The 278,095-nt window shown below is 52.2% G+C and overlaps 6 protein-coding genes across 7 annotated transcripts; 2 read left to right on the plus strand and 4 right to left on the minus strand.

Moving 5' to 3' along the window:
* The first annotated feature begins 12,621 nt into the window (after positions 1-12,621).
* On the plus strand, positions 12,622-47,573 carry SETD2 (SET domain containing 2, histone lysine methyltransferase). Its single transcript, XM_069859116.1, has 20 exons — positions 12,622-12,687; positions 14,497-18,794; positions 19,957-20,088; positions 20,375-20,503; positions 21,872-21,995; positions 22,998-23,075; positions 23,182-23,279; positions 24,692-24,818; positions 25,238-25,372; positions 25,979-26,107; positions 27,117-27,752; positions 29,603-29,651; positions 30,466-30,631; positions 32,178-32,841; positions 33,640-33,774; positions 35,454-35,593; positions 36,390-36,501; positions 41,735-41,815; positions 42,551-42,652; positions 46,959-47,573. Exons 1-20 carry the CDS (start codon positions 12,646-12,648, stop codon positions 47,118-47,120), a joined length of 7,539 nt encoding a protein of 2,512 aa, XP_069715217.1. The 5' UTR covers positions 12,622-12,645; the 3' UTR covers positions 47,121-47,573.
* Positions 47,574-50,780: 3,207 nt separating this feature from the next.
* On the minus strand, positions 50,781-55,882 carry LOC138722172 (death domain-containing membrane protein NRADD-like). Its single transcript, XM_069860059.1, has 5 exons — positions 55,847-55,882; positions 54,021-54,108; positions 52,758-52,929; positions 52,536-52,681; positions 50,781-51,098 (listed from the first exon to the last, which is right to left on the minus strand). The coding sequence occupies exons 1-5, from the start codon at positions 55,880-55,882 to the stop codon at positions 50,800-50,802; spliced, it is 741 nt and encodes a 246-aa protein (XP_069716160.1). The 3' UTR covers positions 50,781-50,799.
* A 111-nt stretch (positions 55,883-55,993) lies between these two features.
* LOC138722173 (sporozoite surface protein 2-like) lies at positions 55,994-57,572 on the minus strand. The gene is made up of 3 exons (XM_069860060.1): positions 57,350-57,572; positions 56,449-57,095; positions 55,994-56,365 (listed from the first exon to the last, which is right to left on the minus strand). The coding sequence occupies exons 1-3, from the start codon at positions 57,570-57,572 to the stop codon at positions 55,994-55,996; spliced, it is 1,242 nt and encodes a 413-aa protein (XP_069716161.1).
* A 1,176-nt stretch (positions 57,573-58,748) lies between these two features.
* On the minus strand, positions 58,749-67,115 carry LOC138722352 (D-serine dehydratase-like). The gene is made up of 8 exons (XM_069860414.1): positions 67,054-67,115; positions 64,267-64,425; positions 62,931-63,211; positions 61,790-61,976; positions 60,604-60,725; positions 60,325-60,514; positions 59,072-59,177; positions 58,749-58,948 (listed from the first exon to the last, which is right to left on the minus strand). The coding sequence occupies exons 1-8, from the start codon at positions 67,071-67,073 to the stop codon at positions 58,859-58,861; spliced, it is 1,155 nt and encodes a 384-aa protein (XP_069716515.1). The 5' UTR covers positions 67,074-67,115; the 3' UTR covers positions 58,749-58,858.
* A 10,712-nt stretch (positions 67,116-77,827) lies between these two features.
* On the minus strand, positions 77,828-114,987 carry NBEAL2 (neurobeachin like 2). Of its 2 annotated transcripts, none has more exons than XM_069859109.1 (55): positions 114,903-114,987; positions 110,365-110,453; positions 109,280-109,444; positions 108,734-108,815; positions 108,524-108,645; positions 108,352-108,434; positions 106,945-107,030; positions 105,538-105,823; positions 105,360-105,466; positions 104,822-104,905; positions 104,636-104,719; positions 104,438-104,536; positions 101,680-102,251; positions 100,566-100,698; positions 100,364-100,483; positions 99,955-100,282; positions 99,789-99,871; positions 99,606-99,698; positions 99,091-99,262; positions 98,498-98,631; positions 98,240-98,399; positions 98,046-98,148; positions 96,457-96,610; positions 96,193-96,351; positions 95,942-96,101; positions 94,917-95,002; positions 93,938-94,606; positions 93,687-93,865; positions 93,451-93,610; positions 91,356-91,493; positions 90,966-91,271; positions 89,687-89,836; positions 88,838-88,995; positions 88,630-88,754; positions 88,254-88,374; positions 88,014-88,171; positions 87,685-87,818; positions 87,495-87,602; positions 86,017-86,112; positions 85,800-85,924; positions 85,571-85,711; positions 85,358-85,488; positions 84,376-84,485; positions 84,147-84,264; positions 83,806-83,903; positions 83,606-83,722; positions 83,428-83,517; positions 83,245-83,354; positions 82,214-82,386; positions 81,785-81,879; positions 81,576-81,692; positions 81,335-81,496; positions 80,246-80,394; positions 80,016-80,151; positions 77,828-78,318 (listed from the first exon to the last, which is right to left on the minus strand). In XM_069859109.1, the coding sequence occupies exons 1-55, from the start codon at positions 114,951-114,953 to the stop codon at positions 78,214-78,216; spliced, it is 8,274 nt and encodes a 2,757-aa protein (XP_069715210.1). In that variant the 5' UTR covers positions 114,954-114,987; the 3' UTR covers positions 77,828-78,213. The 2 variants fall into 2 exon arrangements, with proteins under 2 accessions (XP_069715210.1, XP_069715209.1); XM_069859108.1 differs by having other exon boundaries at positions 110,365-110,456; positions 114,903-114,986.
* Positions 114,988-115,230: 243 nt separating this feature from the next.
* CCDC12 (coiled-coil domain containing 12) lies at positions 115,231-154,639 on the plus strand. Its single transcript, XM_069860061.1, has 7 exons — positions 115,231-115,404; positions 137,220-137,290; positions 151,496-151,575; positions 152,920-152,981; positions 153,081-153,115; positions 153,481-153,557; positions 153,823-154,639. The coding sequence occupies exons 1-7, from the start codon at positions 115,231-115,233 to the stop codon at positions 153,900-153,902; spliced, it is 579 nt and encodes a 192-aa protein (XP_069716162.1). The 3' UTR covers positions 153,903-154,639.
* Positions 154,640-278,095: the final 123,456 nt, after the last annotated feature.

Raw genomic sequence — 278,095 nt, forward strand, 5'->3', positions numbered from 1 at the left:
CTCCTCAAATCCCGTTCCAGCTCTCAGTTCTCGTTTTCCCCCCTTCCCGATCCCGTTTCCCCCCCCGTCAAATCCCATTTCCCCCCCTCCCAATCCCATTTCCCCCCCTCAAATCCCGTTTCCCCCCCCTCAAATCCCGTTTCCCCCCCCCTCCAATCCTGTTTCAGCTCTTGGTTCCCGCTTCCCCCCGCTTCGGATCCCGTTTCCCCCTGCTCCAAATCCCGTTTCCCCCCGCTCCGATCCCATTTCCCCCCCCCCGAATCCCGTTTCCCCCCCTCCGGATCCCATTTCCCTCCCTCAAATCCCGTTCCAGCTCTTGGTTCCCGTTTCCCCCCCCCTCCATCCCCGTTTCCCCCCCTCCATCCCCGTTTCCCCCCCCCCGATCCCGTTTCCCCCCCCCTCCGATCCCGTTTCCCCCCCCCTCCATCCCGTTTCCCCCCCCCTCCATCCCCGTTTCCCCCTCCATCCCCGCTTCCCCCCCCTCCATCCCCGCTTCCCCCCCCTCCATCCCCGCTTCCCCCCCCTCCATCCCCGCTTCCCCCCCCTCCATCCCCGTTTCCCCCCCCTCCATCCCCGTTTCCCCCCCCTCCATCCCCGTTTCCCCCCCCTCCATCCCCGTTTCCCCCCCCTCCATCCCGTTTCCCCCCCCTCCATCCCGTTTCCCCCCCCTCCATCCCCGTTTCCCCCCCCCTCCATCCCCGTTTCCCCCCCCCCAATCCCATTTCCCCCCCCCAATCCCATTTCCCCCCCCAAATCCATCGGGAAAGGTAAAAATTTTATGGTTTGAGCACGGACAACAGAGCAAACGTCTCCTGAGCCGTGTCTGTGTCCACCTGGAGAAGCCGAGAGCTTCGGTGGAAGCCAGGGGGTCGTTTCCTCCGGTTGAGGCTCCTCAGACGAGTTCGGAGAATCCTGGAATGGGTCGGGTTGGGAGGGCCCTTCAAGATCATCCCCTTCCAACCTTCTGGGATGGGCAGGGACACCTCCCGCTGGATGAGGTTGCTCCAAGCTCCATCCAACGTGGCCTTCAACACCTCCAGGGGTGGGATCTGGGGGGTTCTGCTTGATGGGAAGTTGGAATCGTGGAACCATGGGATGATTTGGGTTGGAAAGGACCTTCAAGATCATCCGGTTCCACCTCCTGCCATGAGCAGGGACACCTCCCGCTGGATGAGGTTGCTCCAAGCTCCATCCAATGTGGCCTTCAACACCTCCAGGGATGGGGAAGGTTTTGAGGAACCTTGTTTCTCTCCTTCAAATCCGCGAGTCGCGTTTGTTGCTTCATCGATGCCGTGTCTTGTGTGGGACGTGCTCTTCCTGAGGAGACCTTAGAGCAGCTTCCGGTCCTGGAAGGGGCTCCAGGAAAGCTGGAGAGGGACTCATGATCCAGGAGGACAGGGACAGGACGAGGGGAAGGGTTTGAAGCTGCAAGAGGGGAGATGGAGATGAGATCTTGGGAAGAAACGTCCTCCTGGGAGGGCGAGGAGGCCCTGGAACAGGTTGCCCAGAGAAGCTGTGGCTGCTCCATCCCTGGAGGTGTTGAAGGCCACGTTGGCTGGAGCTTGGAGCAACCTCATCCAGCGGGAGGTGTCCCTGCCCATCACGGAAGGTTGGAACTGGATGATGTTGAAGAGCCCTTCCATGATTCGGTGGCTCCATCTTCTCCCCCACCAGATGTTCGGCTGGGGCATCCAGGAGAGGTTGTTTCCCCAGGGCCGTGGTGGAACCTCCATCTCTGGAGGGTTTCAAACAGCGTGTGGCCGTGACGCTTGGGGACGCGGTTTAGGAGACACGTTGGGGTTGGGCTGGATGAGCTTAGAGGTTTCTTCCAACCTCAACGTTGCCCTGGTTCTATTTGCAGTAGCTCAGTGATGGTTTTCTCTGGAGGTTGGTGGCCCTCAAGGTTCTTCATCTCCTTGAACGTGTTAGAAACGCCCCGTGCGACGCGTCCCCATAACTGGTTGGACATCTCCAAAGCTCCAAACGAACCACTAGGGTGGAGAAGGTCGTTAAAAAGCACCCGTGGTGGCTTCAGGGTGTTTGGGGTGGTTGGAGATGGTGGCTTTCTCCGTTCTCATTCCTGCTTGGAGAGGGATGAAGAGGGCGGCGCGGGGTTTCTTCTGTGGAGGAGGTGACTTCGTAGCTCCAAGCGTTGAGGGCTTGGAGAGCGTTGGGTGCAAGGGGAGCCGGGTAGATCCTCAGCCTCGTTTCTCGTGGAAATGATTCACTTAACGATTTGGGTTGGAAGGAATCGTCTGCTCCAACCGTGACCAGAGGCTTCACCCGTGAGATGAGGCTCCTCAAAACTCCATCCAACCTGACCTTGAAGACCTTGAAGACCACGCAGCGCTGGCTGTGGGAGGTGGGAGTTGAGGACCAGATCTCCAGGTGACTTGATGATGTTCTCCAGAGTTTTCCTGTTGGCGAAGAAGCTTCAGTGAAATCCACCTGCTTGGTCGCTCTCCACGTGGCAGCCGGAGCTCAGGTTCTTGAGAACTTCAGCGTCCAGCTCGCCTTGACCCTTCAGCTCCTAAAATTGCGACTGTCCCCAGTCCCTGTAGCTCCTACCGAGCTTGAAGCGAGGTCTGTGTCTTCTCCATGGAGCTGCTCAACGCCGACCTGGACCTGTTTGGTGGATGTTTGTATCGTAGGGCGTGAGCGGAAGGAGCTTCGTCTCTTTGAGCCCTTCCTGGAGGCAGGAAGGACGTCCAGGGACACCTCCCACTGCATCAGGGGCTCCAAGCTCCAGCCAACGTGGCCTTCAACGCCTCCAGGGATGGGGCAGCCTCAATGTCTCCTGTTCCAGCGGGAAGTTCTCCAGCCTCTTCATGTCTTGATGTCTTCAAGAGGTCAATTTATTTCGAGAACAATAGTCTGGACGTGTCTCCATTTCTCTTGGGCGTGGGAGGAGACCTTCGCTTGGTGGCCGAGCGAGTCACCACGTGGACTTCTCGCTTGGGTTTGTTCCTTTTGACGTTGCCTTAGGACATTTCTCAGCTGGACCTGGAGCGTTTGGAGCTTTGCAGCAGAATCCAGTTAAAGGAGGTCCTTTATCTCCAGGTTGGGCACCTCCAGGAAGGAGACGTGGACACCATGCGGTGCTGCTCGTTCTGCTCTTCTCCTGCTCCGCCAGCCGTGTGGTTTTGGTACCGTTCTCAAAGCTTTGAGGTTTGCAGCTTGGCTCTTGGAGAAGGTCTCTTCAAGGGCTGGAGGACCTGCTGCACGAGGCCAGGCTGAGAGAGTTGGGCTTGTTCAGGAGAAGACAAGGCTCTGGGGAGACCTTCGAGCAGCTTCCAGGACTTGAAGGGGCTCCAGGAGAGCTGGGAAGGGGCTCTGGGTCAGGGAGGGCGGGGATGGGATGAGGAGAAGGGTTTGAAGCTGGAAGAGGAGAGATTGAGATGAGATCTTAGGAAGAAACGTTCTCCTGAGAAGTGGTGGCTGCCCCTTCCCAACCAGAACGCCTGGATCCCATCCCTGGAGGTGTTGAAGGCCACGTTGGATGGAGCTTGGAGCAACCTTATCCAGTGGGAGGTGTCCCTGCACGGGGCGGGGGGGTTGGAACTAGATGATCTTTGAGGTCCCTTCCAACCCAACCCATTCCACGCTTCTACGATCATTCCCTCCCCGTTTGGAACCTGCAGCTTGTCCTCCGAAGCTTCTTCTTCTCAGGTAGAAGAAACCAAGTCTTTTCAACCCTTGCAACCTTCTCAAACGTCGCTATCCAACTGAAAATCCAACCGTGGATCCTTCTTGGTTGCTCAGCCCGTTGCCACCTTCCTCTTCCATCCCAGCTGAGGTGGTCGGGGGGGTTGGGTTTCCCTGCTTGGCGTCACCAGCCGGGATGTTGTAGAGCGATTGGAGGCTCCACCTTGTCCCCCGTTGCCTTTCTCCACGTGGGACTCACCCTAAAAGAGTTGGATTCCAAGCTCCAGGAGGTGTAGGAAGCTGAGGGTTTGTTGTCATGAAGCGAGAGAAGCTTCTGAGATGCCTCCAGCCGCTGCCTTAACCTGCCGGGCAGGTTCTGGAGAAGATGAAACTCCATCTGGAATCACCAAAGAAGAAAAAAGACGTTGAGGATTTGATATTGAAGCAGCGATTCAAGCTCTGCTGGGACCTTGAAGGACACGATTCATGGCCCTGAGCAGGTGGCTCCAAGCTCCATCCAACGTGGCCTTCAACACCTCCAGGGATGGAGCAGCCACCACTCTTCTGGACAACCTGGGCTTTGCCACCCTCAGCCTGAAGAAGCCCTTCCTGATGTCTCATCTAAATGTCCCCCCTTCCAATTTTAAGTCGTTCCCCCTTGGCCTGTCAGGAGCTCCTCCCCAGCTTTCCTGGAGCCCCTTTCAATCCTGGAAGCTGCTCTGAGGTCTTCTCCGAGCCCCAACCCAGGTGAAGGACCTTGGCCTTGGCCTTGTTGAACCTCGTGGAAGCGTTTGGTGGTGTCGGTGTGTTCGTAAATTGTGAAGTCACCTCGTTAGGGTGACGAAGCCCACGGAGATGGCGTGGCCAGCAGGGCCAGGGAGGTTCTTCTCCCTCTGGATTTGATGCTGGTGAGGCCACAGCTCGAATCCTGGGGTCAGTGCTGGGTCCCTCACTCCAAGAAAGACCTTGAGGGGCTGGAGAACGTCTGGAGAAGGGAACGGAGCTGGGGAGGGGCTGGAGAACAAGGGTTAGGAGTGTCCATCCCTGGAGGGGTTGAAGGGCCGGGTGGCCGAGGTGCTGAGGGACACAGGTCAGTGATTGATGGGGATGGTTGGACTCCATGATCCGGTGGGTCTCTTCCAACCTGGTGCTTCTAGGATTCTCTGAGATGTCATGGTTGCACCTCTGGGTGAAGCCTGCAGGAGGCATCTTCTCTCCTGCTTGAGATGCTGAGCGCAGGACCGGGTCCTCCAGCTTTGAGGAGAAGGGAAATATCTCCAAATAACCACACCGTGAAACATCTCCAAGCTGGGGGGCGCGGGTGGCACGCAGAGCAGATGTTTCCGCCTCGTCCAAGCTCCTCGGGTGGTGGGAGAAGCCCCCAAGGCCACTGGTGTGTCCCCCAGTCTCTCCTGGAGCAGGTTGGGCTTCTGCAAGGTACAGGATGATTGAGGAGGAGAAGAGGTGTGGGAGAGCAGTGGAGGAGAAGGACCTGGGGGGGTTGGTTGGACAGGAGCCAGCAGGGGCCCAGGGGGCCAAGAAGGCCAAGGGCATCTTGGCTTGGAGCAGAACTGGGGTGGCCACCAGGAGGAGCACGGGGATTGTCCCCATGGACTTGGTGAGGCCACAGCTCGAATCCTGGGGTCAATTCTGGGTCCCTCACTCCAAGAAAGACCTTGAGGGGCTGGAGAACGTCTGGAGAAGGGAACGGAGCTGGGGAAGGGGCTGGAGAACAAGGGTTGTGAGGAACAGCTGAGGAACCTGGTGTGGTTCCACCTGGAGAAGAGGAGGCTGAGGGGAGACCTCCTGGCTCTCTGCAGCTCCTGGAGAGGAGGTTGTGGTGAGGTGGGTGCTGGGCTCTTCTCCCAAGGGACAAGGGGTGGGAGGAGAGGACCTCAAGCTGCACCGGGGGGGGGTTGGATTGGACACTAGGGAATAGTTCTTCATGGAAAGGGCTCTCCAGGCCCCGCAGAGGATTCCCAGGGGGGTGGTGGAGTCTCCAGCCCTGGAGGGGTTGAAAAGCTGGGCAGATGTCATACCTGGGGCCGTGTTCTCCTGGTGGACTTCGCAGGGCTGGATCCCTGGTTGAACCTGAGGATCTTCAGGGTCTCTTCCAACCAGAAGCCGTTGAGCTGCGGCTCCAGGATGGGTTTTATCTGATACTTTGAGAAGAGCAGAATTTGCTTGTCCATGCAAGGAGGATCCTCCAGTCCCACGGGTGACGAGTCCTCCTGAAGGTCCATCCCTGCCGCTGGACTCAGGAGGTGAAGGAGAGGTAGAAACCCCCAGCTTCTCCTCCACAGAAGATGCTGTGGAGCCCCAGGGCCACCAGGGAGGAGTCCTCCCTCCCCTTGTCGCTGCCCACCGAGGGAGGAGCCCAACCCTCCTCTGCGAGAGGAGAGATCTTGGAGAGCTTTAGAGATACTTGGTGCTCCTCATGGTGGCTTCTCATGGAGTTTAAAGGTATTTGGTGCTCCTCGTGGTCTCAACTTCTCATGGAGCTTTAAAGGAATTTGGTGCTTCTCGTGGTGGCAACTTCTCATAGAGCTTTAAAGGTATTTGGTGCTCCTCATGGTGGCTTCTCATAGAGCTTTAAAGGTGTTTGGTGCTCCTCGTGGTCTCAACTTCTCATGGAGCTTTAAAGGTATTTGGTGCTTCTCATGGTCTCAACTTCTCATGGAGCTTTAAAGGTATTTGGTGCTCCTCGTGGTCTCAACTTCTCATGGAGCTTTAAAGGTATTTGGTGCTCCTCGTGGTCTCAACTTCTCATGGAGCTTTAAAGGTATTTGGTGCTTCTCGTGGTCTCAACTTCTCATGGAGCTTTAAAGGTATTTGGTGCTCCTCGTGGTCTCAACTTCTCATGGAGCTTTAAAGGTATTTGGTGCTCCTCGTGGTCTCAACTTCTCATGGAGCTTTAAAGGTATTTGGTGCTCCTCATGGTGGCTTCTCATAGAGCTTTAAAGGTATTTGGTGCTTCTCGTGGTCTCAACTTCTCATGGAGCTTTAGAGGTATTTGGTGCTTCTCGTGGTGGCAACTTCTCATAGAGCTTTAAAGGTATTTGGTGCTCCTCGTGGTCTCAACTTCTCATAGAGCTTTAAAGGTATTTGGTGCTCCTCGTGGTGGCTTCTCATAGAGCTTTAAAGGAATTTGGTGCTTCTCGTGGTCTCGACTTCTCATAGAGCTTTAAAGGTGTTTGGTGCTTCTCGAGGTGGGAACTTCTCATAGAGCTTTAAAGGTATTTGGTGCTTCTCGTGGTGGCAACTTCTCATGGAGCTTTAAAGGTATTTGGTGCTTCTTGTGGTCTCAACTTCTCATAGAGCTTTAAAGGTGTTTGGTGCTCCTCATGGTGGCTTCTCATAGAGCTTTAAAGGTATTTGGTGCTTCTCGTGGTCTCAACTTCTCATGGAGCTTTAAAGGTATTTGGTGCTTCTCGTGGCCTCAACTTCTCATAGAGCTTTAAAGGTATTTGGTGCTTCTCGTGGCCTCAACTTCTCATGGAGCTTTAAAGGTATTTGGTGCTTCTCGTGGTCTCAACTTCTCATAGAGCTTTAAAGGTATTTGGTGCTTCTCGTGGCCTCAACTTCTCATGGAGCTTTAAAGGTGTTTGGTGCTCCTCGTGGTGGCAACTTCTCATGGAGCTTTAAAGGTATTTGGTGCTTCTCGTGGCCTCAACTTCTCATGGAGCTTTAAAGGTATTTGGTGCTTCTCGTGGTCTCAACTTCTCATAGAGCTTTAAAGGTATTTGGTGCTTCTCGTGGTCTCAACTTCTCATGGAGCTTTAAAGGTGTTTGGTGCTCCTCGTGGTGGCAACTTCTCATGGAGCTTTAAAGGTATTTGGTGCTTCTCGCGGTGGCAACTTCTCATAGAGCTTTAAAGGTATTTGGTGCTTCTCGTGGTGGCAACTTCTCATGGAGCTTTAAAGGTATTTGGTGCTTCTCGTGGCCCCGAGCACAAAGGGAAGAGCAGGAGCCCTGTGCTAGGTGGTGGCTTTGGGAATTCCTGGGTTCTCCTGGGCTCCTGTGATGCTTCTCTTGGAGCAGACGACTGGAAATTGTCCTTAGCCAAGTCTTTTCCCTGAAGCAGAAAGTTCTGACTTCTCCAGGTTTCGGGTGGAGAAGAGAAGGCTCCAAGGAGACCTCAGAGCAGCTTCCAGCATGGAAAGGGCCTCCAGGATTCGAGCTGTGGCCTCACTAATACTGAGTCCATGGGGACAATCCCTTTTCTGCTCCTGCTGGCCACCCCAGGGCTGCTCCAAGCCAGGTTTGAAGCTGGAAGAGGGGAGATGGAGATGAGATCTTAGGAAGAAACCTTCTCCTGGGAGGGTCGAGAGACCCTAGTTGCCCAGAGGAATGGTGGCTGCTCATCCCTGGAGGTGTTGAAGGCCACGTTGGATGGAGCTTGGAGCAACCCGCTCCAGTTGAGGTGTCCCTGCCCATGGCAGGAGGTGGATCTGGATGATCTTTGAGGTCCCTTCAACCCGTTCTGTGATTTTCAGGTTTGGCTGCTCGGCCTCCTGGCACGGCCACTTCTCTCTGATCTATAATTCCAGGAGAACCTGGTTTTCTCCTCCTGCTCCAAACTTCCAGCTCCAAACGCCCATCAGATGTTCTTTAATCCACCAGATGGATTTGGGGAGAGCGGGAGGAGGAGGGATGAGCTTCAGGGCCAGGTAGACGCTCACCTTGACCTCCTTTTCTGGAGCCCCTTGGCTTCTTTTCAACCTTGTGTTTGAAGAAGGTGCGTTTGATGCTTTCAGTGATTTATTTTCCTCCTCCTGGCTGGGCTTTGGCCTTTCCTCGCTCCGCAGGATTGTTGATTAACTTCTCCTCTCGTTTTTTTTTCTCCTCTTGGTTGTTCATTATCCAGTTGAGGAGCAGCAACCACGGGGACGGATCTGGGTGTGAAGGAGAAAAGAAGGTTTCAAAGCAACTTCGAGGCCTCTTCCAAGTCATCTTGGGGACCTCGGAGTGTTTGGTTGGTCTCCACTGTGAGGCCAGGCTGAGAGAGTTGAGGTTCCTCACCCTGGAGAAGGCTCCAAGGAGACCTCAGAGCAGCTTCTAGGGCTGAAAGGGCCTCCAGGAAAGCTGGAGAGGGGCTTTTTCCAAGGGTGGAGGGCTTGAGATTGGAAGGAGAAGGTTTAGATGAGACTTGAGGAGATAATTCTTGATAAGGTGGTGAGACCCTGCCCCAGGTTTCCCTGAGAAGTTGTGGCTGCCCCATCCCTGGAGGTGTTGAAGGCCACGTTGGATGGAGCTTGGAGCCCCTGATCCAGTGGGAGGTGTCCCTGCTCAAGACATGGGGTTGGAGCTGGCTGGGCTTTGAGATCCCTTCCATCCCAACCCATTCCAGGATTCTATGAGCCACTCAACCCGTTCCACGACTCTCTGGTCCCACCTCCCTTCTCTTGCAGGACATTTCTGGCTGCTTTGACCTCAACCAAAGAGCCTGGAGGGTGGAATTTCCTCCACCCAGGGCTCAGGTTTTGCATTTTCTTTCTTTTCTTCTGAAAGCAAAGGGAACGGTCCATCCTGGGGCGGGGAATTGTCCATCAGGGGAATTGTCCAGGGGGGCAGGGCGGCTTTCAGATGGACCTATGCAAATGTCTCCACAATGCTCCAGCTTCAGCTTCCAGCTGGTTCCTCACCCCCCGCTGGGGCTGGGCCTTTGTGGGCTCTTGGATTGCAGCTGTGGAGATAAGAAAAGCTTCAAGCTTCCAGCTTTTGCTACTTTAAGAACTCAAAAATCCTTAAACGAGGAAGCCCAGGAGATGGAAGAGGTGAAGCTCTTGAGGTTTTGTCCTCCTGCAGCTTTTCTTCTTTAGATTTTGGTTGCCTGGAGGCTTTTTTCTTCTTTGTCCTCGTCTCCTTTTTTAGCATCAGCAAAGCCCTCTCTGAAACTGGAGAGGAGGCTCCTTCCCATCAAGTCTTGAAGCATCCGAGAAATGCTGGAGCTGCTAAACCTCAGCCTTCAAATCATAGAATCCTTTGGCTGGAGAAGATGGTTGAGGGCATCAGGTCCAACCGTCCCTGTGCACCACTAAACCAGATCCCGGAGCTCCTCGTCTACCCGGCTTTGAAACATCTCCAGGGATGGAGCCTCCACCACCTCCCTGGGCAGCCTCTGCTTGAGAGGCGTTGTAGGGAAGGAATAGTCCCTGATGTCCAATCGAAACCTCTTCTGGTGCACCTTGAGGCATCTCCTCTCATCTCCTTCCTTGGGAGAAGAGCCCAGCTCCCACCTCACCACAACCTCCTCTCCAGGAGCTGCACAGAGCCAGGAGGTCTCCCCTCAGCCTCCTCTTCTCCAGGCTGAACAACCCCAGGTCCCTCAGCTGCTCCTCACAACCCTTGTTCTCCAGCTCCTTCCCAATCTCCTTCTCCAGACGTTCTCCAGCCCCTCAAGGTCTTTCTTGGAGTGAGGGACCCAGCACTGACCCCAGGATTCGAGCTGTGGCCTCACCAAGTCCATGGGGACAATCCCTGTGCTTCTCCTGCTGGCCACGCGGGCTCTGCTCCAAGCCAAGATGCCCTTGGCCTTCTTGGCCCCCTGGGCCCCTGCTGGCTCCTGTCCAACCAACCCCCCCAGGTCCTTCTCCTCCAGGCCCTTTCCAGCCAGCCTTCTCCTAGGCTGGAGCTGCCCAGGGTTCTTGTGCCCCAAGTTCCTGGTGGAACCTCAGCCCGTTGCTCTCAGCCCATGGATCCACCTTGTTGAGCTCCCTCTCTGTGGGAAACCAAGCGTGTGTTCAGCTGGATCTCCAGCTCCCGGACGCTCGTGTTGCTCCTCGGGCTCGTAACGTGGGGATTTGATGTAACTTCAAAGGCAGCGTGGGAGGAATTTGGCGAAGGGGCTTTTTTTGAGGGAGCAGCGACACGTTCGCTCGTTTGGAGGATCTAGTTATATTTTTTTTTTCATCTGGGGTGAAGGAAAAGGCTAGAACGGGGCCAGAGGAGGCCACGGAGATGATCCGAGGGCTGGAGAACCTCTGCAGTGAGGCCAGGCTGAGAGAGTTGGGGTTGGTCAGCCTGGAGAAGGCTCCAGGGAGACCTTAGAGGAGCTTCCAGGACTGAAAGGGGCTCCAGGAAAGCTGAGGAGCAGTTCTTGATCTGGGATGGGATGAGGGGAAGGGTTTGAAGCTGAAAGAGGAGAGATGGAGATGAGATCTTAGGAAGAAATGTTCTCCTGGGAGAGTGGGGAGGCCCTGGAGTAAGTTGTCTAGAGAAGCTGTGGCTGCCCCATCCCTGGAGGTGTTGAAGGCCACGTTGGCTGGAGCTTGGAGCCCCTGCTCCAGTGGGAGGTGTCCCTGCCCGTGGCAGGAGGTGGAACTGGATGATCTTTGAGGTCCCCTCAACCCAACCCATTCTACCATCATCAAATCCAATGTTCACGTTGGGTCTTGATGCCCCAGACCCCAACGTGCTTCTCGCCCCTTGTAGAAACTTGCATTTCGCCTCCAAAATACGTGACTGGCCACAACGTGGATCTCCTGGAACTCGAAAACTCCACGTTCGGAAGCGAAACCTCCTTCCAGGCTCTAATTTATGTTCTCTGAGGGCTTCTGACCTCCTCCAGGTCACCAGCGCTTTGAATTCCTTGCTTGCTTAACCCCGTTCAATCACGCTCCTGCCCTCGGGTGCTCCTCAGCTTGTTTAAACCCGGGGCTGATGTTTCCTCAAGGAAAACAAACCCTGTTCTTGCTGTTCTAAGAATGATTTGTAGCCTATTAATTAGCTTCGTCAACTGGACGTTGACTGCTGGTGGTTGGGCTTCCCCCCAGGTTGCTCCTCGTTCTCTGGTGACGATGATTGAAATGAAGGAATGGGTGGTTCTTGACCATGTTGGGTTTCTACCTTATGAAGAAACCAAGAGTTTTGGCTTTATTTTTTGGCCACGGAGATGATCCAAGGGTTGGAGAACCTTGAGGACATGCTGGGAAAGTTGGGGTTGCTTAGGAGAAGACCTTAGAGCAGCTTCCAGGACTGAAAGGGCCTCCAGGAAAGCTGGGGCGGGACTTTTTCCGGGGGCCTGGGGTGGTGGGATGAAGGGAAATGGCTTTAGGTTGGAAGGGGAAGATTTAGACGAGCCAATATGAAGAAGTTCTTCACCATGAGGAGGCCCTGAACAGGTTGCCCAGAGAAGCTGTGGCTGCCCCATCCCTGGAGGTGTTGAAGGCCACGTTGGATGGAGCTTGGAGCAACCTGACCTGGTTGGAGGTGTCCCTGCCCACAGCAGAGGGTTGGAACTGGATGATCTTGAAGATTCCTTCCAACCCAACCCGTTCTTCCGATTCCATGAATTGTCCTGTTCTTCCTCCTTCCTTGTAGGAGAAACCTCTTTGCTCGTGGTATCAGAGTGAAGAACTTGAGAAGCAGAGAGATATTGGGCTTGTCCATTGGCTCCGCGTCGTCAGGTTGGGTTGGGATCGAGCTGCTGCTCCAAATGAGTTGATTGTCGAGTAGCTAATTGCTAAAATACTCATTAATTAGCACTAAGCATCATCCAGAGTGTTCGTACGGCATCCAGGGCTTCATAAATGTCTTCAATTCCTGGTGGTGGGAGAGGTTTCCACTGGTTTTTGGCTTCTAAGAAACCCACTAAACTTGAAGGGCGACCAACCTCACCTTCCTAAGGCTCATTCCCAAGACTTTTATAGCCGACTCTTAATTCTTTGAGCCGAGACCTCTGCAAGGTCTCTTGATCTAAGCTTCTACCTGGTTTTCCAACCTGTAGAAGACACCTCCAAGCTACCATGTCGCTCAGAAGACGTTTGCTCTGTCCACGTCCTTCCGTGTTGAGTTTATTGAGCTTCTAAACCACGTTCCTTTCCAGAAGTGGTCGCCCTTTATGCTTGACCACCGGGTGATGGTGGAAGGACCTTCGTTTAGAGCAGGGTTGGTGGTGGCTTTGCTCCGTGTCTCCCGTTTGGAGCTCTGAAGATCTGATGGGACCTTTTTTTTGGTTTCGCTCCGTGTTTTACCCTTTGCTTTTGTGTTTTCTCTTGCATGTTCCCTCGTCTGGATCCCAACAGAGAAGAAGAAAATGAGGTGAGTAAAGGAGGTTCCGTTCTTGATGTCACCCTGAGACAACCCGCTTCGTTTCACCTCTTGATTCTTGAGTTGAGGGTGAGGTTGAAGGTCCAGAGAAACGTATCTAGATGAAGCTCAACGTGAGCAGAGTGGGAGGAGAGTTGAGAACCCAAACGTGGCCTGGGCTGCATCCAGAGCCGTGGGACCAGCAGGGAGGGAGGGGATTGTCCCCTCTGCTCCTCTCGGGGAGACCTCAGCTGGAGGGTTGGGGCCAGGGCTGGAATCCTCAGCAGGAGAAGGAGATGGAGCTGTTGGAACGGGGCCAGAGGAGGCTCCAAGGATGATGCGAGGGCTGGAGAACCTCCCGTACGAGGACAGGCTGAGAGAGTTGGGATGTTCAGGAGAGAAGGCTCCATGGAGACCTTAGAGCAGCTTCTAGTGCTGAAAGGGCCTCCAGGAAAGTTGGGGAGGGACTTTTTCCAAGGGGCTGAAGTGACAGGATGAGGGGAAGGGCTTTAAATTGGAAGGAGAAGATTTCCATGAAACATTAGGAAGAAATTCTTCATGATGAGGGTGGGGAGGCCCTGGAAGGGGTTGCCCAGAGAAGCTGTGGCTGCTCCATCCCTGGAGGTGTTGAAGGCCACGTTGGATGGGGCTTGGAGCCCCTGGTCCAGTGGGAGGTGTCCCTGCCCATGGCAGGGGTGGAACTGGCTGATCTTTGAGGTCCTTCCTAATCGAACCCAGCCTGATTCTGTGATAAAATGAACTGGGGTTGGTTTGGGATTCCTGCTCTTCAGTGCTTAAACCCAAGAAAAAATGGAAACGCCTTCAAGTCTTCTTCTGCCATCCCCACCCAGGGATGTGAGAGCAGAGCACAGCGAGGCCCTTGAGTCATTTGGAGTTGGTAGGTGCCGCTTTCCGTGCTGGAAGACGATGATTTAAGGACTTTGTAAAAGAAAAGTTTGTTGCGTGTGGAATTTGGAGGGTCCGGAACGGTTTGGGATGTCGCAGAATCATGGAATTGCTTGGTTGGAAAAGACCTTTGAGATCGTCAAGTCCAACCGTACCCATCTATGGAGACACCAGCTCCTTGAGCACCTCATCTCCCCATCTTCTAAACCCCTCGTGGGATGGGGACTCCACCACCTCCCCGGGCTGGAGAAGGGAACGGAGCTGGGGAAGGGGCTGGAGAACAAGGATTGGGAGCAGCTGAAGGACCTCAGGGGGGTTCAGCCTGGAGAAGAGGAGGCTGAGGGGAGACCTCATTGCTCTCTCCAACTCCCTGGGAGGAGGTTGTGGAGAGGAGGGAGCTGGGCTCTTCTCCCAAGGGACAGGGACAAGAGGAATGGCCTCAAGCTCCACCAGGGCAGGTTCAGGTTGGACATCAGGAGAAATTTCTTCATGGAAAAGGTTCTCTTCCCTGGCAGAGGCTGCCCAGGAGGTGGTGGAGTCTCCATCCCTGGAGGGGTTTAAAAGCCGGGGAGATGAGGTGCTCAAGGATCTGGTTTAGTGGTGGACAGGGACGGTTGGACTCGGTGATCTCCAAGGTCTTTTCCAACCAAACAATCCTACGATGCCATGACCTCAAAGGCCTCTCTGCCATGGGCAGGGACACCTCCCACCCATCAGGTTCTCCAACCCCATCCAACGTGGCCTTCAACGCCTCTTGGTAACCCCTGGGGAAGCGACTGTTGCCTCCAGCCCAGGGCTTCGATTTCTCTTCTATCTTCATGAAAAATCAGGAGGAAATTGTTGACTTTGCTGTAAAATCGAGTTAGAAACCTCCTCAAACGGTTCCTCCAACTGCGTCTTCTTTTTCTTCTCCAGGGGAAGCCTGAAACCGTGCAGAAAGGTGGTTTTATCAAAGGCCCCGTCTTCAAAGGCGTCGCTTCCAGTCGCTTCTTGCCCAAAGGCACCAAAACGAAGGTGAACCTTGAGGAGCAAGGAAGACAAAAAGTGTCTTTCAGCTTTAGTTTAACCAAGAAAACGTTACCGAATCGTTTTCTTTCTGGTCTCGGAACGGAGAAACAAAATGAAAGTGCGAATTCTCCGGCTTCGCCCCTTCCGACTGACTCCAACGCCAAAACTAAAATGGACCTGGGCGACGCCGCCGGTTCAGCCGAGGAGGCTTCGCCTCCGAAACCCAAGGTAGAATTAGGAAAGATCCATTTTAAAAAGCATTTAATTAACGTCACGGCGAAACCGCCACCAGCGCCGCCGCCGCCGGTGACGGAACCGATGGCCTCGGCTGTGGATTTTCCTTCAACGCCGCCGCCTCCTCCTCCTCCGATGGCGTCGCCGATGCCGGTTCCGGCGGCTTTGCCGGTGACGTTGATGTCGATGCTGTTCCTCTCGCCGCCCGCGGGAGGCGACGTCCAAGCTTCGAAGGATCCTGTGGGATCTAAGGAGGCTTCGGAGCCCGATGTCAAGCAGGAGGTGGCATCGCGGGGTTCGGAAGAAGGAGGGACTCCAACCGCGACGGAGCAGGCGGAGAGAACGTCCCAGAAGGATGATTCCCATATTGGGAAAGACGATGAGGTTGCTGATGGCTCCAAGGGTGCTTCTCTCGGCTCTCGGAGACAAGGCTCCAAGAGGAAGTTCTCCCAGTCCGAAGGTGCCCAACCGGGCTCTGAGTCCGATGAAGATTCCGTGAGGACCAGCTCCAGCCAGAGGTCCCACGAGCTGAAGGTTTCCGCTGTGGAAAAGGAGAGAGAACCCAGACGAAGCTCCACGTCCCTCCGAGGTGACGACCCGGGCAAGTCCTCCTCGCGTTCCAAGTCGGACAGGGAGGAGAAATACTCGAGTTATTCCAAATCGGAGCGAGATTCGCGCTATTCGTCTTCTCGTTTGCGATCGGAGCGAGAGCGAAGGCGAAGCCGTTCTCGTTCCCGCTCGGAGCGCAGCTCTCGAACCGGTTCCTCTTACTCCCGATCGGAGCGTTCGCACTACTACGACTCGGAACGTCGATACCACCGAGGTTCTCCCTACAGGGAAAGGTCGAGATATTCCCGCTACGCCGAGAGCCGGACGCGCGACAGCTCCGATTCCGAGGACGATTACAGGAGGACCCATTCCAGATCGAGCGACTCGAGGCGGACCTCGTCCCACTCCTCCTCCTACCGCGACTCCAGATCTTCTTACGGCAAATCCGAGCGAGACGGCAAAGCGGAGTCGTCTCACGGCGACGTGGAGCGGAGAGGGAGGTCGTCTTCTTCGAAAACGGAGCGAGAGTCTAAAAGGGCTTCGGAAAGCGAAGCCTCCAAAAGGTGCTCACCCCTCGACGAGCTCGTTTATCGGAAGGGGACGTCCCACTCGAAGCCCGACAGCAATGTGAATCCCTCCCGCTATAAATCCACCCCTTCCAAAACCCCCAAGGTGGAGAAATTGAAGAGTTCTTTCTGTTGTACAGAATCCAGCGAGGAAATCAAAGCGCAATCTAATTCTCTAGATGTCGAGACCTCGTGGCTGAAGATTGAGGAGGTCAGGGTGTCCCTCAGAAGAGCCGAAAGGGAGAAGGCTCTTTCTCCGTTAAACCCCTTCGATGATTTCCCTGCCTTGAAGAAGTTGGAGGAGTCCAAAGGGGATTGGGCCGACTCCAAATCCGAGGAGCTCGCGGGAAACGAACGCCAGGAGCAAGAAGCTTCGTTAAAGGTGACGCGGGAGCCGTTAACGTCTTTGCCCGTGGAGCTGAGCGTAACGGGGTCCCCAGAGGACGAAGCTGGTGGTTTGGCCTCTTCTAGTGTCTCCAAACCAGAAGATGCGGCCACGTCTTTGGAGAATAACGTGTCTCGATCGGAAGCGTCGCCCGTCGCGAAGATAAATCCATCGTATCCGTCACCATCTAACGGGTTTGAGAGCGCGGCCGTCCCTCCGGAGCAAGAACCAGACGATTCTCAGGTCCAGTCCAGTGATTGCAACGCTCTCCTCGTGCAAGCGGAGCCTCCGCTCCCGCAGCAGAAAGCGGCGACTCTCCCTTCGCCCCTCGTGAACGTCGATCCCGCTAAACTTGGCCTCCAAAAGCTTGAGGAGCAGCCGACTCCGGGTGACCAAACCAAAGAAGCGGATTTTTGCTACGTTTCCGATGCTGCTTTGGGTCATTCGGAAGTTGAGATCGAAGCGGAAGCGGCAGGTTTCAAAGAAACATCCGAGATTTTCTTGGACGTGCAGGTGGAGCCGGAGACGGTGACGTGTGGGTGTGAGAACGCGGAGGATCAGCGTGAGAAGTCAACGTGGGACGTCGAGCGCGGTCATCGTGCCTCTAAAATGAGTTTGGCAGCGGAAAGCTCGAGCGCGGCTCCTTCCCGCGATGGTTGTTCCTCGCGGCTCAGCTCGGACCATCATCCCGTCGCGGGGCAAAGCGTCTCTTCCAAATGGGACGTGCCACCTCCCGATGGACACCAGGAGCTCTTCCAGCATTCGGAAGCTGAAGAGATGCTCGAGGTGGACGCTCAAGGCGTTGATCTTGGTTGTGCAAGAGGCGCCGCGTCCTTCCGAGATGAACATTCCTACTATTCGGAAGCGCCTCTGGAGAACCTCAACGGGGAGGAGGTGGTGGAAGAAGGAGCCGTTTCCAGCGAGAGGCTCGGGCTGGATGATTCGGGACCTGGAAGTCTCGGTGTCTTAGCTGAGAAAGGTGAAGGAAACGACCCTTTGGTGGCTTCGGCTTTTCCCGCTGCCTCGTTTCCGGCTTGCGATGTGGTCCTCGCGGCGGAAGAGCCGGAGCCGGCGCCTCAAGCCGCCACGTGCGACAGCAGCGGCAACGCCTCCGATTTCGTCGCCGCCGGCCACGAGGCTTATTCGGACGCGAGCGAGAGCGAGGAGAGCGAGACGGACGACTCGGATTCCGACGACGGGACCCCACGGAAACGTCTCCAGTCGGTCGTGGTTGTACCAAAGAACTCGACCATCGCCACGGAGGAGAGCGGCCCCGGCTCCTCGCGGGGCAACCAGGGCACCCGGCGCTTCTCGGATCATTGGGATGAAGAGCGACCGGAGCCCAGTAGAACCTACTACGAGGAGAGAGCGGAGAGCGTGGCGAGTAAGGGTGGTCTCCACGCGGAGAGTAGATGTTCTCCAAGAGGGATGGAGAAGAGTCCAGCGACTTCGACGGAGCTCGGCAGGAAGGAGGCTGAGGAGCTGCGGCCGGCTCCGTGTCAGGCTCAGAGCGACGGCGTTGACAGCACGAGCCAAGCGGACCTCGTGGCCGATCCCCACGGCAAAGCCGACCCGGATGAGACCGTCACCTTGAAGGAGCTGATGTCCTCGGCGAGAGCGAGCGAGCGAGCAGACGACCGACCGGAGAGTTTGGCAAGCGCCGAGAAATCCCACCGCGAGACGAGCTCGGCCAGGCCCGACAGCAGGGAGGGGAACGATGGGTTCAAGCAGCCCGGCGGTGGAGATCTCTCCGGGCTGGATGGACTTCAAGCCGCTGGAGATGTAGGTGGGGTGGGCTGGGACTTGGCCCAGTCGGAGAAGCCCAGTAGCACCTACCAGCAGCCCGATAGCAGCTTCGGGGTCTACTCGGGGTACATTTACCAGCCGGGCTCGCAGAGCTACTGGCAAGGAAACGGTTACTGGGACACGAGGGCCACCACCAGACCTTCTCCGGTGACTTACGACCGACTCCAAGGCCAAGTCCCCGATTCCCTCACGGAAGATCACGAGGAGTTCGAAGAAGAGGACGATGGTTGGGACGCCGAGTGCAAAGCTCGTTTTCCCAGCCCTTCAATTAAATCCCAAGAGGCTGGAGAGAAAGAAACGGGCTCGGTTCAAGCTCACGAGATCAGCAGCAACTCCACCAAGGAGCCGCTTCCTGGTGGCGGCGAGAAGAAGGACGACGAGGTGAAGGTGGTGGAGAAAAACGATGCGAAGGAACGGGCTCCGCCAAAAAAAAGATGCCCGGAGGTGGAGAGCGACTCCGAGAGCGACGTGGACTCGAGGGAGAAGAAGAAGACGAAGCCCGAGGGGGATCAAGGAGAGTTGGCGCCCCAGGACTCCTCCATGGTTGGGCGACCGTGTATCATGGACGACTTCCGAGACCCCCAGCGCTGGAAGGAGTTTGCCAAGCAAGGCAAGATGCCTTGTTACTTTGATCTTATTGAGGAGAACGTCTACTTGACGGAAAGGTAACTCGTTTTTTATCTTCTTTGTCCCGTTTCCTGAAGATATTTTTGGTTTCAACCAACATTTGGTTCTGTTGTGACCTTATTTACGTCACGTTCCCTACGTGGTTGGACTCGATGATCCGCTGGGTCTCTTCCAACCTGATGATTCCATGATCTGGCAAAGCAGCTCCTAGAGGACCTGATGCTGGGCAAGTGTTTAACCTCCCCTAGATGTCTTCTCCTGAACAGAAAACGCTTGTAGGGCCCAAGCAGACTCTGGTGGAGAGATTGGAGGATATAGAATCATGGAACGGGTTGGGTTGGAAGGGACCTTAAAGATCATCCAGTTCCACCTCCTGCCCTGGGCAGGGACACCTCCCGCTGGATCAGGGGCTCCAAGCTCCATCCAACCTGGCCTTCAACACCTCCAGGGATGGGGCAGCCACAACTTCCTTGAGCAACCTGTTCCAGGGCCTCCCCACCATCATCATGAAGAATTTCTTCCTAATGTCTCATTTAGGTCTCCTTCCAATTTAAAGCCGTTCAACCCCATCCTGTCACTCCAGCCCCTTGGAAAAAAGTCCCTCCCCAGCTTTCCTGGAGCCCCTTTCAGCCCTAGAAGCTGCTCTAAGGTCTCCTCGGAGCCTTCTCCAGGCTGAACATCCCAACTCTCTCAGCCTGGCCTTGGACGGGAGGTTCTCCAGCCCTCGCATCATCCTTGGAGCCTCCTCTGGCCCCGTTCCAACAGCTCCATCTCCTTCTCCTGCTGAGGACTCCAGAGCTGGCCCCAACCCTCCAGCTGAGGTCTCCCCGAGAGGAGCAGAGGGGACAATCCCCTCCCTCCCTGCTGCCCACGCTGCTCTGGATGCAGCCCAGGACACGGGGGGTTTCATGTTGAGCTCACATGGAGCTTCTCCCCCCCAGCCCCCCGAGTCCTTCTCCTCAGGGCTGCTCTCCAGCCCATCACCCCCAGCCTGGATTGAACCCGGGGGTTGCCCCGACCCAGGGGTGGGACCTTCCCTTGGCCTGGTTGCCCCTCCTGAGGGTCTCCCAGCCCCACTTCTCCAGCCTGGCCAGGTCCCTCTAGAGGGTAGATGAAGTTCCTCCAGGAACATCTACTAGAGGAGTCATTTCTCTACCCAGATTCTATCTGACTTGACTTTTAATGATTTCTCCTCCTCAGGAAGAAGAACAAATCCCACCGAGATATCAAGCGGATGCTGTGCGAGTGTCCTCCTCTCTCCAAGGAAGAACGAGCCCAGGGCGAGGTTGCTTGTGGAGAAGATTGTCTCAACCGCCTGCTCATGATCGAGTGGTGAGTGCTGTTTCCTGATACCCACCTGGCCGAGAAGGTTGTTTCCCGTCTCAGATGAGTCACTGTCGATCTGAACGTGAATCCTGGGGTCAGTTCTGGGTCCCTCGCTCCAAGAAAGACCTTGAGGGGCTGGAGAACGTCTGGAGAAGGGAACGGAGCTGGGGAAGGGGCTGGAGAACAAGGGGTGTGAGGAGCAGCTGAGGGACCTGGGGGTGTTTGACCTGCAGAAGAGGAGGCTGAGGGGAGACCTCAGGGAGACCTGATCTCTTCTCTTTCCTTCCCTCAGTTCCTCCAGGTGCCCAAACGGCGACTTCTGCTCCAACAGGCGCTTCCAGAAGAAGCAACACGCGGACGTCGAGGTGATCCTCACCGAGAAGAAGGGCTGGGGGCTCCGAGCCGCTAAAGATCTCCCATCGTAAGCTTTTGCTCTTTGAGCGACGTCCTCCTGCCCTTCCATTCCCTTGGGAACGGGGAATAAGTTGGGTTTCCGAATAGGTTTGTTGAGGTTCTTCCAGCTTTATAAACCATCTTCGACCTCCAGGAGGTGTCCCTCTTAGTCAGAAGCAGCTACAGATCTTCTAACCGTGTGGTGGATCTCCCGCTCTGCTCTTCTCATCTCGGTTGAGTTATTGTAGACCTGACCATGAGCCAGAGGTGGCCCAGGTGGCCAAGGAGGCCACCAGCCTCCTGCTTGGATCAGCCCTGGGGTGGCCAGCAGGAGCAGGGAAGGGATTGTCCCCCTGGTGAGGCCACAGCTCGAATCCTGGGGTCAGTTTTGGGTCCCTCACTCCTAGAAAGACCTTGAGGGGCTGGAGAACGTCCGGAGAAGGAGATTGAGAAGGATCTGGAGAGCAAGGGCTGTGAGGAGCAGCTGAGGGACCTGGGGCTGGTTAGCCTGGAGAAGAGGAGGTTGAGGAGAGACCTCATGGCTCTGTGTAGCTCCTGGAGAGGAGGTTGTGGTGAGGTGGGTGCTGGGCTCTTCTCCCAAGGAACAAGGGGTGGGAGGAGAAGAGGTGGCCTCAGGCTGCACCAGGAGAGGTTCAGATTGGACATCAGGGAATATTTCTTCCTGGAAAGGGCTCTCAGGCCCTGGCAGAGGTTGCCCAGGAGGTGGTGGAGTCTCCATCCCTGGAGATGTTCAAAAAAATGTGAGACTCCACCTGGAGTCCTGAGTCCACAAAGATGATCTGAGGGCTGGAGAACCTCTGCTCTGAGACCAGGCGGAGAGAGTTGGGCTTGTTCAGCCTGGAGAAGAGAAGGCTCCAAGGAGACCTTAGAGAGACCTGGTTGCGCTGCAGAACATCAACGTTGGCTTCTGAGTGGAGGGATGAGGAGTCGTCCTCTTCCATCTCGGCTTTTCGCTTCAACTTCCCTGTGGTCAAAAAGGAGATTTTCCTCCCTTCACCCACCGAGGTGCAACCAGGTTTTTCATTCCAGCTGAGGGCAAACCACCCACCTGCACCTTCTCTTCATCCTCCTCGTGTTCTTCTTCACGTCACCCACGAGATCTTCCTCTTTTGGAGGAGAAACCCTGCGTGGAGAGGAGTTTTATCCTTGTCCCTTGGCTTTTTTACCCTTGTGACAGCGTAAAAACATCAATTTTTTTAGAATCTCTTGAGACGAAGACACGTGAGAAACCTCTTTGTCCCACCAGCATAAGCAGGTTCCACCTCGCGTTGAGAGATTTGGTTTCGAACGCCGGGAATTCTTCGTTCCTCAGCGTTTCTTGCTTGTGGCTAAACCCAGTGATGCTTTTTTTTTTTAATCCTCTTGCATTTCGCAGCAACACGTTCGTCTTGGAGTATTGTGGAGAAGTCTTGGACCACAAGGAGTTCAAAGCTCGCGTGAAGGAGTATGCGCGGAACAAGAACATTCATTACTACTTCATGGCGCTGAAGAACGATGAGGTGAGAGTTGTGAGCGCTGGGCTTGGTCTGAGGGGACGTTGGTTGGAGGCCTCGAGGGCCCCCTGAGCGAGTCTGGGGGTGACACTGAGCTGGGTGGGAGCTGGATCTGCTGGAGGGTCGGGAGGCTCCAAAGGGACCTGAACAGGCTGGATCCATGGGCTGAGACCAACGGGATGAGGTTCCACCAGGAACTTGGGGCACAAGAACCCTGGGCAGCTCCAGCCTAGGAGAAGGCTGGCTGGAAAGGGCCTGGAGGAGAAGGACCTGGGGGGGTTGGTTGGACAGGAGCCAGCAGGGGCCCAGGGGGCCAAGAAGGCCAAGGGCATCTTGGCTTGGAGCAGAGCCGGCGTGGCCAGCAGGGCCAGGGAGGTTCTTCTCCCTCTGGATTTGGTGCTGGTGAGGTCACACCTTGCATCCTGGGGTCAGTTCTGGGTCCCTCACTCCAAGAAAGACCTTGAGGGGCTGGAGAACGTCTGGAGAAGGGAACGAAGCTGGGGAGACCCCAAGACCCCACTAGAAACATCCTGAAGCTACCAGAAGGTTTTTCCTAAGGAGAGGAAGCTCTGGCTGGCTTCGTGTCCCTCATACCTTACGTTGGTTTAACCCATCGCTCCGTTCCCACCTGGTTTAAGAGCGACCTTCTAGCTTAACTCGATCCCAGGGCCTCAAAGAGGACAAATGAACCGGATGAGGTTCCACCAGGCCAAGTGTTGAGCCCTGGAACAGGTCACCCAGAGCAGTGGTGGCTGCCCCATCCCTGGAGGTGTTGAAGGCCACGTTGGATGGAGCTTGGAGCAACCTGCTCCAATGGGAGGTGTCCCTGCCCATGGCAGGAGGTTGGAACTGGCTGATCTTTGAGTTCCTTCCAACCCAAACCCTCCTAGGATTCCACGATCCGTTGATTCCATCCACCGCGGGGTCTTCGTCGCTCTCCTCCTCGCTGTTTCTTCGCCGGGTGGACGGAAGGAACCTCTTTCACTCTTGTTTCTTGCTTCTTCGCAGATCATCGATGCCACCCAGAAGGGAAACTGCTCGCGCTTCATGAACCACAGCTGCGAACCCAACTGCGAGACCCAGAAGGTAAAACCTTCTCCCTCAGAGCCACCTTTATCAGCGACGTCTCGGTAATTCCGAGCGAAACCGGAGCTTGTGGAATAACTTGTCACCTTCCTTCTTCTCGCTCTAGTGGACGGTGAACGGGCAGCTCCGGGTTGGCTTTTTCACCACCAAACTGGTTCCCTCAGGCTCGGAGTTGACCTTCGATTATCAATTCCAGAGATACGGGTAGGTTTTAATTCTCCTTATTCGACCTTCCTCGTTTAACGAAGCGCGGTCGTAATTAACTGCAATTTAACTCTACAAAGCTACTTGGAGCAACTTCCGTTCTTCACCGAGGAGAGAAGTTTCCTGGTGATGGAACGTGGTGGTTTATTCTCCTTTTGTTCCTCTGGTGCCGCTTCCCGGCTCGTTATGTTGACTCTTCCTCTTCTCTCTCTAATTATTAATTACCCGAGCTCCAGACCTTGCAATCCTCTTAAATAATGAGTCTTCTTCCCCTCCCACCGCTCGTTTACCACCTTGCAGGTACTTGTGGAGCTGTAAAAGCCCAGTAGAAAGCACCTAGGATGGTGGTGGAGTCCTCATCTCCAGAGGGTTTAGAAGATGGAGTTCAGGGATCTGGTTGAGTTGTGGACGCGTCTGGTTGGACTCGATGATCTCAAAGGTCTTTTCCAACCAAGCGATTCTGTGAAACCACTTAGTGTTCTCACTCTGGGATGTCTGGAGATGTTCTACCTGGTGTTCCTGGTCATGGAAAACGCCTCCTGTAAGCAGAGAGTGGTGGGAATCATAGAATCGTAGAATCGTTTGGGTTGGAAGGGACCTTAAAGATCATCTAGTTCCAACCTTCTTCCATGGGCAGGGACATCCCCACTAGATCAGGCTGCAAGGAGACCTTAGAGCAGCTCCCAGGGCTGAAAGGGGCTCCAGGAAAGTGGAGAAGGACTTTTTCCGAGGGTCTGGAGTGACAGGACGAGGGGGAACGGCTTGAAATTAGAAGATTTAGGTGGGACAATAGGAGGAAGTTCTTCACGATATGGGTGAGGAGAACCTGGTTGTCCAGAGCAGTGGTGGCTTCTCCATCCCTGGAGGTGTTGAAGGCCACGTTGGATGGAGCTCAGAGCCACCTGCTCCAGCGGGAGGTGTCCCTGCCCATGGCAGGAGGTTGGAATTAGCTGATCTTTAAGGTCTCTTCCAACTCAAACCATTCTATGATTCTGTATCCACGGAAGAAAGATCTTCCACCTCGATTTCACCTCTTCCCTGAATCCTCAGCTTGTTCTTTATTCTTTTTCGAGCAATAAAATGTCTTTTTCCTAACGAATCGATCATCTCCGTTGACTGCTACGTGTGGTGAGACCTTAAGAGACCTCAACCTCTTGCCTTTTCCTTTCTGGTTCTTGGTTCTTCACCCTCAGAGGAGCTGGAACTGAGGGCAGGTTTGGTTTCCAGCTGAGACCACGCGAGACGATGGTCGCGATGTAAGAAACAAAGAGGTTTTTTTTGAATTTTTAGTGGTTGGAAAGACCTTGTCATGGAGAGAAGCTTCTTCGGGGTTGCTCCTAAGGGGAAGGTGAAGGAACTGGTTGTGGTTGAGGTTGATCTGTTGTCTCGTTGCTCTGTGTCTTCACCGACAGGAAGGAGGCTCAGAAGTGTTTCTGCGGCTCAGCCAACTGCCGGGGCTACCTGGGAGGAGAGAACCGGGTCAGCATCCGAGCCGCTGGAGGGAAGATGAAGAAGGAACGTTCCCGCAAGAAGGACTCGGTGAGTCCCGTCTTGCTTTTGAAGAGCAACAGCAGCCAACGGTTGGACCCGGGCTTGATCCTCTCGCTCTCTCTCCGAGTCTTCTTCTGGGATCAATGACTCCTCACGACCTCGAGGTGCAGAGATTTTGTGGCTGCCCCATCCCTGGAGGTCTTGAAGGCCACGTTGGATGGGGCTTGGAGCAACCTGATCAGTGGGAGGTGTCTCTACCCGTGGGTTGCAACCTGCTGGGCTTTGAGGTCCCACCTAACCCAACCCATCTCTGGTTTTCTGATTAAACCGAAGCCATTCTTCTTCTCCTGGAGCTCAGGAGAGGCTTCTCCTGGCTCTTGAAGCCAAGGAACGGGTTGTCTCTTCCATCGCGTTGGGTGGGATGAGCCCGGTGTGACCTGAGACTCGTTTCCCTTTGGCTCTTGTAGGTGGACGGGGAGCTGGAAGCTCTGCTGGAGAACGGAGAAGGTCTCTCCGATAAGAACCAAGTTCTCAGCTTGTCCCGGCTCATGGTTCGCATCGAAACTTTGGAGCAGAAGCTCACGTGCCTCAAGCTCATCCAGGTGAGGAGGGTCCACCTGAAGGAGAGGAACCCGAGGAGCATCCTCGGGCTCTTGTTCGAGGAGAAGGTGGAAGGTGGCAGTGAGATCTCCCTTGTGCCACCATCTCAAGGGGTTTTCTTGGCTTGCAGCTGGTCTGTGATCTCCACCTTTCCCTCGTTTTCTATCTGATGGAGCTTGAGTGGTGACACCAAGCGCCCGTTTCTAGAAGCAGATGGTACCTGTGGGTCTTGAGGTGTAAACGTGGAGTTTGGTGGCTTCAAATCCGCTCTCTTCAAGGTCATCCTCTATTTTTTTAGCTGCGATTGACTTCAGATGAGTTCAACCACCTTTCTGGGCAGCTCCTTATCTCATTAAGCTTTATCTCCAGAGGGAGTTGTCCACCAGGTAATGGTTATGATGGTTTTTCATGAATTATCTCTCCAACCCAAGCAGTTCGAGCCACTCAAATTATCTTAGACGTGCGCTCGTCTCGGTAGGTGCCACGTTCTGGCTTCTCCAAGGGGTTGGACCAACAACATCAGCCCCGTTGAGCCGTTTGGTGTGGAAGTGAAAGCTTCTAAGTCTCTGACCGGTCCCATCGAGCCTTTCTACCTTTGGTTCCTCCAGAACACCCACTCGCAGGCCTGCCTGAAGTCCTTCCTGGAGTGTCACGGCTTGTCCCTCCTCTGGATTTGGATGACGGAGTTGGGGGATGGGAGAGGAAGCTCCGCCAACAACTTGAAGTTGCAGCTGGAGGTCAGTAGGTCCCTCGCGGTCGAGGCTTTCCGAGCCGAATAGGTTTGACTAGACGTGGGATCGAGGTGTTGAAGGCCACGTTGGATGGAGCTTGGAGCAACCTCATCCAGTGGGAGGTCTCCTTAGCCATGACAGGGGGTTGGAACTGGATGATCTTTGATTTAGGAGCGAGAGGCATGGTAGGACTCCATCTCGATGTTTTCAACCTGGTGATTCCATGATCTTTAAGGTCTCTTCCAACCCAAAGTGTTGGATGAATGGTGTCCCCAGGGCTCAGCGCTGGGTCCAGCCCTGCTCAGGGTCTTCATCAACGACCTGGATGGAGGCCTCGAGGGCCCCCTGAGCAAGTTTGGGGGTGACACTGAGCTGGGTGGGAGCTGGATCTGCTGGAGGGTCGGGAGGCTCCAAAGGGACCTGAACAGGCTGGATCCATGGGCTGAGACCAACGGGCTGAGGTTCCACCAGGAACTTGGGGCACAAGAACCCTGGGCAGCTCCAGCCTAGGAGAAGGCTGGCTGGAAAGGGCCTGGAGGAGAAGGACCTGGGGGGGTTGGTTGGACAGGAGCCAGCAGGGGCCCAGGGGGCCAAGAAGGCCAAGGGCATCTTGGCTTGGAGCAGAGCCGGCGTGGCCAGCAGGGCCAGGGAGGTTCTTCTCCCTCTGGATTTGATGCTGGTGAGGCCACAGCTCGAATCCTGGGGTCAGTGCTGGGTCCCTCACTCCAAGAAAGACCTTGAGGGGCTGGAGAACGTCTGGAGAAGGGAACGGAGCTGGGGAGGGGCTGGAGAACAAGGGTTAGGAGTCACCATCCCTGGAGGGGTTTAAGGGCCGGGTGGCCGAGGTGCTGAGGGACACGGGTCAGTGATTGATGGGGACGGTTGGACTCCATGATCCTGTGGGTCTCTTCCAACCTGGTGATTCTAAGATTCGATGATTCCGTAGTTCCCTCTTGCGGAGAAAAGGCTTGGAGACGGCTTGAAATCCTGATTCCTCTTGGTCTTTGCCGTTTAGATCATGAAGACGCTGGAGCTCCTGCCCATCCCGACCAAGAACATGCTGGAGGAGAGCAAAGTCCTCCCCGTCATTCAGCGTTGGGCTCAGACCAAGACGGCCGTCCCGCCGCTCAGTGAAGGGGACGGCTACTCGAGCGAGAACACCTCGCGGGCTCACACGCCGCTCAACACGCCGGATCTTTCCGCCAAGCAGAGCGCCGAAGGCGACACGGACACTCCCAAGAAGTTGGTCTTCCGGAGGTTGAAAATCATAAGCGAGAACAGCATGGACAGCGCCATCTCGGACACCACCAGCGAGCTGGAAGGCAAAGAAGGCAAAGAGGACCTGGACCAGCTGGAAAACGCCCCCGGGGAGGTGGCCGAGGAGCAGCAGCAGGAGATGAAAGCGGCTGGAGAAGCTCCGGTGGAGAGCACCAAAGCCCAAGCGGCGGAGCTGGAGGTGGAAGCTGAAGCTGAGGTGAAGGACGCCAACGGCACCAAGCTGGAGGAGCCCATTACGATGGAAACGCCGTCTCAAGATGAAGAAGAAGGCGTCTCCGACGTGGAGAGCGAGAGGAGCCAGGAGCAGACGGACAAAATCGTGGACGTGAGCGATCTGGCTACCAGGCTGCTCGACAGCTGGAAGGAGCTCAAGGTAAGAGGCCTCTCCAGCAGCTCCACCACCTCGGATCTCCTTGAGGGGAACGCAGAGGTGTTGGTGGCTCGGGGATGAAGTTCTTGTCGTGTTGGTAGATCTTTGACCTTCTCTCTGCAAAAAAAAAAGCTTCTCCAGGTGCTTTCTAGAGGTCCTTCCCGTGCAAACCACCCTGCGCGTGAGGAGGTGACGGGCTGAGAGAGCTGGGGTTGTTCAACCTGGAGACGAGAAGGCTTCAAGGAGACCTTAGAGCAGCTTCCAGGGCTGAAAGGGGCTCCAGGAAGGCCAGGGAAGGACTTTTTCCAAGGAGATGGAGTGATAGGATGAGGGTGGAGGGCTTTAAATTGGAAGGGGAAGAGTTAGATGAGACATTAGGAAGAAATTCTTCACGATGAAGGAACAAGGTTGCCCAGGGAAGTGCTCGCTGCCCCATCCCTGGAGGTGTTGAAGGCCACGTTGGATGGAGCTTGGAGCCCCTGCTCCAGTGGGAGGTGTCCCTGCCCAGGGCAGGAGGTGGGACTGGATGATCTTTGAGGTCCCTTCCAACCCAACCCATCCATGATTCTATATCCTATGGTAGATTTCCAGGTGTTGATGGAAGGAGCAGGAGGTTCAGGTTGAGGACCACGGAGACACCTTAGTGACCCTGTTATGGTTTTGGCTGCTCACTGGGAGGGCAGCTCTGAGGGACCCAGACTGTCTTCTCAGCTGATCCGAAACAGAAGGTGGAGACATATCTCAGGCGCTTTTGGTGGCCCAGTATCTATCGAGGTTGAAACGAACCGATGGATCATCTACCTCTAAATTCACTTAGCACAGCATCACTGTTTCCAGCCCTGGTGGCATCTCCTTTTCTTCTGCCTCCAGAAGTGGCTCTGATGCTCTGCTCATCTGCGCATCGAGAAGCTCTTCTCTCCTGTCCTCTTCCCAGAGAAGCCACCTTGGAGTTCCCGGCTCGCAGGATTTAATTAGGAGCCTTGTAATTCGTTAGAACATCAGCAAGAAAGAGCTTGGAGAACAGCAGGTGCCGGGGAGTGGTCAGGGTGTCCTTGGGCTGGACCTTCCTAGAATCCTGGAATGCGTTGGGTTGGAAGGGACCTCAAAGATCAGCCAGTTCCAACCTCCTGCCATGGGGCAGGGACACCTCCCGCTGGATCAGGGGCTCCAAGCTCCATCCAACGTGGCCTTCAACACCTCCAGGGATTGGTAGCCAATCTCCAGAGCTTTCAGGAGGTGTTTGCTCATAGGGGTTTACCCAGCCCTTGGAGATGGCCTCCTGCTCATTTCCTTGGGGTGCTCCAAGTGTCAGACCCGGGGAACATCGTGGGGAACGTGGAGGACCTGATGAGGTTGGCAGGTGATGGGACAAGCCCAAGGATGGGAGCCCACGAGAAGGGTGAGGAGATGATGGTCTTCAGGAGTTAGTGGTAGACAGGAACATCCCCTGGGTGCTCCGAGCCCCATTCAACGTGGCCTTCAGCACCTCCAGGGGTGGGATCGGGGGGTTCTGGTTGATGGCAAGTTGGAATCTTGGAACCATGGGATGAGTTGGGTTGGAAGGGACCTCAAAGATCATGCAGTTCCATGGGCAGGGACACCTCCCACTGGAGCAGGTTGCTCCAAGCCCCATCCAACGTGGCCTTCACCACCTCCAGGGATGGGGCAGCCACAGCTTCTCTGATGTGAGAAGATATGTAGAAAGCACCACAAAACTTGCTTGAAACCAGAACGTTCCTTCAAGAGAGGCTTCTTTGTAAATGATGATGGAATCGCTTCATTTTCCACCGTGGCGTGATGCTTCAAGTCCTCTTGTTCTTCTGAGCATCTCCAATCGTGACTCTTCTTTGCAGGAGGTCTATCGCATCCCCAAGAAGAGTCAAGCGGAGAAGGAGAGCAGCGGTACGTACACACCTTGTCCCACGCGGGGCTTCCAACCTGGCCACCAGCATCTAGCTTGGAGCAGCCCTGGGGTGGCCACCAGGAGCAGGGAAGGGATTGTCCCCGTGGACTCGGTGGTGGTGAGGCCACAGCTTGAATCCTGGGGTCGGTTTTGGGTCCCTCACTCCAAGAAAGACCTTGAGGGGCTGGAGAACGTCTGGAGAAGGGAACGGAGCTGGGGAGGGGCTGGAGAACAAGGGTTGTGGGAGTGTTTGAGGGCCCTGGGGGTGTTGATCCTGGAGAAGAGGAGGTTGTGGTGAGGTGGGTGCTGGGCTCTTCTCCTGAGGAACAAGGGGTGGGATGAGAGGAGATGGCCTCGAGCTGCACCAGGAGAGGTTCAAATTGGACATCAGGAAAATTTCCTTCACGGAAAAGGTTCTCAGGCCCAGGAGGTGGTGGTGTCCGTATCCCTGGAGGTGTTTAAAAGCCGGGTAGATGAGGTGCTCAGGAGGTCTGGTCGAGCAGTGGACAGGTCCGGTTGGACTCGATGATCTCAAAGATCTTTTCCAACCCTGTGGTTCTGTTAAACCACTTAGTTTTCTCCGGCTGGGAGACGTCTCGAGATGTTCTACCTTCAGAACCTGGTGTTCCTGGTCACGGGAAACACCTCCTGTAAGCAGGGAGTGGTGGGACACGTAGCCCTGAGGTTGCTATGGGACAACCTGCCCCGTCTTCTACTGGAGACTCTTGTTTTTGCTGCAGCTACGGGAGGGAGGAGCTAAAAATATGCTCAATTATGATCATTTTCTCCTTCTTTCCATGATTTCTTGAGCAGCCGAGCGTGGGAGGGAGACGGCCGGCCTCAAGGACCAGCCTCCTACGCCCAAGATCCCCGTCCTGAGCGCTGAGAAGATCCAAAGCAAAGAGAAGAAGAGACGGAGAGACTCCTTGTCTCCTCCCTCCTCGGCCTACGAGCGAGGAACCAAGAGGCCCGAGGACAGGCAAGTCGGTTGGAAAAGAACGTTGAGGGACCTGGGGTGGGGTGGGAAGGGGGGATCTGCAGAAACGGTTCTTCCTTGAAGAACAGAGGCTGCCCAGGGAGGCGGTGGAGTCCCCCTCCCTGAAGGGCTTTAGAAGATGAGTGGATGAAGTGCTCAGAGATACGATTTAGTAGTGGACAGCGATGGCTGGACTTGATGATCTCCAAGGTCTTTTCCAACCAAGCTTCTCTTGTTGCTGATGGATCTTTTGCTGCTGGAGCCTTGGACCTGCAGGTTCTTCTCTAGTTGCTGGTGGCCCTTTTGCTCCTGGAGCCTTGGACCTGCAGGTTCTTCTCTGGTGGCTCTTTTGGTGCTGGAGCCTCAGACCTGAGGTTCTTCTCTAGTTGCTGGTGGCCCTTTTGCTGCTGGAGCCTTGGACCTGCAGGTTCTTCTCTAGTTGCTGGTGGCCCTTTTGCTGCTGGAGCCTTGGACCTGCAGGTTCTTCTCTAGTTGCTGGTGGCCCTTTTGCTACTGGAGCCTTGGACCTGCAGGATCTTCTCTAGTTGCTTGTGGCTCTTATGCTTCTGGAGCCTTGGACCTGCAGGTTCTTCTCTAGTTGCTGGTGGCCCTTTTGCTCCTGGAGCCTTGGACCTGCAGGTTCTTCTCTAGTTGCTGGTGGCCCTTTTGCTCCTGGAGCCTTGGACCTGCACGTTCTTCTAGTTGCTGGTGGCCCTTTTGCTGCTGGAGCCTTGGACCTGCACGTTCTTCTAGTTGCTGGTGGCCCTTTTGCTGCTGGAGCCTTGGACCTGCAGGTTCTTCACTAGTTGCTGGTGGCTCTTTTGCTTCTGGATCCTTGGACCTGCACGTTCTTCTAGTTGCTGGTGGCCCCGTTGCTCCTGGAGCCTTGGACCTGCAGGTTCTTCTCTAGTTGCTGGTGGCCCCGTTGCTACTGGAGCCTTGGACCTGCAGGTTCTTCTCTAGTTGCTGGTGGCCCCATTGCTACTGGAGCTTCAGATCTGCAGGTTCTTCTCTAGTTGCTGGTGGCCCTTTTGCTGCTGGAGCCTTGGACCTGCAGGTTCTTCTCTAGTTGCTGGTGGCCCTTTTGCTCCTGGAGCCTTGGACCTGCAGGTTCTTCTCTAGTTGCTGGTGGCCCTTTGCTACTGGAGCCTTGGACCTGCAGGATCTTCTCTAGTTGCTTGTGGCTCTTATGCTTCTGGAGCCTTGGACCTGCAGGTTCTTCTCTAGTTGCTGGTGGCCCTGTTGCTGCTGGAGCCTTGGACCTGTAGGATCTTCTCTAGTTGCTGGTGGCCCTTATGCTTCTGGAGCCTTGGGCCTGCATGTTCTTCCATTGTTTCTGGTGGCTCTTATGCTTCTGGAGCTTTGGACCTGCACGTTCTTCTAGTTGCTGGTGGCCCTTTTGCTTCTGGAGCCTTGGACCTGCACGTTCTTCCATCGTTTCTGGTGGCTCTTTTGGTGGTGGCCCCTCAGCCCTGCAGGTTCTCCTCTCGTTGCTGGCCCTGCAGGTTGCTGAGGTCTCACCAGGCCTCTTCTTCTCTTCCTCTCCCAGGTACGACACGCCGGCCTCTTCCAAGAAGAAGGTCCGCCTCAAGGATCGCAGCAAGCTGAGCACGGAGGAGCGCCGCAAGCTCTTCGAGCAGGAGGTGGCCCAGCGAGAAGCTCAGAAGCAACAACAGCAGCTCCAGAACCTCGGCCTGACGTCCCCCTTGGCCTACGAGTCCATGGGCTACGGCGCCTCCCACCACGGCTTCCTCGGTTACCCTCCGGGCTACCCCATGCAAGCCTACGTTGACCCCAGCAACCCCAACGCCGGCAAGGTCCTCCTGCCCACGCCCAACCTGGAGGCCATGTGCTCCTCGGCCCCCTACGAGCAGACTTTGGTGGGCCACGCGGTGGACTCGGCCTTGCCGGCTCCTCCCGCCGTCCCCGTGGTCCAACACGTGGCGGCCGCCGTGGAGGTGACGCCGCCGCCGCCGTACGTGGCTCCGAGCGACGCCGTCGTCCATCAAGAAGCCAACGTGGTCCTCCCGGTGGCCGCGGCGGGACCGGGACAGGGTTACGGGGTGTGGGACGCCGGGCAGCAGGCGGTGGCCGTCCAGCAGCCCTACTCGCCCGCCCAGTCCCAAGCGGCCATTTATTATCAAGGACAGACCTGCCAGACGGTCTACGGGGTCACCTCGCCCTACTCGCAGGCCACCCCACCCATTGTCCAGGTGAGAGGCCCAGGTGGCCGAGGAGAAGCCCCCGGCGGCTTGGCTCGCAGCAGCCCTGGGGTGGCTACCAAGGAGCAGGGGAAGGGGTTGTCCTCCTGGTGAGGCCACAGGGTTTGGGTCCCTCGCTCCTAGAAGGACCTCGAGGGGCTGGAGAACGTCTGGAGAAGGAGGTTGGGAAGGAGCTGGAGAATGTCTGGAGAAGGAGGTTGGGAAGGGGCTGGAGAACGTCTGGAGAAGGAGGTTGGGAAGGAGCTGGAGAAGGAGGTTGGGAAGGAGCTGGAGAAGAAGGGTGGTGAGGAGCAGCTGAGGGACCTGAGTAGGTTTAACCTGGAGAAGAAGAGGCTGAGGGGAGACCTCCTCGCTCTCTGCAGCTCCTGGAGAGGAGGTTGTGGTGAGGTGGGTGCTGGGCTCTTCTCCCAAGGAACAAGATGAGAGGAGATGGCCTCAAGCTCCACCAGGGGTGGTTCAGTTGAACAGCAGGAGAAGTTTCTTCATGGAAAGGGCTCTCCAGCCCTGGCAGAAGGTGCCCAGGGAGGTGGTGGAGTCCCCATCCCTGGAGAGGTTCAGAAAGTGTCCCTGTGGCTCTTTGGGACGTGGTTGATGATGCTGGGCTGGTGCTTGGACTGGGTGATCTTCAAGGTCTTCTCCACCCTTTGCTTTGGATGTTCTCCTCCACAAACCCTGAGAACCGTTCCCCTCTTCCTCCCATCCTGCTGTGAGAAGTTCTAAGCTGGGTCCTCCAGCAGAGGACTTGTTGGTAGCTCAAGCTGACTTGCGGTTCCTTGTGGTTCCTCCTAGAGTTACGCCCAGCCAGGTCTGCAGTACATCCAAGGGCAGCAGATCTACACCGCCCACCCCCAAGGGGTCATCGTGCAGCCACCCACCGCGGTCACCACCATCGTTGCAGCTGGGCAACCTCAGCCCATCCAGCAGGTGAGGTTTGGTGGGACACGAGGGGTGGAGAAGGTTCCTCTCCATCTCCTTTAGCTTTGGGTGATTCCCCGTGGCTTCTGGGAAGCTTTGGTGGGACACAAGGGATGGAGAAGGTTCATCTCCATCTCCTTTAGCTTTGGGTGATTCCCCGTGGCTTCTGGGAAGCTTTGGTGGGACACAAGGGATGGAGAAGGTTCCCATGTGGCCCTTCAGGATTCTTCTTTCCACGCTGGATTCTTTCCGACTCGTTCTGGAGGAGCTTAAGCCCAGATCCTGTCGCGCTGAGGCTTTCTGGAGCATCTGAGGTGGCTCTGGAGGGGTGACCACAGGGTCTTCTTCAGGATGAGGGAAAGACGTTGTCCTCATCGCTTCTTGGGCCACCACGGATGTAGTTTTGAGGTTTACGGTCAACGGAGTCTTGGTGATGGAGGAAAGAGCTCTTGGAGCCGCTTTGATGTTTAACCTGGAGAAGAGGAGGCTGAGGGGAGACCTCGTCGCTCTCTGCAGCTCCTGGAGAGGACGTTGTGGTGGCCTCTTCGCCCAAGGAACAAAGGGTGGGACGAGAAGAAATGACCTCGAGGTGCACCAGGGGAGGGTTGGTGTGGATATCAGGGAATGTCCCTTCGCAGAAGAGGTGGTGGAGCCCTTGAAGAAGCTTCTCGGGGCAGTGGTGGAGTCCTCATCCCTGGAGGTATCTAGAAAACATGTAGATGTGGTGCTTGAGGACTTGGTTTCGTGGTGAACTTGGCCGCATGAGGTTTATGGTTGGACTTGATGATCTTGGAGGCCTTTTCCAACCTGGTGATTCTATGACTTGATGACCTTGAAGGTCTTCTCCAACCTGGTGGTTCTATGACTTGATGACCTTGAAGGTCTTCTCCAACCTGGTGATTCTATGACTTGATGATCTTGGAGGTCTTTTCCAACCTGGTGACTTGATGATCTTGAAGGTCTTTTTCAACCTGGTGATTCTATGACTTGATGGCCTTGAAGGTCTTTTCCAACCTGGTGATTCCATGACTTGATGACCTTGAAGGTCTTTTCCAACCTGGTGATTCTATGACTCGATGATCTTGAAGGCCTTTTCCAACCTGGTGATTCTATGACTTGATGACCTTGAAGGCCTTTTCCAACCCGGTGATTCTATGACTTGATGACCCTGAAGGTCTTCTCCAACCTGGTGATTCTATGACTTGATGACCTTGAAGGCCTTTTCCAACCTGGTGATTCTATGACTTGATGACCTTGAAGGTCTTTTCCAACCTGGTGATTCCATGACTTGATGATCTTGGAGGCCTTTTCCAACCTGGTGATTCTATGACTTGAGGATCTTGGAGGCCTTTTCCAACCTGGTGACTTGATGATCTTGGAGGCCTTTTCCAACCTGGTGATTCTATGACTTGATGATCTTGAAGGTCTTTTCCAACCTGGTGATTCTATGACTTGATGACACTGAAGGTCTTCTCCAACCTGGTGATTCTATGACTTGATGGCCTTGAAGGTCTTTTCCAACCTGGTGATTCCATGACTTGATGACCTTGAAGGTCTTTTCCAACCTGGTGATTCTATGACTCGATGACCTTGAAGGTCTTTTCCAACCCAAACGACTCCGTGGTGGTTCCACGATCACCCTCAGAGCTGCTCACGTCTTTCTCTTCTCCTTTTTGTGCCCTTTCCAGCCAGAGCTCGTGGTGACCAACAACCTCCTGGACCTGCCTCCACCATCTCCTCCCAAACCCAAAACCATTGTCCTCCCGCCCAACTGGAAAACGGCTCGAGATCCAGAGGGGAAGATCTACTACTACCACGTGGTAACGAGGTAAGTGCGATAACGAGGTTGCTTCAGGGTGGGGTTTGATGGCTCCGGTGAAGGAATTGGATGGAGGAGTCGTGGATCTTCAGCCCTCAGTGTCTTCTTTGGGACCTCTAGGCCCGTAGTTGACGAGACGCCGCTCGTTAGGCAGGTAGGTGGGAAATCAAGGTTGCTTGAAGTGTCTCCTTCACCACCGTGAACGTGGCCTGGAGGTGGGACCCTATTTTCCACGAGCAGAAGCTCAGTGACGCCACACGATGACTTCAACCGTAGCTTGAGACGGAACCCAGCGTGCCCGCGGGGTGGTGAGGAGCTTCTCGTGTCCCACCATGTTCCACCAAAGCATCATCTTGCTCCTCAAGCTTGGCTTTAGCTCTTTTTGGATCCCATCACCCTGCTGGAACACGCCCAGGGGACAACGTGGATGAGATCAGCCCCGAGGAGAAGGAACGGGGGGTGGTGGTGGGTTAGAAGCTCAAGGTGAGGCAGCGATGGGTGTTACCGGGTCCTGGGTTGGAGCAGAAGAAGCGTGGCCAGCAGGGACACGGGGACGATTCTGCTCTGCTCTGGTGAGACCCAACCTGGAGTCCTGGGTCCGGTTCAAGAGAAGAAGGAGATGGAGCTGTTGGAACAGGTCCATGGCCTTTTCCAGCTTGAGGACCTTCTCAAACTCATTAATTGTGAGGCAGGGCCACGCGTCGCGTTTGAAGTTCTGATGGAGACCAGATGTCCCCGTTGATGGGACAATCGATGGGTTATTTTGAAGAGGAGGAGGATGATCTCATCGTCTCTCTCCCTCCAGGCAAACCCAGTGGGATCCTCCGACCTGGGACAGCCCAGGAGATGACGCCAGCCTTGAACACGAAGCCGAAATGGACCTCGGGACCCCAACGTACGATGAGAACCCCATGAAGGTGAGTTTGGGGTCGGCGAGAGAAACGTGGTGCCACCATCTCTTTGCTAGAAGGTGGGGAGGGTCCTGAAGAGCAGGAGCAGGAGGCCCTGGGGCCGTTGCTGAGGTGGGTGTGGACTTGGGAGGTGACACGAGGACAGAAGGGACTCAAAATAAGGTGTAGTGGCCGTGCTGACCGTAGGACCTCTGGGGTTTGGTGCTTTAAAGCCGTGGTAGATGATGAGCAGCTCTGACTTGGGTCCAGTTCTGGTCCTTGTCTTCATCTGGATGAAGGGATTTGAGGGCTACCGTAGGAAATCCACTGGTGGCATCAAGCTGGGTGGAAGGCTTGATCTGCGTGAGGATGAGGAGGATCTACAGGGGGATCTGGACAGGGGGGATCCATGGGTTGAGGACGACGGGATGAGGTTCCACCAGGCTCAGCGCTGGGTCCTGCACTTGGGACACAACAACCCTGGGCAGCTCCAGGCTGGGGGAAGAGCGGCTGGAGGAGAAGGACCTGGGGGGGTTGGTTGGACGTGAGCCAGCAGGGGCCCAGGTGGCCAAGGAGGCCACCAGCATCCTGGCTTGGAGCAGCCCTGGGGTGGCCACCAGGAGAAGCACAGGGATTGTCCCCATGGACTTCGTGAGGCCACATCTTGAATCCTGGGGTCAGTTTTGGGTCCCTCACTCCCAAGAAAGACCTTGAGGGGCTGGAGAACGTCTGGAGAAGGGAACGGAGCTGGGGAAGGGGCTGGAGAACAAGGGTTGTGAGGAGCATCTGAGATGATGGAACTTGCTCTCCAAATGGGCCTTGACTCATAGAATGGGTTGGGTTGGAAGGGACCTTAAAGATCATCCAGTTCCACCCTTGTCCATGGGGCAGGGACACCTCCCACTGGATCAGGGGCTCCAAGCTCCATCCAACGTGGCCTTCAACACCTCCAGGGATGGGGTGTTCCAGGCTTCCAGGCCCAGGTTCTGGTGAGCTTCCCGGCCTGATGTTCTCACTGGAGATCGTTTCTTCCGAAGATCTCATCTCAATCTCCCCTTTTTGAGCTTCAAACCGTTCCTCCTCATCCCGTCCCTGCCCTCCCTGATCCAGAGCCCCTCCCCAGCTTTCCTGGAGCCCCTTTCAGTCCTGGAAGCTGCTCTAAAGTCTCGCTGGAACCTTCTCCAGGCTGAAGAACCCCAACTCTCTCGGCCTGCCCTCACATGGGAGGTTCTCCAGCCCTCGGATCATCTCCGTGGCCTCCTCTGGCCTCGCTCCAACAGCTCCATCTCCTTCTTCTGCTGAGGATTCCAGAGCTGAACCGAGTTGTGTGATGTTGAGGAACATCCCTTTGAGGAGAACAAGGTGGTGAAGAGAAGATCGGGGTCTTCTGAAGGAGAAAATGGGGTCGCGCTGGTGCTTTGGGGCTTGGGAATCCTCTTGCCTCAGATTTTTTGAAGGTCTTGAAGGTGCCTGGAACTGCAGAAGGAGCAGGAAGGGAAGAAGCTGCTTTTCTTATGTCCTGTGGGACAATATTGATGCTGAGGAGCGGGGTGGGGTGGTCCTTGAAGGGCTTGGCCTCGGGGCGGACGCGATCTGGCTGCTTCTGAGCTTTCCCTCCTCCCTCGAATCCCCAAACCCCCTAGTTTCAGATCCAAAACTTCTCCAAACCCATCAACGCCTCCTTCCTAAGTGCGGGGCTTTGGCCGACCTCCCCGTGACGAGGTTCTTCCTCACTTCAGAGCCTCCAATCTTCTTCTTCTTGGCCAGGATCTCCTCAAGGTTGGGTTTTTTTCACGCTCAGGGCTAGAACATTGAATTCCCACAGGGTCCTAGCTCGCTCCCCGCCTCCACCCTGAAATTCCAACCACATTCCTCGGATATTTGACTCTCCTCCTCCTCCCACACCTTTTCTAAAAGGGATTAAACCCATCGGCGTGTCCAACAGCTGCTGCTTCTATTCCTGGTGGCCCAAGCCTGAGGGACATCTCACTTCTCCCACTACGACGGCGCCGAGTCGCGTATTTTATTCCCTCCGGAGCGTTTTTATCGCTCTTCTGAACATCATCTGCTCGTTTCTTCACGCCCCGAATGTCATCTCGGGGCGGGCTCCTCTCTCACCACGCCGACCTTTGAGACTTCGATGGGAGAGCACGACGGGAACGTGAAGCCGCGCTCGTTGGTCGCCTCCAAAACACAATTTTAACCCGGTTTTTCCTTGGAGAAAGGGGTTTCGTGGGACGATGGCCCTCGGGGAGGTTGGAAGGACATGGATGTTCAAGCTTAGGTTGGACGTTCAAGCTTAGGTTGGACGTTCAAGCTTAGGTAGGACGTTCAAGCTTAGGTTGGATGGCCAAGCTCCTCCGTGGCTTCACCTTAAACCCTACGAAGACCATCTGCTCGATCAATAGGTTCTCGTGTCTCGCTTTGCATGTTTCGTAGAGAATCGTAGACTCACCAGGTTGGAAAAAAACCTCTTGGCTCATCGAGTCCAACCATTCCTATCAGCCACTAAGCCGTGTCCTTCATCCTTGGCTGGGTGACCGAGTTTTTGAGGTCTTTTAAGGTGGAAAAAACCTGGATTTACTACTCGGATGTGTCTGTGCTCAACGGTAGCTCCCAAAGAGCATGGAAAGTGGTGGCCCAGGGGGCCAAGAAGGCCAAGGGCATCTTGGCTTGGAGCAGAGCCGGCGTGGCCAGCAGGGCCAGGGAGGTTCTTCTCCCTCTGGCCTCGGCCCTGGGGAGGCCGCAGCTCGAATCCTGGGGTCAGTTCTGGGCCCCTCACTCCAAGAAAGGCCTTGAGGGGCTGGAGAACGTCTGGAGAAGGGAACGGAGCTGGGGAGGGGCTGGAGAACAAGGGTTAGGAGGAGGAGCTGAGGGACCTAGGGCTGTTCAGCCTGGAGAAGAGGAGGCTGAGGGGAGACCTCCTGGCTCTGTGCAGCTCCTGGAGAGGAGGTTGTGGTGAGGCGGGTGCTGGGCTCTTCTCCCAAGTCCTCAAGTCTCCCTCGGAGACTTTCCCAGCCCTCAGACTTGACGCTCAACCACGATTTGGCTTCTACTCCTCCAAAAAGTCCCTTCTTTTAACCCTTCCAGGTCATCCCTGCAGCCTGAGCAGCTCATGGTGGGAACCCATGGAGCTTTCCAACCGCTCGAAATCGCACGAGGGTTTCATCCCAGGCTTAATCCAACCCGGCTGGGCTTTATTTTTCCATGTTTCCTTTCTTTCCGCGCCTTTTTCTTCGGTTCCTCCCTCCCAGCTCCTCCGAAGGCTCGAATTAAACCAGCTAATTAGCGCCGCCAATTAATAACATCCTTTGAGGGCTCAACGGGAAGCTTCTCGTTCCCAACCCGACCCCTACGTTAAAAAAATCTCTCCTTCCTTGAGCTGCTTTCGGTGGGGAGGGGGGGGATGACGAGGAATTCCTCGCCAACGATGCCGGAGGAGGGTTGGGTGACGCCGTCGCCGAGCCGGGAGCCGGCGGGGGGATCCGGGAGCCGGCGGGGGATCCGTCTGCTCCTCATCTCCAGCCCTTTTGATGTCGAGAGGCCCTGGTCTCCAGCCCTTTGATGTGCGGCCAAGCCCGAGACGGCTCCCAACGCTCTCTTCCCCCGGCGAGAAAAGTTCCTCGGCGTTTGGTGTTTCTCGGCGTAGGGGAGTTGGGCGGCTCGGTCCTCACGGGGATTCGGCTTTTTCGGGGTTAAATCCTTGGAAAAGGGGCTTTTTATATCAAAATAATGAGCTAGGAAGCTTCAATGAGGAGAAGGAGAAGGCCAAAGCTCCTCTTGGCAAGGCTGGAACGCGCCCCTGCCGCTCTCTCCATCCTTCAAATCCAAGTTGGGGTAGTTTGTGGGATCTAAAGCTTGGAATCCGCAGCAGGAGAAGGAGATGGAGCTGTTGGAACGGGGCCAGAGGAGGCTCCAAGGGTGATGCGAGGGCTGGAGAACCTCCCGTACGAGGACAGGCTGAGAGAGTTGGGATGTTCAGGAGAAGAGAAGGCTCCAAGGAGACCTTAGAGAGACCTTCCAGAACCTGAAGGGGCTCCAAGAAAGCTGGGAGGGATCTTGATCAGGAAGCGCAGGGATCGGATGAGGCGGAACAGGTTGAAGCTGAAAGAGGAGATTGAGATGAGATCTTGGGAAGAAATGTTCTCCTGTGAGAACATCAGGCTGCAAAGCTCCCCAGGAGCAGGTTGAGAAGCCCCCATGGATTGGGGTGAGGAGCTTGTTGGGGCTGGACTGGGAAGCTCTCCAAGATGAGACCGGGAAGTGCTCCTGGGCTGGACTGGGAAGGTCACCAGGACCATGTTGGGAAGACCCCATGGATTGGGGTGAGGAGCTTGTTGGGGCTGGGAAGCTCCCCAGGAGCAGGTTGGGAAGCTCCCATGGATTGGGGTGAGGAGCTTGTTGGGGCTGGGAAGCTCCCCAGGAGCAGGTTGGGAAGCCCCCATGGATTGGGGTGAGGAGCTTGTTGGGACTGGGAAGCTCCTCAGGAGAAGGTTGGGAAGCCCCCATGGATTGGGGTGAGGAGCTTGTTGGGACTGGACTGGGAAGCTCTCCAAGATGAGACTGGGAAGTGCTCCTGGGCTGGACTGGGAAGGTCACCAGGGCCATGTTGGGAAGACCCCATGGATTGGGGTGAGGAGCTTGTTGGGACTGGGAAGCTCCCCAGGACCAGGTTGGGAAGCCCCCATGGATTGGGGTGAGGAGCTTGTTGGGGCTGGGAAGCTCCCCAGGAGCAGGTTGGGAAGCCCCCATGGATTGGGGTGAGGAGCTTGTTGGGACTGGGAAGCTCCTCAGGAGCAGGTTGGGAAGCCCCCATGGATTGGGGTGAGGAGCTTGTTGGGACTGGACTGGGAAGGTCACCAGGACCATGTTGGGAAGCCCCCATGGATTGGGGTGAGGAGCTTGTTGGGGCTGGACTGGGAAGCTCTCCAAGATGATACTGGGAAGTGCGCCTGGGCTGGACTGGGAAGGTCACCAGGACCACACTTGGAAACGTGCCCAGGTTGGGGTGAGGAACATGCCGGGGTTGGGCTGGGAAGCTCTGTGGGACCAGGCTGGGAAGCGCTCCAGGTCCAGGGTGGAGAGCGTGGTGGAGCGGGCTGAGAAGCTCGTGGGGAAGCGCTCGTTGCCCAGCCGGCTGTGGGACAGGGGTGGGCAGCAGGGACACCATCTCCGAGGTGGAGACGGGGACCTGGGTGAGGACACGGAGCAGCTCTTGCCCTGGAGAGCATCTCAGACCCTTCTGTTTCCTCCTCTCCAGTCTTCCAAGAAGCCCAAGACGGCAGAAGCGGACACGTCGAGTGAACTGGCCAAGAAGAGCAAGGAGGTGTTCAGGAAAGAGGTGAGTTCCTTGGGCGCCGGGGGGCTTTGTCACTGTCCCCCGCTGGGGACACGACCCCAGGTGGGGCTGGAGGCAGGTGTCGGGGTTCAGCATCCCGTGCAGAGGACGTGAAGATGGAGTCGGGGACGTGGATCTGGGGGGCGATCAGATCCCCGAGTACACGTCATCACCAGAGGGATGGGGACACGTCACCTTGGGGAGGGGGGGACGTCATCCCCCTGGGGATGGGGACACGTTGTCACCTCAGGGATGGAGACAAATCATCCCCCTGGAGATGGGGACATGTCATCTCAGGGATGGGGACACGTCATCCCCCTGGTGATGGGGACACGTCACCTCAGGGATGGGAGCACATCATCCCCTTGGAGATGGGGACATGTCACCCCAGAGATGGAGACAAATCATCCCCCTGGAGATGGGGACACGTTGTCACCTCAGGGATGGAGACAAATCATCCCCGTTGGGATGGGGACACGTTGTCACCTTGGGGATCACCTCCCACTAGATCAGGTTGCTCCAAGCTCCATCCAACGTGGCCTTCAACACCTCCAGAGATGGAGCAGCCACAGCTTCTCCAGGCACGTCATCCCTCTACGGATGGTGACACGTTGTCACCTCAGGGATGGAGACCTCGGGGTTAGGAGCTCATCATCCTCTTGAGGATGGGGACGCGTTGTCCCTCTAGGATGGTGCCAGGGCACCAAGGTGGGGCTGATCCCATGTCCCCTCCTCCAGATGTCCCAGTTCATCGTGCAGTGCCTCAACCCCTACCGCAAGCCCGACTGCAAGGTGGGACGCATCACCACCACCGAGGACTTCAAGCACCTGGCGCGCAAGGTGACCGCGGTGGCCCGGGGGGCGCGGGGACGCCAAGGGTTGGGGGTTAATGGCCAATATTGGGGTGTAATAGCAAATATTTGGGGAATAATAGGGAATATTTGGGGTTAATGGTCAATATTTGGGGGTTAATAGGGAATATTTGGGGTTAATGGTCAATATTTGGGGAATAATAGGGAATATTTGGGGTTAATGGCCAATATTTGGGGAATAATAGGGAATATTTGGGGTTAATGGTCAATATTTGGGGTTAATGGTCAATATTTGGGGGTTCATGGCCAATATTTGGGGAATAATAGGGAATATTTGGGGTTAATGGCCAATATTTGGGGAATAATAGGGAATATTTGGGGTTAATGGTCAATATTTGGGGGTCAACAGCCAATATTTGGGGTTAATGGCCAATATTTAGGGATTAATGGCCAATATTTTGGGAATAATAGCCAATATTTGGGGGTTAATGGCCAATATTTGGGGTTAATGGCCAATATTTGAGGAATAATGGCCAATATTTGGTGATTAATGGCCAATATTTGGGGTTAATGGTCAACATTTAGGGAATAATAGGGAATATTTGGGGTTAATGGCCAATATTTGGGGGTTAATAGCCAATATTGAGGTTAATGGCCAATATTGGGGTGTAATAGCAAATATTTGGGGAATAATAGGGAATATTTGGGGTTAATGGTCAATATTTGGGGGTCAACAGCCAATATTTGGGGAATAATAGGGAATATTTGGGGTTAATGGCCAATATTTGGGGGTTAACAGCCAATATTTGGGGAATAATAGGGAATATTTGGGGAATAATAGGGAATATTTGGGTTTAATGGCCAATATTTGGGGAATAATAGGGAATATTTGGGGATTAATAGGGAATATTTGGGGTTAATGGTCAATATTTGGGGGTTAACAGCCAATATTTGGGGAATAATAGGGAATATTTGGGGAATAATAGGGAATATTTGGGGTTAATGGCCAATATTTGGGGAATAATAGGGAATATTTGGGGAATAATAGGGAATACTTGGGGTTAATGGTCAATATTTAGGGGTTAATGGCCAATATTTGGGGTTAATGGCCAATATTTGAGGAATAATGGCCAATATTTGGTGATTAATGGCCAATATTTGGGGTTAATGGTCAACATTTAGGGAATAATAGGGAATATTTGGGGTTAATGGCCAATATTTGGGGGTTAATAGCCAATATTGGGGTTAATGGCCAATATTGGGGTGTAATAGCAAATATTTGGGGAATAACAGGGAATATTTGGGGTTAATGGTCAATATTTGGGGGTCAACAGCCAATATTTGGGGAATAATAGGGAATATTTGGGGTTAATGGTCAATATTTGGGGGTTAACAGCCAATATTTGGGGAATAATAGGGAATATTTGGGGAATAATAGGGAATATTTGGGGTTAATGGCCAATATTTGGGGAATAATAGGGAATATTTGGGGATTAATAGGGAATATTTGGGGTTAATGGTCAATATTTGGGGGTTAACAGCCAATATTTGGGGAATAATAGGGAATATTTGGGGAATAATAGGGAATATTTGGGGTTAATGGCCAATATTTGGGGAATAATAGGGAATATTTGGGGAATAATAGGGAATACTTGGGGTTAATGGTCAATATTTAGGGGTTAATGGCCAATATTTGGGGGTTAATGGCTAATACTTTGGGAATAGTAGCCAATATTTGGGGAATAATAGCCAATATTTGGGATTAATAGCCAATATTTGGGGGTTAATGCCCAATATTGGGGAATAATAGCCAATATTTGGGAGTTAATAGCCAATATTTGGGGAATAATAGGCAATATTTGGGGAATAATAGGCAATATTTGGGATTAATAGGCAATATTTGGGGGTTAATGCCCAATATTGGGGAATAATAGCCAATATTTGGGGGTTAATAGCCAATATTTGGGGGTTAATAGCCAATATTTCGGAATAGCAGCCAATATTTGTCGAATAATAGCCAAAAACTGGTGGCTAGTAGCCAAAATTCGAAGAATAAGCTAATATTTGTGGAATAATAGCGGAATAGCCTGGGGGAGAGGGAATAAGAGCAAATCTTCGGAGAGTAATGGCAACTATTTGGGGAATAATGGCAATATTTATGGGATAAAGGCAACTATTTGGGGAATAATGGCAATATTTATGGAATAATAGTAATTTTTTTAGGAATAATGGCATTATTTATGGAATAAAGGCAACTATTTGAGGAATAATGGCAACTATTTGGGGAATAGTGGCAATATTTATGGAATAATAGTAACTTTTTAAGGAATAATGGTATTATTTAGGGAATAAAGGCAACTATTTGAGGAATATTGGGGACTATTTGAGGAATATTGGGGACTATTTGAGGATTAACGGCAAATATTTGGGGATTAATGGCAATATTTATGGGATAAAGGCAACTATTTGGGGAATAGTGGCAATATTTGTGGAATAATAGTAACTTTTTTAGGAATAATGGCAAATATTTGAGGGGTAAAGGCAACTATTTGCGGAATAATGGCGATATTTATGGAATAATGGCAATATTTATGGAACAACGGCGACTATTTGAGGAATATTGGCGGCTATTTGAGAATTAACGGCAACTATTTGGGGAATAGTGGCAATATTTATGGAATAATAGTAACTTTTTAAGGAATAATGGTATTTAGGGAATAAAGGCAACTATTTAAGGAATATTGGCGACTATTTGAGGAATATTGGCGACTATTTGAGGAATATTGGCAACTATTTGAGGATTAACAGCAACTATTTTGGGAATAATGGCAATATTTATGGGATAAAGGCAAATATTTGGGGAATAATGGCAATGTTTATGGGATAAAGGCAACTATTTGGGGAATAATGGCAATATTTATGGGATAAAGGCAACTATTTGGGGGATAATGGCAATATTCATGGGATAGAGGCAACTATTTGGGGAATAATGGCAATATTGATGGGATAAAGGCAACTATTTGGGGAATAATGGCAATATTCATGGGATAAAGGCAACTATTTGGGGAATAATGGCAATATTTATGGAATAATAGTAACTTTTTTAGGAATAATGGCAAATATTTGAGGAGTAAAGGCAACTATTTGGGGAGTAAGGGCAACTATTTGCGGAATAATGGCGATATTTATGGAATAATGGCAATATTTCAGGAATATTGGCGACTATTTGAGGATTAACGGCAACTATTTGGGGAATAGTGGCAATATTTATGGAATAATAGTAACTTTTTAAGGAATAATGGTATTATTTAGGGAATAAAGGCAACTATTTAAGGAATATTGGCGACTATTTGAGGAATATTGGCGACTATTTGAGGAATATTGGCAACTATTTGAGGATTAACAGCAACTATTTTGGGAATAATGGCAATATTTATGGGATAAAGGCAAATATTTGGGGAATAATGGCAATGTTTATGGGATAGAGGCAACTATTTGGGGAATAATGGCAATATTTATGGGATAAAGGCAACTATTTGGGGGATAATGGCAATATTGATGGGATAAAGGCAACTATTTGGGGAATAATGGCAATATTCATGGGATAGAGGCAACTATTTGGGGAATAATGGCAATATTTATGGAATAATAGTAACTTTTTTAGGAATAATGGCAAATATTTGAGGAGTAAAGGCAACTATTTGGGGAGTAAGGGCAACTATTTGCGGAATAATGGCGATATTTATGGAATAATGGCAATATTTCAGGAATATTGGCGACTATTTGAGGATTAACGGCAACTATTTGGGGAATAGTGGCAATATTTATGGAATAATAGTAACTTTTTAAGGAATAATGGTATTATTTAGGGAATAAAGGCAACTATTTAAGGAATATTGGCAACTATTTGAGGATTAACAGCAACTATTTTGGGAATAATGGCAATATTTATGGGATAAAGGCAACTATTTGGGGGATAATGGCAATGTTTATGGGATAGAGGCAACTATTTGGGGAATAATGGCAATATTGATGGGATAGAGGCAACTATTTGGGGAATAATGGCAATATTCATGGGATAGAGGCAACTATTTGGGGAATAATGGCAATATTGATGGGATAAAGGCAACTATTTGGGGAATAATGGCAATATTCATGGGATAGAGGCAACTATTTGGGGAATAATGGCAATATTGATGGGATAAAGGCAATATTTAGGGAATAGCGTCAGTATTTATGGTCTCAGGGCAGCCCTGAGGCCTAGCGGCAGCCCTGAGGGCGATGGCGGCCTGTAGGCCTGTAGGCCTCACGGGGCCCCTTCCCTCCCCTCGCAGCTGACGCACGGCGTGATGAACAAGGAGCTGAAATACTGCAAGAACCCCGAGGACCTGGAGTGCAACGAGAACGTCAAGCACAAGACGAAGGAATACATCAAGAAATACATGCAGAAATTCGGCGCCCTCTACAAACCCAAAGAGGATCCCGAGCTGGAATAAAAACAACCCCCCCCCCGCCTCCCGCCGCCATTTTGAAGGCACCAAACCTGAAGGTTTTCTCGGTTTTCTTGGGTTTTAACCTCTCCCAGCGCCGCGGTTGAGGGCAAAAACGTGAAAAACCCAACCCTCTCGCCCCGAACCGCGTTCTCTGTATCATATTTTAACCTATATGTGAATATATTGATAATTTCGGGGGGTTTCCTTCACTTTTAGCCCGAGCCGCGCCCCCGCCGCGGCCACACTTTGTAAGGAAAGAGTTTTGGGGTTTATTATTATTATTATTATTATTATTATTAATTTTTTTTTCCCCCCCCCAAGTCGTTTCCTCGGTTTTTATTTTCGGTTCCGCCAGGTTTAAGCTGTTTTCGTGTAAATAATTGCGGCCCCGGGGCCGTCTCCTGGATTTCGGACGCGGTCCCGCGCGATGTTGATAAGATTTGATTTTACCGCTTCGATCGATTTTACTTTATCCAATTTTTACGGAACTTTTTATGTAAAAAAAAGACACAAATTGGACAAAAAAAAAAAAATAAAAGAAAAATAAATGATTTAAAAATAATAAAAAAAAAGGAAAAGCGGCTCCCAGCCGTAAAAAATAAATCGGGGAAAAGGAGAAAAGGAGGAACGAGGTGGTGGCATCGATGGGGACGTGGTGGTTTGGCTCCTCGGGGAGCCTCCAGCGGTCTTAGGGTCCCCAGGAGCCCCAAGTGGGAATGGGAAGCCCACTGTCACCCCTGGTGGCCCCAGGAGTCGGGAATGGGATCTTCATTGTCACCCTTGGTGGCCCCAGGAGCCTCAGGTGGGACAAGGAACCCTGTTGTCATCCCTGGTGGCCCCAGCAGTTGGGATTGGGATCTCCATTGTCACCTTTGGTGTCTCCAGGAGTCAGGAATGGGATCTCCATTGTCACCCCTGGTGTCCCCAGGAGCCTTAGATGGAAATAGGAACCCCACGGTCACTCCTGGTGTCCCCAGTAGTTGGGAATGGGATCTCCATTGTCACCCCTGGTGTCCCCAGGAGTTGGGAATGGGATCTCCATTGTCACCCTTGGTGTCCCCAGGAGTCAGGAATGGGATCTCCATTGTCACCCTTGGTGTCCCCAGGAGTCAGGAATGGGATCCCCATTGTCACCCTTGGTGTCCCCAGGAGTCAGGAATGGGATCCCCATTGTCACCCTTGGTGTCTCCAGGAGTCAGGAATGGGATCTCCATTGTCACCCCTGGTGTCCCCAGGAGCCTTAGATGGAAATAGGAACCCCACTGTCACTCCTGGTGTCCCCAGTAGTTGGGAATGGGATCTCCATTGTCACCCTTGGTGTCCCCAGGAGTTGGGAATGGGATCTCCATTGTCACCCTTGGTGTCCCCAGGAGTTGGGAATGGGATCTCCATTGTCACCCTTGGTGTCCCCAGAGCCTCAGGTGGGATGAGGAACCCCACTGTCACCCCGGTGTCCCCAGTAGTTGGGAATGGGATCCCCATTGTCACCCTTGGTGTCCCCAGGAGTCAGGAATGGGATCCCCATTGTCACCCTTGGTGTCCCCAGGAGCCTCAGGTGGGACAAGGAACCCTGTTGTCATCCCTGGTGTCCCCAGTAGTTGGGATTGGGATCTCCATTGTCACCCTTGGTGTCCCCAGGAGTCAGGAATGGGATCTCCATTGTCACCCCTGGTGTCCCCAGGAGCCTTAGATGGAAATAGGAACCCCACGGTCACTCCTGGTGTCCCCAGTAGTTGGGAATGGGATCTCCATTGTCACCCTTGGTGTCCCCAGGAGTTGGGAATGGGATCTCCATTGTCACCCTTGGTGTCCCCAGGAGTCAGGAATGGGATCCCCATTGTCACCCTTGGTGTCCCCAGGAGTCAGGAATGGGATCCCCATTGTCACCCTTGGTGTCCCCAGGAGCCTCAGGTGGGACAAGGAACCCTGTTGTCATCCCTGGTGTCCCCAGTAGTTGGGAATGGGATCCCCATTGTCACCCCTGGTGTCCCCAGGAGCCTTAGATGGAAATAGGAATCCCACTGTCACCCCTGGTGTCCCCAGAGTCAGGGAAGGGATCTCCATTGTCACCCTTGGTGCCCCAGGAGTCAGGAATGGGAATAGGAACCCCACTGTCACCTCAGTGTCACCTTTGGTGTCCCCAGGAGCCTCAGATGGGATTGGGAACCCCAGTTTCGCCCTTGGTGTCCCCAATAGTAACACCATTGTCACCCCTGGTGTCCTCATGAGCCTCAGATGGGAATGGGAACCCCACTGTCACCCTTGGTGTCCCCAGAGTCAGGGATGGGATCTCCATTGTCACCCTTGGTGGCCCCAGGAGCCTCAGGTGGGATGAGGAACCCTGTTGTCACCCCTGGTGTCCCCAGTAGTTGGGATTGGGATCTCCATTGTCACCCTTGGTGTCCCCACGAGTCTCAGATGGGGTTAGGAACCCCACTGTCACCCCAGTGTCACCCTTGGTGTCCCCAGGAAGAGGAACCCCACTGTCACCCTTAGGGGGACACTTCCTGAGGACACCCGGACACCTGAGGACAAGGTCTCAGGGGCACCCGGACACGTGGGGACACATCTTGGGGACACCCGGACACCTGAAGGGACCTGCCCTGGGTAGGACATACAGACAGTAGAGGACACACGGCCCAGGGACACACTCAGAGGGACAGATGGACACCTGAGGGGACACGTCCTGGGGACACAGAGAGTGGAGAACACTCATCCTGGGGACATGGGGACACATGAGGAGACATCCTGGGGACACATGGAGGGGACGCAGGCTTGGAGGGACACACGGACACCTGAAGACACAGATCCTGGGGACACACGGACAGTGGAGAACATCCATCCTGGGGACACGGGGACACCTGAGAACATCCATCCTGGGGACACCTGAGAACATCCATCCCGGGGACATGGGGACACCTGAGAACATCCGTCCTGGGGACACGGGGACCCCTGAGAACATCCATCCTGGGGACACCTGAGAACATCCATCCTGGGGACATGGGGACAGTGGAGAACATCCATCCTGGGGACATGGGGACAGTGGAGAACATCCATCCTGGGGACACCTGAGAACATCCATCCTGGGGACACGGGGACACCTGAGAACATCCGTCCTGGGGACACGGGGACCCCTGAGAACATCCATCCTGGGGACACCTGAGAACATCCATCCTGGGGACACGGGGACACCTGAGAACATCCATCCTAGGGACACGGGGACACCTGAGAACATCCATCCTAGGGACACGGGGACACCTGAGAACATCCATCCTGGGGACATGGGGACACCTGAGAACATCCATCCTGGGGACACGGAGACACCTGAGAGCATCCATCCTGGGGACCCCTGAGAACATCCATCCTGGGGACACCTGAGAACATCCATCCTGGGGACACGGAGACACCTGAGAACATCCATCCTGGGGACACCTGAAGGGACACGGAGACGGTGAAGGACAAACGTCCTGGAGACGCGCTTGGAGGGACACACGGACACCTCAAGACACACCTTGGTGACACATTTAATGCGTCCACCTGGGGACCAGCCACGTCCCCGCGTCCCTCACCTTCTGCCACCGCCTCGTGGCCACCAGGCGACCTCCCCCACCCCTAAACCAAAAAAGTACAAAACCCCTTGAGAACCCACCAACCCACCCCGGGAAGAACCAGGAGAAGCTGGTCACACGGCGGAGGTGACGTCCCCAGGTCCTGCCAAGCGCTGGGCCGCGGCGTGGTGGCCGCTGGTGGCCAAGGCCTGGCTGAGGGCGGCCAGCGTGGCCCCCTGGCTGGTGGCCCAAGTGCTGAGGAGGGTGCGGGTGGGAGCTCGGCCGCGGCTGAAGGTTGCGATGGCGTCGGGACCGAAGCCCAGGTTGGTGGCCAAGCTGCGCCAGTCACCTCCAGGTCCCTCGCTCTCCAGCAGCTGCTCCAGCTCCTCCTGAAGCTGCGGGGACACCAACGGGTGCCCCTCGGGGCGGGGGGCTGCGGGGGGGGACAAGGTCGTGGTCAGCGTCCAAAGCACTGGTTGACCTCGACTGGGTTGTTAGCTGGGGCACGGGAGCTCCTCAGCCCCATCCAGGAGCTCCTTAACCCCATTTGGATGCTACTTGACCCCCATTTGGATGCTCCTCAACCTTATTTGGATGCTACCTGGGGTCTGGGAGCTCCTCATCCCCATCCAGGTGCTCCTCAATCCCATCCAGGTGCTCCTCAACCCCATCTAGGAGCTCCCTGACCTCCATTTGGATGCTCCTCAACCTCATTTGGTTGCTACCTGGAGTATGGGAGCTCCTCAACCCCATCCAGATCCTCCCTGACCCCCATTTGGGTGCTCCTCAACCTCATTTGGATGCTACCTGTGGTATGGGAGCTCCTCAATCCCATCCAGGTGCTCCTCAATCCCATCCAGGTGCTCCTCAATCCCATCCAGGTGCTCCTCAACCCCATCTAGGAGCTCCCTGACCTCCATTTGGATGCTCCTCAACCTCATTTGGTTGCTACCTGGGGTCTGGGAGCTCCTCAACCCCATCCAGGTGCTCCTCAACCCCATCTAGGAGCTCCCTGACCCCCATTTGGGTGCTCCTTGACCTCCATTTGGTTGCTACCTGGGGTCTGGGAGCTCCTGAACCCCATCCAGGTCCTCCCTGACCCCATTTAGGTGCTCCTCAACTTCATTTGGGTGCTACCTGACCCCCGTTGGGTGCTCCTCAACCTCATTTGGGTGCTACCTGGGGTCTGGGAGCTCCTCAACCCCATCCAGGTGCTCCTCAACCCCATCTAGGAGCTCCCTGACCCCCCTTTGGGTGCTCCTCAACCTCATTGGGTTGCTGCCTGGGGTCTGGGAGCTCCTGAACCCCATCCAGGAGCTCCCTAACCCCCATTTGGGTGCTCCTCAACCTCATTTGGTTGCTACCTGGGGTCTGGGAGCTCCTCAACCCCATCCAGGAGCTCCTCAACCCCATTTAGGTGCTCCTTGACCTCAACTGGGTTGTTACCTGGGGTATGGGAGCTCCTCAACCCCATCCAGGTGCTCCTCGACCTCCTTTTGGGTTCTCCCCATATCATGACGTTGTCCCAATCCCATATGGGTCCTTCCCAGGTGATGGTGGCTCCCCGAATGCATGTGGATGCTCCTCAGCCCCTGGTGGCCCCCAAACCCACGTAGATGTTCCCTAGAGCTCCCCAAGCCCATATGGATCCTTCCCAGGCCGTGGTGGCTCCCAAACCCAGGTAGATGTCCCCTGGAACACCCCAACCCCATCCAGATGCTCCTCAAGGGATGGATGCTCTCCAGGTACAGATCCACCCATGAAGCCAGGTGCTCCCCAACCCCATCCCGATGACACCAGGCGGGACCAGTCCCCCCCCAGCTCCCACCCTGGGTTGACGGTTCCTCGTGTGGGATGGGGGTTTGCTCACCCTTGCTGCTCTGCTGGGTCTCCTGCAGGATGGGGGTGTCGAGGAAGACTCCGCTGTCACCGTGGAGCTTCTCCCCCTCGGGTGACGTCCCCGAGTCCCCTGCCCGGGCCTTGGCCAGCTGCTTCTTCTGCCTGCACGAGTGCCAGCTGCGCACGGGACACCGGGGTCACCGGGGGCCCCACCAGTCCCCACCCGTAGCCGCCCCCCCCCCCCAGAACCTACCACTTGAAGGCCACGTAGGCAAGAAGTCCCACCACCACGGCAGCCAAGAGGGAGCAGTAGACGGGGATGATGTCCCTGCCGGCGGCTTCGGGGGGCGGTGGCACAAAGTTGGGGGTGGTGGGTGAGGGGGTTCCCATCACCATCTCCTCCCCGGGGTGGGGCAGGTCTTCTTCTGCGGGGATGGCGGGTGCATCAGAATCGGAGAATCAGAGAATCACCAGGTTGGAAAGGAGCCACTGGGTCATGGAGTCCAACCGTCCCCATCAATCACTGACCCGTGTCCCTCAGCACCTCGGCCACCCGGCCCTTAAACCCCTCCAGGGAAGGGGACTCAACCCCCTCCCTGGGCAGCCTCGGACAGGGACCAAGCACCCTTTCCGGGAAAGATTCCATCCTGATGTCCAGCCTGAACTTGCCCTGGTGCAACTTGAGGTCTTCTCTTGTCCCATCCCTTGTCCCTTGGGAGAAGAGCCCAGCTCCCTCCTCTCCACAACCTCCTCTCAGGGAGTTGCAGAGAGCAATGAGGTCTCCCCTCAGCCTCCTCTTCTCCAGGTGGAACCACCCCAGGTCCCTCATCTCCTCCTCCTAACCCTTGTTCTCCAGCCCCTCCCCAGCTCCGTTCCCTTCTCCAGACGTTCTCCAGCCCCTCAAGGTCTTTCTTGGAGTGAGGGACCCAGCACTGACCCCAGGATTCGAGCTGTGGCCTCACCAGCATCAAATCCAGAGGGAGAAGAACCTCTCTGGCCCTGCTGGCCACGCCGGCTCTGCTCCAAGCCAAGATGCCCTTGGCCTTCTTGGCCCCCTGGGCCCCTGCTGGCTCCTGTCCAACCAACCCCCCCAGGTCCTTCTCCTCCAGGCCCTTTCCAGCCAGCCTTCTCCTAGGCTGGAGCTGCCCAGGGTTCTTGTGCCCCAAGTTCCTGGTGGAACCTCAGCCCGTTGGTCTCAGCCCATGGATCCAGCCTGTTCAGGTCCCTTTGGAGCCTCCCGACCCTCCAGCAGATCCAGCTCCCACCCAGCTCAGTGTCACCCCCAGACTTGCTCAGGGGGCCCTCGAGGCCTCCATCCAGGTCGTTGAGGAAGACCCTGAGCCGGGCTGGACCCAGCCCTGAGCCCTGGGGACCCCCCTCGGGGGGATCCTCGCTCTCCTCTACACCTGCCTCAGTTTCCCCTCGCAGCACCAAAGAGCTGGGGTGTCCCCCCCTCCCCCCCAAAGCGATCTGTGGGGAAACTGAGGCACGGGGATGGGGGGGGTTGGTTACTCACGGCGGGTGCAGGGGTGGCAGTCGCAGGGCTCGGGGACCTCGGAGTCGGGGGGACACGGGGGGCAGCACCCCCCACCCTCCCCCGGCACCTGCGGGAAGAGGGGGACCTGCCTCAGTTTCCCCAAGTGCGTGTGTGTCCCCCCAAATCCTAATGGGTGACAGCATGGGGGGGGGGGGGACAGGGGGATTGGGGGGGACATGAGGATTGGGGGGGACACAGGGGGATTGGGGGGACACAGGGGGATTGGGGGACACAGGGGGATTGGGGGACACAGGGGGATTTCGGGGGGACACAGGGGGATTGGGGGGACACAGGGGGATTGGGGGGACACAGGGGGATTTATGGGGGGCAGGGGGATTGGGGGGGACACAGGGGGATTGGGGGGGACACAGGCGGATTTATGGGGGGCAGGGGGATTGGGGGGGACACAGGGGGATTGGTGGGGACAGGGGGATGGGGAGGACATGGGGATTGGGGGGACATGAGGATTGGGGGGACACAGGGGGATTTGAGGGGACACAGGGGGATTGGGGGATGGGGGGACAGGGGGATTGGGGGACACAGGGGGATTGGGGGGGGACACAGGGGGATTTAGGGGGGACAGGGGGATTAGGGGGGACACGGGGGCACTTGGGGGGGTCTGGAGGGGGGGAAAGGGTTAAAAAAATGGGAAATGGGAATAAAGGGAATGGAAAAATGGACAGAAAACCACTAAAAATGGGAAATAACGGGGGGAAAAAGGGAAAAGAACAAAAAGTGAAGGGAAATAATGGAGTAAAAAGTAAAAAAATCGATAAAATCCTGGGAAATAGTGGAGTGAAAAATGAAAAATCGATAAAGGAAAGGGAAATAATGGGATAAAAAGTAAAAAAACAATAAAATCAAGGGAAATGATGGAGTAAAAAATGATAAATCGATAAAGGAAAGGGAAATGATGGAGTAAAAAATGAAAAAGCAATAAAGGAAAAGGAAAAAATGGAATTAAAAAAGAAAAATCAAGAAAATCAAGGGAAATAATGGAATAAGACATAAAAAATCAATAGAGTAAAGGGATATAATGGAGTTAAAAATGAAAAATCAAGAAAGGAAAAGGAAATAGTGGAGTAAAATATAAAAAATCAAGAAAGTGAAGGGAAATAATGGAATAAAAAATAAAAAAATCAATAAAGTCAAGGGAAATGATCAAAGGAAAGGTAAAAATAATAAAAAATAAAGGTAAATAATCGAATAAAACAATAAAATGAACTTGATTTGAAATACATTGAAACAAAATAGAACGGAATGAAATGGAATGGAATGAAGTGAAATAAAGTGAAATGAAATGAAGTGCAAAAGAAGTAAAAATAAAGTGAAATAAAGAGAAATAAAGAGAAATAAAAGAGAAATAAAAGAGAAATAAAAGAGAAATAAAAGAGAAATAAACTAAAAGGAAAGGAAATAAAGGAAAAGAAAAAGAAATAAAGGAAAAGAAAAAGAAATAAAGGAAAAGAAAAAGAAATAAAGGAAAAGAAAAGGAAATAAAGGAAAAGAAAAGGAAAAAAGTAGAAAAAATGAAATAAAGTAGAAAAATGAATTAAAGTAAAAGAAAATGAATTAAAGTAAGAGAAAATGAGTTAAAATGAAATGAAATAAAAGGAAAAGAAGTAAAAATAAAGTGAATTAAAGTAAAATACATTGAAATAAAGCGAAAGGAAAGGAGATAAAGCAAAAGGAAGGGAAATAAAGCAAAAGGAAGGGAAATAAAGCAAAAGAAAGGGAAAGGAAAGCGAATCAAGCCAAGGAAACGAAAAGAGCCCGGGGCAAAAGCAGCGGAGCGGCTCCCGCACCGGGCACAGCAGCGGCAGCAGCAGCAGCGCCCGCATCGCCCCGCCAGCCGCCCGAGCGCTTCGGCTCCGCTCGGCTCCGCTCGGCTCCGCTCGGCTGCGGCTCCGCTCGGGTTCGGCTCCGTTCGGCTCCGCTCGGGTTCGGCTCCGCTAGGGTTCGGCTCCTCTCGGGGTTCGGCTCCGCTCGGCTCCGCTCGGGTTCCGGCTCCGCTCGGGTTCGTCTCCGCTCGGGGTTCGGCTCCGCTCGGGGTTCGGCTCCGCTCGGGTTCGGCTCCTCTCGGGGTTCGGCTCCGCTCGGCTCCGCTCGGGTTCGTCTCCGCTCGGGTTCGGCTCCGCTCGGGGTTCGGCTCCTCTCGGGTTCCGGCTCCGCTCGGGTTCGGCTCCGCTCGGGGTTCGGCTCCGCTCGGGGTTCGGCTCCTCTTGGGTTCGGCTCCTCTCGGGGTTCGGCTCCTCTCGGGTTCGGCTCCTCTCAGGTTCGGCTCCGCTCGGGGTTCGGCTCCTCTCGGGTTCGGCTCCGTTCGGCTCCTCTCAGGTTCGGCTCCTCTCGGGGTTCGGCTCCTCTCGGGGTTCGGCTCCTCTCAGGTTCGGCTCCGCTCGTGTTCGGCTCCTCTCGGGGTTCGGCTCCTCTCGGGTTCGGCTCCGTTCGGCTCCGCTCGGGTTCGGCTCTGCTCTGGGTTCGGCTCCTCTCGGGGTTCGGCTCCTCTCGGGGTTCGGCTCCGCTCGGGTTCTTCTCCGCTCGGGTTCGGCTTCTCTCGGGGTTCGGCTCCGTTCGGCTCCGCTCGGGTTCGGCTCCGCTCGGGGTTCGGCTCCGGTCGCGTTCGGCTCCGCTCGGGTGGGTTCGGCTCCGCTCGGGGTTCGGCTCCTCTCGGGGTTCGGCTCCTCTCGGAGTTCGGCTCCGCTCGGGTTCGGCTCCGCTCGGGGTTCGGCTCCGGTCGCGTTCGGCTCCGCTCGGCTGGGTTCGGCTCCGCTCGCCTCTCCCCCCCCACCTCGCCTCGGGCCGGGCCGGGCGGGGCGCTCGGCGATTGGCTGAGCGAGGCGAGGCCACGCCCCCTCTCCCCCCCTCCCCCCCCCCCGCCTTGTGGCTCAGGTGGGTTCGCAACCGCTTTGGGAGGGACTCGCTTGAGGGTCGCGGGTTCGAGTCCCGCTGGGTTCCATTGGGACTGGTCCAAACTGGGCTCGGTCATGGTGGGACTGGGGGGCTCGGGGTCCACCTCCCACCGCTTCCCCACGACCGTCCCAGGGCCCAAAGCGTCTGGAAAGGGGAGAAGCATCTTTATTGATCCTGGTATCACACAACCGCTTGGATGGAAAAGCCCTTGGAGATCATCAAGTCCAACCATAGGTTTCCACTCCTAAACTTTGAGTTCTCTCTTCATATGGAAGGTTCCTCAGTCCTTGTGATCATCTTGGTGGCCCAGCTCTGGATCTTCTCCACCTTTTGAAGGTCACGACCTTCTCGAGGCACCTCAGCATCCTAGTGGACTTCTTTACTTCTCCTTTACTCACGTTGAGCGTGTTGTCCACCAAGAATCTCCAGGGCCTTCTCCACAGAGCTGGTCTCCAGGCAGGTGGAACCCAGTCTGAGCTGCACCCCAAGGTTCTCAGGTGGAAGACCTTGTGTTTGTCCTTGTTGAACTTCAGAAGGTTCTTCCAGGTCTTCCTGGACGTTAACTCCTCCCTCTGGAGCGTCAACTTCTTTTCTCAGCTTGGTGTCATCTTCAGGGTTCATCAGGGTGCTCTTGATCCCAACATCCAGGTCACTTATGAAGATGTTCCACCGCCTCGGGCCCAGCTGGAGGATCTGCTGACTGGTTTCCAGTTTGAGAAAGACCCATCTCCCACCACCCCTGGCTATGGGTGGGGGTGCAGGACCTCGGTGGGGGTGCAGGACCTCAGCGGGGTGGTAGGACCTTGATCTGAGGGCTGGACATCAGCATGGGGGAAGGTCCTCAATGCAGGTGCAGGGTTTTGGAGCCTCCTGGCTTGGGTTCAAGATCTCCTTGTGGTTGCAGGACCTCAATGTGGGTGCTGGACACCAGCATGGGTGAAGGTCTTCGATGTGGGTGAAGGTATTTGATGTAGATGCATGGTTTTGGCTTGGGTTCAAGACCTTGATGTGGTTGCAGGATCCCTAGAGTGGGTGCAGGACCTCAGTATGGCTGAAGGTCTTCAACGTAGGTGAAGGTCTTGGATGTAGGTGCAGGGGTTTGGTGTGGGTGCAGCCCCCTGGCTTGGGTTCAAGACCTCAATGTGGTTGCAGGACCTCAGTGTGGGTGGTGGACACCAGCATGGGTGAAGGTCTTCGATGTGGGTGAAGGTCTTTGATGTAGATGCATGGTTTTGGCTTGGGTTCAAGACCTCGATGTGGTTGCAGGATCCCTAGAGTGGGTGCAGGACCTCAGTATGGCTGAAGGTCTTCAACGTGGCTGAAGGTCTTCAACGTAGGTGAAGGTCTTGGATGTAGGTGCAGGGTTTTGGTGTGGGTGCAGCCTCCTGGCTTGGGTTCAAGATCTCCTTGTGGTTGCAGGACCTCAGTGTGGGTGCTGGACACCAGCATGGGTGAAGATCTTTGATGTAGGTGAAGATCTTCAATGTGGGTGAAGGTCTTTGATGTAGATGCATGGTTTTGGCTTGGGTTCAAGACCTCGATGTGGTTGCAGGATCTCTAGAGTGGGTGCAGGACCTCAGCATGGATCTCCAGACCCAGCGTGGATGCGGAACCCAACATGGGTGCTGCACCTTGGCTTGAGTTGAAGGTCTCGGTGTGGCTGGAGGACCTCGGTGGGGGCGCCTGGTCTTGGTGTGGCTTCAGGATCTTGGTGTGATGTGGGTGTAGGACCTCAGCGTGGGTGCAGAACCTCAATGTGGGTGCAGAACCTCATCATGGAAGCACAATCTTGACGTGGATGTAGGGTCTTGACGTAGATGTGGGGTCTTGGAGCAGCTGCAGGGTCTTGGCATGGATGCAGCCCCCCAGCGGGGGCGCAGAGCTCCAGTAGCTCCACGTTGTCCTCTCTACCAGCCACGGACGGGGCGCCAGAGCTCCACCACCTTCCCCTCGGCGTGGACGTAGTAGACGGGGTGCATGGCGGCCGTGGCGCAGGCCTGGGGGTGGTGGGACGAGGTGGGACGTGGTGAGATGGGATGGGATGGGGTGGAACGTGGGACATGGTGGGACGTGGTGGGACGTGGTGGGACGTGGTGGGACGTGGTGGGGCTCGTACTCACATGGTAAGGGATGAGAGCCAGGAGGCTGCCCAATGGAAAGCGCTCAAAGTCCATCTGGCCACCCACGGCTTCCACCAGCCCGTGCTCCTGCGTCAGCCCCACCAGCCTGCGGGGACACAGCGTCACGTCCCCACCCGTGTCCCCAACCCCGCGTCCCTCACAGAATCAGAGAAGCAGAGAGTCACCAGGCTGGAAGAGACCCACCAGATCATGGAGTCCAACCATCCCCATCAATCACTGACCCGTGTCCCTCAGCACCTCGGCCACCCGGCCCTTAAACCCCTCCAGGGAAGGGGACTCAACCCCCTCCCTGGGCAGCCTCCGACACGGACCAAGCACCCTTTCCGTGAAGAAATCTTTCCTGATGTCCAACCTGAACTTGATCTGGTGGAGCTTGAGGCCATTCCCTCTCGTCCTGTCCCCTGTCCCTTGGGAGAAGAGCCCAGCTCCCTCCTCTCCACAACCTCCTCTCAGGGAGTTGCAGAGAGCAATGAGGTCTCCCCTCAGCCTCCTCTTCTCCAGGTGGAACCACCCGAGGTTCCTCACATGCTCCTCTTGGTCTCCAGCCCCTCCCCAGCTCCGTTCCCTTCTCCAGACGTTCTCCAGCCCCTCAAGGTCTTTCTTGGAGTGAGGGACCCAGAACTGACCCCAGGATTCGAGCTGTGGCCTCACCAGCATCAAATCCAGAGGGAGAAGAACCTCCCTGGCCCTGCTGGCCACGCCGGCTCTGCTCCAAGCCAAGATGCCCTTGGCCTTCTTGGCCCCCTGGGCCCCTGCTGGCTCCTGTCCAACCAACCCCCCCAGGTCCTTCTCCTCCAGGCCCTTTCCAGCCAGCCTTCTCCTAGGCTGGAGCTGCCCAGGGTTCTTGTGCCCCGAGTTCCTGGTGGAACCTCAGCCCGTTGGTCTCAGCCCATGGATCCAGCCTGTTCAGGTCCCTTTGGAGCCTCCCGACCCTCCAGCAGATCCAGCTCCCACCCAGCTCAGTGTCACCCCCAAACTTGCTCAGGGGGCCCTCGAGGCCTCCATCCAGGTCGTTGATGAAGACCCTGAGCAGGGCTGGACCCAGCGCTGAGCCCTGGGGACACCACTTGTCACTGGCCTCCAGCTGGAGGGAACTCCACCTCCCACCACTCTCTGGACCCTCCACCCAACCAGTTCTCCACCCAGGAGATGGTTCTCCTGGCCAGGCCCCAGGGTGACAGTTTCCAAGCAGAACGCTGGGAGAGACCATCTCAGAGGCTCCTGGGTCTCACCTGAGCTGCGGGTGCCCCTCGATGGTGGCACAACCCGCGGGCCCTTGGTTCTGGCCGTGGAGGCTGAGGGCGGCCCAGCCGCAGTCCACCAGGAGCTGGTTGCGGTGGGGATAGTGCCCGATGACCCTGGTGAGGACACGGATGGCCACGTCCTCCAGCTGACAGGAACCCACTTGGCTCTGCTGAAGGTCTGGGGAAAGAAGGAACCCACCCCGGGGTTGAGGTGTGTCTCATCCTGGTGGCATCTCCGCAGGGTTCAGGGGGTTCCAAGCTCCTCACCGTAGAAGATGTAGTTGCCCGGGTGGAGCTCGGTGAGCTGGGCCATCTCCGGCACCGGGTGGCTGCAGGACGGCGTGGAGCCGATGGTGGCCTGGGGACACGGGACACCCGCCTGCCGCAGCCTGTCAGCACATGGGACCATCTCAGCATGGCCTGGGGGACACTGGGGGGTCCACAGATGGGTCCATCACCCCTGATGCCACAGGAGCAGGAGCAGAGGTGGGTCCATCACCCTTGAGCACCATAAGAGTGGGTCCAACACCTCTGGAAACCATGAGGAGCAGGACCTGAGGTGGTTCCATCGCCCTTGGGCACCATAAAAGTGGATCCATCACCCCTGATGCCACAGGAACAGGAGCAGAGTTGGGTCCATCACCTTTGAGCACCATAAGAGTGGGTCCAACACCTCTGGAAACCATGAGGAGCAGGACCAGAAGTGGGTCCATCACTTTTGGGCACCGTAAGAGTGGGTCCATCATCCCTGGAAACCATGAGGAGCAGGACCAGAGGTGGGTCCATCACCCCTTGATGCTACAGGAATGGGAAGCAGAGGTGGGTCCATCACCCTTGGGCACCGTAAAAGTGGGTCCAACACCTCTGGAAACCATGAGGAGCAGGACCTGTCTGCAGGGGGTGGAGGTCCCAGGGGTCCATCAGGTCATGGAGGAAGCAGAGAAGCCCCCAACTTGTAGGGTGGAGCTGGTGGGACACCAGGTTTCCCTGCGTGCCTCAGTTTCCCCACCACAAAGCAGTGACACAACCAGCTGAGGTGGGACCAGAGACCGCTCAGGGTGGGTTCCTGGAGAACCACATCCTTGTAGGAGGTGGATGGAGGACCCAGACGACCCCCCCTCACTTGACCGCCACCCCCACGGATCCATCCGGCTCCAATTCCCTCCAGGATGTAAAACCCTGGTGAGACAAAAGGGTGACCAGGTGGTGGTGGAGGAGGAGGACAATGACACCAAAGCCACATCAAAGGCCAGGGGAGCTTCCAACATCCTCCTCCACCTCCCCAGGGGGTCTTTGTGGGGCCTCATTTTATGGAGGTCCATTTGCATTTACAGCCACCTCCAGGGTTTTATGGGGTGGGTGGAGGACATCCCAGTGGTGAGGGACACCAACCCCCCCCCCCATCCCTCCCAGATGCCATTAACCCCGTCCACCCCGGGTTGGGGACACTCACGCGGTGACAAAGTCGAGCACGGCGGCCGTGGTGGCCCTGGCGATGGCTTGGATGGACGGGACATCGCGGCAGCTGTAGGTGTTTCCGCAGTGAGCGTAGACCCCAACCAGGGTCACCTTCTCCGGGGTCTCCTCAGCGATGGCCCGAGCCAAGGCCAGGGAGTTGGGATCCGTGGGGGACACACCGGCTGGGAGGAGAAGACATCGGGGCTTGGGGTGGAGGGACTTGATGCTCTGTGTTGGGTTGGATGGTGGGGATTGGAGATTGAGGTTGAGGAGGGTGTGGGACATCACCCCATGGAGCATCCTGGGGTGAAAATAAGGTTGAGGGGGTCCTAGATGTCCCATCATGAGGGCTTTGGGACATCTGCCCCATGGAACATCCTTGAATAATGAGGTTTTGAGAGGGTTTGGAGTGTCCCATGCTGGGTGAGGTGGTGGGGACTGGAGATTGAGGTTGAGGGGATGTGGGACATCAAACCATGGAGCATCCTGGAGTGAAAATTGGGGTGAGGTGTCCTAGATGTCCCATCATGGGGGCTGTGGGACATCTGCTCCATGGAACATCCTTGAATAATGAGGTTTTGGAGGGTTTTGAGTGTCCCAGCCTAGGTAAGGATTGGAAATTGAGGTTGAGGGGGGTGTGGGACATCACCCCATGGAGCATCCTGGGGTGAAAATAAGGTTGAGGTGTCCTAGATGTCCCATGATGGGGGCTGTGGGGCATCTGCTCCATGGAACATCCTTGAATAATGAGGTTTTGAGAGCGTTTGGAGTGTCCCATGCTGGGTGAGATGGTGGGGACTGGAGATTGAGGTTGGGGGGATGGAGGACATCAAACCATGGAGCATCCTGGGGGTGAGTGGGTGGAAATAGGGGTTAAGAGACATCTCCTCGTCATGAATAATGAAATTTGGAGTTGTCTTCAACACTCCGTTCTGGTTGGAGATGGTTGGAGATGGTTGAGACTGTGGGACTAGGACATGGATATCCCACCCTGTGGAGCATCGTAGGGATGGGTGGATGAAGACCTACCTGGAGGAGACGTGTGATGCCCCATCTCCTCATCCCCTCACCCTGCGGCCCCCACCAGGCGCTGGTGGGATTTCTAGGAGATGCTTCCATGGAGAAGTGTCACCTACCTCGGCCGTTCCCGCAGTCGAGCTTGAGCCAGACGAGCCACCGCTTGCCACCGGGCAACGGGCGCTGGCGAAGGAGCTCCAAGGCCTGGGGGTTGTCCAGGAGGACCTGGAAGGCTTGGAGACGCTGGGCCAAGGTGGCACATTCCTCCAGGCGTGACGCCGGCAGCGGGTAAGCGTAGAGGATGTCGTCGAAGCCACCGGCCGCGAAGAACCGAGCTTCGGCCAAGGTGGACACCACGATGCCACGGCGGGTGCCGCCCGTGGCCAGCTCGGCACCTTCTCTGGGAGAGAGGAGATGGTGGGAAAGGGGAGGAGATGTTGGGGAAGGGGAGGAGATGGTGGTGGGAAAGGGGAGGAGATGGTGGTGGGAAAGGGGAGGAGATGGTGGTGGGAAAGGGGAGGAGATGGTGGTGGGAAAGGGGAGGAGGTGGTGGGGAAGGGGAGGAGATGGTGGTGGGGAAGGGGAGGAGATGGCGGTGGGGAAGGGGAGGAGATGGTGGTGGGGAAGGTGGGGAGATGGTGGTGGGGAAGGGGAGGAGATGGTGGTGGGAAAGGGGAGGAGATGGCGGTGGGAAAGGTGGGGAGATGGTGGTGGGAAAGGTGGGGAGATGGTGGGAAAGGGGAGGAGATGGCGGTGGGAAAGGTGGGGAGATGGTGGTGGGAAAGGGGAGGAGATGGTGGGAAAGGGGAGGAGATGGCGGTGGGAAAGGTGGGGAGATGGTGGTGGGAAAGGTGGGGAGATGGTGGTGAGAAAGGTGGGGAGATGGTGGTGGGAAAGGGGAGGAGATGGTGGGAAAGGGGAGGAGATGGTGGGAAAGGGGAGGAGATGGTGGTGGGAAAGGGGAAGAGATGGTGGTGGGATGGAGGGCAGGTAAGTGGGGGCTGCTGGCAGGGAGAATGGGGGATACTGGGAGGTACTGGGAGGATACTGGAGAGATGATGGGGAGATGCTGGTGGGAAGGTGAGAGGAACGTTGAGGGGATGCTGAGGAGCAGGAGAACTTAGTTGGAAGTTGGGAAGATGCTGGTGGGGAGGTGGAAGGAACATTTTGGGTGTTGGGGAGATGCTGAGGAGCAGGAGGACGCGGTGGGAGTTTGAGGAGATGCTGGTGGGGAGGTGGGAGGAACATTGAGGGTGTTGAGGAGCAGGAGAACTTAGTAGGATGATGGGGAGATGCTGGTGGGGAGGTGGGAGGAACATTTTGGAAGTTGAGGAGATGCTGAGGAGCAGGAGAACTTAGTAGGAGGATGGGGAGATGCTGGGATCTTGCTGGGGAGGAGGGAGGGGATACTGGGAGGATGCTGGGGCGCTGGGGGGGTTTTGGGGTCCCGCTCACAAGGTCTTGTGGGTTTTGACGTGGGGGCGCAGGCGGAGGCCGAGGCTCCGGCACCGCTCCTGCATCCGCTCGGCGTTGCGTCTCATCTTCTCCTGGTCCAGGGTCAGCGCCGGGGTGGGCAGCTGCTCCAGGGGGGCTCCCAGACACCAACTGGGGCTACTGGGAGAGGGCAGGGAGTGGGGAAGCCTTGGCCTGCAGCCACCTCGCGTCCCACCTGGACTCATCCTGGGACTGGGGTGACTGGGACACCTGGGACTGGGGTGACTGGGACACCTGGGACATGGACATATGGGACTGGAACACCTGAGACTGGGATGACTGGGATGACTGGGATGACTGGGATGACTGGGATGACTGGGACACTTGGGACTGGGATGACTGGGGCACCTGGGATGGGGACACCTGGGACTGGGATGACTGGGACACCTGGGATGGGGACATATGGGACTGGAACACCTGAGACTGGGATGACTGGAATGACTGGGACACTTGGGACTGGAATGACTGGGACACCTGGGACATGGATATATGGGACTGGAACACCTGAGACTGGGATGACTGGGATGACTGGGACACTTGGGACTGGGATGACTGGGGCACCTGGGATGGGGACACCTGGGACTGGGGTGACTGGGACACCTGGGATGGGGACACCTGGGACTGAGATGACAGGGACACCTGGGACTGGGATGACTGGGACACCTGGGACTGGGGTGACTGGGACACCTGGGATGGGGACACCTGGGACTGGGATGACTGGGACACCTGGGACTGGGATGACTGGGACACCTGGGACATGGACATACGGGACTGGAACACCTGAGACTGGGATGACTGGAACTGAGAGACCTGGGACTGGGATGACTGGGATGACTGGGACACTTGGGACTGGGATGACTGGGATACCTGGCATGGGGACATCTGGGACTGGGATGACTGGGATACCTGGGACTGAGACACCTGGGACTGGGATGACTGGGACACCTGGGACATGGACATATGGGACTGGAACACCTGAGACTGGGATGACTGGGACTGAGAGACCTGGGACTGGGATGACTGGGACACCTGGGACTGGGATGACTGGGACACAGACATATGGGACTGGGACACCTGGGACGGGGATGACTGAGACAGCTGGAATGGGGACACGTGGGACTGGGATGACTGGGACACCTGGGATGGGGACATATGGGGCTCAGAGACCTGGGACTGTGACATCTGGGACTGGGACACCTGGGACACAGACATATGGGACTGGGACTGCTGGGTCACCTGGGACTGGGATGTATGGGACTGGGGTGACTGGGACACCTGGGTCATCTCAGAGAGGGACACTGGGAACGGGAACACCTGGGACTGGGACACATGGGAAGAGGGACACCCGGAGCTGGAGCATATGGGACAGGGACAGTGGGAACGGGGACACATGGGATTGAGACACCTGGCTCCAGGTCCTGGGAACAGGGACACCTGGGACAGGGACATTGGACTCTGGGCCACCTGGGCCACCTGGCTCCTGGATATTGGAATCAGGGCCACCTGGGCCACGTGGCTTCAGGACACGGAGACAGGGACACATGGAACCTGGGCACTGGGACACCTGGGACTGGAATGTAGGTGACTGGGACACCTGGGTCACCTGGGAAGAAGGACACTGGGAAGAGGGACACCTGGGGCTGGAGTGTATGGGACAGGGACACTGGGAAGAGGGACACCTGGGAATAGGGACATGTGGGACTGGGACACCTGGGTCACCTGGGAAGGACACTGGGAAGAGGGACACCTGGGACTGGGACAGGGACACTGGTGCTGGGACACATGGGACTGGGACACCTGGGATAGGGACACTGGGCAGAGGGACACCTGGGGCTGGAGCATATGGGACAGGGACACTGGGAAGAGGGACACATGGGATTGGGACACCTGGCTCCAGGTCATGGGAACAGGGACACCTGGGACAGGGACATTGGAATCGGTGCCACCTGGCTTCAGGACACAGAGACAGGGACACCTGGGACCTGGGCACTGGGACTGGGACACATGAGACTGGAACGTAGGTGACTGGGACACCTGGGTCACCTGGGAAGAAGGACACTGGGAAGAGGGACACCTGGGGCTGGAGTGTATGGGACAGAGACACTGGGAAGAGGGACACCTGGGAATAGGGACATGTGGGACTGGGACACCTGGGTCACCTGGGAAGGACACTGGGAAGAGGGACACCTGGGACTGGGACAGGGACAATGGGACTGGGGCACACGGGACTGGGACACATGGGTCACCTGGGAAGAAGGACACTTGGGAAGAGGGACATGTGGGACTGGGACACCTGGGTCACCTGGGAAGGACACTGGGAAGAGGGACACCTGGGACAGGGACACTGGGGCTGGGACTCATGGGACTGGGACACCTGGGAAAAAGGACACTGGGAAGAGGGACACCTGGGACTGGGACAGAGACACGTGGGACCGAGACCTATGGGACTGGGCCACCTGGCTCCAGGTCATGGGGACAGGGACACCTGGGGCTGGGACACTGGAATCTGGGCCACCTGGCTCCATGACGCGGAGAGGACACCTGGGGCTGGGACAAAGGGGACACACGGGACTGGGACCTGGGGGCCTGGGACACCTGGAACGGGGTCACCTGCCTCCAGGTGGTGGGGCACAGGGTCTCCCAGGTGCCACCGAGCCCCGCGGTTGGGACATCTTCGTGTCCCACCATCCCCTGGAGCACCCACAAGGGTGAAGCCCCCTGAGCCCCCCGTCCCTCCCTGGTGCCCACCTGTCCGTGTGTCCGTCCATGCGTCCGTCCGGCGTGGTGGCTGCTCCAGGCTCGGTTCTGGTGGCCCTGGCGGCTCTGGTGGCCCTGGTGGCTCTGGTGGCCCTGGTTGGAAGCTCCACGTGATGGCACGGGCACCGCCGCCAGCCTTGGGCTGGGGACAGAGGTCACCAGCGGCCGTGGGGCCTTCGCCGGGGGTGGCAGGGGCAGAGGAGGACGCGGACGCCGCGGCCGGAGACGCCGGGGACGGCCGCCAGCTCCTTGGGGACAACGGAGGGTGACGGGGCCCCGTGGTGGGACAAGGGCTGGGAACTCACCAGCGTGTGGGGCGGCCGAGGAGCCTCTCGTGCTCGGGACACGGGGGGGAACGACTGCTGAGGAGGGACACGGCGGGGACACGGGGGGACAGGGGGGCGGTGAGGCCACACGGGCTGGTGACACGTGGGGCTGAGACCCCAATGCTCGTGACACATGGGGCTGAGACCCTAGAACTCATGACATGTGGGGGCTGAGACCCCAAAACTCGTGACAGGTGGAGCTGAGACCCCAAAAGTCATAACCCACTGGGGCTGAGACCCCAAAACTCATGTCACATGTGAGCTGAGACCCCAAAACTCATGACATGTGGGAGCTGAGACCCCAACACTTGTGACAAATAGAGCTGAGACCCCAAAACTCATGATACGTGGGGCTGAGACCCTAAAACTTGTGACACACGTGAGCTGAGACCCCTCACACTCGTGACACACGTGGGCTGAGACCCCAAAACTCATGACACACGTGAGGCTGAGACCCTGAAACTCGTGACACGTGAAGCTGAGACCCCTCACACTCATGACATGTGGGGGCTGAGACCCTTAAACTCATGACACATGGGGGCTGAGACCCCTCACACTCGTCACACGTGGAGCTGAGACCCTAAAACTCGTGACATGTGGGATCTGAGACTCTAAAACTTGTGACATGTGGAGATGAGACCCCAACACTCATCGCAGGAGGGAGGTGAGACCCCTCACACTCGTGACACGTGGAGCTGAGATCCTAAAACTCATGACACGTGGGAGCTGAGACCCCAACGCTCATGAAATGTGGATCTGAGACCCTAAAACTTGTGACAAATAGAGCTGAGACCCCAACACTCTTGATACGTGGGGCTGAGACCCTAAAACTTGTGACACACGTGAGATGAGACCCGAAAACTCGTGACACGTGGGGGCTGAGACCCCTCACACTTGGGACATGTGGTGGCTGAGGCCCTTAAACTTGTGACACACGTGAGCTGAGACCCCAAAACTCATGACACATGGAAGCTGAGACCCCAAAACTTGTGACATGTGGGGGCCAAGACTCTAAAACATGTAACACCTGTGAGCTGAGACCCCAACCCTTGTGACACGTGGGAATTGAGACCCCAAAACTCATGACACACGTGGGGCTGAGACCTTAAAACTTGTGACAAATAGAGCTGAGACCCCAACACTCTTGATACGTGGGGCTGAGACCCTTAAACTTGTGACACACATGAGCTGAGACCCAAACACTCGTGACACGTGAGCTGAGACCCCAAAACTCATGACACACGAGGGGCTGAGACCCTAAAACTCGTGACACGTGAAGCTGAGACCCCAAAACTCGTGACATGTGGGGGCTGAGACCCCAAAACTCATGATACACGTGGGGCTGAGACCCTAAAACTCGTGACACATGAGCTGAGACCCCTCACACTCATGACACATGTGAGCTGAGACCCTAAAACTCATGACATGTGAGCTGAGACCCTTCAGAACTGTGACACACGTGAGCTGAGACCCCAAAACTCGTGACATGTGGGGGCTGAGACTCTAAAACTCGTGACATGTGGGATCTGAGACTCTAAAACTCGTGACATGTGGAGGTGAGACCCCAACACTCATCGCAGGAGGGAGGTGAGACCCCTCACACTCGTGACACATGGAGCTGGGATCCTAAAACTCATGACACACGTGGTGGCTGAGACCCTAAAACGCATGACACGTGAAGCTGAGACCCCTCACACTCGTGACATGTGGGGGCTGAGACCCCTCAAACCTGTGACACGTGAGCTGAGACCCCAAAACTCATGACACGTTGGGGCTGAGACCCCAAAATATGTAACACCTGTGAGCTTAGACCCCAACCCTTGTGACACGTGGGAACTGAGACCTCAACACTCATGACACGTGGGGGCTGAGACCCCTCACACTCGTGACACACGTGGGGCTGAGACCTGACCACTAGTGACACCGGGTGGCCAAGACCCTGACACTCCTGACACATGGGGCTGAGACCCCGAAACTTGTGACACATGGAGATGAGACCCCTCACACTCATGACACACGTGGCTGAGGCCCTAAAACTCATGACACGTGGGGGCTCAGACCCCAAAACTCATGACACGTGGGGGCTGAGACCCCAAAACTCGTAACCCATTGGGGCTGAGACCCCCAAAATTCATGACACGTGAGCTGAGACCCCAAAACTCATGACATGTGGGAGCTGAGACCCCAAAACTTGTGACAAATAGAGCTGAGACCCCAACACTCTTGATACGTGGGGCTGAGACCCTAAAACTTGTGACACACGTGAGATGAGACCCGAAAACTCGTGACACGTGGGGGCTGAGACCCCTCACACTTGGGACATGTGGTGGCTGAGGCCCTTAAACTTGTGACACACGTGAGCTGAGACCCCAAAACTCATGACACATGGAAGCTGAGACCCCAAAACTTGTGACATGTGGGGGCCAAGACTCTAAAACATGTAACACCTGTGAGCTGAGACCCCAACCCTTGTGACACGTGGGAATTGAGACCCCAAAACTCATGACACACGTGGGGCTGAGACCTTAAAACTTGTGACAAATAGAGCTGAGACCCCAACACTCTTGATATGTGGGGCTGAGACCCTTAAACTTGTGACACATGGAGCTGAGACCCCTCACACTCATGACACATGTGGGCTGAGACCCCAGAACTCATGACACATGTGAGGCTGAGACCCTGAAACTCGTGACGTGTGGGAGTTGAGACCCCAAAGCTCATGACACGTGAGCTGAGACCCCCTCACACTCATGACACACGTGAGCTGAGACCCCTCAAACTTGTGACACGTGGACCTGAGACCCTAAAACTCGGGACATGTGAGCCGAGACCCTTCACAATTGTGACACACGTGAGCTGAGACCCCAAAACTCATGACACGTGGGGGCTGAGACCCTAAAAATCGTGACACGTGGAGCTGAGACCCCAACACTCATTGCAGGAGCAAGGTGAGACCTCTCACACTCGTGACACGTGGAGCTGAGACCTTAAAACTCGTGACATGTGGGAGCTGAGACCTTAAAACTTGTGACACACGTGAGCTGAGACCAAAACACTCATGACATGTGGGGGCTGTGACTCTAAAACTGGTGACACGTGAGCTGAGACCCCACACACTTGTGACACACATGAGTTGAGACCCCTCAAACTTGTGACACTCGGAGCTGCGACCCCATAACTCATGACACACATGGAGCTGAGACCCTAAAACTTGTGACACTTGTTGGCTGAGACCCCAAAACTCATGACACATTGGGGCTGAGACCCCGAAACACGTAACACCGGTGAGCTGAGACCCCAAAACTCATGACATACGTGGGTCTTAGACCCCAAAACTCATGACACGTTGGAGCTGAGACCCCAAAACTCGTGACACATGTGAGCTGAGACCCCAAAACTTGTGACACGCGTGGGGCTGAGACCCCAAAACTTGTGACAGGTGGAGCTGAGACCGCAAAAGTCGTAACCCACTGGGGCTGAGACCCCCAAAATTCATGACACGTTGGGGCTGAGACCCCAAAACTCATGTCACATGTGGAGCTGAGACCCCAAAACTCATGACATGTGGGAGCTGAGACCCCAAAACTTGTGACACGTGGGGGCTGAGACCCCAATACTCTTGATACGTGGGGCTGAGACCCTTAAACTTGTGACACACGTGACCTGAGACCCAAACACTCGTGACACGTGGAGTTGAGACCCTAAAACTCGGGACATGTGAGCTGAGACCCTTCACAATTGTGACACACGTGAGCTGAGACCCTAAAACTCGGGACATGTGGGATCTGAGACTCTAAAACTCGTGACATGTGGAGATGAGACCCCAACACTCATCGCAGGAGGGAGATGAGACCCCTCACACTTGTGACACGTGGAGCTGAGATCCTAAAACTCATGACAAGTGGGAGCTGAGACCCAAACACTCGTGACACGTGAGTTGAGACCCCAACACTCGTGACACATGTGAGCTGAGACCCCAGAACTCATAACACATGTGGGGCTGAGACCCTAAAACTCATGACACTTGAGCTGAGACCCCTCACACTCGTGACACGTGGGGGCTGAGACCCTTAAACTTATGACACACGTGAGCTGAGACCCCAAAACTCATGACACATGTGGGGCTGAGAACCCAAAATTCATGACACGTGGATGCTGAGACCCCCAAACTCGTGACATGTGGGGGCCAAGACCCTAAAACATCTAACACTGGTGAGCTGAGACCCCAACCCTCGTGACACATGGGAACTGAGACCTCAACACTCATGGCACGTGAGGGCTGAGACCCCTCACACTCGTGACACACATGGGGCTGAGACCCCAAAACTTGTGACAAATAGAGCTGAGACCCCAACACTCTTGGCACGTGGGGCTGAGACCCTTAAACTTGTGACACATGGAGCTGAGACCTCTCACACTTGTGACACGTGTGAGCTGAGACCCCAAAACTCATGACACACGTGGGGCTGAGACCCTAAAACTCATGACACGTGGGAGCTGAGACCCCAAAACTCGTGACAGGTGTAGCTGAGACCTTAAAACTTGTGACACATGTGAGCTGAGACCAAAACACTCGTGACATGTGGGGGCTGTGACTCTAAAACTGGTGACACGTGAGCTGAGACCCTAAAACTCGTGACACACGTGAGCTGAGACCCCTCAAACCTGTGACACTCGGAGATGCGACCCCATAACTCATGACACACATGGAGCTGAGACCCTAAAACTCATGACATATGTGAGCTGACACCCCAAAACTCATGACACTTGTTGGCTGAGACCCCAAAACTTGTGACACGTGGGGTTGAGACCCCAACCCTCGTGACACGTGGGGATGAGACCCCAAAACTCAAGACACGTGGAGTTGAGACCCCAAACCTCATGACACACATGGAGCTGAGACCCCAAAACACATGAAACACGTGGGCTGAGACCCCAAAACTCATGACATGTGGAAACTGAGACCCCAAAACTCGTAACACACTGGGGCTGACACCCCAAAACTCATGACACATTGGGGCTGAGACCCTAAACTAGTGACATATGGAGCTGAGACCCCAATACTCATGACGTGGGAGCTGAGACCCCAAAACTTGTGATACGTGGGAGCTTAGACCCCTCACACTCGTGACACGTGGAGCTGAGACCCCAAAACTCATAACACCTGTGAGCTGAGATCCCAATCCTCGTGACACGTGGGGGCTGAGACCTCAACACTCATGACATGTGGGGCTGAGACCTGACCACTAGTGACACCGGGCGGCCAAGACCCTGACACTCCTGACACGTGGGGCTGAGACCCCAAAACTTGTGACACATGGAGATGAGACCCCTCACACTCATGACACACGTAGGGCTGAGGCCCTAAAACTCATGACACGTGGGGGCTGAGACCTCAAAACTCGTGACAGGTGGAGCTGAGACCCCAAAACTCGTAACCCATTGGGGCTGAGACCCCCAAAATTCATGACACATGTGGGGCTGAGACCCCAAAACTCATGACATGTGGGAGCTGAGACCCCAACACTTGTGACAAATAGAGCTGAGACCCCAACGCTCTTGATACGTGGGGCTGAGACCCTTAAACTTGTGACACACGTGAGCTGAGACCCCAAAACTCGTGACACGTGGGGGCTGAGACCCTAAAACTCGTGACATGTGGGATCTGAGACTCTAAAACTCGTGACATGTGGAGGTGAGACCCCAACACTCATCGCAGGAGGGAGGTGAGACCCCTCAGACTCATGACATGTGGAGCTGGGATCCTAAAACTCATGACAAGTGGGAGCTGAGACCCAAACACTCGTGACACGTGAGTTGAGACCCCAACACTCGTGACATGTGGGGCTGAAACCCTAAAACTCATGACAGGTGGGAGCTGAGACCCCAAAACTCATGACAGGTGGAGCTGAGACCCTAAAACTCGTGACACATCGGAGCTGAGACCCTAAAACTCGTGACATGTGGCAGCTGAGACCTTAAAACTTGTGACAAATAGAGCTGAGACCCCAACACTCTTGACACATGGGGCTGAGACCCTTAAACTTGTGACACACGTGGGGCTGAGACCTCTCAAGCTCGTGACACATGTGAGCTGAGACCCCAAAACTCGTGACATGTGGAGCTGAGACCCTAAAACTCGGGACACGTGGGGGCTGAGACCCCTCACACTTGTGACACGTGGGGGCTGAGAGGCTAAAACTTGTGACATGAGGGATCTGAGACCCTAAAACTCGTGACACGTGGGAGCCGAGACCCCAAAACTCGTGACACACGTGGAGCTGAGACCCCAAAACTCAAGACACGTGGGAGCTGAGTCCCCAAAACTCGTGGCATGTGAGCTGAGACCCCAAAAATTGTGACCCACGTGGGGCTGCAACTCCCAAAATGCGTGACACGTGGGAGCTGAGACCCTAAAACTCATGAGCTGAGACCCAAACACTCGTGACACGTGGGAGCTGAGACCAAGGCACTCATGACATGTGAGCTGAGACCGAAAGGTTCCTGACATGTGGAGCTGGGACCCCAAAACTCATGACACGTGGGAGCTGAGACCCCAAAACTCATGACACATGGGGCTGAGACCCCAATACTCATGACTCATGTGGGGCTGAGACCCCAAAACTCATGACACATGGAAGCTGAGACCCCAATACTCATGACACATGTGGAGCTGAGACCTCAAAGCCCATGACACGTGGAAGCTGGGACCCCAAAAGTCATGATACACGTGGGTCTTAGACCCCAAAAGTTGTGACACCTGGGAACTGAGACCTTAAATCTTGTGACAAATAGAGCTGAGACCTCTCACACTCGTGACACGTGAGCTGAGACCCCAAAACTCATGACACGTGGGGACTGAGACCCTAAAACGCGTGACACGTGAAGCCGAGACCCCTCACACTCGTGACACGTGGAGCTGAGACCCTTAAACTTGTGACACACGTGAGCTGAGACCCAAACACTCATGACACGTGGGGCTGAGACCCTAAAACTCGTGACATGTGAGCTGAGACCCCAAAACTCATCGCAGGAGTGAGGTGAGACACCTCACACTTGTGACACGTGGAGCTGAGACCTCAACACTCATGACAATTGGGGGCTGAGACCCCAAAACTCGTGACAATTGGGGGCTGAGACCCCAAAACTCGTGACAGGTGGAGCTGAGACCCCAAAACTCGTAACCCACTGGGGCTGAGACCCCCAAAATTCATGACACATGTGGGGCTGAGACCCCAAAACTCATGTCACATGTGAGCTGAGACCCTAAAACTCGTGACATGTGGAGGTGAGACCCCAACACTCATCGCAGGAGGGAGGTGAGACCCCTCACACTTGTGACACGTGGAGCTGAGACCCTAAAACTCGTGACACGTGGGAACTGAGACTTTAAATCTTGTGACAAATAGAGCTGAGACCCCAAAACTCAGGACACATTGGGGCTGAGACCCCAAAACACGTAACACCGGTGAGCTGAGACCCCAACCCTCGTGACACGTGGGAACTGAGACCTCAACACTCATGACACGTGGGGGCTGAGACCCCTCACACTCGTGACACACGTGGGGCTGAGACCTGACCACTAGTGACACCGGGCGGCCAAGACCCCAAAACTCGTGACACGTGGGGCTGAGGCCACAAAACTCATGACACACGTGGGAGCTGAGTCCCCAAAACTCGTGACACGTGAGCCGAGACCCCAAAAATTGTGACCCACGTGGGGCTGCAACTCCCAAAATGCGTGACATGTGGGAGCTGAGACCCTAAAATTCATGAGCTGAGACCCAAACACTCGTGACACGTGGGAGCTGAGACCCCAAAACTCATGACACATGTGGGGCTGAGACCCCAAAACTCATGACACATGGAAGCTGAGACCCCAAAACTCATGACACACGTGGAGCTGAGACCTCAAAACTCATGACACACATGGAGTTGAAACCCCAAAACCCATGACACGTGGAAGCTGGGACCCCAAAAGTCATGATACACGTGGGTCTTAGACCCCAAAAGTTGTGACACCTGGGAACTGAGACCTTAAATCTTGTGACAAATAGAGCTGAGACCTCTCACACTCGTGACACGTGAGCTGAGACCCCAAAACTCATGACACGTGGGGACTGAGACCCTAAAACGCGTGACACACGTGAGCTGAGACCCAAACACTCATGACACACGTGGGGCTGAGACCCTAAACTTGTGACACGTGGAGCTGAGACCCCAAAACTCATGACACATGGAGCTGAGACCTTAAAACTCATGCCATGTGGAGCTGAGACCCCTCACACTCGTGACACACGTGGGGCTGAGACCTGACCACTAGTGACACCGGGCGGCCAAGACCCCAAAACTCATGACACGTGGGGCTGAGGCCACAAAACTCATGACACACGTGGGAGCTGAGTCCCCAAAACTCGTGACACGTGAGCCGAGACCCCAAAAATTGTGACACACGTGAGCTGAGACCCCTCACACTCGTGACACGCGGTGGCTGAGACCCTTAAACTTGTGACACACGTGAGCTGAGACCCAAACACTCATGACACGTGGGGGCTGCGACTCTGAAACTGGTGACATGTGAGCTGAGACCCCAGCAACCGTGACACACGAGGGGCCGAGACCCCAAAATTCGTGACACGTGGGGCTGAGACCCCAAAACTCGTGACACCTGGAGCTGAGACCCCCCAAAACTCATGACACACGTGGGAGCTGAGACCCCAAAACTCGTGACACACGTAGGGCTGAGACCCCAAAACTCATGACACACGTGGAGCTGAAACCCCCCAAAACTTGTGACACATGTGGGGATCAGACCCCAAAACTCATGACACGTGAGAGCTGAGACCCCACAACTCGTGACACACGTGGGGCTGAGACCCCAAAACTCATGCCACATGGAGCTGAGACCCCCAAACTCATGACATGTGGGAGCTGAGACCCTAAAACTCATGCCATGTGGGAGCTGAGACCCCAAAACTCGTGACACACGTGGAGCTGAGACCCCAAAACTCGTGACCTACGTGGGGATGAGACCCCAAAACTCATGACACATGGAGCTGAGACCTCAAAACTTGTGACACGTGGAACTGAGACCCCCAAAACTCACAACACACTGTGTCTGAGACCCTAAAATCTGTGACACGTCGGAGCTGAGACCTCTCACACTCATGACACTCATGGAGCTGAGACCCCAAAACTCGTGACAGGTGACACATGTGGGGCTGAGACCTCGTAACTCATCACACATGTGGGGCTGAGTCCCCAAACCTCATGCCACATGGGAGCTGAGACCCTTCACACTCATGACACACGTGGAGCTGAGCCCCCACAACTCATGACACAGCTGGGGCTGAGACCCCAACACTCGTGACACACTTGCAGCTGAGACCCCAAACCTTGTGACACATGGAGTTGAGAACCTCAAACTTGAGACACATGGGAGCTTAGACCCCTCACTCATGAAAAATGTGGGGCTGAGACCCCAAAACTCATGACACGTGGGAGCTGAGACCCCAACATTTGTGACACAGGTGAGCTGAGACCCCAAAACTCGTGACACCTGGAGCTGAGACCCCAAAACTCATGACACATGTGGGGCTGAGACCCCAAAACTTGTGACACGTGAGAGCTGAGACCCCAAAACTCATGACACATGTGGGGATCAGACCCCAAAACTCATGACACGTGGAGCTGAGACCCCACAACTCGTGACACATGTGGGGATCAGACCCCAAAACTCATGACACGTGGAGCTAAGACCCCACAACTCGTGACACATGTGGGGATCAGACCCCAAAACTCATGACACGTGGAGCTAAGACCCCACAACTCGTGACACATGTGGGGATCAGACCCCAAAACTCATGACACGTGGAGCTGAGACCCTACAACTTGTGACACACGTGGGGCTGAGACCCCAAAACTTGTGACATGTGGAGCTGAGGCCCTAAAACTCATGACACACGTGGAGCTGAGACCCAACCCTCGTGACACGTGGGAATTGAGACCCCAAAACTCATGCCACCTGTGGGGATCAGACCCCAAAACTCATGACACAATGGGGCTGAGACCCCAAAACTCATGCCACGTGGAGCTGAGACCCCAAAACTCATGACACATTGGGGCTGAGACCCCAAAACTCATGCCATGTAGAGCTGAGACCCCAAAACTCATGACACGTGGGAGCTGAGACCCCCAAACTGATGACACCCGTGGAGCTGAGACCCCCAAACTGATGACACGTGGAGCTGGGACCCCAAAACTCATGACACATTGGGGCTGAGACCCCAAAACTCGTGCCACGTGGAGCTGGGACCCCAAAACTCATGCCACGTGGAGCTGGGACCCCAAAACTCATGCCACGTGGCGCTGAGGCCCTTCACTCTCGTGACACGCGGTGTCCCGGTGGTGGCCTTGTCACCCTCCATGGACACACGAGGCCCTCCTGCTGCTCCTTTTTTGCACTCATATATTATTTTCAGTCATTTTTTTTTCTGTAAAAGACCTAAAAATGGATAAAAAATAAAACAACCCCCATGGGGTGGGGACTCGGCGCCGGCTCCTGGCCAGCGGGGTGGACGCGGCACCCCCCTTCCCAGCGAGGGGTCCCCAACCTTCTCCTTGTCTTCTGTCCCACCACAAGAAGGGGGATTCACGTCTCATCCCCCCAAGATTTAAGGGGGGACAATTCTGCCTTCCCACCCCACCAGGAGTTGGATAAGGCCATGGGTGGAGGTCAGGGACTCCGTGTCCCCCTCCTGGTGGGGACAGCAGGTACCCCGGGTGGGTGGTGGTGGTGGTGGGGACGTGGGTGGTGGGTTCTGCTCTAGGACTTGCTCTCGGCGGGGTTGTATTCCGTCTCGCCGGCCGAGACCTGGGAGATGCGCCTGGTGGAACGCCACAGCCGGCGGTGGAACTGGCCTGGTCGCACCTGCGTGAGGACACGGTGGGGTGAGCACCCGTCTACCAGCCCCACATCCACCAGCCCCTGCCCCAGCCCCTTCCAAACCTCTGTTCCCTTCCAGAAGCCCATGTTCTCATCTATCTCCATCTCCATCCCCTCCATCCCCATCACCTCCATCCCCAACATCCCCATCACCTTCATCCCCATCCCCTCCATTCCCATTACCTTCATCCCCATCACCTCCATCACCTCCATCCCCATCATCCCCATCGTCTCCACCCTCATCGTCTCCATCTCCTTTCCAAACTGCCAGCTCTTCTCCATCCCCACCCCTCTTCATCCCCATCCCATTCTACAGCCTCATTCCCTTCCAGAAGCCCATGTTCTCATCCATCCCCATCATCTCCATCTCCATCATCTCCATCTCCATCATCTCCATCTCCATCATCTCCATCTCCATCTCCATCTCCTCCATCTCCATCTCCTCCATCTCCACCTCCTCCATCTCCACCTCCTCCATCTCCACCTCCTCCATCTCCATCCCCATCATCTCCACCTCCTCCATCTCCACCTCCTCCATCTCCACCTCCTCCATCTCCACCTCCTCCATCTCCATCCCCATCATCTCCACCTCCTCCATCTCTACCTCCTCCATCTCCATCTCCTCCATCTCCATCCCCATCCCCATCATCTCCACCTCCTCCATCTCCATCTCCTCCATTTCCTTTCCAAACTGCCAGCTCTCCTCCTTCCCCACCCCACTCTTCATCCCCAACCCATTCCACATCCCTTTCCAAACCCTAATTCCCTTCCAGAAGCCCATGTTCTCATCCATCTCCATCATCTCCATCCCCATCTCCTCCACCCCCATCTCCATTCCAAACTGCCAGCTCTTCTCCATCCCCATCCCACTCTTCATCCCCATCCCATCCCCAACCCCAATTCCCTTCCAGAAGCCCAGGTTCTCATCCATCTCCATCATCTCCATCTCCACTTCCTCCTCCTCCACGTCCACCTCCTCCCTCTCCATCTCCTCCATCTCCACGTCCTCCATCTCCACCATCTCCATCACCTCTTCCATCTCTATCATCTCCTCCATCTCCATCATCTTCATCTCCACCTCCTCTCCATCTCCACCTCCACCTCCTCCATGTCCATCATCTTCATCTCCACCTCCTCCATCTCCACTTCCTCCTCCTCCATCATCTCCCTCTCCACCTCCTCCCTCTCCATCTCCTCCATCTCCACCTCCTCCTCCTCCATCATCTCCCTCTCCACCTCCTCCATCTCTATCACCTCTTCCTTCTCTATCATCTCCACCTCCTCCATCTCCACCTCCTCTCCTTCTCCACCTCCACCTCCTCCATCTCCATCATCTCCATCTCCACCTCCTCCCCTCTCCATTTCCTCTCTCTCCATCTCCTCCATCTCCATCACCTCTTCCATCTCTATCATCTCCTCCATCTCCACCTCCTCCATCTCCACCTCCACCTCCTTCATCTCCACCATCTCCATCTCCATCTCCATCTCCACCTCCTCCATCATCTCCATCTCCATCTCCTCCATCTCCACCTCCTCCTCCACCCCCTCCCTTTCCCCTGTCCCCTCTCCTGTCCCCTCCCCTCCGGTGAGCGAGGAGGCCACGTGGATGTCCCCACCCCAGCAGGCACCAAAGCCGCACACCTCCAGCCCCACCGCCGCCGGGGGGGAAGGTCCACGCTCACCTCAGCCGGCTGCCCGGCGCCCACCACGATGAGCTTCCCGTCCTCCAAGCCCACCAAGATGTGACTCTTCTCCTTGGTGACCGAGACGCTGTGGACGGGGACCCGCATGGGCACGGGGGGCACGGCCGCTTGGAGACTGTGAGAAGGTGAGAGGTGGGATGGGACCCCTGGAGCCAGCTGAGCTCTCCGAGGGGTCGCGTGGGGTGGGACAAGGCGGGCGGTGGCCTCACCTCTGGAGGTCACGGATCTCCAGCCCACACTGCATGGTCCCCAGCACCACGAAGTCCTCCGTCAAGCACATGGCTGTCACCTCCTCGTCCAGCGGGACGGAGGAGAGGTGCTTCCCGTTGACCGAGTAGAGGTGCAACGCGAACCTGTCCTACAAGAGCAAAGAGAGCGGAGCAGGTGCTGATGGACCCGAGAATCACAGAACCACCAGCTTGGAGGAGACCCACTGGATCATCGAGCACTAAACCACGGCCCTCAGCGCCTCATCGGGGAGTTGGAGGGAGCCATGAGGTCTCCCCTCAGCCTCCTCTTCTCCAGGCTGAACAACGCCAGGTTCCTCACATGCTCCTCTTGGTCTCCAGCCCCTCCCCAGCTCCGTTCCCTTCTCCAGACGTTCTCCAGCCCCTCAAGGTCTTTCTTGGAGTGAGGGGCCCAGAACTGACCCCAGGATTCGAGCTGTGGCCTCACCAGCATCAAATCCAGAGGGAGAAGAACCTCCCTGGCCCTGCTGGCCACGCCGGCTCTGCTCCAAGCCAAGATGCCCTTGGCCTCCTTGGCCCCCTGGGCCCCTGCTGGCTCCTGTCCAACCAACCCCCCCAGGTCCTTCTCCTCCAGGCCCTTTCCAGCCAGCCTTCTCCTAGGCTGGAGCTGCCCAGGGTTCTTGTGCCCCAAGTTCCTGGTGGAACCTCAGCCCGTTGGTCTCAGCCCATGGATCCAGCCTGTTCAGGTCCCTTTGGAGCCTCCCGACCCTCCAGCAGATCCAGCTCCCACCCAGCTCAGTGTCACCCCCAAACTTGCTCAGGGGGCCCTCGAGGCCTCCATCCAGGTTGTTGATGAAGACCCTGAGCCGGGCTGGACCCAGCCCTGAGCCCTGGGGACACCACTTGTCACTGGCCTCCAGCTGGAGTTAACTCCACCTCCCACCACTCTCTGGACCCTCCACCCAACCAGTTCTCCACCCAGGAGATGGTTCTCCTGTCCAGGCCCCAGGGTGACAGCTCCCGAAGCAGAACGCTGTGAGGAACGGTCTCAAAGGCCTTGCTGAAGCCTGCTGGTGACCAAGAGGAGGACACGGGGACACCTGGCCGTACCTTCAAGCACGCTCGTTGTCCCACAGCCGTCTGGGCCACCACCTGTCCCTCCGGCCCCACGGCCAGGTGGGAGAGGACAGCGGGCGGCGAGCTCTCGCCCGGTGGCCGCAGCGAGCGGATGAAGAGCCCTCGGCGGATGGTGTGGATGATGATGGTGCCGTCCTACAAGAAAAAGGGGACACGGGGTGACGATGGTGGCACTGCCCACCCCACCCCACCCATCAGCACCAGCCCGGCTCACCTTGGAGCCCGACACGGCCATGTCCAGCTCGGTGCTGATGGCCACGCACGTCACCTCGGCGTCGTGGCCATAAAGGACCTGGACAGGTTTGGGAGCCAAACCACTGGAAAAGCCACCCTGGGGTTGGGGACATGGGGACCTCAGTGACATGGTGGCCACTATCAGCTCCCCACCATGGCTGGAGCACGGGGTGAAGGTCAACCTCCTACCTGCTGTAGGACCTGCCAGACCATGCAGGTGGTGTCCCGGGATCCAGAAATGAGGTAGATACCGCAGAGGTCAAGTGCCAGGCAGGTGACAACATCTGTGACACCCAGAGAGAGACACCGTGAGGTCCTGTCCCAGCACCTCAACGCCTTGGGATGACACCAAGACGTGTTATGGAGTGTGGAGATGCCGCTAAATCTAATTCCACCCTGAGATGGAGCCTGGACTGTCCCCAGAATCACCGAATCACCAGGTTGGAAGAGACCCATCGGATCATGGAGTCCAACCATCCCCATCAATCACTGACCCATGTCCCTCAGCACCTTGTCCACCCGGCCCTTAAACCCCTCCAGAAGACGGGAGACGTGGGGAGAGGTCCCTACAAACCCATGAGGGCATCATCAGAGCTTCATGGGCAGGGGAGGACGCACCTATGTGCCGCGTGATGTGGCCAACCACCTTCCCTTTGGCCAGCAAAGTGACGCGGAGGCTGTTGTCCCAGTGGCCCCCGCTGAAGAGCAGCTTCCCATCGGGGGACACGGCCAGCGTGCGGGAGCAGAGGTCCACGCCGGGGGCGAAGGGGCCTTGCAGGAAGCGCTGGGTCCTGGTGGAGAATCAGAGGGTCACCAGGTTGGAAAGGACCCACCAGGTCATCGAGTCCAACCGTCCCCATCAATCGCTAACCCGTGTCCCTCAGCACCTCGGCCACCCGGCCCTTAAACCCCTCCAGGGATGGTGACTCCTAACCCTTGTTCTCCAGCCCCTCCCCAGCTCCGTTCCCTTCTCCAGACGTTCTCCAGCCCCTCAAGGTCTTTCTTGGAGTGAGGGACCCAGCACTGACCCCAGGATTCGAGCTGTGGCCTCACCAGCATCAAATCCAGAGGGAGAAGAACCTCCCTGGCCCTGCTGGCCACGCCGGCTCTGCTCCAAGCCAAGATGCCCTTGGCCTTCTTGGCCCCCTGGGCCCCTGCTGGCTCCTGTCCAACCAACCCCCCCAGGTCCTTCTCCTCCAGGCCCTTTCCAGCCAGCCTTCTCCTAGGCTGGAGCTGCCCAGGGTTCTTGTGCCCCAAGTTCCTGGTGGAACCTCAGCCCGTTGCTCTCAGCCCATGGATCCAGCCTGTTCAGGTCCCTTTGGAGCCTCCCGACCCTCCAGCAGATCCAGCTCCCACCCAGCTCAGTGTCACCCCCAGACTTGCTCAGGGGGCCCTCGAGGCCTCCATCCAGGTCGTTGATGAAGACCCTGAGCAGGGCTGGACCCAGCCCTGAGCCCTGGGGACCCCACTTGTCACTGGCCTCCACCTCCCACCACTCTCTGGACCCTCCACCCAACCACTCTTCCACCCAGGAGAGCGTCCGCCTGGCCAGGCCAGAGGCCTGGGAGGGACATGGGATGGTGGCAAAGCCCCAGGTGGGCTGGTGGCATCTCCGAGGACCATCCTTGAAGACAACGCGCCCGACTCACTTTGCATTGGAGACTGTGGGGTCTTTGGTGAAGCTGAAGTAGTTGGAGATGTTCTTGTCGTAGGGTAACCAGTTATGGGTTCCCAACAAGCCGTTGGCACTCACGGTGACCTAGGAAGAGATGGAGATGAAGGTGACACTTCCCACCAGTGAAACCCTTGTGGCGGTCGGTCCCTGTGCTCACCAGGACATCAGGTGATCCCTGAGTGATGAAGGAGTGCGCTTGGTTCTTGGGGACCACAGCTTGCACCAGGGCCACCCCATCGCTGATGCCCTGTGGAGAGACACCAACCGGTGGGGACCCTCCTGGCCACCACCACCCCCTCCCTGAGGCCTGACCCGCCCCTCGGGGTGGTCCTCACCTCCACAAAGAAGGATTTGAGTTGGTCCAGGTTCTCGAAGACGTTGGGTGAGCGGGTGTCGAGGCGAGCCAAGCGCCGGGCGGCGCTCTCTGCCGAGAGCCGGGCGGGATGGGGTTCCTGGTGGGGCCAGGAGAAGCCATGAGAAGACAGGGTGTCCCCCAACCAAGAGGGACTTTCTTGGAGGTGGAGGTAGGAGCTACCTTGAGGAGCTGGCAAGGGGTCTGCCCAAAGTTGCTGATGATGCCCTCCAGAGCTTTCCTCTGCGTCTCGTCGGCGATGGCGTCCAGGTCCACGGCTCCTGGGGACGAGGTTGGGTCTCAGCTCATGGATCCAGCCCGTTCAGGTCCCTTTGGAGCCTCCCGACCCTCCAGCAGATCCAGCTCCCACCCAGCTCAGTGTCACCCCCAAACTTGCTCAGGGGCCCTCGAGGCCTCCATCCAGGTCGTTGATGAAGACCCTGAGCCGGGCTGGACCCAGCCCTGAGCCCTGGGGACACCACTTGGAACTGGTGTCCTCCCCACCTCCTTGCCCCACATCTCACCCTCATAGGTGCAGTAGTAGAAGACGTTGAGGGCCTCCACGGCAGCTGGACCTCGTTGCTTGTAGCCAAAAATGAGGTCAATCCACTCGTGGAGATGGGCCGAGACGTACTCGGACTCCTGTCCAAGGATGGGACATCAGGGTGGGCCAGAAAGTCCACCCCCCTCCCCCATAAGAGCACCCCAGGGGTGGGAGTGGAGGAGAGTTTGGGGTGAGCTCCATCATCTCACCAGGGCTTTGCGGTGCTGGTAGATGAAATCTTCACGAGAACGCGCCCACCGAGGCAGCACCACGTCGCCCACCTTCTCGTTGGAGAGCTGCAGGCAGCCCAGGTCGAAGCCTGCAGAGAAGTGAGGGACACTGAACCCCACCCTGCTCCCAGAGAATCACAGAATCACCAGGTCGGAAGAGACCCACCGGATCATGGAGTCCAACCGTCCCCATCAATCACTGACCCGTGTCCCTCAGCACCTCGGCCACCCGGCCCTTCAACCCCTCCAGGGAAGGGGACTCAACCCCCTCCCTGGGCAGCCTCCAACAGGGACCAAGCACCCTTTCCAGGAAGAAATTCATCCTGATGTCCAACATGAACTTGCTCTGGTGGAGCTTGAGGCCATTCCCTCTCGTCCTGTCCCCTGTCCCTTGGGAGAAGAGCCCAGCTCCCTCCTCTCCACAACCTCCTCTCAGGGAGTTGCAGAGAGCAATGAGGTCTCCCCTCAGCCTCCTCTTCTCCAGGTGGAACCACCCCAGGTCCCTCAGCTACTCCTCCTAACCCTTGTTCTCCAGCCCCTCCCCAGCTCCGTTCCCTTCTCCAGACGTTCTCCAGCCCCTCAAGGTCTTTTTTGGAGTGAGGGACCCAGAACTGACCCCAGGATTTGAGCTGTGGCCTCCCCAGCATCAAATCCAGAGGGAGAAGAACCTCCCTGGCCCTGCTGGCCACGCCGGCTCTGCTCCAAGCCAAGATGCCCTTGGCCTTCTTGGCCCCCTGGGCCCCTGCTGGCTCCTGTCCAACCAACCCCCCCAGGTCCTTCTCCTCCAGGCCCTTTCCAGCCAGCCTTCTCCTAGGCTGGAGCTGCCCAGGGTTCTTGTGCCCCAAGTTCCTGGTGGAACCTCAGCCCGTTGGTCTCAGCCCATGGATCCAGCCCGTTCAGGTCCCTTTGGAGCCTGTTCAGACGTTGTCCCCGTGGGGAAGATGATGGGTGCTCTCCTTACCGTTCTGGTTCTCCAGGAACTCGGGGAAGTAGAAGAACTCGGGGATGAGCTCCTTGACGTCCACAGGGCTCTCCATGCGGGCTTGCCACGCCGCCGGCACCGAGTGGAACTGCCGGTCCGAGCAGTCAAACCTGGAGGTAGAAGACACCTAGCTGGAGCCTCCTCGACCTCCTCGACGTCTTTCTCCTTGGGGTCCTCCCATCGGGTGCCCACCTGCCGCTCTGCAGCTGGATGTGGAGGGTGGTGAAGGGCTCGGTGCGGATCAGGTAGTGCATGACGCCGGCCGCGTTGGAGTAGTGGGTCCCGTAGTGGAACTTGTCCACGGTGCCCGTGGGGTCCTCGAAGCTCTCGTACCTGAGGAGGGAGGGAGGGGTGGGGATGGGTCCCACCAAGAGCCAGCGAGGTGCTCCTCACCTTTCCCCCACATCTTTGGAGGACTCACTTCTCCTTGACGTGCCGGGCGTGCCGCTCGTTGGCCACCCCGATGGGCTTGGAGAGGTCCCGAAACACGGCCGGGTTGGTGAGGTCAAGGGTCTCGGAGACGTAATCGCGCAGGATCCAGGGGAACTGGGTGGGGACGGGAAGCGGATGAAGCTGGAGAAGGCTTGGGCTCGCTGGGAGGACGCGGAGGTGGACGCGGAGGTGGACGTGGGACTCACCACAGGGTACTGGGAGAGGTCGTTGTAGGTGCGTCCCGCGATGGTGTTGAGCTGCATGAGGTACTCGAAGTTGGAGATCTCCCGCAGGACCCATTTCTGGAGAGAAGGGAAGGGGGCTGAGATGGGCTGGGGTGGGGCAGGAGATGGCCACACGCCTCCACCCCACGGCCGTCCCCGTCCCCTGGTCACCCTTGGTCCCAGACCATCCCAGGTCCCACAGCTGCTCCTGGTCCCACAGTTGTCCTTGGCCCTACGGCTGTGTCTGGCCCCAGAGCTGTCCCCATCCTATGGTCATCCCTGGTCTCATGGCCATCGTGTCCCATGGTCATCTCCATTCCATGGTCATCCCTGGTCTCATGGCCATCGTGTCCCATGGCCATCTCCATGCCATGGTCATCCCTGGTCTCATGGCCATCGTGTCCCATGGCCATCTCCATGCCATGGTCATCCCTGGTCTCATGGCCATCGTGTCCCATGGCCATCTCCATTCCATGGTCATCCCTGGTCTCATGGCCATCGTGTCCCATGGCCATCTCCATTCCATGGTCATCCCTGGTCTCATGGCCATCGTGTCCCATGGCCATCTCCATTCCATGGTCATCCCTGGTCTCATGGCCATCGTGTCCCATGGCCATCTCCATTCCATGGTCATCCCTGGTCTCATGGCCATCGTGTCCCATGGCCATCTCCATTCCATGGTCATCCCTGGTCTCATGGCCATCGTGTCCCATGGTCACCTCCATTCCATGGTCATCCCTGGTCTCACAGCCATCGTGTCCCATGGCCATCTCCATGCCATGGTCATCCCTGGTCTCACAGCCATCGTGTCCCATGGCCATCTCCATGCCATGGTCATCCCTGGTCCCTTGCCCATCCCTGGTTCCACAGCCACCCCTAATCCCATGGCCATCGTGTCCCATGGCCATCCCCACTTCATTGTCATCTCCAGTCCCACAGCATCTCCATTCCATGGCCATCCCTGGTCACGTGGCCATCCCTGGTCCTATGTCCATCCCTGGTCCCATTCCCATCTCCATTCCATGTTCATCCCTGGTCCCACTGCAATCTCCATTCCATGGATGTCCCTGGTCCTATGTCCATCCCTGGTCCCACTGCCACCTCCATTCCACGTCCACCCCTGGTCCAAGGGCCATCTCCTATCCCGTGGCCACTCCTGGTCTTGTGGCCATCCCCATTCCACGGCCACCTGTGGTCCTGTGGCCATCCCCTGTCCCATGGTCACCTCTGGTCCCATGGCCATCTCTGGTCCTACAGCCACCCCTGCTCCCAGGGTCACCTTGTGTCCCACAGCCATCCCTGGTGGCCACCTCCTGTCCTGTGGTCCTTGTGGTCCCACAGCCACCTCCATTTCACGGCCACCCCTGGTCCTACGACCATCCCTGGTCCCACAACCACCCCTGGTCCCACGCCGGCCACCCAGGAAGGGGAGACGTGTGGTGGGAACGGACAAGTCGTACCTGGGTGAGCCCCGAGGCTTTCAGAAGCTCCTGGGGCGACCGGCTCCCGAAGTAGATCTGGTTGGGTGGCCGCAAGCCGAGGATGCAGGAGTAGACCTTGTTCCTCACCTAGGGGGACACGGAGAGGTCGGACACTTGGCTACGTCACGGCCCCTGAGGAGTCCTAGGGCGGCCAGAAGGTTGCCACCACCTTCTTTTTGAAGTTGAGGAAGTAGTTGGCTTGGTCGATGAAGAAGAGCTCCAGCGCGGAGCGGCGCAGGTTGTAGCGGCGCAGGTGGACCTCACGGAGGTGGGACAAGGGGCGCTTGAAGTCGTAGCCGATCCCTGCCGAGAGAAAGGGGACACGGAGCCCCACGGGAGTCATTGGCCATCTGGAGCCTCTTCCCGAGGTAGGGATGGAGGCCACCATCGCCCCGGGGCTGGGAGGAGGCCACCCCACCCCAAGCAGCACCTGCTCTGATGGGTTGGTGGAGGAGATGGGATGGGTTGAGGGAACCCCTGAGGAGCACCCGCCGTTACCTCCCTCCGTCTCGTCCTTCTCGCTGCTTCCGTCGTAGAAGTAGACGTGCTGGGTCGTCACCTCCAGGCGGCCGGGGACAACGGCCACCGTGGTGATGAGTTCACAGTCCTCCGAGACCACCAGCTTCTCCCGCTGGTTCTGCTCCTTGGGCTCAGCTCTAGGTGACACAGAGGGGTGAGGAGACCCCAAGGACATCAAGAACCTGGGTGAGATGATGCCCACGAGGTGGGGACACTCACTGGTTGTCCAGGACGGGGAGGTCCTCCTCGGCCAGTTGGTCGTCCTCCAGCTCACTCACCTTGGCCTCCTTGGCCATGGCGAGCGGGAGGGGCTCAGCAGGGTTGTGGAGATGCTCAGCACCTGAAAGGAGGAGGAGATCAAGAGCTGGACTCAACGATCTTACGAGGTCTTCTCCAACCAAACCCACGAATGGTTGGACTCGATGATCTGGTGGGTCTCTTCCAAGCTGGTGATTCTACGATTTGATGATTCACGGCCGGGGTCCAAGCCCTTCGAGGGTTCCCCGTCCCACCCAACGGGGTCCATGAGACCTCCCAGCTTAACCCCACCACGTGCATCCAGCTGGTGGTGTCCCCTTGCTCCCATCGGCCTCACCCAGGTTGTCCCGCAGGGCGCTGGCCTCCAAGTGTTGGTCAAAGTTGAGGTTGGGCACCAGCTTCAACCTCATCCGCGAGTAGGTCTCGGCGCTCGACAGCTTCCACCGAACCTCTGGTGGGTTCCTGGGGAGCAGGAAGAGGTGAGGAACCCTGGAGAAGCTCCAGCTGTGCCACCACGTCCCCAGGAACCAAGGTGAGGCCCTCACCGGTGGGCCCAGGCAGAGCGAGGCGAGGTGAGGAGGCGGCACAGGGATCTCCACTGCTTCAGCACGGTGCTGTGGTGGTTGGTGGCCTGCTTGAGGACGTTGGCGTGGCGGACGTTCTCCGCCTTGGCGCGCTTGGCCACGGGTTCCAGCACCAGCTCCTGCCAAGGAAGGGGGAGAATGAGGTGACAGCAGGGCTGGATCTCGGGGACATCCCAAAGGTGAGGAGAGTGTCTGTGGGGTGAGGTCCACAGGGCAAGGAGAACATCCCCGGGTTGATATTCTTGGGGTGAGGAGCACGTTCGTGGTAGGAAGCTCCAGGATGATGAATATATCGCAGGGATGATGTTCCTGGGATGAAGAACGTGTCCCCAGGGTTAATGTCCCCAGGGCAAGGACCACGTCTCCAGGCTGAGGGACGTATCCTTGGGATGAAAGTTTCAAAGCAAGGAGCAGAGCCCTGCGAAGACTTCCCTGGGGTGAGGAGCATGTCCCCAGGGCAAGGAGGACATCCCCAAAACAACGTCCGAGGGACATGGTTTAGTGTTTGATAGGAATGGTTGGACTCGATGACCTGGTGGGTCTCTTCCAACCTGGTGGTTCTACGATTCTATGAGCACATCCCTGGGATGACGTCCACGGGATGAGGAGCACAACCTGAGGACCATGTCCCCAAGCTGAGAAGGACGTCTCCTCAGTGACATCCTCAGGATGAGGAGCCCATCCCTACGATGACGTCCCCAGAGGGAGGAGCACCCCCAACTCAATGACACCCTTGGGTGAAGAGCACGTTCCCCGGAGGAGACGCACGTCCCCAAGGTGACATCCCAGGGGGTGAGGAGCAAGCGCTACCTGGAACAGCTTGCGGCTGGTTGTCTTCTCCTGCTCCCGCCGCTGGGAGCTGCTCATCATGGCATCGTAGCAGGCGTTCCAGAAGTTGGACATGTGGTCGTGGCTCTTGGCGAAGGTGTCCAGCTCGAACTGGGCCATGGTGGGCTGCACCTACGAGCGGATCGGGACGAGATGGGACGTGTCTGCAGGGTCTGGAAGCCACCAAACATCAGCCAGGCTACGAGCAGCCCTTCGCAAGTTTGGGGGTGACACTAAGCTGGGTGGAAGACCTGGATGAAGCCCTGGTCAACGTCTTTATCAAGGAACCCCTGGTCAATGACTTTATCAACGAACCCCTGGTCAATGTCTTTATCAATGAAGCCCTGGATGAACCTCTGCTCAGTGTCTTTCTCAACGACCTGGATGGAGGCCTCGAGGGCCCCCTGAGCAAGTTTGGGGGTGACACTGAGCTGGGCGGCAGCTGGATCTGCTGGAGGGTCGGGAGGCTCCAAAGGGACCTGAACAGGCTGGATCCATGGGCTGAGACCAACGGGCTGAGGTTCCACCAGGAACTCGGGGCACAAGAACCCTGGGCAGCTCCAGCCTAGGAGAAGGCTGGCTGGAAAGGGCCTGGAGGAGAAGGACCTGGGGGGGTTGGTTGGACAGGAGCCAGCAGGGGCCCAGGGGGCCAAGAAGGCCAAGGGCATCTTGGCTTGGAGCAGAGCCGGCGCGGCCAGCAGGGCCAGGGAGGTTCTTCTCCCTCTGGATTTGATGCTGGTGAGGCCACAGCTTGCATCCTGGGGTCAGTTCTGGGTCCCTCACTCCAAGAAAGACCTTGAGGGGCTGGAGAACGTCTGGAGAAGGGAACGGAGCTGGGGAGGGGCTGGAGAACAAGGGTTGTGAGGAGTAGATGAGGGACCTGGGGTGGTTCCACCTGGAGAAGAGGAGGCTGAGGGGAGACCTCATTGCTCTCTGCAACTCCCTGAGAGGAGGTTGTGGAGAGGAGGGAGCTGGGCTCTTCTCCCAAGGGACAGGGGACAGGACGAGAGGGACCCCTAGAGGGGTTTAAGGGCCGGGTGGCCGAGGTGCTGAGGGACACGGGTCAGTGATTGATGGGGACGGTTGGACTCGATGATCCAGTGGGTCTTTTCCAACCTGGTGACTCTAGGATTCTATCCCTTCCCTGGAGGTCACCTCTGCAGGGTGTCCCAACCCGGAGGTGACACGGGGACCCACCTCTAACCCTGGAGAAGGTTTCCCCTAGCGGTGATGCCACCCCGTGTTTCCCCATGACACCCACGTGCTTCTCGATGAAGCTCCTCCACTCCGGGGTGGTGCAGAAGAGCTGGAAGTCCTCGTAGAAGGTCGGGCTGCCGTTGGTGGGGGGCAGCGAGGGCAGGAAGAGCTGCAGCTGGAGGGTCTCGTAGCACTGGTCCATGAGCGTCCGGACGATGGGCACCAACCAGGAGAAGGTCTCCGACTTGGCGTCCAGCGAACGTCTCAGTGGTGTCTCCAGCTTGCCCAGAAGGTAGCAAGCCTCATCTTTTTTGGGGGCCGAGGAGGTCTGCAGGAGGCTGTGAAGCTTCACGTACGCCAGCGAGTGCAGCTGGAGGTGGAAAGAGGACATCAGATGGGGCCACCAGCCCCGTTCCGAGGGCTGAGGGTCTCACCTCAGGAAGGGTTGACCCACCTGGGGGTCCTGCAGCAGGATGTAGCCTACAAGGATGCGTAGACCTGCTTGGGCCATCTCCTTGAGGTCCGAGGTGCCGTTGGCCAGGTGGTACCAGACGCCCAGCTTGTCCAGCAAACTGCTGACCCCCTCGTAGATCTGGGGTGGGGACACAGTGAGACCTCACCCGGCCGTGAACCCTCTCACTGCTCCTGCGCCAAAGCCACCAGGTCTGTTCCCACCACCCAGCCACCCCCTGGCTCTGGTCAGTGGGTTATGGGGAAGGGTTCGAGCTTCGGGACGGGGTGGAGCTCCAACTCATAACCCCAACGACAAACTATGAGGGTGGGGAGGTCCTGGAACAGGTTGCTCAGAGAAGCTGTGGCTGCTCCATCCCTGGAGGTGTTGAAGGCCACGTTGGATGGAGCTTGGAGCCCCTGATCCAGTGGGAGGTGTCCACGTAGGTGGTTGAAACTGGATGGGCTTTGAAGTTCCTTCCAACCCAACCTATTCTATGACCCCTGGAGGTGTTGAAGGCCACGTTGGATGGGGCTTGGAGCAACCTGATCCAGGAGAAGGTGTCCCCGCCCACGGAGGTTGGAACTGGGTGGGCTTTGAGGTTCCTTCCAACCCAACCCGTTCCATGAGTCTATGAAACTAGTTAGGGTTTGGCATGAGGGTTCCAGGTTGGGGCTGAGGGCAGGAGATCCTGGGAAGGGTGGAGGCTTAAGGGTTAGGATTGAGGTCAGGGTCGAGGTTTTAGGATTAGGTTTGAGGGTTAAGGCGGGACTTACTGGTTATGGATTAAGGTTGGATTGACTGGCTAGGGGTTAGGATTAGGGTTAGGGTTTAAGATTAGCTTTAGATTTAAGGGTTAGGGTTGGATTGACTGGTTACGGGTTAGGATTAGGGTTTAGGATTAAGTTTAAGGGTTAGGGTTGGATTTACTGGTTACGGGTTAGGATTAGGGATAAGGTTTAGGATTAGGTATAAAGGTTAGGGTTGGATTGACTGGTTTTGGGTTAGGATTAGGGTTTAGGATTAAGTTTAAGGGTTAGGGTTGGATTTACTGGCTATGGGTTAGGATTAGGGATAGGGTTTAGGATTAATTTTAAGGGTTAGGGTTGGATTGACTGGTTATGAGTTAGGATTAGGGATAAGGTTTAAGATTAGGTTTAAGGGTTAGGGTTGGATTTACTGGTTACGGGTTAGGATTAGGGATAGGCTTTAGGATCAAGTTTAAGGGATAGGGCTGGATTGGCTGGTTTTGGGTTAGGATTAGGGTTTAGGATGAAGTTTAAGGGTTAGGGTTGGATTTACTGGCTATGGGTTAGGATTAGGGTTAGGGTTTAGGATGAAGTTTAAGGGCTAGGGTTGGATTTACTGGCTATGGGTTAGGATTAGGGTTAGGGTTTAAGATTAGCTTTAGATTTAAGGGTTAGGGTTGGATTTACTGGTTTTGGGTTAGGATTAGGGATAAGGTTTAGGATTAGGTATAAAGGTTAGGGTTGGATTGACTGGTTTTGGGATTAGGGATAGGGTTTAGGATTAAGTTTAAGGGTTAGGGCTGGATTTACTGGTTATGAGTTAGGATTAGGGATAAGGTTTAGGATTAGGTTTAAAGGATAGGGTTGGATTGACTGGCTTTGGGTTAGGATTAGGGTTTAGGATGAAGTTTAAGGGTTAGCGTTGGATTTACTGATTATGAGTTAGGATTAGGGATAGGGTTTAGGATTAAGTTTAAGGGCTAGGGTTGGATTTACTGGCTATGGGTTAGGATTAGGGTTAGGGTTTAAGATTAGGATTAAGGGTTAGGGTTGGATTTACTGGTTACGGGTTAGGATTAGGGATAAGGTTTAAGTTTGGGTTTAGGGGTTAGGGTTGGATTAACTGGTTTCGGGTTAGGATTAGGGGTACGGTTTAAGATTAGCTTTAGGTTTAAGGGTTAGATTAACTGGTTATGAGTTAGGCTTAGGGTTTAGGGTCAGGTTGAAGGCTTAGGGTGTAGGGTTAGGGCTTGGTTTAGTTCCCCTGGCTGCCGGGGAGGCTCAGGGCTCGAACATCAGGGGTCGGGGTTGGGGTTCAAGCTCAGGTTTGGGATCAGCGCCCCCATCACCTTCTCGCTCCACAGGGCCTGGTTGTTGTGTCCTTCCGAGAACAAGAAATCCTGGAGGAGCCGCAGGAGCTTGAGGGTGTTGTGGGTGAGACCCGGGAGGCTGCTCGGTCCCGACTCCTTCAGGTCCGTGAGCGCCGACTCCAGCATCATCTCCAGGAGGCTGCGGGACAGCAGGAGGCTCCATCAGGTTGGTCCTCCTGTAGGACGTACCCACCCGGACCTAAGCCAGGACTCACCTCCGCTTGATCTCATCGGGGGGTCGCACCAACTCGCAGGCCGCCCCCAGCTTGGTGAGGACGGAGAAGACCTGTCCACGCTCCCTCCAGGCCACATCGTCCCAACCTTCCACCCCGCGCCAGGTCACCGAGAAGACGATGTTGGTCAAGAGGTTGCACAGCTCCTCCTCGGGCGTTTGCTGGCAACGGAGAAGAAGAGTGAGAGCTCCAGCGTAGCCCCAGGGTGGTGGGTACGTGGGTTTGGGGCTCACCTGGGGGTTGCTGGTGTTGGAGATGTTGTCGCTAGGCAGCGCATCCTGGTAGCTGCTCTCATCGAGGACGTTGGAGAGGCTGGAGCTCTTCCGAGCTCGCATCCCCGGGAAGGGCTTGAAGTTCTCCAGGGGTGAGGGGGTTCCGGGTCCACTGGTGGGGGTCTGCGTCCCACTCTCAGCCGTGGCCACGGAGCTGGTGCTGGCCAGGTCGAGGCCCAGATCGAAGGGGGAGGTGGAGAACGGGGAGAGCGGGTGGTAGACCCCATCGAAGGGAGGACCATCCCCGGGGTTGGAAGACGACCGGCTGGCCCGGTCAGACGAGTCGAAAGACTTGAAGTTGTAGGAGTGGAAGGACTTGGTGCGGCCGCTCGGGGAGATGGAGTGGTCAGAGAAGCCCTCCGAGAGCTCCTGGTCCGAGGTCTCGTAGCCCAGGGGTAGGAAGACATCCAGCTCCTGCAGCTCGGCGGGTGGTGGGCTTGTCCCCTCCTTGCTAGGGGGGTCTGAGAGGTGGAAGAGCTCCAGGCAGCCCCCGTTGCCCACGTTGCTCAGGCTGTGCTGGCGGGACTCGTAGGACTCCTTGACGTAGAGCTTGGTGAGCGTGTCCTGCCAGCCGGCCAACTTCGCCAGCTGCTTCACCATGTCCTGCTGCGCGTAGATCAAGTGGAAGAGCTGGAGGAGACAGCGGAGAGGAGATTTGAAGACCTCGCCCCGACTCCTGCTGCTTCTTAGGGGTTTGGTCCCATCAAGGGACAAGATGTTCGGGTTGGGTGATGATGGTCCTGAGATCTTGGATCTCCTCCAACCATCGCTGGGTGCTGGGGCTGCTCCACCTCCAGGCTTCCACGTCGTTGGGTGTGAGCTGCACCATCCCCACGGACCTCGTGTCCAGGGACAGTTAGGTGACCACGGGGGGCTCCAAGGAGCTCAGCGCCAAGGTGGCCACCTGGTCACAGCCCCTCGAACCCACGGTGCTGCTCACCTTGCGGCAGATGTCGAGCCGGACGGTCAGCTCAGCCCGATGGGACAAGTAAACCACGGCCACCAGGTCCTTGTAGTTGGGAGGGTCTATGGACAAGGAGAGACAGGAGAGTGGGGGGATCAGAGAATCACCAGGATGGAAGAGACCCACCGGATCATGGAGTCCAACCATCCCCATCAATCACTGACCCATGTCCCTCAGCACCTCGGCCACCCGGCCCTGAAACCCCTCCAGGGAAGGGGACTCAACCCCCTCCCTGGGCAGCCTCCGACAGGGACCAATCACCCTTTCCGTGAAGAAATTCTTCCTGATGTCCAACCTGAACCTCCCCTGGTGGAGTTTGAGGCCATTCCCTCTCGTCCTGTCCCCTGTCCCTTGGGAGAAGAGCCCAGCTCCCTCCTCTCCACAACCTCCTCTCAGGGAGCTGCAGAGAGCAATGAGGTCTCCCCTCAGCCTCCTCTTCTCCAGGTGGAACCACCCCAGGTCCCTCAGCTGCTCCTCCTAACCCTTGTTCTCCAGCCCCTCCCCAGCTCCGTTCCCTTCTCCAGACGTTCTCCAGCCCCTCAAGGTCTTTCTTGGAGTGAGGGACCCAGCACTGACCCCAGGATTCGAGCTGTGGCCTCACCAGCATCAAATCCAGAGGGAGAAGAACCTCCCTGGCCCTGCTGGCCACCCCAGGGCTGCTCCAAGCCAAGATGCCCTTGGCCTTCTTGGCCCCCTGGGCCCCTGCTGGCTCCTGTCCAACCAACCCCCCCAGGTCCTTCTCCTCCAGGCCCTTTCCAGCCAGCCTTCTCCTAGGCTGGAGCTGCCCAGGGTTCTTGTGCCCCGAGTTCCTGGTGGAACCTCAGCCCGTTGGTCTCAGCCCATGGATCCAGCCTGTTCAGGTCCCTTTGGAGCCTCCCGACCCTCCAGCAGATCTCCTTCTGTCCCCAGAAGCCACCAAAGCCCCCCCCAGCCCCAAGAGCAGCTGAACCTTGCGGGAAGCCACCGGGGATGGTGTTTGGGACGGGTGGTGAGGGCGATACCTGCCCCGAGGACCTGCTCCGAGAGGCAGCGGAAGAGCAGCGTGGAGCTGGGGACGTCGTTGAGGCAGGCAATGAGCCCCTGGTAGCCGATGTCCTTCAGCTTCAGGCGGTTCTTGGCGCGCTCGGGGACCTTCTCGTACTTCAACATCTTGTAGAGGACCTGGCAAGGCAGAAAGCGGTGGCCACCTCCCTGCATGAAACCCCCTGGTCGCTGGGGATGGGAAGAGTTTGGCTCTGAGGACCCATCTTACCTTGAAGACCCTCTCCCGCACTTCATCCGAGAACTTCTTCTGCACCAGCAGTGAAAACAGGACCTCCACGTGGCCTGGCTCGAAGAGCAAGACGAAGAGCTGCTCCTGGGCAGGGGAGCCCTTCAGCAGGCTGTGGATCACCTCCAGCGCTCCGCAGACCTGGAGGACACGGAGACAGGTTGTCTACTGCCTCACCAGGACCTCAGTGGCTTCTGGTGGCCACGTGCTGAGGGGTTTGGGGACCTGGGTGGCTCGGGACTGTACCTGCTGCTCGTCCTGCGCTCCAGCCACGTAGCTCAGCAAGCTCTGCATCTCCTCGCCGGAGAAGCTCCTGCAGAAGAAATCCTTCACCAGGCTGAAGAGGGAGGTCTGCACCGTCTTGATGTCATCGGTGGCCACGGTCTTCTCCCTGGAGGTGCTGAGGGAAGAGACGCGTGTGGGGCTTCCTGGTGGGAAGGTGCACAGCACGATCGCAAATCCCACCGAGGAGCTTGAGGAGCTCCAAGGCAGCGTGGTGGGGACATCCCTTCTGGCCAACTGTGTCCACTGGGAGATGTCCACCCCACGCACTTGGGTCTCTGCAGGCTTCCAGCGCCCTCAGTGTCACCTGAGGGTGGAAACACATCAGGTGACAAGGAAAGGACACCAGCTTGTTGGAGAAACCACCATGATCTTGGGTGCTGCTGGAGAGACGTTGGGGAGGACTTTAGGGCTGACCGGTCACGGCTCTGGCTGGAGGCTTGGGCATGGAGAAAGGCCATGGAAGGTCCTGCACCCACCACCATGTTCCCACCCTGGGAGATCAACCCATGAGATGCTTGCAGGTGGGGTCCCCAGGGCTCAGGGCTGGGTCCAGCCCTGCTCAGGGTCTTCATCAACGACCTGGATGGAGGCCTCGAGGGCCCCCTGAGCAAGTTTGGGGGTGACACTGAGCTGGGTGGGAGCTGGATCTGCTGGAGGGTCGGGAGGCTCCAAAGGGACCTGAACAGGCTGGATCCATGGGCTGAGACCAACGGGCTGAGGTTCCACCAGGAACTTGGGGCACAAGAACCCTGGGCAGCTCCAGCCTAGGAGAAGGCTGGCTGGAAAGGGCCTGGAGGAGAAGGACCTGGGGGGGTTGGTTGGACAGGAGCCAGCAGGGGCCCAGGGGGCCGAGAAGGCCAAGGGCATCTTGGCTTGGAGCAGAGCCGGCGTGGCCAGCAGGGCCAGGGAGGTTCTTCTCCCTCTGGATTTGATGCTGGTGAGGCCACAGCTCGAATCCTGGGGTCAGTTCTGGGTCCCTCACTCCAAGAAAGACCTTGAGGGGCTGGAGAACGTCTGGAGAAGGGAACGGAGCTGGGGAGGGGCTGGAGAACAAGGGTTAGGAGGAGGAGATGAGGGATCTGGGGGGGTTTATCCTGGAGAAGAGGAGGCTGAGGGGAGACCTCATTGCTCTCTGCAACTCCCTGAGAGGAGGTTGTGGAGAGGAGGGAGCTGGGCTCTTCTCCCAAGGGACAGGGGACAGGACGAGAGGGAATGGCCTCAAGCTCCTCCAGGGCAAGTTCAGGTTGGACATCAGGAAGAATTTCTTCCTGGAAAGGGTGATTGGTCCCTGTTGGAGGCTGCCCAGGGAGGGGGTTGAGTCCCCTTCCCTGGAGGGGTTTCAGGGCCGGGTGGCCGAGGTGCTGAGGGACACGGGTCAGTGGTTGATGGGATGGTTGGACTCCATGATTCAGTGGGTCCTTTCCAACCTGGTGACTCTCTGATTCTCCATTGCCTCAAGGAACAAGGCGTCTACCCCAATCTGTAGCTCCAAGGGGTGAAGCCACCACCACATCAGTGTTTGGAGGTCCAAGGTCCACGGGGCAGCTCACCTGTAGAAGGTGCGGATGGAGTCGAGGATGAACTGCACCCCATACTTCTTGCGGATGCGCTGCTTGTGGTCCTTGACGACGTTGGCCAGGTACTGGATGTGCCCTGCAGGGTGGAGAGAAGGTGCGAGAGGTCCTGGCTCTCCATCCCACCAGGTCGGGATGGAGAAAACCTCCAAACCCCCTCCGGTTCCCACCTAAGCGGACGGCGAAGTCGCTGTTGCTCCAGATGCGGAAATCGAAGAGGAGATGCTGGTAGAGGAGGTGCAGCAGGAGCCCGCTGCCCTCCGAGGCCACCTGGTCCATGAGGATCTGCGAGGCCATCAACACGCTCATGTCCAGCACTTGGCCGGAGACCTGTTGGGGGCGAGAAGTGAAGCTCGTAGCCTCCGTGTCCCCCTTGGGGAACGGTCTTGAGGACCACGGGATGGAACTTCTAGTTGTGTCCCTCATACCTTCTGCAGCAGAGCCCCGATGACGGCCGGCCCGTGGCACTGCACCAAGCTCTCCTGGTTCACCGCGTGGTTCTGGATGAAGTTCTTGAGCAGCAGCAAGAAGGCGGCCACGCTGTTCCTCTCCAGCCTGCTCTCTGCAAGGCACGGGGGACACAGCCCTGCCGGTAGCTGCGAGAACCTTCCAAGAGCATCCTGGAGACCCCACCAGAAACTTCTCTCTCTCTCCAAGCTTTTCAGTCCATTTCCCTCAAATTTAAGCAAGTGGAGACCTCCGTTTCTCCAAGCTTCTCAGACATAAGAAGGAGAAAGCCCGTTCCACCCAGGCAGGAGAAAGCTCCTGCACGAACGCAGCCCTACTATAAGCCAGCAGAGACTCCACACAAAGCTAAGTCGGGTTGAAACCACCCTCATCTTCCCCGAACTGCTTGTTCGTGACCAACGGGGTCTTAACAACCTCAAAAGATGTTTCTCCAGAACCTCATCACTCTTGGTGCCCCAGGGAAAGCTTCTCCACCGCTAGGAACTCGCTCCAGGCAGCACCAGGCGGTGGGTGGGGTCACCTCCAGCCACCCAACGTCCCCTGAGGTTCTCACCTGAGGACTTCCCCAAGGGGATGAGCATGCCCTGTGCGTTCCTGGAGGACGTCAGCTCGGGTCCCACCAGGTCGTTGGTCTCTTGCTCGTCCTCAGGCTCTTCCTTCTTGGCCACCACTTGCTCGAGGAGAGGCAGCAGCACCCCCATGCCACCCACGCAGTTGACCACGTCCTACCAGGAGAGAAGAAGCTTTGCCAGGGGGTTTGTGGCGACGGCAGCGGAGAGGAGGTGCGCCCTGACCCATCCCAGGTCCCCACAAAGCTCCTGTCCCCCTCCACCACTCCAGATGATGAAGATCTACGGGGCAGACAGGTCCTTAAGGCACCTACGGGGCACACAAATCCTTGGTGGACCCCATCCCACGTAGCAGAGTCCCTGTAAGGTCCAGGGAAACCATCGTAGCCATCTGACACCCCTTGGAGGTCCCATCCCTAGCCCACGACCCGGGAGGAGTCCAGCTGCCTCCACCCCCCGCAGCAGATGGAGCAGGACGGATGGTGAGGATCAAGCCCACCTTGATGTCCCAGTTGACCACCCTGTGGCCCGTCAGCCTCCCGTCCAAGCCGTGGCTGGGAGAGAGGTCCAGGCAGATGTTATTCCTGCAGGCCTAGAAGAGAGGACCACGGGAGCGTCTCCACGCTCCTGGAGACGGCCCCTAGAGCAGAGGGGCTCCCAGGGTCGTCTCCATCCTCCTCACCTGGGGGTTGTAGTAGAGCAAGAGCTTGCCGCCCAGCTCCACCAGGTCACCTTCCAGCGTAAACGGGGACGTGATGTTTGGTCCTAGAAGAAGAAGACCAAGGTGAGCTGGAGCACGGTGGGAGAACCTTTGGTTGCCACCACGCAGACGTCCCACCAGGTCCCACCTGCGCAGAAGAGCGCCTTGACCTGGGCTTGCTGCAGGGCCTCGCAGAAGATGGCGACGGAGCCCAGGTGACCCTCCAGCGAGGTGGGGCTGCCCCACTCGGTGTCCTGGCTGCCGGCCGCCGTGGTGGCCACCACCCCCTCGGTGGCGGGTTGAGTCGGGGTCCACGCGTGAGGACCCAGGGCGGCCGGGACCGACTGCGAGCGGCCGAGCGAGGGGCGTGGAGGGAAGAGCAGCTCCGACCCGTGAGATGTTGAGGGGTGGCTGGAGGTGCTGGTGGTGGTGGTGGTGCGGTGGCCGGCAGAGCCGATGCAGCACGAGGTGAAGGACTGGAAGGGAGGAGGAGAAGAAGGTCCTCAGCTCCCAGCTGCGCGGAAGGGTCTGGTTGAGGTGTCGGGGTTGTCCCTCACCTCGTGGAGGGCTGGGAAGCGGAGCTGAGCCGTCTTCCGCAGGTGCCCGTCGGTGTAGATGCTCACGACGTTCTGGCCAAAGGGACGTCGGCCGGCGACGTGGACAACGTCGACGCAGTGCTGAGGGGACGAGGAGGAAGACGGTCAGCAGCCAGGTGGTCCTCACCGCCCCCTTCGGACGGGCGACGGAGGCGACGCTCACCCAAGCCGAGTCATTGAAGGCGAACTCGGTCAAAGCCACCGTCATGTAGTCCTTCTTGGTGCAGACGGCCACCACCAAGACGCCAGCGGCGGTGAAGAACGCCTCAAAGCCCGTCCCGCCAGCCGTGAAGAAGCTGGTGGAAAAGAACCATGGCGGTGGTGGAAGAACCACCCCTTTTGGTGGAAGAACTCCTCTTCTGGTGGTAGAACTACCCCTTCTGGTGGAAGAACCACTCCTTCTGGTGGTAGAACCACCCCTTCTGGTGGAAGAACCACCCTTTCTGGTGGAAGAACCCCCCCTTCTGGTGGTAGAACCACTCCTTCTGGTGGTAGAACCACTCCTTCTGGTGGTAGAACCCCCCTTCTGGTGGTAGAACCCCCCTTCTGGTGGAAGAATCCCCCCTTCTGGTGGAAGAACTCCCCCTTCTGGTGGTAGAACTACCCCTTCTGGTGGAAGAACTACCCCTTCTGGTGGAAGAACACCCCCTTCTGGTGGAAGAACTACTCCTTCTGGTGGAAGAACCCCCCCTTCTGGTGGTAGAACTACCCCTTCTGGTGGAAGAACCCCTCCTTCTGGTGGAAGAACACCCCCTTCTGGTGGTAGAACTACTCCTTCTGGTGGAAGAACCCCCCCTTCTGGTGGAAGAACCCCCCCTTCTGGTGGTAGAACTACCCCTTCTGGTGGTAGAACCCCCCTTCTGGTGGTAGAACTACCCCTTCTGGTGGTAGAACCCCCCTTCTGGTGGAAGAACCACCCCTTCTGGTGGAAGAACCACCCTTTCTGCTTGAAGAACCCCCCTTCTGGTGGAAGAACCACTCCTTCTGGTGGTAGAACCCCCCTTCTGGTGGAAGAATCCCCCCTTCTGGTGGAAGAACCCCCCCTTCTGGTGGTAGAACTACCCCTTCTGGTGGTAGAACCCCCCTTCTGGTGGAAGACCCACCCCTTCTGGTGGAAGAACCACCCTTTCTGCTGGAAGAACCCCCCTTCTGGTGGAAGAACCACTCCTTCTGGTGGTAGAACCCCCCTTCTGGTGGAAGAACCCCCCCTTCTGGTGGAAGAACCCCCCTTCTCACCCTCCCCTCACGCCCTCCCAGGTCCTTCCCTCGAGCGTCACCTGTAGAGCTGCCTCCTCTTGGGCTTGGCCGGCGGCTCCAGCTCCTCCTCGCTCAGACACAACCACGCGTGGAAGGCGAAGGCGCCCCCAGGCCACTTCTGGATGGTGGGCACCATGATGCCGGCCATGCCAGGGGTTAAATCGAAGCTCTGCAGAGCTCGGGGAGGTCCTTCCACCCGGGCCATCCCCGAGAGGGCCCTGATGACCGGCGCCGTGTAGGGATGAGCTTCTTGACCTTCTTCTCTTCGCAGCAGCCGCAGAAGCTGCCGCAGCTCCCCAGGACGGATGGAGAGGTTCCCCAACGCCCTCAAGAGCTCCAGGAGGTTCTCGGAGCAGGAAGGCGGCAGCGCCGGCTCGGTGGCCAAGGCGCTCAGAAGACAACCCACCATGCCCGCCTTGACGCAGGTGAGGCGGCTGGACAAGGAGGCTTCGCAGAGTCGTCTCAGGCGGCTGGAGAGGAAGATCTGAAGGTCCCGGCACGTCAACGCCGGCAACCAAGCCAGGAGGATGAGCAGAGGTTGCTCGTTGCGGATGGGACGCGCCGGGAAGGAGCTGTGGTCGCCCTCCACCGCCTGCTCAAAGACAAGAGCTGGTTGGGGAAGGTTCGAGCCCATGGAAAGGGATGGATCCTTCCGGTGGACACCACGGGCGGGCAGCAGGAACATCAACGCCTCTGGAGACGCTTGCGCATCAAGGGGCTTGGAGACCCCCGTGCATCAAAAGTCCTGGGGACTCCTGTGGATTAAGGGTCTTGGAGACCCCCGTGCATCAAAAGTCCTGGGGACTCCTGTGGATTAAGGGTCTTGGAGACCCCCATGCATCAAAAGTCCTGGGGACTCCTGAGGATCAAGGGTCTTGGAGACCCCGTGGATCAAGGGTCTTGGAGATCCCATGCATCAAGCACCTTGGAGACCCCCACGCATCAAGCACCTTGGAGACCCCACACATCAAGCATATCGGAGACCTTCATCCATCAAGGGTCTTGGAGACCCCCATGGATCAAGCACCTTGGAGACCCCCATGGATCAAGCACCTTGGAGACCCCCATAGATCAAGCACCTTGGAGACCCCCATGGATCAAGCACCTTGGAGACCCCCATGGATCAAGCACTTTGGAGACCCCCATGCATCAAGCACCTTGGAGACCCCCATGCATCAAGCACCTTGGAGACCCCCATGCATCAAGCACCTTGGAGACCCAACACATCAAGCATATCAGAGACCTTCATCCATCAAGGGTCTTGGAGACCCCCATGGATCAAGCACCTTGGAGACCCCCATGCATCAAGCACCTTGGAGACCCCCACGCATCAAGCACCTTGGAGACCCCCATGCATCAAGCACCTTGGAGACCCCCATGCATCAAGCACCTTGGAGACCCAACACATCAAGCATATCAGAGACCTTCATCCATCAAGGGTCTTGGAGACCCCCATGGATCAAGCACCTTGGAGACCCCCATGCATCAAGCACCTTGGAGACCCCCACGCATCAAGCACCTTGGAGACCCCCACGCATCAAGCACCTTGGAGACCCCCACGCATCAAGCACCTTGGAGACCCCAACGCATCAAGCACCTTGGAGACCCCTACGCATCAAGAACCTTGGAGACCCAACACATCAAGCATATCAGAGACCTTCATCCATCAAGGGTCTTGGAGACCCCCATGGATCAAGCACCTTGGAGACCCCACGTTTCAAGCACCTTGGAGACCCCCATGCATCAAGCACCTTGGAGACCCCACACATCAAGCATATCGGAGACCTTCATCCATCAAGGGTCTTGGAAACCTCCATGGATCAAGCACCTTGGAAACCCCCATGGATCAAGCACCTTGGAGACCCTCATGGATCAAGCACCTTGGAGACCCCACACATCAAGCATATCGGAGACCTTCATCCACCAAAAGCCTTGGAGACACTTGCACATCAAGCAAATCAGAGACCCTCACGTATCAAACGTCTTGGAGACCCCAAGTTTCAAGCACCTTGGAGACCTCACGCATCAAGCAGATCAGAGACCTTCATCCATCAAGGGTCTTGGAGACCCCCACGCATCAAGCACCTTGGAGACCCCCACGCATCAAGCACCTTGGAGACCCCCACGCATCAAGCACCTTGGAGACCCCCACGCATCAAGCACCTTGGAGACCTTCATCCACCAAAAGCCTTGGAGACTCTTGTGCATCAAGCATATCGGAGACCTTCATCCACCAATGGTCTTGGAGACCCTTGTGCATCAAGCATATCAGAGACCTTCATCCATCAAGGGTCTTGGAGACCCCCATGGACCAAGCACCTTGGAGACCCAACGCATCAAGCACCTTGGAGACCCACCCCCACATCAAGCATCTTGGAGACCCCAAGTTTCAAGCACCTTGGAGACCCCCATGGATCAAGCACCTTGGAGACTCCACACATCAAGCACCTTGGAGACCCCCACGCATCAAGCACCTTGGAGACCCCCACGCATCAAGCACCTTGGAGATGCCCCCATGGATCAAGGGTTTAGGAGATGCTGGCCCATCCAGCAGTACCAGAGCAACCAGGACCACATCAGAAAGGGTTCAAAGCCCCACAAAGGGGACCGTGACTCCAACCCCTAGGTGGCCTCAGCCCTCCTTGGGAAGAAGCTGATGGGATGCTAGGGGTGGAGAAGACTCCAGGTCCAGAAATGTGTCTGCTAAGGGCCAAGTCTCACCACGAACGACCAGCCCCGAGGGTTTGTTTGATGTGGAGGAGAAAGGGACGTGCTCACCATGTTGAGGAGCTCCTGCAGCAGGCGCTGGGTGGGCTGACCTTGGCTCCTCAAGACCTCGTAGAGGTGGGCGTAGCCGATGCGTTCCTTGAAGACCTCCTGGAAGCAGCCAGGCACGTGGGACCCACCTCGAAGCGTGGAAACCCCCAACCCCGTCCACTTTCGGGGTGTCCCCACCCCTCCTGGTCCACCACCCACCTTGGCTGAAGGAGAGTTGCTCATGATGGCCGTGAGCACCCCGATGGCGTGGACCGCGATGGCATCGGAGCTGCTGTCCAAGACCTACGGGGACATGAGGGTGGTGGGTCCACCAAGCCAGGCTTGGGGGGGGGACACATCCCACCGCATCTGGAGGTCTGGTTATGAGGTGGCCCCACAAGATACCTGCTGGAGTCCATCTCTGGCTGGTGGTCGCGTGAGAAGCTCCTCCTGGGCTTTGTGCTCCTCCCGTGAGCTGCCAAGGTAGAGCTGTGGGACACAGGGTGGACATCAGCCCCGGAGATGGGGTGGTTGGAAGAAGAAAGGGGGTTCCAGAAGGTCTCCAGGCCTGGAGATGCGGTGGTTGGAAGAAGGAAGGGGGTTCCAGAAGGTCTCCAGCCCCGGAGATGGGATGGTTGGAAGAGGGAAGGGGATTCCAGAAGGTCTCCAGCCCCAGAGATGGGGTGGTTGGAAGAGGGAAGGGGGTTCCAGAAGGTCTCCAGCCCCGGAGATGGGGTGGTTGGAAGAGGGAAGGGGGTTCCAGAAGGTCTCCAGCTCCAGAGATGGGGTGGTTGGAAGAAGGGAGGGGGTTTCAGAAGGTCTCCACCGCAGGGATAGGTTTGCACCTCAGCTGCCCCATCAGGGCCTTGTTCAGAGCCACCAGGAAGGGTGAGGGTGGACACGAGGGGGTCCAAGCCAAGAGGGGACACCAGCGTGGTGGTACCTTGCTGTTTTGGAGGAGTCGGATGATGTGCTCGAAGCAGTTGTTGCTGAGAAAGACGGCTTGGAGGACCGGCCGATCCTCACAGCTCAGCATGGCCGGGATGGCGTCTATGGGGAGGTGGAGAAGCTTAGTACCCATCCCACGTCCCCACCACCATCCCCAAAGGTCAACCACCTACCCAGCATGAGGACACGGAGGGCGATGAGGCCACCAGCTGCTTCTGGAGCCAAGGAGGCGATGGGGAGGTCCGAATTGAGGACCCTGAAGTAACCATCCAGGAGGACACGCAACGGCACGGGGCCAGCGCCGGGACTAGTGCCGTGCAGCACGTGGACCACGGCCACCACGCTGCGGAGCACCAGCTCCAGCAAGCCGGGGACTGGAGAAGATCGTCCACCTCCTCGTCGCAGCATCTCCAGCAGCAGCTCCACCGCGGCCGGCGTGATGGCCAGCAGCGCGTTGGGCTGTGGGGGTGACATGGGATTTTAGGGAATTGTTGAGGTTGGAGAAGACCTCGAAGATCATCCAGGCCAACCATCAGCCCAACAGCACCGTGGCTACTCAACCAGGTCCCCAAGGGCCATGTCTACACACTTTTTGAACCCCTCCAGGGATGGAGACTCCACCACCTCCCTGGGCCTCTGCCACGGCCCAAGAACCCTTTCCATGAAGAACATTTTCTTGATGTCTAATCTAAACCTGCCCTGGTGCAGCTTGAGGCCACCTCCTCTCATCCCACCCCTTGTTCCTGGGGAGAAGAGCCCAGCTCCCACCTCACCACAACCTCCTCTCCAGGAGCTGCAGAGAGCGAGGAGGTCTCCCCTCAGCCTCCTCTTCTCCAGGCTAACCAGCCCCAGGGCCCTCAGCTGCTCCTCACAACCCTTGTTCTCCAGCCCCTCCCCAGCTCCATTCCCTTCTCCAGACGTTCTCCAGCCCCTCAAGGTCTTTCTTGGAGTGAGGGACCCAAAACTGACCCCAGGATTCGAGCTGTGGCCTCACCAGCACCGATTCCAGGGGGACAATCCCTTCCCTGTCCTGCTGGCCACCCCAGGGCTGCTCCAAGCCAGGATGCTGGTGGCCTCCTTGGCCACCTGGGCCACCGCTGCCTCATGTTCATCCACTATCAACCAACCCCCCAGGTCCTTCTCCTCCAGCCGCTCTTCCCCAAGCCTGGAGCTGCCCGGGGTTGTTGTGTCCCAAGTGCAGGACCCAGCACTGAGCCTGGTGGAACCTCATTCCGTTGTTCTCAACCAAGGGCTCCAACCTCTCCAGATCCCTCGACGGAGCCTCCCTGCCCTCCAGCAGATCAACCCTCCCACCCAGCTTGGCGTCATCTCCAAACTGACCGAGGGAGCTCTCGCTCCCTTCATCCAGAGCGGAACCATCAACCACCAGCTCCACCTCAACCTTCTCTTTAATTCCATCATTTCTTTCAAGCCAAAACCTTAAATTTAGGGCCGGAATTTGCGACGTGATTTTAAAGAGTTTTAAATTCCAGCGTTTCTCGCGCTTGGAATAAATAAAACTTTGGGGTTCGGATGACGATGACGCCAAGTTCCTCCCCATCTCCAATTCCCAACTCTACCTTGGATCCGGAGAGGACGGCACCAAAAAGATGGACAAGTCGGAGCTGGAGGGTTTCGGGGAGCTGCTCTCCGGCTTGGAAACTCTCTACGAGGACGAGGAGGAAAAGATGAAATTTAAGGAGGAAACGGTAGCAAAAAATAGGGTTAAAAATGCCTTTTTCTACCCAAAACTCAGCCCCGTGCGGCCGCTGGAGCTGCTGCTGATGGAAGAGTTGAAGATGCTCCAAATTTTGACTCTTGTTGCAACAGGGGAGGGTTTTTTGTCTGAAAAGTGGGGTCTTAATCAAAAATAGAGTTGGGGATTTACGAGCGGTTGGGTTCGTTGGGAGTTTTCGGTGGTTTCTGCAACGTCTTTGCCTCAGAGAAGGGATTTTTGGGGCTTCCCCAGAAAAAAAATCCCCTTTTCATTGATTTCTGGAGGGTCTTCAGGTCATGATGGACTTCAGCCGCGCTTCAGGATCCTGTGTTTGACCTGGAATCACATCCTGGGGCAGGGGTAGGATCCTCGAGTTGTCTTCAAACCTGCTCCTCAATCCTACACGTCCCCACGGATCCTATAGGAGCTCTCAGGTCCCATCCCCACATCACAGCATCTTCTCCCCACCCCTGGATGCTCAACGAGCTCATGGATCCCATAGAATCATAGAGGCTGGAAAAGGCCTCCAGGACCATCCAAGTCCAACCATCAGCCCAACGCCACCGTGGCTACTCAACCCGTGGCCCCAGGTGCCACATCTACACATCTTTTGAACATCTCCAGGGGTGGAGACTCCACCACCGCTCTGGGCTTCACCACTTTTTCAGTGAAGAAATTCTTCTTAATATCCAATCTAACCTTCTCCTGGTGCAACTTGAGGCCATCTCCTCTCATCCCACCCCTTGTTCCTTGGGAGAAGAGCCCAGCTCCCACCTCACCACAACCTCCTCTCCAGGAGCTGCAGAGAGCGAGGAGGTCTCCTCCTCAGCCTCCTCTTCTCCAGGCTAAACAGCCCCAGGTCCCTCAGCTGCTCCTCACAACCCTTGTTCTCCAGCCCCTCCCCAGCTCCGTTCCCTTCTCCAGACGTTCTCCAGCCCCTCAAGGTCTTTCTTGGAGTGAGGGACCCAAATCTGACCCCAGGATTCGAGCTGTGGCCTCACCAATGAGTCCAGGGGGACAATCCCTGTGCTTCTCCTGGTGGCCACGCCATTTCTGATCCAAGCCAGGATGCTGGTGGCCTTCTTGGCCACCTGGGCCACTGCTGCCTCGTGTCCATCCACTGTCAACCAACCCCTCCAGGTCCTTCTCCTCCAGGCAGCTTTCCAGCCCCTCTTTTCTAACCCTGGATCTCCACACGTGTCCCCAGATGCTGTTGCCGCAGCCCAAGCCCATCAACGCTGGAGACGGTGGAGCTGGAAGCCCCTTTTACCTTGGAAGAAGGCACCGAACTCCGGTGGCAAAGGCGCTGGAGCAAACTTGTATTTACTCTTCTCCTTCGCGCTGATGACCTCCCTGGAGATAAAGAAAAGAGGAGTGACGTTGAGAGGGGGGCCAAGAAGAAGGCTGGAGGTTCTGGGCTGCAAGGTGAGGTCCTCCCTCACCCCCTCAGCTGCCGCCGCCACGTCTGGTAGGGATCGAAGAGGCACTCGCAGAGGTGGAGGGCGTGGAGCATCGTGCTCTCCAGCTGCGTCCTGCTCCGCTCGTCCTCCTGGATCCTCTTCAGCTGATGGAGAAACGGAGTAGGATTCACCCGCGCGTCCAAACCAAAAAAACCCACCCCTCTCCTTTGGTTGAGCAGCTTCCAAACTCACCTGGTTGGTGCAGACCCGCAGAAGCTTCAGAACTTCCAGGATGAAGCCGGGGGCTTTGTCCGCTTGGATGTTCTCCAGGTTCCTGCAAGGAAATGCATCAAATTGATGTATTTATGGGGCGTTGATGCACCGTGGGGCGTGACGGCATCACGGGGACGGTTCTTGTGTCCTGCTGGTTCTTGTTTGCAGATGACACCAAGCTGCGTGGAAGGGTTGATCTCCTGGGGGTTCTGCAGAGGGACCTGGAAAGGGTGGATCCAAACGATGAGAACAACGGGATGAGGTTCCACCAGGCTCAGTGCTGGGTCCCGGACTTGGGACGCAACCCCGTGAAGCTCCAGACTTGGAGAAGAGCGGCTGGAAAGCTGCCTGGAGGAGAAGGACCTCAGGGTGTTGGTTGAACGTGAGCCCAGCAGTGGAACTGGATGATCTTCAAGGTCCCTTCCAACCCAACCCATTCTATGATTCATTCCGTGTTGGGCTGATCCTGCAGTGCCAGGAGGACCTAAAACCGCTGGAGAACCTGGGAGGGTGGTGGTCACCCACCTGCAGATGATGATGAAGAACTTGAGGAGGAGCAGTGCTTGTCCCAAGCTGGTTCCACCACCCTCTTCTCGTGGGAGCTGGACCACGCATTGTCCCAACCGTTGGCTCAGCACCTGCAGAACTTCCCGCGGCAGCACCAGGATCTCAGACAACGACTCTTCTGGTCTGTGACGGGGATAAAAAGAGGGGACAGGATGTGACCATCCACCGCGTGACACCAGAAGGATGAGGTGGCATCTAGAGGGACCTGGACGAGGCAGAGAAGTGGGGCTGGGAGAACCTCATGAGGTTCAACAAGGCCAAGTTCAAGGTCCTACAGCCGGGGTGGGGCAAGCCACAATGTCAATCCAGGCTGGGGGGACAAACATGATGGGGAGCAGCCCCGAGGAGAAGGACTTGGGGGGCTGGGGGTGGAGAAGCTCAACATGAGATGGCAACGTGCGCTCCCAGCCCAGAAACCAACCACGTCCTGGGCTGCACCCAAAGCCGTGGGACCAGCAGGGAGGGAGGGGATTGTCCCCTCTGCTCCTCTCTGGGGAGACCCAACCTGGAGTCCTGGCTCCAGTTCTGGAGCCCTCAACGCAAGAAGGAGATGGAGCTGTTGGAACGGGACCAGAGGAGGCCACGGAGATGATCTGAGGGCTGGAGAACCTCTACTATGAGGACAGGCTGAGAGTTGGGCTTGTTCAGCCTGGAGAAGAGAAGGCTCCAGGGAGACCTTAGAGCAGCTTCCGGGATTGAAAGGACCTCCAGGAAACCTGGGGAGGTGTTGCCCAGAGAAGCGGTGGCTGCCCCATCCCTGGAGGTGTTGAAGGCCACGTTGGATGGAGCTTGGATCACCCTGATGCAGTGGGAGGTGTCCCTGCCCATGGCAGGAGGTGGAACTGGATGTTCTTCAAGCTCCTTTCCAACCCAACCCATTCTCTGGTTCCTCCCACCAGCAAATCCCACCTCAAGCTCAAGACCAGATGGTTACAAACCATGGAGAGTAGATGAGCCACCAGCACGGTGACCCCCAGATTTAGCTGTGGGTGTCACCTCACCCCATGGAGTGTCCCCCCAAGGATGCTGGGGGTGCTCCTCACCTTCTGGGTTCCAGCGAGGGCAGGGCGATGATCTTCTCAAAGTTCATAACAAAGGCTTCCAGCCATTGCTGCAGGTAGGAGAGGTCCTTCTGCTAGAGCGAGAAGAGGGCTGGAGCTGCTGGCCCATCAGATCCCACAGTGACCACCACCACCCCAGAGGTACGAGCCAACCAGCAAGCAGACTGGTCAAGCCTTCCCACCCCAGGAGCCCTTGGAGCACCTTGGGGTCACCTGCGTTCCTCTCCACCTCAAGGTGTCACCTTGGGGTGACCAACGACCCTGAGAACCTCACGAAGCACCTTGAGGTCACCCATGTCCCTCAGCACCAACTGGGGCACCTTGGGGTCACCCATGTCCCTCAGCACCAACTGGGGCACCTTGAGGTCACTCCCACCCCTGAGTTCCCCAATACAGAAGCTTGGGGTGACCCCTGTCCCCATGAAGGTCCTTGGGGTCACCCACACCCCTGAGCACCCAAGGTAGAACCTTGGGGTGACCCCTGTCCCCATGCACCCCAACACAGCACCGTGGGGTCACCATGTTCCTCCACACATCAAGGTGTCACCTGGGGGTGACCAACGACCCTGAGAACCTCACACAGCACCTTGGGGTCACCCACACCTCTGAGCTCCCTGATACAGAACCTTGGGGTGACCCATGTCCCCATGAAGCACCTTGGGGTCACCCACGTTCCTCCACACCTCAAGGTGCCACCTGGGGGTGACCAACGACCCTGAGACCCTCGTGCAGCACCTTGGGGTCACCCACCCCCCACGGCACCCAAGGTAGGTCCTTGAGGTGTCCCCAAGCCCCACACTGCACCCCCGTGAGGTGTCCCTCAGCCCACGCGGGGTCCACCCCCTCCTTGAGGACATCCCGTTCCTCATGGTGACCCCCATCTCCAACTCCCTGGGGACACGGGGAGCCCCAATTCCCACCCCACCCCCCCTGGTTCAACAGAGAGGACCTCAAGAGGACCTCTTGCCACCACCTCCCCCATCACCCCACCCCCCCACAGCATCCGGAGGAGGTGACAACTTGATGTCCCCTCCACGTCCCCTCCACCCCAGACCCCCTGCTACCTCCTCGGGTGGGTGACCACCTCCATCCATCACCTCGGTGGGTCACGAAGCCGGGACGGGTTGGGACCTTCTGTCCTCCCCACCCCACCCCAACCTCGTCCCCCCCCGCTTCTCGCCGCCGCCTCGCTCTGCTCTTGTGCAAAAGCCACCAGAGAAACCACCCTCAACATCAGGAAATGCCAAGTCACTCGCGCCCCAACGGCGTTTCCTCTCCTCCACCGCGGGCTTGGCCCGCTGGGGTGTCTCCTGGTTGTCCTCCGAGCCCCCCGCGCCCACCCCACCGCTCTGGGAGTCGCCGGAGCCGCAGGGAAGGTGGTGCTGGTGGTGATGGAGCACGTAGGGTGAAGGACATCACCATCCCAACCTGCTGGGTTCCAAACACCAGGAGAAGCGGATGGTGCCGAACCCAATCGTGGTGTCACCTCCACCAAACGTTGGAGGGTAACGAGTTTGTGGGTTCTCAGCGTCCCTCCTCCCCACATGAGGTCCCCCCTCGCAGCCACCCGGAGCAGGTGACCCATTCCCATGAGAAGATCTCGGCCGTGGCCGCCTCCACCGGTGCCCGTCCCAGCCGGTTGCCGGCTGGCAGAGCCTGTTTGGTGGCTTCTGGGCTCGGCCGGCGCGGAGCCAGCTGGGAAGGTTGTGCCGGCACCTCCAGCCCTCCCCAGCACGTTGGAGAAGTTGAGATCCTCCAACAAGCGATGGTGGCATCTCCCAGCCCTTGGGTTCCATGAGGTGACACCAAGGGTCCTGGGACACCACCTGGATTCCTGCCCCGTGGTGCCGGCTGGGAAGGTTGTGCCGGCACCTCCAGCCCTCCCCGGCACGTTGGAGAACTTGAGATCCTTCAAAAAGTGCTGGTGGCATCTCCCGGCCCTTGGGTTCCATGAGGTGACACCAAGGGTCCTTGGACACCACCTGGATTCCTGCCACCTGGCCTCCTCCCCCACGAGAACGTGACTGGAACCATCTCAACCATGACATGGTCACACTATGGGACATCCTTTGGGACAACCTTGTCCCCTGCCAGCTCTGCCCTATTTGGAAGCCACCAGAGATAACACAGAGCTCCAAAGTTCATCTGGTCTCACCAGCCAGGGATGAGGATGATGGTGGGGACAGTGCCACCAAGGTGACACTCAAACAGGTGCCACCACCCGGGTTCAAGAGCCAAACGAAGCCTGGTGGTGGGACCATAAAAGGTTGACGCATCCTGGTGACCGTGTCCTCACCAGGTCCTCGGGGACATCACCAATGTGGTTTGGCAGCGTGACCCGGCCGAGGAGGTGACACCGAGGACACCTCCTGGTGTCTCTCAGAGGTGTTGTGGTCACCCTGCTCGGTGTGACACCGGGAAGAGACACATCCTGGTGGCTTGGTGCGTGTCCCCAGGCCGGAGAACATGGACTGGTGGTGACCATGGCCTCACCATGACATGGCACACGTCCTCCATATGACCATGGTCACCTCATAGCATGGTCCGTGTCCACCTCATAGCATGGTCCATGTCCCCATAGGACCATCTCCATCCCATAGCATGGTCCATGTCCACCTATGACCATGTCCACCCCATAGCATGGTCCATCCCCACCCCATAGCATGGTCCATGTCCTCATATGACCATCCCCACCTCATACCATGGTCCATATCCACTTCATAGCATGGTCCATGTGCTCATATGACCATGTCCACCCCATACCATGGTCCATGTCCACCTCATAGCATGGTCCATATCCTCATATGACCATGTCCACCCCATACCATGGTCCATATCCACTTCATAGCATGGTCTATGTGCTCATATGACCATGTCCACCCCATACCATGGTCCATGTCCACCTCATAGCATGGTCCATGTCCACCTATGACCATCCCCACCTCATAGCATGGTCCATGTCCACCTCATAGCATGGTCCATATCCTCATATGACCATGTCCACCCCATACCATGGTCCATATCCACTTCATAGCATGGTCCATGTCCATCTATGACCATCCCCACCCCATAGCATGGTCCATGTTCACCTCATAGCATGGTCCATACCTACATACGACGATCCCCACCCCATAGCATGGTCCGTGTCCACCTCCGACCATCCCCACCCCACAGCATGGTCCAACCCCTCGAGGAAGCCCCCCAAGACCTGTCCCACCAAAGCCGGTTCTCCTCACTGTCCCGCAGGTGGCATTTAGGGTCCTGTCCCACCTGTCCCCGTGGCCACCACCTCATAACTCCATCTCCAACTTCTGCTGGCAGCACCACCCAGCACCTGCTTCCACTATTTAACGATGGATTTAACGACCTAGGTTCATTCCAAGGTGGCCGCGTCCATCACCAAAGGGACCCCTCAGAGATGCTCCAAGGCCTGGTGCCACCACCGAGGAATCGGGGTGAGGTGGGGGGGTTCGTTTTGGGGGGGGCAGAAGGGCTGGTGGGTCCCATGGGGACGTCACACCAGGGTTGTCCTCATTCTGCTGCCCCTCAAGGTGGGACCATGGGGGGGAGGTCATGGATTTTGGGGGGGTCCAGGTGGGATGTGGTGCCTCCAAGATGGGAATAAGGGGGGGTTGATGGATTTTGGGGTGCAGTGGGGGGGGTCCAGGGGAGATGTGATGCCTCCAAGATGGGACCATGGGGGGTTCATGGATTTTGGGGTCCAGGTGGGCTGTGGTGCCTCCAAGACTGGAATAAGGGGGGGTTGATGGATTTTGGGGTGCAGTGGGGGGGGTCCAGATGGAATGTGCTGCCTCCAAGGTTGGAATAAGGGGGGGGTTGATGGATTTTGGGGTGCAGTGGGGGGTCCAAGGAGGATGTGGTGCCCCACAAGGTGGGACCATGGGGGCGTCATGGATTTTGGGGTGCAGTAGGGGGGTCCAGGTGGGATGTGGTGCCACCAAGGTTGGAATAAGGGGGGGGGTCACAGATTTTGGGGTGCAGTGGGGGGGTCCAGGGGAGATGTGATGCCTCCAAGATGGGACCATGGGGGGTTCATGGATTTTGGGGTCCAGGTGGGCTGTGGTGCCTCCAAGGTTGGAATAAGGGGGGGTTGATGGCTTTTGGGGTGCAGTGGGGGGGGTCCAAGGAGGATGTGGTGCCCCACAAGGTGGGACCATGGGGGGGTCACGGATTTTGGGGTGCAGTGGGGGGGGTCCAGGGGAGATGTGATGCCTCCAAGATGGGACCATGGGGGGTTCATGGATTTTGGGGTCCAGGTGGGCTGTGGTGCCACCAAGGTTGGAATAAGGGGGGGGTCACAGATTTTGGGGTGCAGTGGGGGGGTCCAGGTGGGATGTGGTGCCACCGAGGTTGGAATAAGGGGAGGTTGATGGCTTTTGGGGTGCAGCAGGTGGGTTAAGTGGGCTGTGCTGCCTCCAAGGTGGGACCACGGGGGGGGGGGGGGGGGTGTCACGGATTTTGGGGTGCAGTGGGGGGGTGGGGTCCGGAGCAAACCTCACCTTGGCAAAGTAGAGCATCCAAAGCTCGTAGAGCCGCTCCCGGGAAGCCATGCCGGGCCGGCACGGCTCGGTACGCCCGGCAGCTCCACCCCCCACCCCCCCCCCACCCCGACACCCCCCCAATCACGGTCCCTCCCCCAGGTATGGGGGGGGCGGTGATAGGGCCCCTCCCATTGTACCTGCTGCTCGGCGCTCGATGCGTTCTGTCTGCCCCCCCCCTCAATGTAGGCGCGGTGCGGAGCGATGCGCTCGGCGCTGGATGTATTATGTCTGCCCCCCCCCCCCCCCCCCAACCCTTCCCCGCCTTATAGCGTCGCCTTAGCGATCGATGCGCTCGGCGCTCGATGCGGGGAAGGGAGGAAGGAGAGCCAAGATGGCGGCGCCCAGCGGAGGGGGCGAGGCGGAGGAGGCGGCGGCGGGGGGCCCGGCCCTGGGGAGGCTGGAGGAGGAGGCGAAGCGGCGGAGGGAGAGGCTGCGGGCCCTGAGGCAGCGGACGTTGCAGGTGGGAGAGCGGTCGGGGCCGCGGGGAGAGGCGTGAAAGCGGAGGGAGCCACCGGGAGCGCCCAGGGAGGCGCGGGGAATCGAGCGCCGAGCGCATCGAGAGAGAGAGAGAGAAAGAGAGAGAGAAGGGGTTGGGGTGGAGGAGACCTCAAAGCTCCTCCAGTTCCACCCCTGGAGGGGGCAGGGACACCTCCCACTGGATCAGGGGCTCCAAGCTCCATCCAACGTGGCCTTCAATACCTCCAGGGATGGGGCAGCCACAACTTCTCCTCTTCCAGCCCCTCCCCACCCTCATGGGGAAGAATTTCCTCCTGGGGAACAGCCTCTCCTCAGTTCATCTGGAGGATTGGGGCCAGCTCTGGAATCCTCAGCAGGAGAAGGAGGAGATGGAGCTGTTGGAACGGGGCCAGAGGAGGCTCCAAGGATGAGGCGAGGGCTGGAGAACCTCCCGTCCGAGGACAGGCTGAGAGAGTTGGGATGTTCGGGAGAAGAGAAGGCTCCCAGGAGACCTTCTAGAGACCTTCCAGAACCTGAAGGGGCTCCAGGAAAGCTGGGGAGGGGCTGTTCCCAAAGGCTTGTGGGGATGGGACGAGGGGCAATGGGGACAAACTGGAGAGGGGCAGAGTGAGACTGGACAGGAGGAGGAATTTCTTCAGGAGGAAGGTGAGGAGACCCTGGAACAGGCTGCCCAGAGAAGCTGTGGCTGCTCCATCCCTGGAGGTGTTGAAGGCCACGTTGGATGGAGCTTGGAGCCCCTGCTCTAGTGGGAGATGTCCCTGCCTATCACAGGGAGTTGGAACTGGCTGATCTTGAAGGTCCCTTCCAACCCAACCCATTCTATGATTCTATGAGGTCTCACAAGAGAGGAATAAAGGGGCAGAATCACCTCTCTCTTGGGCGGCCACCTCTCCCTGTCCTCCCTGATCCAGAGCCCCTCCCCAGCTTTCCTGGAGCCCCTTTCAGCCCTGGAAGCTGCTCTGAGGTCTCCTTGCAGCCTTCTCTTCTCCAGGCTGAACAACCCCAACTCTCTCAGCCTGGCCTCGTGAATCACAGAATGGGTTGGGGTGGAAGAGACCTCCAAGTTTATTTAATTCCAACTCCCCACCGTGGGCAGGGACACCTCCCGCTGGACCAGGTTGCTCGAAGCTCCATCCAACCTTGCTTTGAGCACCTCCAGGGATGAGACATCCAGGACTCCTTTGAGCAACCTCTTCTAGTGAACCCATCTGAGAAGTTTTGTGATGAGTTGACACCTCACCCTTCAAAATTCCAGTTCTTTTGCTTGTCTGTCTTTGTTTTCTCTAGAAATAAAATAAATCGGTGGGTTTTCTTAGTGGAGGTGAAGTGAACTGGAGAAATGTGGTGATTGATATCTCAGCAGCACCTCCTGAGGAAGGTGGCTGCCTTCCAGCTTGTCTGGGCAGGTCCTGGTGTTGCTTAATTCTCCTCGTTTGGGCTGCTGAGGTGTCGCTCGCTCCGCTCCCCTTCTACCACGTCATCCTGAATCGGTTGATCCGTGTTAGTACGGTCCAGTAACGTGGGAAGATGTCCTGTCCCTCCCTTGAGGGACCTTCTCTTGGGGTTATTAATGGTCATCAGGACTTGGTTGAGCAGGTCAAGCATGTTCTCCTGGCTCTTTTGCCTTGAGTTGCTCGTTATGATCAGAGAGCTGAGCTTTCCGAGAGGGGAAAGTGGGCTACAACCCCTCATCTCGGCTTTCTGAGAGAAAAGTTCTTGAGAAGAAAAGCTTTCTGCAAAAGGAAAGCTCCTTCCTTTCTTCTCCACCCAGCAAATGTAGATTAAGTGGTTGTGGAGGACGTAGCACGAGGCGTGATGTTCTTGGCTGCTTTGTTGGTGTGTTCTTTGAAATCTGGAGGATCTGATGAGGCTCAAGCTCTTCTTCTCGTCCGCAAATAACGTCTCGAGCACCGCGCCAGCGTCTTTGTGGGGAATGGACTTCATTCCAGTTGGTGACAGGTCACGAGTGGTGTCTCCAGAGCTTAATGCTGGGATGAGTCTTTTTAACGTCTTGATCCATGACCCGGATGAGGGGATGGAGTGATGTCTCAGTCTGGTTGCAGATGACACCAAGCTGGGTGGAAAGGTTGATCTACTGGAGAGTGGGGAGTCTCTGCAGAGGGATCAGGGCTGGTTGGATCAATGGGTTGGGACCAACGGGATGAGGTTCCACCAGGCTCAGAGCTGGATCCTGCACTTAGGATACAACAAGCCTGTGCAGCTCCAGGCTTGGGGAAGAGCGGCTGGAAAGCTGCCTGGAGGAGAAGGACGTGGAGGGGTTGGTTGACAGCAGCTCAGCATGAGGCAGCAGTGGCCCAGGTGGCCAAGAAGGCCACCAGCATCCTGGCTTGGATCAGAAATGGCGTGGCCAGCAGGAGCAGGGAAGGGATTGTCCCCCTGGACTCGGTGCTGGTGAGGCCACAGCTCGAATCCTGGGGTCAGATTTGGGTCCCTCACTCCAAGAAAGACCTTGAGGGGCTGGAGAACGTCTGGAGAAGGGAACGGAGCTGGGGAGGGGCTGGAGAACAAGGGTTGTGAGGAGGAGCTGAGGGACCTGGGGCTGTTTAACCTGGAGAACAGGAGGCTGAGGGGAGACCTCATGGCTCTGTGCAGCTCCTGGAGAGGAGGTTGTGGTGAGATGGGTGCTGGGCTGGTCTCCCAGATAATGAGTGACAGGATGAGATGAAATTGTCTCAAGTTGCACCAGAGGACGTTCCGATTGGATAGTAGGAAGCAATTTTTTACTGGGAGAGCCGTGAAGCTGCCCAGGGCGGTGGTGGAGTCCCCATCACTGGAGAGGCTCAAAAAGCACGTGGCCGTGGCCCTTGGGGACACGGTTTGGTGGGCACGGTGGGGTTGGGCTGATGGTTGCCTGGAGGAGCTTAGAGGTGTTTTCCAACCTCTGTGTTGCTGTGATTCTCTGAGAGGAACGACTCGCCGTCCCTGATGGCTCCTGGTGGGATTCTCCAAGCCTTCCTGAATCTATTTAACCTCTTGGCTTTCAAGGCATCCGGAGAGTTCCACCGTTTCATGATGAGGCTTCCTCCTTGGGTTTGAAACCCGTTACGAGGACGTTGCCTTGGGTGTCTCTCACGGAGCCCTTGTGGGAACCACAAAATAATTGTCCTATGTTTGTGTTTATGAGTTCATAGCGCTCGGCTCCTCTTCTTGGTCCCTGCTGTGGCCTGGGAAGCTTCTCCCTGTTATGAAAACCTCTCTGAATCATCTCGGTGACTTTCCCTGGAGGTCAGGATGGATGCCCTTTGGCTGAGAAGGACCTGGGCTGCGTTCCTGGCTCAGGATGTGGCCCTGGGGAGGCCGCTCCTCGAATCCTGGGGTCAGTTCTGGGTCCCTCACTCCAAGAAAGACCTTGAGGGGCTGGAGAACGTCTGGAGAAGGGAACGGAGCTGGGGAGGGGCTGGAGAACAAGGGTTAGGAGGAGCAGCTGAGAGAGCTGGGGGGGTTCAGCCTGGAGAAGAGGAGGCTGAGGGGAGACCTCATTGCTCTCTGCAACTCCCTGAGAGGAGGTTGTGGAGAGGAGGGAGCTGGGCTCTTCTCCCAAGGGACAGGGGACAGGACGAGAGGGACCCCTAGAGGGGTTTAAGGGCCGGGTGGCCGAGGTGCTGAGGGACATGGGTCAGTGATTGATGGGGACGGTTGGACTCGATGATCTGGTGGGTCTCTTCCAACCTGGTGATTCTATGAGTCTCTGATTCCTGGCTTTGCAGATTTCCCATTGGGTTACTCTTGTCTCTAGTTTCACGTCGGCCACACGAGCCTGTCTTCGACCATCAGAGCTTGTCTCCTTTGCTCAGTGGCCACCAAGCCCTTTCCCCAGCAGCCGAGCTCCTCAGGAGCCTGGTTGCCGGGTGTGTGTCACCACAATGATTTCCACACCCCATGGGTGTTGCTTTGCATCTGGATTCCACCTGCTGTCTCATTTCTCAGCGAGGTGTGATCACGGCGGGGCCCTTGGGCGTGATCTCACCTGCAAACGTTGTCATCCAACCAGTCGGGTCTTTCCCAAGTCCTTTGTGGCGCTTGCGACAGCCCGAAGCCTGGTAGAAGGCGTTGGGGGTTGAAATCACAAAATGATCTGGGTTGGAAGGGACCTGTGGAGATGATCCAACCCAACCTCCCTTCTCTTTCCTTGGGTGGAAAAGTGGTTGGGTGGAGGGCCCAGAGAGTGGTGGGAGGTGGAGTTCCCTCCAGCTGGAGGCCAGTGACAAGTGGGGTCCCCAGGGCTCAGGGCTGGGTCCAGCCCTGCTCAGGGTCTTCATCAACGACCTGGATGGAGGCCTCGAGGGCCCCCTGAGCAAGTTTGGGGGTGACACTGAGCTGGGTGGGAGCTGGATCTGCTGGAGGGTCGGGTACCTACTTCTTCAGCACGAGGACAAAAGAGGAAAAGTGCGCAGAGAGGAAAAGGAAGAAACTGCTTCAAACCCTCTGCCCGTTGCCATGAAGATGCAAAAAAAGCTGTCAAGATTAACGAGCCTCGGGAAAATCAGATCTCATAAGCTTCTGGCTGGAATCATAGAATGGTTTGGGTTGGAAGGGACCTTAAAGTCCATCCAGTTCCACCTCACCTGCCATGGGCAGGGAGAACTTCCCCAGAAAGTGGTGGGGAAAGGGCAGAGGTGGATCCAAAGCTCCTCTCAACACTAATAGAATCACCGAATAGAATCATGGAACCTTTAAGGTTGGAAAAAAACCTCTAAGATCGAGTCCAGCCATCAGCCCAACCACCTTGCCTACCAAACCATGTCCTGAAGCGCCACATCTACATGGTTTCTTGACACCTCCAGGAACGAGGACTCCACCGCTGCCCTGGGCAGCCTCTGCCAGGGCTTCATCGCTCTGTCAGTGCAAAAAGTTTTCCTCATATCCAACCTAAACTTCCTCCGGCACAGCTTGAGGCCATTTCCTCTCATCCTCCTCCTTGTTCCTTGGGAGAAGAGCCCAACACCCACCTCGCCGCAACCTCCTTTCCAGGAGCTGCAGAGAGCCATGAGGTCTCCCCTCAGCCTCCTCTTCTCCAGACTTTTTGATCAGCACGAGTTTCCTTATCACGAATGGATCTCTGAGTGTTGAAGGCCACGTTGGATGGGGATTGAGCAACCTGATGCAGTGGGAAGATTTAGATGAGACATTAGGAAGATGTTCTTCACGATGTGGGTGGGGACGTTCTGGAACACGTTGCCCAGAGAAGTGGTGGCTGCCCCAACCTTGGAGGTCTTCAAGGCCGGGTTGGAAGGGGCTTGAAGCAACCTGATCCAGTGGGAGGGGGTTGGAACTGGATGATCTATAAGGTCCCTTCCAACCCAACCCATTCTCTCATTCTGAATGGGTTCAGCTTTCTCGGAGACCCAAGACCTCAGATGCAAGCTTTGATGCTCAAGGTGCTTGAGGACACAAGGCAGGAGGCACTGGCTGAAGGAGTTGACGCTACGGGGTGATTTTAAGGGGGTTGGAAGCAGGATGAACTTCAACACACGTCGCTCTGGAGCTCAACCTTCATCCAACTCCAAAGCAGGTAGATGGGAACGCGTCGGAGAACCGGTTTCAAGGGCAACCTGAAGACAAGCGTTTCATAAATACGAGTAACTGGAGTTAATTATCAACTGGCTCAGCAGAAAGCTGTGGTTGTGGAGATACGGTGAAGCCAGCAGCCTTCCAGCCCTTGAGGAGATCCCCAGGGGAAGATGGAGAGGGCCTCTTGGTCATGGAATGCAGGGCTAGGACAAGGGGGGGACAGTCTGAAGCTGAAAGTGAGGAGATTGAGATGAGATCTTAGGAAGAAACGTTTTCCTGCGAGGGTGGGGAGGCTCTGGAACAGGTTGCCCAGAGAAGGTGTTACTGCCCCATCCCTGGAGGTGTTGAAGGCCACGTTGGATGGAGCTTTGAGCAGCCTGGTCCAGTTGGAGGTGGACCACGACAAGGAGTCGGAACTGGATGGGTTTTGAGGTCCCTTCCAACCCAACCCGTGATTCTATGAATCCTACAAGAAAGGACTTGGAACACAAATCAAGTTTCCAATAGACAGGGATGTCCCTCAGAGGAGCCAGTGGTGATCAAGAGCCCCATCTGGTGACTTCTTCTCTAGGAGAACTTGCTAGGAGTTATCTAGGACTCACTTTATGCTCCAGATTGAACCTTCCACTAAGCAGACAAAGCTCTCAAAAGCTTCTGTCCCGTCTCTAGCCCAATTTGATGATCGAGGTGGCACAACCCAGCCAGGTGGCTTTAAGCAGATCCAGGAGACCTCGCTCTGCGATTTCGCTCCGAAACGTATAGTTAGGGGAGAATCCAAAACAGTTAAAATGAAGAAACGAAATCGAATCGTGCTGAGCTGAAGATTAAACAGGGCAGCAGTTTTTCTACAGCTAAAAAAAAAAAATAAAATAGAAGTCTTCCTGAGAAAGGCAAACGGAACATTTTAATCTGATTTTTTGACCATGAGGCAAGAAAAAAAAGATCCAGCAGATAATCGGGGCTTTATCACAGGATGCTGCGAGGGTGGATCACAGAATCAGAGAATCGTTTGGCTGGAAAAGGGCTTTGAAATCGAGTCCAACCGGACCTGTCCACTATGAAACCAGGTCCCTCAGCACCTCATCTGCCCAGCTTTTAAACATCTCCAAGGGTGGGGGCTCCACCACCTCCTCTGACAGGACCTGAGAACCTTTCTGGTGAAGAACTTTTCCCTGATGTCCAATCTGAACCTGCCCTGGTGCAGCTTGAGGCCATCTCCTCTTGTCCCATCACCTGTCACTTGGTAGGAGAGCCCAGCACCCACCTCACCACAACCTCCTCCAGGTCCCTCAGCTGCCTCTCGCAACCCTCTGTCACAACCTTTGTTCTCCAGCTCCATTCCCCTTCTCCGGGTGCCCCGGGGCCACCGTTCTCCTTCTCCGGGTGCCCCGGGGCCACCGTTCTCCTTCTCCGGGTGCCCCGGGGCCACCGTTCTCCTTCTCCGGGTGCCCCGGGGCCATCACCACACTCAACACTCAGCAGCTTCTCTGCTCATACTCGGTCATTTCGAAGATCAAAGTCCATTTTCCAACCCTTAAGCCCATAAACTCCTTCCTTGAGGAGCATCCTGCAACATCCAGTGGAAAGGACAAAGGAAAAGGTTCTCCCTGCTTCAGGATCTCAGAGTCTGGCACCGTCCACTATCTCAAACAAAACCCTTCGACTTGAAAAGCCCCGCGACGCCGCGTGACCTTTCGTGAGCAGAAGCTTGGTGGAGATTTCCTGTCCAACAATGAAAACACGAGCTCAGTGGAAGTTACGGAAGCAACAAGCTCCACAGAGACCTTGTTTTAAATGTCGAACACGAAAAGAAAGGATGTGATGGGACAAGGAGAAACTGGGTGTAGGAGGAGACCTTTTTTTGTCACCCTACTGAAAGGTTCTGTGTGAGCTCAGCTGTTACCAGCTCTCCAGGAACTGATTAGAGTCATAGAATCCTGGAATGTGTTGGAAGGGACCTCAACCCATCCGTTTCCAACCTCCTTGCTATGGGCAGGGACACCTCCCACTGGATCAGGGGCTCCAAGCTCCATCCAACGTGGCCTTCAACACCTCCAGGGATGGGGCAGCCACAGCTTCTCTGGGTAACCTGTTCCAGCTCCTCCCCACCCTCATGGGGAAGAAATTCCTCCTCCTGTCCAGTCTAACTCTGCCCCTCTCCAGTTTGTCCCCATTGTCCCTTGTCCCATCCCCACAAGCCTTTGGGAACAGCCCCTCCCCAGCTTTCCTGGAGCCCCTTCAGTTTCTGGAAGGTCACTTTAAGGTCTCCTTGGAGCCTTCTCCAGGCTGAACATCCCAACTCTCTCAGCCTGTCCTCGGACGGGAGGTTCTCCAGCCCTCGCATCATCCTTGGAGCCTCCTCTGGCCCCGTTCCAACAGCTCCATCTCCTTCTCCTGCTGAGGATTCCAGAGCTGGCCCCAACCCTCCAGCTGAGGTCTCCCCGAGAGGAGCAGAGGGGACAATCCCCTCCTTCACTCTGCTGGCCACGCTGCTTTTTGAACCCCACCAAGGGTGGAGACTCCACCACTGCCCCGGGCAGCCTCTGCTGGGGCTTCACCACTCTTCCAGGAAAGAAACATTTCCTAAAATCCAACCTAAACCTCCCCTAGCTCAGCCCAGCTCTTCCTTCTGCTCATTTGACCAAAACCTCAGGAGCTTTTCCTCCAAGACCATCCCACCTTCAGGCTGCGTTTGCGCGGGGAGGAAAACTCTCGCACCTCCTCCTTCTCTTTGTGTCGTGTCTCCTTCTCCGTGTCGTGCATCACGTTGGAAAGAATTCCCTTGGCTGCAGCCCAACCTTTTGTTTAACGCGGCTTTTTGCTTCGCGGCCAGGTCTCCTCCTTCCTCCTCCACGCCAGGAGAAGCAGGAGATGGAGGAAGGTCAGGGTGCTGCTCGTTTCCTTTACGCCGGAGCCCTTCGCCGCCTTTTCCTGCTGTTGCCCATGAGAAGGAACATTTATCCCTTCGGTTCCAAAGAGTCGCCCCATCTACAAAAACGCTGTGGGACTGGTATATAGTGTTACCTCCAGCTGGAGGCCAGTTCCAAGTGGGGTCCCCAGGGCTCAGGGCTGGGTCCAGCCCTGCTCAGGGTCTTCCTCAACGACCTGGATGGAGGCCTCGAGGGCCCCCTGAGCAAGTTTGGGGGTGACACTGAGCTGGGTGGGAGCTGGATCTGCTGGAGGGTCGGGAGGCTCCAAAGGGACCTGAACAGGCTGGATCCATGGGCTGAGACCAACGGGCTGAGGTTCCACCAGGAACTTGGGGCACAAGAACCCTGGGCAGCTCCAGCCTAGGAGAAGGCTGGCTGGAAAGGGCCTGGAGGAGAAGGACCTGGGGGGGTTGGTTGGACAGGAGCCAGCAGGGGCCCAGGGGGCCAAGAAGGCCAAGGGCATCTTGGCTTGGAGCAGAGCCGGCGTGGCCAGCAGGGCCAGAGAGGTTCTTCTCCCTCTGGATTTGATGCTGGTGAGGCCACAGCTCGAATCCTGGGGTCAGTGCTGGGTCCCTCACTCCAAGAAAGACCTTGAGGGGCTGGAGAACGTCTGGAGAAGGGAACGGAGCTGGGGAGGGGCTGGAGAACAAGGGTTGTGAGGAGCAGCTGAGGGACCTGGGGGGGTTCAGCCTGGAGAAGAGGAGGCTGAGGGGAGACCTCGTTGCTCTCTGCAACTCCCTGAGAGGAGGTTGTGGAGAGGAGGGAGCTGGGCTCTTCTCCCAAGGGACAGGGGACAGGACGAGAGGGAATGGCCTCAAGCTCCACCAGGGCAGGTTCAGGTTGGACATCAGGATGAATTTCTTCCTGGAAAGGGTGCTTGGTCCCTGTCGGAGGCTGCCCAGGGAGGGGGTTGAGTCCCCTTCCCTGGAGGGGTTGAAGGGCCGGGTGGCCGAGGTGCTGAGGGACATGGGTCAGTGGTTGATGGGGATGGTTGGACTCCGTGATCTGGTGGGTCTCTTCCAACCTGGTGAGTCTCTGATTCTCTGATTCAAAGCCACCCAAGCGTTTCTCCACGCACCGGCCGTGTGTGGCTGGGCGGCTTGGCTCGTTGCCGTCCTCAGATGGGTTTTTGCTTTAGTTTTTTCTTCTCGCAGGGCAAAGCTTTCCTGGAAGCCAAGCACCAAGCGGCTGAGCAAACAGTTGCTGTGGAAACGGAGCGTAGGAAAGTTATTACGAGGAGAAGAAAACGCACACTTAGGGCTACAAAGGCTTCATTTCTCTTCGGGTTTTATTAGGGAAGTAATAAAGTGGCGCGGCGGTGCTCCAACGGCTCGAGATGGAAACCTGCAGATAAAATGATTGTTCTTCCACCAGCGGCGCGCAAATCCGCGCCCGAGGGGTGGGCTTCTAACCTTGGGAAATGTCCCCTGAGCTCCTTGTCTGGGATGCAACCTCCTCAACGTCATTGGCTTTGAGACGAGAGGGTTTTTTCCAGAGCTGGTGGTGGTCTACGCGGGGTCTGGGGTGATGGGGGAGGTTGGTTGGAAAGAACCTGGGTATTAATTTGGATCGGGAGTTGAGTGGGTCTTGCACTTGAGTCGCAACAACCCCCAGCGGCGCTCTGGAAACCTGGCCAGTGGAAAAGGACCTTGGAGTGCTGATTGACAGTGGCTGAAGATGAGGCAGCAGTGGCTCAGGTGGCCAAGAAGGCCACCAGCATCCTGGCTTGGAGCAGTCCTGTGGTGGCAGCAGGAGCAGGGAAGGGGTTGTCCCCATGGGCTCCTCACTGGTGAGGCCACAGCTCGAATCCTGGTGTTAGTTTTGGGCCCCTCACTCCAAGAAAGACCTTGAGGAGCTGGAGAACGTCTGGAGAAGGGAATGGAGCTGGGGAGGGGCTGGAGAACAAGGGTTGTGAGGAGCAGCTGAGGGACCTGGGGTTGTTTAACCTGAAGAAGAGGAGGCTGAGGAGGAGACCTCATCACTTTCTGCAGCTCAAGAAAGGAGGTTGTGGTGAGGGGTGGGTGCTGGGCTCTTCTCCCAAGGAACAAGGGGTGGGATGAGAGGAGATGGCCTCAAGTTGCACCAGGGGAGGTTAGATTGGATATGAAGAAGAATGTCTTCACTCTAAGAATGGTGAAGCCCTGGCAGAGGCTGCCCAGGGCAGTGATGGAGTCTCCATCCCTGGAGGGGCTCAGATGGTGTGTGGCTGTGGCATGGTGGGGTTGGGCTGATGGTTGGACTTGGTGATCTTAGAGGTCTTCTCCAGCCATAATGATTCTATCAGTCTATGGAGATCTGCTGCTTTAAGGTCTCCTTGGAGCCTTCTTTTCTCCAGGCTGAACAACCCCCACTCTCAGCCTGTCCTCGTATGGGAGGTTCTCCAGCCCTCACACCATCTCCGTGGCCTCCTCTGGACTCGCTCCAACAGCTCCATCTCCTTCTCACGTTGGGTTTTCCATTTCTTCCAGTTTAAACCGTGCAAATCTGTTGGTTGTAACCAAGCCTCAAATTCCTGTCTGCTCATTCCCAGCTCCTCGCCATCATCCCTGGAAACAGCGACAGTCCCAGCTGTCTCCTCCATGTGTTGTTTGATGAGTTTTGTGTATAAGAGCCAAGTCAATCCAAGTGTTTTCCATTAGCTCTTGTGGCCAAGATGCCTCCAACGCTACCTGGGGGGAAGCAAGCCTGGTCCTTGCTCTCCTTCTGGTGAGCTGAAGTGAAACCAAACCAAAGCAGGTCAAAGCTGGTCAATGAGAAGCTCAACATGAGCTGGCAACGTGTGCTTGAAGCCCAGAAACCCCCGTGTCCTGGGCTGCATCCAGAGCAGCGTGGGCAGCAGGGAGGGAGGGGATTGTCCCCTCTGCTCCTCTCGGGGAGACCTCAGCTGGAGGGTTGGGGCCAGCTCTGGAATCCTCAGCAGGAGAAGGAGATGGAGCTGTTGGAACGGGGCCAGAGGAGGCTCCAAGGATGATGCGAGGGCTGGAGAACCTCCCGTCCGAGGACAGGCTGAGAGAGTTGGGATGTTCAGGAGAAGAGAAGGCTCCGAGGAGACCTTAGAGCAGCTTCCAGAACCTGAAGGGGCTCCAAGAAAGCTGAGGAAGAACTGTTCCCAAAGGCTTGTGGGGATGGGACGAGGGGCAATGGGGACAAACTGGAGAGGGGCAGAGTTAGACTGGACAGGAGGAGGAATTTCTTCACCGTGAGGGTGGGGAGGAGCTGGAACAGGTTGCCCAGAGAAGCTGTGGCTGCCCCATCCCTGGAGGTGTTGAAGGCCACGTTGGATGGGGCTTGGAGCCCCTGATCCAGTGGGAGGTGTCCCTGCCCATGGAAGAGGGGTCGGAACTTGATCTGGAAGGTCCCTCCAACCCAAACTAGTCGATAATTCTATGAAAACTAACCCAGCAGGAAAAAGGAAACACTTGGTCTCTGTCCTCTTTGACTCGTGGATCTGGTTAACCAGGAGCCCTTGTGGACGGGAGGGTGGCGAGGACGGCGACCAGAGCTTTGTTTAAGCTCCTGTGGCTGTAGGGTGGAGTTTAACAACCTTCTACCCCCCATCTGAGTTGATCCTGCCTGCACTGGTGTGTGTTTGACCCCGACGTGAACCGGTGCAGGAAGCTACCTGGCTTCTCTTTGGGTTTTATTGTTCTTTTCCTTTTGGTTGGTTTAATTTCTGTGGGAGGGCGAGACCTCGTAGTGGTTTCTCACGGGGTGGAGCAAGTGCTGGTGATGGGAAGGTGGGGATGGATGGAGGAACGATGGGGAGGCAGAGGGGGTCTCTGGGTTGCGGATCTACGAACTAGGAGAAGTCTGGCTGGAAAGCACCTGGAGGAGAAGGACCTGGGGGGGTTGGTTGAACAGGAGCCAGCAGGGGCCCAGGGGGCCAAGAAGGCCAAGGGCATCTTGGCTTGGAGCAGAGCCGGCGTGGCCAGCAGGGCCAGGGAGGTTCTTCTCCCTCTGGATTTGAGGCCCCATCCAACGTGGCCTTCAACACCTCCAGGGATGGGGCAGCCACAGCTTCTGTGGGCAACCTGTTCCAGTTCCTCCCCACCCTCATGGGGAAGAAATTCCTCCTCCTGTCCAGTCTAACTCTGCCCCTCTCCAGTTTGTCCCCATTGCCCCTCGTCCCATCCCCACAAGCCTTTGGGAACAGCCCCTCCCCAGCTTTCCTGGAGCCCCTTCAGTTTCTGGAAGGTCACTTTAAGGTCTCCTTGGAGCCTTCTCCAGGCTGAACATCCCAACTCTCTCAGCCTGTCCTCGTACGGGAGGTTCTCCAGCCCTCGCATCATCCTTGGAGCCTCCTCTGGCCCCGTCCCAACAGCTCCATCTCCTTCTCCTGCTGAGGATTCCAGAGCTGGCCCCAACCCTCCAGCTGAGCTCTCCCAGAGAGGAGCAGAGGGGCAGAAGCCCCTAGCCCTGATCCGGAGCTCCTCCCCAGCTTTGCTGGAGCTCCTTTCAGTCCTGGAAGGCTCCATCCTTCTGCCTGGGAGCATGAAGTCAAACAGAAGAGAAGCAAAAGGCGACTCCTCAGCAGGTGGTTGTGGTGCCACTTGGCCGCCTGGCGTTGCCTTCTAACGGGCTTTTTTGTTTGATTTTTGAAGAGGAAAAACAGACCTTTAGAAAACAGGTTAATCATCAGCTCCAAAACCGCCGAGTTCGATTTGTCTGGTGCCCAAGAGCGTTCGAAACCGCGATTGATGATTGTGAAACTCTTCTCTAGTTTCTCTAACTCTTTTAATATAAATACAGAATGGGAAGGAGTCACGCGTGGAGCTTCTTGGCTCCATCAAACCTTTAACCTTGAAGGTTTTGGGGTGGAAACACAGACCTGGTTGTAGGTTCTGCTTCTCTTTCTCTCGTTTTATTCGTGGAGAAATTAAACCAGTCATGTGTAGAGTTTAGGGTTGTTTCTGCTTTTATCCAAGAGCGACAGAAGTGACTCATTAACTCACTGGATCACCCAGCGAAGCCAACGAAGCCAGCGGTGGCAGAGGTTGCATAGGGAGGTGGTGGAGTCCCCATCCCTGGAGATGTTCAGATGTTCAGAGCCGGGTTAGTGGTGGACAGGGATGGTTGGACTCGATGAATTCCTAGGTCTTTTCCAACCAAACGATTCAGAGGGCTGGAGCGCCTTCCATACGAGGACGGGCTGAGGGAGTTGGGGTTGTTCAGCCTGGAGAAGAGGAGGCTCCAAGGAGACCTTGGAGTGACCTTCCAGTACTTGAAAGGGGCTCCAAGAAAGCTGGGGAGGGGCTGTTCCCAAAGGCTTGTGGTGATAGGATGAGGGGGAACGGAGATAAACTGGAGAGGGGCAGACTTAGACTGGACAGGAGGAGAATTTCTTCACCATGAGGGTGGGGAGGAACTGGAACAGGTTGCTAAGGGACGTTGTGGCTGCTCCATCCCTGGAGGTGTTGAAGGCCACGTTGGATGAGGTCTTGGGCAGCCTGATCTAGTGGAAAGCCCAACGCGAGTACTTCCATAGAATCATGGAATCATTGGGGTTGGAAAAGACCTTTGAGATCATTGAGGTCTGCAAACCCACCGCTGCCAAGCCCACCATGAAATCATGTTCTTTAACACCACATCTCCACATCTTTAAATCCCTTGGGGACGGTGACCCCACCGCTTCCCTGGGCATCTTCTTCCAGTGCTTGACAACCCTTTGGGTGAAGTGATCTTTCCTAATATCCATAGTAAACCTCCTCTGGTGCAGCTCGAGGCTTGAAAAAGAGGAATTGTCCCATCCTATCACTTGTTACTGTGGAGAAGAGCCCAGCACCCACCTCTCACCACAACCTCCTTTCTTGGAGCTGCAGAAAGCAATGAGACCTCCCCTCAGCCTTCTCATCTCCAGGCTAAACACCCCCAGGTTCCTCAACTGCTCCTCATAACCCTTGTTCTCAGACCCTACGAGGTCTCCATAGGCAGTTCCTTCAGGAAAAAAAATCGATGGGTTTGATCTCGAGGGAATTTTTGTGTCGCTGAGTTCCTGAGGAGGACAGGGACGTGTTGCGAGAAACATTCTCCAGTCCTTGCTCTCGAACAGCAGTGTTTGCAACCCAAACACTCGTGTTCTGAAGCTGCGATAACAGCGAGATTTAAATCGGAGTCGTCGTGGGTGACGTGAAAGGAAGAAATATTTGTCCTCGTTTGCTGCGTCCGCGGCACCGTTATTGAAAATAGGATTAAAAATACCTTTCCTTTTGGGAACGTGAGGTTCTTGGTTGGAGGCCTGGATATAAACCACGGTGGTTGATTTTCAAAGGTGGTTTTGTTCTTTGTGTTTGTTTCTTGAGGGAAGTCGCGCTGGTCGGGCTTTGATTTAACGATTTCCATAGTAACCGGCAAGGACTAAACCAGGATTAGGGCTTCGATAAGGAGAAACAGCAGGGACGCAGAAGCTGTGGCTCCTAAAAATCCTGTGTGGCTACAAAGAAGGACCTGGGGATGTTGGTTGGCAGCTGAACATGAGGCAACGGTGGCCGAGAAGGCCACCAGCAACCTGGCTTGGATCAGCCCTGGGGTGGCAGCAGGAGCAGGGAAGGGATTGTCCCCCTGGACTCGATGGTGGTGAAGCCACAGCTCAAATCCTGGGGTCAGTTCTGGGTCCCTCACTCCAAGAAAGACCTTGAGGGGCTGGAGAACGTCTGGAGAAGGGAACGGAGCTGGGGAAGGGTCTGGAGAACAAGGGTTGTGAGGAGCAGCTGAGAACCTGCGGCTGTTGATCGTGGAGAAGAGGAGGCTGAGGGGAGACCTCCTCGCTATGTGCAGCTCCTGGAAAGGAGGTTGTGGTGAGGGGGGTGCTGGGCTCTTCTCCCAGGGGATGGGACAAGAGGAGAAACGACCTCAAGCTGCTCCAGGGCAGGTTCAGATTGGACATCAGGAAATATTTCTTCATGGAAAGGTCTCTCAGGCCCTGGCAGAGGCTGCCCGGGGAGGTGGTGGAGTCCCCATCCCTGGAGGGGTTTTAAAGACGCGTAGATGAGGTGCTCAGGCGTCTGGTTGAGTAGTGGACAGGTATGGTTGAACTTGGTGGTCTCAAAGATCTTTTCCAACCAACCTAACACGCTTTATTGCTCATGGAAACCTTGAGCTACGTGGTGACATTCCACGATTTAGCTGTTTGCGCTCTGGCAACGTTTCAAAAGAGCAGCGAGGTGGGAACAGGGCTGCACGGTGGTGCCGTGCCAGACTTCAAGGACGTCTGAGCTTAAATCTCAGCCAAGCGTGAAGGACAAAGTCCTGGTACGTGCCCCGCTCGAACCAAGGCACCGAAACTCCGTCCTCAGCTCGTAGCTGTCCTGACCGCCATGTGGGCTTTGGTGCAAAGAAACACCAAGGAAAATGGGGAAAGTAGCCACCAAGCCAGGTGAATGTTCATCATCTAAATGAAGGTGTCCACCTGTAGCGCAGAAAACCAGGCTACATGACCCAGGAGCTTCTCACTTGTCAGAGAGATGAGGAGAGGGTTGCTGGAAGGGCTGTTTTTGTTGCTTATTTGAACGTGGCCAGCAGGGTGATGGAGGGGATTCTGTCCATCTGCTCCTCCCTTGGGAGACCTCAGCTGGAGGGTTGGGGCCAGCTCTGGAATCCTCAGCAGGAGAAGGAGATGGAGCTGTTGGAATGGGGCCAGAGGAGGCTCCAAGGATGATGCGAGGGCTGGAGAACCTCCCGTCCGAGGACAGGCTGAGAGAGTTGGGGTTGTTCAGCCTGGAGAAGAGAAGGCTTTGAGGAGACCTTGGAGTGACCTTCCAGTACTTGAAAGGGGCTCTAAGAAAGCTGGGGAGGGGCTGTTCCCAAAGGCTTGTGGGGATGGGACGAGGGGCAATGGGGACAAACTGGAGAGGGGCAGAGTGAGACTGGACATGACGAAGAATTTCTTCACGATGAGGGTGGGGAGGCCCTGGAAGAGGTTGCCCAGAGAAGTTGTGGCTGCCCCATCCCTGGAGGTGTTGAAGGCCACGTTGTAGGGGGTTGGAAAGCCTGATCCAGTGGGAGGTGGATGATCTTGAAGGTCCTTCCATCCCAAACTGTTCTACGATGTTCTGCTTCTACTGCTTTGCCTTGCACGGGAGTTTGGAAGGCAGGGAGCAGGACTAGGAGCAGCTACAGCCTGGTTGGCAGAGAACAGCTAGACAGATCAAACTTGTTTTGCTCCAGCGTTGACCTCGTTTTAACTCCGCGAAAAGAGACAGTTACTTGTGCCAAAGAAGCACTTGACTGGTAACGTGACCATCCTTTAAGCATTGAGGGAAAGATAAGGAGAGGTTTAGTATTCTGGTTAATCCCTGCGGAAAAGAAGTCGGTGTTGGTTCCTGGGAAGAGGAGAAGCTCTTGGGTCATTTGGTTGACTCGTAGGGGTTGCCATGGGATGCAGAGTTGTGGTTGGGTTGCATTTAATAGGGGCACTCGGGGCCAGCTAAAGCCTGGGGGATGCAAAAAAGCTGCTCTGCTAAAGACGGGGAGGGATGGAAACCAGAGGTGGGATCATGGAATCATAGAATCGCTAGGTTGGAAAGGACCTTTTAGATCATCGAGTCCAACCATTCCTATCTGCCACTAAACCATGTCCCTCAGCACCTCATCCACCCGTCTTTTAAACGCCTCCAGGGATGGGGACTCCACCACCTCCCTGAGCAGCCTCTGTGGTTCTTGAGAACCTTTTCTGTGAAGTAGTTTTTCTTAATGTCCGATCTAAACTTCCTCTGATGTAGCTTCAGGCCATTCCCTCTTGTCCCATCACCCGTCACTTGGGAGAAGAGACCAACACCTGGTTCTTTACAACCTCCTACGATGTCGTTGGAGAGAGCCATGAGGTCTCCCCTCAGCCTCCTCTTCTCCAGGCTGAACAACCCCAGGTCCCTCAGCCACCTCTCCTCAACCTTGTTCTCCAGCCCCTTCCCCAGCTTGGTTGCTCTTGTCTGGACGTCCTCCAGGACCTCAAGGTCTTTCTTATAGTGATGGGTCCAAAATTGAACCCGAGAGTCGAGGTGTGGCCTCCCCAGCGCTGAGCACAAGGGCAGGGCTTTGTTTGCAGGAGGTTGGTGACCAGTTGTCACCTTGTGTTGGTGTCTCCACCAGGTCTTCGAGCTAATAATAAACACCTTGAAAAGAGGAATCGCTCGAGCGGAAGGGCAGAGGGGTTATTTTCGGCTCCCTTTGTGGCGTGAAGGTTTGAGATGTGAGAAAACGAACCGAAAAGTAGCGAGAGTTGACTTGTTGGTGCTCACCTGCGGGAAGAGGCCACCAGCAAGCGAGGAGAAGCTCATTCAAACGCTGAATGTAGGACAAACGCCGTTTTGGGAAGGAACGGTTCCTTTCCTGAGTTAAGAAATGAAAGTTGTGACACAACTGTGAAGAGAAATCCTTGAAGAGGACGATGAAGGAGCAGAGGGTTAAGGAGGCCAAATGGTGGGTGCTGCCCTTGGGGCACAACAACCCTGGGCAGCTCCAGCCTAGGAGAAGGCTGGCTGGAAAGGGCCTGGAGGAGAAGGACCTGGGGGGGTTGGTTGATAGTGGATGAACATGAGGCAGCGGTGGCCCAGGTGGCCAAGGAGGCCACCAGCATCCTGGCTTGGATCAGCCCTGGGGTGGCAGCAGGAGCAGGGAAGGGATTGTCCTCATGGACTCGGCGCTGGTGAGGCCACAGCTCGAATCCTGGGGTCAGTTTTGGGTCCCTCACTCCAAGAAAGACCTTGAGGGGCTGGAGAACGTCTGGAGAACGGAATGGAGCTGGGGAAGGGGCAGAACTAAGATGAAGAGACACGGCTGAGGGGCCTGGGGTTGTTTATTGTGGAGAAGAGGAGGCTGAGGGGAGACCTCATCACTCTCTGCAGCTCCTGGAAAGGAGGTTATGGTGAGGTTGCCAAGCCATGGACTTCATCTGGTGCCCGTGGAAGAGGAATGATCTCCATCTAAGGGGAAATAGAGATGCAGCTGCTGTGACCATTGACTCAGTCCTTTTTTTTTTTTGCTGAAATAATGGGAATTTCAGCTTTTTTGCATGGTGAGAAACCCCAGTGTTTTGGGTACGGACGCAGACGAGGGGTCTTCTTCAGAGCCTGGCTGGGTGATGCTTGTGGTGCATCCTGCTCCAACTCAAACACGTTGAGAAGTCCTTTGAGGCAGCTGCAGTTCCTATAGAATCATGGAATCACCAGGTTGGAAGAGACCCACCAGATCATGGAGTCCAACCATTCCCACCAATCACTAACCCGTGTCCCTCAGCACCTCGGCCACCCGGCCCTTAAACCCCTCCAGGGAAGGGGACTCAACCCCCTCCCTGGGCCGCCTCGGATAGGGACCAATCACCCTTTCTGGGAAAAATATGTATATTTAGAACCCCGTGGTGGCTCCCATCTCGAGCAAGTGGCTGTCTTCTTCTGCCTTGGCCTTTTTATTCAGCTCGCATGAGTTGGAGCGCTTGAAGGCAGCACCGGAAGCTCTCGTGGTGAGCTGTGGGTTGGGAACGTGTGCTGGGGGGGAGAAGACAATGCAGCCTGGCTGGAAATACAAGCAGAAAGCTCGTCAATAAAAGACGATGAGCGCTCCTCCTCTGCTGCATCCACCAAATATTCGTTTAGAACCTTCTGGTTTGGCGAGTCGGTGAGGAGCAATCTCTTTGCGGAGCTCTGAGCCTTCCTGACGCTGGTGGAGGTTGGTGGCCTCTTGGCCACTTGTCACCTCTGCTTTGTGGCTGGGGTTTTTTTTTCGTCATCGCTAACGAAATTGAAATCTTCTTCACGGAGCGTTTTGCAAGCTGGGGACCAGCTTTTTATTTCTCTCGCTGGGGGTGGGGCGGGGGCAGGGTGACTTCAGACATCCGTTTCAGACCTTGTTTGTGTTCCACTCGCGTGCTGATAGAATCGTAGAATCACCAGGTCGGAAAAGACCCGCTGGGTCATGGAGTCCAACCATTCCCATCAATCACTGACCCATGGGAGAAGAGCCCAGCTCCCTCCTCTCCACAACCTCCTCTCAGGGAGTTGGAGAGAGCAACGAGGTCTCCCCTCAGCCTCCTCTTCTCCAGGCTGAACAACTCCAGGTTCCTCACATGCTCCTCTTGTTCTCCAGCCCCTCCCCAGCTCCGTTGCTCTTCTCTGGACTCGCTCCAGAGCCTCAACATCCTTCTTGTGGTGGGGAGGGCCCGGCACTGACCCCAGGATTCGAGGAGCGGTCTCCCCAGAGGGAGAAGAACCTCCCTGGCCCTGCTGGCCACGCCGGCTCTGCTCCAAGCCAAGATGCCCTTGGCCTTCTTGGCCCCCTGGGCCCCTGCTGGCTCCTGTCCAACCAACCCCCCCAGGTCCTTCTCCTCCAGGCCCTTTCCAGCCAGCCTTCTCCTAGGCTGGAGCTGCCCAGGGTTCTTGTGCCCCAAGGGCAGGACCCGCCGTTTGGCCTCGTTAAATGATCTACCTGGTGGGTTCTGATTAGCAGTGGGTGATGGCAGGGAATGTAATTTAGAAGGCAAGAAGAGGTTGGAAGTGGTTACATGCACCATCTCTCCTCAACCTCCTTTCAAGCAGTTGGAGACAGCGAGGACCTCTCCCCTCAGCCTCCTTTTCTCCAGGCTAAACAGCTCCAGGTCCCTCAGCTGCTCCTCACAACCCTTGTTCTCCAGCCCCTTCCCCAGCTCTGTTCTCCAGACGTTCTCCAGCCCCTCAAGGTCCTTCTTGGAGTGAAGGACCCAAAATTAAATCCAGATTTGAGGTGCAACTTGGGTAACGCTCCTGCTGGAACCGGCCACTCTGAAGGAATGAAGACTTCATCTGCCGTCTGCTTGTGGTGCCACATTTTCCTTCTCGTTTGGAGGAGGATCAAGGAGTCAAAGCAGCAAAACAAGAGCTTCCATGGAAGTTGTTTGTTCCCTAGAACAAGAAACTCAGCGGAGTGAGGGTGGAGTGGGTGCTGCGAAGCGTTCAGCGGTGGAATGACACGAGTTAATCGGTGCAAGAAGCAAACAAACGCCTCTCCCACCCATTGTTGTTAACGTTCGCTCTTTCTCCCTGTCTGGGTAATTAACATAATTACTAATAAACGGTCAGGGCGATGCGGAGCTGAGTCTCTTTCCATCCTGCTGCAGAGAAATTGGATTCACGGTGCTGTGTGGTGTTTCTGGAGCTGAGATGATAACCCTTGGTTGTGCTTGGATCGTGGCTCGGTTTCTTGGTTTGGAACCTCTTCAAACATCTAACGTGATTAATTAGGAGAAAGAAGTGTGACTGCAGGACGAGGGAGGGGATTCTGCCCCTCTGCAATGTCCTCGTGAGACCCCACCTGGAATCCCGCGTCCGCTTTCGGAGTCCTCAGCACAGGAAGGGCACGGATCTGTTGGAGTGACTCCAGAGGAGGCCACGGAGATGATCCAAGGGCTGGAGCATCCTAATGTCTCATCTAAATCTTTCTCCTTCCAATTTAAAGCCGTTCCCCCTTGTCCCGTCACTCCAGGCCCTTGGAAAAAGGCCTTCCCCAGCTTTCCTGGAGCCCCTTTCAGTCCTGGAAGGAGACCTTAGAGCCTTCTCTTCTCCAGGCTGAACAACCCCAACTCTCTCATCATGTCCTCATAGCAGAGGTTCTCCAGCCCTCACATCATCTCCATGGCCTCCTCTGGACATGTTCCAACAGCTCCATCTCCATCTTCTGTTGAGGATTCCAGAACTGGACCCAGGACTCCAGGTTGGGTCTCACCAGCGCGGAGCAGAGGGGCAGAATCCCCTCCCTCCCTGCTGGCCACGCTGCTCTGGATGCAAACCAGGTCACGGTTGGTTTCTGGGCTGGGAGCACACGTTGCTGGCTCATGTTGATCTTCTCCCCCCCATCACCCCAAGTCCTCCTCCTCAGGGCTGCTCTCCATCATGTTTTCCCCATCCTGTATTGAAATTGTGGATTGCCCCACTCCAGGGGTAGGACCTTGCCCTTGGCCTTGTAGAACCTCATGAGGTTCTCCCAGCTCCACTTCTCCAGCCTGTCCAGGTCCCTCTGGCTGCCATCGCATCCTTCTGGTGTGACAGCTGCCCTGGTCATCTTGGTGTCACCTCCAATCTTGCTGAGGGTGCTCTCAATCCCTCTGTCTACATCATTGATGAAGATACTAAACCACGCTGGTCCCAGTATGGATTTACCTTGCCCGTTCTTACGTTTCTTTTTGAGTCCAAGCTGACTCCTCAAGGGAGAAAAAAGGAAAATAGCCTTAATTTCAAGGTGTTGTAATTTAAAAATAATCTCGGACTGCGTGTTTCTCTTTGCCCTGTGCCCTCTGGAAGGGTTTCTGGGCTCTTCTTTCCTCCTTGGTCTTTCCAGAGACGCCAAGAATTGACAGATCCACTTTTTCTTTCAGAATAAAGACGGCGGCGACCGTGAGAACAAGCAGTTCAGAGAAGATGATGAAGAGGAGCCCGTCAAGCACAAGTAATTATTTATTTATTCCCACTTGCCTCTCTTGTACTTCTCGCTCACGTGCGGCTAATTAGGATCTTTCCTTGGCTTCTAACAATCTGGTTTTATTTTTAGAGTCAATTTGATCTCGTGGTGTAAATGATCTGAGATGAGGAAGAGCCTGAGGCTGACTTGAAGTGTTTTGGGTGGTGGGGAGGGGAAGGTGGTGCCATCAAGAGCGTTTAGGCTCAGAGAGGTGGTGGCTGCCCCATCGCTGGAGGTGTTGAAGGCCACGTTGGATGGGGCTTAGAGCAACCTGATCAACAAAGCAAAGTGCTGGGTCCTGCACTTGGGACACAACAACCCCGAGCAGCTCCAGGCTTGGGGAAGAGCGGCTGGAAACTGCCTGGAGGAGAAGGACCTGGGGGGGTTGGTTGATAGTGGCTGACCATGAGGCAGCAGTGGCCCAGGTGGCCAAGAAGGCCACCAGCATCTTGGCTTGGATCAGCCCTGGGGTGGCAGCAGGAGCAGGGAAGGGATTGTCCCCATGGACTCGGTGCTGATGAGGCCACAGCTCGATTCCTGGGGTCAGTTCTGGGTCCCTCACTCCAAGAAAGACCTTGAGGGGCTGGAGAACGTCTGGAGAAGGGAACGGAGCTGGGGAGGGGCTGGAGAACAAGGGTTGTGAGGAGCAGCTGAGGGACCTGGGGCTGTTGATCCTGGAGAAGAGCAGGCTGAAGGGAGACCTCATCCTTGTCTCCAACTGCCTAAAAGGAGGTTGTGGTGAGGTGGGTGCTGGGCTCTTCTCCCAAGTGGCAGGTGATGAGAGGAAATGACTTCAAGTTTCTCCAGGGCAGGTTCAGATTGGACATCAGGGAAAATTTCTTCACTGGAAGCATTCTCAAGCCCTGGAAGAGGTTGCCTAGGGTGGTGGTGGAGCCCCCATCCCTGGAGATGTCTAAAAGCCGGGCAGATGAGGTGCTCAGGGATCTGGTTCAGTAGTGCGCAGGTCCGGTTGGACTCGATGATCTCAAAGATCTTTTCCAACCCAGGGATTCTAAGATTCTATGATTCTTTTTTTCCATGCCTGGAGCTCTGCAGGGATCACGTGGTTCTTCAACTGCAGCCACCGCTGTTCTCTCTTCTCACCGGAAAATGTGAGCACAAAGCTCTCCGAGGGAGGGTGTCACACCTGGCAGGACCAGATGACTCTGCAGTTGGTTTCCTGCTGGTAAAAACACCGTCAGGTCTCCTTTGGACACAAAGGGGGGTGAAAATTGCTTTGAAGATACGGGACGTGACCTTTTCTTGTTGCTCTACTGGCTAGAAACCTCCTCTGTGGGAGGTGAGCGTGAGAGTTGCTGCTGCTGAGTGTGGTTTCATCTGAGACAACTAAATCCTGCTTCTTGGGGTGAAGGTGGAGAAAACAGCCAGCTCCAAGTGGTGTCCCCAGGGCTCAGCGCTGGGTCCAGCCCTGCTCAGGGTCTTCATCAACGACCTGGATGGAGGCATCGAGGGCCCCCTGAGCAAGTTTGGGGGTGACACTGAGCTGGGTGGGAGCTGGATCTGCTGGAGGGTCAGGAGGCTCCAAAGGGACCTGAACAGGCTGGATCCATGGGCTGAGAGCAACGGGCTGAGGTTCCACCAGGAACTTGGGGCACAAGAACCCTGGGCAGCTCCAGCCTAGGAGAAGGCTGGCTGGAAAGGGCCTGGAGGAGAAGGACCTGGGGGGGTTGGTTGGACAGGAGCCAGCAGGGGCCCAGGGGGCCAAGAAGACCAAGGGCATCTTGGCTTGGAGCAGAGCCGGCGTGGCCAGCAGGGCCAGGGAGGTTCTTCTCCCTCTGGATTTGATGCTGGTGAGGCCACAGCTGGAATCCTGGGGTCAGTTCTGGGTCCCTCACTCCAAGAAAGACCTTGAGGGGCTGGAGAACGTCTGGAGAAGGGAGCAGAGCTGGGGAAGGGGCTGGAGAACAAGGGTTAGGAGGAGCGGCTGAGAGAGCTGGGGGGGTTCAGCCTGGAGAAGAGGAGGCTGAGGGGAGACCTCATTGCTCTCTGCAACTCCCTGAGAGGAGGTTGTGGAGAGGAGGGAGCTGGGCTCTTCTCCCAGGGGACAGGGGACAGGACGAGAGGGAATGGCCTCAAGCTCCACCAGGGGAGGCTCAGGTTGGACATCAGGATGAATTTCTTCTTGGAAAGGGTGCTTGGTCCCTGTCGGAGGCTGCCCAGGGAGGGGGTTGAGTCCCCTTCCCTGGAGGGGTTTCAGGGCCGGGTGGCCGAGGTGCTGAGGGACACGGGTCAGTGATTGATGGGGATGGTTGGACTCCATGATCCAGTGGGTCTTTTCCAACCTGGTGATTCTGTGATTCTCTGGTTCTATGATTCTATGAAAACACGTCCCTTCTTGAGAAGAGCCTTCTTGGATTTAGGTGTGGGAGTGGTTCTTGAGAACCATCACAAAGCTGACCCATCTTTGGAGGCGCCGTGGCTGGCTGTCATTCTGGAAGAGGCCTGAGGTCTGGGCTGGGGCTGAAACAGGAGCTCCAGATCTTGGAAGTGATGGTGAATAATGAATGAGCAGCTCTCGCTTTCCAGCCCTGTCACTCGATACGCTGCGTGGGGAGTTGCTGCTGCACGTGGTGGCCCTCTGAGGAGGAGCATCCAGCCTGGGCTGTCTTGAGCTGGCGTGCACTCCTGCTCCCAAACCAGAATTCTCCATCACTCCACTAAATCTCTGAAAAAAACCTCATTTTTTTCCTCCTCCAACTGACTTTCAGGCTGGGATTTACTTCTTTTCGACCCCTGTGGAGCAACCCAGAGGGTAGCAGAGGTGACGCGGTTTCTTTGGTGGCAAATCACTTTTTCCACGCGTGCTTGTTTGTGAGTTCTCATCTTAGGGCAGGTTCAGCAAAAAGCCTTCTCCTGCCTGCGGGTGATGCCCTCAAAGCTCCGCTGAGCTTATTTACATGGAGAGGACAAAGGTGTTGGGTGAGAGTTCCTGCCTCCAGCCGGCTCTGTGCTGATCTGTGAAACCCAGAATCCTAGAACCATCGGATGGGTTGGGTTGGAAGGGACCTCAAAGCCCAGCCAGTCCCAACCCCCATGGGCTGGGGCACCTCCCACTGGATCAGGTTGCTCCAAGCCCCATCCAACGTGGCCTTCAACACCTCCAGGGATGGGGCAGCCACAGCTTCTCTGGGCAACCTGGGCCAGGGCCTCCCCACCCTCATCATGAAGAATTTCTTCCTGATGCCTAATCTATATCTTCCCCCTTCCAATTTAAAGCCGTTCCCTCTTGTCCCATCACTCCAGACCCTTGGAAAAAGGCCTTCCCCAGCTTTCCTGGAGGTCTTTTCAGTACCTGAAGCTTCTCCAAGGTCTCCTCAGATCCTTCTCGTCTCCAGGCTGAACAAGCCCAACTTTCTCAACCTGTCCTCAGAGCAGAGGTTCTCCAGCCCTCAGATTACCTTTGTGGCTTCCTCTGGACCTGTTCCAACAGCTCCATCTCCTTCTTCTGTTGAGGATTCCAGAACTGGACCCAGGACTCCAGGTTGGGTCTCACCAGAGCGGAGCAGAGGGGCAGAATCCCCTCCCTCCCTGCTGGCCGCGCTGCTTTGGATGCAAACCAGGTCATGGTTGGTTTCTGGGCTGGGAGCACATGTTGCTGGCTCATGTTGATCTTCTCACCCCCATCACCCCAAGTCCTTCTCCTCAGGGCTGCTCTCCATCATGTTCTTCCCCATCCTGTACTGAATCTGCAGATTGCCCCACTCCAGGCGCAGGATCTTGCCCTTGGCCTTGTAGAACCTCATGATGTTCTCCCAGCTCCACTTCTCCAGCCTGTCCAGGTCCCTCTGCATGACATCCCATCCTTCTGGTGAGACAACCTCACCACTCAGCTTGGTGTCATCTGCAAACTTGCAGAGGTTGCCCTCAATCTCGCTGTCGGTGTCATCAATGAAAACATGAACCCGCGCTAGTCCCAATATGGACCCCTGATTGCCCCAACCCAAGTGTAGGACCTTGCTCTTGGCCTTGTCGAACCTCATGAGGTCACAGCTCTTCTTCTGAAATAGGTGGGAGCGACGCCTGTGGGGAGGCAGCTTTTGGGGCGGAGAGTTTGCTCTCCAGGTTGATTTTCCTGCTGCTCTTTGTCGGCCCTTCCAACCACAGCAGGTTTTGTCAGGATCCAACCATCGCTTTGCAAGGCAAACGAGAGCAAGTTCTGCTCTGCAGGAAGCGTTTGGATCACAAAGGAGGCTGAGATGCTTCTTAGCTTTCGCTTCTTGTGTGGAAGGTCCTTTTTTTTTGGTCTGGATGTGTGTTTTTAACGTGGAGCTGAGCCGAAGAACTTGATTTTGCCGTAGATTTTTTAATTCCCAGTCGCGTTGCTGAGCGTTCTGAGCCCTTGGAAGAAGGAGCTGTTGTGCACTCATGGACCCTTGGGTGGGGGCAAAAGGTAACTGAGGTCATAGAACCGTAGAGGAGAATCATAGGATAGTTTGGGTTGGAAGGAACCTTAAAGATCATCCAGTTCCAACCCCCCTGCCATGGGCAGGGACACCTCCCACTGGATCAGGTTGCTCAAGGTCCATCCAACGTGGCCTTCAACGCCTCCAGGGATGGGGCAGCCACAGCTTCTCTGGGCAACCTGTTCCAGCTTCTCCCCACCCTCATGGTGAAGAAATTCCTTCTTATGTCCAGTCTAACTCTGCCCCTCTCCAGTTTATCCCCATTGCCCCTCGTCCCATCCCCACAAGCCTTTGGGAACAGTCCCTCCCCAGCTTTCCTGGAGCCCCTTTCAAGTACTGGAAGGTCACTCCAAGGTCTCCTCGGAGCCTTCTCTTCTCCTGAACATCCCAACTCTCTCAGCCTGTCCTCGGACGGGAGGTTCTCCAGCCCTCGCATCATCCTTGGAGCCTCCTCTGGCCCCGTTCCAACAGCTCCATCTCCTTCTCCTGCTGAGGATTCCAGAGCTGGCCCCAACCCTCCAGCTGAGGTCTCCCCGAGAGGAGCAGAGGGGACAATCCCCTCCCTCACCCTGCTGCCCACGCTGCTTTAGAATCATAGAATCACTAGGTTGGAAAGGACCCATCCTTATAGCCTCCTCTGGCCCCGTTCCAACGCTTCCATATCTTCCATACGTTGAAGATTCCAACGTAAGGAAGATATGAACCACCTCGTGCTGCCTTTCCTCCTGTTTTCTCGCTGCCTCGGTGACGACACGCTTTTTGGCAGCTTCCTGTGGGTTTTTTCAGTGCCTCAAACCTCCCCACCCCCTCTTTTATTTGTTCTTTTTGTTTTCCTGCTCCTGCTTTTTATCTTTCGTGCTGCAGGAACAAGCGCTGACGAAGGCGTCTGCCAACCCCCTGATGGACTCGGTGCATTTTTCGGCTCGCGCTTATCTCCGATCGGAGCCCTCCGAGGGGGTTTCGGTGTCGTTGCAAAGAGCTCTGGGTTTGTTTTGGTTGCTTCTGCTCGTTGTGCTTCACCCACTGACCGGGAAACACCTCCCGCTCGGGATCCGCCTCCGCGAGGAACAGGGTGTGGGTTGACTTTGGCCCTTCCACCCCGATCCCCTGGAGAAAAGAAACAATCATTTTAGGGCTCAAGGAGCTGCGAGGCGAGTGCTAGGTCAAGGCGTAGCTGGTTGGAGAACTTGGCTTTGCCACCTCAGAGGGAGAAGCGAGGGGTCGAGCGTTGAGGTTGGCTGCGATTCTGCAAGCGGAGGTCATCACGGGTGTAAAAAGCGGAAATGAGAATTCAAGGTAGGGCTTGGAGAGGATGGGGAAGGAAAGAGAATTAGAGAACGGTTTGGGTTGGAAGGGACCTCAAAACCCAGCCAGTTCCAACCCCCTGCCGTGAACAGGGACATCTCCTATGAGATGAGGTTGCTCCAAGCCCCATCCGACGTGGCCTTCAACACCTCCAGGGATGGGGCAGCCGCCACTTCTCTGGACAACCTGTTCCAGGGCCTCCTCACCCTCCCAGGAGAACATTTCTTCCAAATATCTCATCTCAATCTCCCCTCTTTCACCCTCAAACCATTCTCCTCATCGTGTCCCTGCCCTCCCTGATCAAGAGCCCCTCCCCAGCTTTCTTGGAGCCCCTTTCTGGGCTGGAAGCTGCTCTAAGATCTCCCCGGAGCCTTCTCTTCTCCAGGCTGAAGAACCCCAACTCTCTCAGCCTGTCCTTGGAGCGGAGGTGCTCCAGCCCTCAAATCATCTTCGTGGCCTCCTCTGGACTCAACCCAACAATAAATAGCTTCAACTTAACTAGAAATGAGCTTCAGCGAGCTGCTGTTGATCAGCTGCTGGTGCCTCGATACCGAGTCATCCTTGAAAATTCCAGCTGGGAGCTGTGCCCACTGCCAGGAGATGAATTTCTGGGAGGAGCTGGGGGGAGGCAGGGCTTGGGAAATGCCGTTTCTTCTCTCACCCTGGGAAAAATGTCATGGGGTAGGTCAAAACTGCCTTTTTTGCCCCTCTGCCCCACTCTTGTGAGGCCCCACCTGGAGTCCTGGGTCCAGCTCTGGAATCCTCAACAGAAGAAGGAGATGGAGCTGTTGGAACGGGTTCAGAGGAGGCTACAGAGATGATGTGAGGGCTGGAGAACCTCCCATATGAGGACAGGCTGAGAGAGTTGGGGTTGTTCAGCCTGGAGAAGGCTCCAGGGAGACCTTAGAGCAGCTTCCAGGACTGAAAGGGGCTCCAGGAAAGCTGAGGATGCACTTTTTCCAAGAGCCTGGAGTGATGGGACAAGGGGGAAGGGCTTTAAATTGGAAGGGGAAGATTTAGATGAGACATTAGGAAGAAATTCTTCACAATGAAGATGGGGAGGTCCTGGCTTAGGTTGCCCAGAGAAGCTGTGGCTGCCCCATCACCGGAGGTGTCCAAGGCCAGGTTGGGTGGAGCTTGGAGCAACCTGATCCAGCGACTGCAACTTGAGTGTCACTCATGTCCTCCTGGAAGGTGCTCAGCTGCCTCGTAGAGCAGCGTGTGAGGCCAGACGGCCTCGTGGAACCTGCCTGCTTTTGAAGAACTTCTCCTGCAGCCCTCCTCCTGCAGCACCTGGAGATGCGTCTCTCCCCCAAGAAGCTCATCCTGAGGAACCAGCTGCCTCAACAAGTTTTGGGGGCTCGTGGTGTAATAGGGGCGGTTGTTTTTCTGGCATTCCTCGAGTGCTTTCTGGCAGCCTCTCAGGGAGGACGATGTGCTCCAACACGCTCAACTATGTGAGCAGGAGCAGCTTGAACCGAGCGAAGAGCGATTTCTCCTCGAAGGGTGGGTGATGATGGGTCTCTGCCTCTGCTTGTTCCTTTTCTGCCTTGGGCAAGGAATCCGGGATTGACAACGACTTTGTCCACTTGATCAAACAGCAGCTCTGGACCTCGCGCTAGAGGTGTCTCCATCCTACTGCAAGAGGGTGTGAGGAGAACCTTAACATTGAGGTCCCGGAGTGTGTCCGGAGAAGAGCAACAAAGCTGTAGAAAGATCTGGAGACCAAGTGTTATGAGGAGCAGCTAAGGGACCTGAGGTTGTTTAGCCTGGAGAAAATTGAGGAGAGACCACGTCACCATCTCCAACTGCTAGAAAGGAGGTTGGAGCGAGATGGGTGGTGTTCTCTTCTCCTAAGTGGTAGGACAACAGGGAACGGCCTCAAGTTTCACCGGGGGAGTTTCAGATTGGACATCAGGAAAAATTTCTTCACCGAAAGGGTTCTCAGACAGTGGCAGAGACTGCTGAGGGAGGTGGTGGAGTCCCCATCCCAAGAGGGGTTTAAAAGCTGGACAGTTGAGGTGCTCAGGGATCTGGTTTAGTGGTGGACAGGTCTCGTTGGGCTTGATGATCTCAAAGGTCTTTTCCAACCAAACAATTGTATGGTTCTGTAATTTTATGATTCCGTGAGTTGTGTGGAGCATGACCTGAAAGTCATTTCTTGGTTTCTAAGCTGGGTAGGAGAGCGAAGTGAAAAAAAAACGGGGTTGTGAAATTGAGGGGCTTGTTTAAGCTGAAAGAGGGGGAGAATGAGATGAGATCTTGGGAAGAAATGTTCTCCTGGGAGGGTGGGGAGGCCCTGGAACAGGTTGCCCAGAGAAGCCGTGGCTGCCCCATCGCTGGAGGTGTTGAAGGCCACATCGGATGGAGCTTGGAGCAACCTGATCCAGCGGGAGGTGTCCCTGCCCATGGTCAGGGGTTGGAACTGGATGATCTTCGAGGTCCCTTCCAACCCAAATCATTCTGTGAAGTCTCACAGTGCCCCCAGAGGGTGATGATGATGTTGAGTTCCCTCAGCACCCATGGGTGATCTTGCAGCAGTGCTAGGTGGCTTTGCAGAGAAGTGCCTCAGGTCGGTGAAGAAGGAACAAGAATCCAAGCCTGAAATCTTTGCCCTGATGCTTTTCATCTGGTTCTTTCCGCGGGGTCTGCAGATGACGAGAAAGAATCAACTTGTTGGGCTGTTAAAGTCACCAAACAGTGATTTTTCCCGGGCGCAAAACCAGAGGAGCTGCAGAAAAAGCTCGAAAATTACTTCTTCTGCTCTGTGGTTTGCAACTGGAAACAGAAACAGGAAGAGGCACTTTGAGGAGAAGTGTTTGCTGCCACCGAAGAGCATCTCAGTGCTGCCCCAGGGGACACCTTCACCGCACGGCCCTGCAAGCACCTACTCCTTTCAGGTTCTTCAGTAGCTTGGCCAGAACCCAGATGGGCTCCCACCAACTTGGGCCTCAAACCTCTTGGGTTGAACCCTAGAACGGTTCGGGTTGGAAGGCACCTCAAAGATCATCCAGTCCAATCCCCCTGCCACGCTCTACACCTTCTACTGGATCAGGCTACTCATCCAACCTGACCTTGAAGACCTCCAGGGATGGGGCAGCCACAGCTTCTCTGGGCAACCTGTGTCGGGGTCCGTGTTGATGCAGAAGGCTCCTGCTTTGCTGTCCTTGGCTGCCTGGGTGCCTTGTCCCTGCTCCTTCAAAGCTTCTTGGAGCACATGATAGAGCAGAGGAGGGTCCACCAAGCCACCTCTCCTTCAAGGATTTGAGACCTCCCTCCTGCACTTTCTTGATATGTTCGAGCTTGGCTTCGCAGGGCCACCAGTGGACTTTGGAGATGCAGAGAAATGAAATTCTTGCACTGGTTCCTCTTTAAAGGGCGACGTGGAAGTGGTTGCTCAGGACACTTGGTTTCAAGCAAGTCGGAGTGGCTGTTGTGAACGTGGAAAACTGAAAAACGGGGGCTCTGGAGGAGCTTGGGGAGGTCAGAGGGCAGCAAATTCTCAAACCGCTTGATGTTTCTTTAGGGCTTTGGAAAAGAAGTTGCCTGAGATGGCTGAGGTAGAGTTGAGAACACCCAGGACTTCCCTAAACTGCTTCTAAAGAATGGAGAGGCTCTACCATGGTACTTCAAAAACAGTTTTGTGGTATCTGGATGTTTGAAACCACTTTGTCTTGATGAAGCAGTGGAGGAAGCATCAATTTTTTTCTAGGTTCAACGGGTGCCAAGAGCTGGCGCTGAGGAGCACAAGAGACATTTAAGTAGACCGGCGTGAAGGGCTCTAAACTCATGGAGACCAAGAGGTGAGGAGCTGAGGAAGGCACCCACCTCTGATCCTGGACAGAGCAAGCAGGGTCTGCAGGTCACAGAATCATAGAATCATAGAATGGTTTGGGTTGGAAGGGACCTTAAAGATCATCCAGTTCCACCCCACTGCCATGGGCAGGGACACCTCCCACTGGACCAAGTTGCTCAAAGCTCCATCCAACCTGGCCTTGAAAACCTCCAAGGATGGAGCATCCACCACTTCTCTGGGCTTCTGTGGGCACATGCTGCTGGGGCTTCTGCTGGGGTCTGTCCTGCTGAGGTCTGCTTGCCTCTTGCGCCTCCAGAAGCGCTAAGACAGCTGTATCGAGATGTCCTCACCTGCTTTCCCGAGCCCTTGTTCTCAGAGATGTAAGCAGAGGAAGATGCTCCTGAAGCCACCTAGTCGGTGCAGTTCCAAGTGATGGTTTTGGGGAGCAGGGGTTCTCCAACATCTGAAGCAATTGCTCAAACAAGTTTCTTAGCAAACCCGTTCCCTGTGCTCTAAGGACATCAGAATGCGGACACCCCACCAGAAAGCTTAGAGAGACCTGTTCATCAACTGAAGAAAGAGTGTTTGCTCCGTAAAGCCCTTGGGGCTGGAGGACTGAAGCCAAAAAGGTTCTTGTAGACAGCTTGGAGTGTCCTGTGTTTCGCATCAAGATAAGCTCGTTGCATTCTGCGCATACCCGGCATGCCGGGCCCTTCCCAACCCGCCTGCTTCTAAGAGAAGGAGACATCTCCTCTCCTACTCCAAGGAGGAGCTTGGGGCCAAGAGGGAACAGATTTGAGACATTCCTAACCCTGATTCCTGGCCCAGAGAAGCTTTTAGGAGCTACTGGGAAGCTGGGTCTGTCACTTCCCTCTGTAACGGCGGCAGATGCCCAAATCCTTGTGAGGTCCTAGGAGCTTCCAGCACACGTCCATACCCACTACCAGCCGTGAGGCCACCTCCATCCTTAGCAACCCTGGCTCATATGGGCTGGGAAACAGTGTAGAAGGTGCTCCAAGGCGCAGGAGAGGGTCTTCTGGGCTTGCCTCATCCATCAATTAGAGGGGCTACAGGAAAGCTGGGGAGGGGCTCTGGATCAGGGCGTGCAGAGATTGGACAACGGGGAGCAGTTTGAAGCTGGAAGAGGGGAGATCAAGCTGAGATCTTAAGAAGAAATGTTTTCCTGTGAAGGTGGGGAGGCCCTGGCCCAGATCGCCAAGAGAAATGGTGGCTGCCCCATCCCTGGAGGTGTTGAAGGCCACGTTGGATGGAGCTTGGAGCCTGTGAACCAGTGGGAGGTGTCCCTGCCCATGGAAGGGCGTTGGAACTAGATGGGCTTTGAGATCTCTTTGAGATCTCTTCCAGCTGGGCCCCTCCCCACCAGAAGGATGTTGAGGCTCTGGAGCGAGTCCAGAGAAGAGCAACGAAGCTGGGGAGGGGCTGGAGAACAAGGGTTAGGAGGAGCGGCTGAGAGAGCTGGGGGGGTTCAGCCTGGAGAAGAGGAGGCTGAGGGGAGACCTCATTGCTCTCTGCAACTCCCTGAGAGGAGGTTGTGGAGAGGAGGGAGCTGGGCTCTTCTCCCAAGGGACAGGGGACAGGACGAGAGGGAATGGCCTCAAGCTCCACCAGGGGAGGGTCAGGCTGGACAGCAGGAGAAGATTTATCATGGAAAGGGTGATTGGTCCCTGTCCGAGGCTGCCCAGGGAGGGGGTTGAGTCCCCTTCCCTGGAGGGTTTAAGGGCCGGGTGGCCGAGGTGCTGAGGGACATGGGTTAGTGATTGATGGGGATGGTTGGACTCGATGATCTGATGGGTCTCTTCCAACCTGGTGATTCTCTGATTCTAGGATTCAACCCAACCCATTCCATGGTTGTAAGAATCCACGAATCTAAGAAGGTGCTTATAAAACTGGAGCATGAGCTAGATCCCACCATAAAGCCGAGTGGTTCAAACCCAGATGTTGTCTGGATGCTCCTTCCCGATGAGCGCTGAGCACTCCTGTTTGTGCTGGAGCATCTCCTTGATGTCCCTTCTGCCCATAATGGCTTGAAGGCTCCTCTGTGCCTGTTCTGTGGAGCACGTTGTGAGCTCCACGTTGGTTTTGGTTTTGTGGGACCTCAGATAGTTCATCGCCTGTAGAGCGTGCTGGGCGTGGTAGAGGAACTGCTGGCACATGAACTTTATTTAACCCTCTCCTGTGGAAGACCAGGAACCTCCTCTAAACACAGATATTCTTAACCCTTGCCTTGCCTTCGAGTTACTTGGGGTCACACCTCTCTGCTGCTTTTCTCTCTGCCTTTATCGACCTACTCGTCTACAGAAAACGAATCAGAGAAGCATGGAAGGGCTTGGATCAGAAGGGCCTTCAAAGCCCATCCAGTTCCAACCCACCTGCCATGGGCAGGGACACTTCCCACTGGGTCAGGTTGCTCCAAGCATCTTCTCCAAGATGAACAACCCCAACTCTCTCAGCATGTTCTCATAGCAGACGTGCTCCAGCCCTCAGGTCATCTCCATGGCCTCCTCTGGACCCGTTCCAACAGTTCCGTGTCCTTCTCGTGCTGGAGATTCCAGAACTGGACCCAGGGCTTCAGGTTGGGTCTCACCAGAGCGGAGCAGAGGGGCAGAATCCCCTCCCTCGTCCTGCTGGCTGCGCTGCTTTGGATGCAGCCCAGGAGGAGACAAGAATGGTTGGACTCGATGATCCCGTGGGTCTCTTCCAACCTGGTGATTCTATGATTCTAAGTCTTCTTCTCGTGGTGGGGCTGATGCTTGGTGAAATCCCAGCAGCCGGTTCCTCAGGAGCATCGAGAATTCCCGGAGGCAGCTGCGAGAGCTGCACTCGCCTTACACAGTTAATTAAAGGGATTAATTCTTGTTTGTTTTCTCCTGGACCTCGTGCCTGAGTTTGATAAGGATCTGAAAGCCCTAGTGTAGGGGGAGGTCTTCTGGATACACCTTCACAACCCTTCTCCTCTTCACCTCCACTGCTTCTCCTTCTGCTAGACCCATGCCACCCAAACTATTCTATGATTCTATGAGCAGTGGGGTTGAGGGCACCCAAGCAAGGTGATGCCACCAAGCTTTGTGGTGTGGTCGAGACACTACAGGCAAGGGATGTCATCTAGTGGGACCTGGACAGGCTGAGAGGTTGGGCTGGGAGAACCTCATGAGGTTCTACAAGGCCAAGGGCAAGGTCCTACCCCTGGGTTGAGGCAATCCACAATTTCAATACAGGATGGGGAAGAACATGATGGAGAGCAGCCCTGAGGAGAAGCACTTGGGGTGATGGGGGTGAGAAGCTCAACATGAACCAGCAATGGGACCTCCCAGCCCAGAAACCAACCGTGTCCCTACACTCCATGATCAAGAGTCCCTCCCCAGCTTTCCTGGAGCCCTTTTCAGTCCTGGAAGCTGCTCTAAGGTCTCCCAGGAGCCTTCTCTTCTTCAGACTGAACAACCCCAACTCTCAGCCCGTCATGACTGGGGTTGTCTCATGGTTGTCCATTTGAGGCTCAAATTATTTGGGAGAGATGTAAGAAGAGCATCTGGATAGGAGGGAGACGTGTGCGCTGGGGACAGGGCGGGCTGCTGACTCTTGAGCTTTCCTGGAAGGAGATGACAGGATGGGTGAACTTCTGGGTGTTATCTAGGTGTGACCATCCCTGTCACTGCCAGCTCCACCACCCATTTATTCAGGAAACTAAATTTACTTCTGTTATTTACCTGGTTTGTAGCACTTCCAGAAGCATCTCTGATGACTGGAGAGCCACCTTGAACCCTTAATTCCCTGTCCTTCCTGTGTGCCCTCCTAGGACCACGGCATTTATGTGATTGTGGATTCCTTCTGGTGTTTCCAACCTGAGACCATCGCTGGGTTGAGACCTAAAAGAGAGCTGGGCTGATGTTCAGAGCTTTGCGTGGCAGGTTGGGTCCATGACTGTCTGCTTGGCTTGCCAAGACGTTGCCTTTATCCCACGATCATAGAATCATAAAATCGTTCAGGTTGAAAAAGACCTCAAAGATGATCAAAGTCCAACCAACAGCACAACCCCATGTGCCTGCTGAACCATGTCCCAAAGTGCCACGGCCACACGCTGTTTGAACCCCTCCAGGGATGGAGACTCCACCACTGCCCTGGGCACCTTCTGCCAGGGCTTCACCACTCTTTCAGTAGTGAGTTTTTTCCTAATATCCTGACCTCATGCAACTTGAGGTCATCTCCTCTCATCCTATCGCTTGTTCCTTGGGAGAAGAGCCCAGCACCCACCTCACCACAACCTCCTTTCAGGGAGTTGGAGAGAGCCATGAGGTCTCCCCTCAGCCTCCTCTTCTCCAGGCTAACCAGCCCCAGGTCCATCAGCTGCTCCTCACAACCCTTGTTCTCCAGCCCCTTCCCCAGCTCCGTTCCCTTCTCCAGACGTTCTCCAGCCCCTCAAGGTCTTTCTTGGAGTGAGGGACCCAAAACTGACCCCAGGATTCGAGCTGTGGCCTCACCAGCACCACGTCCAGGGGGACAATCCCTTCCCTGCTCCTGCTGGCCACCCCAGGGCTGATCCAAGCCAAGATGGTTTTGGCCACCTGGGCCACTGCTGGCTCCTGGTCAGCCCATGGTCCAGGGTGGCATGGACGTGCCTCACTGCTCTGTGTTCTTCTCTTTCCTCCCCAGGGAGCTCAAACTGCGGAACTACGACCCCGAAGATGAGGAGCTGAAGAAGAGGAAGGTGCCCCAGGCCAAGCCGGCCGCAGGTGGGTGCAGGTGGGAGCACGGGAGGTGAAAGAAGGGAGCATGAAAGCAGAACCTCACCAAGGTGATGCTGGTGCCTCGGGTGAGGGAAGCAGCTCTTGGGGTTAAGAGGGCAAATAAAACAGCCCAGGTCCCTGCATCCAACCACCGATCTCCAAAACACATTGCTTAGACCTTTCCTTCTCCCAAACCAGGTGGCTTGGAAACCTCCTGCTGGCTCCATCCCAAGGTGGAAAGCCCACTAGACATGTTCTGCTTGTAACTTGCTGATGTGAGGGTGGTGGAGGGTGTCTGCAGCCCTGGAGGGTCTGAGCAGCTCTGGTGGGACCATCAGAGCTCTCCTACTGCTTCTAGGAGACCGTGATGCTGGTGGTCCCCGTTGCTTCATCATCCCCGCTCGCCTGTAGGGACTACTCACCTCGTGTTGCAGAAGTAGGTTGTGTGTCTGAGCATGGAGTCCAGCTCCAAACCAAAGGGTTGGTCCTCAGAGGAGCTGAGCTCTCGCTGGAGGATTCTCAAGGAGATTCAGGGAGACCTAGCGATGGGGATAAACTGGAGAGGGGCAGATTTAGACTAGACATTAGGAAGAATTTCTCCACCGTGAGAGTGGTGAGACACTGGAACAGGTTGCCCAAGGAAATTGTGGCTGCCCCATCCCTGGAGGTGTTGAAGGCCACGTTGGATGGAGCTTGGAGCAACCTGATCCAGTGGGAGGTGTCCCTGCCCATGGCAGGAGGTTGGAACTGGATGATCTTTAAGATCCCTTCCAACCCAACCCATTCTATGATTCCATGACATCTGCTTGTTGGAGCAGGATTCACCCCTCAGGGTTGTCCTCCCTGGTGCCCACCCCGCTCCTTACAGAGACACCCGAGTTGAAGGATGGAGACCTCTTTTCCTTGGATTCTTTGCCATTATCCCCAGTATCCGCATGACTTCACATAAGATCAGGGCTGGAGTTGGATTCCTTCAAGGTGTCTTAAGCGGTGGCCAGGGGAACGTGTCACTGCGAGTCAAATCCCGGTTAAACACCCTCCCAGTCTCACAAAAAGAGGACTTGGACCCAGCAGACCTCTTGCTGCTCTTGCTCTTTGTGGTGTTAAATGATTGTTGGGTTTGCAGAGTTTTCAGATGGTTTTTAGGAGCCTCCAGAAGTGTTTGGATTGTGGAGGGTGGTGGGTACCCCCGTGTACTCGCTCATACCACGTTCTTAAGGCTAAGATGTTCAAAAGAGCTTTTGGAGAAGCTTTTACGAGCCAAGCCCAGAGCTCTGGTGGGTTTCCCTGTGTCCCTTTGGTGTCCTGTGCTGCACCCTGTGCTGATGCTTGTCCTGTTCCCCCATCTAGTGGAAGATAAGGTGAAGGAGCAGCTGGAGGCCGCCAAGCCGGAGCCCATCATCGACGAGGTGGTACGTATATTCCGAGCTGCTCCCTGCCAGGTGCACCTTTCCGTGTCCAGGCTTGGACCTTGCCTGCAGCTCTCACTGGTGTCTCCTCTTCCTCCCTAGGATCTTGCAAACTTGGCCCCCAGGAAGCCAGACTGGTGAGTGTCCTGCTCCTGGGAGAGGGCTGTTGGCATCAGGGATGGGTCACCGTCACCTTGAGGTTGTCCATTTTGGGGTTAAAAGTGCTGGAAACGGGAAACTCAGCTCTGCTCTTAAGGGAGACCCAAGGGATGGGGTTGTCCTCCCTCTTCCTGCTTACACCAAGACCCCGTTGATCCCTTTGGGGTGCTTGTCACCGTGGTGGACTCAGTGACAGGAGAGGCTCTGGACATTGGGTTGGTCTGCCCCATGGTCCTCATAGGAGAGAGGAGTTTCCCTTCCACCGGGAAAGGTGAACGTGGCTCCTGTGTTCACATCTCTCTGGGGTGAGGAGTTCTTCTGACCTTCTCCCTCTCCTTCCCAGGGATTTGAAGCGAGACGTAGCCAAGAAGCTGGAGAAGCTGGAGAAGAGGACGCAGAGAGCCATCGCCGAGTTGATCCGTGCGTTATGGTGCTGCAGGGATGGCTTGTGGGGTCACCGGTTGTCCCCGAGGGGTTGATACCTTGCGTTTGGGCCAGGGAGGGACTGGAAGAGCTTGATCCCCTTCCCAAAATGATCTTTGAAGCTGTTGGGGCCAAGTAGCTTCTCCAGGGTGGCACAAACGCTTGGCTGGAGCAGCAGGGAGGGGTGGGTTGTGGGCTTGGAGGCTGCCGTTCAAGTCTAGGTTCTTGGAATCTCTAAGCCCCTGCTGTTTCTTGCTTGCAGGAGAGCGGTTGAAAGGGCAGGAGGAGGAACTGGCATCTGCTGTTGGGTCAGCAAAGCAGGAGGGAAGCGACTCCGAGTGAGGAGGTCCATCTGGCAGCCTTGGATGGGCTCTGCGGTTCTGCCTCTCGCCAGCACCACCGATCCCGTTGCTCTCAGGTAGAGGAACCTCACCGGGACGTGCCGCTCACCAACACGTTCCCAGAACCTCATGAACCTCACCACGCACGAGGGAGAGGAGCAGATCCACAGAGCCCTGGTGGCCTCACTCACACTGGCTCTTGAGGAGCACTTCACACGTAGCTTTTGAGGACCATCAGCTTTTGAGGGCTGATGGGAGCAGGACAGACACCCACGTTGGCTTGAACCTAGACTCAGAGCAAGGAAGACGTGGCAGAAGGGCTGGTGGCAGAGAAGGTAAATTCAGGCTAAGTCTCCTCTCTGGCCGGGTGAGCAAGAAGATGCCCACAGAGCTCTTGGAGAAGCACAACCACTTCCCAAGGAGCAACGCTTGGAAACGCCTTTTCCAAAGTGCTTCTTTCTGCAGAAGAGCTGGTGGAACCGCCGCATGATGAGCGACAAGGTCTCTTGCTTTGGAGAGCTGTGAGTAGAGAACATCCATAGTCAGACCCAGCATGTGCAGAATAACTGCTGCGTGGCTCAGTTCTGCGTCCAGTTGAGGTCAACTTGGGCTTTGTTCTGCTCCTTGAAGTTTCCAGACCTTCCAGGCTGTGCAGTGCTACGACTCCTCTGTTTTAGAATTGACACAATTTGTTGTTGAAAGATCTTTTCATAATAAAACAGTCCTGCAACAGAAGAACTTCTTACTTGTTGTGCAGAGGGATGGGTGGAGGAAGCTCAATTCATCTTCTTGATGTCTCTGTGGACTTCAGGCTCCCGTTTGCTGGTCCCTGTCTCCTTTCCTTCCCTGGGATGGAGAGTAGCAGGCCTCGGTTCCTGTCAGTTTGAGGTGGCTGAGCTGTAGGAGGTGCAGGGGACAGCCTGGGGTTGGAGCCATCCCCGTGGAACTGGAAAAAGAACCTCGAATCCTGGGGTCAGTTTTGGGACCCTCACTCCAAGAAGAATAATGAGCTGGAGAAGGTCTGGAGAAGGGAGTGGAGCTGGGGAAGGAGCTGGAGAACAAGGGTTGTGAGGAGCAGCTGAGGGACCTGGGGCTGAAAAAGAGGAGGCTGAGGGGAGACCTCATGGCTCTCTGCAGCTCCTGGAAAGGAGGTTGTGTTGAGGTGGGTGCTGGGCTCTTCTCCCAAGGGACAGGGGACAGGACGAGAGGGAATGGCCTCAAGCTCCACCAGGGGAGGCTCAGGCTGGACATTAGGAAAAAATATTTCCTGGAAAGGGTGATTGGTCCCGGTCGGAGGCTGCCCAGGGAGGGGGTTGAGTCCCCTTCCCTGGAGGGGTTTAAGGGCCGGGTGGCCGAGGTGCTGAGGGCCATGGGTCAGTGATTGATGGGAATGGTTGGACTCAATGATCTGATGGGTCTCTTCCAACCTGGTGATTCTGTGATTCTAGGATTCCGTGGGATCCTGAATCCTCTGTGCTGATTTGGAAGTGGTTTTGTCGCATACGGCTTTGACTCTGGTGCTTCCAGCAGAGTTTCCCTCTGATAAAAATATCAGTTCCTGTTAACACACGCATCCTGCTGCTTTTAAAAGCCTGTTGAGAAGCTCCTCTGCTCTGAGGACAGGCTGAGGGAGTTGGGGTTGTTCAGCCTGGAGAAGAGAAGGCTCTGAGGAGACCTTAGAGCAGCTTTCAGGACTGAAAGGGGCTCCAGGAAAGCTGGGGAGGGGCTTTTCCCAAGGTTCAGGAGTGATGGGACGAGGAGAACGGCTTTAAATTGGAAGGAGAAGATTTAGATGAAACATTAGGAAGAAACTCTTCACGATGAGGGAACAGTTTCCCCAGAGCAGTGGTGGCTGCCCCATCCCTGGAGGTGTTGAAGGCCACGTTGGATGGGGCTTGGAGCAACCTGATCCAGCGGTTTGGGACTGGATGGGCTTTGAGGTCCTTTCCAACACCTTCTGTGATTCTATGATTAATGATCTGGGCCACCACATACCTTATAGCACGTTCCTTGGAGAAGGAATTCGAGGAGCTTGAAAAACGCCCTGTAGATGTCAGCAAATCTCCATGCACAACCCCAGCCCGTGTCCGGCTGGTTCCAGCAGCTACACCCTGCACAAAGCCAAACTTTGCTTCCCCAGAAGCTGCTCCACCTGGAAAGTTGTCAAGCTCCTCCATCCACCCGGTTGTGTGGTGCCCACCCTGCCCTTCCGTCTGGAATCGATGGTCTCTGCTCTGCGACACGTGTCAAATATGAACGTAAACTCTGCGCACGCAGGCTAGTCCTCTGCTCTTCGATACCAGGAATCATAGAGTCGTTTGGTTGGAAAAGAACGTTGAGATCGAGTCATAGAATCACAGAATCACCAGGTTGGAAGAGACCCACCAGATCATGGAGTCCAACCGTCCCCATCAATCACTGACCCGTGTCCCTCAGCACCTCGGCCACCCGGCCCTTAAACCCCTCCAGGGAAGGGGACTCAACCCCCTCCCTGGGCAGCCTCAGACACAGACCAATCACCCTTTCCAGGAAGAAATTCATCCTGATGTCCAACCTGAACCTGCCCTGGTGGAGCTTGAGGTCATCTCCTCTTGTCCTGTCCCTTGTCCCTTGGGAGAAGAGCCCAGCTCCCTCCTCTCCACAACCTCCTCTCAGGGAGTTGCAGAGAGCAATGAGGTCTCCCCTCAGCCTCCTCTTCTCCAGGTGGAACCACCCCAGGTCCCTCAGCTACTCCTCCTAACCCTTGTTCTCCAGCCCCTCCCCAGCTCCGTTCCCTTCTCCAGACGTTCTTCAGCCCCTCAAGGTCTTTCTTGGAGTGAGGGACCCAGCACTGACCCCAGGATTCGAGGAGCGGCCTCACCAGCATCAAATCCAGAGGGAGAAGAACCTCCCTGGCCCTGCTGGCCACGCCGGCTCTGCTCCAAGCCAAGATGCCCTTGGCCTTCTTGGCCCCCTGGGCCCCTCCTGGCTCGTGTTCAACCAACCCCCCCAGGTCCTTCTCCTCCAGGCCCTTTCCAGCCAGCCTTCTCCTAGGCTGGAGCTGCCCAGGGTTCTTGTGCCCCATGTGCCGGAGTCCAACCATACCTGTCCACTACTAAACCATCCCTGAGGTCCTGGTGCAAGGACCCATTCTCAAAAGAATTGTTTTCTTTCTCAGCTCTGTGAAAATGTCATTTGGAAATGAAAAATCCAACCCGTTTTGTTTCAGGACAACCCAAAATGAAACATTTTACCTTTCCCATGTGCTTTCTGCTTCCATTCCAGCTTGAAAGGAAGGTGGGATCGGACACCTTGGCTTGGAGATCCAGCTGGGAAGCAGGAAAGGTCCATTAGACCAGCTCTGAAGACCACCTCAGTTATGACTTAATGTTTTGTACCTCACATAAATCTATGTTTATATTAATGAAAAAAAGGAATGAACAAACCTTGAATACAAATATAGTTGGGGAGGAATATCCCAAGGTCCGTGCTGGCAGCTCTGGAGTTTGGGGTGTTGAGAGGCTGTTCCTTGCATCTCGATGCTGAGCTGAGTCTTGAATCATAGAAATTTGGGTTGGAAGGAAACCTAAAGATCATCCAGTCCCAACCCCTGTGATGGGCAGGGACACCTCCCACTGGATCAGGTTGCTCCAAGCCCCATCCAACGTGGCCTTCAACACCTCCAGGGATGGAGCAGCCACAGCTTCCCTGGGCAACCTGCTCCAGTTCCTCACCACCCTCATGGTGAAGAAATTCAGTTTTGTGTCCCTCACTCCAAGAAAGACCTTGAGGGGCTGGAGAACATCTGGAGAAGGGAATGGAGCTGGGGAAGGGGCTGGAGAATAAGGTTTAGGAGAGGTGGCTGAGGGCCCTGGGGCTGTTTAGCCTGGAGAAGAGGAGGCTGAGGGGAGACCTCATTGCTCTTTGCAGCTCCTGGGAAGGAAGTTGTGGTGAGGTGGGTGCTGGGCTCCACGTTCTCCATCCTTTTTCTGCCTCGTGTCGCGTGAGCCTGGCTCTGTCTTTGCAAATACCATCTGCTGTTGCTGTTGCTCTTCCAACCCTTTTCTTTAATAACTTGCATCTGTTCAAGAGTCCTTTTTCCTTTGGATGATTCGGGGTCTGATCACTTCCCTGCCTTTTATCGGCAAGCGTAGGAAGCACCGATATGCTACAAAATTGATAACGATGTCAAACACATCCCTGTAGGACTCTCCTGGTCACTTGAAAGACATTGAGGTCCTGGAGAAGAGGAAGAGCAATGAAGCTGGGGAAGGAGCTAGAGAACAAGCCTTAAGAAGAGCAGCTGAAGGACCTGGGGTTGTTTAGCCTGGAGAAAAGGAGGCTGAGATCTTATCACTGTCTACAACTGCCTGAAAGGAAATTGTGGTGAGGTGGGTGCTGGGCTCTTCACCCAAGTGACAGGTGATAAGGCAAGAGGAGATGGCTTCACGCCATCAGATTGGACTTCAGAAAAAGTTTCTTCATCGAAAAGGTTCTCCAGCAGTGGCAGAGGCTGCCCAGGGAGGTGGTGGAGTCCCCATCCCTGGAGGGGTTTAAAAGCCAGGCTCAAGGATCTGGTTTAGTGGTGGACAGGGATGGTTGGGCTTGATGATCTCAAAGCTCTTTTCCAACCAAACGATTCTATGTTTCTGTGCTTCCATGATCCACTTTTTGCTCAGCCAGTACAATGGCCTTTTAAAAATCAGGATGTTTCTTTCTCCTTGTATTAGAAAGGCCACCTCCTGCATCTTTTATTTGGATGCCCTTCTGTGCTCTTTGTGCTCCGGAGTTGGAGCTTTAGCAGACAGTTTTCTTGCCACCCCTCCACTTGTCCTGTGAGGAGCTGGGCATGACATGTGCTGGGTCAGAAGAAAAGACCAGAGGGTGGACCAGAGGATGAAGGAGCCTTTGATGGCTTCGTGACACGAAGCAGGACCCTGGTGTGCTGGAGCAATTGCTGTTCTGTGGGATCACCAAGACAGCAGATCCTGGGGTCCTACCTGCTGGGAGGATGGAGGAGACGTTTCATCCAAAGCCACATTCCTGGAGTGGTCCACACCCATGGGCAAGGTCAAGCTTTCAAGCGTCCAACTGCTGCAGAAACATGAAAGCAAACACCGATTTTCTGACAGCTGCTGAAAAATCCTTTTGTGATGTCCCTGACCAGACTTCTCCAAAGCCGAGGGCTTCTGCTGCCTGTCCCACCAGCTGAACCCACTGGAGAATTAGGACCATTGTTGCTTTTGGTAGAGAAAAGACAAAACCCGCTCTTCTAGGCTGCATCAGGACTCGACACATCTCCGAGCCCCCAAAGCAGGTTTCTGCAAAACGTTCTTCTATAAAATCTTACAAAACTGAGACTGTAGGGCAGAGGTTTTTTTCTTAATACTTGAGCTGCTCAGGAAATTCTTGGTTGTTTTCTAGGGCTCTGGATGCGGCTTATGGATGGGACTTAGGACCTCTGGGGAGATCTGTGCTGCCTGGAGGAGAAGGACCTGGGGGGTTGGTTGAACAGGAGCCAGCAGGGGCCCAGGTGGCCAAGAAGGCCAAGGGCATCTTGGCTTGGAGCAGAACTGGTGTGACCAGCAGGTCCAGGGAGGTTCTTCTCCCTCTGGACTGGGCTCTGGGGATGCCGCTCCTCGAATCCTGGGGTCAGTTCTGGGTCCCTCACTCCAAGAAAGACCTTGAGGGGCTGGAGAACGTCTGGAGAAGGGAACGGAGCTGGGGAGGGGCTGGAGAACGTCTGGAGAAGGGAACGGAGCTGGGGAGGGGCTGGAGAACAAGGGTTAGGAGGAGCGGCTGAGAGAGCTGGGGGGGGTTTATCCTGGAGAAGAGAAGGCTCCAAAGAGACCTTATAATGACCTTCCAGAACCTGAAGGGGCTCCAAGAAAGCTGGGGAGGGGTTGTTCACAAAGCCAAGGAGTGACAGGACGAGGGGGAATGGCTTTGAGCTGGAGAGGGGCAGATTTAGCCTAGACATAAGGAAGAATTTCTTCACCATGAGAGTGGTGAGGCAGTGGAACACGTTTCCCAGGGAGATGGTGGTTGCCCCATTGGAGCCTTGAGCAGCCTGATCCCATGGGAGGTGTCCCTGCCCATCACAAGAGGGTTGGATCTAGATGATCTTTGAGGTCCCTTCCAACCCAAACCAGTCTATGATTCTATGAAAAGAGGCAGTAAAGCAACTTGGAGGTGGGGAGCTTGGAGTGGGAAACATCTTAGCATCCACCCTTTTGGTGTTGCAGAGCCCATCTCAGCAGGACTGTGTCCTCCCCTGCCTGGGGCTCGTTGACGTGTCTGGGAATTTGGAGCAGGTGCCGGGGTAAATCCTATGGGCCGTGCACAGCTAAGACCTCGATGCAATGTCCCGCTGCGATGATTTTCCATGTCCTACAGGCACAGGCACGCGAGAACTTCCCAAGGCAATTCCTGCAATGTTGGCTGGAAGGGGCAACAATAAAAGAACGAGGCAGGAGTGAAAAAGGACAGCAAAGTCCCAGTATAATCTTCCTGTCTGGAAGTTCATCAGTGTCTATTTGCTGGTTGCAGCTGCTGGATTTATTTCCATCACGCCTCGCTGAGATGCCAGCCGTGCCTCGAGGATGTTTTGAATCATAGGATTGTGTGGTTGGAAAAGAGCTTTGAGATCATCAAGCCCAACCGTACCTCTCCACTACTAAACCAGATCTTTAAGCACCTCATCTGCCTGGCTTCTAAACCCCTCCAGGGACAGGGAATCCACCACCTCCCTGGGCAGCCTCAGCCAGGGCCTGAGAACCCTTTACAAGAAGAAATCTTTCCTGATGTCCAATCTGAACCTGCTCTGGTGCATCTTGAGGCCATTCCTTCTATCCCTTATCACCTGCCGCTTGGGAGAAAAGTCCAACACCCACCTCGACATAATCTCCTTCCAGGCAGTTGGAGGCAGTGATGAGGTCTCCCTTCCGCCTCCTCTTCTCTAGGCTAAGCACCCCCAGGTTCCTCAGCTGCTCTCACAACCCTTGTTCTCCAGCCCCTTCCCCAGCTCCGTTCCCTTCTCCAGACGTTCTCCAGCCCCTCAAGGTCTTTCTTGGAGTGAGGGACCCAAAACTGACTCCAGGAGTCAAGGTGCAACCTCACCAGTGAGGAGTCCATGGGGACGATCCCTTCCCTGCTCCTGCTGGCCATGTCGTTTCTGCTCCCAGCCAGCATGCTGGTGGCCTTCTTGGCCACCTGGGCCACTGCTGGCTCATGGTCAGCTGCTGTCAACCAACATCTCCAGGTCCTTCTCCTCCAGGCACCTTTCCAGCCGCTCTTTCCAAGCCCAGAGCACTGCATGTGTTTTGTTTTTTCAGGCACAACAAGACCATGATCAGAGCCACGAGCTTTGCAGGAGAGCTCTGGCTGGGAGTCACTGTGCATTTTGATAGGAATGGTTGGACTCGATGATCCGATGGGTCTCTTCCAACCTGGTTATTCTATGATTCTATGATTCTATGATTCTATGCAAGGCTGGGGTTGGGTGAGTCTAGTCTTCCTTGGGGAAGGACTTGATTTCAGAGGACTTAGAGATGAGAGGGAGTTTGCACCATTCTGCAGTCACACAAAGTCCAGAGAAGAGCAACGAAGCTGGGGAGGGGCTGGAGAACAAGGGTTAGAAGGAGCAGCTGAGAGAGCTGGGGGGCTTTAGCCTGGAGAAGAGGAGGCTGAGGGGAGACCTCATTGCTCTCTCCAACTCCCTGAGAGGAGGTTGTGGAGAGGAGGGAGCTGGGCTCTTCTCCCAAGGGACAGGGGACAGGACAAGAGGGAATGGCCTCAAGCTCCACCAGGGGAGGCTCAGGCTGGACAGCAGGATAAAATATTTCCCGGAAAGGGTGAATGGTCCCCGTCCGAGGCTGCCCAGGGAGGGGGTTGAGTCCCCTTCCCTGGAGGGGTTTAAGGGGTGGGTGGCTGAGGTGCTGAGGGACATGGGATAGAGATGGATGGGAATGGTTGGACTCGATGATCTGGTGGGTCTCTTCCAACCTGGTGATTCTATGATTCTATTATTCTATGAAAATCCAACAGGTCCATGTCTTTCCTGTGCCGAGGGCTCCAGAACTAGATGCAGAACTCCAGGTGGGATCTCACCACATTGGAACTGAGGGGAAGAGCCATCTCCTTTGATACTCGCCCTCAGCAGAAGATCGCAACTTTACTACAGGAAACTAAACAACTTCACTTGGCCCAGCAAGACCATTCCTAAAGAGTGCTCGTCATCTTGTTTTGGAACAGTTCTCCCTGTCAAACTGTGTTCAAACAAGGCAGCCAGGAACTGCTTCAAGCTTGGAATGACTCTTTTTCCCTTCGTATTATGATATCTGAAAGAAGAATACCCCAAGAGTTCTATTAAAAACTCCTGCTGAATTTATTACGTGGCTGTTAGAGAGCGGAGGATGTCCAGTAAAAAGCAGTTTTCAAGAGCAGACGAACCCACCACAGCTCTTCACGGACTCTTTCTGCGGTAGATGAAGCTGTAATTGGCTTTAAACAGGAAGGGAAAAGATTTAGATTAGACGTTAGGAAGAATTTCTTCATGATGAGGCCCTGGCCCAGGGAGGCTGGAGCTGCTCCATCCCTGGAGGTGTTGAAGGCCAAGTTGGATGGGGCTTTGAGCAACCTGATCCAGCGGGAGGTGTCCCTGCCCATGGCAGGGGGGTTGGCCCCTTCCAACCCAACCCATTTTATGATTCTACAAACCCAACATCTTCCATGTCATGAATAATAGCAAAAACATTAATGACCTTTTCCTCTTGGATACCTGAAGGACTGAAGGAAACTGAAAGTTGAATGAGGTCGTTCCACCCAGGTACCACCAGGAAAGCTCTGACACGGTTTTTCCCCGCGAGTGTTTCATTTCCAGCCGCCTGGCTGCAGGGTTTTGACTGATTGATCACTAAAATAATGACAAAGAATAAGAAGAAACAAGGACTTCATCTGTATTTAATGGAGAATTATGGCATGTTTGTAAAACCGAGGGTGGTTCATGCCCCGGGAGCGCTTGGCAGAAGTTATCAGGGCTTGATGTTTCACAGAATGGTTGCTCGAGGCGTTGGTGCTACTGGGACGTTGTCCTTCAGAAAGCTGAAGAACAGCTAATGTGCAGAATTTCTTAAGGACCTGTCCATCTCTCTGCGTGAAGCACAAGTCTCCGGAGTGCCAAAAAAATCTTCTGGCAGCGCTTTCGTATGGAGATGGAAGGATGGGGTCTTCCCATGGCTGTCAACACTTTGGTTGAAGAAAGAGAAGAAAGCTTTTCAGCTGGTCTCCGTTGGAGCTGGGGTTGAACCGTGCCAAGTCCAGAAAGTTTGTTAATGGAAGTGGATGAAAGTCTCAGGGAGGCCTGAAATAGTACTAAATGCTTTTCTTTCTTCGTTAACCAAGGTCGTCATGGGGAGCATCTATTCACAACTGGCAGAAGGAGGGAAGATATTTAGGCATTAGACCCGTGTTAAAGTCATTTGGATGGTTCCTCTGGATGCTATAGAGGTGACGCTGCAAGGCAAGCTTCGTAGACTCATAGAAGCATAGAATGGGTTGGGTTGGAAGGGACCTCAAAGCCCATCAAGTTCCACCTCCCCTGCCATGGGCAGGGACAACTCCCACTGGATCAGGTTGCTCCAAGCCCAATCCAACGTGGCCTTCAACACCTCCAGGGATGGGGCAGCCACCACTGCTCTGGATAACCACAGGAAAACATTTGTTCTTAATATCTAATACAATTCAGCTTCAAACCCTTCCCCGTCATCGTATCCCTGCCCTCCCTGACCAAGAGCCACTCCCCAGCTTTCCTGGAGCCCCTTTCAGTCCTGGAAGGTGCTCTAAGATCTCTCCAGAAGCTTCTCCAAGATGAACAACCCCAACTCTCTCAGTCTGTTCTTCTAGCAGAGGTTCTCCAGCCCTCTGATCATCTTTGTGGCCTCCTCTGGAGTCGCTCCAACATATCCGTGTCCTTCCTGTGCTGAGGACTCCAAAACTGAACTCAGGGCTCCAGATGGGGTCTCACCAGAGCTGAGCAGAGGGCAGAATCCCCTCCCTCACCTGCTGGCCACGCTTCTCTTGATGCAGCCCAGGACAACTTGTGTTGATCTTCTCATCCACCAGCACGCCAAAGCCCTTCTCTTCAGGGCTGTTTCATAGTCCAACCCTGTGAAGATGCTGCTCTCCTTTCTTTGAGTTCTGGCTACGTCTTCCCGAAGTCAGTAGGAGTTTGGCTGATGGAGGACCAAGTCTGGCAGGAGGCAGTGTTTGAATGTTCCTGTGCCCCAATGATCAAACGTGAATGGCTTTATTGCCTCCACCGAGGAGAGGAATCTGTTTTCGTTTTCGGGGAATAATAAAAGCAGAAGGAATATTAACCTTCTCGCGTCTTTTTTAATTGCTGTTGGCATTTTGGAGCTGGAGACGGCGGCCAAGCCTCTTGCTGCAAAGTGAGAGAGGCCAGAGCCTTTTGAAATTCATGGAATAAAACTTCCAGTGACTTCAACGACAGTCTGAAACGGTTCCATCTGGATCCCATTTTTAAGCAGAATGAAAGCTGGGGGGAAGGTAAATGAATCTTATAGCGATCGGGCTTTAAAATGCAGCTTAATTAACGTGAGATGAAGAAAGGGAAAGCTCCATTTTTAATAAATGGGTGTTGCCTCGTTCTTACACGATGGAGAAGCCAAGACTGGGAGAAACAGAGTTGCTGGAAACGTCACAAGCTCCAGTTACCCAAGTCTGATGCTTTTAGGCTGTGCAGGTATTTAGTTTATGACTGAGTGTGACCTTGGAGGGTGATCATAGAGGGGTTTGAGTGGGAAGGGACCTCAAAGCCCATCCGGTTCCAACCCCCTCCCATGGGCAGGGACACCTCCCACTGGATCAGGTTGCTCAAAGCTTCATCCAACGTGGCCTTCAACACCTCCAGGGATGGGGCAGCCACAGCTTCTCTGGGAAACCTGGGCCAGGACCTCCCCACCCTCACTGTAACAAACCCAAGTCCACCACTAAGCCATGTTCCTAACCATTACATCTGCGTGTCTTCTAAATACCTACAGGGATGGTGGCTCCACCACTTTCCTGGAAATCCTTTTCCAGTGATTGAGAACCCTTTCTGACAAGTAGTTTTTCCTAATATCCAATCTAAACCTCCCCTGGTACAACTTGAGGACACTTCCTCTTGTTCTGTCACTTGTTACTTGGGAGAAGAGCCCAGCACCCACCCCACCACAACCTCCTTTCAGGGAGTTGGAGAGAGTGATGAGGTCTCCCCTCAGCCTCCTCTTCTCCAGGCTAAACACCCCCAGCTCTCTCAGCTGCTCCTCCTAACCCTTGTTCTCCAGCCCCTTCCCCAGCTCCTTCTCCAGACGTTCTCCAGCCCCTCAAGGTCTTTCTTGGAGTGAGGGACCCAAAACTGACCCCAGGATTCGAGCTGTGGCCTCACCAGCCCCGAGTCCAGGGGGACAATCCCTTCCCTGCTCCTGCTGGCCACCCCAGGGCTGATCCAAGCCAAGATGCCCTTGGCCTTCTTGGCCACCTGGGCCCCTGCTGGCTCCTGTCCAACCAACCCCCCCCGGTCCTTCTCCTCCAGGCAGCTTTCCAGTGACTCTTCCCCAAGCTTTTTTGGTGGCCAATGGTGTTTACGCTGGGTTTGGGTAAATTAGGTGCAAGTTTCCTTTACTTTCTTCCAGCAGACGGTAAAGCAGCGTCTTGATCTTCATTATGGTTTCAAGAGGAGGTTAAAAACCTAAGAAGTGAGACAGAAAATTGTTACTTATGATGATAATAAAGGCATGTTGTGAAAAATTTAAGTTTCCCAAGTGAAAGCCAGTTTTCTTCTTCAACCAGCATTTAAAAAAAAAAACAGTGCTTTTGCAGTCCTGCGATTAAAATACTGAAATAAGAAATGTCTTCAGACATGGTAACCATCAGCAACATTGGAGATGGACCCCAGATACAGGGTTTGTAACCTTCCGTGCTACTGGGGTGGGTACAAAAAGGTTTTTTAATAGGGCGTGTAGGGATAGGACAAGGGTTAATGTGTTTAAGCTGAAAGAGGGGAGGTTCAGGAGAGATTCAAGGAAGAAATTTTTCATGATGAAGGTGGTGAAACCCTGGGGCAAGTGGGAAATGCTCCATCCTTAGGAAGATTCAAAGCCAGGTTGGATGGGGCTCTGAGCAACCTTACCTGGTGAAGATGTCCCTGCTCACCGCACGGGGGTTGGACTAGATGGCTTTTAAAGGTGACTTCCAACCCAAACCATTCCTTGATTCTATGATTTTGACTCCAAGTTCTTGCTTGCAATAGGTGTTGTGGATATTCTCTGTGTTTTCCAGGTTTTTTTACTGCTAAAAACTATTTCTGAAGATGATATTAATTGTTCTGTTGGGCTCCATGGCTGTCATTCCAAAGAGTCATGGAACCGTGCAACAGTTTGCGTTGGAAGGGACCGTAAAGATCATCCAGTTCCATGGGCAGGGACACCTCCCACCGGATCAGGTTGCACAAAGCCTCATTGAAACTGGCCTTGAAAACCTCCAGTGATGGGATCTTGGGGTTCTGCTTGAGGGCGAGTTAGAATTATGGAACCACGAAATGCTTTGGGTTGGAAGGGACCTCAAAGCTCATCCAGTTCCACACCTCCCGCTAGACCAGGATGGTTTCACTTCCCAAAACACCTCATCCCTTCTTCCAGAGAAGCCCTTCTTTTACTTGGGAGTCACATTTCCCAACGCATCTCGCGACGGAAGAGGAACGTCACTCCATTTCACAACATCCAATACAACGAGGTCAGTGACTTGTCCTTCTCTCTCCCGACGTGCCAGACGGAGCCCAGGAGTCCTGCCTTTTGGTGTCTGCGTCAAAATTCTCCTCTTCCTGCTACACCAACGAGCTCTAGATAACAAATAAAGCAAATCCCAAGTCCTCCATGCAGCTGTGCACACACGCGCAAACACTCTCAGTTGCCAGCCAAGAAGAACCAGCTCCGCTAATGTCGTAACGGCTAATTTATGCAAAGTGCCTTGTTTTGCCATCGAAGGCTTTTCATTCTTGACTATAGTCCAAGCAAAATCCCATTAAGTCCTCTAAAAATTAATTTAAGGCACATTTTCCCAGTTGTTAACAATTAGCCTCCACGCTAATTCAAGCCACATGCCGGTCCCCTCCTACGGGCTTTAATTTATTTATTTCAGCCTAATTTCCCGCCTCCCCGCAGTCACTTTGTGTGTACTGGAAAAGCAGAAGATTCCAGAGCTTGTTGCATCGCAGTGGACACGGGCTTGATGCTTGGATTCCCCAAGTGTGGGATGCGGCTCCTGAGAGATGCATCCAGCTCTTCCGTTGAATGATAGAATCACTAAGTTGGAAAAGCCCTGTGGGATCACCAAGTCCCTGTCCACTGCTAAATCATAGAAATCATAGAATCATAGAATCACCAGGTTGGAAGAGACCCAGCAGATCATGGAGTCCAACCATTCCCATCAATCACTAACCTGTGTCCCTCAGCACCTCGTCCACCCGTCCCTTAAACCCCTCCAGGGAAGGGGACTCAACCCCGTCCCTGGGCAGCCTCCGACAGGGACCAATCCAGGATCCTTTCCATGAAGAAATTCTTCCTGATGTCCAACCTGAGCCTCCCCTTGTGGAGCTTGAGGCCATTCCCTCTCGTCCTGTCCCCTGTCACTTGGGAGAAGAGCCCAGCTTCCTCCTCTCCACAACCTCCTCTCAGGGAGTTGGAGAGAGCAATGAGGTCTCCCCTCAGCCTCCTCTTCTCCAGGCTGAACCCCCCCAGCTCTCTCAGCTGCTCCTCCTAACCCTTGTTCTCCAGCCCCCTCCCCAGCTTCGTTGCTCTTCTCTGGACTCGCTCCAGAGCCTCAACATCCTTCTGGTGGGGAGAGCCCAGCACTGACCCCAGGATTCGAGGAGCGGTCTCACCAGTTCCTCCCAGGTTAGTGCCATCTACAATCTTACTAACGGTCCATTCAATCCCTTCATCCAGATCATTGATGAAGATATTGAACAGAACAGAACCCAGCACCAAGACCGTTCATGGCCTCCTCTGGACTCGCTCCAACATATCCGTGTCCTTCCTATGCTGAGGACTCCAAAACTGAACTCGGGGCTCCAGGTGGGGTCTCACCAGAGCTGAGCAGAGGGGCAACATCCCCTCCCTCACCTGCTGGTCCCACTGCTTCTGATGCAGCCCAGGGCACGGCTGGTTGGTTCTTGCTCATCAAACCAAGAGCGTGGTGAGTTGGCTACGGTCACCTATTTAATGGTGGATTTGGGGGTGAGAAGATATTTTAGGGTGTCCTCTTGGCCCCTTTTTGGTGGGCTTTATCTGGGCTCAGAAATTTCTGCTGTTCTTCACCCTGCTGAACGCTTTGACAGGAGGAGATGGACTCAATCTCTAAATATTAATACATAGTAAAGGCCGAATTCTAGCAACAAGGGTCGAACCGTGGAGTCCTCAGTGAAATTAATTCCTTGTAAATCCCCGCAGAGCCTTTCAGGCACCCACAAATGTATTCAACAATTAAAAGTCGTGCCCTCTACTCAGGATCTTGTCTGCCGAAGAGAGGCTGCCCGAACAAAGTAACTTAAGTTCTCGTTCCACTTCTGTTATTTTAATTAACATCAGTGGGGATAATCTTAATGAACACAGCTATTAATCTTCTCTACCTGGCCCCAGACTCTTCGCTATTAATCAGCTCCATATTAATTGGTAGCTACCATTTCCAATGTGTCAGGCTAAGATAAGTTGTTCTCCTTCTCTGTAGGAATAGAGGACAGTTGTGATGATTCCTGTGAATCCTTGAGCAAATATCTCAAATCCTACCTGAAAACCCATCCCCAGTGGGAAAACGATGCAGATCTTCACTCTTCCAGAAGCTCAATCCTTCTTTTCCTCTCTAACCTAAAGGTTGCTGGTTTGTGTCCACTTCTTCTCCGTCCTTGGAGCAATATTTTGGAGCAAAATTTTGTTTCTTGGGAGAAGACCAGCACCCACCTCACCACAACCTCCTTTCCAGGAGCTGCAGAGAGTGATGAGGTCTCCCCTCAGCCTCCTCTTCTCCAGACTAAACAGCCCCAGGTCCCTCAGCTGCTCCCACAACCCTTATTGTCTCTTCCCCAAGTGTGGAACATCCCATGAGTTTGTTTTGACCCAAGCTCAGGACCTGGCACGGAGTCTGGTTGAACCCCATCCCGTTGACTTCTTCGTTCCATCCATGCACCCTGTTCAGATCCTTCCAAAGAGCCTTTTTTCCCTCCCACCGATCAACACTTCTGCCTAGCTTGGTGCTCTCCTCCTTCTCCTTCTCCTTCTCCTTCTCCTTCTCCTTCTCCTTCTCCTTCTCCTTCTCCTTCTCCTTCTCCTTCTCCTTCTCCTTCTCCTTCTCCCTCTCCCTCTCCCTCTCCTTCTCCTCCTTTCTTCTTCCCCTTCCCTTATCCTCTCCTCTCCTTTACCTTCCTTTCCCTTCCCTTCCCTTCCTCTCCCCCCACACATGATCTTTCATGCATTTTTTTGCTGTCCCAAGGGGATCTGCTGAGCTTTTGACCCACAGGAGGAGTTCAGAGGATGCCTTTCAAGCTCAGATTCCTGCATAAAGCAAGGGCTGAGAAAGCAGCAAGTTCTTGCTTCATTTACCCCAGGGCTGCACCTCTGGTGGGACCCACCCCACCAGCAAGTTCTGGTCCATATCTCCTCTCACACAGCTCAGTCTGTCTCCTGCTGGGGCCAACCTGAAGACAACACCCCCTTCAATTCCTCCATCACTTTTTTTTTCCCCCCAGGATTTAGCTTGTATTTCCTGGCTGGCGAATGCTTCTACTTCACTCAACCTGGCAGTGTGAAACAAGCTGAGTATCAGCCCCGTGTTTTAATTAGAGACGTGCCAAGCTATCAGCGAAACGGATCAGAAGCAGCAGTTCCAGTAATCAGAGCCAACATTTATCCGTACCCAAGAGGAGGGAGCCACAAACTGCAGAAGAAACTGCTTGCTGGGTTGTTTGCTGACCCCTGCGGTGGTGTCCCCACCACTTGTGGACCATATTCTCTCTCAAGGCTTAACGCTTTGACCTCTAGGTGCTTCTTCTAAACCGAAGTGTTGTCTCATCTCCTTTTAGGAGATGATGAGCTGGTAGAAGGAGCCAGGTCAGCTCAGGCGTCCTGGGGCCCAGTTTCTATGGGTTTTAGTGGGATGTTGGCACTCCTTTATCTGTAAGGATCTGTCTCGTCACATGAGAGGGTTAGTGGAAGAGTGGTGAATCCAAAGGAAGTCTCCAGAGTCCCATCTTAACATTTTTGACCACCACTCATCCTGTCCCTGGGTCACACCACCTCCCACAGCAGCTGTATCTTCCCCGACTCATTCCTGTGGCTTGTTTGAAGTCAACGGGTTGACCTCAGTCTGATGAAGGAGAAGTCACACTGCTGGACCACAGTCAGCTACAGAAGCATCTCCCACCACATCAAGACCTTTCGTGGAGTCACTGTAATGCAGTTGAGTCACTCTGTTGAGGAGAGAAGAGGAGGCTGAGGGGAGACCTCATTGCTCTCTCCAGCTCCCTGAGAGGAGGTTGTGGAGAGGAGGGAGCTGGGCTCTTCTCCCAAGGGACAGGGGACAGGACGAGAGGGAATGGCCTCAAGCTCCACCAGGGGAGTTTTAGGCTGAACATTAGGAAAAAATATTTCACAAAAGGGTGATTGGTCCCTGTCCGAGGCTGCCCAGGGAGGGGGTTGAGTCCCCTTCCCTGGAGGGGTTTAAGGGGTGGGTGGCTGAGGTGCTGAGGGACATGGGTCAGTGATTGATGGGAATGGTGGGACTCAGTGATGGAGGAGGTCATGTGGGGTCATCCACCATCCTAGTACGGAGGTGCAGCATACAATCATAGAATGGTTTGGATCGGAAGGGATCATCTAGTTCCACACGCCCTTCTATGTTCCCACCACATCTCTTCAGGCTCCAAAGACCTTTCCTGCCACCTCACCTGGGTTTCCCTCTTGGCCTCTCCCACCTCTGCATTGATTGTCCTCCAGATGGTCCCCAGCCCTTCTTGCTCCCACCTGTTATCACCTCACACTAAGTTCTCCAGCTCTAACTTGACAACAAGCACGACGTTTGTCATTTCTCGTTAGCTGTGGGACAACTCAATTTACATTCAATTTAATTGTGTAATTAACTGATTAGCAGGTGCAGTGATTTAAGTAGATTTAAGTAGATTAGCACTTTGCTGGAGGGTAGAAGTGGTTTTGTGGTTGCTGGAGTCCCCAACATAAGAAGGAGATGGAGATCTTGGAGCAGGTCCAGAGGAGGCTACGGAGATAATCTGAGGGCTGGAGAACCTCTGCTATGAGGACAGGTTGAGAGAGGTAGCGTTATTCAACCTAGAGTAGAGAAGGCTCCCAGGAGACCTTAGAGCAGCTTCCACTACTGAAAGGGGCTCCAGGAAAGCTGTGGAAGGACTTTCTCTGAGGGCCTGGAGTGATAGGACAAGGGGCAACAGCTTTAAATTGGAAGGGGGAACATTTAGATCAGACATTAGGTAGAAATTCTTCATGATGAGGGTGGGGAGGCCCTGGTCCAGGTTGCCCAGAGAAGCTGTGGCTGCTACATTCCTGGAGGGGTTGAAGGCCACGTTGGATGGAGCTTGGAGCCCCTGATCCAGTGGGAGGTGTTGGAACTGGCTGGGCTTTGAGGTCCCTTCCAACCCAAAGCATTCTGTGACTCTATGATGTGGGGGAAACTTTATCAGATGTTGGTGCATCCTAAGTGAAAAATAGAAGAAACCTTAAGATTGGAGTTGGTCCATTCTCTTCCTTTATTACTCCTTTGGGATGGTCTTGTAGAGGTCACTCCTCCTCAGCAAGAGGAGTAAAAAGGGCAGAGAAAAAAAGAAAACCCATGCTCTGGATGAAACAAAGCTTCAAACTTGTACTGGGAAGCTGGACTGGCCATGGATACGACTGAACCCTGGAAGGAGGTGGTGGAGAGGTGAGTGTTGGTCTCTTCTCCCAAGTATTAGGTGATATGATGAGGAGGAATTGCCTCGGGTCGTGCCAGGGGAGGGTTAGATTAGACATCGGAAAAAAATCCCATCACTGAAAAGGTTCTCAAGCACTGGCAGAGGCTTCCACTGAGGTGGTGGAGTCCCCATCCCTGGAGGTGATTAAAAGATGGGTTGATGAAGTGCTTAGGGATATGATTTAGTAGTAGACGGGTAGGGCTGGACTTGACGATCTCAAAGGTCTTTTCCAGCCTTTTCCATCCCTTTTCCAGGGATTCTATGATTCTGGTGTCTGATCGCGCTGCCTTCCTGAGTGCCCTGAAGATTCTGGCCGCGGGCGGCAAGCGGCTTTGCTGGCAGCCGAGCGCAATGTAAATGAATTTAGCCAACAATCTGTAGAGGGCTGTCTCCACACGCCAGCGGAGCCCTTAGCTCGACTGAGCAACGCTGGACTCCATCCCAGGAATTCAGCAGGGTAAAATAACGAGGGCTGGGGCCGCCATCAGCAGCTGGGGTTTTATGACCACGGGGTCATAAAATCGGAGGCATTAATATGCACGCGAAACATTAGCGCTAAATATCGGCGTATAGCTTAAAAGCGGCCAAGAAAGATGTGTTGAGGCTCAGACTTCAGCGATGCTCAGGAGAAGGCAAGGTCAGTTCCCATGGCTTACGCTAGTTTGGGGATGAGATGATTGAAGTGCTTGGGTTTGGCCTTGGGAAAAGAAAATCCATGGCTGTAGGAAGGGGAAATTTATTAGAAGAGTTGATTTGCTAGGAGGAAAATTAAGTTCCTTGTAGTGAATTAAGTTCCTTGTAGTGAATTAAGTTCCTCATATCCCTCCTAAACTCTGCATAGCATGAGCCCACGTGTTCCTGGTAGGTGACTCCATACATGTCAACCCCCCCTCAGTGAAAAGAGCCATCACTCGTTTCCCCATGTGTGTTTATGATGGGCTGAGATGGAGAGAAACGACTCTGGTTTTATTTCCCTTTCTCTACAGAAGGAGGTTTTTTTCCTCTCCTGCAGTGACAAATCTGAACGCAAAGCGAGTCTTGTTGGTTTGTGTCCACACAAAGTGTGAAGAGGAAATAAATGGTGTAAATGAAGAAAACCAGATTATATTTTGGTGTAGGTTTCAGCTGCCATGTTGCCAAGATCAGGAGACAAAAATAATGAGTGTAGACCCACAAATATTAATATATTTAGTAAATAATTGCTGTTGATCCACACCTGAAGTTTCCACCACCAGAGAGAAGGTCCCTGGTGCTGACAGCATCCTCCCACCCTTGCTCTTTATGGTTCAGGCTTTGGTCCTGAAGTGCTGGGTGAGGACATTCCGATGCCTTTCGAAGCACCAAAAGTGATGGGGAAGCAACTTCTTCCATGATGGTTGGGTTGATAAGCTCCCCAAATACCTTCAGCTGGAGGAGAGCGAGGATAGAAGGAAAGCAAGAAAAAGAGAGGCAAGCATTGGGTGCCCCTATTTGTGATGCTGAGGGAATGAATAGAAAATGTGGTATCAGTCATTTGCTTTTGCTGTGGCAAAGAGGATGGTGTTAGAAGCTTTGTGGAGCCCCTTACCCAGTGACCTAGAGCCAAGGTCTTGTGGAGGTTCAAATAGACTCTGTATGAGCCATCAGCTCTAAACATCTTTAGTATCAGTGAGGAGACACAACAATGGGTTGTCTAAGATGAAAGCCGGCTGCTTTTAGGGATTGATTGGACTTCACTCAACAGGCTAGTGATAGAAAGCCAAAAAAGCATCAAATGCTCGGCTAAAGGGAAGAGTTTTAGGATCATAGAATGGGTTGGGTTGGAAGGGACCTCAAAGCCCATCCAGTTCCAACCCCATGGGCAGGGACACCTCCCACTGGATCAGGTGGCTCCAAGCCCCATCCAACGTGGCCTTCAACACCTCCAGGGATGGGGCAGCCACAACTTCCCTGGGCAACCTGGGCCAGGGGCTAATCACCCTCACAGGAAAACATTTCTTCCTAAGATCTAGTCTAAATGTCTCATCTTTTAATTCAATCCCGTCACCCATTCATGTTGCTGCAGGCCCTGCAAAAAAAGTTTTTTCCCATCTTTCTTATAAGCCCCCTTAAAGTGCTGGAAGGCTGCAATAAGGTCACCTGAGGGTCTTCTCTTCTCCAGACTGAACAACCCCAACTCGCTCAATCTCTCTTCATAGGGAAAGTGTTCCAGCCCTCGGATCATCTCCGTGGCCTTCTCTGGACTCACAGATCCGTGTCCTTCATGTGCTCAGAGCTCCAGAGCTGGACACAGGACTCCAGGTGGGGTACACAGGATTCTCCAGGGTAGAATCCTCTCCCTTGCCCTGCTGGTCCCATTTCTTTGGATGCAGCCCATGATAACCTTGTCCTTCTCGGTTGCAACCTGGTATCCAACTTCTCTTCCATCAGCACCCACAGTTTTTTCTCCACGACTTCTAACATTTATCACAAATATGAAACCAGGATTAAATGGGTAGAACTTGGGTGCACCAACTGCGCTGCCTTATGCAAGAGGGAAAAATCCACAGATTTAACTGGGATAGAGTGATTCTTTCATCCTCTCTGTTCATTTTTTCCTAAATGAGAGAGACCTGAGAGCAGCCGCCCCATCCCTGGAGGTGTTGAAGGCCAGGTTGGATGGGGCTTTGAGCGACTTGATCCAGTGGGAGGTGTCCCAGCCCATGGCAGGAGGTTGGAACTGGAAGATCTTTAAGGTCCTTTCAACCCAAACTATTCTATGATTCAAAACTTTGAACTTCAACAAATGAACAAAGAAAATGTCAGCATTCTTACATGCCCGATCTCTGCATTTTTAAAGAGATCTGTTCCAGGAGGACTCAACATCTCAAGAACAAGGGAATTCTACCCTTCATCTCCCTCCTAAAAACTGATTGGAGGTCCAGGAGTAAGAAACTACAGACTGAACATCCTAGTGTCAGGACTAAGATTTGTTTAAAGGGAATTCAAACAAATGTCTCCTTGAATCTCCTTGAGAATCCTCCAGCGAGAGCTCGGCTCCTCTGAGGACCAACCCTTTGGTTTGGAGCTGGGCTCCATGCTCAGACACACAACCTACTTCTGCAACACGAGGTGAGTAGTCCCTATAGGCAAGCAGGGATGATGAAGCAACGGGGACCACCAGCATCACGGTCTCCTAGAAGCAGTAGGAGAGCTCTGATGGTCCCACCAGAGCTGCTCAGACATGCCAGCACCCTCCAGGGCTGCAGACACCCTCCACCACCCTCACACCAGTGAGCTGCAAACAGAATATGTATAAGATTTAATTTGGACATTAGGAAAAAGTTCTTCAAGCTGAGGGTGGTGAGACAGGGGCACAGAGAAGCTGTGGCTGCTCCATCCCTGGAGGTGTTGAAGGCCAGGTTGGATGGGGCTTGGAGCAACCTGATCCAGTGGGAGGTGTCCCTGCCCATGGCTGGGGGTTGGAACTGGATGACCTTTGGGGTCCTTTCCGAGCTCTGATTGGATTACCTGTTATTGCATCCATGCAGATGGAGCAGTTTTGGTTGCAGAGGGGAAACGGAATGAGCTGGAGGTGAGCTGAAGTGAGGAAAAGAAAGAGAGTAAGAGAGAAAGAGAGGAGAAGGGGGTGGGGGGGGTGGGGGTGGTGGGAGGCAAGGAGCTTTCCTTCCCGCGGCTGGAACGTGGAATACGTTAAGCTGAATTTACAGCACGCAGAAGTTATTGAATTTTCCATCTTCATGGTGGAATTAGCATCAGAGAGAATATGAAATGCTGCACTCTTCAGTCTGTGGTTGGTGGAGGCTTGGAGGGGAGCGATGTGAGGGGGGGTGGGAAATGCCCACAGGACTTTTACGGCTGAAATATAAATCCTCTGTCAATCTGCAGCGAGTGCAGCGATGCCGCGTGCCCGGAGAAGCAGCCGGCTGTGCCGGGGCTACGCTGGCGTAACCGGGGCCGGCTGAGCTCGCGGATACATTTCAACCCATCAGCCCTGTGCTGGGCTGATAAAAAGACCCCTGAGGAGTCAGGGGAGAAGCTACCAAGTGCCTTTAATTATATTTCTCTAGCATCAAGAAAGCTGGAGGGAGAGAGAAAGGCTGTTCTGCCAAACGCTGTGCGTGCCGGTGGTGGGACAACTCGCTGGGGACACACAGTCTGCTCAGGCAGGGCTGGGAAGGAGGATGAATCCATGCAGGAGCATCAGCTCAGACTCAATAAATCATTCCTGCTTTTAGACAATTTTCAGTTCCGATATGGTGCTGTTGGAATGGGTTCAGAGAAGGCTACAAAGATGATGCGAGGGCTGGAGGACCTCCCGTACGAGGACAGGCTGGGAGAGTTGGGATGTTCAGGAGAAGAGAACACTCCAAGGAGACCTTAGAGCAGCTTCCAGAACCTGAAGGGGCTCCAGGAAAGCTGGGGAGGGGCTGTTCCCAAAGGCTTGTGGGGATGGGACGAGGGGCAATGGGGACAAACTGGAGAGGGGCAGAGTTAGACTGGACAGGAGGAGGAATTTCTTCCCCATGAGAGTGGGGAGGAACTGGAACAGGTTGCCCAGAGAAGCTGTGGCTGCCCCATCCCTGGAGGTGTTGAAGGCCACGTTGGGTGGAGCTTTGAGCAACCTGATCCAGTGGGAGTTGTCCCTGCCCATCACAGGGAGTTGGAACTAGATGATCTTGAAGGTCCCTTCCAATCCAAATTATTCTATGATTCTGTGGTTCAGCGCGCTGAGGTTCCACCAGCCTTGCCTTGGCATCACTTGAGCATTGGCAGAGGTAAGAAGAGGTTTCTGGCCCCCGGGAGAAGCGACACCATCCAACATCCACCAGTGATGCAGTGGCTTGGTCTTCTCCTTCCCACCCTCTTTGCTCTTGTATCTGACTTCAGGTGTTGGTTAAAGTGTCCTCCAGATGCAAACGATGCAGAAAGGGGGTTAAAATACATTCAAACAGATTCAAAGTGCAGTGGGGTCAGAGTTGCTCAGGTGGGAGCATTGACTAGGGGCTGAAATTTCCCAAAATGACTAGAAACTGTAGTTTCTACTCCCACAGGTGATTCTGCAGCTGGAGGCATTAAGCAAACCTTAGGAGTGTCACGGTGAGAGGCAACCTAATCATGACTTTGCAGACATTAGTGGCACGGAGTCCTGCCACACGCTGCGTGGATCTCCAAGATGTGGGTGGACAACAGCATCAGCAAACATCCATCTCTATTATCTTGATGTACTGGAAGGGAGTAGCTCAGGCATGAGGACATCACTACCCGTAGGACACGAGAGAAGCATCATTGCTGCTTAAGCTGACTTCAAGCTGGAAAACAGGTTGTAAATGTATATTCCTGACTCTAACGATCCCCTTAGTCGAGCTCGGTCTCCAAAGCCCCTCATTTATTATAGAATCATAGAATCACCAGGCTGGAAGAGACCTACTGGATCATCAAGTCCAACCATTCCTATCAAATATAATCAAATATATTGTCCCACACTACGAGGTCATCACAGACTGGATTCCTTCTTTCTCTTTGCTCCGCTGCTCCGAGTCCTGCAGCATCTTGTTAAACTGAAATGTTGTGGGCGAGAGTTCAGTGCTGGATTGTACCTTTGGGCATTTGGCGAATAAATTCCATGTTCCTCTTGGAGGAGAAATGTATTTTCCAGAAATGCAGAAGAGCTTGATTAAAACCGAAACCTGAGAACCCTTCACACAGAGTCTAGGTCTGGCGCTGCCACTGAAAAAGTGTGAGGGCTTGTGCCTGGAGACCTGTGGAGTTTCAGATATTGGCATCCACGGCGAGAGGTCGCGTGGAAGGGGAAAACCAGAAGGAACCAGACTCCTTGTGTGCATAAACCGGCTACAACATCCCAGGGTTTTTCCATTCTCAGATCAGCTCAGGGCTTTCAACGTGAAGAACTTCATCTGGGATGAAAAAGGAGCAAATGTGGTGGATGTGACCTGTGTTTTCAAGCTTCTGCCTCTGACAGGATGTGAAAGAAAATATGGCAAAATAATTTTTAGCTTGGATTAAACCCCAATCCTGGCTTCCAGAAGTCAAAGGCTGATGCAAGCTCTGAAGCACGAAGTGTTATATCTCTTCCACCAGAAGGTCTCCAGTGGTGCAAGAAACTTATGTTACAGAAATCATAGAATCATAGAATAACCAGGTTGGAAGAGACCCACCGGATCATCGAGTCCAACCATTCCCATCAATCACTAACCCATGTCCCTCAGCGCTTCATCCACCCGTCCCTTAAACCCCTCCAGGGAAGGGGACTCAACCCCCTCCCTGGGCAGCCTCCAACAGGGACCAATCACCCTTTCTGGGAAATATTTTTTCCTAATGTCCAGTCTAAACCTCCCCTGGTGGAGCCTGAGGCCATTCCCTCTCGCCCTGTCCCCTATCCCTTGGGAGAAGAGCCCAGCTCCCTCCTCTCCACAACCTCCTCTCAGGGAGTTGGAGAGAGCAACGAGGTCTCCCCTCAGCCTCCTCTTCTCCAGGTGGAACCACCCCAGGTCCCTCAGCCGCTCCTCCTAACCCTTGTTCTCCAGCCCCTTCCCAGCTTCCTTGCTCTTCTCTGAACTCACTCCAGAGCCTCAACATTCTTCTTGAGGTGAGGGGCCCAGAACTGACCCCAGGATTCGATGGGTTTGCATCATCATTGACAATTAGCTGAAGAGCTTTTCAGATGCCAGAAGAATCCATCCTGAAGAAGTTCACAGGAGTGAGTGTCGTGGTCCAGCCAGGTGCCCAAATATTCCTGGAGGTTCTAAGTACAACCCTGTCGTGGATGAGGACCGCACAGAACATTGCTGAGATACATAGCACGACAGTTCAATGGCCTGAGTGGATTAGGCTAGGGTGCCCCATGGACCAGAAAACCACCGCTGGCAGGTAAGAATCCAGAGAAGTACAGAGTTCCCAGACCACCTCACCAGCAGCAAGGTGGGATAGGAGTCCCGGGGCTGTGAGAAGCATCAAACCACCGTGCTCAAAAGCCAGGATTGATCCATGCTTTGCCTGAACTGTGAAGAACTTAATTTTGAAATGACGGTGTTTCTGGAGACCACCAGTCCCTGAGCCAAGGAATGAGTCCTTGACCATGAAGGAATGGTTGGACTCGATGATCCGGTGGGTCTCTTCCAACCTGGTGATTCTATGATTCTGTGAAGGAATATGAGTCAGCAGTGGGCTCAGGTGGCCAAGAAGGCCACCCTGGCTTCAGTTTTTGGCCCTTCATTACAAGAAAGATATTGAGGTCGTGGAGCGTGTCCAGAGAAGAGCAAGGAAGCTGGTGAAGGGGCTGGAGAACAAGTTTTACAAGGGCTTGCTGAAGGAACTGGGGTTGTTTAACCTAGAGAAAAGGAGGCTGAAGGGAGACCTCGTCACAGTCTATAAGTGCCTGAAAGGAGAATGTAGGAAGGTGGATGCTGGTCTCATCTCTCAAGTGACGGGTTATAGGATGAGAAGAAACGGCCTCAAGTTGTGCCAGGGCAGGTTCAGATTGGACATGAAAAAACATTTCTTCCCCAAAAGGGTTTTCATGCTCTGGCAGAGGCTGGTGGGGGAGTCCTCATCCCTGGAGGTGTTTAGAAGACAATTAGATGAAGTCCTTAGGGATGTGGTTTAGTAGCAGACAGGTGTGGTTGGACTCAATGATCTCAAAGGTCTTGTCACACTATGAAAGGAAAGGTTTAGGTTTGCTAATTCTGCAGTCTGAACATGCTTAATGTAACCTTGCAGCTCCCAAAGTTATTTGCTTGCACACTTTATTTAGCTCGAGAGTGGAACAAATACCAGATGACTCCATCTTTTCCCTCATCATGTGCATCCTGTTCTTGTGGAAAATCTTTCAGGCGTTTAGAGGACTAAGAAATGCGTTACGACGTGCAACTGGACCCCTGAAGTGCCTCAACGATGTTTTGGCTCCAATTTAATTTTAATGACCCTCCTGCGAGGGACGTGAGGCTTAGATTACTCTTTTCTTCCCCCTCCTTTGTCAGTGAGGAGTTCGTGCAAACCTGTTGCATATTTACATGGATGGATCTCATTTTTGCCTGTCAGCATTAATCATAGAATCCCTACGTTGGAAAAGACCTTTGAGATCATCAAGCCCAACTGTACCTGTTCACTATGTTTTTCTATGATTCTATTTCTCCAAACACTTCATCTGCCCGTCTTTTAAGCACCTCCAGGGATGGGGACTCGGCCACCTCCCTGGGCAGCCTCTGCCAGTGTCCAAGAACCCTTTTGGTGAAGAATTTTTTCCTAATGGCCAATCTGAACCTGCTCTGATGCAACTTGAGGCCATTCCCTCTCATCCTATAACCTGTGACTTGGGAGAAGAGACCAAAACCCACCTCTCTACAACCTTCTTTCAGGTAGTTGGATGGGTCATTGAAGATCATCCAGTTCCAACCCCCATGGGCAGGGACACCTCCCACTGGAGCAGGTTGCTCAAAGCCTCATCCAACACCTTCAACACCTCCAGGGATGGAGCAGCCACCACTGCTCTAGACAACCTGTGCCTCCTCTCTGACCTCCCTTCTTGCTTGCAATGGGCTGCTGCCTCCAAGATAAAGCTGGTGGCTCCTCTTTCTATTTAGAGCAGGTCTTTATGACAGATGAGTTTGGGGTTGGAAAATACAGGAAAACACTCAGTCTCTCTTGTTACATGGAGGTTTTAAGTAGCTCCTGTGAGGTATTTTGCGCTCTCTGATCTCGTCAGTGGGAGTGAAAGACTGTGGCTACTCCTGGTAGATGGGAAGGTGCAGAAACACGCAGAGAAGTTTTCTTTTTCTATCCACAGGCTCGCTCCAAGCTTGCAAAAGTTGTTTGTAGGAGTTTTTCTGTGGCTTTTAGTGCCATATGGATCAGGTCCTAAATCACGCACCGAGCTATACGTTGGAAAACCATATCCACCAAATAATATCCTGCAAGTAGCAGAGATGATTGCAGATTAGGTTTCACTTGGGAAAACAGAAAAGGCAAAGCAAAGGAGCACAAAGTGGTGCCAGGAATGGTGGCTCCCTGTGCTAAAACCCAGTTATGCTTCAGAACCAAAGGTTGTGGAGCTCAGAGCATTCTGATGGTTCTACTTAGCAAGTGAGAAGAAGACAACGTGCGCTAATAATGAAATTTGCTTTAGCTGAAACACCAGCTTGACTCAGTTTGTGGTTGAAATAGTGGGGGAAACCCAAAATCCAGTGTTCTGGCACAAGGCTAAGTGCTTTGCACAGTCTATTATTACTTTTAGAGTAATGATAGTATATATAATGATATATTACGTTATCTGATATTCTTGTAAGGATATATATGCCTTGATAGAGCTACAACTGGCAGAAGGGGTGTCTTGCATTGAGAATAGCTCCGATGAGAATGATTTGGGGGGCTGGGGGATGAGAAGCTCAACATGAGCTGGCAAATTGTGCTTGAAGCCCAGAAACCAACCGTGTCCTAGGCTGCATCCAAAGCAGCGTGGCCAGCAGAGCAAGGGAGGGGGTTCTGCTAATCTACTCTACTCTTGTGAGATCTCACCTGGAGTCCTGCAGTCAGTTCTGGAGTTCTCAGCCCAGCAAAGTCAGGGATCTGCTGGAGCGAGTCCAGAGGAGGCCATGAAGATGATCAGAGGGGTGGAGCACGTCTCATATGAGAACAAGTTGAGAGAGTTGGGGTTGTTCAGCCTGGAGAAGAGAAGGATGTAGGGAAACCTTAGAGCAGCTTCCAGTACTTGAAAGGGGCTCCAGGAAAGCTGGGGAGGGGCTCTTGACCAGGGAGTACAGGGGTAGGACAAGGGGGAATGGGTTTAAGCTGAAAGAGGGGAGATTGAGATGAGATCTTAGGAAGAAACGTTCTCCTGTGAAGGTGGTGAGACAGTAGAACAGGTTGCCCAGCAAAGTCGTGGCTGCCCCAGCCCTGGAGGTGTTCAAGGCCAGCAGGTTAGAGGAGGCTTTGAGCAACCTGATCCAATGGGAGGTGACCCTGCCCTTGTCAGAGGGTTTGGAACTGGCTGATCTTTAAGACCCTTCACAACCCAAACCATTTTATGATTCTATAATTCTATGGTCTCTCTCCTAACGTGATCTACGCCAGGCTTTGGGAATCCTGTACCTATTAAGACACCACAGAAAAACTGGGGTGTCGAACAGTTGTATCAATGAACACGAATCGCGGTGCTGAGGCATGGTTTAGTGTTTGATAGGAATGGTTGGACTCGATCCGGTAGGTCTCTTCCAACCTGGTTATTCTATGATTCTATGAATCCTTTACAGCACGTATCCCAAATCATATCAGCACGACTCAAAATATTTTGAATTTTACTGACTGCAAAGTCAATTTTCCTTCCTTGCCTTCAAATGAGACTTTACCTGCCCACAGCATCAGGCAATGCGTGACAACCTTCGCTCACAAGCTTGAGACAAATGTGACGATGCACCAGACTGATTGTCCTGTTTTGGGTCACACTCATTATTTTAGCCAAATAAAAGCCTTGGGGCCTGTCTGTAATCCATGGAGAGGCGCATCTTGTAAGAATTTCATACCTTCTTGGGGCTGGATCATCGTTTGAAGGTGCCCGTCTCTGTTGACTACGTGTGAGACAACTGACTAGAGCTGATTCTTCACATTTCAGTAATAATAAGCGAGACCCCAGACCATTCCAGTCATGTAGGATCCATGAATTTATTGCTACATTAAATAAAACCAAGTAATGAACTAATATATGTCGCACAGGGAATGAGCAGTTCCTTGTTCATGACCTTGCTGGCCAGGCTCCAGCTGCAAGACAAAGAGGACTATTGTAACTAATTTAAAGGTTATTCAGTCTCCAATTCCCACCTCACTTGTTTTCAGCTTCTCTTTTTATGGCATTTTTGCCTCTAGATCATGATATTAATGCCAAACCGACTCTATTTGAATGTCCTCGTTGCTGGGGAATCCGAGAGAAAATGGGTCTTGTCCACTTCTTTCTTTAGAGTTTCTGCACAGGTGATGCCCTGTCTCTTGAGCACCGTGGTATCAATCATGGCTTTGGCTTAGATGTAAAATCACAGTCTAACTGGGGTCAGAAGGCATCTCTGGACATCTTTAGGTCCTTTTCACTACTTGTTGTGTCGCACTTCTTTGCTTACGCTATTCCCTCCAAAGTAGCTGAGGGTGGGGAGGCACTGGCCCAGGTTCCCCAGAGAAGTCGTGGTTGCTCCATTCCTGGAGATGTCTAAGGCCGGGTTGGATGGGGCTTTGAGCGACCTGATCCAGCGGAAGATGTCTCTACCCATAGCAAGAGAGTTGGAAATGGATGGTCTTTGAGGTCCCTTCCAACCCTAAGCATTCCATGATTCAGTGATACTATGAATTAAAGGTCTGACTGAATCCTTGTAGGGTTATATGAGGGGCTAAAAAAGAGGGAGATGATGCCAAACAGGCTCTACACACGGTGGTACGACCTCGGCTATATCCAGGCTCTGAGAAATTCTGTCTTTATATTAGTGACACAAGGTAGAAATGAAAAGGTAAATTGAAATCCCAAGTAGCCAAGTCTAGTCTATCCATTCTTATCCATCTAGTCCAGATGTGACACTTGGGGACATGGTTTAGCAGTCATGGTGGGGTTGAACTGACGGTTAGACTGGATGAGCTTAGAGGTCTTTTCCAACTTTAATAATTCTATGATTCCCCTTCTGATTTCTCATTTTAACTGCTGCGTTCGGTGCATAAATACACGTATGTTTATACGTGTATGCACACACCCACACAGATGGACGACACTAAGTGTATGAGCTTCCTGAGAGCCGAGGACCTGCTTCCAATCTCATTTATATCGCTATAAATCAGTAATAATTCCCCTGAATTCGGTAGCGCTCTGCCACTCTACAAAAAACCCCAAAATCAGGGCTCCCTGCTTGCGTTTATGCGGAGGGTTTCTCCAACCAGCCTCCTTCAATGCTCTCTTGTCCACTTCCCATTTCAATTTCTCCCCCAAATCCTCATTTCCTTGTACTCCTTTCCCTTCGGGCAGCCGGTCATTCCCATGGGCGGGTTCTGCTACCAACTGTGCAGCAAGAGCTGAAGGATTAACCCACTCTGGGTTGGACACCGAACAAAGAGTCCACACAAGCTCCAGAAGAGCCTGGGACAGAGATAGAGGATTAAAAGCATTCCCCAGCTCCCTTTGACACCAGGAGTCTTCTCTGTTGAGGAGACTTTCCCTGTGGCTTCTAGCACACGTATAATTTTTGATGAACGAGGCCCCAGGGCACTGGCTGCAGACCAAGGGCTGTTTTGATTGTAACAGGCTTTGATTCAGAGGAGCCAGAAATTATTTATTTTCGTTCTGCTTCCCTCCTCCCTTTCATTCCGAGTCGGGATTGAGAAACTCTGTTTGCAAGGCTCGGGGGCTCCAGCCACCTCACTACTTGCATTGCTGATGGCCTCGGATGAGCAGTGAGGTCCTGTTGGAGCAGGGCACCAAACGCTTGGTCTGCAGATGCTCTGAAATTTGCTCCCTCTCTTATATCCCTGAAATTTGTACAGGTAAGAAATCTCCTTGCCAGGAGAGTTTCCCTTTTCATTCACTGCTGGAAGGACGTACAAGAGGAGCTGCGTGTGGTTCCTCTCTTCTTGCCATAAGAAGGTGGAAGATTAGCAAAGCTCTTGCCCCTTCTCAAGTGTCCAGAGCACTTTTTGGCCAAATCAAGCAAGGGAGCTTTCCAGATTGTTTCATGACTGGAGGAACCGCTTGCAGCATCCCAGCTCTTGGGCTTGGATCACGTTCATTTAAACCACAGTGATGTGACCTCTCTCTTGTTAGAGGACCCCTGGTCCAGATTTGGTGACTGAAGGGATCTCCATATGAGGTTCTGCATAACTAGGTCCAATTTCAATGCGGTCTCTGTCGGAATTTGTTAACTACCGAAGAGTTTCAGGCTTTCGGAGCTGCACAGGGTGGCTGCTCATCATTTTAATACTCTGAAACCACAACCCAATTAAACTATTAAGCCATCTACTTACCTCAGGATGTAGTTCTAACAGCAGTTAGACAAGAAACTTGGCCTATAATTAGCTATTGCTTAGCTATAATCAATGGTTTATGTGAATGACCATCACCTGAGCTTCTCCTGTCCGTGACTGTTGATCACTCAATCTGCTGCTGACCTATTGTCTCTGCTTCTTCTGCTTCTGCGGCTTGACCTGAAAGGTTAATCCAATAACTGGTTTGACTCCGTTTTGGCTTAGCAAAACTTCTTTGCTTCCTAAGTTTGGCTTTTGTTATATTTGGTAGCTGAAGACAGACATTTGGGATCCCACAGAGGGGATTTCAGGGAGGCTCAGAAGCTCTAGGGTTTGATGGTGCAGGAGATGGCTCCTGTAGTGAGGCTCTACCCAGATAACAATCAAAAAAAGCATTCTTGCTCCTGTGACTCATTGTGTCACTCATCTCTTCTTGATTGAAGACATAGAGATATGCAATTGGCTGGAGATCAACCAGGAAACCTCTGGCAGAGCTGAGCTCTGGGCTAGAACCCTCGGCTTCCCATCCCTTGTTATCCAAAGAGAAAGAGAAGATAGGAAGGAATCGGACTGAGAGAGTTGGGGTTGTTCAACCTGGAGAAGAGAAGGCCTTGGGGAGACATCAGAGCAGCTTCCAGTACTGGTAGGGGCTCCAGGAAAGCTGGGAGGGGTTCTCGATCAGGGAGGGCAGGAAGAGGGCAAATAGAGTTTGAAGCTGAAAGAGGGGAGATGGAGACGAGATCTTAGGAAGAAATGTTCTCCTGAGAGGGTGGGGAGGACAGGTTGCCCAGAGAAGTTGTGGCTGCCCCATCCCTGGAGGTGTTGAAGGCCACGTTGGATGGGGCTTGGAGCAACCTGATCCAGGGGGAGGTGTCCGTGCCCATGGCAGGAGGTTGGAATGGGATGATCTTTAAGGTCAACACATGAGGAAAGGTTGTTCCTGTTCACTTCCAAACTCCTGCCTGCTTTTTCCACGACCGCAGCATAACGAGGGTGACCAGGGCTGGTTTTGACTTGTGGCCCATATTTTTGGAACAGCAGAACTGAAGCTCTGCGCCTCCGTTTTAATTGGCTTCCAGCAGGCAGTGACAAGCGTTTCATCCCAACGCTGGGACAAGCGTCTCCATGAGTACTGCCAGTTATACACAAACACTGGATATTTTCTATCAAAACACATTTTGATGAAGCGCTGCTTTCACCAAATCCCTTTGCCCTTTCCTCCTGGAAGCAAAGCGACACAATTTTGGGTCCATCTGCATTGGTGCTTCTTGGAGCTGTCTCTTCCATGGCTCATCTCCTCTTCTCTTGGATGGACCCTGACCAGACTATGTCATCCGTGATAGACTGCGGTCTCTTCTCTGGCTGAGATGCTGTAATTTATGATGAGAACGACAGTGACAAAAATCCAAGCCAACTCAACTTGAAATCCCTCATCTTGGAGGTTGAAAACAGCCCCCGGCATTTGTGAAGTAAAAGACTCGTCGTTTACACCAAGAGTTCAGACTGATCCAGAGAATTATGGTTTTCCCCTTCAAACAACACTACTCAGATGTCTCAGCAGAGGTTTTTGACCTCTTCAGGAATGGAAAACTCCAACAGTTCAACTCTTTCTCCTGCTGAGACAGGAACAAACACGGCAAGGAACCGAATTTGGCCATTCTGATCTCCATGGATGTCACTCAACAGCTCAGAGAGACCAGTCTTGGAGGCACCACGCGACTGTCCTGAGCCCCAGGTGGGTGAGGGCTTGAAGGGGATCCATGCAAGGCAGCTTTGGATCCGCATCCTTCAGGGTCTGTGCTGAGACAGCCCACACCGAAACCTCTCAGCAACTCATCGCCCCATCACCCTCATCCTCAGGATAAAGGGGCTGAGGAGGAGGTGATGACCTACCTCCCATGCCCCTCACCAACCTGATGCTCATAAAACCAGGAAAATCTCATTAGTGAGTAATTTTCTTCACTTGGCAAAGTGGGCTTCATTCTGGCACGTTGTAAACGTCTCTGATTTTGAGACCCTTTCAAATCCAGTAAACGCTCAGACTTTGCATGATGTTTCCACGACTGGCAGTGACTTTTAATGATAAATTAACAAGGTCACAAAGGAAACAACCCCCCCATCTGAATTTTAGAAAATGGAAAAGGAAGAATATATTTATTTAGCTGTCTGGATGGTGTTTTTTTGGCTATCCGTCGTTTCACTGAATCTCAGAACTCATCAATGAAAAAATATTGTGGATTCATTTCTCTTTCCATTGAGACCGTGGCTAGCACTCTTGAGTGATTTATCTGCCTGGTTTTATAGATCATGCGCTGTGAATTAATTTGGGATTGTGACAGCTACTAAGAAGTCATCCGTTTGGAAAAAATTACGTGCTGTCAGATGAATAAAAATAAGATGAACTCTGTTTCTTGTGTACAATCAGGATGACAAGGACTCTCACAAGTCTACTGGTGTTTTGTCTGATCCTGATCCAGGTTATGGGCCATTTTTCTTGTATTTCAGTGGTGGAGACTCAAACGCAGTAAAGCCCAAGTGTTTAATTGGTGGTCTTGAGGGGGGTGCCTCGTATTTACGTGACTAATGATGGGATGGTCCCTTCGGGGGGGCTTGTGCTGCCACCACTGCCTGTCTGCAGGATCAGTGCTAGCCCAGCCCAGCTTTGCAGGTGTCTCTTGGCCATATGAGGATTTTGGGATGGAGTTGAGGAGGTGGCCACTCATGGTACAAGCCCTGAGCCCTTCCATAGGTCTGTGCTGAGAGCAGAGCTTCTGATAGTGAGTCACCTGTCTTTGCACCCTGGCTTGTGTGATGTGGCTTGTACTCAACCACGGGCCACGGTTTCGCCTTCGCCACCTCTCAGAACCTCTTCCCCATCGTAGAAGAAGCTGCAGCCAAGGCCACCACTGGAAGACCAGCCCACTCAGACATCTCTCCGTGGGCTCTCTGAGGCAGGGAGCACCTTGATCTGCTGATGAAAACCCTGAGATTTTTACAGTTCTGGTGACTTGTGAGGATTCTCTTCCTTTTGTCCCAATCTGTTGGTTTCCTCTTTGTGATGCACATCTTGGTGTTGCTGGTTGCCTTCATGCCCCAGCTGCTCTTTGTGTTCCCCCTCCAGCCTGTTTTCATGTGAGACCTTATGTGCTTTCTTCTGATGTTGCTTGGCTAACACAGACTCTCTAGGATAGTCCTTTGGCTTGAATGAATACTCTGGATATGCCAGTTGAATATTCTGCTCATGGATTTATTTGCCTTTTAGCTTTCTCTTCGTTTAGGGCTCTTCCAATCTTCAACGTCAGTAGGTTTGGTTGTACTTTAACAACCTCCGCATAGGAACTAAAAGAATGCTTTTTGTTATTATTACTTTTTTTTATTGCTAGCTTCTTTCCAACTTTTTTTTTTCCTGTGAGGCATTCTGAGGATCAGAACCATCTTAATTTCCTCTGCTCCTCTTGCTCACACTTTGCTCCTTTCAATCAGTGGCTTTTGGTGCTACAGATCTGGAGGACCAACCACGAAGCCGCTGAGCTCTGAGTCCCAGCTGTATCACAGCCCCGGAAGAAGTACCGTGAAGACTGGAGGGTGTGCATGGCTTGCATCTCAGCAGGATGTCGCTGTCTGATCACCTTTGGCTTTGGGCAGGAAACCAAGGCAGGAATTGTTATCTTCGAACGCTTCTGCGTACTGAATCTCTGCATCAAAAGGTGTTCTGTGGACAGAAGATCTCTGATTATGGCTATAGTAACGCTTATGGGCCATACTAAATACTCAGATCTTATCTCTGAAGACCAGAAGGGAGCTGTGCCTCTCACCTTTCAGTTTTGAGATGTTAAGATCCTTGTTAAGGCAACAGCTGTGTATTCCCAGCCTGTGTCTGTGATGTGGGAAGGACAGTCCAGATGCACGTTATTGATGTAGCTTATCTCTTTCAGGTCAGGAGGTTCTCCAGACACCATGAGCTTAGAATCATAGAATCATAGAATCATAGAATCATAGAATCATGGAATCATGGAATCATGGAATCATAGAATAGTTTGGGTTGGAAGGGGCCTTAAAGATCATCCAGTTCCAACCCCTTGCCATGGGCAGGGACAATTCCCACTAGATCAGGCTGCCCAAGGTCCCATCTAACTTGGCCTTCAACACCTCCAGGGATGGGGCAGCCACCTCTTCTCCTCTTCCAGTTCCTCCCCACCCTCACGGTGAAGAAATTCCTCCTCCTGTCCAGTCTAACTCTGCCCCTCTCCAGTTTGTCCCCATTGCCCCTCGTCCTGTCCCCACAAGCCTTTGGGAACAGTCCCTCCACAGCTTTCTTGTAGCCCCTTCAGGTACTGGAAGCTTGTTTTGACAGTCTGGGAAATACCTCTGTGGGGCTCAGGCTCTGAGAGGTCCCATCAACATCTTTTCAGATGCATCATTGTTGTTCTTCTGAATTATGAAGCAGAAATGTGGATACCCCATCCCTGGAACTGTTCAAGGCCAGGTTTGATGGGGCCTTGAGTAGCTTGATCTAGTAGGGGGTGACCCTTCCCAAAGCAGGGGTTGGAACTGGATGGGCTCTAAGGTCCCTTCCAACCCAAACCATTCTACGATTCTACGAGGTGATGCGTGATTTATTAGATACAACACTACAATACCATCTGAGCCATAAATTTCAGGACAGTTTTGGAGTTTGTGCACATATCAACACTGCTGAGCAAGGAGCCCCACCAGGCAGATCCATGGTAGGAAAAACAACGTATGGAGATCTTCATACCAGAAAAGTGTCAGCAATTTGGAAGGAAACCATGGAAGAAACTGCCGAAAGGACTTATCCCAGGAAAAATGAGAATAACAAAGCCTGTTCAGTTTATTAAACAACAAAGTGGATGCTTTCTTGCAATTTTTCATAGTCATATGAAATACATTCCGAGGAAGATAAATGTCAAGAAAGTTGGTAATTGGTATCAAGTAGCAGATGACATTTCAATTTCTGATCTCACTTTCACAAGCATGCAGCTAATAAAAATAGTCCAGATATGGCTCTAAATTGGAGACGGGGGGAGATTTAGACTAGACATTAGGAAGAAATTCTTCACGATGAAAGCGATGAGGCACTGGCACATGTTGCTCAGGAAAGTTGTAGCTGCTTCATCCCTGGAGGTGTTCAAGGCCAGGTTGGATGGGGCTTAGAGCAGCCTGATCCAGCGGGAGGTGTCCCTGCCCGTGGCAGGTGGGTTGGAACTGGATGGTATTTGATGTCCCTTCCAAGCAAAGCATCCTATGATTCTATAATTCATTCTATGATCTGATATGGAACACGCCAGCACGTGCAAATTAGTCCTCAAGTGATACTGGAAGCACGTTGCTTGCCTGAGACAAATAGAGCATTAAAGTTGTGCATAAACCTTAAGTAAGGCATGAGTAGTACTTGGATTTTATGAGAAGCCTCTGGTCCAGCACTGACAGAACAGACGTAGGACAACCAGACCTCATTCTGAATGTCATCCTTTTCTATGACATTATACTCTGGAAATAGGAAAGTTTTCCATGGTTAGATAATCTCTCTGCTTGCTCCAACGTGGGCTGGATCCTGAAAGCAGGATCACTGAGGTTTGGTTGAAAATCTGGCTGAAATAGCCCAAGCAATCCAGCTTTTATCTCCTTCTTCTTGGCCTTTGGGCAAGAAGGATAACATCTGGGCTCTGTGTTGGGTCAAATTTCCAGCTGGTGCTGACTGATGGGACCCCAGGAACTCTGCTGGAGCTAAAAGTTACAGCACGTGGCAATGTGGACCAGTGCTTTTACTGTTGTCCCCCTTTGGTTTTATTTCTGGTTATTTCTAGACATTTTAAAGTGGAGGTTCGGTTCCTTTCTAGTTCACACTTTGAGCAATCTGAAAAAAAAAACTTGGCATCACTCGGCTCACATGAGACCTCACCTGGAGCCCTGAATTTGGTACTGGAGTCCTCAGCACAGGAAGGAGGTGGATCTGTTGGAGCAAGCACAAAGGAAGCCACAAAGATGATTGAAGGGCTGGAGAACCTCCTGTATGAGGAGAGGCTGAGAGAGTTGAGGTCGTTCAGCCTGGAGAAGAGAAGATTCCGAGGAGACCTTAGAGCAGTTTCCAGTACAGAAAGGGGCTCTACGAAAGCTGCCCCATCCCTGGAGGTGTTGAAAGCCATGTTGGATGAGGCTTTGAGCCACCTGATCCAGTGGGAGGTGTCCCTGCCCATGGTGGGGGGTTTGGAACTGGCTTTGAGGTCCCTTCCAATTCAAACTGTTCTATGATTCTGGCAGTAGAAAGTCACAGTCTTCTTGCAACAAGGGACTTCTAGTCTTCGACTGAGAACTTCATCCCCTCCAGCAGGGGAGGGTCAGGCTGGACATTAGGAAAAAATATTTCATGGAAAGGGTGATTGGTCCCTGTCCGAGGCTGCCCAGGGAGGGGGTTGAGTCCCCTTCCCTGGAGGGGTTTAAGGGACGGGTGGACAAGGTGTTGAGGGACATGGGTCAGTGATTGATGGGAATGGTTGGACTCCATGATCCAGTGGGTCTTTTCCAACCTGGTGATTCTATGATTCTATGAAAAGTGCCAGCTCATGTTATTGTTCCCCATCTGGGATCTGTGTCACACCACCGCCTCTTCTTGCGGCTCTGCCCTGAACTTCAGAGCCTGGCTTTTCTGAAACTGGGACTTGGTCGTTGTAGAAGAGGTGGAAACAGCATAAATATTGCTGTTTTCACCACAAAAACCGGAGAATGTAATTTGATTGAGCAAGCAGCATGGTGTTAATAGATGGTTGCAGCTAATGAAGCATGTCCCAGACCTGTGGGCAGCTTCAATGAGAAGAAATGGAAAGGAAAACCATAAAGCTAACGGTGGGGAGGGAAATTACTGCCTGGTGTGATATGTGATTCTTTAATGAAAACTTCCTTCTTGCTTATTTTTCATACTGTTGCTCCTCTAAATCCATGCTGGGATTTCAAATCAAGGTGACAGAGGATAAAAGAAAGAACATTTTTTTTGCATGGACAGTTTTGTTCCAATATTATTAAAAGTCTTTGAAGCTACCCTAGAAAGGAGTGGCTGTGGGATGTGTCGCTATCTCAGATTTCAGGAAGAGAGGCTGGAAAGCTGCCTGGAGGAGAAGAACCTGAAGGTATTGGTTGACAGCAGCTGAATATGAGCCAGCAGTGGCCCAGGTGGCCAAGAAGGCCACCAGCATCCTGGCTTGGAGCAGCCCTGGGGTGGCCAGCAGGAGCAGGGAAGGGATTGTCCCCCTGGACTTGGTGCTGGTGAGGCCACAGCTGAAATCCTGGGGTCAGTTTTGGGTCTCTCACTCCAAGAAAGACCTTGAGGGGCTGGAGAACGTCTGGAGAAGGGAACGGAGCTGGGGAAGGGTCTGAAGGGCAAGGGTCCCTGTAACTACTGGACTGAAACCACCAACCTTTCCCAGCAGCAGATCTCTGCTGTGAGCTGAATTTAAACCTTTTCTCATGACAGAAACCACCAGGCACCCCAGAACTTGGACCATGAAGGTTGCAGAATGGTTATTGCAGCTTTGATGGCCTTCAGAAACATATTAGAAGTTGGGACCAACACCCAAAACTCTTCTCAGGCAAATACTGTGAGAAGGAGGTTTATGTTGGTGAAGGGTTTAGAAAGAAAGCTGTATGAGGAGTGGATGAAGTCACTTGGTCTGTTCAGTCTGGAGAAGAGGAGGCTGAGGGGAGACCTCAACATGGTCCACAGCTTCCTCGCAAAAGGAGGAGGAGGAGAAGGTGCTGATCTCTTCTCTCTGATGACCAATGATAGGTAGGACCTGAGGGAATGGTAGGAAGATGTGCTGGGGGAGGGTTAGGTTGATATTAGGAAAAGTTTCTTCCCTCAGAGGGTGGTGGAGCACTGGAACAGCTCCCCAGGGACGCAGTTACGGTGCCGGTCCTGAAAGTATTGAAGAAACATTTGGCCAACACCCTCAGATGTTGTATCACCCTTGCCAATTCATGGTGTGAATGTTGGGGTTGTCCTATATAGGGACAGGAGGTGGACTCAATAATCCTTGTCCTTCCAGCTCGGGACATTCTTTGCTTCTATGTTTACACTTTTTGTTCCCTTCATTCCACGAAGGCATCATTTCAACACACAGGGGCAGAAACTTCTAATTTGCTTCTCCGGGACAAACTGGGCTGGACCGAGGATTAAATTTAGACTATTTAGAGCTTAACTTTAAGCAGCTTTGGATAGGGTGACAGATTTTACCTCTCTAAATCCTTGGAAGGGCTGCTCTCCCCTGGGACTCCTGGGTGCCCTTGTTGCTATACTTGTAGTGCTAATAATATTTGCGCGTCTGAAAACACAACTGAGACATTTAGGGGGATGCCTCGTGCATTCCTGCCCCGTGTCACAGAGGCGCTTTCGGCTATTCAAGCAGAAACATAAGCCTCACTATTATGGACTGTGGGGCACGCGCTGGCGTTTTTGCTTAGCCGTTAAATTGGCCATTAAATTCTTCACTCTTTTTCTAAATCTGGCCACGGGACTCGACTTTGCAGGCTTTGGCAGCGGTGAATTCCACAGGATGTGGGTCCATTTCCTCTAATTTCTTTTAAATCGGTCCACGATTTAACCGGTGACTGTTTTCCTGTTCTCATTTCGAGGAGGAGAGGTGAAGCGCGGGAGGAGGAACCACTGTCGATCCCTCCCGTTGCAGCTGGATGTTCACCTCCTGGTGTTCTTAACACTGGGAGCCACTTAATGGAGATGCTCAAGTCAGAAACCTCCTTAACTCAGGCTCCTTCTGCCATTGTGACAGAGGATCAAGCTCATCCTAAAAAATATGATTCTCCTTATTGTAAGATCTGATTCACCATCAGGTGTGACTCTCTCTGTAAATAGGGATGTAGCATCCCTTCCAGTACTGAAAGGGGACCCGCAAGAAAAATGAGAATGGGCTCTTGATCAGGGGGTGCAGGGATAGGAAAAAGAGGAAATGATTTTCAGCTGAAAGAGGGGGATTAAGATTACATTTTAGGGAGGAATATTTTCCTGTGAGAGTGGTGAGGCCCAGGTTGCCCAGAGAAGTTGTGGACGTCCCATCCCTAGAGGTTGTTCAAGGCCAGGTTGGATGAGGCTTTGAGCAACCTGATCCACTCGGAGGTGTCCCTGCCCGTGGCAGGGGGGTTGGAACTGGATGGGCTTTGAGGTCCCTTCCAACCCAACCCATTCGATGATTTATTTGTTGCTGGAATAGAAGAAGACAGCGACAGTGGCCCATAGAACCTCTGGAAGAACATCATAGAATCACCAGGTTGGAAAGGACCCATCGGATCATCGAGTCCAACCATCAGCATGATATCCTCTGTCATCGAAACCATAAATGTTGGTTTTCACTCTGTGATTCTTTTCTTTATTTCTTCTTCTAGGGAGAAAGAATCCTTGAATCCTTCCCCACCAGTGGAAGGAGTCTCAGACCATCAGCTATGGCTTTAGTATGAATTAACTGCCTTCGTCAAATTCAGAGGTTGGAAACGGACTGAAGGAAAAACACTCTGCAAAGGTTACTAGGCCAAAGCCCTGGGGCTACTGAAAACTAAATTAAAAGGGGGAAAAAAATGAATGTCCCATACTAAACCAAAACCCAAGCCCTAATGAAAATACTAAAAGCAATGATTAATATGACAACTGGGCAGCTTTCCCTGAAGACATGAATTCCCATCAGGGCAATCAAATTTGTCTTAAAAATGATAAATAGCGCTACCGCTAACCTAAAAATGTACCTTGATCCCACCAAGTTCAATCTCTTCAAACACTAGCTGCTTCATTTGAAAAAAAAACCCCCTATTTAAATAAACAAATAATATAAAACAAAACCCGCAGTCCCAACACGGATTTTTTCAACGTTACCTCAGTCTTTTTTGGCTGTTCAGTCCACTCCCTGGTGTCCAGGTGTAAACAATTCCCAAAAAAGAGACGTCTGTATCCTTGAATTCCAGAAAAGGTAGCACTTTGTCTTTCTGTCCCAAAAAGGCCGCCTTTATACTGAATTTCTCAACCAAACCGGGGATATTTAGGCCTTTTGATTATTTTTCCCCTCCATTTTTTTCATTTTTAAACATTCCCCTCGACTTCCATTGGTGGCTTTTTATTTCTTAATTACATTCTTCTTCCTCTTGCACAAGGCTATCTCGTCTTCTTTTCCACTGCCTCCTCTCCACAAATCCCACACTCCTTGGCAAATCTTTGTGCTTCATAGCTTCATACCAATTCCTGCTGCCCGTCCTGGCACCTAGAAGATGCAGTTGGGTCTTCCATGGCTTTCCAGGCCAGGATGAAAAGGGGTATTTATGAGTGTGGTCGTGCAAGACGGGTCTAACACCACGTACGTCCTTGATGAGACAGCTACGTGCTGAGCTTCTGCTCATTTGTTGTTTTTCTTGTGCTTTTCATTTGGAATCTTCTTCCCTGCAGCTCCCTTCTTATAGCATCTTGTGGATTTTAGAGGAGCAAGTGGGATTGGGTAAAGACTATGGAGAAAATGGATTGAGAGCAGCTCTGAAAAGAAGGACATGTGGGTGCTGGTGGATGAGAAGCTCAACACGAGCTGGTCAAGTGCACTTGCAGCCCAGGACACCAACCGTATCCTAGACTGTATCAAAAGAACCATAACCAGCAGTTTAAGGAGGAGATTCTGCCCTTGTGAGACCCAGCTGGAGTCGTGTGTCCAGTTCTGGAATCCTCAACACAGGAAGGACATGGATCTGTCGGAGTGAGTTCAGAGGAGGGCTATGAAGATGATTGGAGGGCTGGAGCACCTCTTCTATGAGTATAAGTTGAGAGTGCTGAGAAGAGAAGGCTCCAGGGAGACCTGAGAGGAGCTTCCAGTACTGAAAGGGGCTCCAGGAAAGCTGGGGAGGGGCTCTTGATCAGGAATTGCAGGGGTAGGATGAGGGGGTACAGTTCTCAGCTGAAAGAGGGGAGACAGAGATTTTAAGAAGAAATTTTTCCTTGTGCAGGATGTGAGACCCTGGCCCAGGTTGCCCAGAGAAGTGGTGGTTGCCCCATCCCTGGCGATGTTCAAGGCCAGGTTAGGTGGGGCTTTGAGGAACATGACTCAGTGGAAGATGTCCCTTCCCATGGCAGGGGCTGGGAACTGGATGATTTTTAAAGTCCCTTCTAACCCAAACCATTCTATGATTCTACGAAAAGGAGTATTTCCCTCCTGACTACCCGGGAAGCCAATGGGTGGCTTCATCTTTGCCATGACTTTGCGTTGGTTAATCGGATTGCCTAGAACACTTGTATTTCAGCTGATTTTCAAGCCTTTTCTTTCTGTATTTGTCCCTTCTCCTCTTTGTTTCTCCACCAGGAGCACTAACCTGATGCTACTGAGATTTCTCTTCATGTTTTCAAGTGCTGCAAAGGCGACGTGGACTTTCAAGCATAGTTTCTTACCTTTCTTCTCATTTATTTATCTAGACAGCTACTTAAACCTTCCCTACACTTGAGAAACACCATTATAGCAAAAATGACAACAATTTATCCTTCCCAGACAGGATACTCTGCCTTTGCCACTGAAGAAAATCAGTCCCAGATGAACCGAGCTGCAATCTATCAATTCAAAATAGAAACGGCTCATGCATTTTCACTCCACATTGCTTACTATCCCTTTTCCTCTTGTTTTTTTATTCATAGTATCATAGGATGGTTTGGATTGGAAGGGACAGGAAAGCCCATCCAGTTCCAACCCCTCTGCCATGGGTAGGGACACCTCCCCTTGCATCAGGTTGCTCAAAGCCTCATCCAACCTGGCCCTGAACACCTCCAGGGATGGGTCATCTACCAATTCCCTGGGCAACCTTGGCCAGGGCCTCATCCCCTTCACCATGAAGAATTTCTTCCTAATGCCTTGGGTAAACCTCCCCCCTTCTAATTTAAAGCCATTTCCCCTCGTCCTATCTCTACAGTCCCAGGAAAAAGCCCCTCCCTAGCTTTCTTGTAGCCCCTTCAGGTACTGGAAGCTGCTCTAAGGTCTTCTTGGAGCCTTCTCTTTTCCAGGCTGAACAACCCCAACTCTCTCAACCTGTCCTCATAGGAGAGGTTCTCCAGCCCTCCGATCGTCTCCGTGGCCACCTCTAGCCCCATTCCAACAGTTCCATCTCCTTCTTATGCTGAAGATCCCAGAACTAAGGTCTAATTCTCCCTGAGACCTAATCTAAATCCTTCTTTCTGTTTCAAACTGTGAAGGGTTAAGCCCGCAGGACTAGGTTACCCTGGACTGTAAAGGGAGATCGATTTTCCTGCCTGTAAAACGCTGTGGCACGTCATGAATATATTCATAACACGAGCCAGAAAAACAGTTCGTGGAGGCTATTGAACAGTGAGTCCAGGGCCGTGCTCAGCGCTGAATATGATCCTCCTCTAAGCACAAAGTGCACTCATGTCCTTGTTATTCCTTCACAAGCAACACTCCCCTCCACCTCTCCGACCCTCTCCAGGTCGTGTGATGCTCTGCATATAAAGAAACCGCAATCTGAGGATGCTGCACACCCCTAGAAATCTTAAAAATGTGGAGATGGAGGGGCTGTTTGCTGCTGCCTGGTCTCTGTGATTGATGCTGACTTCCAGCTCAGAAAGAAAATCCTAGAAGGATATTTCATCTTCCCCCCAGTTTATTGAGTTTGGGGTATATTTTGAGCCAGGCTGATCACAGAATCATAGAATCACTAGGTTGGCAAAGACCTTTGAGATCATCAAGCCCAACAGTCCCTGTCCTCTACTAAACCAGACCCTCAAGCACCTCATCTGCCCATCTTTTAAACCCCTCCAGGGATGGGGGCTCCACCACCTCCCTGGGCAGCCTCCGCCAGGGCTTGAGAACGCTTTGTGTGAAGAATTTTTTCCCAATGTTCAATCTGAACCTGCCCTGGTGCAACTTGAGGCCATATCCTCGCATCCCATCACTTGTCACTTGGGAGAAGAGACCAGCACCCGCCTTACCACAACCTCTTTTCAGGTAGTTGTAGACGGTGATGAGGCTTCCCCTCAGCCTCTTCTTCTCCAGGCTAAACAACCCCTGTTCCCTCAGATGCTCATCGTATGTGAGAGGTGCTCTAAGATGGCTTTGAGCTTGTAGGAGACGCCAGCTTTTGTCTTCATTGATTGCAAACATCAGTGTTTTTATGCTGCTGTCACTTTATCCACAGGAGCCAGACTTTATCAGAGCATCACTCCTAGGTTTGGTTGGTTTCTTGAAGCACCCACCATGCACAAACCCCAGCTCTTCTTCTGCAAAAGGTCACCCCCATCTCCCCCTATAGAAGCAATCAGGTTTAAGGAGAGCAGGACCAGCCATCCTTCATGATCTGTCTTTGCTGTGACCAACCTGCCCAATTTACTTTAATTAAACTAAAAAACCACTTTAATTAAAGTGGTTTTTGCTCTCTGATGCACTTTTCTCTGATAAGCCTGCTACTCTGCTCACAGCCCCTGACGTGGTTTGTCCTAAATACTCTAATCTCTGGGGCACCTTTTTATCTTCCACACACCTTTTTCACATAATTTCTGTGCGGCAATGACACTCTTATCTAATTAGGATATCTACTTAGCAATTTCCTCCCTTTGCTCATTGCTCTTGCCTCTGTGAGGCTTTTATCTGTCGAGTTGCATGCCTAAACCTGTTTCACCCTAGTCCTGAAGATGCTGGGTCCAACAGATGAGTTTGCAGGCTCTGGGATTTACCCAGTGTAGCGAGGGAGCACTCGTACATCAGGCAGGGAGCAGGAAAGCTGGGAAATGATGAAAGTTGTGCTGGCTCGGCATCCCAGGAATGCCAGAGGTGGTTGTCCTAGGAATGTGGTGGCAGTGCTGACACCTCCTCTAGCTTGAGGGTCCCTCTGGTGAAGGTATCACTCTCTAGATCTCCTCTTGTAGCAATTTGTTCTATATGTCGGTAGCCACCAGAGGAAGGTGTTGAGGGTGGGATGGGCGTCCTGCTGGATGAAGGCAAACTCCATCTCCTCATCCCTTCCCTCGCTGTGGATTTGGCCCTGCCGACCTGGTATGTGGCTCCAGCAAAAGACCTGCCCTGTGGTGCCCTGGAGAGAGCGTGGGACCAGAATCTGCTGGAGCAGGATGGTGAAGACATCCCCGTGCAATCCTGAATGAGGTCTCCCAGGCTTTTCTCTTTCCTTAACAGCATCTGTGTTGGCATCCCATGGATGGAGGCAGGAATGACATAGATCTGTTAGACTGAGTCCAGAGGAGGCCACAGAGATGATCCAGAGGCTGGAGCACCTCCTGTATGAGGACGGGCTGAGAGAGTTGGGGTTGTTCAGCCTGGAGAAGACAAGGCTCTGAGGAGACCTTGGAGCAGCTTCCAGGACTGAAAGGGGCTCCAGGAAAGCTGGGGAGGGGCTCTGGGTCAGGGAGGGCAGAGACAGGATGAGGGATAGTAGGTTGTCCAGTGAAGCCATGGATGAGCAATCCCTGGAGGTGTTGAAGGCCACGTTGGATCAGGCTTTGAGCAACCTGATCCAGTGGGAGGTGTCCCTGCCCATGGCAAAGGGTTGGACCCGGATGGGCTTTGAGGTCCCTTCCAAATCAAAACATTCTATGATTCTATGAAAACTACTCCCTGCTGGTGCTGGAAAGCTCTGTTCATCTTAGCTGCAGATGTTTCTGTAGGACATCTCCTGCATGTTCCAGCCTAGTTTTTCTTTCTAAAGAAAACATCTCCATGGACAGCAAAACCCGAACTGCCTGGTTTGTCGTAGACTTGAATTGTCTATTCAAAAATCCCCCTTTCCTGCTGTTTAATCAGGACTGAGCCCTACTGTAGACCTCCCTTGGAGGACAATTTCCTTTCTCTTTGACTTGACTGCTTGGTTTCAGAAGTGTCACAGGGTCATGGTGTCCTCGGGAGCTTCAGCCAGCGGTTGGAACTGGACAGTGGGTAGCAGAGACAGAAATACACTGAGCTGGTGATGAAATAATTTTCTTTTCCTTAAAAGCCAGCCAAAGCCCTCCGAGGTGCACTGTTACAGTCTATATTGTTCCATCAGGCTCCATAACTTCAACATTTGGAGACGGGAGGCTAAATTTAGACGTGTTACTATTTCTATTTTAACATTCTGGAATCAGCTCAGAGACTGAAACTGGATTTTACGTTCCTCTTCGCAAAGTTACTCCCACTCAGGGATCCTGCCTGGATGGAGGCTCTGGTTATCGCATACCTGCCAATCTCTCCCCAGTCTGATAAGGTTCAGAGATTAGAGCGACCTTCCAGTACCTGAAGGAGCTACAAGAAAGCTGGGGAGGGACTTTTTACAAAGGTTTGTAGTGATAGGACGAGGGGCAATAGGTATAAACTGGAAGAGGGGCAGATTTAGACTAGATATAATGAGGAAATTCTTCACAATGAGAGTGGTGAGGACCTGGAACAGGTTGCCCAGAGAAGCTGTGGCTGCCCCATCCCTGGAGGTGTTGAAGGCCACGTTGAGGTCCTTGGGCAGCCTGATCTAGTGGGAGGTGTCCCTGCCCATGACTGGGGGTTGGAACTGGATGATCTTTAACGTCCCTTCCAACCCTAATGATTCTATGATTCTATGATTGGATTGAGTTTTATTATGAAAATCAGCAGTGAAACTGGTGCATGGTGTTCAGCAGGGGATGTTTTTAATGTGTCAAGGGTCACATCTTCCAACTTAAGCTGAAAAGATAGGACTTGTGCTTACTGCAAGTCCCCTCCGTGGGCAATAGAGGAGGTGGTTTCCCTCCTTCTTTTGTTTATTGTTCTACCCTGGCTCTTGTAGGCAGGGAGCACGATCAGTGCCTTAGACTCATGCCTCAGGAAGATGCTTTAAAGGCTTTGGAATAATTTTGACCCTACACAGCTAAAACCATAGAATCATAGAATCACCAGGTTGGAAAAGACCCACTGGATCATCGAGTCCAACCATTCCTATCAAAACTAGCACTAATCTGGCTCCTATGATGGGGTTTGTCAGTAGGGATATGAGTGGGGCTGGACTCCTGGACTAAGAACTTCAATTCCCACTGCTTCAGCAATAATCTTTCTCTGGAACAGGCTGCCCAGGGAGGTGGTTGAGTTACTATCCCTGGAGGTATTTAAAAGGTGGGTAGATGAGGTACTTCAGGATATGGTTTAGTGTCAGATAGGTGTGGTTGGACTTAATGATCTCAGAGGTCTTTTCCAACCTGGTGATTCTGTGATTCTATGACCAGTGCCCTTCCCTCGCTTGGGACCAAAGTGGCTGATGGACAGCAGATATGGCTCAGGAGCCCAAAGGAATTGGGATAGGGACTGGGAGCCGGCCCGCAGGGGTTGTGCAGAACACGTATGCTGCAGTTGCAGTGATGTGGGCAAGAAATCACTTTTGCTTTGCCAGCACTTGCCTGGACTTATTACTTTGAGCTAATGACATCTTCATTGGTCCCTGAAGTTCTCAAACTGGAGAGATAAAGGACACGCTGACTGATGCTTGTGGCCCAGCTGCTTTAGAAACGACAATAATAACCATGGCTGCAGCATTTGCTGATTTTTTCGGTGTTCAGCCAAGCAAACTTGCTTTTTGCACAGTGTATCTTTTTCTATAAAAACCTCTGTCTATAATATCCGAAGGAGCCTGTTGGTGTGCAGTGGCTCCTAATAAAACAAGAGTTAGCACACTGTGGCACGGAGGTATCGCACCACAGGCAGCACCCCCCTGCTCTTAGAATAAGAAATGACTGGTGTTTCTCATTTCAAAGTGTGTCATGGAAAGCAGACACATGTATTTTTATTCCCCTCTCTCTTTTTTTTTTTTCTCATCAGAATAATACCCCTGTTGTATTTCTGTGCATGTTGCTATCAGGAGCCAGGAGAAAGCTGCCTGTTTCCAAACCATCCCTGACTTCCCAGCTAATTCCATCCTCCTCAGAGCTTTTCTTTGATTAGTAGCTTGGTCCTCTCCGTCCCTCCTACCCAGGCTCCCACTGCCCTCTCACATTGATCTCCATCATCGTAGTCCTATAGAATCATAGAATGTCCTGAGTTGGAAGGGACCCACAAAGCTCTTTGTGTCCAACTCCTCTCCCTGCATAGGACAACCCCAACATTCACACCGTGTGTCGAAGGGCATTCTCGAAAGGCTTCTGGAATATTGTAAGGCTGGATGCCATGACTACGTCCCTACTCAGCACTGGTGAGGCAGCTCCTCAAATCCTGGGTTCAGTTTTGGGCCCCTCACTCCAAGAAAGACGTTGAGGTACTGGGGCGCTTCCAGAGAAGGGAACAAAGCTGGGAAAGGGTCTGGAGCTCAGGGGTTATGGGAGAGTCTGAGGTACCTGAGGCTGTTTATCCTGGAGAAAAGGAGCCTGCGGGGAGACCTCATCGCTCTCTGCAGTTCCTGGAAAGGAGGTTGTGGTGAGGTGGATGCTGTTCTCCCAAGTACCAAGTGATGGGACATGGTCTCATTTGTGCCAGGGGAGGTTTAGGCTCAATATAAGGACGTATTGCTTCATGGAAAGAGTTGTCAGTCACTAGAAGAGGCTGCCCAGGGCAGTGGTGGCGTCACCGTTCTTGGAGGTATTAAAAAGTTGTGTGGATGTGGCACCTGAGGACATGGTTTAGTGGTGGAGTTGGCAATGTTTGGTTTATGGCTGGACTTGATGATCTTAAAGGTCTTTTCTAACCTAAACAGTTCTGTGATGGATGGCAAAGCCCTGAAAGAATTAATAGCTCAAGCACCCTGACAGGATGAGGGACAAATCCCTCTCGTATCTCCTTGAGGTGCCTCCTAGTCCATCTGGTGGATCCATCCTCATCAATCTGATGTTGCCGCCCCATCTGGAGATGTAGCTGAGCTCCTGGCAGCACGGCGCAGTTGCCTGTGAGACAGCCCAGCCATCTATTTATTATTATTATTTATTTATTATTTATTATTATTTATTAATAGATGGCCCAGCCATCTATTTATTATTAATAATTACTCCAAAGAATAATAATTAATGGTGTCTGATTGTGATTCATGTATTGTTGACAACTTTCACTAACTTCAGCGTAACTTCATTTTGAGGCATGCTAGAAGCTATTCCCATTACACACCTCAGCTTATTTTCATAAGTTTATTGAGTTCATTTAAAAATAGACTGGGCTTTAAGATATTTTTTTCTAAGAATTTATTTTTCTTGAGTTTCTCTTTCTTTTTTCAGCTTTGTCAGACATAAAACATATCCAATGTCTAGAAGTGAGCAAAACAAAGAGAAACAGGGGAAAACAAAGAATGATGCAATAAAAAAAAAATCCTCTTTCTCTCATTCCTTTGCCTCGTAAAGCCTCGAATTGCTACAGGAAACATAAGCAGAACAAAAAGGAAGGAAAGTAGCAGTAAAAGCTCAGTGAGCAAAGATAGCTCTCCTCTCCTCTCCTCTCCTCTCCTCTCCTCTCCTCTCCTCTCCTCTCCTCTCCTCTCCTCTCCTCTCCTCTCCTCTCCTCTCCTCTCCTCTCCTCTCCTCTCCTCTCCTCTCCTCTCCTCTCCTCTCCTCTCCTCTCCTCTCCTCTCCTCTCCTCTCCTCTCCTCTCCTCTCCTCTCCTCTCCTCTCCTCTCCTCTCCTCTCCTCTCCTCTCCTCTCCTCTCCTCTCCTCTCCTCTCCTCTCCTCTCCTCTCCTCTCCTCTCCTCTCCTCTCCTCTCCTCTCCTCTCCTCTCCTCTCCTCTCCTCTCCTCTCCTCTCCTCTCCTCTCCTCTCCTCTCCTCTCCTCTCCTCTCCTCTCCTCTCCTCTCCTCTCCTCTCCTCTCCTCTCCTCTCCTCTCCTCTCCTCTCCTCTCCTCTCCTCTCCTCTCCTCTCCTCTCCTCTCCTCTCCTCTCCTCTCCTCTCCTCTCCTCTCCTCTCCTCTCCTCTCCTCTCCTCTCCTCTCCTCTCCTCTCCTCTCCTCTCCTCTCCTTTTCCCCAAGTTTGATTCCTGCATCTTTCCCCCCCAGCCCATTTTTTCTGTGTTATTCAACATTCAGCTCCAATGACTTTTCTTCTGTGTGGAGTGCTCGTCCTCTTGGCATGGCTGGGGCCCGAGATCTGACTCAGTCCTTTCTCTTTCCCTGCTCAGCACGTTTGAGCTGTGCTCGCTCAACTTGTTTGCATTTTGTTTTTGGAAAAGGGCCCCAGTGGGAAGCTTGAGTCTGGTGGAACACGGCAGGCGTTTCACTCTGCAATTATCTCTCGGCGCTGCTAATCTGCTTCGAGTGGAGCTGGCCACGCTCGAAACGTGCTTGTGGCTTTCCTCATCTTTGGCTTTTTGCTGTGGTTTTAGCCCTTTCCGAATCCCCTGGTGCTCAGGAAGAGCTGGAGCAGTTCTCTCCCTCTGTTTTTCCTCCTCCTTTACTTTTCCCCTTGCATTATCCAGGATTTCACTTGCAGCCCATGTTGTTTTTTAAATGCATGTTGAAAAACTGGTGTTCCCCAGGGTTTTTTTCCCATTGGAGGTGAAAGGAAGATTAATCTCTATAGTAAATCTCTTTTCCCTTCTTTCTCCTTCCCATCTCCTTTACCCTCTTCTGCAGGTCTGTTGTTTCCAGACTTCTCCAATCAATGTCTCAACAACTTTTACCTATTCATGAGTGTCTGATATGCACCAGGGTGTTTGGGTCTCACCACCAGAACGAATTTTCCAGTGGAGCCATAAACCCCTTTAGGAAACCTGATTTTTTGAAATACTGTATATAAAGCACTGCTGGGGGGCATCACTGACAGAGCAGAAAGGCAGCACAGGCTTTGCTCTTTGCAATAATTTGTGTTTTAGCAAAGAGAGCACAAACCATTCCGTGTTAGTAGCAGAAACAACTCTCATCCTCCTTGTACAAACAGAAAACAGCAGATAATCAAGAATTTGTACCTCTTGACCTTGTTTAAGAAGATCATAGAATCATAAAATGGTTTGGTTTGGAAGGGACCTTAAAGATCATCAAGTTCCAACACCCCTATCACAAGCAGGGACACCACCCACAGGATCAGGTTGGTCAAAGCCTCAACCAGCTTGGCCTTCGACACCTCCAGGGATGGAGCATCCATGGCTTGTCTGGGCAACCAACATTTTTTCCTAATATCTCATCTAAATCTCCCTTTGTTTAGCCTAAAGAAATATTTAAAGACCATAAATAACCCACAGGACGAGCTGTGCTGCTGTAGAATACAAGCTGGAGATGTCATCCAGTGAGCCCAACACTGGGCTGTGTAATGCAGGGAGTCTTGGTTTAAGGAACTGGAATTGAACTGCTTTTCCAGGAGTCTTGGCCATATCAGGAGAAGTATGTGACCTGAGAGGGCAGTTTTATTAATTATCTCTCTCTTGTGAGACCTCATCTGAAGTATTGTGTCCAGCTCTGGAATCCTCAACATAAGGAAGAGATGGAGCTGTTGGAACGGGTCCAGAGGAGGCTCCAAGGATGATGCGAGGGCTGGAGAACCTCCCGTACGAGGACAGGCTGAGAGTGTTGGGGTTGTTCAGCCTGGAGAGGAGAACAGAAGGCTCTGAGAAGACATTATAGTGACCTTCCAGTACCTGAAAGGGCTACAAGAAAGCTGGGGAGGGACTTTTTACAAAGGTTTGTAGTGATAGGACGAGGGGCAATGGGGATAAACGGGAAGAGGGGAAGATTTAGACTAGATATAACGAGGAAATTCTTCACAATGAGAGTGGTGAGGACCTGGAACAGGTTGTCCAGGGACGTTGTGGCTGCCCCATCCCTGGAGGTGTTGAAGGCCACGTTGGATGGAGCTTGGAGCCCCTGATCCAGTGGGAGGTGTCCCTGCACATCACTGGGAGGTTGGAACTGGATGATCTTTAAGGTCCCTTCCAACCCAAACCATTCTATGATTCTGTGATTCTATTTTCAGCACGGTGTGATCCTCCACAGTGTTTTACATCATCTTTTGTCTCACCTTCCGTTACGTCACGCGTGATTGAATCGCTTGCTTTATGCAGGCGCTTCGCTCGGTTATTTGTTATCTCGATTTGGGCCCCATAGTGTTCAAATCAATGAAGTCATCTGCTCAATGTTCAATGGCCATAAAAAATAAAGTAGCAGCTGGCAGAGGGCTATTTTCAGATCAGACACATTTGTGCTTGCTTGGCTGGTGGCCAGGAGATCATAAATACAAAATGGAACTGTATAGTCTTCCCTTGACTGTCGCACTCTGTTTTTATGTTCAAAACAGCACAACAGAAATAGAAAAGGTCTAGACTTGAAGCTAAAGAAATGCTACAGCGTTTCTGCAGCAAGGGAATTCAGAAAGGATCCTAATCATTCTCCGGCAGCTTTCCATCGTTGAGTTTCTGTTGAACTTCCCTGGAATTATACTCAAATTGCAGCGACAGGAGTGGATAATGAGGTCCAGTAATAGGTGGTGAGACTGATGTGTTAATCAACAGCCCCAGCCCAGTGTAACTACTGGTGGAGTCTGCTTTGGGTTAAGCTATTTTGCACAACTGTCCCCTTGGTTGGTTGATAAAAAAGGCAAAGTCAAGCAGCTCGTTGTCTGTAGCACTTGCACCGAGTGGGACGCTCCTGCATCTCCATCTTCCTTCCACAGGTCTAGCTCCTCATAGAACCACAGAATGGTTTGAGATGGAAAAGACATTTGAAGGTCATCTAGCCCAACCTCCCTGCTGTAAGCAGGGACATCTTCAGCCAGATCAAGTTGCACAGAGCCCCATGCAACCTGTCCTTGAATGTTGGCAGGGATGGGGCATCCACAGCCACTTCGGGAATCTTGTTTGACTGTGTCACCACCCTCAGTGTAAAAAAAAATTCTTCCTTGTATCTCAATGAAGGGCAGCAAAGGTTGCTCAAAGTTTATTTTTTAATAATCACTTCAGGATTTCCCCATGATTTCAGTCACAGCAGGCGCTGCTGAACTGGATCAAAGCAAATCCAGCACAGCCCTCTTGTCGAGCTACATCCCACTCTAAAGAAAATGTGAACCAAGTCTCTGAGGAGATCTTAGAGCAGCCTTCCAGCACCTGAATGGACAGGGACACCTCCCACTGGATCATGTTGCTCAAAGCTTCATCCAGCATGGCCCTGAACACCTCCAGGGATGGAGCAGCCACCACTTCTCTGGGCAACCTGGGCCGCTGCCTCCTCACCCTCATAGGAAAACGTTTCCTCCTAAGATCTCCTCTTAATCTCCCCCTTTTCAGCTTAAAACTATTGCCCCTTATCGTATCATTGTACTCCCTGATAAAGAACTCCTTCCCATCTTTCCTGTAGGCTCTCTTTCATTACTGGAAGCTGCTCTAGATGTCTCCGAGGAGTCTCCTCCAAGCTGAACAACTCAAACTCCCTCAGCTTGACCTCATTTGGGAGGCGCTCCAGCCCTCAGATCATCTTTGTGGCCTCCTCTGGACTCGCTCCAACACATCATAGAATCATAGAATCATAGAATCATAGAATCATAGAATCACTAGATTGGAAAGGACCCACTGGATCATCGATCCAACCATCTATGTTTTTCCTGCACTGAGGACTCCAGAACTGAGTTGAACTCCCAGAAATGGTTTGGAGATTCACATGGGTGAAGAACAACTTCCAACGGGCAATCAGCCTGCAGCCACCATGCTCTAAGCAGGAAAATAGATGAATAATAGGTGTGCAGGATGTGCTGGACCAGCTGATGGAGGGCACGCAGGACCAAAGGTTGCCCCAACACATCTAATTTATGACTGTAGACATATGCCACGGGGAGCTCAACCTCCTGGGTCAGGCTGAGTAGAGCCAGAGGTTTCCAAAGTGCTGATGGTATGCGAAGCACTTCTAAGCGCACAGAGGAAAATGCGATGATGAATGTCAGTTTTGCTTTCCGAGCAGACAGGTTCATTCCCAGTGCAGTGTGCCTGGTGGGCCTTCAGTTTAAAGCTCATACATGACTTCTTTGACTAATTGGGTGCATCCGTGCAGTTCGGGAGCATCCAAACGAGGAGCAACACGGTGACAGTGAGCCTGGAAATAACTTTCCGCTGCTGCGTTCCCGACTTCTTTGAATGGGTATCCTTCATACTTGAGCAACTTTATAAGCTAAATATTCACACCTCATTGCTTGCCGCCTGGATATTTATAGGGCACTGGGCAAAGCTGCTGGAGTGGAGGGAAGGATGAGAGAGTGAAGGAATAGCAGCAGATGCGTCAGCGAGGGTTCATGTGTAGACTTGGAGAATCGTCTGCCTCATTCTCAGCCAGGAAAGTGGTTGTTCGGAATGACATCATGGGATACCCTGTTAATTTTGTCGCTGTGCGTGCTTTCGAGGTCACATTTCACAAATCTCTCAGCTGTTTTCTTGTAACCTGCCAAGAAACGTGGAATTAGGGTGACAGCAGCTTGTTCATCTCCTCCCACCTCATGCCACTGCACCTGCATCTCACGGCTAATTCCCTGGGAAGAGTCTAGTGTTGCTTCTTCTCCCTTGGTGCTAAACAGCTGAGCTGCTGCAGTGATGCAAAAGCAGAATTATAAAGCTATAATCCTGATCAACAGACTCAGACTCCTATGATGGTGATTGGCTCTTCGCGGCTTGCAAATATTTGCAGGAGCGCTGAAACTTGTAAAAACGTTTGTCAATCCTATAAAGATGATGTTTAGTCATGGAAATCCCTGTGTCTGCTTGCTTCATTTTGCATTTACATGGAGCTGCCTCAAGACACTTCATCAATACTCCTCAATGGATCATTTGTTGACACTCAGTAGTACACTGAACCCAGTCATAAAAGAGGATTCAGTTCTTATTTATGTGCATTGCAGAAGTGATTCACAGAGTAAATATGGGAGATGTGACACAAAAAACCCTGAGACTGCTCCTGCCACACTTTTTATTTAACAAATTAAGAAAATTAACTGCAATCACCTTCAAAATAATTCCCCTCTGAGTTGACACACAGCCGCACATGATCGTGGAATCATAGAATCATAGAATCATAGAATCATAGAATCATAGAATCAAAGAATCTATAGAATCATAGAATCATAGAATCTATAGAATCATAGAATCATAGAATCTATAGAATCATTAAATCATGAAATCTATAGAATCTATACCCATAGAACAGACATCTGCTACTGGACCAGGTTCCTCCAAGCTCCATCCAATGTGGCCTTCAACACCTCCAGGGATGGGACAGTCACCACTTCTCAAGGCAACCTGGGCCAGGGCCTCACCACTCCCACAAAAAACTATTTCTTCCTAAGATTCCATCTCCATCTCCCCTCTTTCAGCTTCAGACTGTTCCCCCTCACCCTATCCCTGCCCTCCCTGATCCAGAGCCCCTCCCCAGCTTTCCTGGAGCCCCTTTCAGTGCTGGAAGCTGCTCTAAGGTCTCCCCACAGCCTTCTCTTCTCCAGGCTGAAAAACTTCAATTTTCTCAGCCTGTCTTGATACAGGAGGTCCTCCAGGCCTTGGATCATCTCCGTGGCTTCCTCTGGACTGGCTCCAACAGACCCACATCTTTTGTATGTTGAGGACTCCAGGATTGAAGCCAGGACTCCAAGTGAGGTCTCACAAGAGCAGAGTAGAGGGGCAAAGATTATCAGTGACTTCATGAAGGAAAAGCTTCTTTGCAGCACCAGGCAACCTATTTGCATCACATTAAAAAAGCAGATAAATGAAATGCTTAGGAGAAAGGAGCCAAATATCACTAAAAATGACAGCCTGATGCAAAAAATGCTGCTGGAATGGAAATGTTTGTTGTTTCTCCACCAAGTTGAGGGGCCAGAAGAATAATTATCTTTTTTAATCATAGAATCATTGAATTGCTATGTTGGAAAAGGTCTTTGAGATCATCAAGCCCAACCGTACTTGTCCACAGCTAAATCAGATCCCTGAGCTCTTCATCTACTCATCTTTTAAACCCCTCCAAGGATGGGGACTCCACCACCTCCCTGGGCAGCCTCTGCCAGGGCCTGAGAACCCTTTTGGTGAAGAAATCTTTCCTGATGTCCAATCTAAACTTCCCCTGGCACAACTTGAGGCCATTTCTCCTCCTGCCACCTATCACCTGGGAGAGGAGACCAGCACCCACCTCGCTACAACCTCCTTTCCGGCAGTTGGAGACAGTTCAGCCTCCTTTTCTGTGGGCTGAACAACCCCAGTTCCATTCAAGAAATTATTCAAGTTCATAGAATCATAGAATAACCAGGTTGGAAGAGACCCACTGGATCATCGAGTCCAACCATTCCTATCAAACACTAAACCATGCCCCTTAGCACCTCGAGTTCTCGAACTCTTTAAAGGAAGATGGGCTAATTATGGATGAGGGTGGGATTTGCCTATCAGGGTGAGCTTGATCTTCTTAGAACAATCCCTTCCTTACCCAAAAAATACACTCTGGGGGTGATTCATGAGTTTGCGTCAAATCGTGACCCGTTCCTGGGGAGGCAAAAAACCCCAAAATGCAGTAACAACAACAAATAAATCAGGAAAGTCTTTCCGGGCAGGCGGTGAAAGGTTTGACTGTGGTTTCTCATGACTTAATTTCTTCTCCTGTGGAGAGGGCTCCATCCTGTGAGGCACTGAGCTGAGTAACTTCTTATTTTGCTCTAATGTCATAAAAATCCTTACTTTTCTGGTCTTTGAGCTGACAGGGTGTAATGCGTGCTATGTCTGCGTTCTACAGGACACTTTCCAGAGGGAAAATTAGGGAGTTTATCAGATTAAAATCAGTTCATAGGATCAAATTAAATTGAGTTTATGGTGTGCCAAGCCCCACGAAGAGTCTGGATGGTGGGTGGTTGAGCAGGGTCCACTTCCCCTCACGTTAGCGTGTGTTTCGAAGGCTCTGTGGCTTCAAGAGTAGCAAGAGCCCCTGCTCGGATGCTGGATGATTATTATAGCTATGGGAAATTATAGAACGTTATAGCCTGGCGAAACCTGAAAGGACTTGGTCTGTGTCTCAACGGGAAGTGGGCTTGGATTGGTATCCCTGTTATTTTGGACGCGTGAGGCTTTGATACAGGCAGTTGCAAAGATTATATCAATGTTGGGTTTTGAGAGCAAGCAGACTGAGGCAGATTTTGCCACATTTAAACTTGGAATAAACAATCCCTTGGGCTGACTCATGCCAGCCAGGCAATCTTTTTTTTTTGTCTTTGTTCTTTGACTGAGTTTTCTTCTCCTATCAATCATCGAGTCCATTAATCTGTCCGGGAGAGCTTTCCCTGCCTGAGTCAGACAGGCGACAGTCTTTGTCGAAGCTCTTCCATAGCTCGGAGTGAACATCTGTGGAAAACGTGTGGGGCTGCTGTTAACAGCAAGAAAGGCAAAACATGCACCTCCTGAAACCTCTAAGAAGGAGCCACAGGGTTCTAAACTGCCCCTCTTGCTTTCCAAATAGGTTTTGTTTCCTCCCTTTCCCTGCTGCTGTTCTTGAGTGGTAGGTAAAATGCAGCTTTCTTTTTGCTTGTGGATCTAAAGAGGTGGGGGAGACTTCTTTATGATTTTATGTTTTTTCTTTTTTTCTCTTCTTTCTCTTCTTTCTCTTCTTTCTCTTCTTTCTCTTCTTTCTCTTCTTTCTCTTCTTTCTCTTCTTTCTCTTTCTCTTTCTCTTTCTCTTTCTCTTTCTCTTTCTCTTTCTCTTTCCCTTTCCCTTTCCCTTTCCCTTTCCCTTTCCCTTTCCCTTTCCCTTTCCCTTTCCCTTTCCCTTTCTTTCTCTCCTTCTCCTTCTCCTTCTCCTTCTCCTTCTCCTTCTCCTTCTCCTTCTCCTTCTCCTTCTCCTTCTCCTTCTCCTTCTCCTTCTCCTTCCCCTTCTCCTTCCCCTTCTCCTTCCCCTTCTCCTTCCCCTTCTCCTTCCCCTTCTCCTCTTTCTCATTTTCTCTTTTCCTCTTTCTTCCTTTTCCTTCTTTCTTCTTTCTTCTTTCTTCTTTCTTCTTTCTTCTTTCTTCTTTCTTCTTTCTTCTTTCTTCTTCCTTCTTCCTTCTTCCTTCTTCCTTCTTCCTTCTTTTTCTTTCTTTTTCTTTCTTCTTTCCTTCTTCTCTCCTTCTTCTTTCCTTCTTCTTTCCTTCTTTCCTTCTTTGTTTCTTCTTTTTTCTTTTATCTTCTCTTTTTTCCCTTTTCCACCAGAGGAGAGCGGCAGAGTCCGCTCCCTTGACCTGCTGGTCCCACTGCTTTTGATGCAGCCCAGGACACGTTTGGCCTTCTGGGCTGACAGTACAGGTTGCTGGCTCATGTCCAGGTTCTCATCCACCAGGACCACCAGGGGTTTCTCAGCAGGGCTGCTCTAGATTTCTTCATCCTCCAGCTTATATAAAAAATGAGATTTGCCCTGGCCCAGGTGTAGAATCATAGAATCATAGAATCACTAGGTTGGAAAGGACCTACTGATTCATTGAGTCCAACCATTCCTATCAAAAGAACCTTGCACTTGGCCTTATTGAACTTCATGAGGTTCCCACAGACCCGCTTCTCCAGCCTGTCCAAGTCCCTCTGGATGGCATCACATCCCTCAGGGGTGTCAGCCTCACCACTCAGCTTGGTGTCATCTGCAAACTTGCTGAGGGTGCACGTGAGGAAAGAGAAAGACAAGGAAGGAGTGAGAATGAAGCCATCTAAGTGTGTGGTGACCCCAGTAGGCATGAATTTGCCTCTTTGAGTACGTGTAATTGAAAAAATGAGCTCTCAAAGACTTCTCTGACACCACGCGGGCAAGCTGTGACAGAAAAGGGAACCAGAACAAAAGTTCAGGTGCAATTATTCCAACCGATCCAAATAAAGTCAAGGGAATGTAAAAAAAACCACATGGAAGAGAGGAGCTGTGGTTGCCCTTTGTGAGAGATGACCTGCCTAAAACATCCTGTTAGTGTTTATTCAAGGCTTGCCAATTAGCGCTTGTACTGAACTGGATTTAATGTAACTCCTTTGGTTAATGCTTCCTGGTTGGGTTTGGATAATGGCAAATGAGCAGGTGCAAGACCATCGTGACACAACTGGAACGTCCATGCCAACGCCTTGCGTCACTGGGACGTGGCCGTGGTACCCGTCCATCCCGTCTGTCTTTTTAAGGCGGAGTATTTTGAACGTAACAGCTCTGATACCATCTGTGTCAGAGACCTTGCCAATTGCCTTTGCTAAACACAAAGAAATTGGTGAAACGGGGAAAAAAACATAGTTCTGGAACACTTTACATTTGATCTTGGGTCCTGCTTGCATCCAAACCCAACAATAAAGGAAAGGCATTTGAATCTGATAATAGACGCAGGCTGCAAGAGGGGAACAGAATCCTCCAACCGCAGCAGATTTTAATTTCTGAAAAGCCATCTGCGTTGGATGTGATGTACATTGCTTCTACGACAAGAAATTTGGAGGCAAGATGTGTCTCCTACTTGGTGCTCTGTGACTTGTGAAGATGAGAAGTGATGAGTGCGTGTGAGTGATAAGTGAGGCTGGTGATTGCCTCCTGCGTGACAGACTCCGCGTACGGCTGGAACAGGACCTCATGGGTGATGGCTGGGACCGCTCTGCTTTCTCCGTCTCAACGCCCCCTCCTCCTCTCAAATGCCAAATGGGAGGAATGTCTACACCACAAAGTAAATAGCAGGCTCAAGCATGGGTGGAGGCTTTCCAAGTCCTGCAGTCTATATGCTTTTAGTGGTGGTAAATGGTGTGAAATCCAGCTGGAGGCCAGTTCCAAGTGGTGTCCCCAGGGTTCAGGGCTGCGTCCAGCCCTGTTCAATGTCTCTATCAATGACCTGGATGAAGGCATCGAGCGCATCCTTAGCAAGTTTGCAGGTGACATTAAGCTGGGTGGAAATTTTGATCTGCTAGAGGGTTGGGAGGCTCTGCAAAGAGATCTGAACAGGCTGGATCCATGAGCTGAGACCCAACGGGATGAGGGTTAACGAGGCCAAATGGCGGGTCCTGCCCTTGGGGCACAACAACCCTGGGCAGCTCCAGCCTAGGAGAAACCTGGCTGGAAAGTGCCTGGAGGAGAAGGACCTGGGGGGGTTGGTTGAACAGGAGCCAGCAGTGGCCCAGGTGGCCAAGAAGGCCAAGGGCATCTTGGCTTGGATGAGAAACAGTGTGGCCAGCAGCTCCAGGGAGGTTCTTCTCCCTCTGGACTCAGCCCTGGTGAGACTGCTCCTCGAATACGGTGTTCAGATTTGGGCCCCTCACTACAAGAAAGACATTGAGGTCCTGGAGAGCGTCCAGAGAAGAGCAATGAAGCAGGTAATGGGGCTGAAGAACAAGCCTTATAAGGAGCAGCTGAGGGACCTGGGGTTGTTTAGGCTGGAGAAGAGGAGGCTGAGGGGAGACCTTATTCTTGTCTAAAACTGCCTGAAAGGAGGTTGTGGAGAGGTTGGCGTTGGTCACTTCACCCAAGTGATAGATGATAGGATGAGAGGTAATGGCCTTAAGTTGTGCCAGCAGAGGTTCAAATTGAACATTAGGAAACATTCCTTCACTGAAAGGGTTCTCAAGCACTGGCAGAGGCTGTTCAGGGTGGTGGTGGAGTCCCCATCCCTGGAGGTTTTTAAAAGATGAGTAGATGAAGGGCTCAGGGGTCTGATTTAGTTGTGGACAAGTACGGTTGGGCCTGATGATCTCAAAGGTCTTTCCCAACCAAGTTTTTCCATGATTCTATGATTTTTCTGCTTCTCTTCATGGAAACTATGCACTTAGCATCTACCCTGGAGACACTTTGTGCTGAATCCATCCTTGGGTGTGCTCAGGTCATGGACTCAGATGTGGCAGGGGGAGTTCCTCCTCTAACTGACTCATCCTGGCTGCATCGAGTTTTTTGGAGACCTTTTGGCAAACTGATGAGTGAATTCTTGATCCCTCCCCACCAGAAGGTTCAAATGAACTCCGTGCCTGACAATGGCCACTTGTATAAACAACACAGATAATGGATGAGCTGAAATCTGGACTCAATTTGTGATTTAGAGAGCTCCCAGAAAGACGTAGGATTTACTGAATGGTCTTCCAAGTAGGCTGGTTTAAATGACCTTGAAGGACAAGTTTGATAGTGAAGGAAAGCTGAATTGCCCATCTTAGTTGATTCTTTCAAGAACACGGTGTTAACAGAGGAGGAAGATGCTGAGAAGGCTGGAGCATCATCCCCAGACAAAGGAATCATGAGGAAAACTCCAATGATCATAGAATTGTAATAGTTTGGGCTGGAAGGGACCTTAAAGGCCATCCAGCTCCAACCCTCCTGCCATGGGCAGAGACACCTCCCACTCAGTAAGGTTGCTCCAAGCTCCATCCAACCTGGCCCTGAACACCTCCAGGGATGGGGCAGCCACCACTTCTCATGGCAGCCCATGTCAGGGCCTCCCCACCCTCACAGGAAACAATTTCTTCTTAAGATCTCATCTCAATCTCCCCTCTTTCAGCTCCAAAGTGTTCCCCCTCAACCCATCTCTGCACTCCCTGATCAAGAGCCCCTCCCCAGCTTTCCTCTAGGACCCCTTTCCATACTGGAAGCTGCTCTAAGGTCTCCCCAGAGCCTTCTCTTCTCCGGGCTGAACAACCCCAACTTTCTCAACTTGTCTTCATAGGGCAGGTGAAATACTGAGATATTAACTCAGGAGCAATGAAGTGAGGGAGCCAGATGAAAGAAAGAGAGAAGGAACTGTATTATTACAATGCACAAGATGCTTTGGCCCTGCAGGAAAGCAGAGTAATTACATCACATCTCACAAATTCCTTCTTGCTGAATCTTTATTTGCAAACACATTTTTTTTTTCTGGCCAAGACAAAGCTGGGTGACAAATGGAATCAATCCTCTGACCCCAAATGACTCAGAAAAATGTGGGTAAAAATACAGCTATGTTTAAACACAACTTCATTTATTTTGGGAGAGCGGCTGCTGTGTTGAACAGCACTGAGGGTTTCACCCTGCAGATGAGCAGAGCAGCCATGTGTTAATAATAAAAATTAACTGTGTAGAGCTTTGTTTGGTCCACAGAGTGGCCTGAAGGAAGCTAGGAAGCATGTGAGGGACCATGCAACTGAAGCCCAGAGTGGGCAAGCAGTTTGCCCAAGACCACACAGTCTGGAAATAGCCCCTTCTCTGCCCTCCAGGGGAAGTGGTTGACTTTGATGAAGCAGAATTGCTTATGAAAGCCCCATTTTTTAATGAAAAGCAGGCAAAACTTTGCTGGTGATATTTTTATTAGCTGTGTTGTTCCAGTCAGGATGATCCAGAAATACAGTGCACGGCAAGCTTGAAGCAGTGAGAGGAGTTCTTTTATTAGACAAAAGTCAGGGAAGCTTTTCTGCCTGTGAGCGTTTCTCTGCGTCTCGGTGAAAAATGCCCATTTTGATCAAAACTGAGTTTTCTACCAAAGACAAGTTAAACTAAACCCAAATTTAGCCAAAAGTGGAGGAAAAAAAACCACTAGGAGGGGTGGGAAAGGAGAGAGGGTCCCCCTAACAACTGGAAATTGTCTGCAGAGCCTCTTGCCAAAGGGGAATGTTTCATTTCTGTTTAAAAGCTTTCCAAGCAGGTCTGCTCTTAATAGATCCAGCTCGTAGTGTGCCTACAGAACTCATTGTCATGCCAGCGCTCCTCTTCTCACAACATCTGCTCGCGAGGGCCCAGCTGCATCTCATCTAGAAGCTGTGAGGCTCATCTTTTTGGAAACCCCTTGCTGCAGTGTGGATTTTCCTGGCTGTGACTTACGCTGGCTGGAAGGAGAAGACTGGTGGCAGAGACACGGGATGGAGAAGAGGAAGCTGTGATGATCCGTATCACCTTTCCCTGAAGGGTTTTGAGACATGAAGGTCCAAGCAGAGCATGGGGACAAGGTAATTTCAAGTATCAAGGGTTGGGGCTAGAATATCTCCCTTAAGAGGATGGAGAGTTGGGGTTGTTCAGCCTGGAGAAGAGAAGGCTCCAGGGAGACCTTCTAGCAGCCTTCCAGTACTGGAAGGGGCTACAGAAAAGGTGGGGAGGGGCTCTTTAGGGAGTGCAGTGACAGGATGACGGGGAATGGATTTAAACTGAAAGAGGGGAGATTGAGATTATATTTTAGGAAGAAATTTTTTATGATGAGGCAGTGGCCCAGGTTATCCAGAGATATCATGGCTCCCCCATCCCTGGAGGTGTTGGAGGCCAAGCTGGATGAGAGTTTGAGCAACCTCATCCCGTGGAAGGTGCCCCATGAAGGTTGGAACTGGATGATCTTTAAGGTCCCTTCCAACCCAAACCATTCTATGGTTCTACGAAATGCTTGAGCCTGGGATGAACAGAAGGGGATTTGGTCAGCGAAGGAAGCCCTGGAGAATTCCATCCCAGAGGAAAAATGTCTAGCAGAGAAGCCCGTGAGCTTTGTTGGAGATGCAGAGATGGTGCCCACAACCAGGATTGTGACCTAGATGTAGGTTCTTTCGTTAATTCCTGTGTCTTTCTTTCTCTAGATGGGGTTGATATATATCTGTGCCAACAGGCGGCTTTACTACATGACCAAGTTCATTATGATCTCCTTGAACTGTGTGGTCAGCGTTTACTTTACGAACAAGCTGGAATCACATCCAGAGCTTCTCTGGACATATATATTTCTTAGTTTTTTTTCTGGATAGTGGTTCTACTTGCCTGGAAGGTAGGTGTCAAGTTCTTGCATGGATCCAGATGAAGGTAATGCCTCCAAGAATTAATTAATGGAGGTTTATTCCCTGTAACGAAGGAAGCTTTAGCATACCTTGAGCTAACAGAGCTTAGCAGTCAGCTGTCCTCTGAACGTACTCTCAACCGCTGTGTGAACCGACTGCTCTGACCTCCTAAGAGGTGCTCTGACCTCGACTCCCCTGGTGGGTGTGTAACGGGTGGAACAAACCCAGAGCCAGGAGAGGTGAGGATGTCAACCCAGACGTGTTTGTGTAACCTCTTCCAGAATTAGCGGGTTGCTCTGCGTACACACAGGGGGAAACAGAGACCAGCCAACATCACAGGCTTTGTTTCTCTCCTTGCCGACACTCCTCTTCCTCATCCCACACAAGGAGGAGACCTTTCTGCTGCCCTCTGATAGACAAGCATGCAGGCTTTGGTGCTTAACACAATTTTTCTCACGAGGTCAGCTCCTGGGCTTCATTACATCATGTGGATGTACTGGATGAAAGGCAACTTAACGCACTTGAATCACAGCAGTGGGAAGAAATGAGACAGCTGTAGCTCCTGAAATCTGGTTCAGCCAAGCCATCTCCTCTTTCCTAGTGGAGTGGGGGGACACCAAGAGCATCACTGCCATCAGCAACTCTCGTGGGGACACTGGACGTGCCACTAGCTGTGTGTCCCCGTGATTATATCTGGTCAAAATAGGGGGTCAGAAAGCTGATGCTTTGCCTGATGAAGGCATTGCAGAAGGAAACAGGTACATGACTGAGGCATTTTACTGTCTGCTGAAGTATGAAGCCTGTGGGAAGTGAACAACCCAAGCCAGGGCCATCAGCAGGCTGAGAAATGCAGCATTCCTAGCCCCACCCGTCCCTATAAAGCAAAAAAAACTAAAGATTAATAGCAAACAGACAATCAAGCTGTCCTCAGATTTCTGGTTAGAAGGTGTCTCTTGTTCCAGATGGCTCACATGATTGCCAGGAAATGTTATTATTAAACTTGCTAAAAATGGGGGAATCGTTGCGAGGTGGAGTGTTTTGCTTGGTTTTAGATTTTCTTTCCAAGATGCTGAAGGAAGGGAGAAATTTCCTGCTTGCAGGTGGGGACCTGGAGTTCCTAAGACTAGACAAGGGGGTGAGGCAGCAGGACCAAGACTTCCTAGACCAAAGCCTGGATCCTGGTTGCTGCTGGAACATCCCTTTCAGGTGTTATGTGGCTACCTGTGTGCGTGTTGCAGGGTGCTCTTACTAGCAAAGAAAAACAATGAAGAAACCAAAGACCTCCAGAGCGTTCATGCATTGAACCCATGAAGAGTGATAAAAATCCAGTTCCCATGGACTGAAATAGATGCCTTCACACAGGAGTGAGCTATTATTTCCATTTGATAGAGAACATCTCTTTTTGTGTCGGAAAGACTTGTTCCCTCCCAGTGCGTGTGACGTCTCAGTGCGCGCTGCCCCGACTCTTTCATGATGAAGGGTCTGTTTTTTCCAGGCTAAGATCTCACATCCTTGCCTTCCTCCGACCTTTTGTTCTCTAAAAAGATCATTATTCGCTTGTTTGGGTCTGCTCAGAAGATCACGTGGTCTCTTCCGGCTGGAGTCACTCAACATATTGTAGCTGTAAAAATATTTATTGCCCTTGCAGTCCATGCCTGGAAGGAAATTCCCCTGCCAAGAGGCTGAATTGCTTTCAAGTAGTGATCTAAGCTTTCTGTTAGCCTTTATAGAGTCCTGCTGTAAGAAAGACACCTCCCTAAAAGTTACTAGCTCCTACTGATGTCAAAAAGCTGCCCAGGGAGGTAGTTGAGTCACCGTCCCTGGAGGTGTTTAAGGCACAGGTGGACGAGGTGCTGAGGGACATGGTTTAGTGATTGATGGGAACGGTTGGACTCGATGATCCGGTGGGTCTCTTCCAACCTGGTGATTCTATGATTCTACGAATTACCTCAGTCTTCCTACCCTGGCCAACTGGAGAAACGAGACTGTGAAAAACCCCAAGTCCTAATGACCAGGTGCAAGGCACAAGCCTGTGGTTTGAAGGGAAGTAGAATGGCCATTTGAAGGCAAAGCACCTTTGGAGCATGCGTGGTGATAGGAAGATGAGCCAACTCCATCAAGAGGGGACTGGAACAACCCATGGCCTTTGAGAGGACATTTCTCATGCAAGAATGCATGAACTCTGTCCTTTGTTATGAGATTTGATGTAAAACATCTTCACATGAGGAATCTAAACACAAAGCTTTGCAATTTGATATGTAATCTACTTCCTCCTCCATCAAATGCTCTTTGCTCCACACACAATGAATTCCTTGTGTCTTCTTTTCCCAAGGAAGATAACCAGCTTGCTCCTTGCCCTTCTTCTTAAGAGGTACCAGCTTTTCTGTCAGATGGCCTGAGGCATCCATAGCTCATTGAGCTGGCTTGAATTTACCGGTGACATCTGCTGCTTTTCCAGATCTAGAAAAGGCTTCTTGTACCTATAAATTCACCTTCCCCTCCCCTCCTAGTTATACAATTAGAACTAATAGAATATATATTTACCTACTAAGCTGTCCTTGCCTACATAGGGAAAGGGATGCAGCCTGGCTGTGTTCCAGCCTAGTAGCTCTCGTATTCCAGTGGTGTGGCCCTGGCACAGGTTGCCCAGAGAAGCTGTGGTTAACCCCTCACTGGAGGTGTTCAAGACCAGGTTGGATGAGTCTACAAGCAACCTGATCCAGTGAAAAGCGTCCCTGCCCACAGCAAAGGTGCTGGAACTGGATAGTCTTTCAGATCCCTTCCAACCCAAACCATTTTATGATTCTATGATCTCCAACACGATAAAGGGAGAATTTTATAACGAAGATAACATCCATCACAGGTTATAACATCTCATCACAGGATATGTTTCTCCTGGAAAAGGCATGATTGTCCACTGGAATACCTGACTGAGTGCACAGGGAGTCTGCAAGGTCTGATTTGACAGCTAATTTTAAGGTGTCTATATTTCAGAGAGAGAAATCCCTCCTGAAGCACCTGCAGCTTTCCTTTTCTCTTCTCCTGCAAGCTAGCAGGTACTCTCAGGCTCACTGTACTGATGCTGGATTTCATAGAATCATAGAATTGTTTGGTTAGAAAATACCTTTGAGATTTTTATTTTGACTACTAAACCAGACCTCTGAGCACCTTGTCTACCCATCTTTTAAATCCCTCCAAGGATGGTAACTCCACCACCTCCCTGGGCAACCTCTGCCAGCGCCTGAGAATCTTTTCAGTGAAGAAATTTTTCTTGATATCCAATCTAAACCCGCCCTGGTGCAACTTGAAGCCATTTCCTCTTGTCCTATCACTTCTTACTTAGAGGAAGAACCCAGCACCCACCTCATCACAACCTCCTTTCAGGCAGTCGTAGAAAGTGATGAGGTCTCCCCTCAGCCTCCTTTTCTCCAGGCTGAACAGCCCCAGGTCCCTCAGCTGTTCCTCATAAGGCTTGTTCTCCAGCCCCTTCCCCAGCTCCATTGCCCTTCTCTGCACCCGCTCCAGCCCCTCGATGTCCTTCTGGTAGTAAAGGACCAAAAACTGAACTCAGGATTTGAGGTGCAGCCTCATGGATGCTAAGTACATAGGAAGGATGACTTCCCTGCTCCTGCTGGCCACGCCGTTTTTGATCCAAGCCAGGATGCTGGTGGCCTTCTTGGCCACCTGGGCCACCGCTGGCTCATGTTCGGCTGCTGTCGACCAACATCCCCAGGTCCCTTTTTGCCAGGTTTTGCAGGACCCTGCAGTGGCATCTTTTGTGCTCCTGCGTGCCTTGAAAATGGATTTCTGTTTTGAAAGTGCCCAGACATCAGTGTCAACAAAGGCTTCAGGGATGCCAGCAACACCCAACTAATTGATCCTCGGAGTAGGAGTGTGTCAGTGACAAAAACATGTGTCACAACAGCGGAAAAGGAGATGAAAATATACTTTTGACAGTCTCCTCTCTAGAAAGCCTCATCCATCCTGTGCAAAAAGTAGGTGATGAGCCCCAAATATTGTGTTAGTGGAGCATATAATCATCTTATTCAGTCGAGCTGCGGTGCATACTTGCACAGAAGACAGATGATGACACTTAAAGCCAAATATCTTTGGGATGTGAATGGCAAGCTGGTTGGAAATTGCAGTCTGTGTGGGTGTGTGTGAGTGAATGGAAGATGAGATGTGGGACTCAGCCTGGATAAATAAAAATTTGGAAGATTTTTCAGCCATTTCAAGCAGAAAATGCCAGGAGGATGCAAAGCTTCTGTTTCAGAGCTTAATCTAGATGTCAGTTTGAGAAGACTCAATAACTCTGCAGTATGTTCGCCGTTGTTCCAAGCTGATCGCAGATGAAGTCTTTAAGAGTTTTATTTTTAATCTCATTAACTTCTTTAATTTCAAGGGATTGATTCCCAGGCAAACAAGTAATCTGTTCATTTGAACTTGTTTTTTTTTTTCCAGCTTTGGCAAGCAAACGAAAAAAATAACAATCTCTGTTTAGAAACATAGAAAGGTTTGGGCTGGAAGGGATCTCAAAGCTCATCCCATTCCAACTCTCCTGCCATGGGCAGGGACACCTCCCACTGGATCAGGGGCTCCAAGTCCCATCCAACCTGGCCTTGAACCCCTCCAGGGATGGGGCAACCACCACTGCTCTGGACAGCCCGGGCCAGGGATCCCCACCCTCTAAGGAAAACATTTTTCCGTAAGATCTCATCTCAATCTCCTCTCTTTCAGCTTCAAACCATTCCCCCTCATCCTATCTCTGCAGTCCCTGATCAAGAGTCCTTCCCCAGCTTTCCTGGAGCCCCTTTCAGTGTAAGAAGCCTGGATTAATTACTGTATTTCCTCAGCATTATTGCATGGTGACCTTAGTACTGACATTTCCTAAATGTTAAGTGTTTGATCCTGTTTTTTTTTTTATTTTTTAATTTTTTTTAAGACAGGTGTTTTCATGCAATTAGAGTGACTTGTGGGTTTCCACAACAAACCTTTGTCCCACACGATCAACCTGTGTCTCTTCCCAGCCCTGGGTCATGGAACGAAACCTGGAAGCCTCCCAAATATTGCATTTATCCTAAGATTTATGTAACAAATTAATTTCCCTTTGAGCTCCGGCGAAAGATTTGTGAGCCTGCAAAAGTGTTTATGAAATCCAGCCGGTTTAACTTCCCCTGCTTGGAGCTGCGCTCGCTCTTGTGACAGAATTAATCAAGGAGGTCTGGCAACTCAAAGAGCTGAAGGGTAGAGCCCAGAGCGGTGCCAATGGAAAGCATGAGAGGCTTTGTGAGGATAATTAACTTCACGTAAAGGAATATGTCATCGTTTTGCCAAGTGGGGATTGAAAATGACTCCCTTCCCTTGATGCTCCATAAAAAAAAAGAAGAAAAAGAAGAAAAAGACTCTCTATTCCCCACTCAAATGAAAGTAAAACTGCATGGGGCTCATTATCTTGGCTAGGAGCAGGTGGATGGGATGCATCCTCTCTGAGCTCCCCACTTCTCAATGACCTGTCCCAGGTCCTCAGAGATCAGCGTTGCCTTCAGGTGATCCTGGACCAAAATCCAAGTGATTCAGGGTCATTTTGTGCAATTCCACATTAATCTGGTTAAGTCCCGGGCAGGACTGCATAACAGTTTAAACAAACATGGGCTGGGTTTGGAGCGAATCGTAGAATGGGTTGGGTTGGAAGGGACTTTAAAGTTCATTGAGTTCCAACCTGGTGCCATGGGCAGGGACGCCTCCCACTGGATCAGGCTGTTGATCAGCTGGATCACTCAGTTATGGCCCTGAACCTGAAAATATTCCAGAAGCGTTTGGCCAACGTCCTCAAACACACGGTGTGAATGTTGGGGTGTCCTATCTAGGGAGAGGAGTTGGACTTGAGGTGTCCTATGTAGGGAGAGGAGTTGGACTTGATGTTCCTTGTGGGTCTTTTTCAATTCACGCCATTCTACGATTCTATGATAAATCCCCCAGAGAAGCTGAGCAGGGAAAAGAGACGTTGGGAGGGTGGAGAGATGTGCATAGACTGTGGAGAAGAATTGGGAAGTGCCAGTAGGAACTAGAAGACAGGAGGCTGAAATGTCGGAACAAACTGGAACAATGTGTATAAGAAAGAGGGAAGGAGAGGAGAGAAAGCAGAGAAACATAGAAAACTGATTAGGGTAAGAAAAATCTGGTAGAACAGACAGAAGAGACTGACAGAGCAGGAAGAAGAGAGGCACGAGCCAAAACAGGACAGCAACATGTTTATCCAACTGATACCATCTCTCTGTGATTGCATTACCCTATCTGTAACGGGGCAAGTCCCAATAGCTTCAGGGAGGAAGGACAGATGGCTGCCTTGATGCGCTGGATTAAAAATGTTGCTGCTCTGGATGCCGTAGATAGCTGTGTAATTAATTGGTGGGGAAGAAAACAATTTGGGAGCTCATCATCAGAATGCCCCAAGGGCTTCTCTAGCAGCAGGAGTGTTGGGTTTTCCACTATCAGCTACTGGCAGACACAGAGAGGCTGATGGCAACCCTCCAGAGATCTTCCTTTACCACAGCAGCCTGGGGTTGCTGGGCTCTGGGCTCGCCCCCACCCCATCAGCAGTGGCTGAAATGGGAATTGAGACCTATCTTTTTGTCAGTTTGGCAGTTTGCCGATGACCCTCAGGCTGTCGGAAAACAGGACTTGAGACAGCGGGCAGAATTGTGCTTCCGTTTAGTTCTATGCTCTGGTTTCAATAAACTGGAAAGGATGCTCTGGGATGTTTTCCCTTATGTCCTTTTTCCATGACTGAAATCATAGAATCACAGAATCACCAGGTTGGAAAAGACCCACCGGGTCATCGAGTCCAACCATTCCCATCAATCACTAACCCATGTCCCTCAGCACCTCGGCCACCCGGCCCTTAAACCCCTCCAGGGAAGGGGACTCAACCCCCTCCCTGGGCAGCCTCGGACAGGGACCAATCACCCTTTCCATGACAAATCTCCTGCTGTCCAGCCTGACCCTCCCCTGGTGGAGCTTGAGGCCATTCCCTTTCATCCTGTCCCCTGTCGGAGCTTAGTTCGGAGCTTGTTACTGTTATGTTAAGGGTTGGACTTGATCTTAAAGGTCTTTTCCAATCCGACTGGTTCTATGATCCTGTCGCAGAGAAAAGAGGCTCAGCTTGGGGAAAATTAATTGAATTTAATTACTAATCTAATCAGAGTAGGATAATGAGAAATAAAAACAATCTTAAAACACCTTTCCCCCACCTTTCCCTCCTTCTCAGGCTCAGCTTTACTCCTGATATTCTCACCTTCCTCACTTCGAGTGTCACAGAGGGATGGGGGTTGGGGTTTGCGGTTGGCTCATCACACGTTGTCTCTGCTGCTCCTTCCACCTCAAGGGGAGAAATCCTTGCTCTCTTCCCCTGCTCCAACATAGGCTCCTCTTTCTGCAGGGAAGGGACTCTTCATAAAGGCTTGTGGTGATAGGACGAGGGGCAATGGGGACAAACTGGAGAGGGGCAGAGTTAGACTGGACAGAAGGAAGAATTTCTTCACCATGAGAGTGGGGAGGAGCTGGAACAAGTTGCCTAGGGATGTTGTAGCTGCCCCATCCCTGGAGGTGTTCAAGGCCAGGTTGGATGGGGCTTGGAGCAACCTGATCCCATGGGAGGTGTCCCTGCCCATGGCAGAGGGTTGGAAGTATATGGTCTTTAAGGTCCCTTCCAACCCAAACTATTCTATGATTCTACGAGTCTACGAGTCTATGATTCTACGAGTCTACGAGTCTATGATTCTATGAGAATATGATTCTACGAGACTATGATTCTACATATCATAGAGGAATTCCTATACTTTTATTCAAATTTGATCGATCTGTATTTTTTTAGCTGCTGTATTACTAAAATTGCCTGTAGAGAATGAAGTCAGTGCTTGTAACAGGAGAAATAATTTCTCAGAGGGACCCAAGCCCAAAAGAAATTTGTTCGTTTTATGAATGAGTGAAAATGTTCAGTGGTTTCCCCATCAAGACGGATTTTAAAAGATTTTTGGCTTCCATGTGGACAACTGCAGCAGCTTCAAGTCATGCTCTGCTCAACACATTCAGTCTTTGCTCCGTCACTTTCTTTCAAGTAAAACATTTTTTTTTTTTTAGAGCAGCTGTTCTCTATTACAGATGTTGCCTGGCCAGGTCTTCATCTGCAGGCAGAGCCTGGACTGTTCTCTGACATCTCACGTACTTCTGAAGTAACATCCTTTCATCTGGGCTGAATATGGTTAAATAAATGAATCAGAATCGTAGAATGGTTTGAGTTGGGAAGGACCTTAAAGATCATCCAGTTCCAACTCCCTTTCATGGGCAGGGACACCTCCCGATGGATGAGGCTTTGACCAACCTGATCCTGTGGGTGGTGTCCCTGCTTGTGATAGGAGTGTTGGAACTGGATGAGCTTCGAGGTCCCTTCCAATCCAAACCATTCCATGATTCTATGAAATGTACTGAAGACTGTATTTTTTCTTTTAAGTTTCTGATTAAACAGAGGTTATGATGTGGTAGAGGACACTCAAAATGCAGCAATCCGATCCTGGGGCAACAAAAAAATGTAAAATAGCTGTATTTTTCTGTAGTTTCTTTACAATATTGTCAGGACAGAGCATTAAGTGGTCGCTAAAGTTTCAAGACAGCAATTACACTCTTGTCAGAGCCTAAATATTAACGCTTCTTTATTGCAAGAGCAGGGTTGATAAGAGAGGGTCAATAATGCCAGCCAAGAGAGGTCAGATGCTGAATGCTTCTCATGAAGTGGCAATAAAAAAGCACTCTGTGGATGAGAGTCCTGCTCTCATAAATTATTTTATGAATAACAGATGGGCTGGTAAAGATTTTGATGCTGTGCCTGATGGTTTGTCAATGGGCAAAGAGATTCAATCTCCCAAATAAATAGTCTGTCTTTTCTTAGTTGCGTATATATATCTATTTTAGATAAAGGATCATTTGTAATGGTTGATATTTATTACAGACAGTACATGTTGGATCTTTATTCACATGCAGAGCCTCACACCCATGTCATCTTTGAAGACCTCTGGAAAGATGATGGGAGCTGATGACAGCAGTCATCAAATAATTGAAGGATCCTACGAGCTGTGATTAAACTAGTGATTATTGTAACAAATCTGTGGTGATCTTGGACCTTGCAGCTGTCATTGTGCTGCTTGTCTTGATGCATCAAAGCAATCATGACAGGGAATGGAGAGTTGAATGCAATGCTTAGAGAATTATAATTGACTAAGGCTTGATACGAGGGATTTTCTGTCCCCAACGCAGAGGATGTGGCACGAGAGCACCTCAAGCTATTGCAATATTTAAACACATTGTCCTCCTGCCCCAGTTTCCTCAGTATGTTCTTCACTGCTTAGGTGTCCTTACTCTATTGGCTTGTTCACTATTAATTAATACATCTGTAACTGTGGAAAAAGAGGAATTGCTTAAAAATGCAAAATAAAAGGATGAGAAACTGGGGCTGAATATAAAAAGAAATTTAACGCTATCTCTTTTTTTTTGAAGAAACATTTCCTATTTTCTTCCCTTAGGACAGCATTTCTCATTCTCTGTGTTGACCATCTGAAGATCTAAGCTTTTAGAATCATAGAATCATAGAATCACCAGGTTGGAAAAGACCCAACGGATCATCGAGTCCAATCATTCCTATCAAATACTAAACCAAATCTTATGATATGCAGTGAGAGAATGGCCCCCGTAGTCCCTGTGTTGGACACCAGCCCCATTGTTTGATCAGGTAAGACATCAGCTGGGCAATCTAGACACTCACGAATCCATAGGTCCTGACTGGATGCATCCAGGAGTGCTGAGGGACCTGGCAGATGTTATTGCTAAATGACTCTCCATCATCTTTGAAAGCACATGGAGAATAGTAGAAATGCCTGATGACCGGAGAAAAGCTAATATTACTCCGATCTTCAAAAAAGGCAAGAAGAAGGACTTGGGAGGTTCTCCTCCCTCGCCTTTCTGCTCTAGGGAGGCTGGATCTAGAGTCCTGTGTCCAATTCTGGGCTCCCCGGTTCAAGCAAGACAAGGAACTACTGGAGAGAGTCCTGTGGAGGCTGTGGAGATGGCGAGGGGGCTAGAGCATCTTTCTTGTGAGGAGAGGCTGAGTGAGCTTGGTGTGTTTATTCCGGAGAAGACTAACAGGGTACCTTGTTGATGCCGATAAATATCTAAAGGTTGGGTGTCAAGAGGACAGGGCCAGACTCTTTTAAGCAGTGCCCAGTGACAGGACAAGAGGCAATGGGCGCAAACTGGAGCTCAGGAAGTTCCACCTTAAGATGAGGAAAAACATCTTCCCTGTGAGGGTGAGGGAGCGCAGGAACAGCCTGCCCAGTGTGAGCGTGGAGTCTCCTTCTCTGGAGATGCTCAAACCCCACCTGGACACGCTCCTGCTGTAGGTGACCCTGCTTTAGCAGGGGTTTGGGCTGGATGAGCTCCAGAGGACCCTCCCAGCCTCCACAGTGCTGTGATTCTGTGAAGTGCTCTGCTTGCACAGGCGTGGGTTTCTTTAGTATTTACAAAGGGTGCCCTTTATTAAGACTGTCTGTAGAAGGAGACAAAGGACCGTGTGATGGGAGCCAGTTGAGCCCACGCAGGCTTCAGGTCCAGAGCCCTAGGAAGCAATTTCTCTGTTGTTTTTGGTTCCTTTTGCACTTGCCTGCTGCTTGTTCGTCAGTAGCAAACACACTCCTGGCTCACAAATCAACAGATTTCCAAGCACATTTGCTTGAATCTGTCTGTTGCTGCACTGAAAAGACACCATATGGGGCTTTGCAACCAGCGCTCCTGCAGCACGGAGTGGAGGAGAAGCCAAGAAGCTGCATTGGAGACCTCATTGCTCTCTCCAACGCCCTGAAAGGAGGTTGTGGAGAGGAGGGAGCTGGGCTCTTCTCCCAAGGGACAGGGGACAGTGTGAGAGGGAATGGCCTCAAGCTCCTCCAGGGGAGGGTCAGGATGGACAGCAGGAAAAAATTTTTCACAGAAAGGGTGATTGGTCCCTGTCTGAGGCTGCCCAGGGAGGTGGCGGAGTCACCATCCCTGGAGGTATTTAAAAGATGGGTGGATGAGGTGCTGAGGGACATGGGTTAGTGGCTGATAGGAATGATTTGACTAGATGATCCTGGAGGTCTTTTCCAGCCTAGTGATTCAGTGATTCTATAGTCAGCTGTGGGCATGTGGATGCGTGGGCACGTCTGGAAGTGGTTTTACCTAGAAGTGAGGACCTCTCTGCTCAGGTTCTAGTGAAGTGACTCCAGCCACAGCTGCCTAAGCCTACTTCTGGATGCACTTGGGGACATCCTTCTGCATGCCTCTCCAGGAATGTCACCTGCTTTTGCAGATAGCAGGCGATTGATGGGAGTGGTGAAAGCAGAAGGGTTCAGAAACACTTAGGACTTCTCTGTTTGTTGTCCCAACAGCTGCACCGCTTAGCTTGGTGTCATCTCAGTCTCTAAATTTTTAAATCAAAACTAGGAGGTGTAGATTTCTGTGGAGGTTTGCAAAGAAGATGCTAATCGCTCAGAAAGATTGAATACCACGCTGGTCACCATCTATCCATCACCTCTGGAAAATAAATCTATCCTGAGCTAGTAGGTGTCTGCTATATATGATGATACAGAAATTCATGGCAAATAGGATCTCCCTAAGGATTTAATTTGAGAAGTCAGGGTTGATATTTGTTAGAGTAAAGGCAGATGCAGATGTACAATGTAGACCTCTCAATCAGTGATGATGACCCTTTCTTGTAGGGTGGAGGATATGATTTATCTCATCCTAACGTCAACATCTGGAAATAGGACTAATTAATCACACTCTAAAAGTGCCTGTTTCTCTCCCCTGGCTTTGGAGTGAGGCCAGTGTGACTGACAGAGACAAAGATGTTACCCCACAGGGCTTTGTTCAGTTGCAAAAATAAGGCATCCAGAGTCATTTGAGGTATCCAAGTGTGTTGTCCTTCCAGACCTTCAGCGGTGGCTCCTTTGCCATACCTAGAGTTCCACCTAGATGTTGCAGACACCCAAACATGTCACAATCAGCACTATGTACTTATTTAGGCAATTACATCTTTCCCTTAAAGGCAGATGAGGCAAATCCCACTCTCTAAGTCCTTCAGGATAAGCAATGGTATTCTGGGTGAGGAACAGCCCCTGCTATCTGGATAGGCAACATCCTTTGGATGAGGGGAGTCTGCGTGGCAGCCTGGGACACACAACATGATGTTGCACCAGCAGAAAGCGTGGTCTTTCCCAGGTATTTGCTCACCCCTTTGGCCCCAGCAGGAGGTTCTTCTGGGCAAGCGGAGTGAGGGTCACCACAGGCAGTTAAGGGTAAAACCAGGTGGCATCTGTTGTGGGAGCTCCTGAGAAGTCCATGTAGGGTTAAAGAAGGACATCCAAGTCAAGAATATGCTGTTGTTCATTCAGTGGAGGAAGCAGCAAATGGAGAGATTAAATTGAGCAAACCTGCCCTGAGGGAAGATCATACATAGAATCATAGAATCATAGAATCATAGAATCATAGAATAACCAGGTTGGAAAAGACCCACCCAATCATCGAGTCCAACCATTCCCATCAAACACTAAACCATGTCCCTCAGCACCTCGGCCACCCGGCCCTTAAACCCCTCCAGGGAAGGGGACTCAACCCCCTCCCTGGGCAGCCTCCAACAGGGACCAAGCACCCTTTCCAGGAAATATTTTTTCCTAATGTCCATCCTAACCCTCCCCTGGTGGAGCTTGAGGCCATTCCCTCTCGTCCTGTCCCTTGTCTCTTGGGAGAAGAGCCCAGCTCCCTCCTCTCCACAACCTCCTCTCAGGGAGTTGCAGAGAGCAATGAGGTCTCCCCTCAGCCTCCTCTTCTCCAGGCTGAACCCTCTCAGCCACTGCTCCTAACCCTTGTTCTCCAGCCCCCTCCCCAGCTTCGTTGCTCTTCTCTGGACTCGCTCCAGAGCCTCAACATCCTCCTGGTGGGGAGGGGCCCAGAACTGAACACAGGATTCAAGGATGAGATATCCCCAAATCATTGCTGCATCTGTGGGCTTGGAGAAAGATAAGGCAAAAGAAGCTTCTGAGGAGCCCTTCTATTTTTCTAGTGCTCAGCATGTTGTGTGTTTCTACTGGAAGTTAACATATGCTGATGATTTAGCAGAATAGTTTAACGAACATCTGAGGTTGTGGCTGTGCACTCTTTCACAGGGACTCTTTGAGCCTCCTCTAGTAGGCAACACAGGGCTTCCCACTTCTCTTGCCTTCTCTGGCTTAAAATCTGATCGCTTCTCCCGTCTCCTGTATCTTCCCCCTCCCCCTGCCTCGAGACGCAGTCTGGGATCTCAGAACGAAGCTCACCAGTCCAAGAGTCACAGCATCCCTTGCAGAGTGGCGCGAAATCCAGGCCACCGTCCTGTTGGGTGGTAGGCTTCCAGTCTCTGCTCTCGTGTCTGGGCTGGAGTCCATGCCCTGGAGGAGGATGCTTGTTTTTGAGTGAATCCCTTTGAGACTGTGTAGTCCTCCCTTCAGTCTTTTTTTCTCCCCTACTGCCGCCTCTGCTTCAATTATTTCCCTCTTTGAGAGAGAGAACAATATTCATATGGGCATAGGCAGCTGAATGCTTGCAGAGCTGAAGGGAAATTAGCAGAGTCTTAAAATCCACGTGGGTGGTTTTCAGTCAGAGCAAAACAAAAGGGAAGGGTATTGAGTGGTCTCCCCTCTCTCTCTGATGACAGGCTATACATTGCTTGTTGTCACATGGGGTGGTGCTAAAGGAAAATAAGTAAAATCAATGTCAGAAGGAAGCTGTGAGGGTAAAGCTGGGTTCCTCTTGCTTCACAGTCTTGTTTTGGAGACAGCTGGAGGGAGTGATGGCTCACTGGAGGGAAGACATGAAGACAGAATGCAGGATGAACAAATAGCTCCAGATGTTAGCATGGTGAGCATCGCGAGACACAAGATGGATGCAGCTTGGTTGGTTGAAAGAGGCTTTAATGACTGCTGATGCTGTTCCTCATTGCTCTCTCCAGCTCCCTGAGAGGAGCTTGTGGAGAGGAGGGAGCTGGGCTCTTCTCCCAAGGGACAGGGGACAGGACGAGAGGGAATGGCCTCAAGCTCCACCAGGGGAGGGTCAGGATGGACATTAGGAAAAAATATTTCCTGGAAAGGGTGATTGGTCCGTGTCCGAGGCTGCCCAGGGAGGGGGTTGAGTCCCCTTCCCTGGAGGGGTTTAAGGGCTGGGTGGCCGAGGTGCTAAGGGACATGGTTTAGTGTTTGATAGGAATGGTTGGACTCGATGATTGGATGGGTCTTTTCCAACCTGGTTATTCTATGATTCTATGATTCCTTTTGCAAGTGTCCCACAAGCACTGTGGCATGGGCTAAGGTGGTCTTTAGGTGCTGGATACCTTCCCTGGAAATGTTCAAGGCCAAGTTGGATGGAGACTTGGGAGCCCTGATCTAGTGGGAGGTGGCCCTGACCGTGCCAGGGAGGTTGGAACTGGATGGGCTTTGAAGTCTCTTCCAACTGAAACCATTCTATGATTCTATGATTCTATGATTCTATGATTCTATGATTCTATGATTCTATGATTCATTCTATGATTCAGGTCAGGTTCATCCAAAGAAAAGTCCAGCTTGGACCAGCACGTAGCTCGCCGTGTGAACAGGCACTTCACAGTTAAGATACAAAATACGATGTGACTTTCCTTGTGTGGAGGGTTCCCAGGGCCACCCTACTGCAGAAGAAGAGCTGAGTCCTGGGAAACTCTGAGCACCAAGCAAGTCCAAATTCATCACTATTTCAGACAAGGAATGCCAGAACGGAGAGGAACACACATCAAAAGCCCGGTGTGACAGCGTGCTGTGAGTGGTCTGGCTTGTGGTCAGCTCTGATGTGGCTGCAGATCCTCCGATGTGGCTGCAACTTGTCCATTGCCTCTGCAGAAGCCAGCTTGCACAGCACAGGAACGGGAGGGTCTTCCAGCACCCTGGTTCTGCACCATCTATTAACTTTGCTGCTGGCAACACCCTGCAACAATCTCTTCATCTCTACAGAGAGATGGTTTATCACTCAATAAGATGAGATGGTGATGGAGCCAGCTGTGGAACCCCCACCTCATGTGCAGACCTTGTTGGACGTCGCTGGGGTTTGAGACAGCTCTGGGGACAGTCTGTGAACAGGAGGGTGAAGAGCCACCATCCAAGATGTGCTTCACCGTTTTTCATTAATTTCAACTTCCTTATCCCGTTGCCCATGAGAAACGTACCTGCTTTAAATGAAAAGTGGCTGTATGGTGCAGCACGTTGGTCCTTCTCCTCCGTGAAGGAAGCGTGTGAGTTGCACCACTGTCTTTTTCTGAGCCTAATCAGTACCATGGCTGTAATAAATCCCATCGACCCAGGCCATAAATTCAGCTGGCATATGTATTCACCACACAGGCTTCAACAGCTTCCTGCAGGGTCTGTGCTTTCCCAAAGCTTGGCAGCTTCTCCTCCTATCGGTTACTGAGTCCTATAGAAGGGACCACCCAGAAAACGTCCTCCTATTGTTCCACTCGGGCGCGGAGCGTTGATGTGCAAGATGCTGATCCTGCAGGTCGTCACCACCCTGGCTGATGGATCTCAGCAAAGGAAGGACATGGATCTTTTGGAGCAAGTGCAGAAGAGGACCACGAAAATGGTCTGAAGGATGGAGCGCCTCTCCTATGAGGAAAGGCTGAGAGGGTTGGGATTGTGCATCTTGGAGAAGAGAAGTCTCTGGGGAGACCTTGTTGTGGTCTTTGAGTACTTAATAGGGGCTTCTAAGAAAGATGGGACCAGACTTTTTAGCAGGGCTTGTTGTGATAGAACAAGGCATGGGCTTAAACTGAAAGAGAGGAGACGCAGACTAGATAGAAGGAAGAAATTTTTCATGCTATAGGTTGTGAAACACTGGCACAAGTTGCCCAGAGAGGTGGTAAATGCCCCATCCCTGGAAACATTCAAGGTCAGGTTGGATGGGGCTCTGAGCAACCTGGACGGGTTGAAGCTGTGCCTGCTCATAGCAGGGAGGTTGGACTAGATGAACTTTAAAGGTCCTTTCCAACCCAAACTATTCCATGATTCTATGACCTATTAAAGCTTTCACAGCCAGCTCCATAAACAGCAGGTGAGCTCAGCAAGTGGCTGCTGAGCAGCTTCAGTTTTTTGTCTTTTACTGATGTTGCAGTAAAAAAAAGGCATTAGGAAAACGTTCTTGCTTCGAAGCTGAATTCTACGCTTAAAATTAAGCTTGTATATGAGTGAAAGGTAGTCACTGATATATGAGGGAGCTTAGAAGAGTGTCTACGGCTTCCTCCTGCAGGACAGCCTAGTCTGGTTGCACTTGCCCGCTGCCGGCTGCAGAAAGATCTTGGATTCTCACTGTTCACAAAACAAGTATGTAGGGCTCACAGGATAATTTAGGCAGAAAAGGACATCAGAAAGGAGGTCTCCAGTCAAATCTCTTGCTGAACATGGGGTCCTTCTGAGGTGAGACCAGGTTGCTCAGTGCTTTGTCCAGCTGGCATTGGAGGAGGTTGCCCAGAGGGGTTATACAGTCAACATCTCCAGAGGTTTTTAATGCCTCCCTGTCTTAACGGTCAAAACGACACCACAGAAAGGAAAGACATCACTGATAGGGAAGGAGAATGGGGCTAGAATTCACAATTCTTAATATTTTAACTCAAGGAGAAAAAAGTACTCATGATACCCTGAAGAAGAACAGTCATCCACAGGGTAAAGTGGACTTGCTTTTAGTACCATCTGACACTCTGTTACTATAAATATGATTTTATTACCCCTCACAGAAGGAAATTTCCAAACTGAAAGCAACTGCAGTTAGAACTTGATAATGTGTTGTCTGCAGTGGCCGATAAAGCAGCCGGCTCAAGGCTGGAAAGGAATAATCCTGTGATATTAAAGGGTGACGAATGGAATTTGACATAATCCAAATGCAGCCAAGAGTCTGGCTATGCCAAATTTGCATCTCCAGTTGCAATTTGAAGATATCTCATTTACCATCGGCAGCGAGCAGAGGGGTTTCCATCAGGCTTCCATGCTGCCGTCTCGCAGAAGCATCAAAGAGGAGCCAGCAGGAGGGGAAAAGAATTCCCAGTTCGCTCCGTGGTTTATGACAATGCCTGAAGATTTTGTCTTTGACTTGGAGCAGAACATGTGACTCTCTTTTTTCCTCCCCCATGAATATGACAGCTTAATTGGAGCTGCATGAAATAATTATCATTTCACAGTGAATAACATCCCATTTGACTTTGCCCTCCCTGGTTCTATGTCAAAACTCTCAGTGACTGGTTTTATGCGGGGGAAGCATCATCTGGGCAAGAGTGGAAGCAGGAGACCCATTTCTGTGCTTAGGCACAGCAGAATGAAAGTAGACAAATCTCTAATGAGTGATTTTAGCCTGTTTTAAAGCAATTAAAGTCAACACAGTGGTGGGGGAGGACGCTGGGTGCAAAGCATTGCAAGTCAGAAGTCACCAGGATTTAACTGACCTGTAGTACATTTGACAATAGTGAATGGGGGTTAAGAAATTGCAGACATTAGCAGTCACGAAGGGTGGATTTCAGCTTCTGCTTCAGACAACTCATGGAATTCAACCTCCTGCTTCCAGTAGACAAAAGGTCTTTTGCTAGCAGAGCTTCGGGGCTCATTTCAGTTGTCTACACAAAGGCAACCAGAGGAATTTCAGATGCTCTGAGGTAGCTTAGACATCCCTATACCCCCCAAAACCATGACATGTAGCTTTTGAGAGATCCATGTGCTTTTATAGAGGTGGCTAGAAGATGAAAAGGACATACTAAGGTACATCAGATGCTATAAGACGTGAGGATGATCAGAGGGGTGGAGGACCTCTGCTATGAGGACAGGTTGAGAGAGCTGGTCTTGTTCAGCCTAGAGAAGAGAAGGGTGTGGGGAGACCACAGAGCAGCTTCTAGTACTGAAAAGGGCTCCAGGAAATCTGGGAAGGGGCTTTTGATCAGGGAGTGTGGGGATAGGATGAGGTAGGACAGTTTTGATCTGGAAATGTGAGATTGAGATGAGATCCTAGGATGAAATGTTTTCTTGTGAGGGCAGTGAGGCCCAGGTCGCTCAAGAAGTTGTGGCTGCCCCAACCCTGGAGGTGTTGAAGGCCACGTTGGATGGAGCTTGGAGCAACCTGATCCTGTGGGAGGTGTCCCTGCCTATGACTGGATGGGCTTTGATGTTCCTTCCAACCCAAACCATTCCACGATTCTGTAATCTGGTAAATGCAATCATTTTGCCATGCGACCACAAGGCTTCTGCATTTTTGATTTTCAGAAACCAATCGTATTTTACACCCTGTACCCCAGGCCCAGCACGTAGAGAGCTGGACGTCCCAGAACATCTTTTGCAAGGACATCTGAGATATAGGTTTCAAGGAAAAGAAGAAGACAAGCACAAGTACATGTAGAGGAACACAAACAAGTCAGCTCACATTGCCCGTTTTCAAAAGGGGAGGAGAGAGAGAAAATCTCACTGCTAGATGAAGGGTTGGACTGGATTTTCCTGGATGATACACAGATGTGACTGGTAGGAAGCGGGGCTGATTTTGAGGTCTGGATCTCTGCATTCATCTCCTGGGTCTGTAGGAGCCCACCTACCGTGATGCTGAGTCAGCACGCACTTGTGCGTGTAGATTGATGGAAAGAGAGGAGAAACTGGCCCACACTCACACCAAAACATCAGCGGCTCATCCAATGAGATTTTGGAATCCAAATCCATGAGTCAGATTTGCTGTAAGAGAAGGAGTTTTATTTTTTTTTCGGTAGAAATAGTGACTTTTTCTGAACTTATGAATTCTTGTCTGCGAGAGGAGAAAACCAGCTTATCAAGTACCAAGGACGTTAGCTCAATTTTCTCGTCTTGCTCAAGCTAGTGATCCCTTTAAGTTTAGAAAGAGTAATTTTTTTCAACAATCAGGCTCTGGAGGAAGAGAAGTCCTCAGTCACAGATGCAGCTTCCTTGTTGAGTTCTGGAAGCCTCCCAACAGCTCCTCAGGGTCTGCTGAACATGTTTGCGCATGAAGACAATGTAACCTTGGCATGTGCCTAGAAATACAGTGAAAAACATGTCTATGTCACTCTGCACATCTGTATTAGGGCATCGCAGACTGAGAAGCAGAACCGAGAACATTGCAATTAGAAGTAATTAGCTGGAGAAGAAGCCTGTTCCCAACTGGTGTGTAGCAAAGTTGGCAGGATAATGAATTCAGACTGCAAGGAAGTCTTTCATTTGAAGGGTCTTGGGGTGGAAAGTGGGGGGGCCATGACCAACTCAAAGCTCATCCACTTCCACCCCCCTGTCATAGACTGGAGCACCTCCCACTGGAACAGGCTGCTCCGAGCCCCATCCAACCTGGCCTTGAACACCTCTAGGGAGGGGATAGCTATGACTTCTCTGGACCACCTGTGCCAGTGGTTCCCCTCATCACGAAGAATTTCTTCCTAATGTCTCTTCTAAATCTTCCCCTTTCCAACTTAAAGCCATTCCTCCTTGTCCCATCACCCCATACCCTTGTTAAAAGTCCCTCCCCAGCTTTCCTGTAACCCCTTCAGCTACTAGAAGCTGCTCTAAGGCATTCCAGGAGCCTTCTTTTCTCCAGACTGAAAAATCCCAGCTCTCCCTCAGCCTGTCCTCATAGCAGAGGTGCTCTAGCTCGCTGATCATCTTCGTGACATTCTCTGGGCCCATTCCAACAGTTCCATACCCTTCTTATTTTGGGGATTCCAGAACTGGACACAGGACTCCAAGTGGGGTCCCACCAGAGAGAGTAGAGGGGAAGAATCCCCTCCCTTGAGCTGTTGACCACACTACTTTTGATGCAGCCCAGGACACGGTTGGCCTTCTGGGCTGCAAGCACACATTGCTGGCTGAAGTTGAGCTTCTCATCAGTCAACAAGCTTCTCATCATCATCATGGAGACCTGATGCTGGTGATAAGGGAGTGAAACCTTGGTCTACGACAGGGAATAGCCAAAAGAGATGTAGATGAGATCTTAGGAAGAAATATTTTCCCGTGAGGGTGGTGAAGCACTGGCCCACGTTGCCCAGAGAAATTGTGGCTGCCCCATCTCTGGAGGTGTTGAAGGCCACGTTGGGTGAGGCTTTGAGCAACCTGATCCAGTAGGAGGTGTCCCTGCCCATGGAACCAGACAACCTTTAAGGTCCCTTCCAGCCCAAACCATTCCATGAGTCTGTCGTTCTATGAGTACCTGTTTTGGCTGTGGGCAGTTAATAAGGGAGTTGACCATAAGGCTCCGGGCTTCCATGATGAAAAGAAGGAGTTTGATTCCTCTTGTTTTCCTTTGCGCTTAGCTTAGCTTATTTTTTTTTTATTGAGCTAGCCCAATCGGGTGCCAGTTTTCTTAAAAATAAAATTCCTAATTGCAGTCTCTTTTCCTATGTAGCTCTGTCCTTCATCTCTAAGATAAAAGAATTCTTGCGGATTCTGTGGAGGAAGTTCAATTCCTGTGAGATACCAATTGTGGGAGAACTCCATCATTTACAACATAATGAATTGACTTAATAAGGTCCATCATGGCAGAAAAAAAAAGCCACAAAAGGCTGACTGGAGGATGCTGAGTGTCTCAAAGGGTATTTTCACCTAAGCTGCACCAGCGTGTAGTAATTACGTGAATTGTTTGTGGCTTCTTGATTGATGGGACACTAAGCTGACTAATCTGCTCTGATGATAGGGGACAGACTGATGACGAGAGAAGTCCACCGTAAAATTATAAGAGTGTGGTTCGAGTGGCCTTGAGGAATCTTCTAGTCCAGGCTTAAGCACACTTAAATATGTGCATGCAAGCTGCACCAACACTAGAAACTAAACAGGAGCGATTCATGACCCTGGGTGTTCATACCACAGTGTAATTCATATCCAAATGGCCAGCAGCCCTGTAGACAAGAGGAGAAGAACTTGAGTGCTGGGGGATGAGAAGCTCAACAGGAGCTGGCAATGTGCGCTCGTAGCCTGGAAAGCCAACCGTGTCCTGGGCTGCATCAAAAGCAGCGTGGCCAGCAGGGTGAGAGGTGATTCTGCTCCTCTGCTCCACTCTGGTGAGACCCCACCTGGAACTCTGCGTCCACCTTTGGGACCTTCAGCACAGGAAAGACAAGGACGCGTCGGAGAAGGTCCAGAGAAGGCCTTGAAGATGATCCAAGGGATGGTACATGTCTTCTATGAGAAAAGGCTGAGAAAGTTGGTGTTGTTCAGCCTGGAGAAGAGAAGGCTCTGAGGGGGACCTTAAAGGGGGTTTCTAAGAAAGATTGGGATAGACTTTTTAGCAGGGTCTATTGTGATGGGACAAGGAGAATGGTTTAAAACTAAAAGATGGTAGATTCAAACTAGATCTAAGGAAGAATTTTTTTGTGGGGAGAGTGGTGAGGCACTGGCCCAGGTTGCCCAGAGAGGTGGGAGATGCCCCATCCCTGGAAATGTTCAGGATCAAGTTGGATGGAGCACTGAGCAACTTGATCCAGTTGAAGATGTTCCTGCTCACTGCAAGGAGGTTGGACTGGATGGGCCTTTAAGGGTCCGTTCAAATTCAAATCATTCCATGATTCTATGGTTCTATAACATCTTCCCTTCCATGAAACAAGACAGCCTCATCCCCACTCTCAGATGGGGACAGTCCTTGGCCCGTGCAACCCTGTACTTCATAGCCTGGGCAAAAACTGTGCTAGAGTCCACGATAAGACTTAAACAACATAGTTGTGGGACAGTCCTTGAACCAGTGCACTGCCCAGTTTGGACAACTGATGTGCTTGAGTGAGTTGCATCACTGCAAGACAGCTAAGTGGGAATTCTTGAGATCCAGTTTCACATCTGACCTAATTTTATATGTTTGGTAAACTTAGTGACCTGACATGCATCAGGAAATACATTAAGAAGAGGTAAAGTAGGGCTCAGGAATAATTTAGAGGCTAATTTTGCTGCCTTTCCTGCCTGTAAGTAATCATCTTGCAGGTCCTTGTTTTATTCAGCCCAGCTGGCTGGGAATTGCTTGTCTGTAGATCTTTTTCACTGATGCATGAAGTGGATTTGGTAGCAGCCATTCAATTAGAGCTGCACTTGTTACAAAAGCTGGTCAGCAAAATTTGGACGACTCAGCTTTTCCTTCAGCTTTGCTGATGCATGAGTTTACACTGATTTTCCTGCAAAGTGGGTTTGCTGACGAATGGGTTATCTTTGCTCTTTGTCTTTGCAAACCTTTTTGCAGAGTCTGTAGGGCTTCTGGCTATATCAGAGAATCATGGAATCGCTTCGTTGGAAAAGACCTTTGAGATCATTGAGTCCAACCATACCTGTCCACTGCTAAACAAGATCCCTGACAACAGAGGAAGGGGTTTGAGGTACTGGGAACGTGGAAAAGAAGGGAAATGAAGGAGGTAGCCTAGGGCTGGGGCGAGGAGGGAACAGTGGGAAGGGAGGTTAAGTATGGGATGAGGCGTGGGTATAGATAAATACGGATTGTTTTAGGCGTAGTGCAGTACAAACCACATAAACATGACCTGCTTGTAAATGTAGGTGTGTGAGATACACAGAAAGGATGGTGGAACTAGAAGAACTTTGTGCTGAGGGTGGGGAGGTCCTGGCTCAGGTTGCCCAGGTAAGTGATGACTGCTCCATCCCTGGAGGTGTTGAAGGCCAGGTTGGATGGGGCTTGAGCAGCCTGGTCCAGTGGGAGGTGTCCCTGCCCATCACAGTAGGTTGGAATTAGATGATCTTTAAGGTCCCTTCCAACCCAAACCATTCTATGATTCTATGATTCTATGATTCTATGATTCTATGATTCTATGATTCTTGTATTACTGATGATAGTGAGGGCATTTAAGGAGAATCTAAACGGTTTTAAGGAGAATGTAAATTTTCCCCCCCAACCCCCGACCTTTGCCAAGCTTTGAAGACATCAGCTTTCAAACAAAAGGAGAAAAATAAAATTTTAACATACACCAGGGACGCTTGAGGGAGGTCTTGTTCTTTTAATATTTCACATATCCCTCTGGTTATATTTGCTATGAAAGGATCAGCCACAATCCTGCCCATGGCTGGGAGGGGGAGACAAGGACCTTGGTCTCATCAAGATGAGGTGGAAGTTGATAATCAACCAGATATTGTATCTCCAGCCAGTTGCCTAGCACCAACAAGACTGCCATCCCGAACTGCTTTAAAAAGCGGTGCTGTCATCCAGTTTATTGCCTTTTTCTCTCCTTTCATCCCTCGAGAAGCCATCCAAGACGCAGTCCTGCGACTCAGCATCTTAGTCCTAGGAAGGAAAATAACAGGCATTTTCTTTCACTGACGGAGACCCACACTGAATTTATAAGAGAGCAGCATCCCAGGCTGTAAATTCAGCATTTTCTGGGACACAAGCAAAAAGAAAATGAGTAATAAAATACCAAAAGTGGCAGCATTTATTTTTCTTCACTTCAGCAACCTGCTGTGATATTCTCCCAGCAAACAGTTTGACTTCATCTCCCGAGGCTGGCGCAGGGCTGGTATGGGGAGGGAAGAGGAAATGTTGTGGTTATGAACCCCAAGAGGCTCATAAGGCAAGTTATGGTATTTGCTTGCAGAGCAGCCCCCTTTTTTCTTCTTCAGCCCTCACCTAAGGATGGAGCTGCCTCAAACAATAGGAAATCTGTCGAGGAGGTGCACTTGTGACCTTGACGTGTGTGTGGCCTGGTGTGAATGAGTTATGTGGCCCATCACCGAAGGCAGAGATTTGACACCACAAATGGGTTTCTCCTGCTCCAGGAGGAAGTGTTGGCAACGCATGGAAAGTTTCACTCTGCTGAAGTTGAAAAACCTTCCGTTCCTACCTTATTTCGGGTGTTTTGTCCTATAAAACCCATATCCGGGTTGAAACAGCAGTTAAAACAAACATTTGCACATTAATGCAGTGGAATACTTCCAGCTTATTCCCCTTCTCGCAGTGAACTGTTGACTTTTTCTTCCCTCTTTGAGCCAACAAGAGAAAATAATCTCTTTTCATTTTTCTCCGGGATAAAGGTGGGGAATATCATGGAGCTCTTTTTCTTTAGGACATGTTCAGATGTCCTCCTGCCAGTCCAGCTAGAACACCTCACTCTCTGTATCTCCTCATAGTTATTGCCCCAGAGCTAAGCAGCTTTTGCGGGCCAAGTGATTGCTCTTCACACCTTCAGTGTAGTCAGCCAGCTCAGCTTAAATGCCCACAAAAGTGGTTTCAGCCAACACATCTGACTTGGAACCTTAAGTGGTGCACAAAACACCTCCTGGAAGTACCTCTCCATCCTTGCTGACTGTGCAGAATGCTTCAAGGTCTGGCTTTGACCCAGGTGGGATTCATCTCCAATTGCAGAGTGGTGATTTTAGAAGTCAGCAGCAAAAATGTCACATAAAAAAATGGCACATAAGGGACAATTAGTAACAACATCGGTGCTATTAATGACAATTAGTGATCCAGATCCTAAGCGCTGATGGCCAGTGTCATCTGAGATGCTTTAGGGTCCTGTGTCAGCCTCTGGCAGTTAGAGAGGACCAAGGCATGAGACAATTCTGCCTGGATAATTGAATTATACCTTTGATTTTCATTGACTGGAAAAGGAATTTACTTTACCGGGATGTAATTGAGCTGCCAGACACAATTCCTCAGTGCCCTTTGAGACTCCCTTGGGTAACATAACACCTGTGAATATTTCCAAGCAGAGAGGTTTGAAGTAGCACTGAATCTCAGGCCAGAAAGTTCTTATTTTTAGAAAGTTTGAATTAGTTCAAATAAATCCAATGCTCGGTCTTCAGCTCGCGGCTGCAGAAGAGACTTAAGGTCAACTTTGTACACGTTAGATAAGGGAGCATAGAGTCACAGAGTCATAGAATCATAGAATGGGTTGAGTTCAAAGGGACCTTAAAGATAATCAAGTTCCAACACTCCTGCCATGGCCACGAACCCACTGGACCAGGTTGCTCAAAGCTTCATCCAAGCTTGCCTTGAACACCTAGTGTTTCATGGAAGATTCTCACATCGAAAATCGGAGGTTAAGGATAAACCCAGGAATCATAGAATAGTTTGGGTTGGAAGGGACCTTAAAGATCATCTAGTTCCAACCCCTGGCAGGGACATCTCCCACTAGATCAGGTTGCTCCAAGCTCCATCCGACGTGGCCTTCAACACCTCCAGGGATGGGGTAGCCACAGCTTCCCTGGGCAACCTGTTCCAGTGCCTCACTATTCTTGTGATACGGTATAAAGCCAAGGCTCAACAAGATAGGATTGATGGAGCATGAGAGAAAAAATGATGCTGTAAATCAGCAGTCTCACCAGCTGGGTGCTTTCCAGCTCACAACTGAACCAAGCCAAGAGGGTTCATTGTGTGCATTTCTACAAAAGGTGTCCTTTCCTTTTCTTCTCCCGTGTCTTTCAGATGATGTGAAAAATGGAGGGCTTGACTGTAATTATAGAATCATAGAATCACCAGGTTGGAAGAGACCCACTGGATCATCGAGTCCAACCATAATTAAAATCCTCTGGCATCTTTATTGTAGCAGAAGAGGTGTTCACCCCACTCTTCTGGCCAAGTTCCAGCTTGACCAGCTTCATTCATCCTGCCAAGACCCACCATCTATTTCATGGGGGATGCAGGGTCCACCTAATGCTGTTGATAACTCAAGGCTTGGAGACCTATCTCACACGCAGTTGCTCTGTGGCACCGGCTGATGCTTCCAGTACTTAAAGGAGGGCTATAGGAAAGATGGAAAGAGGCTCTTTGTCAGGGACTGCAGGGGTAGGACGAGAGGGAATGGTTTTAAGCTGAAAGAGGGGAGATTTGGATTAGATAGTAGGACGAAATTTTTCACTGTGAGGGTGGTGAGGCACTGGCCCAGATTGCCCAGAGAAGTTGTGACTGTCCCATCCCTGGAGGGGTTCAAGGCCAGGTTGGCTGAGGCTTGGAGCAACCTGATCCAGTGGGAGGTGTCCCTGCCCATGGCAGGGAGTTGGACCTGGATGGGCTTTGAGGTCCTTTCCAACCCAAACTCTTCTGTGAGTCTCCTTTATGAAATTAATCCTCACGATTCACTTTTGCCTTGATCCAGGAGCCTGGTCCATGAGACTAAATGCAGCGTTTGATGCTGACTGAAAACCTTTTGTAGTCCCTTTGATGCCTCTGCCTTTTGCAGAGTCCATCCTTCTGATCTGTATTTACACCCTGCTAAAATCAGTAGAAGTTCAGTTCACTAGAAGTCCACTAAAAAACAACTTGGCCAGTGTCCTTCACACTTTCACTTAGTTATATTTTATATATTTTATATTCACTGGGCATTTGCACAGATTCAGAGCTCCTCGTGTGCACTCAGGCTCATCAGCCCTTGCATGGAAAGGTTTTCAGGATCCAAGCTGAAGCGTTAACGATGCTGTAGGAGAGGATCAGCACTTTTCTGGAGTCTGCTGGAAGGGGAGAGACTCTTGCTTCCCTGGGAGCAGGCGTGCAGACCCCTTGCTAGATCTGGAAAGGGGGAAATTGGAGTTGCTGGGACTCCAGCTACCACGCTGGACTTAAATTTACATCCCCAGCAGCAAGATGAGGTGTGAAGTTGGTTTCTGTGGATGATTTAGTGGTTGGCAAAGGCTGGAGGTGGTAATTGGTACCATTTGTGCTAATTTTGTCAGCATGTCTCCCCCCTGCCCAATTGGCTCAGGTCAGCTTCTTAATTTTTATTTTTGTTTTTGGGTACTTTTTTTTTTAGTTTAGGGGAATAGAATTATGGTTTCACATTCTTGTTAAAAAACAAGGCTGTGATTTATTGTGGGTGGAGGCTGGAGGGGAGAGCACAAGGAAGGAGGTTGTAATTGGACTTAGGTTTCATATTTAGTTTAAAAAAAATAAATAAACTGGCCGGAAAAGCAGTGGAGCCAAGTAATTCTGTTTCACTTCACACCAAATTTAGTAAGAAGGAAGAAAAAAATAGCTCAGCTTCACAAACCCATGGCAATTCCTTCTTTCTGCCTTAGGTTTTTGTCTTTCTCCTTATTTTGTATCTACTGTGAGAGGTGTAGCCTTCAGCTTCCCTGGATTTCAGCTTTAAAAAATGTACATCGTAGAGTTTTTTGGGAACAGTAATGAGTTTTTCTGCTAGATCAAGGTTTAACTCCTCCCTTCCAACACCATTAGCAGGAATCCTCCAGCCTTACAAAGATTCTTGCTTGCAGGAACAACCTGTAGAGGTCAGGAAGCGATCATCTCACCAGGTTCATTTGATGTGTGTCATAATAATAAGGAGAACATCCTTTTATCTGATGGATACTCTGGTATTTGATAGGAAAAGTTCTGGAGTCTTCGTTGAAGGAAGGACGTGGAGCTGCTAGATAGAGTCCACAATTTAGAGGGCCAAGAAAATGATCTAAGTGCTGGAGCACCTCTGCTATGAGGACACATTGAGAGAGCTGGGATTGTTGAACCTGGAGAAGAAAAGTCTCCGGGGAGACCTTAGAGCAGCTTCCAGGACAGAAATGGTCTCAAGGAAAGCTGGGGAGGGGCTCTTGAGTGCAGGGATAGGATGAGGGGGAATGGTTTGAAGCTGAAAGAGAGGAGATTGAGATGAGATCTTAGGAAGAAATGTTTTCCTGTGAGGGTGGGGAGGCTCTGGCACAGGTTTTCCAGAAAAGTCATGAATGCCCCATCCCTGGAGGTGTTGGAGGACAGGTTGGCTGGGGCTTGGAGCAACCTGATCCAGGGGGAGGTGTCCTTGCCCATGGCAGGGGGGTTGGAACTGGATGATCTTTCCAATCCAAAACATTCTATGATTCTATGGGCTGAAAGCCCTGAACGGTTCTGCTCTGCTGCAGTCTAGACTGTCTGGACAGAGCTGGGGACACCAGGAGGGTATTGCAATTAGATCCTGCACTTCATTTAATTTTACTTTTTCGAAGGAGAAAAACGCTACGCTTCTTTCGATAGGTTACACAGATATAGTTTCAAATCCCCAAACATACCTATAAAATTGGGCCTTTTAGGTGAAATCACTGCACAAACATAAGTGTTTATAGAGAAATTAACTCAGCTGAACTGCCGTCTGTCTGGGTCAGGAGCCCACATCTACCTCCTCCTGCACCATCGCACATCGCCTCCTGAGAATTGGCTGCCGTGGCTTTCCCCATCAGCTCACTCTGCTCAGTTAATGTGGGCCAAGGATGTTTTTCAGAGGGGATGATGGTGGAAGAGCAGTAGGGATGCACATAATTCTTCACCCAGCTTCCGCAGTTACTAGATACTCAGGATCCTAGTACAGGAGGCAGTCAAAAAGAGATAGAAAACTATCGAAAATGGGGTTTACTCTCTCTAAGAGGAGATAATGCAGTGTTTTCGTTGCCAGGGACTTATGGATGACCTTGAATTCAAGGGTCATAAGGAAAAGTGAGCAAAGAGCAGTGAACTCAAAGGATTTACACTATTTGCAGTCATAAAGTGTGATGGTGAATTAATCATTGCTTGCTGGCACTTGGTGCTGCTGGGAAGGGAGCTCTCTGGCATGGTGGCTGAGAAGGTCAAGATGTCAAAGGATGGGAAGAAGCTGTCTTCCCATCTTCCTTTCAGGGGAAGAATGAGATTATGCCTTCTTCTGTGTCCCCATTGTAGGAGGGAACATGGTAGAGAGAGGCTGTGCTCCTTTCCAGACCACCGGCACCAACAGGTAGGAGGACAACTGGGGACAGGCATGGATGAGAATCATAGAATAGAATCATGCAGTCATTAAGGTGGTTGAGTCACCTTCCCTGGAGGTGTTTAAGGGATGGGTGGACGAGGTGCTAAGGGGCATGGTTTAGTGTCTGATAGGAATGGTTGGACTCGATGATCCGGTGGGTCTCTTCCAACCTGGTTATTCTATGATTCTATGATTCTAAAGCTGGAGAAGATCTTTAAGATTATGAAGCCCAACCATCAACACAATACTCACAAGTCTATTAATCATGTCCCGAAGTGCCACATCTACACAGTTTTTGAACCCCTCCAGGGATGGTGACACCACCGCTTCCCTGGGCAGCCTCTGCCAGGGCTTCACCACTCTTCCAGTTAAGAAATATTTCCTACTATCTAATCTAAACCTACCTTGGCACAACTTGAGGCCATTTGCTCTGTTCCTATCATGTTTTACTTGGAAGAGGATGGTTGAGGAGGATAAGCACGAAGGTGGGAAGGATGTGGGTTGGGGGTTAAGGCAGACTGAGCCCAGAGGTGATGATCTCTTGGAATCAATCTATTACATGGAAACAAGGATTGATGCTTCAAGCTGGTGACTGGGTTTTTGCTTTTTATTTCTTCACCCTCTAACTTTTTTTTTTTTCTTCAATTCCTGCAAGCACTTTCTCACTTTTCCTGGCCCCTGGATCCATGTCCCAAGATCCTGCTTGGGAGTTCACCAAAATCAAAGGGCAACTTCTGCTTTGCTGGCAGCAAAGACCAGATCAGACCTCTTGGGGGGCTTCTCTCTACTGAACATGCCAAACCTTTAAAAAGGCATTTTCTGACTGTTTGCCTCAGCTTTTTTATTGTGCTTGGCCAGTGCCACAGATGAACATGGGTTATTTTTATGCTCTCTCCTTCACCCACAACCCTGCACACGCACCCTTTTGCCCCCTTATTCTTCATGTGAGTGTATCGAAGCCCACATATGACATCACGGAGACCGCAAGAGGAAAACCCCCCTGAGATAAGTGTCTTTGCAGCGTTAGTCAGGCTGCTGCTTGCGCTATGCGTGAGGAATTTAACAGATCCCTCAAGAGTTTAAACCAGAATAACAAGCGTGTTTGTTTATATAATTTATTTATTTATATATTCATATTCTGCCAGGGAGGACAGGGGGATGGGGAGTGGGGAGGGAACAAATAGCCTGGTTTTAAAGGAGGATCTATTGAGGCCTTTTGAAATTCTAACCCTGAATAACCAGCCCTAAAATACACTCAAAATACTAAACCGAACAAACAAACAAACATAACTCCTTGTGAAAAGCTCAAAAAGGGCAGGACATGAAGGCACATCCCCACTCCTGGTTTGTGATTGTAGGTTTTTTAGTAAGAATGGGCCATCCAGACTCTGAAATGACCAGAGAAACCTTCAGAGGGTGAACTGACATACATATAGACCAACATGTGTGGACCTATGTGTGTCTACAACCTGAAAGGAGGTCGTGGTTAGGTGGGTGTTGGTCTCTTCTCCCAAGTGACAAGCTGTAGGATGGCTGGAAATGGCCTCAAGATGCACCACGGGAGTGTTTTATTGGATAGCAGGAAAAATTTCTTTACTGAAAGAGTGGTGAAGCCTTGGAATAGGTTGCCCAAGGCAGTAATGGAGTCATTATCCCTGAAGGTGTTCAGAAAATGTGTAGATGTGGCAATTCAGGACATGGTTTAGTAGTCCTGGTGAGGTTGGGCTGATAGTTGGACTCCATGATCTTAGAAGGCTTGGCTTGGATCAGAAATGGAGTGACCAGCAGGTCCAGAGAGGTTCTTCTCCCTCTGGACTCAGCCCTGGTGAGACCGCTCCTCAAATCCTGGGGTCAGTTCTGGGCCCTCCCCACCAGAAGGATGTTGAGGCTCTGGAGCGAGTGCAGAGAAGAGCAACGGAGCTGGGAAGGGGCTGGAGAACAAGGGTTAGGAGGAGCAGCTGAGAGAGCTGGGGGTGTTTAGCCTGGAGAAGAGGAGGCTGGGGGGAGACCTCATTGCTCTCTGCAACTCCCTGAGAGGAGGTTGTGGAGAGGAGGGAGCTGGGCTCTTCTCCCAAGGGACAGGGGACAGGACGAGAGGGAATGGCCTCAAGTTCTGCCAGGGGTAATTTAGGCTGGACATTAGGAAAAAATGTTTCCCAGAAAGGGTCATTGGGCCCAATTCTGACCAGGAAGAAGGAGCGGATTAAAACATAAGTGCATTTAAATATTCAGTTAGTTTACCAAGGCTTGTGACAGAGCTTCTGTCCCCAAACCCTTATTTTTTAGGCAAGATAGGTTTTGCAAATGTGTTTTGGAAAAAGCCACGTTCCTGCTTGAACAGGAGTGAATTTGGGACTGTAGTAGAGACAGCTTTGTGCAGGAGATAAGACCACGCATCTTCTGGCTTGATAATCTACACAGCTATATCCTGTATCTCGTGCCAGTGCTTTGACCACAAATCCATCCTTTCTTTTTTACACCAGAGCACTACAGAAAACTGGACTTTCAGATTATGCTCAGCAAGGGCTTAGAGAAAGATGCAATAAACCCCATTCCAGCTACACCATCTGACAGCCTTCTCCCACCGATTTCATTTCCAAAGGGAGGTTTTGCACTGTCGTGCCTTCACAAAATATTTTTGGGTGGTCTTCGGGCCAGCAGGATCTGCCTCATTGTGTTTGCTCTCAGTGGTGCTCATGACCAATAAAAATGCAGAGGGAGATGGACAGCAGGGAGGAAGGCTTCTTGGAAGTCTTTCTGGGGCCCTGATCACTGATTTCTTGAGGAGGGTTCTCTGGGACAGCTGTGCGCAAGGAGTGGATTTACAACGTGGACGCAACTCAAAGTTTATGAAACTTGGAAGCCATTCGATGGCCAAGACAAAATTTCAGCCTCAGGAGAGTTTGCGGTGTTCTAAAGACGTTCTTGTAAAAGAAGCACTGTTGACTCAGAAGGATTTTAACAACTGCTGGAGCCCCTTTGGCTTGTGTATAGTGGTGAGGATGCTTATGGTTGTTAGATTACTGAGGGACACGTTCGTAGTCGACTCACCCGCAGACTCCTGTGGGAAACAAGGCACATCCCACTGCATTCCCAACACAATATGATTAAGGTATAAAAATTGCTCTAACAACAAGATGTGACCGGGACCAAACTAAGGAGTTAAGTCTGTTAACTTAGCCCAGGGGGTAATGAATTCAGCTGCAGCTGATGCCAAGTTAGATGCCAAGGTCAGAAGATATGATCTCTCTTACGAATGGTAGTGAAAGACCTCTGAAGGTTGTACGTGTCTTCCAAGGCCTGAAAGCTGCTGAAAGTAGCAACTGAAACATTAAATGAATGACACGGATAGTCTTAGAGTGAGTTCTTTGGCTTTCATCCATTTCTTTCTCCTACATGTCTTCCTTTTTGCAACCCTCTACTTTGCCCATGCAAAACTTCTCGTTTCCACCCTGTGAGTGGCAAAATTCCATGAATCTGAACTACATTTCCTTTCACGGAGCTGCCAAGTCCCCAGCACTACAGAAACAACTTCTGGGGCTTCAGAACAAGTTTGGGAAGCAGATGTGTCCGTGTCACAGTCATCTACAAGGAATATCAAATAGATTAGTTATGTCAAATACTAGGAAAATTAGAGAAGCTCTCCCAGGAAGAGTTAAGCAGTGCCTCTCTGATGAGAAACAGATAGAAGGGAGCCAACTGATTGCTGAAGGAAAGTCCGTATTGTGACACTCTGTTTTATGGGAAATCAATCTCAAATGATCTAATGGCCCCTTGGTGCCTTAGGAAAAAAAAAAAAAAAAGGGTCTATTAATTTGTTCCAGTTAGTTTTTCACGCAAGAGAAATTGTGGAGGAAAATGAGCCCGGAGAAAGAAAGGACTGCTAAAAAGTGTTGGCTTCCTCTAGGGTAAGCAGTTTTAAATGAGTGCCTTGGTGGAAATCCTAGCAAAGACAAACCCCTGCACCCTCACCAATGGGGTCTTTCTACTACTGCAAATTCTTCTAAACAGGCACGGCCTCAAATCTGGAGGGAGCTCAAGATAAGTTTACCGATGCCCTTTGGATATCCGTGGATGGATGCTTCAAGTTGGGGAAGAGTCTGGAGCACAAATCTTATGAGGAGCAGCTGAGGGAGCTGTGGCTGCTTAGTCTGGAGAAAAGGAGGTGGAGAGGAGACCTCATCACATTCCACAGCTCCTTGAAAGGAGGCTGTAGTGAGGCAGGTGTTGGTCTCTTCTCCCAAGCAAAAAGCAATAGAGTGAGAGGAAATGGCCACAAGTTGCACGAGGGGAGGTTTAGATTGGATATTAGAAATAATTTCTTTACTCAAAGAGTGGTCAAGCATTGCAAGAGGCTGCCCAGGTAAGTGGTGGAATCACCATCCCTGGAGGTCTTCATAAAATGTGTAGATGTGACACTTTGGGACATAGTTTAGTAGGTATGGTGGGATTGGGCTGATGGTCGGACTTAGATCTTAGAGGTCTTTTCCAGCCTTAATTAGTCTATGATTCTGAGAGAGGTTGTACATTTGGGTTCTGATCAGGACTTATGAGCAATATCTGTCAGTGGATGTTGGGGCAAAAGCTTCAGCGCACGTCCTTGGTTTTGCAGTTCAATGCAGATGGTCTTTTGGTACCAACAGGTCTTGGCAGGAACTGAGAAGATGGAGAAATGCTCCCTGACCACTTTGGGCCAGATCAAAGTCTCTCCCAGATGCTTCAGACCATGGAGTTGTGCAGATCTGCTCCTCTCTACCACAGCTTTGACTCAGTGACCGCTCTTCAACATGACCTGAATGTCTTGCTGCTGGTGTGAGGGCTTGGTGATCCCATCCCAAGCTGGCCAGCTGCATTGTAGACTAAGAGAGGACACAGGTCTTATATATATGAAGCAATGGTCTGGCTGTGAGATGGGATAGAGGCAAAAGACAGGTCTAGGAGTGTCATACACAAAGTGCCAGAGAGGCCATGGTTGCAAACTGCTCGCAGAAATCATGATACGTTCAGTTAAACGTCCCAAACCCTTGGCTCTGCAGCAAAGCGTGTGCTGAGCACAGCGTGTTCTGAGCTGAATCGGGGCCCAGTGCCTAAACCCACAAGACCTCTGTGGAAAAGCATGTTAGATCTTCCTGCCTCCGCTGCTTTTTAATTCCTCACAGCTGACTTTGAACTCCCGTGAACATCTCCCCAGCCACAGCACTCATCCCTGATGAATTTGAAGACAATCATGCTCTTAAGGAGAAGGAGGGGTAATTAGAAGATCAACAGCTGATCTTCTCTTGTGTTTTTATGTGCCTCCAAGGACAGGATTTGTACTTTTTGTCCTGTTTAGAAAAACACATTTGATGGTATTCTATTTTTTTTTATGGAGTAGTGTAGGTTTGGCCAAGAGAAAAGTATGAAGCCAAGTGTCGTGGAAGCTGTGAACAGGGGAGAAGCGAATGTTTCTCCCCCTCCGTAGAGAACGCAAGGCAAAAGACAGAGAAGGAAAAGGGGACTCAGCCAGAGCTACACAGGAGGGAGGAATGAATTGTGGTGTGATCCAGTTTGGAAGGAGCTGAAAAGATCTTGCCTGCTTAAATTAGAATTCAGCTTGATAGACCTTGAGGGTGCCTGTTTTCTGTGTGGGGCCCCTGGAAGCCCTCCAGGCAGGATAGAGACCTGGCAAATCTAGTTAGGCAGAAAAAGGGGAAGAAAGCCAGGGAATAATACTTTCTCCAGAAAGAAGGTTCCTGGGAACTGGCTGACTTGATCCACACAACCCAAGAATACCACCAGTGGTCCATAGAATCATAGAACGGTTTGAGTTGGAAGGTACCATGAAGGTCCTCTAGTTCAACCCCACTGTCATGATCAGGGACATCTTCAACTAGATCAGGTTGTTCAGAGTCCCATCCAACCTGACCTTGAATGTTTCCAGGGATGGGCACCTACCACGTCTCTGGGCAACCTATGCCAGTGTTTCACCACCCTCAGAGTAAATAATTTCTTATATCTGGTCTAAACTCTTCTCCTTTAGTTTTAAACCATTTCCCCCTGTCCTATCGCTACGGGTCCTGCTAATTCTTTTTCCTCATCTTACAAGTCCCTTCTATGCATTGAAGGGCTGCCATGAGATCTCCTTGGAGTCTTCTCCAAGCTGAAAAACCCCAAGTCTCTTAGCCTCTCTTCACAGGGGAGGTGTTACTGGACTTCCATCATTTTTGTGGACTCCTCTGGACCCACTCCAACAGATCCATGCCTTTTCTTGGCTCTGTAAAGGTAAATATGGGATGAAATGCCTGTGAATTGCAGGGTTGAGGGAACAGCCAATGCACTGTTGGGAGGCTCTATTTAGATGTGCTTGTTGGCATCTTCCACCCAGGTTTGGATGGTGAGCCATGGAAAAACATCACTTATTCTGAGCTGCCAGACAGCCATCTAAGTGTGATTGGAGTCCTTCTGCTTGGCGTGGTGAGACAACCTGTAAAATCTATGTGATGATGGTGGGGCATAAAAAATTGAGGTGAACCTGGTTCTGCCTGGTAATCCAAGATTTTCCATGCAATCCAATAATTGATGGACTGTACCCATCTGTTAAAGACTCGTGTGAGACTGAAGTGTTGGAACTCCTGTGCCTTGTCCTTGCTGTCTTCTCTGGTCAAGGAAGATGCCTTTGAAGTGGGAATGGTGTGAACTTGACAATATAACATCTGGCAAAAGAGAAGATGTCAAAACTGAGGAAGACATCAGGATTGAGCAGCAAAACCAGTGCAGAGTGGGGCTATAAGTGCTGCGTGTTTTAATACAAAGATCAGTGAGAAAGAGGAGTTATTTAAGCTCAAGGACAATGCAAAAACAAGGGTAAATGAAGATAAATTGAGCACAGATCAATTAAGAGGGGAAATTGGAAGGTCCCTAAGAAGTAGAAAATGGATGTTTTGGAACAGGTTCAGAGAGAAGCAACCAAGGACAGATCATGGCCACTTTTCAAATGGAGCTCGGTTTTGGAAGCGATGGCAGGTGCTTTTGCTTGTGCCAGGAGGGACTGGACCTTTTGGTCTGATTGGTCCTTCCTTTCCTTACTGTTGGAAAAACAATGGGTATGAGACTGAAAAGTCTTTTTGGCTATGATAGGTGTCAGTATAATCCTCATCATAAATGCTAGCAAAGAGCAGAAGAACTCAGGAACCCAAAGACAAAAGACCTCCAGGAACTGACTGAATTAAAACGAGACACCCCTAAAACACCAACAGGAAGGGTTTGAATACCTTATTAGTACATGTGCAAGGTCCTGCACCTGGATAGGGGCAACCATCCCCCCTGGAGCACCTCTCATACAAGGACAGGCTGAAGAGTTGGGGTTGGTCAGCTTGGAGAAGTGAAGGCTGCAGGGAGACCTTAGAGCAGCTTCCAGGGCTGAAAGAGGCTCAAGGAAAGCTGGGGAGAGACTTTTTCCAAGGGCCTGGAGTGATAGAATGTAGGAGAATGGCTTTAAATTGGAAGGGGATGATTTAGATTAGACATTAGGAAGAAATTCTTCATGCTGAGGGTGGGGTGTCCTGGCCCAGGTTGCCCAGAGCAGTGGTGGCTGCCCCATCCCTGGAGGTGTTGAAGGCCACGTTGGATGGAGCTTGGAGCCACCTGATCCAGTGGGAGGTGTCCCTGCCCATGGCAGGGGGGTTGGAACTGGATGGGCTTTGAGGTCCCTTCCAACCCAAACCTTTGTATGAATCTGTGACTCTACAACCAACGTACAGAAAAGGCTTAACTTTCCCATCTCATTTATTCCAGCAAGTTTTCTGCAAGCAAGAGTTACATTTCCCCCTGAGTGCAATTTCCTTTCACGTTTTTGGGCAGTATTTCACAGCTTGTCACTTCATTTTGCTCCTCTGCTAGAAACCTTGAGTGAATTTGATTGTGAATGACTGAACTAGTTGAATTTTTCTCCCCTCCAGAGGCAGCTGCCTTTTGGTAGCAGAGGAGATGAAAGGAGGTTGTAGAGAGGAGGGTGCTGGCCTCTTCTCCCAAGGGAATGGCCTCAAGCTCCACCAGGGGAGGTTCAGGCTGGACATTAGGAAAAAATTCTTCACAGAAAGGGTCATTGGGCACTGGCAGAGGCTGCCCAGGGAGGTGGTTGAGTCACCTTCCCTGGAGGGGTTTAAGGCACGGGTGGATGAGGTGCTGAGGGACATGGTTTAGTGTTTGATAGGAATGATTGGACTCGATGATCTGGTGGGTCTCTTCCAACCTGGTGATTCTATGATTCTATGATATGATTGTAGAAATGCCCGTTTATTCCTCCAGTCCAGACTGGGCTCTATTCTCAGCAGAATGGCACCTGGACAGACAGGTAGGACTCTCCAGGAGACAAACTATAGAAGCATAAAATCATAGAATGCGCTGAACTGGGACCCGTGAGGATCATCAAGATGGGGCTGCAGAACATGAATGCAAAGTTTCCACCCTGAAAACTACTCTCTGGAGATGTTCAGACAGCAGCTGAGAGGACGTCATGGGGTAAATGAGACACCACTTTGCGTGGGTGCCACCACACCAAACTGGGTGCCACCACAACCTGAGGTGCCCCCAACAATGAGATTTAGTCATGGAAATGTGCTGCTTACACACAGGTCACCTGGGCCTCTCTCCGTGGACTCAGGGAAGTCCTTTCTCACCTTGTGAGTGCCGTGACTAAAGAATAGCAAACCTTAAATCAGTAGAAAGGCTAAAGGAGATCTTTTTAATGCCTCTGTTGGGCTCACGATGCTTAAATGCAGATATATGACTTGGCACAGTTATTTAATGCTAAGAGGGAGATGGTTTAGCTCTTATAGCTCATTGCAACAGAAGGCTTTATCTGATAATCCAATAACCTTAATTGTATCTTTCTGACAATAAACAAGGCAAATTCAAAGGCTACAAAGAATAAACGCAGCAGTCAGAACATCCTCTGGTTTCATAAAATCATAGAATCCCTAGGTTGGAAAGGACCTTTGAGATCATCAAGTGCAATCGGACCTGTCCACTACTAAACCAGATCCCTGAGCACCTCATCTGCCCAGCTTTTAAACCCCTCCAGGGATGGGGGCTCCACCACCTCCCTGGGCAACCTCTGCCAGTGCCCAATGACCCTTTCTGTGAAGAATTTTTTCCTGATGTCCAAACTAAACCTCCCCTGGTGCAACTTGAAGCCGTTTCCTCTTGTCATAGCATCTTGTTTACATTTGTCACATATCAGATGATTTTTGATCATGCCATCACACATCCTCAGCCCAGTATAAACCAGTGCAGGTTTGCTAAAGTCGAGGTAATGTGGTTAATTTTTCCTGCTCTGAGCATCCAGTCTGAAGTAGTTAATGCTGTTTAACTTGCAGTACTCACTTTAACCACGTGAATCATGAAATCTGTGATTCCAGAAGGCTGGGTCTGCCGCACATCTAATCAAGTAATTTTATATAATTACAGATAATCAGAATCCTTAGAGCTGGAATGCACATCAGCGAAACAGCTTGCACTTTAAAAAGGCCCCCAATTAAATGAGTGGTGAATGGAAGCATGTTTATCTTTTTTTAAAAAATCTTATTGTGGGGCTAATTGCAAGACAGGAGCTCATTCTTAAATAAGACTGTTTTGTATATTAAGGATTGCTTTTAATTAATCTGAAAGTCTTCATTCTCCATCACAGAATGTGTGATGGTGTTTAATATCTTCATTGCAGACGTGGAAATTGGGATTGAGGGCATCCTCACCAAGTTTGCTGATGTGGGAGAGGAGAGGAGAGGAGAGGAGAGGAGAGGAGAGGAGAGGAGAGGAGAGGAGAGGAGAGGAGAGGAGAGGAGAGGAGAGGAGAGGAGAGGAGAGGAGAGGAGAGGAGAGGAGAGGAGAGGAGAGGAGAGGAGAGGAGAGGAGAGGAGAGGAGAGGAGAGGAGAGGAGAGGAGAGGAGAGGAGAGGAGAGGAGAGGAGAGGAGAGGAGAGGAGAGGAGAGGAGAGGAGAGGAGAGGAGAGGAGAGGAGAGGAGAGGAGAGGAGAGGAGAGGAGAGGAGAGGAGAGGAGAGGAGAGGAGAGGAGAGGAGAGGAGAGGAGAGGAGAGGAGAAGCTGGGGAGGTGGTCTTGATCAGGAAGTGCAGGAATAGGATGAGGGGGAATGGTTTTAAACTGAAAGAGGAGAGACTTGGTTGAGATACTAGGAGGAAATGCTTTCCTGTGAGGGTGGTGAGGCACAGGTTACCTGGAGAAGTCATGGATGCTGCCTCTTGGAGGTGTTCAGAGCCAGGCTGGATGGAGCCTTGAGCAGCCTGCTCGAGGGGGAGATGTTCCTGTCCATAGCAGAGGGGTTGGAACTGGATATCTTTAAGATCCCTTCCAACCCAAACCATTCATTGGGTGGACGAGGTGCTAAGGGGCATGGTTTAGTGATTGATAGGAATGGTTGGACTCGATGATCCGGTGGGTCTCTTCCAACCTGGTTATTCTATGATTCTATGATTCCATCAATCTACAATTTCAAAACAATACTATGAATACACAAAATACAGGAATCACAGCAAAAGTGGTGCTGGGAATTAGAGATTATTGTGGAAATGGCAACATACTGTGAACAAGGTTATTTCTCTTATTCTGAAGCCTGGAAGGAAAGAAGACACTGACTACTTTTCACTTTACAGTATCTGAATTGAAGTTGCCTGAGGCTGGACGCTGCACCCTCAAGGAAAAGATACAATAACTTGCCTCCACTAGACGTGTACATCAAGTAAGTTCCCTTTAACTTCACAAAGTACATTTTTACCCTGAAGATACAACTGGAATCAAACAAAATAAGGTGGTGATATTATTTTTGCACCTGAGCAATGTTTCTACCACGTAGCTGTTTCTTGCACAGAGAGGCTCAATCGAATCTGGAATAACATCACTGATAAAATTCGCAAGAGAGATATAGTTTCTGGAAGGCGAAGCTCTGAAAGTTCAGGAGAGGATTGATCCATGAAGCCCTCTCCTGGCTATTATGTCTATAGGAGTTTAGCCAGGCTGTCACTTGAACCTGAAGCCAAAGCATCTCAGGCCACATCAATATCTTTGGCATAGCTGTCAGAGGAGCTTATGTCAAGGTGGGGATTCCAGAACAGGTCACAATACATGGAAAGTTCTGAGCAGGTTATGCGCCCTGCATGGAAACGGAGTAGAATTGAGACATGCAGCAAATAGACATGAAATCTACTTTCCTCAGGATTCAGCTTTTTCTTCCGTGGAAGCTCTCAGCTAGTTGCACGCTTTCGTTGCTATAATTACTCAGTGAGTACATTAGATTAATTTTTATTCATTTTCCTTTGTTTCAATGTTCTATTTCACTGAGAAAGAGGCATTCTTTGCTGGCTGTTGGTCTTCCATCTAATCACTCATGCTTGTCACTTTTGGGTGCTTCTTTCTGGGAGGTGTAACAAATGTTTTCATGAAGTGCTGCTACTTTACAAGACTGGAATGTGTCAAAATGGGAGAGCTGACTAGGAAAGAAGCCCATCAATTGCCGATGGGCACTATACTTGAGCTCAGGCCAAGTGTCTGAGTCCTCTTGGTCTTCTGATTAAAAAAGAAGATGCATCTTGTCACCATGGAAGGGGCCTGGGAAAAGCCTAATTTATTGGGAGAGGAAACGCACGTATTTGCAGAGAGCCAAGAGTCCTTGTTGCAGGGACTTGTCAAGAGGGTGGAAAATTGAGCGGCTGGTGGTTATAACGCCCCTGTTTTGATTTACAGTAATTGTATTGTCACCAGGGTGTTGGAGCTCAGCATCTCTTGTTGTCTTTCTTCTCTGGGTTCATACAGCATCTAGTACAGCATGTGTGGGAGAACGGTGATCACAAGCAGTGTCCCCACGACTCAGGTGAAGTTAGGGACACGAACCTGTGATCTCTCCTCCTGTGGAGTAATGTGAAATGCATGAGGTTTAGAGAAAGGAAAGTTAATCTTCTCACATCTATGAGAAGCAGTCCCTGGCTTCCGTTGCATTAACTTCCCCTAGGTGCTCAGCCAGGCTTGCTAAATCATAGAATCGTAGAATAACCAGGTTGGAAGAGACCGACCGGATCATCGAGTCCAACCATTCCTATCCCAAATGATACAGATAAATTAGCCACTAACTGGCTCTTCATTTGCTCTGAATATTTTTCTCTATTCTTCATCCCCATCTATAGATTCATGTAATTAAGCTTTTTATTTTGCCAAGATATATTTTATAATGAAAGAGACTTACAGTTTCCCACTTTGGGGAAAAAGAAGGGTGTTATTCCTGGCTGTGATGAGCTGAAACATCATTAAGCTTCCTGCATGCATCTGCTCTTCTGTATTACCCCCATTAGCTGGTTGTAGCATGTTTTGCTGTGGACATCAGGCTTATTGCCTAAAAGAGTGGCTGCAAGTCAAGCAAGGGAGGATGTCGTGAGCCCTAACCTGCTGCTTTTGGTTAGCGTGGACAAAATTGTACCCCTGGCTGATTTGGCTATGTTTAATGTTGGTGAAACAAAGCCACAACACCGTCCTGAGCACTGTCCTTCCATCATCGAGATGATTCAAATATTGGCATGATCTAGCATGGGTTTGGCTCCAGTTGAAGACTGAGGTGAGTCTTCTCCAGCAAAGCCAGCAAGCCCTGTCCTGGACCACGCAAAGACACTGTTGTGGGCAGAGTTCCTGCTGGGGAACGTTGTCAGATCTGCATTAGATTTGACTCCTTCCACAGTTCTCCAGCACTACCCTAGAAGTCTCTGGAGTCTCCAGTTCTTGTGCACCCCATGTGCAGCGGTGGCGTCCACCAAGCTTTCTGTGCAGGGCTTTGAATCTGAGCAGCTTTAGAAAATGAGGGTTGTGTGTTTGTTGTACAGCTCAAGGTTGGAGGCTATGGGAGGGTTTCCTACCTCCCCAGTCTGCACCGAGAAAGACAAGGCAGAAGTGGGACATCTGCATGAAAAGGCCTTTCCTCTGGTGATGATTGCAGTCAGGAGAGGTGAAAATACCTGTACATGAATGTAAATGAAGCTAGATAGATGCAGAGCTTGGGGATACTTTGCCCCAGGGTGACAGAGAAGGCTTTGCAAGCAGTGCTGGGCATTGCTAATGTATGGAAAATTTCTCACTGAGGTACAAGCAGGATGTTGGGCTTCATCTAATTCTCAGGAGTGCTCCTTCTTGGGGTGCTTTCCCCTACCGCAGAGTAGAAACAGAGTCATCCCTTTGGCCAGACTGGTGACCTTCACAGAAAATCCATTGAAAGCTCAGCTGAGGGAGACCTGGATGTCCTGTTAGGGTTCATCAGTCCTGGACAAACCCATATCACCAATACACACTTTGCTCCTGGCCTCTCAAGTTTTGTTTTTTTGTCTGGGGGTTTCATCTGTCCTGGACAAACTCACACCAACAGCACATACTTGGCTGCTGGTGTCACAGCTTTGGTTGGTGATGCCAACTAGGTATCTTCAAGACTTAGAGGAAGGTTGTAATGAGACAGGGTGCTTTCCAGGGTTTATTTCTGGCTGAGAAGAGATAATAAACTAAACGTGGGGTAGGTTTGATTCACGTGTTTAAGCCAACCCGGCATGTCCTGAGGGAAACAAGAGAACTTGATGCTTGTGCAAGCAGTTCGGAAGGTTGATATATGTGAGAAGAAAGAGGACATTGGGGAATATCATTAATAGATTTTTTTTTTTCTGGGGAAATTTCAGTGGTGCAAAGTACACGATAACTTCTACATCCTTTCATGGGGATTTAGGTCTTTAAATGATTCCAAGTTTTTTGGAATCTCTCCTTTGGAACAGACTTGGTATAAACATGGCAGGGACAGAGAAACACACTCACTAGCAAAAGCATAAAGAGATATTAGAGAGGGTTGTGTAGAAAGATATCGGGGTGTACAAGGCATCAGGTTGAGGGAGGGGATTCTGCCTCTCTGCTCTGCTCTCGCGAGATACCACCTGGTGTCCTGTGTCTGGTTCTGGAATCCTCAAAATAAGAATGACACGGAACTGTTGGAATGTGTCCAGAGGAGATCATGGAGATGATCTGAGGGCTGGAGAATCTCTGCTATGAGGACAGGGTGAGTGAGTTGGGGTTTTTCAGCCTGGAGAAGAGAACGCTCTGAGGAGACTTTATAGTGGTCTTCCAGCACTGAAAGAGCCTCCAGGAAAGTTAGGGAGGGACTGTTTACAAAGGCTTGGAGTGACAGGACAAGGGGGAATGGATTTAAATTGGAGGGAGGAAGGTTTAGACTAGTCATTAGGAAGAAATTCTTCACAATGAGGGTGGTGAGGCACTGGCCTGGATTGCCCAGAGAAGTTGTGGCTGCCCCATCCCTGGAGGTGTTCAAGACCAGGTTGGATGGGGCTTGGAGCAACCTGATCCATTGGGAGGTGTCCCTGCCCATGGCAGGGGTGGAACTGGATGGACTTTAAGGTCCCTTCTAACCCAAACCATTCTATGATTCTCTGATTAAGAATGATGACAAAATCATTTCACTGCTGTAGAGAGCAATGCCTTGTCATCTGCTTAGATCTGGACAGTAGACAAGTGTCTTCTGGCCTGTGCAAGGCTAATGAGGCTGGAGATGTATGTAAATATACACTGTTTACCAGGGAAGAAGATGTCACTTGAGGAAATGAATAATTTCAGAAGGTATAAACTAATCAGAGATGTTTGGAGAAGGAAGATGCTCAGATAATTGGATTTGATCCAGAGGGTAATGCAATCAAATGATAATGCAGGCTGGTTGTTTATCACCTGGTATAAAAGAGTTGTCTGGTCAGAGAATAAAGAAAGAAATAGTGTTATGCCTCTATAATAATAACTTCCATGTAACCTCTTATGGATTTGTAGGGTTTAAAGGAAGGTAATGAGATCTTCAAACCTGACGTCATCTATGCCATTGTCCTTCCAGTTTCTCAGTCATCTCTGCACTGACTCTATTACAATGGATTTAAGGGTAATAGAACTGGAAGAATGTCCAGTCTTATTAAAATCTGAGAGCCAATTCTGTAGCTGAAGTTCCCAGAACTGCAGTGATTTGAAGTCACGGAGAGTTTGACGCCATACGTATAATAATAATGACAATAACAAAACATTGCTTCTCTTTTTTTTTATTTTAATAGTAGGTTATAAGATCAATAAAAATGAACCTCTGTTAGGAATCATACTTGCTTTTAACCCTAACCAAGTGCACTCTCTGTGGTCAGTTTAGAAGACACATAAGCCTTATGCTATGCCAAGTGCAAGGTCCTGCATCTGGGTTGGGGCAATCTCAGGCACAAACACAGGCTGGAAAATGGATTGGGAGCAGCCCTGATGAGAAGAACTTGGGGTGCTGCTGGGTGAGAAGCTTAACATGAGCTGGTAACGTGCACTTACAGCCCAGAAAGCCAACTATGTCCTGGGCTGCATCAGAAGAGGTGTAACCAGCCAGGGGAGAGAGGGGATTCTGCCCCTCTACTCCACTCTTTTGAGGCCTCACCTAGAGACCTTCTTTCAGTTCTGGAGTCCTCAGCACAGAATGGACATGGATCTGTTGGAGCGAGTCCAGAGGAGGCCATGGAGATGACCTGAGGACTGGAACACCTCCCTTATGCAGACAACTGAGGGAGTTGGGGTTGTTCAGCCTGGAGAAGAGAAGGCTCCAAGGAGACCTTAGAGCAGCTTCCAGTACATATAGGGGGCTACAAAAAAGCAGGGGTGGGGTGGGGTATCAGGCAGTGCAGAGAATTGACAAGGCGGAAAATTTCTAAGCTGAAAGAGGGGAGATTGAGATGAGATCTTGGGAAGAAACATTTTCCAGTGAGGGTGGGGAGGCCCTGGCACAGGTTGCCCAGAGATGTCGCAGCTGCCCCATCCCTGGAGGTGTTCAGGGCCACGTTGGATGGGGCTTGGAGGAACCTGATCCAGTAGGAAGTATCCCTGCCCATGGCAGGGGGTTGGAACTGGATGGGCTTTGAGGTTCCTTCCAACCCAAACCATTCTATGATTCTGTGGCGATATTGGTGGGGAGCTGAACAAAGAAGAAGGACTGAACTAAATTCAAAGAAGATAAAACCTCTGACCATCGCTGTAATTAGTTGAGGGAAGGATATATTTTCAGCATGTCTTTTCAGCATTCCAGATGTTTAACTTTTCTATTTCTCTGCAGACAGCTAGGACCCCATTCTACAGCCTCCCCAGATACTTTTGTCTGGGGAAATGATTCACAATGCAGCAAAGACATGTTTTCCTCAGTGTGCGCATTAGGACTCAGCGGCATCACGCCGGCAGATAAAGGCTGACCAGAAAAATGTGCAAAATAATAAGCAAGAATAATTGTGTTGGACTGGATGAATCCCTCTGGATTAGACTCGTGTCTTATTTTCCTTCAGCTTTCTTTTGGCAGACACTTCCCCAAATAACTCTTGCTCTGGGGAGACCCTACAGCAGCTTCCAGTACTGAAAGGGGTCTACAGGAAAGCTGGGGAGGGGCTATTGGTAATGGAGGGCAGGGATTGGATGAAGGGGAATGGATTTAAACTGAATGAGGGGAGATTTAGATGGGAATTCAGGAAGTAATTCTTCACTGTGAGGGTGGGGAGACACTGGCACAAGTTGCCCAGAGAAGTGGTGGCTGCTCCATCCCTGGAGGCGTTGAAGGCCAAGTTGGATAAGGCTTTGAGTAACCTGATCCACTGGGAGATGTCCCTGCCCATAGGGGTTGGAACTGGATGGTCTTTGAGGTCCTTTTGACCCAAACCCCTTTACGATTCTATGGCTCAAACAGCATTGCTGGTTCTTCTGAGTTTATTGCAGGTTTCCTGAGAGCTGGCATTTCCCTCTCAGGACTCCTAAAGCCCTGTGGTTACCAGAGAAGCCAGATTTCTTTCAAAACCAAAATTAAATTTCCAGTCCTCATGGCTGCCGAGAAAAACTAAACACGGCTCAAGTCTAACATGAAGTCAAATATAATGTGACCTTTTTCTTCCCAAAAGCAAAATAGGAGATCATGTTTTATAGACTTGACTCTCGATTGTTGATCCAAAGCAGTTATCAAGAGTACAGGGAAGCTGACTAATTTTTAAGCAGTGTTTGATGAGATTATGAGTGAATTTACTCACTAGGATCACCGACAGTAACCCCAAAGACCATATTCTCTGGTGTGGTGTCCCCTTTCCCAGATTTCCCTTCTGCACTTCCAGGACGTGAATCATGGCAGTCACTACTGTTTCTCTTTAAGTAACCAGAAACAGCAACACGCTTGTGCTGTTTTGCACTGGATAGGGTTGATTTTCTTCATAGTAGCCTCATCCAACCAGGTCTTGAACATCTCCAGTGGTGGGGCAGCCACCAGCTCTCTGGGCAACCTGTGCCAGGGCCTCCCCACCCTCACAGGGAAACATTTTGTCCTAAGATCTCATCTAAATCTCCCTTCTTTCAGCTTCAAAAGCGTTCCCTTCACTCTGTCCCTGCACTCCCTGATACAGAGCCCCTCCCCAGCTTTCCTGGAGCCCCTTTCCGTACTAGATGCTGCTCTAAGGTCTTCCCAGAGCCTCCTCTTCTCCAGGCTGAACAACCTCAACTCTCTCAGGCTGCTCCAGCTCTCTAAACATCTTCATGGTCTCCTTTTATCCCACTCCAACTCCTTCCTACTCCATATCCTTCCTTTGCTGAGGACTCCAGGACTAAATGAAGGACTCCAGGTGAGATCTTATCAGAGTGGAGGGCAGAATCCCTCCCTCGAGCTGCTGGTCCCATTTCTTCTGATGCACCCCAGCATACGGGTGGCTTTCTGGGCTGCCAGTGCACACTGGCAGCTCGTGTTGAGCTTCTCACCCACTAACACCCCCAAGTCTTTCTTTTCAGGGCTTCTCTCAAACCGTATTCCATACTATATGATGTCATGCTCAGCGTATAAAGCTGTGGAAGAAGAAGGAAGGTGGAATATTTGGAGCAATGGTGTTTCTCTTCCCAACTAACCATTATGTAGGATGGAGCTCTGCTTTTCGGGGGGTGGCTGAACACCTGCCCATCAATAGGAAGTGGTGAATGAATTCCTTGTTTTGCTTTGCCTATGTGTGCAGCTTTTGCTTTCCCTATTGAACTGTCCTTATCTCAACCCACGAGTTTTCTCACTTCAATGCCCTCTGCCATACCACAAAGGAAGGAGTAACTGAATGGTTACATGGTGCTTAGTTTCTTGCTGAGGTTGAACCACAAGGACAATCCTCCATGCAGAAAAGTAAGGTTTTACAACAGACAGAGAGATCAGGGAAGAACAGACAGCATCAGTATCCAGCTATTGCACTACATAATGTTGGATGAGGAAGAAAAAAGTCATTTAATAATAAAATAGCATTTTATTATTATTATTTATTATTTATTATTTATTATTTATTATTTATTATTTATTAAAAGTCATTTAATAATAAAAAGGGGTTGTTCAGCCTGGAGAAGAGAAGGCTCCAGGGAGACCTTACACCAGCTTTTCAGTAATTAAAGGAGGCATCCAGGGAAGGTGGGGAGGAGCTCTTTCTCCAGGAGTGCATGGATAGGACAAAGGGGAATGGTTTTAAGATGAAAGAGGGGAGATTTAAATGAGAATTTAGGAAGAAAGGCTTTTACTGGGAAGGTGGTGAGGTGCTGGCCCAGGCTGCCCAGGGAAGTGGTGGCTGCCCCATCCCTGGAGTTTTCAAGGCCAAGTTGGATGGGGTTTTGAGGAACTGGATCCAGTGGGAGGTGTCCCTGCCCATGGCAGGGAATCGGAACTGGATGGGCATTAAGCTTCCTTCCAAACCAAACTATTCTGTATTTCTAATTTTTTTAGGGAGGGAAATAAAGTGAAGCCTGTGACAAAGACCATCAGCATGGAGGAACATACGGGTGACCGGCACCTACCTCTCTTAGTACCAAAGCCAGAGGAAATCAAACACCTGTGAAGGTGCCGGCTGAAAACAAAAGGTGGTGGAATTTCAGACTATGCCTAGTACAGCTGCACCTCTGAGATGTCTAGAAAAAACAAGGAGGGACAAATGTAAAGGAATATCCCTCTGGGGGCTGTGAAATTCACTGATACAGCTTGTGAACCTTTGAGCTCCACTTGTCAGGTGTGACTTCTGGGAGTGTCTTTCCTTACTTAATCTCCAGGTGTATCTGCCCTCTTGTGATCCTCCTTTGTGGGCAGCAGAAGACCTTTGGCTTTAAATTGGAGGTGGGAAAATTTAGAGTTGACATTAGGAAGAAATTCTTCACAATGAGGGTGGTGAGACACCGAAACAAGCCACCCAGGGAAGCTGTGGATGCCTCATCCCTAGAAGTGTTCAAGACTAGGTTGGTTCAAGGGCAGCCTGGTCTAGTGGGAGGTGTCCCTGCCCATGGAAGGAGGGTTGGAACTGGATGGGCTTTGAGGTCCCTTCCAACCTAAACTGTTCTGTGATTCTGGGGCAGAGGGGGCACCTCCTCCATGTTGCAAAATGGGAGAAGGATCCCTAGAGTGTATTCAGGAGCTGATGATGAGCTGACCATAACAAAAGCAGGAGGGAAGGTCTCCAGCGAGACTTCATTCTACCCTTTTTCCCCATGATTACATTCATCAGCAAGGACCTTACTTCATGCCACAGACTTTTTCCAGTTTAAATCTTCTCTCTCTTCTCCACCATAGCCTGGCTGGCAGCCTGAGTACCTCCCTACCAACTGAAGCTGTGATGTGCTTGTGTAAATCAACATCATCCCTTGGAGCACAGTGGCACTATGTTGATTTACTTGCGTGCTGTGTCTGGCCGTGCCGTTGTGTATGATTTAAACAAGATGTTCCCTCGGCTTAGCCGTAAGTGAATAAATGATGCTTGACATTTTGGAGAAGCTCATATTCACTAAAAACATTTCTTGTTCCAGCAGACTCACCCTGGTCGTTTATTCATGTAGTTTCACTGCATGTTTTCTCCTGCTCTCTCAATCTCATCTCGGTACTATGCTTCCAGGACTCCCATGTTCAGAGATTTAACTTCATGCAAGCTGAATTTTTCTTAGAATCATAGTATCATAGAATCATAGAACCATTAATGTTGGAAAAGTCCTCTAAAGATCATCCAGTTGAAGCATCAACACAACAACAATGTCACTACTAAACCATGTCCCCAAGTGCCACATCTACATGATGATCCAAGGGCTGGAGCACCTCCCATACGAGGACAGGCTGAGAGAGTTGGACTTCTTCAGCCTGGAGAAGAGAAGGCTCCAGTTTGGAACTAGATGATCTTTAAGGTCCCTTCCAACCCAAACTAATCTATGATTCGATGATTCTATGATTCTGTGTTTTCTGAACATCTCCAGGTATGGTGACACCACCACTTCCCTGGGCTTGTTCCAATGCTTCACCAGTATTTCAGTAAAGAAATTTTCCCTAATATCTAATCAAAACCTCCCCTGGTGCTGATATCTCATGTGTTTTCAGTATCAGGGTTTCTTTCCTGTTATGTGATCCCAGTGCTTGATGGGCCATTGATATTCACTGCTGACCACTCAGATCTAGACTACAAGTTCATGGGATGGGAAAGAGGCCAGAGAACAGGCTTGGGCTTGTCCTGTGTGGAGTTATCATGGGTAAAAATAACTCCTATAGTTGGGTAGGAATTATTTCCCAGCTACAGCCTAACTCCTGGGCTCTCCCACAGTGAGGGATCTTGATGGTTGGACTCGATGATCCGGTGGGTCTCTTCTAACCTGGTGATTCTATGATTCTGTGATCTCATCTGCCAGATGAGCCTTTCAGCTCACGACCCGAAATGGGGCAGTTCAGACTGTTGGAGATATCGTTGCTTTAGAGACCGGCTTTGTATCTACATTGATGCCATGTGTCTTCCAAAACAGTTAATCATAGCAAAAGGGTTGGTTTGTTCAACTTCTGATGAGCTAAAGACGTCCTCTGGGATTGCTTATTCCTTCAGGAGAGAGGAAGGACTGCAACACTATTGGGGAGTCTTAGAAGGAGACAGAGATCTTCCAAAACCAAGCTTGAAATGCAAGGTTGGAAGGGAGTCTTTATTTGTTTCCTTCTCAAACTGTAATAGCAGGAACTAGGCTTCAAGTAGGAATGAGCAGCTTTTAAAAATCTGAGTTACAGGTTCCTGCTTCACATTGCTGATTTCAGCACGTTGCTATCTCCCAAGCAGGTCATAAAGTGCATTCAGCAAGTATTACCTCAGCTATTTTGGCTTTATAATTGCTTTAAATTGGAGGGGGAAAGATTTAGATTAGACATTAGGAGGAAATTCCTCACTATGAGGTTGGGGAGGCCCTGGCCCAAGCTGCCCAGAGAAGCTGTGGATGCCCCATCCCTGGAGGTGTTCAAGGCCAGGCTGGATGGGACTTTGAGCAGCTTGGTCTGGTGCGATGGCAGGGGTGTTGGAATTAGGTGATCTTTAAGGTCCCTTCCAACTCAAACTATTCTATGATTCTATTTTGATGCTGGAACCAATGGATACAGTCCAGATAGACCCACTAAGTAGCCTCGATGACTCACATCCTACTGCACAGGTAGGCTCATTTTACCACCCAGTGAAGCCCTCCTCTCTCACCAATCACTTTCTTAAACCAGCTTGAACCGTGGTTTGTGATACACCTGCTGCTTCAGATAAATAATGTATCATTGCTGCATCCAATGTTCCTCCACAGAAAACTTATAGAACGCTGCATATAAAAACCAGCTGTTAGCACTTTGGCAGATATCAATCCTTCTCTTTTCCAGAGGGACATTGGTGCCAAACAGGCATAGTTTGGATTTAATTTCTTTTTCTTACACAAATTCTGGCTGCTTAGATGCCCTCTGTTTTTCCATGGGCAGATGAAGGTACCTCAGCAGAGCTACTATTACTTGTTAATCTTTGTGGCATTCAGTGGAGCACAGAGGAATGGAAAATTCTTTGCGGAGTTTTTGTTCTTCGAGAGAGAACCGAAGAGATTTGGAACTGCCAATTGCTCAGCCAGCAGCAAACTGAGACTTTTTCCCATGGGGGAAAATATGCATGTTCTTATGTCCGTCTAGATCTGCCTTGCTTATCTGTCTTTGATTCAATACCCCTGCCTCCCTTTCCCCACTGACCTAGGTTGCACCTAAGAGCATTTAGCTCTCATCGGCTTAATGGGCAAAAAGATTCTGCCTAATTAGACACCCTGTGTAAGATCAATACAGGAGTTCATAGAATCATAGAATCACCAGGTTGGAAAAGACCCATCCAACCATCCCCATCAATCACTAACCCATGTCCCTCAGCACCTTGTCCACCCGTCCCTTAAGCCCCTCCAGGGAAGGGGACTCAACCCCCTCCTTGGGCAGCCTCGGACAGGGACCAATCACCCTTCCTGAGAAATATTTTTTCCTAATATCCAGCCTGAGCCTCCCGTGGTGGAGCTTAAGGCCATTCCCTCTCGTCCTGTCCCCTGTCCCTTGGGAGAAGAGCCCAGCTCCCTCCTCTACACAACCTCCTCTCAGGGAGTTGTAGAGAGCAATGAGGTCTCCCCTCAGCCTCCTCTTCTCCAGGATAAACAATCCTAAGCAACCAACATCCTATGCTGTACTTGCTTTGCTTCCTAAGTGGACCAATCATAGAATCATAGAATCATTAAGGTTGTGAAAGATCTCTAAGCTCATCCAGTCCAGCCATCAGCCCAACACCACCATGTCTGCTAAACCATGTCCTGAAGTGCCACATCTGCACATGTTTTGAACACCTCCAGGGATGGACACTCCGCTACTTTCCTGGGTGGCTTGTTCCGGTGCTTGGCGACTCTATTGGTAAGAGTGAATCTGCTACCCAGGCTATCCTAGAAAAACTTTGGAATGATGCATAAAGTCATGTTTTCTCTGGTTGGCAGTGCCTGGGAAGAAAGTATCGGGGTGCTACGGAACCAGCAATGCAGGATGCGGGCAGTTTGCATTAACTGGTTTAATCCACAGTTTGTTTGTAGAGGAAGGGGAAGGCTCCAGCCTCACACAGGGATGCGTGAGGAGAGAGTCATCACTGATTTGGGCCTCATGCATAACAAAAACTAGTGCTTAACTGTGTACTCTCTGCAACTATTAGTTTTGGAATGACCAGGGATGGTCAATGAGAGAGGGACAGGAGGAACCAAAAAGTACAGGAGGTTCCAAAAAGTACTCAACAGTCTAGCCAGTGGGGTTGAAATTCTGTAGAGGTCTCCACCAGTTGGGCCTCAGTGTGTTATATTCTGTACCTATGAGAAGAAGAAATTTCTTGTGCTCAGCTAGAGCCTTCACTCTCTGTGAGGGCAGTGCTCCAGGGAACAACCCTGCATTGTTTGTGCCATGCTGGATGAAGGCATCGCGTAGCTGTGAATGGAATGAGGTGCCCCTCATGACACTGATACCATAAGTATATCAGATGTCATGAGAGCATCCTTCAAAATAGCTGCTGCAACCACTTTAGGGGAACACTAGAGCTAGAAGGCACCATGCTTTGGGACTAGGGACAGAGAAAGGGTGATTTGTTCAATTTGCTTTTCCCCACTGCTTTATTTTGGTGCCTTGAATACTTCCCTGGGGATCCAGTTCACCACTCTCTGGGTGAAGAACCTTTACCTAATAACCAACATAAAGCTCTCCTGGCACATTGTCCTGTCATTCTCTTGGTTCCAGAGAGAGGAGATCAGCACCTGCTCCTCCCCCTCCCCTTGTGAGGAAGCAGTAAACTGCAATGAGATCTCCCCTCAGTCTCCTCTTCTTCAGGCTGAAAAGACCAAATGACTTTAGCTGCTCCTCATACAGCTTCTGCTCTAAAGTCTTCATCAACTTTTTGGCCCTCCTTTAGACACTCTCCAGTAGCTTTAGATCCTTTTTATAGTGTGGCACCCAAATCTGCACCCGGTACTCAAGGTGGGGCTGCACCAGTGCAGAACAGGGTGGGATAATTCCCTCCCTTGACTGGCTGGTGATGCTTGATACACTCCAGGACACGGTTGACCCTCTTGGATGTCGTGGCACACTGCTGGCTCGTCCTCAACTTGCCGTTGACCAGAACCCCCAGATTCCTTTCTGCGGGTCTACTCTCCAGCCTCTCAGTCCCCATTCTGTATGGACATGAGGGTTGCTGTGTCCCATATGCAAAATCCTAACTTATATCCGTCTAAGGGGCCCTGTGAAGGATTTTCCAGGCTCTGAGACCTGTAGGCAGGAGAGGACACAGAAGGCATATTTCATGAGAATCAATAAAGGTTTCTTTTTATTTTAATTCCCTTTTACATACACCTGTGGTTTGTTGTTTTCCGCTCGTTACTTTGGTCCATACAGAAAGCAGAAGTGGAGGAATGTAAACCAAGTGCCTGCCTGATGACACACACAAGGCAATGTCCCCGTAACACACAGAAAGAAATCACAGTTTTATCTCTTATTTTTTTTTCATTTTTGTCTCACTTCTGAAGTCAAATAAGGACTTAAAAACCACTTCAGTGAAAACGCTCGTGTTGGAGGAGGAAGAACACATCCCAACTCCTTCGCCTCCTGCTCAGACTAGAAGAAATGAGCCAATATCTTGAAAACAGACTCCCTGGGACAAGCCTGGAAGGCTGCTGGGAATGGCTGAGTCTTTTTTCTAATGCCCAGACCCCATTACTTCTGGTGACCACCATGCCTGGGTCACCCTGAAGCTGATGAGACAAAGCAATAAGTTTAAGTAGCAGTTCTGTCTCTTCATGCATGCCCCAACTCATGCAGACGCCAAGAGATTGATATCATACTCCTGGACATGGGGATGTCCTGAGGGGATGGACTTGGGTGATGGTGCTTGGCTACATCTGTCCTTCTTCTTCTGCCAACTGACTTTCCCACCACCTCTACTTCGTACAACCTGTCCTTTAAAACATTTCACCTCTAACAACAAATGGCTTCTTGCTCATCCTTCCCTACAGCCCTCAGGGAAGAATGATTAATTTAGAGAGAGAAAAACAAAAAGGTAAAAGCTCAGACTGGTGAGAAGCATCCAGCTCTATATTTAGAAGGGCTCATATCTGTTGTAATGCTCTGGTTTAAATAGGTGCCGCTTCCCCGGTGAAGTCATAGTTTTGTCTTCTCTTTTAGGTATTTGAGGTCTGCCTGTTTGGAAAACACCCTTCATATAAGCTTGTTTTAAGCAGACTTTCAAGTTGATATTGTATCTCTATTTCAGAGGATGTAGGCTCAGGCATTTTGGAAACCCAGTGCGCGCTAATCCCATCTATCTCAAACATCTTAATCCCATGTCTTTTTCTAGCCAAATATCTACCACATCCTAAATCCCCACATGTAGAAGCCGAAACCGATGTCACTCATGAAGCATTTCAAGAGCGGAGACTGCCACTCAGACCAATTTCTATGTCTTGATCTCTGCTTTCTGGTCTTGTAGTACCATTGATCTAAAGCAAAACAATTCCCTGAAATATGGGTGGCCAGTAAAGTTTCGGGGGCAGAGGAGGTCATTTTTTTGAGTCCTTATCCTTTATCCTCATCCGAATTTATGGGTGAAACCCACTCCATGGAAATGAACAGACATTTGGGTGTTGATTTTCATCAGATCTAGATTTCATCCCAAATTGATCCCAGCACATCTGTATTCCTGCACATCACATCGCTAGCCTGGAATCCTTAACCCTCAGTCTTAGGAAGATAATCAAATACCACCAGATTTCTTCGTTAATGTGCCATGAAAACAATTACTATGGTTATATGAAGAAGTTACTCTGCGGGAGCCAGGAGAAATGGGTCTGAATTTTGTGTTGAGGTTGTTCTAATGTACCCCTTCTTTTCAGGTGAGAAAAGAAGGTAAAAGTGCCAGTGAGGATGAAGAAGAAGAGAAAGTTGTACTGATAGTGTACATTTGCTCTCCCAAGATATCCCCTGCGCAGGAGAGAATGTAATTTTGCAAGAGACTGCTTCCATCGAATCTCTAAAGGAATCCAGATTTATAAGACTTTCTAATTACTTATGATCATCTGGGTCAGCTCTTCCATAACTTTTTCTTTTGTTCCTGGCCCCTGCCAAACTCTGAGCTGATTTCCAGCCCTGCCCTGCCTCGCTGGAGTCTTGTAAAGCCATTCTGAATTAGGACAACGTTTGTTGCACTCTTTTCTTGCAAATGCTGTCTATGGCTCCCTTACAAAGAGCATCACTGGCCGCCGGTACTGAATGCCACCAAGACACGTGGTTAGAGAGGAGATGGCCCCAGATGGGTGCAATAATTTCAAGAGGACACAGATGCAAAGGCAGCCAACGGACTGTTCTGCAGGTGTGCCCGGAAGCAGCACTGATGTGCCAACCTACAAAAGGATGATGAAACCACATGAGCAGAAAGGTGATAGATACCCCATCCCTGGAAACATTCAAGGTCAGGTTGGATGGGGCTCTGAGGAACCTGATCTAGTTGAAGATATACCTGCTAACTGCAGTGGGTTTGGACTAGATGACCTTCTCATGGTCCCTTCTAGCCCAAACCATTCTATGATTCTATAATTCCAGATCAGAATATTAAAAACAAATTAAACAAGACTATTTAATAGCAGCGTACCAGCTCTAACCCCAAGCCCTCTAAAGACAGTGGAAATACATTGTGTGAACTTCGCACTTCATAATCCATGGCTTGAGATCTATGACCAAAACACGAACAAGTTCAGCTGGAGGGTGAAATGCCGTGCCAAGCTTTGCAAACCTTTCCCTCATCTGTGGGAAAGGTTTCAGAACCTCGCTTGATATTTCTTTTAATGCTCCCCTGTGACATTCTTTTCTCCGCTCGCCTCCTAAGTCCTGGCAAAATGTTGATATTATCTTGAACTTCGTATAGTGCAGGGCTAACTTAAATCTGGAAGACAGCTTGAAACCTTGGAGGATCTGAGATCCCATGCAAGCAGGACAGAAATGAAAAGAAAGAAAGGGGTATGAAAAATCCCTGATTGAGAGAGCTGAGTATGGCTAAGTGACCACAACGTATGGCAGTGGGGAGAACAGGCTCATCTGGGAACAGATAAACAGGGATTGTTCAGTGTGAAAGCTGATGCCTTGAGTGTCCTTTTATTTAATCCCAAACAGCAGGCCTGGTCTGTAATTCTCAGCAGACTATTTCTGTAGCTGTAGTTGGAAGCTTTGTTTTAATTCCATTATGCAAATTGTATGTGAGTCCTGAACTGTGGTCTAGATTCAGGTCTGTTTTGCCTTGGCATTAGACTGAATTAACTTGATTAACTTCAGTGGAATAGCTCCTGCCTCCTGCCAATGATTATAAAATCAACATCAAGTCTGTTTCTAATTGTCCTGCCCCAGAGATTGTCTTTGAATGACTCTGTCCACTCATTATTGGTATTCTGACCACTGCAGAAAACACTGTCCGCTCAAGAGAAACCAGATGCTGCACACACCCCGTCAGAGCACTCAACAGAACTTGATGAAATACATAAAGGATAAATTATTATTTTATCACTTATAATCCTTCTTAACAGAAAAGACAGCAGGTCTTTTCCTTGCTCTCCGTGCCCTCTTCTTATAAATTAATGTACGATAAGACTATTGTGACCTTCCAGCAACTTGAATGTGGGATTGATATGAAGGACAAGGTTGTCCACCCTGCTGGTGTCCTTCTTGTGGGCTTCCATCCCTCAGGGGGGCAAATGGCCTTAAAGATCAAAAGTGGTTGCTGATCCTTGCGGGTAAAAAGACACGTGGGAGTCAGCTAACACTGCCAAAAGACCACGTCTTAGTCCTAGCTTCAGCTGCAGAGCTTTCAGTAGAAGATGCTCTAAAATCTCCTAAGTCACCTACAGACCAAAGAGCATTAAGTGAAGGCATCTATCAGCACTGAGTAAAGAGGCAGCCTTATGAGGACACTTTTCGCCTCTTGTAAGACCAAATATGATGGCAAATTAATTTGTGGTTAACTACTAAAGGAAGTACATTAGTAAAATCTCTATTTCAGCACAGCTTTGTGTGATGTCTCTGAGTTTTAAATGACCAATAGCTGGTCATAGCCCAAAGGGAGCACGGAGTTGCATGCCCACACGTCTCTCTCCATCCCAACTCACTTAAAACATCCTGCAGATTTCCTTCAGAGAGACAAAGGAGCACGTGGAAACACCAAGGAGATCAGATATCTGGCTCAGACTTGATTATATGAGAGGCCACAAAAATAGTTTGGGTGGAACAGGATAAGCCAAATAGTTTTTATACAGATGGCAGGATTTGCTGCCTCAGAACAAAATGTTCCTTTAGGCCAACAGCATTTGCTGTCCAGTAGGTTCAGCCTCCACTTTCATGGGCAAAACCAGGAGAAATGCCTTCCAATGAATGTTCACTGAGAAGGACACGCTCTCTATTTTAGTAAAATACAATTTATGAAGTATTATGTTTTCCAGGCAAATCCAGACATCCACGATGGAAAATTATTTATAAGATCCTTCACAAACTCATTTAATATATAATTTAATATTTTTCTCATTTCAAGACACCCTAGAGGATTAGGATATAAAATCTCATCTGTCTGGAGAATCACACTGGATGCTTGAAAAGCTTTGCAGCTGCCCAGGGATATCATATATGTATCCAGAGCATGGCAGCCCATCAGCAATAGAAATAGGAAGAGTAATAATAGAAAAAAATCAAAGAAAAAACTATTCCATCATGAAGCTTGTTGAAAAAACCCAATGCTCCTACATACGTCTGAGGGTGCAAAGGGACCTGTTCTCTAGCAGGTGCTGTCAGTAGGGAAGTGGCTTGGTGAAGACCTACATTAACCTTTTGCTTTCTGTTACAGCTAAAATGTCATAAAATTCAGATAAGGCCAGAAGGAGGAGATGTGAACCACATTCCTGCTGCAGACCTATCCATGCCAAGGCATAGATTGGTTTCCAGCAAACTTGTGGGCACCAAGAGGTGGAAAAAAGCACACACATCAATAAGAAGCAATGTTGCACAGTAAAAGGCTTCACAGGTTCATACCACCTCTCCCTTACAGGTCAACTCTTAAAGTGCTTTCTCTCATTGCATGCAGTCCTGTCTCAAGTGAAAGAGTCATTGACCATAGTGAGAGATTCAGATGAGTGAAGGGATATATTGATCATTCTCCTCATCGTCAGGAATTCTGATGAAGCTTTCTACAGGGAGCGTGTGCAGAAAAATCAGCCAGTGAAAAAGCAAGAGAACCCAACCTATGAATGAGGTTTCTTAACTCTTTCAAACATCAGAACCTGACATTTAAAAGCTTTTAAGCCAGCCGTGGAGTTTGCAAAACAATAATCGGGAATAAAAAAAAATTGGAGATCTTCCTTCTTAATGTGTTTTCATGGTTTAAAAACTGGAAAATTCTTACCAGCACTGTGGATGTTCTAGGACCTTCGGCCAACTGCCCATAAACAGATAAACAAAGCCAATCGCTGGCTGAGGAGTTCAGTTTTGGGAGATCTTTGTGGACTGATTTGGCTCTAACATGTAGCAGACAAGAAGAAGTAGAGTGGAGGAATAGGACAAGACATGATCTCATCTGAACCAAGACCAAGCAGTATATAGAAGGTATAAAAACATTTGTCTGCGCATACCCAGGCGAAGAAGAAAGGACAAGGCTGCTGCCAAAAGCCATCCTTAAGAAACACAAGGCTGAGGAACATTTGACAGCTCTGTATTCATCCAGAAAAGAGGTAGATTAAGTAACAAAGACTCATGAACAAAAGCAGCCTGTGCTGCTGTGGATGGCAATAAAAGAGATGAGAAGATAGGTGAAAGGGTCTGGAAGGACTTCCAAGTGTTGCCAGCTGCTTTACAGGATGAAAAGAAAAGTGGCACCACGAGGAGGGGAAACTAGAAAATACATGTAACCAGCTTCTTTAGACCTTTGCCTCCTCCTTGGGGTGTTTTTGCTGTGGTCCAGCTCCAAAGCAATCTGCTTTCTCTGCTCCACCTTCCCATGTTGGACTTGAACAAGGATGGGAGCAAACCCTGTCCTGCCTGCAGGGTTTGCAGTGGTTGCTTGATGAATCCAAATGCATCTTCACCTCACCTCACCGCGTTCCTGTTTTCTGTGGCTTTCAGGGCAATGATCAGATAGGAGACAAGCTGTCATCCCAGGTGAACTCACGCCTTTGGATGGGGATAAATTGTCCTTGAGAAAAGCTCACATCTCCTGGTGATGGAGAAAGTGAAGGTGACCCTACTCTGAATCTAGAGGTTTTGGCCAAGTGCCACTGGGACCAATTTTCTTGCCCTTCCAGGGCAAATCACAACTGCAAACTGTGGTTTCTTCTCTGTTTCGAAACATAGTGAGTCTGATCCCTTCCTCACTAAAATTAGTGGAGCGTGTCCTTGGGTTTCTAGCAAATAGATCATGGCCTGTACACACAGACAAGAGTTTGTGATCAATCCAGGAAGGGTAGGAACAGGTTTTAGCAAACATGCAGCCTGCTGTGCCTTAATGGCAGTGTTATTCCCTTGTTTTGGTGCCAACATTTTCCCTGGTTTTGCGTGGATATTGTTCATGCATATGAACATCTAGAAAAAAAAACCCATTATGAGTGATTTATAACTGAAAATATTAAGATTTCTTCCTCTGTACATCCCTGTAATTTTTATCTAGGTTTAAAAATTTTTTTTGGCATTTATTCTAAATAATCCAGTGAGGAATGCATTTAAGTGAGGGCTTCATTTTATGAGGGGTGTTGTATATGTTTATAAATAATTTTACGGCCTTTGCTAATTCCTTGAACTTTGCTAAGTGTTTGCCAAACATGTTATTAATCTTGAGTTCTCAGTAACGAACACAAGCACATAGTGAGTCACTGGTAGGGTTTTTTTTTTTTTTTTGTGTTCCAGCAGTGAAATGATACTAAGAAATTTCTTTGAGTGAGAAAATCAGGAATGTCATTGCATCTGCTTGGCAGGATTTAAGCACAATGTACTCTGGATGGGTGGAAAGCCAAAGCCAGCATATTCAGTGTTCCTCACTCTCCTCAGTGGTTCAGCCACGTGAGATGCTAAATAATGCAGCTGTACGCACTCAGAGAGCTGACTATTAACTTCTACCCACTTTGATTACCTTCTGTGAGGAAAAGGCAAGCAGTGAGTATAAATGGGCTGACCAAGACTTCTGCAGAGCTGGTTAGCTCTCCATGCCAAACTTTCACTAGAACGAACTTCTGCAAGATTATTTAACTAATCTGCAATACTATTGTTAGCATTGTTATATGAATAACAATAAAGATGACAATAAGAGAGCATGAGAAGAGATTTTTGTTTGAAACCCTGACATTTCAATAGCTGCCGTTTGGTGGTAAATGGTTGTAATGAGTTTTGGCCTATTTTAATTATGTAAACCAAGAAAGGAACGTCACAAATAAATACTGGCTTTAGAGACCTGCTCATGAATGTCTGCAGCTGGTGGAGAGATGCTTCAGTGCCTCTCAGCCACTGCATCACGTCCCAGATCTAAACCCAAACCAGAGATATCGAGGGAAGAGATCATAGCACAGAAAACAGAACCATTAAGGTTGGAAATGACCTCTAAGATCATCAAGTCCAACTATCATTCCAAGACGACTGTGCCTACTGAACCATGTCCTGAAGTGCCACAGCTACATGATTTTTGAATGCCTCCAGGGATGGTGACTCCACAACTTCCCTGGGCAGCCTGGGCTTTGTTGCTCTGAGAGGTTGTTTAAAGAAGATGTGGGACACAGAAAACGCAGTCAAGATGCCAATTTATCTTCCTGACCTCCTTCAAAGTTTTGGGGAAGTTAGTTCTTAATTTGCTGTCAGAAGACCAGCTGATTGCATCAACTGGATTTATCTCGGAAGTGCTGGTTGATGAGACCCAGCAGCTGTATTTAAAGGATCAGGACAGAGAGTA

The sequence above is a fragment of the Phaenicophaeus curvirostris genome, chromosome 6, assembly GCF_032191515.1.
Source record: "Phaenicophaeus curvirostris isolate KB17595 chromosome 6, BPBGC_Pcur_1.0, whole genome shotgun sequence".
Taxonomy (NCBI): domain Eukaryota; kingdom Metazoa; phylum Chordata; class Aves; order Cuculiformes; family Cuculidae; genus Phaenicophaeus; species Phaenicophaeus curvirostris.

Coding starts and splice junctions, on each gene's coding strand:
- LOC138722173 (XM_069860060.1), bottom strand. CDS start 57,572: ATGAACCCTGAAGATGACACCAAGCTGAGAAAAGAAGTTGACGCTCCA. Junction 57,096..57,349: donor TGGTGGACAACACGCTCAAC/GTGAGTAAAGGA, acceptor TCCCCTTTCCAG/ACGCTTTGGGCCCTGGGACG. Junction 56,366..56,448: donor GGAGCCGAACCCCGAGAGGA/GCCGAACACGAG, acceptor ACCTGAGAGGAG/CCGAACGGAGCCGAACCCGA.
- SETD2 (XM_069859116.1), top strand. CDS start 12,646: ATGTTCCCTCGTCTGGATCCCAACAGAGAAGAAGAAAATGAG. Junction 23,280..24,691: donor TATCAATTCCAGAGATACGG/GTAGGTTTTAAT, acceptor CTTCACCGACAG/GAAGGAGGCTCAGAAGTGTT. Junction 25,373..25,978: donor CGTGCCTCAAGCTCATCCAG/GTGAGGAGGGTC, acceptor TGGTTCCTCCAG/AACACCCACTCGCAGGCCTG.
- CCDC12 (XM_069860061.1), top strand. CDS start 115,231: ATGCGCTCGGCGCTCGATGCGGGGAAGGGAGGAAGGAGAGCCAAGATG. Junction 137,291..151,495: donor GAGGAGCCCGTCAAGCACAA/GTAATTATTTAT, acceptor TTTCCTCCCCAG/GGAGCTCAAACTGCGGAACT. Junction 151,576..152,919: donor CCAGGCCAAGCCGGCCGCAG/GTGGGTGCAGGT, acceptor TCCCCCATCTAG/TGGAAGATAAGGTGAAGGAG.
- LOC138722352 (XM_069860414.1), bottom strand. CDS start 67,073: ATGGACGGACACACGGACAG. Junction 60,726..61,789: donor GTGCTCGACTTTGTCACCGC/GTGAGTGTCCCC, acceptor ATGTGCTGACAG/GCTGCGGCAGGCGGGTGTCC. Junction 59,178..60,324: donor GAGGGGCACCCGCAGCTCAG/GTGAGACCCAGG, acceptor GTGTCCCCGCAG/GCTGGTGGGGCTGACGCAGG.
- LOC138722172 (XM_069860059.1), bottom strand. CDS start 55,882: ATGCGGGCGCTGCTGCTGCTGCCGCTGCTGTGCCCG. Junction 54,109..55,846: donor TGCTGCCGCTGCTGTGCCCG/GTGCGGGAGCCG, acceptor CTCTTCCCGCAG/GTGCCGGGGGAGGGTGGGGG. Junction 52,682..52,757: donor GCCTACGTGGCCTTCAAGTG/GTAGGTTCTGGG, acceptor TCCCGTGCGCAG/CTGGCACTCGTGCAGGCAGA.
- NBEAL2 (XM_069859108.1), bottom strand. CDS start 114,953: ATGGCTTCCCGGGAGCGGCTCTACGAGCTTTGGATGCTCTACTTTGCC. Junction 108,435..108,523: donor TGGCGGCGGCAGCTGAGGGG/GTGAGGGAGGAC, acceptor CTTTATCTCCAG/GGAGGTCATCAGCGCGAAGG. Junction 95,003..95,941: donor GGAGCAGGTCCTCGGGGCAG/GTATCGCCCTCA, acceptor CCTTGTCCATAG/ACCCTCCCAACTACAAGGAC.